The sequence below is a fragment of the Blastocystis hominis genome (assembly GCF_000151665.1).
Source record: "Blastocystis hominis, Singapore isolate B (sub-type 7) whole genome shotgun sequence assembly, scaffold_2".
Lineage (NCBI taxonomy): Eukaryota > Bigyra > Opalinata > Blastocystidae > Blastocystis > Blastocystis hominis.
In genome coordinates, this window is record NW_013171827.1 from 51,293 (window position 1) to 316,768 (window position 265,476).

The following is a 265,476-nucleotide window of genomic DNA, read 5'->3' on the forward strand; positions in this document are numbered from 1 at the left end:
TGCATCGGATGCCTTTGCGTTGTCGGACGCCTTTTCGTCCTTACCTCAGAGTCTATTGGCGACATCGGTTATCCCTTCTTTTGTCATGTTGCTTACTACATTCGCCATCTGTTTCACAGTATCCGATCCTGTCTTCTGGGATACATAGTTCACACCCTTGTTGATCGCGTTATTCGCAGTATTCGTGCCAACATTTACCAGGATATCGGTGATGGGTTTCAACTTGTCTGCATTGTTGTCGTACCAACCTTTGATCTTGTTCCAGGCATTCTTGAAGAACGTGCCAACACGACTGGAACCGGCATACAATGCACCGCCACGGACTTCAATGTTATTACTTTATCGTTCAATGGCTTTCATGGTCTTCAACACATCGTCGTAATCACTAGGGTTGATTCCATTGAGGAACACAGCAAAAGCACCACCGAATTTGAGGGCGACACCTTTGTCACAAGTTTTCATTAATGCCTTGAGGCTTGAGATGATCTGTGGAGCCATCCGGATCAGTGCAGAAATCACTGTGGCAGCAATGGTTCCGAGTACACCTCCTTTCTTTAAACTGTTAGATTGTTTATCAATTGCGCTTCATTAAAGGCCAGGGCGCCGCCGAATTTATAATTGCCGCCTGTAACCGACTTTGTAGTCCCGAATGCCACTGCTCCACCTTGGTTGACATCGGTCGACATGGCAATCGCGTCGGCACTTTTCGTTGGAGTTTGCTTTGGAGTTCGTTTCTTTCTCTTGCTGGAAACCGGAGCGTTTACTGGCGTTTTTAGTTCCTTGTGAAGATTCAATGTCTTGCGTCGGTCCACGATCGTTCCACTATCCTGTTCTCGGAAATCGGGTTCGCCATAGAAAGCAGATATATCAACAGTGAATGGAATTGCCATTTATGCATACAAAGTGAAAAGAAGATCACAACTATATTCATTTAGCCATTTAAACCTTGTGTAACGAACATATCCTTGATTGTGTTATACGTATTTTGCAGATATTGCTCGAATTGTTGATCTACATTGACAGCAAACCGTTTGATCTTGTTTCTCATATAGTTCAAATAATCTGGAGTTATGTCCTTACTATTAGCTACTCGTATGAAGAAACTCATCAGTACGGCGTCTTCATTTCGATCACGATAAGCCCTGAAGAGACGTGAGAATCCAAGGTCATTTGCAAATTGAGCGAAAACAGGATTGTTGAAATTGCGAGCAAGCAAACTTGAGAAAGCAATGAAATCTTCGCGAGTATCATCACTTTTCCAACCTTTGTTAAGGTCATACTCTCTATTTTCAGATCTTTCAATCAAGGCTGCAGCTCGATTCACTCGATCGATTGCTTGAGGTGTGAATCTTTGAGTATTTATAACTCCAGGTTGACGATCATCCAATAAGATTACAGGTTGTTGATTGTGTGGCTGATTCCTGAGATATTCATATGATTGCCAAATGGCATCCATGAAATTCTGAATTCCTCTCACATTCTGCTGATACAATTGTTGATATAATTGATCCCGGGTCAGCTGAGTATTAGCAAATTGATTACTCATTGTAGTAAGCAGCTGACCAGTTTGAACATGTCCATCAACAACTGCATTACCAACATCTGTCAATAGGTTGTTAGTTTGAGTCTGATTTTCAGCAAGTTGATCAACAATTACACCCGTAGAATCTTTGATTAGCTTGGTAGTTTGAGCTTGTCCTTGTTCATATTGCTTACCCAGAGTATTCGTATCATCCATTAATTGCTGCCTAGTTGCCTTTCTTTCATTTTCAACAGCATTGTCAAGAGCTAGCAGATTCTGATTCGTAGTCTGCAATTCATTTGACAAGTTTTCAATCAAAGGTGTGAATCGATTGAATGATTCAACCAACCGTTTGTTGATTTCATTATATACTTTTGCCAACTCAGCAGATACAAATTGCTGAATGAAGCTGTTTCGCTCTGTCCATTGTTTCAAGTAATCATTGTATTGTTTCGCCATGAACTCTGTCAATTCATCGATTCGCATTTCACTTTGTTTGGGAATCAATACTTGGATATCAGCAATTGCAGGAGGATCAGGTTTGTTTTCAATGCCTTGAAGACGAGTTTCGACTCCTTTCAAATATTTATTACTCTCTTAAATCACCGCTTTCTGTTGATTTATTAATTTTCCAATATTCTGGAACACCTTGTCATTTCCTGTTGCAATGCTTATTGACAGTTCGGCATGTTAATTTCTCAACAGCCTGATTCCTTGGCTCGTATTTTTCAATTTATCATTAACACTTGCCAACAAGTACATCATCATAGGATAATCTGTCTTCTCATCTTGTAATAAATTGATTCTTTCTGTTACATAAGCTATTGCATTATAAATATTGCCAAGGTTCACCTGGATATCGAAACTCTTCATCATAATAATCACTTCATTCAACTTGTTGAAAGGGGCTTCACATCCAATTGGATGGCCAGTGGCGCCACATTCAATGGAGCTGGCGGAGGCGGTGCATTCATCTCTTGTTGTATCTCACTACTTAGATCTATATGTCGTGATTCGGGTTTGACCATCCATCGTCCACGTTCAACACGACCTTCAGATAGCAAATTATAGTATTCCGGACTACCTCGCTTTGCTATATGTGTTAAACCATGAACGTATACCGTGCTATTGTCGTCATTCCATAATAGAGGTGTTTCCGCTGGATCGACATTTGCTGATAATTCACTTCGCAAGCTAGTAACAATATTATGAAACGATGCACTCTGCTGATCAAATATGTTGATGCTATCGCCCATTCGTTGAGCTGCAACCGTTATGGCATCAGCAGCATTCTTCATTTCGTTGATGCGGACTCCAACATCACCAGGGATATTCACGATTTGTGCATCGCCAACCTGTGATCTCTGGTAGCAGATACGATAGGGTGATACTGGTCCATATCCAAATGGATTATCAAAGATAGCTCGTTTCTCCATATCAGATAACTCGTGATTCACAGACTGGACAATGATCTTGTTGAACTTATTGTCAATTTTAGCATTGTAGACCACATTGTCCTCGAATGAGTACAACAGCACGTTCTCATTATCAATTCGCTACATTTGATATCCACGCATGTCCGAGACGGATACACGACGACGTTCAGCAGGTGAGAGATTCATGTACGAATCAAACAAGGTTCGCTTCTGTCGCCATTGTTCACTCCTCATGCGCTGTTGATTGAATTCACTTTCAACGACTTTATCGAAATATCGATTCAACATTTTGTCCATCATGTTTCTCGATTTCACTTTGTGTGGTTTGAATCGAATGATTGGAATTGTAGCAACGTATTCATCCATTCTTTACTGAAGGGGTATAGCACGAAATCGTGAATGAGATGTAGACATTCGAGTTCATTGAGATCGGATTGTCATTCGCATCTGTCAGTACCCAATCAATGGAATCCAGGTTCGATTGTTCAATCACATCGATCGATAGGTTATCCCAGGTGATCATGTTGTTCAGTCCCATCGATACATGAATCAGGTTATCGATCAGCGGACTCTTCAGACCGAATGTTTGAGCATTGATACTACTATAGACTCGGATCCCACTCATGCCGTTCGTGATGTCGTAGGGTTCACTCGCTACCATGCCTGCCTCAACGATACCTTCCAACTTGAGGATGCTCGTGTAATCAGGTGCGCCACTAAGGTCAACAGCGGTCGCCACGTCACTGTTCAGGTATGCCCGGTTAACATCGTCTACCTGGATGGAGTCGGCTATAGCACGGCATAACTCGGTAATCGAGTAGTAGCCAGGACCGACGTTGTAGACCATTTCAAACCCTGACAACATTTGAACCTTCACGACATTCATTGCACGAATGTTCCAGAGAGACGTTGTATCGATTTTACACGTAATCGAAGTGATCTTGTACACAAGGTCACGAGGCATTATCACCGTGTTGAACGTTTCATGGTATCGTTCGTTGTTCTTCGGAATTACTGTATTGTGGTTAATCACACTCACCGGTAGTGCACGATTATGACTCATTTACTTTGGAGAACATGGAAGTGAATGCACACTGTAATCGGCATTGGTGAGGCAATCGTTGCACCGGTCTTATCGGTCAACGAGAATGACCATTTGCGACTTTTGGGTACCACGACATTCATGTGTGCATTCTCCGTACACTGTTGGTTCAATACAACCAACGGAGACTGTCGTCGTTCTTGCATGTTGTTCACTCGATCAAGGACAAGGCAGGTGCCAGGCGATTCTCCCTTCATAGACACTCGATCGATCACCATGTCGCTTTTGATGAGATTGTTACTTGTGAATTCATGTTCGTACGTTCGAGTAATGTTGAATACTAGATTCATTTATCTATCACAGTAAAACCGATTAGCAGGTACACGTTACCAATGAACGATAGCGGGTCACCATTTTCGTCCTTCAATTCGTACACGATGCGATCAAGTAATTCAGAACATGGTACCAACATGCGATTCTTGTAGAAGTAATTCTTGTACAAGCTATCCATCGGGACATTCGCAAGCAGTGGAATCGTCTTGCTTTTCACGATATTGCAATACAGCTGTATGTTCGATAGACCGTTCGTGATATCGACAGGATACTCGGCAACCATTGGACCATAGTTGGCATAGTACACACCATCGTCGAAAGGGATACGCCATGTATGCGATTGCGATCCTGAAGCGGGAACTATGGTTCCCAGGTTACCACTCAACGAGAACACGTAGTCAGCGTGAATGTAGTACCCATCTGTCTCTGCTTTCCATCGTATGTTCAGTGCAGCCGAGTCAAAACACTGGTTCAAGCGCCATATCATGTCAGCCTGTGTCAGTCGTGATGGTATGGTCCACGTGAGTGTCTGAACGTCATCTGTGTAAGTGATATCAGTCTCAGCAGCACTATCGTCCAGTGTCATCATTCCATACGGGAAGCGAATCGTTGTATTTGTCATGTACGACTCAGATTGATCCCAGTCAACGAAGGTAGTCAATGATGGGTGAAGACCGACATACGTAACACGTGTTGGTTGTATGAATTCGATCGACACAGCACGATTGGAATACGTACTACCTTTGATCATATTCGCTGCCGTCAGATTGTCGATGTTCGCCATCGCAATCTCGTAAGGTGATGTCAACTCGGGCATTCTGATGTAGTAATTGCGATAAAATGTGAATTCGAGTCTACGAGTTATACCTGGAGTCACTGGAATGAATGGGTTGCCATTGGATATCACTACCATCGAAGGATGATCCTTACTTCGTGGTGCTAAGACTATAAGACCTCCATTTTCCTCTTGATCAAAGATTCGATATCCATCGATTGCATTGAAACCCTTAGCAATCATTTGCTCAATTGCTAAAGCAGTTTATACACCTCGTAGTATTGTCACATCCACTGTCTTGTCGTAACCTTCGAGTCCAACGACGAGATGTGTGGTGTCTACGAATACCCTACTGTGATGTACACAATCCTTGGAATACCATGGATTGATCGAGGAACCATTCATTACCAACTCGGGCGTATTACCTGATGTGATACTCAATTCCAGTTCTGATACGTAATCCTTCGCAATCCATGACATAGTATCTCCATTGTTTTTCACTGTCCATGTAATTGTTTCCTGATGAGATGGTGGAATGTCACGGATCTCAACATATCGAGCATTGAGTTCATTGAAACACATGGTCGTCAAGGAATTCATGGTGAGTGATGTAGTCGTGTCCTCACTGAGATAAAACTCACCACTATCGAGTACTGAACCGTCAGCTATTCGTCATCGTGTACGACGCATAGGGCTTGACCAGGAACCCATAATCACTCGTACACAATTGCCAGGCGAATTCAATGTAGGTGTTCGGGTCTATGTATGCATGACCTCCAAGACCTTGATCATTCGTCGCATAGGGTAGAGATGGTCCGCTGGGATCAAATACAGTATCAACAGGACGCTCAATGCACAAATTGTGAGTCGATGGTGACAGTTTGAACCATCGAGTCCAACCAAAACCATCGATCGTCGTGTCAACACTGGATCGATCGAAATACCAACTGTTGGATTGATCATTGAAACGTACATGATCATCCTCGATTGTCATTGATATGAGAGGAAGCACTTTTACCATCTCGACACCAATAGCCTCGATGAACTCGCTGAACGTGTAGTAACCAGTGGGTAATGTCAACATGTGCGAGTCCCTGTCATCAGTAACAACTACGTGATTACACGAGGAAGACATGTAGTAGCGCTTCGGGTTATCCACTCCTTTCACCAAGATGTCCGATTCGAATCCGAGGATCGATTGGATCTCTGTTGCATTCGTGAAATCAATCATGTAGAAGTGATCTACCGTGATGTGGAACGCATTCTCACCGCTATACACCAATTCGAACAGGGCATCACTTGCATTCAGCTTTGCAATGATCGTTTCGATGTCGTATGCACCGCGTGGTATCGCGATCTCTTGAATCGTAGCGCCAGCATTGATTAGCACCACTTGATCAGTTGGTACGTTGTGCAACACGAAGTCCGTATACAACGACACAGACGAGATGTAGCACTGATCGAATGACAGAGGATTGTCCAGCTTCACTTCCTTCTTCGTGGTATTGCCGAACACTTCGATCATTGAGAACTGGTTTGCAGAGGCAATCGATGAAGGCACTTGATCATACACGTCATCAATCGTCAACTGGAGTTCGAATTAGCCGTTCAGTCGCATGATATCACCATCCATATCGCGGAACAGGAACATCAATCGATCGAATCGGGTTATCATGGGAATGCAGATGTCTTCCACGGTGCGGAGGTAATGAACCTCGGGATCATCAATAATCATTGTGGTGAGCAGGTTGTTGTTCTGGTTGGCAATCTTCAGATCGGAGGGACGCACGAGGGACGAGTAGACCTGGATCACTTGTTGATTTCGCGTGATATCAATCACATTCGATCCATAGAACGAAGCGGGTAGAATGACGGTACATCCTTCCAAACCGAGGATTTCTCGAATATCCGGAGCATTGATGAAATCGATGGTGTGTGAACTGGATATAAATACACCCATAACTCGCCTTCGTAGATATCGAGAACGTAGTATCGCTCAAGGTGTTGAGGATGACAATGATTTGACCGATCGTGTAGTATCCAGGAGGAATCGTTAGTTCCTCGTCATTCGAATTCGTGACTACATTCGTAGAATCCACATTGTTGAACATGACTTGATTGGGTGTGAACAGGACAGTCATTGAAGTGTTGTAAGGATTCTTGTACTTGTACAGATTGACCCACAAGAACGAACCGTTGAGAGGTGTACCCTTGATTAGCATGGAGTAGTGCATGGCTTACTCTATTTACCATAGTAGTTAGGTACTGACGTTGTTTCGTGCAAAACACGTCGTCGATTTTTAGCTAAGGTTAATTTTTGACCCTTATTTCTTATGAAGGCCTAAAAATACATGTTATCTAGGGTGAGCCAAGGTGAGCAATGGAAGTCGGGGTTTGCGAAGCTACTTTGGACGGCCAGCTTGCAGTTGACGGAGTTTGAAGGGAGACATTGGCTGAAAATGGCCGAAAAAGGCGGCCAATAATTATCACGCAATAGATGCCAATTTATGTAACTACTAACACTCATAGCAGAAGCATATGATCATGAATATTTAACAATGAATATCGATAAGAAGCATACCAAAATGCGTGATTGTACATCCATTGTGTTTCAAGTCGAGAACATAGCTCCAGCTTGTAATTCCATTTAATAGGCATAATGACAATTCATCACATAACTCAATCTACTGTGTGAATAAGACAATTATGGTAGTATTTACAAAATGACAAAATCTGTCCACTCTTTACTTCTACTATTCCTAATATTGCTCAAATCATAATATTACATTAGAATTAAGAAATAATGTGCAATGAAACAATAATAATGATGGAAAGAAAATTATACTAGAATCAAATAGAGAAGAGTTACGTTTCATTTTGGTGTTTTTTCCATATTATCATAATTTATGGAAATATCTACGGATTCTGGAATTCAATCAAGTTGTATTATCGAAATAAAACCATTGGAAGTGTCTCATGACCTGGGAAAGGAATCTGGATTTGAGGTTGATATTTGGAATTGGTGTATCACCAATCAATTCCCTATTAGTACTATAGATAAGATTGATAGTGAGAATGTGATTCTGAACATTGGTTCTCCACATCAAGGTTACACTATTCAAACGAAGATGAAAGATGGGAAATTAAATGGGAGAGCTATTATTAAAACAACGAACAATACGATAATAGCAGAATTCGAGTACCGAAGTAATGAGATAAAGGGACAATGTAAATTGTATTATGATTCAGGCGAATTATATTTTGAAGGGAATCTTGAAGATGGATATCGTCAAGGACTAGGAATAGAGTATGATAAGAATGGGAATGTGATATTTGAAGGTTGGTATGAAAAAGGATGTCGAGGCAATCATTGTGAAAGAATGGATGAAATGGAAGGTTATTGGAAAGAATTGGATGGGAATGGAAATGTGATTTCGATTTGTCAAAAGAATGAAAATGGAATGAATGAAGGATTGTACTACTATTTTGAATCAGGATTACTGGATCAAGTCAGTATTTGGGAAAACAATGAAGAAATATCGATTTTATATCGATTTGAAAAAGATAAAATGATAGAATACAAAGATGGTGTAAAGTGCTTTGAAGGATGCTATTATGGGTCAATTGAGAAAGGATTTTCTCGACAATGTGGAAAGGAATATGATGAAGAAGGCCAGAATGTGATATATGAAGGTGAATTTCTGAATGGAAAACGACATGGATTAGGAACCTCTTTTAAAAACAATGAAATAGAATATGATGGAGAATGGGTGAAAGGAATACCAAAATCAAAGTATATACTGTTATTTGCAGTAATTCCAGTAATATTCGGGCTATGTATTGTTGTATTGGCATTCATTTTACCAATACCAACAATCTTGCAGTGGTTAATAATGTTAGCAGTAATCATTTGTGGATTAATATTCCTTGATTTTATTTGGAAGAATATATGTGAAGGAATCATAACAAAGGACTTTAATCCTAGAGTGTCTAGTAAGAGATATGAATATGAATATGAAAGTAAACATGGCATATTTGAAGATGAATGCTATTCCAAAGTGCAAACATTCAAAATTGATGGATTGAATCGATTGAAATGTTTGGAAATTGGTAAGAATTCATTCACGCAGAAAAAGAATGATTGGGGAAATGATAAATCGAAATCATTCCACATATTGAATTGTGAATCATTGGAATCCATTCAAATTGGTGAATATAGTTTCGGTGATTTTGGAGGCGACTTTGAATTGAAAAATCTACCACAATTACAATCCATTCAAATTGGTGTAATTGGAAGCAGTTCAAGCAATTTCTATTATAGCTCGTTTGTGATTCGAGGTATTGATATGATATTGAATATTTGAATGATGTATAGATCTTCCAAATCTACAATCCATTACATTAGGTGATTGTGCATTCCGTGAATCCTTCTCAACAATAATTGAAAGTATTGAATGAATTTGAATGAAATGATTGATGTAGATCTTCCATCATTACAATCCATTCAACTCGGTAAATGGGCACTTGAAGGAATAGATGATGATTCTTGTTCATTGACAATGCGAAGTATTAATGAATTGATTGGTTATGATTTGTTTTGTAGATCTTCCAAATCTAACATCAATAACTTCTGTAGAATATAGTTTCGTTAATCCTCGTGTAGTGACATTGGCAAGTATTTCTGAATATTGAATATTGATAGTATTTAGATATTCCAAATCTTCAAAATGTCAATCTACCTTATTCATTCGAAAATGTTCATCATCCAATTTTCAACAGTATCAATTTGTATTATCAGTTGAAATTAGATGTTTCTGAAATACTTTATCTGAAATTCAGTCAGTTTGATTTCATGCAATCAATGGAATGGACAGTTACATCGATAGTTCTACCTAATAGGGCTTGTAATGATAATGATTATACAATACTTGATTTCTCTCGATTTACCCCAGTTGAATCGATCGAAATCGGCGATCATTGTTTTGGATCAGTGAAAACATTCAAAATTGATGGATTGAATCGATTGAAAACTATCAAAATCGGATACAATTCGTTTACTCAGAAAAAGAATGTGTATAGAAGTGATAAATCGAAATCATTCCACATATTGAATTGTGAATCATTGGAATCCATTCAAATTGGTGAATATAGTTTCAGTGATTTTGGAGACGACTTTGAATTGAAGAATCTACCACAATTACAATCCATTAAAATTAGCGATGAATGTTTTAGATCAGTGAAAACATTCAAAATTGATGGATTGAATCGATTGAAATGTTTGGAAATTGGTAAGAATTCGTTTACTCAGAAAAAGAACGATTATGGTAATGATAACTCGAAATCATTCCACATATTGAATTGTGAATCATTGGAATCCATTCAAATTGGTGAATATAGTTTCAGTGATTTTGGAGACGACTTTGAATTGAAGAATCTACCACAATTACAATCCATTAAAATTAGCGATGAATGTTTTAGATCAGTGAAAACATTCAAAATTGATGGATTGAATCGATTGAAATGTTTGGAAATTGGTAAGAATTCATTCACGCAGAAAAAGAATGATTGGGGAAATGATAAATCGAAATCATTCCACATATTGAATTGTGAATCATTGGAATCCATTCAAATTGGTGAATATAGTTTCGGTGATTTTGGAGGCGACTTTGAATTGAAGAATCTACCACAATTACGATCCATTCGAATTGGTACAATTGGAAGTTATTCATGCAATTTCTGTTATAGTTCATTTGTGATTCGAGGTATTGATATGATATTGAATATTTGGGTGATGCCTAGATCTTCCAAATCTACAATCCATTACATTAGGTGATTGTGCATTCCGTGAATCCTTCTCAACAATAATTGAAAGTATTGAATGAATTTGAATGAAATGATTGATGTAGATCTTCCATCATTACAATCCATTCAACTCGGTAAATGGGCACTTGAAGGAATAGATGATGATTCTTGTTCATTGACAATGCGAAGTATTAATGAATTGATTGGTTATGATTTGTTTTGTAGATCTTCCAAATCTAACATCAATAACTTCTGTAGAATATAGTTTCGTTAATCCTCGTGTAGTGACATTGGCAAGTATTTCTGAATATTGAATATTGATAGTATTTAGATATTCCAAATCTTCAAAATGTCAATCTACCTTATTCATTCGAAAATGTTCATCATCCAATTTTCAACAGTATCAATTTGTATTATCAGTTGAAATTAGATGTTTCTGAAATACTTTATCTGAAATTCAGTCAGTTTGATTTCATGCAATCAATGGAATGGACAGTTACATCGATAGTTCTACCTAATAGGGCTTGTAATGATAATGATTATACAATACTTGATTTCTCTCGATTTACCCCAGTTGAATCGATCGAAATCGGCGATCATTGTTTTGGATCAGTGAAAACATTCAAAATTGATGGATTGAATCGATTGAAAACTATCAAAATCGGATACAATTCGTTTACTCAGAAAAAGAATGTGTATAGAAGTGATAAATCGAAATCATTCCACATATTGAATTGTGAATCATTGGAATCCATTCAAATTGGTGAATATAGTTTCAGTGATTTTGGAGACGACTTTGAATTGAAGAATCTACCACAATTACAATCCATTAAAATTAGCGATGAATGTTTTAGATCAGTGAAAACATTCAAAATTGATGGATTGAATCGATTGAAATGTTTGGAAATTGGTAAGAATTCATTCACGCAGAAAAAGAATGATTGGGGAAATGATAAATCGAAATCATTCCACATATTGAATTGTGAATCATTGGAATCCATTCAAATTGGTGAATATAGTTTCGGTGATTTTGGAGGCGACTTTGAATTGAAGAATCTACCACAATTACGATCCATTCGAATTGGTACAATTGGAAGTTATTCATGCAATTTCTGTTATAGTTCATTTGTGATTCGAGGTATTGATATGATATTGAATATTTGGGTGATGCCTAGATCTTCCAAATTTACAATCCATTACATTAGGTGATATTACATTCGATTGGTCCTTGACAACAATAATTGAAAGTATTGAATGAATTCGAATGAAATGATTGATGTAGATCTTCCATCATTACAATCCATTCAACTCGGTAAATGGGCACTTGCTGGAAGAAGGGATTCTTCAAGTTCATTGACAATGCGAAGTATTAATGAATTGATTGGTTATGATTTGTTTTGTAGATCTTCCAAATCTAACATCAATAACTTCCAAAGATTGGAGTTTCTTTTCTCCTCGTGTAGTGACATTGGCAAGTATTTCTGAATATTGAATATTAATAGTATTTAGATATTCCAAATCTTCAAAATGTCGAGCTACCTACTTCATTCGGGTATGTTCGATCGAAATCAATTTCGAGTATATTTTGATTGATTTGATTTGATTCATAGATGTTTCTTCCATTCTCGCTGATCTTGTCCATGAAATCAAGTATTAAATCTATAATTTTGATTTGATTTGATTTGATTAGTTCCGTGATTCGTCATTGTTTAGGAACATTTCCATTGATTGATTGATTGATTGTTTGTTTGTTTCAAACCGATTCTTGATCACAATTCATGATTCTATAATTATCAAAATATCAATCATGCCTGATTATTATGATGTTCTTCTTTACCATTTTAACAATGATACTGAATTATGATTGCTGTTTCAATCAATCAATCAATCAATCAATCATTGTTTTCGATCATTATCATCATTATTATTACCAATGACCCAATGATCACATATTGAACATTCACAAATGATGAATCCAATCTACCAATAATAATAATAATAATAATAATAATAATAATAATAATAATAATATACAAATGATGGTTTGAATAGGTTTGAACTAGGATTTGTTCAATATTGATAGGAAACTGCTTGCTTCGAATAATAATCATCATCATAATCATCATAATGAATAATAAGATTGGATTTGATAGTGACACAATGGAATGGTTGGAATCGATTGATATTGGATGATTATTCACATTTGTGAATCCATTGTTAAATCGGTTGATAATACAATACATACAATACAATAGAATGATTGATATTGAATTAGGATATTGATTTTGACTTATTGAATAGGAATAGATCATTGTATACATAGAATAGAATAGAATGGAATAGAATCCTATTGAATAGCATTGGAGAATCATATTGGATTCACCATTCAATCAATCCAACTATCATTTGTTTGTTTGTTTGTTTGTTTATCAATGAGTCACAAAACATGGATTTATCAATTTGATAATAATGGAGTCAAATCGGATGTGTTTGATACTTCATAGTTGTAGTTCGTAGTAATATCAATCGTGGTTTCACATTTCGACATTTGGATGGAATGTCGTATTCTTCAATATCACACAAACCACTCACTCATTCACTCATTCACTCATTCAATCAATCAATGGATCAAAGATAGCTGATTCAAAATGCAAATGAATGTTGAATATCGTAAAGAATCAATTCATCATTCACAATCAATAATACTGATAAGAATAGAAAGGCTCTTCAATCCATTGATTGAATGAATGAATGATTGAATGGTGTGTATTTGGTTAGTTTTCGATCTCCATTCATTATCATTATCATTATTATTATTATTATGATTGTATCATCATCCACATTATTCATCGGTCTATTTCAGCATATTGAATACCATTAGATCACTTTGGTATTGTTGATCATGAATAGAATGATTGGATAGGATCGATCAATCAGAATCAGAATCAGAATCAGATTGATGATGAGTATTCAACCATCAATTTTCGTGATTATTATTATTAGTAGTAGTAGTATTTGTTTTTGTATTTGTTCGATTATCAATGATATAGAATCGATCGAATGATTCATTGATAGCGATCCAATCGACTGATAGAATTATACAATTGATTCGATCGAATCCAAATGGAACAATCACTCAAACACATTGTAGTCTCAATGGTTGTTTTGCAATTGAATCGATCGAGATTCATGAAATCATTATGTTCGATCATTGGTTTAGCTGGAATCTATCATTGTACTGTATTGCATAACAATACTCTTATTTCTTTCTTTCTTTCTTTCTGATCATTATTATCATTATTATTGATATCATTCAAATCATTAGATCCCATTCGAACAAGTCAATATGGAATCAGCATTTGATAATCACAATACAATAATGAGACATATTGTGAGAACCATTTGTGTTGTGGTTTGAATATGAGTATTTCGATAATGGCCTTTCTTGGAATCCATTGTTTGATTGTATATTCAATATGCTGTTTGTGATTGTACACCGATGAATCCACAAATCACAAATTTCGAATGAATCTTGATCGAACGACTTCAATCGAATCGTTTTGACAAGATTCATTGCACTTAATCGAATTGAATCAATAGGAATCGACACAATCCATATTTGTTTGTTGAGATAGTATTAATTTGGATAATACTCAATGATTCATTATTGTTTTGTTTTCTCTTTTTGTTATTGTTTTGTTTAGATATTGCTTATCTATTTTTGATTATTCCATTTTTCATTTGTTGTTGTTGTTCAACTTTTGGAATTGATTGTAGTTCATTTTATTATTTCATTTTCGATTTTGATTTTTAGTTTATTCTTGTTTGTTTTGCTATTCTTGAGTTTTCTTTGTTTCTTATTTTCTTATATTTGGGCATTTTATTTCTTTTCCTTTTTTGTTTTGTATAATATGATTTTAATTTGTTTTTAGTTTTCTGTTTTGTATTTTCTTTTTCTTTATTATTCCCTTTTTTAATATTCTAACATTCATCCTTTTATTATTCACTATCCACCAGACAAATTGGATTGTGTCGATTCTTATTGATTCAAATCTCATAAGGAAATATGTGATTATTTGTTTGGATTGTTCCATGTTTTGTTTTGCTTATTTCTGTTTGTTTTCTGTTCATCATCATCATTATTATTATTATTATTATATATCCATTTTAACCAATCATAGAATCAATCATGTGCCATCAGTTTGAAACAACAATACAAATTCCACAGATCATTGCCAAAATGAACCAGATAGAATTGTTCCAATCATAACCAATCGAAATGTGTTCCTATTAAACCAATCAAATCAAATCAAATGATCAAGCGGAATAGAATGAAACACAATGAATCAAATCAAATCAAATCACCTAACAAGATAAGATAAGATAAGCTTAAACTTAGCAAATGGAATTGAAATCTATGAAAATCATATGAAATCAATTCCATTCTATTTATCAACAATACTCGAATCGATTTCGATTGAACATACCCCAATGATACAAGTAGATTGACATTTTGAAACAGATTTGGAATATCTATTTACCATCTCTATTCAATATTTAGATCCACTTTCCAATGTCACCAAAACGAGGACAACAGAAACTCCATTATACAGAAGTCAGTGATGTTAGACTTGGAAGATCCAAAGCAAATCATTTCGAATCGATTCATTGTTACTTCGAAGTGTCAATGAAGTTGAATCATCATTACCATCCCATCTTTCTCCCCTACCTTCCAGTATCCGATATCATATGACACATATTGTCTTTCCTTCATCATTCATTCATTCATTCTGTTTTCCTTCATTACTCACTCACTCAATCACTCACTCATTCATTTATAGATTATGGATCATTGATTGTCATAAAGGAAACACTTGATTCTTTGCTTTCATTGATTCCATTTCTTCTTTTGTTGACAAGGAATATTGTTATCGATTTTGATGGTTTGGAATCAATGAATGAATGGTAGGGGAGAAAAAGAGAAGTAGCAATAGCAGCAACAACATCCACAGCAACAACAACAATAATAGTAGTTGTAGTAAGCAATGGACCAAACTATCTACCAAATGAATTAATCAATAATCAGAACCTACAATACGAAATCATTTCAAACCAATCAAATTGATGATTCGTGACAACAATCAATCTTTCCATGGAAACCGACAATCAAATGATCTTCTCTTCATTTATATTTAAATCTGAATCGATTCACATAGATTCATAAATTATGCGGATTGTTTCACAAACAAACAAACAAACAATTCATTGACCTGCAGGAGATCTTGAGCGGGCCGTTGACCGCCTGTTATATCCGTACCTTCCGACCTTGGACTTCTTCCCAGTAGCCGACCTCTTGGGTCTGCTTGCTATCCCTTTGCTCCACATACCATAAAAAGTAAGCCGATCATAGTGAGTGCTTTGCAAAAATTTTGCTAGTTCCTCACATACAACCAACTCACTCCTCTCCCCAAAGAACTTCTTACAACCAATACCTGGTGCCTGAATTTCCTCACAGTCCTTCCTTCCTTCCTGTGTTCGGGACCCAATTGTCCTTCCCAAGGCTATCCGAACCACGATTCTCCCCAGACGAGGTACACACAGAACCAAAACCATTTCTCATCGAACCCTTAACAATATCTCTCCAGTCTGCACAATAAATTCTTTGAATGACCCTCCGTCCCAAGGATCCTCTCGGAATAACACTGCAATCACCAAAACCACGTAGCGAGCCTCTCACATCCACCGGGTCCTTACACAATAGACATGGGCGAAATCGGCTGTCCACAGCGATGTGAGTAGAAACTTGACACGCGTCACCAGAATCCGCAGTCGAAAACGTCGAATTAGCAGTCGTCGAAGCAGTCGTAGAAACAGCGCGAGAACCTTCGTCGTTCTTGTCCGGAGTAATTCCAGTTATCGGTAAGCTCTTCCCAGTCGTCCGTAGGGTCTGACATTCCGTATCCTTCCTATCGATTAAAGGTATAATCTCGGGGGTCTGAGAATCCTCGTCATCCGTGGGTGACTGTCGGTGTGTCACCCCTTTCGTTCCCTGTGCAACACGATCGTTGCGTAACTTGAAAGCCAGCAGAGACTCTATTGGCTCATTGTCTGAAGTAGATCTGTCGTTTGTCGACAATCCGTGGGTGTCTCTCCATGTCCTCTCCTGTACCAGTCGTAGACGCTTTCGGTTCGACGGGTCCAAGACAGTCTTCCTACTGTCAGTCCATCTTGATCTTGTCCTCGTTCCAGTCTTGTCCTTGTTCCAGTCTTGTCCTTGTTCAAAGTCTTGTCCAAAGTCTTGTCCGCAGATAAATCCTTGTCCTTGTCTGAGCACTTGGTCGCGATCTTGAAAAACTCGTCGATTCCAGACTGTCTATTCTTCTTCCTACCCGGTACCTGTGGCAAAGAGCTCACCTTAACCGGCGCCGAAAAGCTAGTTGGTGGGTGTGATAGCGACACAACTAACCAACTTTTCCCTCTCAGGCACGCCCCCAGGCGTCGAAACTCTCCCGCTCTCTACTTGATCTCCCCTTGCAGGTCCAACACTATGATCCGACTTTGTCCCTCCGCGTCTCGGACTTGTGTCCTTCTCTAGCGCTCGTGTCAACCTACTAGCTGCCTCGGAGTCGTTCGGACTATCGGGCAGAGGTAGGGCATCCCTCTTCACAGACTTCTTCTTCACTCCCTGTATTTCTGCTTTGTGGGTCGACACATCATCCAATCCGAGAACCATCCGGATCAGAGAAAGGCCCCACTCACACTCCTCACCCAACGTGAGCCTCTCTCTGATCCTCTGGACCAAAGCCAATCTTTCTTTCATATATCTCCGGCATTTAAAGAGGAAGTGCTCCAGGGTCTCCCTCTCGCACTCTCCGCAGCAAGGACACTTACACCCTTCTGGCCCCTCTAGCTTAGGGTAGTGCGTCTCCACACAACACCAGCTCCCACAGCGCATTTCCAGGATTACCTGACACCCTCTCGCCAATTCCGGATGCCTGAACCACAGGTCCAGGTAGCGCCGGTTGATGGCTCGTCCTCTTGTCAAGTACGTCCTCAGAAACTGCGCATCGCTCTCCTACAGCTGGCGTATCCAAAGGCGTGGAATCATCCTCCGTACATATGAGATCTCGAAGGAGTCCAAGGCTAATTATAGGTAAGGATGTAGTAGGCGGTGAACAGCCCGCTCAAGATCTCCTGCAGGTCAATACTTTGTTTGCTTGCTTGTTTGTTAACCCTCAACAACCCTCTCCCTTATGAATTATTTCGAATTCTCTGTTTGTTCTATTTCATAGCGACTGATTCGTGATTTGGTAGCTATAAATCATTCAACAGGCTCGGTCATGTTTCAAACAAGACAAGCAATATTGAATTGATCAGTTTTGAGAACCATCACAAAATACAGTTCATTAAATATGAAATTGCCGATTGTACACCATAAAGTTCCAAGATAGAAGAAAAGGAGTTGCACAAGTCTTGAAGGAGTTTATCGACTCTCTTTTGATCTTCTTCACCTTGTTCTTTTTCTAAAAATGGAAGATATTCAAGCAAAAGAAACGATTGAAAGTGGTATCAAAGGAAGGGGATAAAGTGGGAACAACGATTCCTTCGTCCGAAAAGCTTATCGACCACAATAGTACACACTTTGGATATACTCTATATTTATGATTAGTATGTTTATAATATTAAAAATAATAATAATCTTACGAAGGGGAAACTGACTGGTCCGCTACCAACACTACATAATTAGAATAGCGTCCAGCTGGAATCGATACGCGCGTACCCCATTCTTCTTTCATCCATTTCCATATTTCTTCTCGATAAACAACTTCGTTTAAGTAGGAGCGCAGACCACAGAGCAACATTGTAGGTTCTTTATAGCGACAAACCTACTACATAAAATCGAAAAAAAGGTTCAAACAAGGAGCTTCAGAGAAGTGAGTTCAGAACTCCAACCTCCTTCAAATTTTACATCAATATCTCGAATATATGGGTGTTCCTTTGCTGTTTCATCTACAAACAAACTCAACTCAAAGAAGAGTTCCGCAACTCTCCCCATTATCTTTGTCATTACATTCGATACACATACAATACACTAATTTTTCGAGTCGCTTTCCCCTCTATTACACAACCTCTGCTTTCCGTCCTTTCTAATTCAAATTCACATATTTTGCTTGTAAACTCATTATCCTCATCACAAATCATACTTTTTTTGAAAGAAGACATTCCTTTCAAAACAAATATGATAGAATGTGAGGTGTGGGTTACTGAGCATGCAAAAGAACAAATATTGAAGAAAGAAGAAGAGAAGGGAGTTGAGTTTGCTACGTTGCTCATAGGTGTTGTATTGTGATGGATGGATGGATTGAATATTCTAGGTTAGCAATACAAAACCAGTGATTACTGACTCTGTATCAAGTAGTCACTTAACGTCTGCTTTTCTTGTGGATTGTTGCGATTCTAGCTGCGTTGCTCCTATTTTGAATGTAATTATGAATTGTTTTGGCTGTTTGTATAGTTTGAAAGTAAACTCGCTTGTGGTAAGAGAATTGTGGGTATCTATACATCTTGCGGAATTCAAGAAAAGCGAATTAGGAGAATATTGAGCTTTTTGAATAGGAGCTGGCTTGTTCATCTCCGATCAGGTTTCTTACCTCCTTTGGTTTTAAAATCGGATTTCCACACGATGGTGAATCTTTCGATTCCGTTTCCGATCGTTTATTGTGCAATTGAAAGGGAAGCAGAAGAAGATTTTGTGGACACGTTTTGTGAATCTTTGAGAAGTCGATTATTATTGAAAAATGAGTATGGGATTCTTTCTGGGAATGCAGAGTGTTCTGGGACAATTTCGTTTGTATTGAAGCGAGCGAGTTTTGTTTGCGATGATTTGGTCCCGCTTTCTTTCAATTTGGATGTGTGTTATGTGGATGGCGAAAGTGTTGAGGAGGTAAAGACTGGGGTGATTGAACGTGTGAAGGATTTGTTCCACGAAACGATGACGATGAACTATGGTTCTGGCTGTTCTTTGTGGTAATGGAGTGGATGGGCTGTGATGGATAGGAAGAATGTGTATTCCTGGGAGTGTTCGTATCTCCAAATTGAACCGATCGAGAATCTGGTTTATGAGATGAATGACCCGAAGCGAAATCTTCTCTTTTGGAAGTTGATGTTAGTTCTATTCTGCTTGCTCGGTGTTTATTTTGTGTTCTGGCTTCAAGGAGGAAGAAAGAGTTGGTAGGGCAGTTGGTTATTGTGATTTGCTTGTTTTTTTGGATCTCTGCTAATTCACAAATCTATGTCACATTGCGGAATAGTGCATTGTAATTACATCGTAGTGGAAGTGTAGTGTAGTGTATCTTAGTACATTGTACTGCACTGCACTACACTACACTACACTACACTACACTACACTACACTACACTACACTACACTACACCACATCGCTTGATGATCCCTTTTATTGGTTTTGTTTACATACATATCTTTACAAACAATTACATAAAGATCGATATTGTTACCTATATGCAGCAACATGAAAAATGGCTCGGTTTCTATCGTGCTCCTTTCTGTATCATAAAGGATGGTGACTATCCATTTTCTACACCTTCTATCATTCTTTCTTCAAATGGATAGTGTTCCTATATTATTATTATTTTCAACTCCATAGAATAGTGTGTATAGTGTTGGAACAAATATCCCATCTATGTTATTCTTCTTTGTAATTACTATGATATTTCACTGCTTAAGAAAACGTGTATATCATGTAATAACTCAAACACATTAATCAGTCTTGGGACTTAGATGAAGCGCTCGAATCCCCAAATGTTTCTTGATTTGTTGAATAACTGTAATCACATACCAGGAGTACATGACACAAAGTGCGATCATACAATACACTAATAGTCTATTCTGGTCCACCCACTGTCCAAATGAGTTAGCAGTGAGTAAAAGCATTGGATACATTCCCGCAAATCTCCAGTCGAGTCTGCGCCTGCACAAATGAGATATATTCACTCGTGTTGACAGGAAGGAAAAAGAAAAGCCACAATAAACTACAATAATATTCAGCCTAAAAAACTACAGAAGGCAAGCAAGGGATGTTCTTTGAATAGCGAGGTAAACATAAGAAGGCGAACAGAGCATGCACTCATCACACTACAAATAAATTTCATTCAGATAAGCAACAGAGGGGGAATAACCCGAATTACGTAGTCTGCTGTTGTGAGATTCTTTTCACCACGATCCTCTTCTGGAATAGGTGAACCATGAATGAGAGAGTGGAAGAAGAGCTGCAGGATTGTGAAAATCATGCCAATATTCGTAACTTGAATGAAGAATCCGCAAATGGAAATATTCCAAGGAATTGAGATAGGAATCACCTGAGATAAGGGACGCGAAAGGATTGAAATACCAAAGATACCACGCAGACAATACACAAGAGCGACAGAGAGGATTGACTCTGTTGTTCCAAAAAACTTATTACCCACCACCAGGAGATCTATGTGATACTCCAAGATCTGTGCTAAAGAAAAAGCGAGACATTGGATAATTAGAATAGAACTGGTGTGGAACGAACTACCCGTTCCACATGCAGAAGCCAGTACCATAATAATGAATACCTCATTGATTGCATCACACCCATGGTCAAACAATTGACCCAATGGAGAGGAGGCATGGAGTCGGCGAGCTTGTTTCCCATCGGCACAATCGAAATTTAGGTAGGTAATTAAGGAAATTGCGGCAATAATGTAGATCCAGTCTGGGCAGTTACCTTCAAGAGTAGGGTCGTTGACCACAACAAGAATGGAAGCCGAAACATTGATAAGCAGCCCAACAAAAGTAATCATATTCGGAGCCATCCAATCTGGGAAGAATGAGGCGAACCAGGTCCAAAATGGATTCAGCAGGTTTTCAATAAAGGTATAATCAGCACCATGGTATTTGTATACGTCAAGACTCTTCAAGTCGCTCTCGCGTAAATACTTGGGCATTTTCTCTTTTATCTTCTGAATATCCTGGTTATTCATATTAGTTTTATAAGTTTCCACCGGATTATTTATTTATTATAAGACTACTGAACGCTATATTCTACAAACAAATCAAGACTTTTTGCTATTCATTTTGCTTTTTCTATCAAAGCATGTCAAGCATAGTATACACTCATTTTTACAACAAATTCTATTATTCTAACGAATCTGTACACTCCTATCAACAAATAAATCTGTTTCATAATTTATTCCACTACACGCTTCTATCTACAAACAAAACTAGTTCACTAACTTTTCATCATGCTTTATGAATGGTTCTGTGTCACTTGTGCTTCCGTCTGCAGGGTCGATCTTTTTACTTTCATTATCAAAGTTGTATCGTTCCACAGAATACCAAAAAGAGCCAGCAATCGTTAGAATGCACCCGATAATGCTGCTTATCGATAGAGACTGGTGGAACAAGACGACCGAAATCAGAATCATGCACACTTGCTTCACATTTCCGGTAATGTTAATCACAAGTGGCGAGGTGGATCGGGTTGCCTCGAAATTGGAGATATTCAACGAGAATGCAGTGAATCCGTGGAAAAGGAGAAGAGCGTACACGAAGATCGTTTGACTGGATAGAATGCATAGCAAACGAAATACTTTGGCAGAAATTGCGTAAAGAACGCGGATTCAGAAAACAACGTCACAGGAATTAACTCCACGCTTCCAAGACTGCTGTTCTATACTAAAAGAGAAGCAAGGGCTTAACAATAGTTAGAAGTTGAAGTGGAGAGAGTTTATTTCCTGTTGAAAGCAGTCGCTTGGTTATAATTCCTTTGATTGTTGAAACGAAGCAGCTCAGGAGCAAGACAGCAATTCCAAAGGATGTACCGTAGATCTGCTGTTGACGCTTCCTAGGATGCCTACCTCCCCTTTGCAGACCATCATGGCTCCTCCGATAATAGGAACCAGGGTAATATACACTTTCCAGGAGAGCTTTTCCTTGAAGAGTACATATTGAGTCACTGCCGTCCAAGCAGGCATTGTACAACGGACAATCTAAAGTCGAGGAGGCATTGTTGTCAAACTTGGTCAAGAGTTAGGCTACAATACTTGATGCTGACATTCCCTAAGATGATGTTGATGATAAAGAGAAGGCTGACCATTACTAGACGCTTGTATTCGTCCTTTTCGATAGTTCTTGCGTTATAATAGGTGGGGAACAGAATTCGGATAAGTATCGAATAAAATGCTGAAGAAATCATGTGGATCTACTAGCTATCCTTATTAAATTCATACTAAGGTAATACAAATTGGATAAGGACAATTCATAGAAGAGAAGAAAACCTTGTTGATTGTAGTTACAAAAATCAACAAAAAGAACCAGATCACTAACCATATCATGGTAGAAATGGAAAAAGTAAAAAACAGTTTGATGTGCACTTGTTCATTGTATCGACAAATTTGATTATGTAATAAATTGTATGATATATGTCTAACATGTAGCTGGTGGCTTTGCTGGTCAATAGTATATCTTGTCATATCCATTTAGTGTCAACTCTTATGATCTACTGTATTTGATGGAAATATGAATGGTGTTTTACTGTTTGATGAAATGTGATGGAGACTCTTTGAAACCAAAATCATATGAATGGATGGAATGATGGTTGACGAATACTATCTATTATTATTATTATTATCTCCCATCATTTTCTTTCAACATAGGAAAAACAACTCATTCTTGTATTTGCAAAAACAGCGGGACACAGGATTCCAACAAACAATTCAAAGTCTATACACATTTGTACGAATCAAGTTTCGAGGATCTTCTTCCAGATCTGTTTCAATGATTCCAGCCTCTTGCAGGACCCATTCAACAATAGACGTGTTTACCTTTCTTCCTCCAAGCTCTCGTAAGGTGGTAATTTGTTTCACAATATTTCCCTTATTATAAATGAACAACGCAGGAAGGTTCCTATGGATCATCTTCCTTGGCCCGTTTAATTCCTACTTGTCTGGATAGTCCGCGATGCACTCTGTGCTTACCATCTGAACGAATTTTACCATCGGATAACGTGCACTCACATCATCCAGCACATCCTTTAGAATTTTGCAGTCTACAATAGTGCTGTTAAGAAAATCACAAGCACAAGTACAAGTACAAGTACAAGTACAAGCACAGTAGGATATTTTTCCTTATACAGGAATACAACCACGGGATACTCCTGACTCGCTTCCGTCACCTGGCGAACATATTCACTTCGGGAAAGTTGAATTAGATAACCAAATTTGTTCTTCACTGCGGCACGCTGTAGCTCGGCGATTCTCTTTTGTCTATATTCATTCAGAGCGACCAAATCTTCGTCACTCAACAACTCCTCCTATGTGTCACTTTGCATCTGCTATTCTACATCTAAATCATCTTCCAGCTCGTTCAGATCACGTCCCTCATATGGATTCACTTTTTCCTTACGCTCTTCAAGAACTTCATCTAAGGCATTTTCGATATCCTGGATATCACAGTGATGCGCGACTCCTACCTTTTTTCGAGGAACTATTCCTCTCTCAGCAAGAATATCCTCCCATTCTGTAGTTTCGTTAGCGTCCTTGTGATACCTACAAATTATCAATATTCAACATAAATAACGTCGATGAACTTCCGTAGAAAGCCATTTTCTGTCTGCATTTTACCAGTGCAATATTCCCGCGGTTCAATTCTTAGTATGATCACTACTATAAAATTCAGGTAGTCTATTTTGTGTGTTTGGAACCCTTTTATTGGATTATAGGTTGGAAGGCGTTGGAATACATGATATTATTAGATGGACAAAGATTTACCAGCGAATATGGAGGAGAAGGTCACTAGTTCACCTCTTACAGCAGAGGACACTATTGTCAGATCAGGAGAAAAAGAAGAAAGTAAAAGTGATGAGATATCAACTACTAATGAGAACCAGACAAAAGTATTGGAATTTTGGTTTTGGACCTAACGGATTCAGTCATTCACCGGGTTGTTAGAAAATTCGACGGATTATTCACAATATTATCAGGAAAGTGAGGGTTTACCAAAGATGGACTCGAGCAGTGGTAATGCTCCAGATCGGAAAGAATATCGCTCGAGATCAAATAGAAAAGATAGTGAGACAATCGAAGAAGGGGGCAATGCTTTCCGATGTAAGAAGGTTCATGTTCAATCTCCTAGAGAATTGAGATACTATGGAGTTCCAGATTATCCTGAAGTTCATGATTTTGCATGGTGCCTTGTTCGAAATTTGCATGAGCTGGATAAAGCGTTAGAGCGGTAGAGCCGTTGATGGAAGTTTGTTATCATAGACTTCATTTGATGGAGCGTATTGATACAAAAGCGCTGCTCCGGGTTTCTCAACAAGACCCGTACATTGTGGACGAAATCATCCAATTTTTCGAAAAGCATTATAATGTGAAGGCTACAAATCCAAGGTAAGCACGATTAGCCTCTTCTATAAGAGTGGTTTATGGAAAGAACGACTCGTGCATATAGTAATAGCACAACAACAAGAATGAGGAGTGATTCATTCTTTAGGATGCTTACATTTTTTACAAAACCTTGATCTTATTTGAATGCTTAATGATATAAAATCGATCTGAGACTCATGATGACTCATTTTTTTGTAGTTCTTATCTTATGTCTGTAACTCGGAAATTCCTTACAAAGCACGAGTCTTATGCAAGAAACTATGATAGTCATGACTCGTATCATCGAGAAAGTTTACGCGAAGATGACCGAAGAGATTATGAGCGGCGCGATATTCATGATGATAGAAGAGATTATGAGCGACGTGATATCCGGGATGATCGAAGAGACTATGATCGACGCGATATTCGAGATGATCGAAGAGGAGACGACAGAAGAGGAGATGATCGAAGAGATGATCGAAGAGACGATCGAAGAGATGATCGAAGAGACGATCGAAGAGATGATCGAAGAGACGATCGAAGAGATGATCGAAGAGACGACAGAAGAGACGACAGAAGAGGAGACGACAGAAGAGGAGACGACCGAAGGGACGATGATCGCTTCGACACTCATCGAAGCTACTCAAGTCACTCCAATCCCATGGACCGAAGAGCGGACCATTCAGAACGCAGAGATGATCGACAAGATCGCGACTACCGCAAGACCTCGCGCGGATTCAGCACCGGTAGCTACCATCGAAGCTTCCATCGTGACGAGAGTCACGACATGCATCACAGTTACCGCTCGTATCCTTCTGACTATCATCCGCTCGACTAATTTCCACTCTCCGCATCCATTCAGGCGCTCTGTTTGTTGAACAAACACTCCATTCGTCCTTTGCATTCCTCCGATTCATCCAAATCGAATTCAGCATATACATGCAAGCTTGATTGTCTTCGATCCACGTTAAAAACGCGATTTGCTGCGACGGCTTCAAGATGTTCATATACCGATCCACCATTTCCTTCATTGTCTTCATGTTGTCTTCGATCTTCTATGCCTCACTGCAGCCACGTCGTACCTTCGTTTGCAGCTCGTTCAGCAGCGAAAGGGTTTCTTGCAGGTTCTTTCGCTGCGTTCGAATCAGCGCCTTCGCACCCAGAATCGACTGCTGCTGCTCCGCCGTGAACTACCTCGCAGATCCCCCACGCCTCTACCTTCATCTCCCGGCAGATCAGCGACCAAATCCCTCGGTCGCGGAACGCCGACGGCGGAATCTCGTCGTTTTCGCTGAGATCTTGAAGATCGGTCAGATAGTCGTGGATCGTGTCCACCGTCGTGGGAGCGTCGTCTTTGCGATTCCAACTCATTAGAAGCGCTTTGGTTAGCTACAAATCATCAACCAGGACGGCCATTGCATTGGTTGGTAGCAAGAGGGACTTTAAGCGGTCTAAATGATATTTTACAGTGCGACGACGCTCCTGGCCATAGTCTTGCCAGCTCACTATGTACTGCTCCATTAAGCTTTTGAGCTACGTCGAATCCCTTCCCATCGCATACTTCTTCTTCGCTCGCCGTGTCCTTCATCTCGCGGAGCTTCTTCAGCTGTCGACAGCGCTCCTTCTCGCGATTTTTGCTGTCCACTCCTTTGCGAAGCAAGAAAATCAGTTCGTCGTTCTCCTCGCGCAGGCGTTTCACTTCCTGCTCCATTTGCTCCATCTTCTCCCGCTGACGTTTGCGACAATTGCGGGCGATCTCGCGATTTCGCTGCAAACGAAGTCTTTTGCGGTCCTCTTCCGTTAGCGCGACGTCTAGAAAACATTTCCAGAATCACACGCAAAATACCATCTGGAACCTTGGGAAGGGTGCTAGACGAGGAGCGATCGCTCTCCAGGGGAGTGGTGGAATTTACAAGTGCATCAAAAGTCTGCGGATTCACCTTGGAATTATCATCGTCTGTACGAAGCAGTCTACCTGCTGTGATACGCCTGACACAGCGGTGCCCGCCGATTCCTGCGGGAGAAGGTTCTTTGAAGAGGTGGGGATGGCGCTGTCGTTATTCAGCGTGAATAGGTCGCAGTTAATCAATAGCCAGGAAAACACGTCTACTTGTAAGCGCATGACAGAGGGAGCACCATCGTCTACAGAAGACATTACTTTCCTGTTTTCCGTGTTCCCTGCAACAAAATTCAGCAGGCTGTCAATTTGCGACATTCGTAAACAAAAACCTGTAATTCAACAAACAGAGCACTGCCAATAGCAACCTCCCTGGCCCAGGGGCGCCGCTCTTCCCTTCAGATTGAGCACAGGCGCGGCCTCGATTCCTCTGCGATTCAGCAGACAGCGGAACCAGATGATGCGGTTGAGCGCGGCATCGACGTCCAGCTTGTCCTCCGGGGTCCAGAGCTGCTCGCTGACGCCGGCAGCACGCGGCCAGACGGTGTTGAACCAGTCGGAGGTGTCCACGGTCTCGGCCCACATGCAGGCCTCACCTCCGAGAATCTTTCCGCGGTTCTCCTGGGGCACGCCGCTGGCGATGTCGTTGGAGTAGAAAATGTCCCAGGTGTTGTCGAGGTCGTCGAGGTACCAGCGTCTGGACACGATCACGCGGTAGCCCTTCTGCACGATGGAGTTCACGGAGGTGGACATCAGCCACACATGCATGATGGCGCGCGGGTCCACGCCGCTCAGGTGCGTGGCCACCTCCTCCCAGTTCACCGCGGTGCGGTTGACGCCGAAGACCATCTGGTGCGCGCGGTCCACGGTGTACTTGTACGTGTCCGTGGTGGAGAAGCCCTTCTCCTTCATCCACTGCGCGATGCGCGGCGTGGACGTCCAGCACTGCGTGTTCACCTCGTCGCCGCCCAGGTGGAAGAACTCGTCGAAGAACAGTCCCGACTGCGTCACCTCCTCCACGAAGTTCTGGATCAGCGTGAACGCGTTCTCGTTCGACGGGTCGATCGGCTCGGGACACGCCACCGACGGACACACCTCCGGGTCTGCGCCTCACGCGGCCCACCAAGCAAGCCTACACACCGTGCACCACGACTTCATGTGGCCGGGGACGTCGATCTCGGGGATCACGCGGATGCCGCGCTGCCGCGCGTACTCCACGATGTCCCGCATCTCGTGCTGCGTGTAGCGCTCGTACGGCGTGTAGGCCGAGTCCCAGAAGCGCGGCGCGGACTTGGTCTGCAGCACCATGGCCTCGTTGTCGGACAAGTGCCAGTGCAGCGCGTTGAACTTCGCGTACGTCAGCGAGTCGATGATCTTCTTCACCACGCGCAGCGGCAAGAAGTGGCGCACAGAGTCGATCAGCATGCCGCGGTGCTGGGTTCCACGGTTTCCACGATCCCTACCGGGTAGCGCGGAGCGTCGACGATGCGCCAGGGCGCGCCGTGGATCTCGAAGCCCTCCCGCGCGCTGTTAAACCGGACCAATTGGCTCAGCGATTCCAGTCCGTGGTACGCGCCAAAAAGCGTCTTCGCCTCGATCCGCGCAGCCGAACCGTCCGAGGGGATCGTCAGCGTGTAGCTCTCGTCCACGCCGAACTAGAGCGATGAGGGAGCGAGATAAAGGAGAACGTTCAGCTGGACGTCGTAGTCCTCGACGTCGATGTACACCGTCGACAACGAGGCATCACGCGCAGGGGCGGCGACGTTGCCTCCGAAAATCTCGTCCATGTAACGGTTGATCGCGGCGGTCATGTCGGGGTGCTGCTTGTTGGGAACGAAGTGGAAACTGTAATAGTCAATGCTGACCGTCTCGTCGCCTCGCGTATAGCTCTTTGGCATCGGCCAGATGGGCATATCGGGCTCTCTGCCAATATGGGAGGCTAGGGGTGAAAAGAGAAAAACACAAATACCCTCTGTATAGATCCAGACGACACTATCGGAACTGCGCACGAGAGGCTGTGTAGCACTCTTCAGTTTTCCGTTCTCGTTGAAAGCCACACAATTGGGAGTTTCCTCGCAAATCACCTTTAACTCGTCAACCTAATATAAATCCATTTTCTCATCACATACACTGGCCGAGACCTGCTTAATATCATTACCACTAATATCGTATCCTCTCAAGGCCATATATTTACGGGGAAGGTCCTCGCTCAGGACCAGTCCCAGGAAAAGCATACAGAAGATCACCTTCTTCATAATTCTTTTATATGAAACACAAATGGTTCCCCACTCTACCCGCGGGGATTGTATATTTCTCCGTTTGGAACAAACACACATTTAGGATCGACTCAATCGCTTTCGAATTTGCTCCACGATATAGCAGCACTTTTCATATCTACACCAATCACAATTATGCACAGCGTAAACTCGTTTTCGGTTTCTGCAGACAAATCTTCCTCGCAGTACGCATTCTGCCACGGCATTTGGTCCATCAGCAGAGCGACGAGTACAATCGACTCCTCTCGCAAAATGCTTTCCACAGACGTGTATCCATTGTTCGTTAGAATGATTGCGTAATTAAGCTCGACCTATCGTGTGACTGAGTATAAAACAAAAAGCTACGCCCAAATTAACAAGAGCGAGCGTCTCGGGAGTGAGGTCAGTGGCCATGTGCATTTCGAATCCTTTGAACACCTCATAGAGCAAATCATAATGCAGACACTTCAGCACGCGCAGGTTGGTATGGTAGAACACCCTGCACGCGGTCTGCAAGCTCTGCAGCACGCCCTTGGAGAGTCCGAAGATGTGTTTGGTGCGTTCCAAGTTGTCAAATCGCAGCAAATCGTTCACTACTAAGCAGGCTAAAAAGCGTTTCAGGCGGCTCTGGGTGTCCGCAGAAAAGGACTCCGCCCCACGGCCTTCGCGCAGAGCGGCGAGCACGTGGAGGGGGAGGAGCTCGCGGTCGGCGAACTGCATTTCGGCATCGGTGAGAAAGCGGTGGACGTATTCGAGAGCGGCCGCGATGGGGATGCGGAGCTCCGCGCTGAGCGGGGTGAGGTGGTACACGATCTGCAGCGAGTTGCTCACGTCCACGCGCGTGTTGAGCTGGGAGAGCGAGCGGGCGAGCGACGCCACCTCGCTGACGTTGAGTCGGCTCAGAAAGGAGGCTTCGCCCAGTTCGGTGGGTACGCAGCGCATGGAGAATGGAGTGAGGGGCGAGGAAGAAGAGGAAGAAGAAGAGGAAGATAAAGGAAGGATAAGGAGAAACTGGTGGCGCACCAGCCAGCAGAGAGAGGAAGCGAGCTCGTAAAGGTGGGGCTGCGATGAGGGAGAGAGCCAGCTCGCGATGCGGAGCTCCCAGGAATTGGCATCGCGCGGGAGAATCTCAAAGAGACTCGTTATATCAGAATGGGGAGAAGAAGCGGATGATTTGATAGGAGGTGAAGGAGGGTTCGATTCAATGGATGAGTCGATGGGGGATTCGATGGGGGATTCGATGGGGGATTCGATGGGGGATTCAAGAGGCAACGCATTGCACAATTCCTTTCCCATTTCATTCGGAAACTCACCAGAAAGATAGGAAAAATAGGAGAATTTTCTCACCAACGCAATGAGTTCATTTAGCCGCGTTTCGATCCCCAGTGCCACCACTTCTAAAAGAATTCGGCACCAACACCAGCGTGTCCGCACATAGTTCCCACGCCGAATCTCCACGCCGCTTCCCGACCGAATTCGATCACGAAACTCCCGCTCATCGCGGGGATCGACGAGGACCAGCACGGTTCCCCTTTTCGCCTGCCCCATTCTCCCCGTGCGTCCAATCATCTGCGCGTACTCCGTGGGCGAGTACATCTGTCCGCAGCGCCGAATCCCGTCGACGATCACCGCGTCCACGTTTAGATTCACTCCCGCGGAAAGCGTGGAGGTCGCGGCCAGCACGCGCAGACACCGTCGTCGGAACAGCGCCTCCACCAGCACTCGCTCCGCATCGGTGAGTCCCGCGTGGTGCACGCCCGCTCCGCGGAGCAGCAGACTCGCCAGCAGAGGATCGAACGGCGTGATGTGCCGCTGCTGGTACCCGCGAAGACTTTCCTGAACCTCGCGAACGCGCGCTGCGCTCAGCGGAGGGAGGGCTGCGGCCGCTCGCTGCGCGGCGAGCTCGCTCTGCGCCTTGGTGGGGCAGAAAACCAGCACCGAATCGCCGTGAGCCACGCGTTCGCGCACCAACTCGAGGAAGGAAGACGCTCGATCGCGGCTCTGCAGGGTGCGCTGCAGAGAACCGTCCAGCGTGGTAACGCGGCCGCCGCTCACGATGGACTCGGAAAGCCCCGAGGGCGCGGAGGGGAAGAGATAGAGCTGGGCGTGGAGCCAGCGAGCCAGCGAGACGGGGGAGGAGAGCGTGGCGGAGAGAGCGATGACTTGAAGGTGCGGGTTGAGGGAGCGGAGCTTGAGGAGAAGCAGCTCGATGAGATGGCCGCGCTCGGATTCCAACGTGTGGGCTTCGTCGATGATCACGAGGTTGATGCGAGGCTTCTACAGAGAGAAACGTGGAAACCGAGTACTTGGCCGTCGAGAAGACAGCGATTGACAATGCTGTTGGCTTTTTCGACGGTGCTGATCGCGATCTATAGAACACAGAAAACCCCAATCCCTACGTCGATGTGAGGATCCAAACACTGCGAGCCGCTGGAGTGGAAACACTCCACGAAAAGACCGTTGGCCTCACAGAGATCCTCGAAGTATCGTTTCTTCTCTTCGATCAGCGAAATGTACGGCAGAAGCAGCAAACACTGCCCTTTCCAAAACAGGATTCGGCGGAGCATGCAGATCTCGTACACGAGCGACTTGCCAACACCCGTGGGAGCACTGTACACCAAGTTCTTCCCTTTCAGAACACTATCTGCACTTGACGAGAGGAGCTCTACTTGCCAAGGAAGCACTGAATCGATGTGAAATTGGTTGTAGTAGACATTGATAAAGGATTGGGGGATGCCATAATAACGCAGATCACTCCGCGGAAAACAGCTGCAAATCTTGCAGTGAAATTAACAAATAGAGTTTACTGTGTGTTCAAAACAAACGTCAGACCGTAAGGGTTCGACCTTCTTCTGGAGAATGCGCTTGTCGCGCTGGCACGCAGCAAATGCGTATGGTTTGAAATATTTGTGGGATGTCAATGAGAGATAATATCTTGGAATGCACACAAAACAATAGTAATACTTTGTTTTGCCTTTCACCCTCCATCCAGAGTGTTTAGGTGCAGGGCTCGACATAAAACTGATGACTTATGATGAAGATGTAATTTTGATTCAAAAGTGTGAATTGGATTGAAAATGGCGGGGAAAGAATATGGAATGGGAGCAATAGATTTTAGAAAGGAATTGGAATTTGGATATTGTGGTAATAGGGAACGGGAAAAGAGCAGGCGCTAAGGAAGTGAGTGCTAATGAGAAAGGCAAGATAAGGAAGATGTGTAAAACAAAAAACATTGAACAAAACTATACTAACTTCTGTACCTACAAACATATCGATTCAAAGCCATCACTACTCACGTCAAGAGCCCTTCAAACAGCAATATGCCACAGTCATGCAATCTACAACCCCGTACTCATTATCTTTCTCACCAGAGCATTGTTCTCTTCGTCATTCTCCCCATCCTGAAAGTCCGCCAGCGCCTGCAAAATCGGCATTCGGCAATCTGCGTACAGCTCCCTTCCAAAGCAATGATCCAAAAGAAGCAGCGTGATCTACCCTCTCATCTCTCCTCTTCGCCTCCACATTTCGAATCTCTCGGGACGGATCGTGAAGAAGTCGCAGCAGCGAAGGGCAGATCGATTCCATCACGAGGCCATTGCGATCGCCGTCCAATTCAATCAGCGATCGAACGATCTACTCCCCACGCCATGCTTCAACCCACTTTCAACGCTGGGAGACGGATGGCGCGCTGCCGATGGCTCAGAAGCGGCGCGAGCAAGTGAACGATCGTTTCGGCCACCATATGGATGTTGGTTGAAAGGCGATCAATGAGGTACTGCGTTCCACACAGAGTGGAGACAATGATCTCGGAGCAAGAATCGGTACAATAGATTCGGAGCAACGCGATGATATCCTAGAGAGAGAACAAACAATGCAAAACGACATCGATCTTTGACAACAGAAAGTCTGTATCTCCATAATGCAGAATGAACGATAGCAGGGAAGCAATCTGCAACTCATTACAACCCAACGCATGTACATAAACACGAACTGCCTCTGTTTCATCCTTTCGCTGGGTAATATTCCTGCAATCAAAATCAACAACCTAGCACACTTACGCATACACTTTGCCAAAACAATAGGGAATTGCTTCCCTTGTGTCATCCCGATTCAAAAGCATCAATAAGGTAGCAGCCTATATGAAGAATAGCTCCAAAACCATACAATACGAAATGATAACTCGCGGCATGTATCGTAACTGTCCTCAAATAACAATTCATTCAAAATCACCATGCATTCAGAGAGTGAAATGGAGGAACGAGCATTGACATCCGCTTGCATCCTTTTTAATTCATTTTTGCGTTCCACCTTGCTCGTTGATTTCAACAATGGGTAATCCATCCGAGATCCTCCGAGTCAAACTAATTCTGAATATTGAAAAAGGATGGGTAAAAGAAGGAAGGGAGGCGCGACACCGTGGAAACGATGCAAGAAACCAAGAGAGGACGTTTGGCAATCCGAAGGAGCTTTGGTTCGCGAAAATTCCAAGTTTGAAGAGTACTATCGTTTGCAAAAAATCGTTCCCGAAGAGGAATTCGACGAATTCATGACTTGCCTGGTAGACGAGGTTGATTTGAGTAATCGCTAGAAAACCGATCTTCCCACAACATTCCGTATTAATTTGGCAGATCCCTACGGAGAGGTCGTAAAGAGTACACTGAAGACCCGATTCCACTTCGAGGGAACTGTGGACGTTGAAGGAAGGCAAGTGGAAGCGGTACACCCTCTGAAATGGTTTCCGAACGAAAATGCCTGGGAAGTAAGTGTTGTTCTGTGAAACCAACATCAGATTAACGTAGGCAGGAACAAACTGCGCAAATCTCCGCTCTTCGCTGACCTGCATTCCTACCTGGTCGAAATGACCCAAGCTGGCGTGATCAGTCGTCTCGAAGCCGTGAGCATGATTCCCCCGCTCTTTCTGGACGTCCACCCAGATCATCTCGTCCTCGATCTGTGTGCCGCTCCGGGATCCAAAACGCAGCAACTTTTGGAAATGCTAAAATCGGGGGTAATTGTGGCAAACGACGCGAACCCGCAGCGCGCGCTGATGCTGGTGAACCAGACGAGCCACGCGCCCACCACGAAGCTGGTGGTCACTTCCTACCTGGCTCAGCAATTCCCAGTCCCGAGAAACGCCGGGAAGCCCGTCCAGTTCGATCGAATTCTGTGCGACGTGCCCTGCAGCGGCGACGGAACGCTGGTAGGATTCCCGCGGGAATGGGACCTAGCGCAAATCGCCGGAGATTTGGTCCACGTGGTCGCTGCGGTACGCGCAGTCGCTGCATTCCCTCCAACTGTCCATTTTGGCGCGCGCGGTGAAACTCCTCAAAATTGGCGGCAAAATCGTGTACAGCACGTGCTCGCTGAATCCCGTGGAAAACGAAGCCGTGGTCCTCGAAATTTGGCGGCAAGCCGAAGGAGCCGTGCGATTGGTCGACGTTTCCCGCCAATTTCCGGACCTTTCCCGCGGGAATGGGCTCAGTTCGTGGGTGGTGACGGACTCGGAGAACCGCGTGATTCCCGCGGGGAGCGAGGCTTCGACGGAACATTCCACGGTGAAACGGTCGTTTTTCCCGCCAAACGAAGAGGAGCGCGCCGCCGCGCACCCGGAATTCGCCATGCGCTTTCTCCCCCACGTGCAGAACCGCGGGGGATTCTTCGTGTGCGTGCTGGAGAAAACCGCGGAACTGCCCGCGACGTTCGGCCAGTCGCTCGGCGATGAAACGCTCGTGGGGCTGGTGAAGTGCGAGCAGCAGTGGCGTTTCGGCGGGAGTTTCATCGCGTAGGACGCTGGCGTCCCGCCATCGCGAAGCGGCGCTTGAAATTTGGCGGGGAGGCGAAGAAGGGCGCGGCCAGCTGCGCGAATTCTATGGAATCGAGGAGACGTTCGATTGGTCGTGCGTGTATTCCCGCGGTTCTGCGAATCACGTGCGCATGGGCGGGGAGTTGGACGTAGACGCTGTATTTGGTGCATCCAATGATTCGCGCGCTCTGTTTGGAACCCGAATCGACCGTCCAGGCGCTCCACACCGGGCTCAAAGTCTTCGAACACAGCAATCGAAACGGGCTTTGCCCCTTCCGACTCTGCCAAGAAGGCCTCGCCGCGCTCCTCCCCGCGCTCCGGAAGCGAGCGGTGCGCGTGGGCGCGGCGGACTGGCTGGTTTTGCTGGGCGATCGGACGGAAGCGAAGGCGCTGGACCGGTTTAGCGAGGAGTTTCGAGTGAAAATGACGTGATGGAGTGACCGGTAGAGGCAGGTGGGGGCGCTGGAGGGAGGAGCGTGGGCAGCCACGCTGGACGAAGAGACGTGTAGGCAGATTGAAACGAAGTGGCCTGCGATGGCAGAGAAAGCGCGACGAGTGGGATGTGCCGTGTGGAAGGGAGTGGCGAAGTAGGGCAACGGAAGCGCATGAAGGATAGCGTCAACGTGCTCGCGAGTGAAGCGGTCGTCAGCTCGATCCGACGTCTTTTAGAGTTGAGAGATTCACTTGTTTGTTTAATACGATTTATTTTCGATGGCAGGCTCGACAGTGGAAGAAACCCTGTACAACAGGCAGCTCTATGTCTTGGGAGAGGAAGCAATGAAAAAGATGGGTCATTCAAGCGCTCTCATTATTGGAATGAAGGGTCTGGGCGTTGAAATTGGTATTTGCAATGTATTTCGTTTAGTGTAGCGAAGAATATTATTCTCGCTGGAATCAAGAATGTTTCCATATTTGATAACGAGACTGCATGCATTAAAGATTTGTCGACAAATTTCTACATCACGGAGGAAGATCTCGGTAAACCGCGTGCTGAGGTGTGTATATTTGGGGTTGCTTGAAGGGCAGGTGTGTCTGCCGAAGCTCCGCGATCTGAATCCGTTCGTGAATGTAACACGTCGCGTAGAGGAAATTACAGAAGACTATTTAAAATCATTCCGCGTAATCACCGCCAGCCGATTTGGTTCATAACATAGGTCGTCGTTGCCACCAATCTGCGGAACGACCAGCAAGAAACGATTGATGCGATCTGTCACGCTAACAACGTTTGTTTCATCGGAGTGAACAACTATGGCCTCGCTGTTCGCATTTTCTGCGATTTCGGCGAGTCCTTCTACGTCAGCGACATCGATGATTCCGAGCCCGGCACTGTCCTCGTCGGAGACATCAGCAGAGTGTGTTTCCCCATTTCCCCAATCGGTTCTAACGCGTAGGACAAGGAAGGCCTGGTCACGATCGCCGAGGACCGCCATCCCTTCCAAAACGGCGACCTGGTCACTTTCTCGGATATCCGCGGGATGGTCGAACTGAATGGCTGCGCGCCACGCGCCGTCCACGTGCTCGGCCCCCAGCAATTCACGATCGGCGACACGTCCTCGCTGTCTCCCTACGAATCCTTCGGCTGGTGCACGCTGGTCAAGCAGCCGAAAACCCTCCGATTTTTGGAATTGCGGAAAGCCAACCGGCATCCCGCGGATATTCTCTACACCGATTTCGGGAAAGAAGACCACGCCATGGCTCTGCATACCGCGGTTCTCGCGCTCGACCGTTTCATGGCGCGGTTTGGTCACGTGCCGCGCCCGTGGAACGACGAAGACGCGGGAATCTTCGTCAAAATGGCGCGCGAAGTCAGCCAATCAATCGACGAGGATTGCCGTCCCGCGGAACTGAACGAAACCGTCCTGCGAACCTTCGCTATGACCTGCTGCGGCGAAATCTGCCCGATAACCGCGGCTTTCGGCGGAATCGCGGGGCAGGAAGTGCTGAAAGCGTGCAGCGGGAAATTCGCGCCAATCAAACAGTTTTTGTACTACGACGCCTTCGAAGCGCTGCCTCCCCGCGGGGATCATGGTAGGCACTTCCGCGGGGATCGAGGGTAGCGGATTGCCGGGAGATCGGGAGTCGGTACGACGGTCAAATCGTGGTATTCGGGGAAACCTTGCAGAAAAAGCTGGCAGAATCGCGGGTATTTTTGGTGGGCGCCGGCGCGATCGGCTGCGAAATGCTCAAAAACCTCGCGCTAATGGGCGTCGGAACCGCGGGGGAGGGCGCGATTGTGGTGGCGGACATGGACCGCATCGAGCGGAGCAATCTGTCGCGGCAGTTTTTGTTCCGGAACACAGATATCGGTCAGAGCAAGGCGGGAACCGCGGTTCGTGCGATCCGATCGATGAATCCGCGCGTGCGGAGCGAGTTTTTCGAGACGAAGGTGGGTCCCGAGACGGAGAATTTGTTCAGCGACGCGTTCTTCGAGCGATTGACCTTCGTCTGCAACGCGCTGGACAACGTCGAGGCGCGCAAATACGTCGATTCCCGCTGCGTCCGCTTCGGGAAGCCGCTGCTGGAATCCGGAACGCTGGGAACCCGCGGGAATACGCAGATCGTCGTGCCGTTCGTGACGGAGAGTTACGGTGCGACCAATGATCCGCAGGGTGGCAGAACCGCGGGGAAATGAAGCGTAGAGGAGAAGATTCCGCTGTGCACGCTGAAGAATTACCCGTACAAAATCGAGCACACAATTCAGTGGGCACGTGACGCCTTCGAGGGACTCTTCGTCCAATCGATGCACACGCTCGCCGCCTATCGCGACACCCGCGGTTATCTCGCCTCCGTCGCGGGGAAGCCGGACATCCACGACGAAGCCGTGCGTCAGCTGCACGAATTATTGGTCGATTCCCCGTGCGTTTCGTTCGACGATTGTGTGCGCTGGGCCGCCAAATTGTTCCGCGCCTTTTTCTACACCGAGATCGAAAACATCGTCGCCCAGTTCCCCGTAGTCCCGCGGGAATGCCCTCCCTTCTAGGCCGACGCGGTGGACGCCAAGGGCAACAAATTCTGGAGCGGCAACAAGCTTTTCCCGCGCTCTCTTCGCTTCGACCCCGCCGACGAAACTGCCGTCGCCTTCGTTGAAACTGCCGCGCTGCTCCGCGCTCAGACGCTCCAGATTCCCGTGCACGATAACCGCGGAAAAATCATCGAGATCGCGTCCACCGTCGAGTTCCCCGCGGGACCCGCGGGACCCGCGCAGCCCGGAGAGTCGTCATCCCCGCGGGAACTGGAGCGGCTGGAGCGCGAGCTGCCGAGTCCGGCGACAATCGCGGGAATGCGTTCGGTTCCATTGGAATTCGAAAAGGACGATGACGGAAATCGGCACATCGATTTCATCGCCGCCTGCGCCAATCTCCGCGCCCGGAAGTAGCCATCCCCGCGGGTATTGAGGGTAGTTACGGAATCACGCCGGTGGACCGGAACACGGTGAAGAAAATCGCGGGGAAGATCATTCCCGCGATTTCGACGACGACGAGCTTCGTGGCCGGCGCGGTGGCCGTGGAGCTTCTGAAGGTGCGATCGGGTTTTGATTCGATCGAACGCTTCCGAAACTGCTTCGCGAACCTCTCCATTCCCCTCGTTTGCTTCACCGAGCCCGGAGCTTGCGCCAAATACCGCGCCTTCGGGAAGGAATGGACGGAGTGGGACTCGGTGGTCGTGACCCAGGAGCAAGCGAGGACCATCGGCGATCTTATTGATTACATCGAGGAAAAGTATAAGGTGGAGGTCTCGATGATGAACTGCGGGGAAAAGCTGCTCTTTATGGGGTTCGGAGCGCCTGTAAGGCTGTACGGGTGAGTTCATGGTAGGCCGCGGTCGAGAAGGCGAAGAAAACGCCCGTGCTCGACAGAATTCGCGAGATTTGCCACGTGGAACCGAAGGAGGGACAGAAGCACTTCGAGCTGATTATCTCGTGCGACAGCGTGGATGGAGAAGAGGACGAATTTGCTGCGTTCCCTACTGTTTTGTATAAGATTTGAAGTGTTTGTTGAACAATCCCTAAAGAGTATTCTCAAAGAAGTGACTATTTTTGTACTCTTTGCCAGGCGAAGGTTAAAAATGAAAATCGTTGTTGTTTTGTTTGTATTCCTTTTGGCACGCTCGATTATTATTCATGCAGAAAAGGAATATTCCTGTTCACATGTTAATGCTACCTTTGGAGTGCCCGTGGGATCCGTGAGTGGGTTGTTTTGGGTTTCCTTGAATCTAGATTGCACAGGAACGTTTGTATCTACGGTTCCTTTGGATGCGTGCGGCGAAATCAAATCAAATCTGACGAATTCTGTAGCGCTGATCATTAAAAATGCGACTAGCATCGGATGTAGTGCCGCAAAGCAGGTGTACAATGTACGATTCGAAAGAAGAGCGCTCTGAATCCTAGGTACAACAGGCTGGAGCGATTGGAGCCGTGGTCATGAACGCCCCCGTCTCGTGGTATGATGATTTTGAGATTGTCGATGCCGAGGATAAGGATGAATACAATGTATGATTTTCGGAGTACTGAGCATTGTAGATAACAATCCCAGTGGTTGGTATCCTTTTTCAGAGTGGATATCAGATCTACTACATGCTAAAGGAGAACAGCAGTATTACTGTTACAATTAGTCGCGATTTTGAGTGTAAGCATCTCTTTTTGTGATATTGATCCTATTAGATCAACCGGCCAGCTGGTGGGAAACACTTCTAATGTTTGTTTTTGTTCGCTTTTTCTTCTTCTTTTCTCTGATCCTGTAGTCCATTCTTCTTCTCTGGGCGGGCTGGTTTATCCTCACCTTCTTCTCGACGTTGGGCGAGAAGTGCAAGAAATACCACCGCCAAAACTACGTGAAGCAAATCAAAGTCACTCGCTTCCACACCAAAAACGTGGATCCGGAGAGCCAGCCGACCTGTGCGATTTGTTTATCCGACTTCAAAGAGCACGACCCCATCAAAACTCTCCGTTGTGGCCATTTTTTCCATAGCGTCTGCATCGATCCGTGGCTAATCAACGAAAAAGCGCTCTGTCCGGTGTGTCGACAAGGAATTTTCCAAATCGAAGACTGGGTGGGCGTCGAGGAAACGCGATGAATCGTAGAATTTGATGGAGGAAAACCAGCGGCGTGATATCGATATCATGCTCACGAATCTGGGTAGAAATGAGGCGGAGCTTGAATGTAGAAATGCAGTCGTCGAGTTCCTTCAGCAACGTGTTCATTATCGTGATCTGCGGATGCATGTTCATTTACCCGTTCTTCCTTAGCGCTTGAGGACGGGGAGAACGCAAAGAAGTCTTTTGGAAATGTGATTCGAAGTCTAACTAACTAGCAAACTAACAAACTCCTTTTATCATTTGTACATTTTTCTGTTTGTTTCAAACCATCTGCTTGGGCATTACAGTTCGCTTGAATTCGCATTTTTTATTATGGATGCTTTTCTATATTCATTTATTTCATGGCGTATCGGGATCTAAAAAACTTCCAGTATACACTGGAGTATGAATGCAGTGATTACAAGAAGTCATGGACATGGTCCGATTTGAACCTAGGTATACCTGTATGTCTCCTGATCGGTTGAGCATTTTCTCGCTGTTTGAGTTCCCCATCTCCAAAGAACCTCAGGTTTTTAACCCTGTTTTGTCTCATCTAGATCGTGCAAGCGTATAATCAGTACCAAACAATGCCAGAAGACATTCGGCGGCATTTGCTACGTCTTCATAATCTGTATGGGAGCCTATCCGACTCAGTGGTAGAGAACGGAAACATGATACGGTGAATGTATTGACAGAGCATTGCAGAAACATCCACATTGGCGAATTTTTGCACGATACTGCTGACGAAACGATTGGGTGCTATGTGGTATGTATCCAATTCCCACCTTCATTGCAGGATATACTCCGCAGTTTAATGATGTTGTCTGCGGTCCTCACGAGGAACCACATAGTCTTGCCCTATTTGTCCCCAAATCAGCTCCTTACTGTGTACAGCGAGGTCAAATACCTTTTACTCTTTGCTGTTCCCTTTGGATGTGTAGATCTTGAACCATCCTGTTTTTCAAATTCTCCGCAACCTCCTGATCAGTGCCTATGGAATTGGGATGCTACAGAGGCGGATACACTATATTCCATTGGTCATATCATTTGTCACCACACCTTAGTAATGCAAGCACTTCAAAACTACTACGATAATTGCATTGCAAGCTACATCCCTGTCGAGGAAAAGGAATATACAGCAACGCATATTCCGCTCAAAGCAGTAAAGTTTTCTGACGATTCCTACCTTTCTGCTGTTCACAATGTTTCGTTGTCATTCATGTGATTCACTTAATATCGATTGTATCTGTAGGTCACCTGCAAAGAGAAATCGCCCCTCCTTGATGGAAGCGACACTCCTGATGAATAGTTTGCTAACCGAAGTAGATAATGTGGATCTTCCCAAAATCGAATTACCCCGACTCTCCGCTTCTGTTTTTACAGAGCACACATTTCTCTGCCGTCGTGAATGTTCGCAAAGCATTGACGAGCATAATTTTCTCAAAGTAAAAACGAGTTTCACAATAAACAAAAGGAAAATCGAGTGGAAGACTATCTGAAATGGGTCTCCAGTACCTTCGATTCGCTGCAAGACGGACTCAAAGAATCCGTAATGATGTTGTCAAACGCTGCGATCGAATACAATCAAAAGCGCATTGAGTTGTTCTGTCAAAAGCGCAAAGAGGACGAATCGCAATATCCCATCTTGCATTTGGACATTGACGACATTTTGAACGGAACGTTCACTGGAAGTCGCTTAGAGGAGCTGCAGCGGATGTTGGACGAAGTGACCGAAGAGGAGAAAAGGCGTGAAAAAACGCTGCTAAGCGGTGAGAGCATCGTAAGCCTATCTAGAACCGCCCTGTCGTTTGCCTGCCAGCAATTCTCTCCGAGCGCGTTTCAATGTCTGGTCAATATTTTCAGGCAGAATCACAGTAAGGAAGAGGGAATTCGATGAGCCACAGACCAGTTGTTTTCGTTTTGGAGAGAGTGCAAAGAGGCGATTTTTCAGCTGCAGAAATATGCCAATCTCAGAGAATATGATGAGTTTGCAAACTTATTGGTGGAGTTCCTACCACAAAAAGAATCCGCAACATTCGTTGAGGCAAGTCTGCAGAACGCAAAGCAGAAAGCAGTACCCATTCATCCGCTTCTTTCTCTTCATTACTATCATCCGTCTTTTCGAGGATCCCTCACGAGAGAGGAGAGGAACAAACTCGCTACCAGTATCTTCTATCGAACGATCAATCTGCAGTATGAGGCAAAACGGCGTGACGTGTCTTCTGAGCTTCTCTCTATTATGCAAGTGCTGAAAACTCCTCTAAGAGCATGCTCGCTTCTTCAAACAAAAGAGTTTTACACCAACCTGAGTCATTCCTTTTCTCTAACCCTGGAGCAGTGCAAAAATACCAGTTTTATCATTCTCATAATTCAAGAAGCGCGCTCCTACTTCAGCTATCAGCTGGCTCAAGATAAGGCAAACGAGAACTTATTATTTAGGATCGTACCTTTATAGCATTGTGGAATATTGTATTAGAATCACGATCTAAAGGATATAGGAAAAGCAGCGACAATTCACTACTTGAAAAACCATTTCTCGTTTCAAGAATTGAGTAATTTATATGAGTATTGATCTCTTTTTGATATATCACACACTTTCGCAGGATCATTGTTTCCCTCCAAAACAATCATTTTGTTCTATTTCGAATGGAATGAATATTTCTTGTCTGTACACAACAAGAAAGACGCAAAAAAGCAAACGTTGGCAAGATGGTTTCTTGCGGCTTCAAAGCATGGTAAGATAGATTCACTACTTTCGTATCTTAGAATGAAACAGGATTCACCCTATTGGATGACGCAGAAAGTACCCTTTCTGTAGGGCAGTTAAAAAAGCCACTTTTGACAATGCTTCACGGTTGTGACGATGATTTACAATTCGAATGGAAGGAGTACCTCATTTGCATAGAACGGGATGCTCTGCCGAACCACCAAGGAACGGAAAGCACAGCTGCAGTGAAACCTAGCGTTATGGAAGTGGCTAGTTATAGTAAAGCGAAGACAACAAAGACAGGAGATCCGTTGTTAAGACCAAAAAACCTGGAAGTAAAGACCTTTTCTGGTTGTATTGACGTTGTCTTGTCTGCTATTTCCAACGTTCCATCTGGTGAAGGGAGGGAGGATGTGATGGATAGAGGAGAAGGATTCGGAAAGAAGAGATTAGCAATCACAAGTGAAATGGATGGTGGGTTGTCTGTCCTTGGATCTAGTGATGATTCCTGTGTACTCTCAAAGAAGGTCAAGCAAACTATATCTACTTTTAATCCTCCTACTCCTAGCAGTGGTAATACTGATCTGAGCGAAACAATATCAAATCGTCCAATGCCTCAAGCATCAATACCTAGCGAATCCCGTTTTGTTCTTCCTCCTTTCCAGTCAATTCAGCAACAGGATTACTCGTTTTATTCTCTCAATCCCTTTCCTCCTCCCTCTTCGCTCTCAGAATATCAGCAGCAGTTAACATTGATTGCTGAAGCTGTCATTCGAAGTTTTCTGGTTGCGACCTCATCGAAGTATCCTTGGATTCTCGGCTCGTTTTGTAGAATCTTTGCGCAGTACACAAAGCAAGGGAACCAGCCGTTGCCTACGGACGTGCTACCTCCTCTATCATGGTTGCAACGATCGTCTATTAAAGGAGTTCTCAAGTGGGAAGGTTGTAGTGTGAAAGTAACCAAAAAAGCGGAGCGAACCTTCCTCTCGATTCCTTCCTATTCTTCTTCCGACCTGAAAGCAAACGAAGAGTCGGGGAGTCTCTACAATCATCTCTTCGTGCTGCTGGCGAAATCGGAAGTGTTCTTTGCTCGTTCTCTCTGGCATGGATGTACTGCAGACCAAATCATTGAGATCACTCCCTTTCGCTGTGCGTTCCAATCGCTGTCATCCATTCTAGTCATCGATTATGGCTCTGTAAGGAAGAAAAAATGGATTGCGATGTAGATCGACATGGAGTGGAAGTTTTTAGAGCGCTGCTCGCTTCTCCCTTCGATTCATGTGGCTTCAAGTCTGCTTCGACCAGGACCTACCGCCCATCTTCTCTCTCCTTTCAGTCAGGCAGCGATCGAGTTGGGAAAGAAGCGGGTGCTGTCGCAGTTTCCCTTCAATGCAGCCCAGGAATCAGTGTTGGATCGTGTGCTCGCTTTTTTCAACGAACAGCAAGAAACCAATCGAATTCAGCTGATCCAAGGCGTGTTTGGGAGTGGAAAATCGCGCCTCATCGCAGAGCTTCTAGTCTGCATGCATTCTCTCTTTCAAGCGCGAGCCACGGCCACTACCAAATCGGAGAAGAACGAAAGTGATTTTTTGATGCTCTCCGAAGAGCCCCAGTTATTTCGCCGCGGTAAAGGCGCGTTCAAAAGCAAGATGCGTTCCACAATTTTGTTCTGCAGCCATACCAATATCGCCGTGGATCGCGTGTGCTTGCTGCTCCATGAGATGGGATTTAAGCAGTTCCGCCGCACGGGGAACATTCGACGAATCCATCCAAGCTTGCGAAGCTACTACCGAGCCAAGTGCGACGAGACGGATGAACTGAGAGTGTTGTGCACGACGCTGTGCTCGCTTCCCGAAGACCTTGGAGAAATCGGTGTGTTGGTTCTCGACGAAGCATCCCAGATTACCGAGTATTACGTAGGATCAATCTTCCCTCTGCTCCATCCAGGCTATTTTACCCCTTCTTCTTGCGAACCCTCAGCTCGTTCTTCTCATAGGAGACCAGAAGCAGCTTCCTCCTGTTCCGCTCCGTGCTGTTGGAGAGTCTGCATGATGCGTAGAAGGCATTCCCCAAATCCAGAATTCGCTCTTCAGTCGTCTGCTTCAGTGCTGTAGGGATCGTAATCGAGCGTTATGAGCAGATCGTCCGATCGTGTTGAACACGCAGTACCGCTGTCATCCGGTGATTGGAAACCTGGCATCCCTTTTGTTCTACGAGAATTCTCTCTTGCATGGAGAGAACACGTCGTCGATTCCAGCGCTCCTGCCCTCGTTCAGCCGCATTACCTTCATTAACAATCCGTCTCCCGAAGCCTCGAAGGCAGGTAGAATCGGCGCGCTTTTTTATTATTTCAAAGATTCCTTCTGTAATCCTGGAGAAGAAGAGCTCATCGTCCGTCTCCTTGGGAAGTTGTTCGCCTCTCTCCAAGCAGGCGAATCTTGTGATTCGCAGGATGCTCGCGATGATAATGAATCCCAAAGTATTGGTCAAGCCATCGGAGTGATTTCTCTCTACGCAGCACAATGCTGGTCCTTGCAGAGAAGGATCGCAGATCAAAGGGTTCAGATTTCGACAGTGGACGCGTTCCAAGGGAATGAGAAAGATCTGATCATCCTATCCACCGTCCGCTCTCAATCGATTGGGTTTTCTTCGGACCCAAAGCGACTCAATGTTGCCATTACGCGAGCGAAGGGGCAGCTCATCATCATAGGGAACCAGCGATTATTAGAAAGCAACTCTCTGTGGAGAACAGTTCTTGATTACATTCAACGGAATGGAGAAATCCGTCAAGGATTCTGAAGGTTGTTGCTTTGTTAACAAACACTTCAATGATAACTACGATGACGACTGCTTCGACTTCGTTCCCGACCATGATCTCGATCTTTTCCTCGATCACGATCACGATCACGATCACGATCACGATCACGATCACGATCACGATCACGATCACGATTTCGATCATGCGTACGACTTCGACTACGACTTCGACTACGACTACGACTACGATGACGATCACTTCGACGATCGTCACGATGACTACTACTGTGATGATCGTCTCGATGGGAGTCATGATGGCGACTTCGAGAATGGCTCGATTCTCGATGCGATTCTTTGTTTTCTTCTCGATGGGCTGTGTGCGAAGAAGAGGAAGAACTCTCTTGGGGTTTTCTAACTATCACACGAATCCAAAAAAACCAACGCCGATAAATGCATTTCCTGCAGCTTGCTCAGCTTCTTGCGAATTGCGAGATAAGCCACATGCGATTTCCCAATGAAGTGATCGGCCAGCCGTCTAACAAGGAATCAAAAGTGCCGATTTCCTTACTGATCGACATCAAAAATGGACAGCATACCGCCGCAGATGTTGCAGATTCGAGTCTTTTGTGCTGGGGTTGCATTTGTCGCTCTGTAATCATCAATTGGGATCCTCAACACTTACTGGATCTCAGGAGGCAGTTTTTCCTGCTCTTCTTTGAGATGAGCCGCTTGAAGACTTGCTTTGATCTCAATTTGGCTAGCAATCTTGGACTCGAGCTCCTCCGCTTGCTGCGTTTTCCCCATCTTTTCTACACCTAACGAAACTTGGACCTAATCGTACTCAGCTCTTCAACCTCCTCTTCTAACTTATCAATACCTTCCGCGTACATTTTAACGTCTCTGAACTCCTCCATTTTCATAAGATTGTCAACTCCATCAGTCTTGAAGCGAATAACGGCATTCTACAGAACAATCACACAGAACGAGTATAGGATACATTGATTCTGCGATCGCACTGACGAATTTCCTCCTGTAGTTCAGAAAGTAAAGTAGCCTCGTAACCATAGCTATCTCGCTTAGGATCTTGCTCGAAGCTAAATATTACCAAGAATATTATAAATTTACGCTTTTTTTAATTGAGGATCGTGAATTTTGCTACAAGGACCGCAATCATACTTTGAAGTGGCCAAAACATCGTGGATACAGAATCCCAATAAATAGGACTTACAAACTCGACTATCCTTAAAGCTCTAACAAATGATGTCGAAAACGCGTATTTACTGTAACCTCTCTTGGCTTTTGATCCCCATTTCTGTCTGGACCCATCAGCTGGTCAAGCAGCGCACGAATGCCTTCCATTTTGAAATTTTTTGAGCTGGATGGGGCTGTGGTACAAGAGCAAAGGAAATCATTTTTAGTATTGAAGGTAGAAACATGCTCAACATCATCTCTATTGTTCAAGTGAAGCGTTTCCCGGTGTATGCGACTCATTCTCTCTTTCGATTCCTTGATTCAATCGTCTGGTCATGAATTCGAATCGTTTTTTACCAAATGACGTCCCAATTAAATATGGAGAGTTGAGTCCCTATTTGAGTATTTAGTCAAGGTTCATTTCCACATTAGGGTCGGGCACATCATATCTTGGAGATTCACATTTTTTGATATATCTAGCAATGTTCCGACGTAAGAAGCCTGAAAGTAATGCTCCTCCTGGTATTGGCGGAGGAAGCCGTGTAAAGCAGACCCGTGCTGAGAAGCAGGCTGAGGCCGCTCAGAAGGCCGCTCAACCAAAGAAGAGAGGTGAGGTTCCTGAACTCATGGCTGTACGTGTCTTTTTGGGTTGGATTATCTTGTAGTTGCTGAACAATCCTGATGTGCAGAAGGATGTGATGAAGCTGCGAGAAGTGATGCGTAAGGTGATCAACTACTCGACTATGGGAGTTGATATGTCCAAGCTGTTCACCCCTGTGATTATGGTACACAGTTTTGAGGATGGGTGATGGCTAGGTGTCTATTACCAAGGATATCGTAGTGAAGAAGATGACGAACCAGTTCTTGGTGACCTATGCTAAGCAGAATCAGGAGCTGGCTATTCTCGCTATTAACACCTTCGAGAAGGATTGGTAGGCGTTGAGACCCTGTCTTTATCCTAGTCGCGATGAGAATCCTACTGTTCGTGGAATGGCTCTTCGTTCGCTGTGCTCCCTCCGTCTGAAGACGGTCGTGGAGTACGTGGTTCCTTGCTTGGAGCGTGGACTGGTGGACCAGAGCGCCTACGTTCGCCGCAACGCCATCATGGGCGTGCTGAAGCTCTACCACATCGAGAAGGAGCGTGTGCGTGACAGCAACCTGGTGACGGCTCTTCAGAACCTGGTGCTGGACGCTGACGCGCTGGTGGTGACGAACGCCCTGCTGGCTTTGAAGGAAATCACGGGCGATCTCCCGAAGACGAAGCCTCTGATCCACCACTTGCTGAACCGCCTGAAGGACTTCAACGAGTGGTGCATGTGCGTGGTGCTCGACCTGGTGGCGCAGTACCAGCCCGAGAACGAAACGGAGTTGTTCGGAATTATGAATCTTCTGGAGCCGTTCCTCCGCTATCACAACACTGCCGTCATTCTGGCCACGACCAAGGTCTACATGTCCTTCACGGAGAACATGCCGCAGGTGTTCCAGCAGGTGATGACCCGTCTGAAGCAGCCGCTGCTGACGCTGATGGCCAGCAACATTCCGGAAGTGGCGTACTGCGTGCTGTCGCACATGAAGCTGCTGATGCGTCGCTGCAAGGACACGTTCCAGGACGAGTACCGCCAGTTCTTCTGCAGAGACATCGAGCCCACCTTCATCCACCATCTCAAGATTCAAATCCTCCCCATGCTGGCTACCAGCGAGAACTTCGTGGATATCCTGAACGAGTTGAAGGAGTACGTCCCCGGAACGCCCGAATCGACCTCCCGCGAGGCCATCCGCGCCATCTGCCAGCTCGGAATCTTGCTGGACGAGGCGCACACTCGCTGCTTCGAGACCCTGGTCGAGTTCTTCGACATCGATATCGACTACATCCGCTCGGAGACCATCATCGTGATGCAGGACATGCTGCGCAAGCATCCCGAGAACGCTGAGGAGGTCATGGAGCACGTGCCTCGCATTCTGCGCAAGACCGAGGATCCCAACGGCCGCGCTGCCTGCTTGTGGCTGATCGGCGCCTTCCCCGACTTCTGCGCGGATGCTCCCTACATCGTGGAGCCTCTGATCGACGACATCGAGGAGCAGAAGAACATCTGCGTGCGTCTGGAGCTGCTGACCACCGCGGTCAAGCTGTTCTTCCGCCGTGCTCCGGAGATGCAGGCGATGCTGGGCCGTCTGTTCAAGGCGCTGTCCGAGGACGACTCGTCTCCCGATGTGACGGATCGCGTGCACATGTACTACCGCTTGCTGGCGAACGACATCGACTCTGCGAAGCAGGTCATTGACTCGACGGAGAACGGAGTGGAGGGCTTCGTGGACATGGACGAGAAGCTGGTCAACACGCTCTTCTCCGAGTTCAACACGCTCTCGGTGCTCTACGAGAAGCCCGCTGCCCACTTCATCACCACCAAGGAGCTCGTGGTGCCCGATCTCGGCTACAACGATGTGGAGGAGGACGACGACGAGGGTGCCGATGCTGGCGAGTTCCAGGAAGAGGCGCCTGCTGCCGCCGCTGCTGCGGATATGGGCATGGACATGGGCATGGGTATGGGAGCCCCGGAGGCCGCGCCCGCTTCCTCGATGGGCGGCTTCGACGACTTCATGAACTTCGATATGGGCGGTGCTGGAGGTAATGACATGGGTATGGGCGGCGTGTTCTCTCTGGACCCGAATCCCTCGACGGACCGTGGCACGTTCCAGCAGAAGTGGACGACTCTGTCGGAGGCCCATCAGGAAACCTTCCAGATCATGTCTACGCCTAGCGATCCCAAGATGATCGAGGCCACTCTGCAGAACTACAACATTGCCTTCGTGGCCAACGGATACATGGGACAGGTCATGAAGATCTTCCTGAGCGCCTACCACAGCGGCGCTGCCTTCGAGACCGAGTTGCTGATCGCGCAGAACAACTGCAAGATCACCGTCAAGACTGAAGACCCCAGCCATGTCACCGACTTTGTCGATATTCTGAAGAGTGCGCTGAATAGTCTTTAAGAAGCTGTTGCGAGATGTTTGTTTGACTCACATTTTGGTTGGAAATGCTCCGTTGCTGTGCCTCGTGTGCCCAGGTCCCTAGACGTTTATCTGCTTTGATTTTTGCGAGAGCAGACCACATGACTCCTCCTGTAAAGGAGAACATCGATGCGGTAGCTGTTTTGAAACGGAGTTAGTTGCTAGGCATACGTCAACTGTATCGAGGAACTTAGCGAGCTGAAAATCTACAAGTCTGCCGATGAAGAGATTGACGAAGTAAAATTTCATTTTGAACACTCGAATCGTGTAGACACTGAACAGATATCATTTCCCAAACTCTGTGCGCAAGCATGTTTACAACAGGAGTATTTTGCCCAGTATCAAAGCGAAGGTGTATATTTCAAAAATTTTGAAAAAGATGGAGAACGAGCATTTGAAGCAGTAGGTTATCTTTTTCGAACACAAGGTGTAGGATTAGTGATACTACTATAGACCCAATTAATCGTTATAGAGAAGACTATTTTAAGTAATTTTTCTATTTGTTCAAATCTCTATGATTGTTAACTCATAAATCGTTTGGTTAGGGTTTTGGGGTAAACGTCAACCAAATTCGTTGAGAATGCTATTTATGAGAATATTATTATTATTGAGTGATAGGGATATGTGTCAATTTAGAGAATGCCATTATCTCGTGGTGCAAAGATAGATTGTGAAGTTGATATAAGGCGAATACACCTGCAATGGAAAGCAGTCAAATTTACCAGAATTTAACTCAATGAATAAGCGAACCGATTCACAGTTCTCCGTATATTTCAAACAAACAGCAAGTGGATAAATTCGATGGATGTGGATAACTACTACTATGTGGATTCATTCATTCATTCATTCCCTTGACTCCCTTTCCATCTATTCTTCACGCGGCGTGCTTTCCATCTGTCCCTTGACCAGTGCTGCGTAGAACTCGCACTTCTTCAGCAGTTCTGCGTGCTTTCCGCTGTCCACGATCTTCCCTTCGCTCACCACAAAGATGACATCGCTGTCCACGATCGTGCTCAGTCGGTGCGCCACTGTGATCACCGTGCAGGGATGCGTCGATCGCCACTTCTCCAATGCCTCCAAGAACTTGTCCTGGTTTTCGCTGTCCAGCGCGCTCGTCGCTTCGTCCAGCAGCAGCACGTGCGGCTTTCGGAGAATCGCGCGAGCCAACGCCAATCGCTGCTTCTGTCCTCCCGAAACCGACTTTCCGGTCGATCCGAGATCCGTTTCGAATCCATCCACCATTTCATTGATGAAATCCATGCACAACGCTTGCGTGCAAGCGTCCATCAGCTCCGCTTCGGACACTTCACGATCCAATCCCATCACCAAATTCTCGCGAATCGTGCCGCTGAACATGCACGGCTCTTGGTTCACCGCGCCCAGCAGCGAACGATACGAGTCCAAGTTGACATTCTGCACATTGGCTCCGTCCATCAACACTTCGCCACTCTCCGGTTTGTACATTCGCTGGATCAGCGAAATGATCGTACTCTTTCCACACCCACTGGGACCCACGAAAGCCACGGAAGATCCCTTGGGAATTGAGAAGGACACATCGGAAAGAATCGGAGCGTCTGGCCGCGTGGGATACGCGAACGACACATGATCGAAGGCGATCGCTCCGTCCTTCGCCTTCCCGGGAAGCGCTCGCAGCGCGTCCTTCTCGCCCGAGCTTTCAATCAGCGAGAAAACGCGCCGCGCTGCCTCCTGAGCCAACGCCATATTGGGAATTTTGCCCATAGTAATTCCGATGTAGGTGGCCATTAAGAAAACGGTGTTGTAAACGATCATCATCTGCTGGAACTCGATCACGTTGTAGCTAATGAGGATCGTTCCGGCTGTAAACGTGATCACCATGTAGGTCATGGGGCATAAAATGGCCAGAATATTCGCGATCGCCGATCGAAGGCTTCGCGAAGTGCACAAGCGATTGGTTCGCTCCAGGTCGTGGATCATCGATTCGTAGACGCGATCTTGCAGATTGTAAGAGTGGATCGTGTGGATGTTGAGCAGAGAATCAGTGATCTCGCCGGACTTCGCTGTCAGATTGCTGTCGATCTTTTCCGTCACGTTCGCCACGAGTTTGTTTTGGCAATACTCCGCAGTGAACAGCAGAGGACAAGCGAGCAGCGAAATGCAACTCAGCTCCCACGATCCCAGACCGGAGAAGGTGATGATCAAGCAGAGAATAGCGATGATGAAGCTCTCGAAAAACGAGCCCACTTCATCCATGAAGTCGCGCAGCTTTCGAACATCGATGGAGAGTTCCGAAGTAACGGCAGCTACGAATTATAATGCAGGATAGAGAACGTCTTACCTGGAGAATGCTCCTTTTCATCGTAGTAGGCTACAGACTGGGAGAGAAGCTTCACGAAGGACTTCGACCGCACCGTAACGATCATGTTCTCCTTCACAACACTCGACAAATCCCACCAGAGAAGGTCGCCCGAAGCATAAATGACAGTAACGACCACCATCATGGTCGAAAAGAAGATTCCCTCGCGCCAAATGGTTGATACATCCAATCGGAAGGGAATCGCGTGCATCAACGCCACAACGATCGCATATCCAGCCGGATACATGGCAGTGCAGAGAACGCCGATGAAGGCGATCCACAGAATGCATTTTGTACGACCAAAGTAATTATAGAGAGAGAAGAGATTATACTTCTTCGGCTTTTCTGCCTTTTCGTTTTCGTCCTTCTTCTTATTCTTATTCTTCGAATCTGCAGTTTCTGCTTCTTTCTCTTTCTCCTTTTCGTTTCTTTCTTCTTTCTTCTTTGCTTCTGCATCCGCTTCCTTCTCTTCCTTCTTTTCCGTTCCCTCGGCTCCTTCTTCTTCCTCCTTTTCTAAAGTTTCTTGGCTTTTATACAATCCCGCATAGATTCCGCCCTTCGCTAGCAAGCTTTCATGATCGCCTTCCTCCACGATCTTTCCTTCCTCCACCACCACAATGCGATCGCACGATCGAATGCTGCTCAGCCGATGTGCCACGATCACGATGCTCAGTCCCTTTCCCTTCGCTTCGTTCTTTCTCCGGATCGTTTCCATCGCGTTCTGCACGATTTTCTCGCTCTGCGAATCCAGCGCGCTCGTCGCTTCGTCCAGCACCAGAATTCGCGGGTTTCGAATCAGCGCGCGGGCGATAGCAATACGCTGCTTCTGTCCTCCGGACAGCGAGCTTCCCAACTCGCCCACAAAGGTGTCGTACCCTTTGGGGAACGATCGAATGAACGCGTCGGCCTCCACCAGCTTCGCGGCTTCCACCATTTCTTCCTCGGTGCAGCCCTCGCGTCCATAGAGCAGATTCTCGCGAATCGTTCCGCTGAACAGCACGGGCTCCTGCGCCACATAGCTGATCTGATCGCGAATCCACGCCGTCGAGAGCGTCGTCACATCGACTCCGTCCCACGTGATCGTTCCCGCCGTCGGAGCGTACAATCGCATCAAGAGTTTCAAGATTGTGCTTTTTCCGCTGCCACTCTCGCCCACGATGCCGATCATTTCGTTCTCGCGAATGGTGAAGTTGAGCTGCTTCAGCACTTGCGTGTCGCGTGAAGCGTACTTGAAGTCCACGTTCTTGTACACAACGTCTCCCTTGCTGCTGCTGGGAGTGGTCGATCCAGACTTCATCGCGTCTTCGTGCTCGATCACCTTCACGAAAGAAGTCGCAGACGCGCATGTCTTCTTGATCGCTTGAATGGCACTGAAGGCAGGACCGAGTCCCAGAAAAGAGTTCATCACTCCGCAGAGCACGATCAGCAAATCTCCGCCAACCAGGCATTGCCCATTGCCGCTCTGGTACCAACAACTAGACACGCGATCACAAATCGCCATGCAATTATCTGAGAGAGTTGCATTGCTGAAGCAAACGTCCACCGAAGATATCAAGTCCGTGACGCAGCCCGCATCATAGAGTTCTTGAGGGAATCCCTTGCGCTGGTTGTAAACAAGAATGGTTGTGAAGTAGAAGACCAACGAAATTGCGATATTGCTGGTAAACGTGCTCACACCCTTCCACGCTCCCGCTTGGTACAGCGATTTCAGCAGCATTTTCTTGCACTTCTCGATCTAATCGTAATGAACCAATCCACAACACGCACGAGGGAAACGTATTTTTTCTCCATCGATGCTTCGGCTCCCAACGCGGTCACCGTTTTGTAGTTTCGAATACTCTCTTCAGCAATGCTGTCTGCTTCCTTGTGATCTCGCATCAAGGTCTCGATCCATTTCCCCATGGCACTAGCAAATCTGAACCCAGCCAGGGTAACTAAGGGAGCAGCAATAAGAGTAAGGAGAGTGAGTTCCCAGCTCTAGCATCAGAACCGTTGAAGAATGAGACATACATGCGTAAATCCGATGAGAAGACCGCATAAAAAGGTGGCAATCGCACGAACGAACTGCCCGATGGACGGACCCAGTCCGTTGATGATTCGGGAAGATTCCTCCGCAACAGTTTGCCCCAATGCTCCAGGCTTTTCTGACTCGATATAGTCAACATCGTGATGGAGAAGGGCATAGATGTACTTCTCACGCAAATGACGTGTCAAGTTTTCTAAGGGTCAGCCAGTAAATATCTCGAATTACCAGCATATCCGTTCAAACACCATCTCTCAAAGAAGGCAAACGTTGTAGCCACAAGAAGGTTACCTACGAAAACGTATAGTACATTCATGACCTCCGAAAGAGAGACTCCGTCCAGATTATTCTTGTTTACAATGTCCCCAAGAAAAATGTAACTAATGGGAATTAGAAAACCTGTCATAAAAGAACCTGGAAATAACTCATGACCACAAATTATTTACAGAATAACCCAGTGAATAGCAAACAGCGTTCTTTCTTGCTTGCATAAGAATAAACTAAACGACTCCAGGGAATTGACTCTGTAACATTCTCAGACACCTTAACAGTCTGGGATTGTTCATCAGACGGTATAACCTTGGTTTTTTTATCTTGGCTTCCCATAAAAATAATTATGGTGTTGGAGTGGTCTCGTAAAATTCTGGGAAAATTCTTGCAAAGTGGATTTAAACAAACATCCTCCTCCAACGAGAACTCTTTTCAGCGAAGCTCCCTATTAAGTAAATCGAGTTCTCTTTTATATTTTGCCTCGGCTTGATTTCTTGCTTCCGTCGTTTGCTCCTCTCTACTCCTCACGCTGTACTCCTAAAAGAATACATGACCCGAAGTTTCTGAAGCAGTTCCTGCTTTCGTAGCAACTGCTGATGCGTTCTAATGGATTGTGTAAAGTTCAGACACGGTACTTGTCTTGCTGCTTCTTCCTTTCCATGTCTACTCGCTTCTGAAGCCTCTAGCATATCACGGCCGAGGATTGGTCTTCTTACTTGTGCCTCTTCTTCTTTTCGAACGAGAAGCAAATCCAGCTTCTCTTCCTCCTTCGAGAGAAGATCCGCTTTCTCTTTCTCCGATGTTACTCTCTCCTTCGCTTCCCTTCGATTAAGACCCCATTAGCTGAGCATTCATCAAGGATATGCGCACTCTTTGCGATTCTGAACAGAAAGCAAAAGCCTTTGGAGAGTTGGGTTTGACAGGATTGCTGTTTGCAGCGATCTCTCCTCTTTGCATCGATCGACTTGCTTCTCCAACGCACTGTACTGCTGCTGAAGCGCCTGCGCCTGGTCTTCCAGCTGCTTCATCGTGAGCGCCATGGTCGACAGAGATTCCTTGGTGGCCGAAAGCTGCTTTTCTATTTCCAGTGCTTTTCTTTCAAGCTCTGCTTGACTTTGAGCTGCGCGCTCTTTCTGGCTATTGAGTTCCTCGATTGCCTTGCTGTGCTTTTGTATCTGAAGCGAGACTTGCTCCCATTCTTCTCTCATTCTGTCTTGTGCTTTTCTCTCTTGATCCATTTGGTTCTCCAGTTCAGTTTGAGAAATACGTTTATTGTCCAGCAATTGCTTTCTTTCCTGCAATTGCCGAACAATGCTTTCAATTTCCGAACCACACTCTGCCAAGCCCGAGCTTTCATCCTCGATTCTCTTTCTCAGGACTGCTTTTTCCTGCTCTTCCCTTTCTCTTGATTGCCTCTGGTTTAGCTGAAGGGTCTTTAGCTCGTCTATCATATTCAACTTATCCTATATTGTAAGACTCCCAATCTTTTAGAAATAGTACACTTTCTACAATCGTTAATTTCTTCTGAAGGAGCATTAGTTCTTCTTCGCTCTCTTTTTGCATCTTCTCTTTGCGTTCACTCTCTTTATCTCTTTGATCCCTTTGTTTTTGGAATCGTTCAAATCGACCACAGAGTTCGGAATAGGATCTCTGCTTCGCAGTTAAAGTCTGTTGAATCTCAGAAAGGCTTGTACATACCGCGTTTAGCTCTTCTGATGCTATGCTATTAAAGACTTGATGTTCTAATACATTGCTCTATAGCAGCTTCCTGTTTTCGCACGCTCTGCTTCCAGTCATTCCATTTCTCCTCCAGCTGTTTCAGTTGTGAGCAGATACTTTCATACTGCTCTTGTTCCGCAGATACCTGACCTTCTATTTCTGCCAGCTGCTGCTGAATAATGAGAGTTGTATTTTGCAGCCCTTCACATTCGATCAAAAGACGATTCCTTTCGTTTAAAATGTGCGAAAGATTCGTAATCAATGCATTGTTGTCGTTGTAGAGCTGCATGTTGAGTACTTTTTGAGTGTGGAGATCCTCATCGGCCGATTGTATTTCGTTCGTAAGTGACTGGGCTTGCTCTTCCTGCTTTGCCACAGTATCTTGATTTACAAGTTCATTTTGAAGAATCTTTACTACTAGTAACTAGATGGTCCTTCGGGTACAAGAGTAAATTCGAATATCAGATAAAACGTTTTCTTCCATAATTAGTGAAGCAAACAAGAAAAATGACATCATAAAAAGTGGAGGGAAAAGTATCCAATCAAATATCGAGTTCCTTTTCCTTCCGTTTCATCATCTCGGCCATTTCTTTGGACACTCTGTCGGTGATTTCATCAATCTTTTTCTTCATAGAGCTAATATCATCTTTGGAAATGGAAACATTTTTCTCAATCACACGAACTTTGTCCATATATCGCTTTCGAACGGCTCTGAGCTTCGATTTTTGCTGCTCACACTCCAGAGCCACTTGTTTGATCATCTTTTGACGAGTTTCTTTCGTTGTTCTAGAGTGGAGAATTCTATGCCATTTCTACTTGGGAATTTGAATTCGGACACTGTTTTTGTCAATTTGAGGATTCAGATTCAAGTCACTCGATTTGAGTGTCTTTACTACAAAGGAGAGATTCTACACTACAATCATAAATTGAATAAAACAGCTGGATCAAATGGTGTCACCAAATAGGATATTTGAGTATTTGCAGCGACCTGTGCAATACTGCTCATCACTGCACTCTTCCCATCTAACTCCACCTTTAATTGGCCGATCATATTGGGATCAAAGCGGACAGCATGTATTTTTGCATAGCTATTTCCCAGAGAGGTGGCAATGCGGTGTTGTTAAGAGAACAGCTTTCATTTCGAACTAGCAGGATATCTTCATATCGCGCTGCACCTCATCATAGTCTAATTGTGGAGCAATGTCCACCGCGCTGTCGCTCTTATCCTTTTTGCTCTTATTTCCTCCTGTAATGAAATACAGATAATATACATACCCTTTTTGCCGAACGAACGAGAAAAGACAGGAATGGGAACTGCTTTTCCCATCGAAGCCAGTGGCAATTTATATACTAGATTTGAAACAATGAACCAGATCAAACAGGAGAGTCGAGATAGCATAGAAAAAAATATGAGCAATAAGAGCCCACTTGTTGTTTTAGGTCCTTCATCAGGTATTTTGATATTTGCCGATATAGCCTGATGGTATAGCCTTGACTTGTTCATCCTCATTGAAAACTCTTCCTGATCCATCAGATGGTAGGCATCTCTGTTCTTCTGTTATTTGTAAAGGAAAAGGACGGAAATATTTGTTTCTTGAGAATCAAGTATATGAGTTAAGTTCCAACACTAAGTATCCCTCGAGTTGGTTTGTAAATAATCAAGTTTACCAGGGTATGAAATTGGAATGAAGTAATAGAGTAGATGGTTCAATTCGAATGTTAACTCCTGTTCACCCTCTCTTCTTTTGCATCTCATTTTTGCGGCAAAAGAAATATCATAATTATATGTCCGTTGAGGATTTGTTCATTTCTTCTTCCTTTCCCGATATTCGAGAATTGGGAAAGCTTCCATGCATCGAAGATCAGCTACCGCTAATTTGCGATGTCCAAAAGATTAGTGATCAGTGTTATTACAAGTACAATCATGATTTGTGCCTAAAGTGGCTTCACTGCCGCACCGAGAAAATTCGCCAAGGTAGTTATTGGTATTGTGTACAATGTAGTGATAAAAGAGGATCAACCATTGGATTCGTTGTGCATTCTCTCCCAATATATTGGGAAAGATTTACTGGAGGAGGTTTGTAACGAATTTCAAGTGAAGCTGTCACAACTGGTTCCAAAGTAGCGTGTTGGAATCGTTTTTGAATCCATAGACAGAAGGTGGTTCTGAGTTGTGACTCGAAAAAAACGCATAACAAGCGATCGGAGAGATCTGAAGCCTCGGAAAGCCAACCAGCTAAGATAGCTCGGAAATCTGGAAAGTCGGTACATACTGCTCAGAATGCAGCGTCCGGTTGTTCAAAGAATAGTATCACGGCCTTTTTCAAGTCCAAATCGTCTAGGAATTCTTTTTCACTATCCAAAGTTCGTTCTAATGCTTAGTTTTCTTGGCGCTCTGATTGTTGGGTAATGGTTCATGTGTGTTGTTTCGTTTGATGTAAATCTGTATTATATGTGGGTTCCACTTTCAAAATCCTGATGGAACTTCAATCAATGCACTTTATCCACTACCTATCGTTTGATTGTTCCTAATTCATTCCTTTCTTCTTCTTCTTCTTCTTCTTCTTCTTCTCTGACTATACACCTCTTTTCCATAAACTCTTTCCACCCACACCCTCACATTCATGCATTCAATTCATTCAATTCATTCAATTCATCCATCTATCCATTCATTCATTCCATATCCATGGTCCACTCCTCGCCACACAACGATACACACACCACACAATTCCCCGAATTTCCAATTAGTTTCACAAACAATGACACAGCTAATAACGCCTTAATGAGAAATCGCAGTATTTCCTTCCTCCTGCGCATACTCTTCCTGCTTCTTTTCAAGACGCTTTTCAATTTTTTCTTCATCCGGTCTACACATCGCCTCGCTCCATCTCACCTACTGAGGGGCGTTCTTAAAGAGCACCAATACCATTGTCATATTATCCTTCGAATTCCGCTGGAGGCAAAGTTCAAAAAGATCCGCAAGTGCCACTTCCACAGAGACAGACGATTCCTAGACCCTATTTCGCGCCCTTCTCCTCCTACAAGCAAATCGCTGACGATATTCACGCATTCCTGAGGTTCCGTGATCGCATCCCAAATGCCATCACAAGCAAATATTAAATAATTATCCTTTTCATTGCGGTCGATCACAAGTATATCCGGCTCTGGAGAAACCATCTGCTTTTCGGCAGGCAGATCTGCGTTCCCTTTGAACGGGAAATCTCCCAAGGCGCGAGAGACCTAGACCTGATCGCTAGCCAGACAACACGTACAGCCAGATCCCCGTTCACTCGGCCTGCCATGACGGAGCCTCCAGCATTGTTGATGCGATCACGCTCTGCGGCCTATACATCGAACAACTACGAAGCACTCACATTGTAGGGTTTATGATCTGTACTTAAGGGAATTGCCTGCCCATCACGAGCTAGAACACACCGAGAGTCTCCTATGAATCGACCCATGTACCAAGCAATACCGCAATTAGCAACAATAATGTGATTCGGCGTCACAAAGGCAGTAATGGCAGTGCTGCCACTGCGATCGTTATCATTATCGGATTGCTTTTTACGCATCTCCGCATCCATAGCCAAAAACCCGTTACGCATAATAACCTTATAATCATCAGGTGTTGTCTACAACTAAAGATAGCTTCGTAATACCAACATCTTTGCCCTTGTACTCTGGTTGGGATAACAGAATTGGAAGTAAATGATTCCTGCTAAACGATAAAGCGGCAACAACTAGACTACCAATATTCAGAAGAATATGTTCCTCCATGGCCATCAAAAACACCATAAAAGGCAGTTTCCTCATTTCCATCCAGTTTTGGGCACATCACATGAGCATCCTAAAATAATGATACCTGATAGGTAAGGATACCTCCATCGTAATTCTCCACCCCTGCATCGAACAACTATATGCTCTCATTCCATTGGCTTCCTGCGAATCGCAAGTCTTGTCTGTTAACGGCTTATCGAGGAATGCACCCATTATCTGAGAAAGTTATTACAATACACACAATTCAAACTGTGAATAACAAAAAGGTGAGTTTTGGAAATGACGACAATTGACAGAAATGGGAACCTTTTTCGCGATATTGATTTGGTTGGAATTTGAATTACGCACGCTCTCGGTTTGGAGATTGGTCATGAGATGCAATGCCATCAGTGGCCTCCAAGAACAAATATGACAACGAAGAGGACATTTGTTGGAAAGTCTGACGAACTTGGAAAATAATTGATCCACATTGATTAGGAATACGAAAATTTTAGAAAATCACCTTCCTTTGTTCGGTCAGTGGTGATGGGAAGCAAGATAATAGTTTTTATGAGTTTGAACGCTTTCTCTTATTTATTGTTTCTGATTTTAGTTCAGAGTCATCTTCCCACCGATTATTGGTAATGTCGGTTTGTATGTTGTGAATTAGTTTCTAAAACACAACATTGAACCCGTGCTACATTGAATTTAGGGTTAAATATTCGATTGAGCCATCCCCAAGTCAATCTCCCTATTTCCTCCAGTCACACTCCCTTCTCCAAACACTTTTATAAACAAACAGTGCAGCCTTGGTTCATCATTGTTAACAATTCTAAACGATCGTTCCCTGAGATTCACCCAAGTACATTTCAGAAAAACCTATGGCTCACTTCCTTTCCGAATCTCTATCAATTATTGCCCTTTCCTTGGTGCTCAACACTATTGCGGAAAGTATTTTGAGTAGCTTTGTGGTAATTAGCTAGTTGTTTCGTATATTTTCGTGTATAGTACAGAGGAATATAAGAAAGTTAGCGGAAACCTTACAAAGGTGTCCCTCGAGCGTTGGTATGCCGTATTCGAATAACTTGTAGTCTCGAAGAAGAAAGATCAGATTGTTCCTGCTAGCGAGGAGAAAAAGCACAAGAAGGCAATTCAGAGATTGAAAGAAGAAGAATCGGTACTTGTGAACAATTGCTTAATATTAGACTCTGAAGAGAGATTTAGGTGGAATGACCACTCGTATCAATATGATCATTTCCCTTGTTTTGATGATGATGATGGGTGTTTTCCGCTCTTCGTAATTATTTGTGTCACTGCTCTTATTTAGCTACTCTGGAGTTGTAGTTGCCAAACTCCCATTCGAGCCGGTCTCAATCTTCCGTGGTATTTTCCATTCTGGGTTAAAGAAAAGCACTGATCCTAGAGATTGCTGCATGGTATTTTTCGTAGTGGCGTTTTGAGTAGACTGCACTTTACATTCTGTGCAACATGACTTTCCGCCAGACAGTACGCTCGTGTGATGAATAATGACCAATAGATTAAAATGATCATGGGAACTCGTGGCCCACGTTCTTTGAACAGTTTTGCTCAAATGATGGAAGACGCCGAGGAAAAGGTTGACAAATACTACAAAACAGATTAATTTTACTTGAAGGTATTGATGCATTCTTACTTTCCCGGCTTGTTTACTCAAAGAAATGAATTGTATGCAAAATAGGAACGTGATGAGAAGTTTTTCGGTGAATAGATGGAAAGGCGGAGATAAAAGCAATGGTAACAACAGTTGCAGATATTGATTGTAAAGCGACGCATCGTATTACAGCGAATGAACTTCATCAGATTCCACAACAATTAAAAGAATATGAAACACACAAATAAAATAAAAGATTAAAAATAATATTATAAGCCCTACCATTCTCACCATCAATCCACGCTGAAGAAGTAGTAAAACGATCCTAAAAGCACCACTAACGATTCAAAAACAAACAAGCCTTTAATAAGCAGAGAATCCTTAGTACATATCCGGCAAAACACTTTCGCATTCTCATTCATTCCAGCCTTGTAATGATATCTGAATAGATATCCCGAACATCATCTGCAACACTATCCAGGCTAAAGGATGCATCAATTGATTTGAAAATGTAAATCCCTTGTTCTTTCGAAGCCTTCCGAGGCTTAAACGTTGTCGTCACAGAATCAAAGCGTTCCAACACCTCTCCTAGCAACTCCACGGCAGGACTCAGCTCTTTCTCTGCTTTCTGGGTTTCCATCTCGGTCGACAACACAGCCACATAAATTCCTTTCGGGCAAACACCCATCTTCCACGACAAGCACAACACGGAGATGTCGGACTCCCGAGGCTTATAGCCTGCTTTAATAAGCTGCTTCTTGAAAAGCCCAATGATGGCAGACTTTCCTCGTTCGCACTCATCGATGGGATGGTTGAGAAGACAAATCGATCGAATGACTTTCCCAGTCTTCTTTTGTCTATCATCGCGGAACCAACTGCTATCGCCAACAACGATGGGAGTTTGGGCAAAGCAATCCCCGATGGTGAGTCCTGCTATCTTCCCTTCCTGGAAAATGAGCTGCTTGGATGCTCTACACATTTTGCCACTCTCCAATTCCAATACTGCTGGAGAAGAACATCGCAGTGAGCATCTTGCGCTATTAATTCTTGCAAAACATCGCAAATCGATTGCTTCCCACCCAGAGGGTACAGAAACGGCGACGGTTTGTCATGCTTAACAGTTTCAACATATCTACACGTCGGTCAGATTTCTCAACACCAACGCAATAATCCGATCAAAAGTTGACTGGCATGCTTCTTCAAGATAGTCATCATTATCGTAAAGCGCTATTCCATGACCAATATACCCTTGAGAGCCGACGCTCAGGCCGTACTTCGCATAAACATCTTCCATCAGTAATCCTTTGTCTTCGTATCCTGAAGGATGATCACGATAATCCTTAATAGCCTGAAGAAGCGATTTCCATCGCTTTCTCTGAATCATATTGAGCAAGGGGGTCTGTGTTGCATCTTCAATGGAAAATGGTAACTAATGAAAAAACAGAATGCGTAGAATACTACCTTTCCTATTTTCTTTGTTCTTCCACTGTAAGCTACATGAAGATCTACACACTTAAAAGTGATCTTTTCAAAAATCCCGATTTCTCTTAAGATGGATGCCATACTTCCATACGACAATAAAACTTTTGGAGATAAATCGATATGGTACTCTTTTGGATTGCCTAAAGCTTCAAAATCTTCTTCCGTGGGTTCCTCTTCCCGAAAGCGGCTGAAAAGTTTCTAGAAATTTAAGTTGCCAAAAATAGAATACCAGTAAGTCGAAATTCGTGTTATCCCAGAAAAATGACTTCTTCCTTGAAACAATTAATACCTATATAATCAGAACAGGATATAGCACAATTCCTTTTTGCCATTACGGATTAACAATGCTGCTAGTAAGCATTCACGTAATCCAACGCCAAAGATTACAACATCATACTTTCCCCCTCCTAGTAATTTCGAATGACTATTTTCCGGGGGAAATGGATCTACAATTTCCATGAAAAATAAAGTCCTTCCACATATGAAACTCCTGTTGGCTGTTCTCTTTGATTATGCCACATATTTTTTCCCTGCAAGATATGGAAACAACTGAATCTTTGAAACAAAAGGTATTCGAAATTGCTCACAACTTTGGAGTAGGATTCATCTTTTCCGAATCTCTCAGAAACTGATTCAGAAGAGGAAGAGAGAAAAGCAAAGGAAGAAATGGAAAAGATAAACAAAGAATTGACCTCACTAAGTAAAGAAGAGCAGAAACGCATTAAAAACCTGGAATGCGAAGCCTCCCGCTATTTGTGGTACCCAGACCACGAGTCAATGAACAATATCCGAGTATTCTATTGTTGTTCTGAGACATGTAGTGCCGTTGCTGTCCGAAATGCTGTTTCAAAACAATCAGTAACGCACTCGAACATTTAAAGACAAAGAAACATAGGAGACTGTTCTCCTTCATGTTTGCACTAATCGATAGAGCTCGACGGTATGTTATTGATCATTGCACAGACAAGAAAAAGATAGAAGAGCGAAGAAATAGCAATTATGAACGATTGCAAAGATGGTACTACTGCTAGAGAAGGATCATCTTAATAGGATCGAAAAGAAGAAACTTCGGAGAAGCGCGAAAAGAAAAGAGAAACTGGTAAGTGATGGCAGAATGGTTTTAGCTAGAAAAATCTCACTCCAGAACAGATCGCTCTTCGAAAGGAAAAGTTCCAACAAAAGAAAGTAGTCAATTCTCTTGTCTGTGCTTTTGTAGGCTCGAAGGATGGAGAGAAAAAAGGCAGCAGAATCAAAGTAGTCGGGAAATGGTTTGGTTACTTATATGTTTGTTTTGAAGAACACACTTCTGGCTGCTAGTCAGTGGTAAAATAGACAGCAGCTTCTATATCAGGGTAATTGCCAGCCGGATCCTATTGCAAAGCAGAAATCACTGAGTATTCTACGGATTCACAGAGAGAGTGGTTTGTTAACGCATCAACTGCTCTGATCTTTGTAGTAGTGAATTCATCGAGTCAGAGTTTGGAGTTTTGCATCTTTCGATCACACTATCGCCTTCCAGGAAAGAGAAAAAATCCTCAGCAACGCTGATTATTCTATGGCATGGGTCTTCCATATGAATATATGTGAACAACCGATTTCTGTGTGAGTAGAAAACACGTTTCAATCTCTTTCTTTTCTTCGAATTCTCTGTTTGTTCTATTTCATAGCGACTGACTCGTGATGTGGTGGCTATAAATCATTCAACAGGCTCGGTCATGTTTCAAACAAAACAAGCAATATTGAATTGATCAGTTTTGAGAACCATCACAAAATACAGTTCATTAAATATGAAATTGCCGATTGTACACCATAAAGTTCCAAGATAGAAGAAAAGGAGTTGCACAAGTCTTGAAGGAGTTTATCGACTCTCTTTTGATCTTCTTCACCTTGTTCTTTTTCTAAAAATGGAAGATATTCAAGCAAAAGAAACGATTGAAAGTGGTATCAAAGGAAGGGGATAAAGTGGGAACAACGATTCCTTCGTCCGAAAAGCTTATCGACCACAATAGTACACACTTTGGATATACTCTATATTTATGATTAGTATGTTTATAATATTAATAATAATAATAATCTTACGAAGGGGAAACTGACTGGTCCGCTACCAACACTACATAATTAGAATAGCGTCCAGCTGGAATCGATACGCGCGTACCCCATTCTTCTTTCATCCATTTCCATATTTCTTCTCGATAAACAACTTCGTTTAAGTAGGAGCGCAGACCACAGAGCAACATTGTAGGTTCTTTATAGCGACAAACCTACTACATAAAATCGAAAAAAGGTTCAAACAAGGAGCTTCAGAGAAGTGAGTTCAGAACTCCAACCTCCTTCAAATTTTACATCAATATCTCGAATATATGGGTGTTCCTTTGCTGTTTCATCTACAAACAAACTCAACTCAAAGAAGAGTTCCGCAACTCTCCCCATTATCTTTGTCATTACATTCGATACACATACAATACACTAATTTTTCGAGTCGCTTTCCCCTCTATTACACAACCTCTGCTTTCCGTCCTTTCTAATTCAAATTCACATATTTTGCTTGTAAACTCATTATCCTCATCACAAATTATACTTTTTTTGAAAGAAGACATTCCTTTCAAAACAAATATGATAGAATGTGAGGTGTGGGTTACTGAGCATGCAAAAGAACAAATATTGAAGAAAGAAGAAGAGAAGGGAGTTGAGTTTGCTACGTTGCTCATAGGTGTTGTATTGTGATGGATGGATGGATTGAATATTCTAGGTTAGCAATACAAAACCAGTGATTACTGACTCTGTATCAAGTAGTCACTTAACGTCTGCTTTTCTTGTGGATTGTTGCGATTCTAGCTGCGTTGCTCCTATTTTGAATGTAATTATGAATTGTTTTGGCTGTTTGTATAGTTTGAAAGTAAACTCGCTTGTGGTAAGAGAATTGTGGGTATCTATACATCTTGCGGAATTCAAGAAAAGCGAATTAGGAGAATATTGAGCTTTTTGAATAGGAGCTGGCTTGTTCATCTCCGATCAGGTTTCTTACCTCCTTTGGTTTTAAAATCGGATTTCCACACGATGGTGAATCTTTCGATTCCGTTTCCGATCGTTTATTGTGCAATTGAAAGGGAAGCAGAAGAAGATTTTGTGGACACGTTTTGTGAATCTTTGAGAAGTCGATTATTATTGAAAAATGAGTATGGGATTCTTTCTGGGAATGCAGAGTGTTCTGGGACAATTTCGTTTGTATTGAAGCGAGCGAGTTTTGTTTGCGATGATTTGGTCCCGCTTTCTTTCAATTTGGATGTGTGTTATGTGGATGGCGAAAGTGTTGAGGAGGTAAAGACTGGGGTGATTGAACGTGTGAAGGATTTGTTCCACGAAACGATGACGATGAACTATGGTTCTGGCTGTTCTTTGTGGTAATGGAGTGGATGGGCTGTGATGGATAGGAAGAATGTGTATTCCTGGGAGTGTTCGTATCTCCAAATTGAACCGATCGAGAATCTGGTTTATGAGATGAATGACCCGAAGCGAAACCTTCTCTTTTGGAAGTTGATGTTAGTTCTATTCTGCTTGCTCGGTGTTTATTTTGTGTTCTGGCTTCAAGGAGGAAGAAAGAGTTGGTAGGGCAGTTGGTTATTGTGATTTGCTTGTTTTTTTTGGATCTCTGCTAATTCACAAATCTATGTCACATTGCGGAATAGTGCATTGTAATTGCATCGTAGTGGAAGTGTAGTGTAGTGTATCTTAGTACATTGTACTGCACTACACTACACTACACTACACTACACTACACTACACTACACTACACTACACTATACTACACTATACTACACTATACTACACTACACTACACTACACCACATCGCTTGATGATCCCTTTTATTGGTTTTGTTTACATACATATCTTTACAAACAATTGCATAAAGATCGATATTGTTACCTATATGCAGCAACATGAAAAATGGCTCGGTTTCTATCGTGCTCCTTTCTGTATCATAAAGGATGGTGACTATTCGTTTTGTACTTTTTCTAACTTTTGAGCATTTTGTTTCATAAAGGGGGATGCTGAACGAACAGAATCTCGGCTACCCTATAGAAAACACTTTACATGATCTGTAATTAAATTCATTTGGTATTCTCTCTTCGTTCTAAAACCTCCCTTTCATTAACTTTGCCAAAGATCATTTTAAATAGGCTGCTTTGCTGTCATCATTTTAGTGGCCTGTTTTATTGATTGTGTATTTCTCGAATGATTGATTGTACCCTATCATAGTCATTGCCACTAGATTATTCTCCGCCGAATTTAAACGAATTCCTTGTAATTTTCTGATATGAGACACGCTTTTTCAACAGTTCACTATTCACTACTGTATAACCTTATTTCTCAATCAACATGACACCAATATTATATTTTATACACGCTATTTACAATAATACCTTCAAAAGAGAATCTTGACCATCGTCTATTCTGTAAATAGAAATGATCCATTCTTGATAACATTTTTGACTGTCACGACTCTCACTGCTATACCAGACATTGTATCCAAAAGATCTCTCTTGTTCATTGATTGAAGAATATGCATACTTTTGCTTAATTTTAAATTGTTTGTGGTCGCTGCATTGTGGTTATCACTCTGGAGGAGTCATTACAGTTGTTTGAGAATTCTACGAACAATTAACTATTTTTTGATAAAATATTCAAATTATATGTAATAGCGATCTCGCACGCATCTGTAACTTCTATTTGGAGTATCTTTTTTTCCATTACTTTAAACACTTTGGAAATGTTGGATTAAATTGAATTACCACTAGAACATTTTTAAAAATATTGTGACCACATTGAATCCTAAACTACAATAAAAGAAGAGAACTCAATAATCCCTCGCCCTATCGGTCTCTCATTTTACGATATTGCAGTCAACTTTAAACATAATAATTACAAGCATTTTATACCCAAATTAAATATTAATAATTTTCAAAACACACTTGTTGCAAAGGATGCTTACATGAGTGTACTGTATTTGCTTTCACATGTATATATAAGTGGAATATATTATATATTAAGGCTATTGCTATTGAGTAGAAAACAAATGGTGTTAAATACAAATAACTGCCTGAAGATTCTTCATAAACGAACAACGCAAAAGGCTCCAAATTTCAACTACTCGTCTATGGTTTCTTATCCTGTTGACTCTTAGTGTCTTGAGTAAAAGAGTTTTGGAAATGTACCTTCCATTATTCTTTATTGCCAAACACAAAAGAATGTAATTTATAGTACAATTTAATCCATTTTTAAAACACATTTTGTTGTTAGTGCTTGGTAATTGTAGATTTGATTTACCTGACATATGTTATTAGTGCATTCTGTATTATCCTCGTGGATATTTCTTTGTACCTATTTTCAGCCAACACTTCACTTTTATCACTACAAGCTACTTCTCACAGATACATTTAAATTATATTAAAGACTTAAGATTAACCACTCTAAAGAGGGGTGGCAACATCGTACTTATAAACACCCTAATATAGTGACCGTGTAACCAACAGCACCACATCAGCACATATAGAACCCTCTATTATTTAGGCTAATCTCTGATGAGCCCATTTGACTGTTTTGTTTAAGAGCAATCGTCGCGATAAAATGATTGGTTGATGGGCATATTATTCGAGATAATTGCCTAAACGGCAAAATGTATGGATTATATGGAATGCAGTTTTTATTTCGATATGTGGTGTTACACTATTGTTTTGATTTTGGCTGTTGTTTCGGCAGTTAGATTGTCACCTGATAAATTTGAATGTACCACAGCAGGTTATCTGCAGTATGTTGAGGAATACAAGTTATTTAAGGGAGAGAACTATCATGATAATGACACTGAACTGGCATTCATTGCCACCTGCAATAAGATGAAAGATCGTGCTTCTTATGTGAGATACCAGCAGGAGTTCACTATTTTGAGTGATTTCACTAAGGACACTCTTGACCAGCTGATGGATCAGAGTGCTCTTGTCTATGCTGGACTTGGTTCCTATTATGATGGAGCTACCCATGAAGGAGAGGAAAAAGAACTTACATGGACTACTATGGATCGTGTTTTTGAAGATGTTGAGGATGTCCCCTACTCTCTGGCCAAGAATTTCGAAGGAGTGACGGAGGCTGGTCAGAGTACTTCTTGGGCCACCACTACTATTAAGGCTGCTGAGAAGGCTTTGGAATTCGGAAAGGTTCCTGGTGTAAAGCTTTCCTGGAGATATCTTTTTGAGTGCATCTATGGTGATAATCCTGATGACAGCTATAAGAAGGAAGGTGTTCCGCCTAAGGATATTATTGAGTTCATTCGTGAAAAGGGTCTTGTCACTGAAGATGCTATTATTGCCCATGGTAGTATTGACTGTGGCTATAATTATGAGAATGCTTTCCTCTTCAATGTAGAGGAAGCTGAGGGACCTAACAAATATGCTCTGATGAACCTTATTGATACTGAAAATCCGACTATTGTTCTTATGGCTATTGATCTTCATAAGATCAAGTATGTGGCTAATATGACAAACGAGGAGTATCCTGTTCGTTGCTCTTATGACGAGCCTACTCTTTATGGTATTGTTAAAGGATACAAGAATACCGAAGATTTTGATCAGGAGGGTTGGTGGTCGATTGAGACTAATGTGGTCCCTGGAGAGAGTGTTTATCTGCGTATTCCTCTCATTGCCAATAACACTAATGCCAACTATGCTGGTATTGCTGCTTATGCCTTCTCTATTTTGTATGATGGACCTATTCCTACTACTGAGGCCCCCGTCACTGAGGTTCCTACCACTGAGGCTCCTACTACTGAGGCTCCTACTACTGAAGCTCCCACTACTGAAGCTCCCACTACTGAAGCTCCTACTACTGAAGCTCCTACTACTGAAGCTCCCACTACTGAGGCTCCCACTACGGAAGCTCCCACTACTGAGGCTCCTACCACTGAAGCTCCTACCACTGAAGCTCCTACCACTGAAGCTCCTACCACTGAAGCTCCTACCACTGAGGCTCCTACCACTGAGGCTCCTACCACTGTTGTTCCAACAAATTTGGTTAACTATGAAGTGTTGACTTGTCTTGACTTGAATACTTTGATGGAGTATGAGGAAGGTGGTAATAATGGATACATTGGTTCTATTGTGGTTGCTATGCTTGATAACCAGGTGTGTGACGATTACGTAGAGTTGGATTTCACCAGATATTTCTGGATGAAATCCCTTAGTGTCACGGCCACATCCGACACAGTTTTCCCCAACTTGAAGCGTGTTATTGTTGGAAATGAAAAATTGACAGAGGTTACATTCGAAGGCATTGGTAACCAACTTATTGAAGAAGTCATTGAAGGTTCTGCGTTGGTGTTCAAGAAGTCTATCAATTTGGAGAAGATTACCATTAATACGTATACCTTCCAGCATTTCGAAAACTTCACTCTTGGAGAGAATCCTGAGGAGAATGAAGAAAACTTCCCTAAGTTGAAGAGCATCACATTCGGAAGTACTAATTTCAAGCAGGGTACCTTCAGTTTCTGGAAGTCCACACAGCCTTTCGTTCTGGTCAACCTTCCTTCTCTGGAGGAAGTTGTCGTGGGAACGCAAGCATTCTACCTTACTAATACTGTGGTGCTTGAGAACTTGCCCAAACTTAAGAGCCTCTATGTTAACAAGGATGCTTTCTATGGTAGTCTTGCTAGTGCTGAATTGACTATGTTGAATGTGGGTACGGAGTACTACAGCACTGAGCTGAAGAAGACACAGATGACTGTGCGTACGAATACTTTCAATTCTCATTTTAATGTGTATTTGAAGGGTATGGTTTCAAATGGTTTTTTAATGCCTAGATACTCCTGTTGCTATTGAGTTCACTCTTACTCCTGGCTCTGAAACGGAAACCACTTTCACTTCGCTGCAGCATATTTACTACACTTTCAGCGGTGAATGTATGTTTCATTTTGGTTGATTTGATATGTAGGGGAGACTCTTACTCGTGAGTTTGCTGAAGGAATTGTCACTGTGGCTAAGAAGGATAATAGTATTATTGAGCCTTGGGTGCAGCCTTAAGAACCATCTCTCCAAGTAATGACGACATTCTAACTGTGTGAATGTTGCTTGTTTCACAAACAAGTATAATAATAATAATAATCCATTGTCCTTCTGCTCTCTTTCTCTCTCGTGCCAATGTAATTATATTGTGTGAGCCACGAATGAGCAAGAACTTGCTGGATGTTGAGCCGCTTTTCCTTTTCTCGGAGGAGCTAAGGAGAATGACACACCCGTCGGATCCTACCCCTTGAATAAAATCTACGCATTTTGGACTTAAGGATGCAGGAAAGACGAGTTCCTTGTTTCGAATGTTCTCTTGGATTTTGTCTGTTTCTCGCTCCCCGAAAGGGGTTCTCCCTGTGCAGAGCTCGTACGTCAGAACCCCCAAGCACCACAAGTCAGCCTACGAGGGCACATTCCCGGCAGTACTCTACTTCGAACTCGTAGGAATCTCCAGCAGCCACTTCTGGAGGCATATACGCGGGCGTTCCACACACCGTGGTTCTTTGTTTGTTTCCTTTGTGAACTGCCCAGCCAAAGTCACAGAGTTTTGGCTCAAACTAGAAGAGATAGGTGGCTAGAGGAGATGGTACTCCGTCTCCGATTAAGATGTTCTCCGCCTTTATATCGCGGTGGATAACTCCGCGACTGTGCATGTAGGCAATGGCGTTGGCGATGCGCTGAACGAACCAGGAAGCTTGCCTTTCGGAGAGTTTTCCATTTTGATCGAGGAATTTCTTAAGATCTCCATAGAAGCCGTATTCCATCACCATATAGATCCGCGAATCGTCCCAGAAATAGCCGTAGAGTCCCAAGATATTAGGATGCCTAGAGAGCAAATCCAAAATCCAAAAAGCTACGACAAATGAGTTTGTACGTCGATTTCATTTTGAATCAGATCTACAATGCATCCCCGGGCTATTTCTTTCTTTGGGATCGCTTTGATTGCGACAATAAACTTTGACTTTCGTTCTCTTGCTAGATATACTTTTGCTCAGAGTCATACCCCGGGATAATGAAGTACCGTATCTTCCTGATCCAACCTTCATTCCGATTTCAAAATCGTTGATGGTCCATGTTCTTTTCCTGATGAATGGAGAATAGACGATACTTGATTTCCATTGCGTTGGTACTCTGTAAAAGGAAAACGGATGGAGCGTGGAGATGTTTGTGAGACTTTGGTAAAATCAAAGAATAAGATTTTGTATGAGAGAAGTGTTTCTTTGAAACAAATAGTACATTGATATTGATTTTAATAATAATAATCATTATAATAATAAAAAGGAAATAAAACTAATTCATCATAGAAGTAGATTTAAGAACAGTCCATCATCAAGCAAATGTTTGCGAGCGAGCGAACCCTTCATGGCGTTACTGGTTATAGTTCTCATGGCTCGGCCCCGCCCTTCGATCATAATACATCGAAGCTTGCGGGTAATTGGGAGGATAGTTTTGCATTCCGCTCGCATTTCCACTCGGATTTGCGTTCGGATTTGCGTTCGGATTTGCGTTCTGCATGTGCATTCCCATCTGCATGTGCATTCCCATCTGCATGGGCATCTGCATCTGCATCTGCATGGGCATCTGCACCTGCATTCCCATCTGCATCGGCACATGTCCCTGCATCGCCATGTTGTACATCGGCATCTGCATCGAATTCGAATTCGAATTCGCGTTCGAATTCGAATTCGAATTCACTCCGGAACGAGGCGTTTCCGCGGCGTGCTGCCGTTTCTCCAACTAGTTGATCATTCCCGCGGGACCCCCACGATGCGTTTCAAATTCGCTTTCACGTAATTCACGAAACTCTCCGCATGGCGGAACACTTTCCCGTCGTACAGAATCCCCGCGGGACGCAGCTCCGCATACTCGTGGAAAACCGCGGTTCTTCGGCAGTAGGTCATGCGCAGCAGCCCCGGGCGTTTCCGACTCAGCGACACGCGGTACGGCAGATACGCGGGATTCCCGCGGGACTGCTCGAGGACGAGGGCGTCGACGCGCTCCTAGAGATGATTCCCGCGGGGAAAGTTCACATCGGGGAGGTCGGCGAACTTGGAATAGCGGGAAATGGCGTCGACCAATGAAACGAGGGGTTCCACGAAGCGCGCGATAATTTCCTCCAAATCCGTGTATGTCGTCCCGCACAGCACCAGCTTCTTCCCCAGTCCCGCGGGATTCTCCGGGTCCTTCTCCTCCTCGTCGATTTCGAACGTCGCCAGCACCTCCGACCCCAACTACGTTTCCACGTTTCCACGGTTCTACCTTCACCGTCAGCAGCAGCTGCGCGTCGCCCTGCGGGCTCGGACGGAAGAGGCAGTTCCCCGCGGGGAGGGCGGCCAGCTCGGCGGCGGCGCCGCGCGCGTCGACGCAGCGGTAAAACGGGGAAAAAATGGCGCGCTGCGCGAGCCGACGCGCCAATTTTTCCCGCTCCAGCGAAGCCGATTGCGCGGCAAGCTGCTTCGCCTCCCAGGGCTCCGGCTCCGCCTGGTAGTACGGGTCCAGGGGCGTTTCGCGCAGCGGGTCGTCGTCCCCCGCGGGAATATCCGCGGTGAGCTGGACGCGAAGAAACTCCGCGTCGATGCGCAGCACGCGGCACGTGAGCTGGTCCCCCGCCTCCAGATCGTGGAAACCGTGGAAACCGTCCCCGCGGGGGAAGTCGGCACTGTCGAGGTAGCCCGGCAATCCGTTGTCGAGGCGAAGAAGCGCGCGCTGGTCGCCCAGGATTCGCGTCACCGTCGCTTTCACCTCCGTCCCGCGGTGAAACGACGCCGGCGTCTCCCCCGCGGTTTTGTAGAGCAGCGTGAGCGGGTCCAGCGTGGCGAGCGCGGGACGGCCGTCATTCCCGCGGGACGTGAGCTCGTTGCAGAGGAGGGAAAGCGGGAGGTCGTCCATTTCGGGGATCTTCGATCGAATTCCACGATGAAACGCACCTCCGACTCCAACGCCGCCAGCGCCGACGCGCTCAGGAACCGCGGGGAAGAGACATCCCCGCGGGAATCTCCGTCCGAGTCCGCGTCCGAATCCCCGTGGGAATCTCCGTGGGAATCCCCGCGGAAGTAGACGGCGGGGTGGAGCAGAACCTCCACAACGGCTTCCTGGCCGCGCATGTCGTCGCGCCGGGATCGGACGAGAACCTCGCAGACGCGCAGAACCACGGGAAACAGGGAAACGGGGATCCGCAGCATGTCCAGCACGTGATACGGCGATGAAACGCCCAGCGTTTCGAGGTCGACGAGCCGGTTCACGGCGAACTCTGGATGGGATTCCCGCGGTTCTCCTCCTACTGAGGAAGGCGTTACAGTTTCGGAAGACGACGTCGCCGAGCTCCGCGACGCGCTTCAGATCCTCGCGGTTATGCAGCACTTTCAGATGCGCCTCCACCGCGCGCTGCAGTTCCCGCGCTTTCCGCACCCCCAAGCCCGCCACGAACGGCAGCATTCCTACGCTCGAGCCCTCCCCGCGGTTCTACCGAACCCGTCCAGATACGTCGCCGCCTCGTGCAGCGAAACGCCCGCCGCGGCGACCTCGACGCTCAGCACCTTTTCGAATTCGCGCAGAAGCATCGGCGGCGGCGCGGCGGCCTGGTCTTCGTCCAGCTCCAGCTCCAGCAATGCCGAGTGCAGCGGCTCCGTCGGCGCCGTCCAGTACAGCGCCGCCGTCTCGCGCAGCGGGTTCTGCGCGAACCGCGCCAGGAAAACCGCGGGAAGGCTCCCCGCCAAATCCGGCGGGTACAGCGACGGCGAAGCCGCGTGCGCGCGCAGCCGGCTCACCGCGTCGTCCGCCACCAGCACCTCCGCCGCCATCCCCGCGGGACGCGAAGCAGCGCCCTCGCGCGCCGTCTGTGCGTCAGAGCGAATCCCCGCGGGTACCTCGTGGCGCAGCCGCGCGGCGAGGGCGCGCTGGATCCCCGCGGTTTGGACGCCGAGCGCGGTGTTGAGCACGACGAAGTCGGCGGCGTTTCGCTCCGCCAGCTTCGCTACCGCCTCCACCATCGCCTCCTGCCGCTCCCGCGGGACAAACCCGCCCGCGGCGACGACCGCGTGATCGACCACCACGCCGTTTTCGTTCAGCACCGCCGCCACCGAGCTCGATTCCCGCGATTCTGCGAACGCCACCGCCACCACCGTCGCCGTCTTGCCCTGCGCATAACCGCGGGGAACCGTCCCTACCGCGCGCGTGGCGAGCCCGCGCCGACAGACGAGCCGCGCCAGCGCTTCGCCCGCGCGCTGCGCCACCGCGATCGCCGCGCTTTCCCGGAGCGTCTACGCGATGAAACGCCCTCCCCGCGGGAACCTGGAGGACCCAGCCGCGCGCCTGCCGTTCCAGCTGCTCGCAGCACTCCTGCACGGCGCGCAGCTGGAACGCGCGGTACGGCGAAGCCGCCGCCTCCCCCGCGCTCCCCGCGGGAAGCACGGTGAGCTGCTCGAGCTGCGTGCGCAGCGCGGCGACGCCGTCGCGCAGGTCGACGCGCCACTGCACCAGCCCCGCTTCCCGCGCTTCCTCGAGCGCCAAAAACGCCTCTTCGGACAGCTGCGCCAGCGGCTTCCCGCGCAGTCGGTGCAGTCCGAACACGCGCGCGCCGCCGTCCAGACGCGCCAAGCCCCGCGGGGTCGGGTCCGACCGCAGCGTGGCCGCCTCGAACAGCACGTCGCGCGCGAAGGACTGCACCGCGGGGTCCAGCGCCAGGAAACTCCCGTACAGAACCGCGGCATCCGACAGCAGCGCCGACGCGCCGCGCGACGACGTGCAGAACGCAGAGGTCGGATGCCGCGCCACGAAGTCCGCCACCAGCGCCTCGGGCTCCTACCCTCGAATCGTGGAAACGTGGAAACCTGGTCGGGACGGGGCGGCTCGGCGGTCATGGAGCGGGAAACCAGATTCACCTCCACGCGGTCCAGCTCCACCGTGAACTGCGCCGCCAGGTCCAGAACCGCGGGATCGCGCGCGTGCGGCAGGCGCCGCAGCAGCCGCGTCAGCGCCGGATTCCCGCGGGGCACGGCGTTTTTCGTAGAATTCTTGGCGGAATCCTCGGCAGAATCCTCGGCGTCGGGGGCGAAGAAGGCCGCCAAAAAGGCGGCGTAGCTCTGGATTCCCTCCACGAGGCGAGTCGAGGGAGTCCTCAAATCCGCCAGGAGTTTCTCCACGAGGCGCTCGACTCCCTCCAGGCCGTCCGTCAGGTCCCGCGCGCGCAGCTCCCCGCGCAGCGCCTCCAGCCGCGCTCTGGCCTCCGCGGCGGCGTCCTAGGCGTGAGTCCCGCGGGAGAGGCGGACCAGGAGATCGAGGTAGCGGCGGTAGGCGTCGCAGACCTCCCAGATGGCGTCGTCGGTGAGGAGGTCGAGATGGCGCGACTCGAACTTCATGATGTACGCGGGCTCCAAATGCTCCTCGCTGTACAGACGCAGCACCTGCGCGATCTGGTCCTGCGCCTGCTTCTGCTTGTCGAAGTCCAGCTGCACCACGCGGCGCTTCTGCAGCTCGCTCAGCACCCACCGGCTGCACGCCTGCTTCGCCTCCAGCCCCTCCAGCGCGCGGAAATCTACGATGGAGCCGGGCGAAGAGACTCACTGTCGATGAGCTGCATGCGCTCGGGGAGGTCCAGCGCGACGATCTGGAGGTCGTGCTCGGTCAGAAGGTGCTCCGCTTTGTACAGAGACTCCTCCGCTTCTTTCAGCGTGCGGAGCTCTTGCGATGGAGGCACGTCGGGAATGGCCGCGGAGTCGGAGGCCTCGTCCGCTTCTTCGGCTAGAGAGGAGGAGGGAACGAGGAAAGCATACCGATGCCAACGTCCTTGATGAAGTAGGCGATCTCCTCGCCAAAGTATTCCACGGCAAGAGCGTACTACGGATGAGAAATTTTGTAAAATAAAAATATAAAATACATATTTACGCTTGCCTTCGCTTACATACTCATCCACATATTGGCTGTTCACATCGTCCACTATAAAATCCCCATTTTCATTATTGAAGTCGATCTACAAATCGTACACCCCTTAAATACACTCACATCACTTGCTCCTCGATACTCCCTTGGATGTCGTGGAGTCTCCTCGCTGTGATTTTCACTCTATGCCTCATTCAAATCCACTAAAAAAACCATGTAGGAATCCGCGTCTTCATCAGAGTCTACACAAAGGGTTAGATCGATCCGAAACTCTCAAAATCTACTTACCCACTGACATCTTCTCCTATAGATAAGTTTCCATCACATAAACACCTACCACATTGTCCCGTTCTTCATTTTCATTTAGTACATCAATATCATCCAGATCGATTTGCTTCTTCTTTAATCTTCTGCGAATTAACGGAGCTTCCACACCATCATCACTAAGGTCATTATCGCTTTCGTTATGTGAATCGATTCTCCGTCTCTTAACGGCTGTTAGAGCATAGTCATCGTCTGACATGATTTGACTCTCTTAGAATGCGTTATTAACAAACATTCGAAAAGCCTGGAAATTGCCTCGATTTCTGGAATTGTGGTAGTATTCTGGAGTTCTCTATCGATTTGGAGTCTAGATTTCTTGGCTATTCAACTGAATCCGGTTCTGGAACCTACCATTTAGAAATCAAAAACAACAACATACAAAGATCGTGGTTCCGGAAAAGTCTTCCGTCACACACACTTGGCAAGCCAGGCGAGAGCTAGTTATTAGTGCCTCGATTTGCTGGTACTGCTTGCTCTTGCTTCTTGCGATGTTATCCAGCCACATTTGTTCTCCCACTTTTGGAGCTGGAATCTTGGACGACAGCGATTCAGAAAGTACCACATGGCAAAATTGACATCGATCTCCTCGCTGATAGGTGTCTCTGGACCACTTTTCCATATTGAACACTTTATTCGGAATACCAAGACCTTGGCAATCACCTATCCAAATAGAAAACTAAACATTGAAAACGATACCTGGAATTGGGATGCCGTACGTATCGGCTGTTTCTTTCAAGGTATCACCGATTCGAGCCTTTACTGTTCGAGACTGACCATTGGAAAGCGAAAAGGTAATATCCACTCTTGATGAATGAATCTTTTGTTCAATCCATACGTGCTATCCGACGAAGCAGGATTCCAGAGAATAAAGCGACAAGGTACTAGGCGTAATGCGTTGTTATCGGAAAATGTACCAAATAACGAGGAAAACGAGTGTCTACATGGACTTAAACGTCGACAAAGATGCGGGAGCATCCTTCTTTGCAGAAGAGGGTTCAATGAGTAGGAATGTGAGAGATAAGAGATATGGAATGAGTGTAGGATGTGTGATTTTTCGTGTGTAGGATGTATTGGTGTGTGATAACATGTCTTGAAGTGTGTCTGCGAGTTGTGTACTCGTTTAAAGCTTTTATAATCATTCTTATTTCTTTCATCCTCCTATTTTCCTCCTTCTTCTCTTAATCCTCCACCATTACCACCACTTCAAATTCCAACGATTCCTCCAACAAACACTCCAAATCGATCGACCCAAGTCATTCATTTCATACTCCAATTCATCCGGCTCCGGCCTCATCCTCACTCCCTCATACCACTTATCTCTCCACATCTTCACATCCTTCGCCATGTCCACCATCTCCCTCGTCAACTCCTTCCAGCAATGATTCAGCAGCGCCGAACTCGTTCCCAAATGCTTCTCCATTCGCCTCCGCAGCTTCCGCAGCGGCTTCTTCACATTTCCCAGCGACGCGTTCTTCGCAAACGCCTGCTTCGTCACCAAGAACGGCAGCTGCTCCTCCGATTCCGCCGTGACATGCTGCTTCGTGGAATCGTAGAACTCCTTAAACCGCGCGAATTGATACCGAATTTGTTCGTCCAAATACTTCGATTCCGCCTACTCATCAGCCCCCAAAACCCCGCCAAAATCCCCACTTCTTCGTACGCCGCTCGCCACGCCTGCACTTCGCCGCTCAGCGCGTCGATGATGCGAAGTTCCATCGTGGATTCCAAAAATTGGAGGTTTTCCGTCAAGATCAGATTGGTGTATTTCGGACCCATTCCCGCGATTTCCTCCACCTTGGCACGCACTGCCTTCCCCATTTCCACCAAGAGAGCGAGGGGATCGCATGCAGCCTCCCCCGCGGGGGTTTTTCCCGCGGGATTGGGGATGGTCTGGTTCAATTGGCTGTGGATTTCGCGCATTCGGTTGTTCATCGGGCCGCTTTTGTCCAGCGCTTGCTTCAAGCGGCCCGTTACCACTGTACGCAGTTTCTCCGATTCCACGATCCGGTCCGCCACGCACGGCAGAATCTTGACGGGCCGCAGCACGCCGCAGTACCGCGGTTCTACGTTGGTTTCTTGGATGTGCCGGTTGATTTCGCGCGCGAAGGCGACCCATTTGGCCTCGATTTCCTGCTTCTCGGAGAGACACAATCGGAACAACACGCTGTTCCGCATCAAGATTCCGCCGTGCTGCATGGCGAGCTCCAATAAATCGATCTGCGATTGAAACAAGAACGGACTTTGGTTCTCGTTTTCGATGAATGAATGCAAATTCACCGACACACACTTCAGAATTTGGTTCAGCGACGCGTCGATTCCACGTTTCTCCAATGTCTCCTTCGGCTTCCCCGCGGTTCCAAACACCTCCACGCACATCAATTCGATTCGCTCGCTCACCGGAAGCAGGTACGCCAAAAACCGCTCCAGTCCCACGGGAATCAAATATTGGCCCATTTCGTCCCCGCCGTCCCGGTAGAATTCCCGCGTTTCCTTCATCTCCTCGTTCCCCGACGCGATTCCCGCCAACCGCAGCGCGTCCCATTCGCCCTTCTCGCTCGGCGGGAGTTTTTTCTACCTCGCACAATCAATGAAACGCCCACCAGCCGGCTCTGAATCTCCGAAACGGTTTTCTTCGCCTCCTCCTCGTGGGGTTAAAGAACCGCGGGAATTCGAACAGGATATAAAACCGCGGGAAAGCGTATCGATGATCGTCTGCTTGACATCTTCGCCCATGGCTTCGCTCTACCCTCGATTTCCCGCCAAAACGCAACGAATTCCGCGATTATCCGAAGCAGCGGAGCGACGCACGTGATCTGCCGGCACGCCTCGATAACCGCGGTTTTACCGAGTCTCTGAATCCAGCCCTTCAGCGACGAAACGGTCATGTCGAAGAAACGCTTCGCGGTTTCCACGTTTTCGCTTTTTCGTTCGCGCACGGAAGCGAGCGAGCTGATTGGATAGTTCTACGCATTCCCGCGGGGATCCGATCCTACGCAGAGCGTCTGATTGGACGCCACGGAGATTCGTTGCAACTCGCTGGCGGCATTTTGGAGGCGAAGCAGAAAATTGGCGGGAGGCAGAGAGCGGAGCGTTTCGTCCAATCCCCCGTTCTGCACCTGGTTTCCCCACTTTTCACACTCCTCGAAATACTATTCCTCGTCCCGCGGTTCTACGCCTACTTTGCGCAGACTTCCCTCCACATCGTTCAGAATCCCCGCGGTTTCCGGGCTCAGCGTGACCATCGCGATGAGCGTCTACATCCCCAACATCCCCGCGGTTCTCACCTGCACGGTCTGCTGCAGTCTCCCGTGGTTCTCTCGCTGTTGCACGAGACTTTTGTTCTCCTGCGTGATGGCGCGCAATGCATGCGTCATCGCCCCCAACTTGGCGTTTCGCTTGTAGAGCCATTCTTCGAATTCGACGAGCTCGGTTCCAACCGAATTCGCGCTCTGCAGGATTCGGTTCACGGATTCGTTTCGACGCGTTTCCATCTCCAATAAATGGTCCAGAATCACGCGCTCCGAATTCTACAAATCACACACTGTTAAACCGCGGGAACGTTCACTTGCGACGTGATGTCGGATTGGATCCCGTCCAGCGTTACCGCGGGAATTCGGTACTCGATTTCCTCCACCGTCGCGCGCAGCGCCGCTTCCAGCTGGGCGTTTCGCTCCTTGTACTGCGAGGTCACCGCGGTGGAGAGAGTGGAGAACTGGAGGTAATGGGGAAACGGGGAAACCAACGGCGCGCTCGCGTTGCTGGGAGGGGGAGGAATAGAGAAGACACATCGAATCGAGGTCATTGAGCATCGAGAAGCGGTTCAGATCCTCCACGTCGATGTTCTTCAGCACGAGCGGAGCGTTCAGATACTGCGTAGACAGCTTGGAGAGCAGGTAGATGATCGCATTCGAAATGATCAAACGGAAGATGAGGAGTACATGCATTACGCGGTTCTTCGCGCAAAACTCGATTCGCTTGTCGCTTAGCTGGAGCTCCAGGTGAAGAAGATGGATATCGGGGTTCGCGGAACCGTTTGGAGCGTCGATTTGACGGACTGAACGCACCTCGCCCAGAGTGCATCCTTTGAATAACGAGAACGAAAGACCTGTGTGAGTTTTGTTGCATTTCGAGGTGATCTATTCGAATCAAGCAGTTGGAATTGCACTCATACATCATACACGCGGAGAACGCCGGGATCGTCGTCACGCACTTTTTCGGCTGTAATGCACAGAAAATCCAAAAATATCTTTTTTGAAGTATCGAATACATTCAGTGGAATCATGGATTCTCGCATTCGAACCACGTCCACCAAAAACACAATCTGCGGCTTATTTATTTCTACTAAACTGATACTTCGCCGAGGATCTCGCTAGAACAAGCGTAAATTTCTTCATTTAGGGATTCGGACGATAATTCGTTGAGAAACAACAATTCGTCTCGAATCTCCACATTACTATATGGACTACATGATAATCCCAAACTCAAGCCAAAAGCTACTTAGACATGATCCAATATGTCCTAGATAATGAGAAATCCCAGATTTGAAGGAGCCGATCGGTTCCGAAACGTGGCGGAAAAAAGGCGAATTCCCGTGATTCAACAAACAACTCCCCCAATCCAGCCAAAACGGCTTAAAGCAACACGAATCCTTGTTTCTTTTGTCTTTTTTTGTCTTTCCTCCCGTCACCATCGCACCCAAACGCTCTATCTTCCCGTCTGCCGCTGTCTGCCCCCGGTCGTTCGCTGACTCAGTATATTGAACGGTCTTCTTCCCTTGTACCCATCCTCTCGCTTCTCCTCCCGCATTCTCTTGTTCGCGTCTTCCAGCTCGTTCACCTTCTCCGCCATCTGCAATGTCAGCATCTCCACTCGGCTCGGCAGCGTCTCCACGAACTGCAGCATCGTCGCGTCTTCATTCCAGAACGCGCTCACCAATCCCTGCAGCAGCAGCCGGTTCACCTCGGCTCGCACACGATCCGCGGGGAGACTGAACATTTCGCAGAGCCCCTCCAGACTCAGCGATTGGTAGCACGTGCCGCGCTCCAGCAAAAACGCCTGCAGCGCCAGCGTCTGCGTCTTCCCTTCCAGCATCGCCAGCACGTTCTCGCGCATTTCCGCGGGGAGGAACCGCCACGCGTCGATTCCGCGGGAAATCGCGACGGCCTGGCGCCAGTCGCCCTTCTAGAGGTGAGTGTCCCGCGGGGAAAGCACGAGAATGGCCTCGTAGGCGGCGAGGACGCGGAGCGAATCGGTGTCCGGGCGGAGGAAAACGTGTCTGCGGTAGCGATCGTAGTAGCGCTTGAAGAAGGCGGAGATCTTGTAGATGTTGCTTCGCTGCGGGTGAGCGGGTCGGAACACAAAAACACACATCGGCCACCATGGAGGCGACGTCCATGAACACGCAGGAGAGCAGATAGCACACCTCCACCAGCTCCAGGTTGACCCACTACCGTTCACTCGTTCTCCCGCGGCGTACTTGATGCATCGGCACGCTCCACCGCTCGTGCAGCGCGTGCGTCTCCTCGTCCTGCGCGTCGCTGCCCTGCGCCACGAGGGCGCGGAGCTGGTTGCTGCGCGTGCCGAGATTGACGAGGTCGTCGAGGCAGTTGTGCGCGTAGACCATGTTGCCCTGGCAGAACGCCGCCACGCCCAGATGCATCATCGCGCGGTTGAACAGCAGACGCTGCTCGTCCTCCGCGCGCACGATCCGCTCCTGCACGTGCGCCATCAGCATCAGATCGCGCGCCGCCACGAACCGACCGTTCACCGAGAGGTGGATGATCTCGTAGAGCGCCGCCTCCAGGCGCTGCGCCGCGATGCCCTCGCGGTACACCAGCCCGCACGCCGCGCGCACCGTGGCGAACAGATCCGCGGGGGGCTGCGCGGGGCGGCAGGTGGAGTAGAGCGCGCGATAGACGGGCTCGCGGAGATAATGGCTGGGGGTGAGGCAGGATAAAAGAGAAAAAAACAGAAGACGGACGCGGAGCAAGGCCATCTGCACGCAGAGACGCGGCTGCGCGGCGTAGTAGCGCTGCACGCGCGCGGCCAGACCCTCCAAGCGAACCTCGTCGCGCAGACGCGCCACGTAGGCGGTGGAGTGCGCGTCGCTCTGCTGCTGCGATCGCACGTAGTCGGCGGCGAGCTGCGCGACGTACTGCGCCAAATCGCCCTCGATGCGCGCGGGCGAGTCGCTGGCGGCGAGGTCTTGGAGGTCGGCCTCCAGCGTGTTGGCGCCGCGGATGGCTTCGTAGACGTTGTAGAACTCGAGGGAGAGCGAGGGATGCGACTCCACGAGCGACAGCATCGACTCGATCAGCTCGAACACGCGGCTCCAGTCCTCCGGAGAGAGCGAGCCGCTTCGCGACGCGCTGCGCAGCTGCGAGACGACGCAGTGCGAGAGCACGCGCAGCTGGTATTTCACGCCCAGCTCGGCGGCGAACGGAAGCAGCTCGCTGAAGTTCTGCAGCACCAGCGACGCGCCTAGGCCGTGAGACAAGCTACGGAGAGGAAACTTCGCTTCTCGCGCGTTTCCAGGATCGAGCGCACCGCCGTCATCAGTTTCTCGGGCGTTTCGTAGGTCTTCCGCACGACTTCGGCCTCGGCTTCGGCCTCGGAGAGCTCGGTTTTCTCCTTGTCGAGCTTCTTTCGCTCCTCGTCCTTGCGCTTCTTCTCCTCCTCTTTCTTCTTCTTCTCCTCCTCTTTCTTCTTCTGCTTCTCGATGTCCTTCGGCTGCAGCACCCACTTCGCACGTCCCGTCAGCTTGGGGTTCGGCTCTTCGTCGCTGTCGCTATCGCTGTCACTGTCGCTCGAGAAATCGCTATCGGACGACATGGCTTCCGAATCGTAGTACGATTCATCATAGTACGATTCATCACTCTCCGAGCTCTCACTATCGCTCTCTTCAGATCCAGAACCCGAACCCGAACCCGATTCAGATTCAGATTCAGAATCAAACTCGGATCCGGACTCCGATTCACTTCCATACGAAGAACCCGAATCGCTCTCCGATCCAGACTCCGATTCGCTCGGCTCCGGCTCCGACTCGCTCTCTTCGATGGGGTTGGCACGGAAATCCGCAACTAGCTGGGCGAAATCGGCGTTCTTCAACTCCTTCTTGATGGTTTGCTTCATTCGGTTGAACGCCATGGCGACATTCTTTGAAAAATTCTTTGTATCCGCCTTCGAAGTGTTATTGATCGCGTCGTCCAGCTTCACAAACTCGCGGATGTACATCACGGGATAGCCCTACACATCATCTCCAAAACCCTCACAAACAGTCTCACTCAGAACACGACCATGGTCATCCACCTGACTCTTCAATTTGTCATAGTCTATATGTCAGTTTTCATCCCAATTCCCACCATTTGCCAACTGGACCCAGTCATTGATTCTAAAGTGATTCTTTATATTTCTGGTCACTTCCTTCATCTCGTCCATATATTTCTCCCTGCAAATAAACCACGCCAAGCCAAACTCACTTAGGAGTCTTGACGATACGCTTCTCTTCTTCGCTATCGCTATCGGATTCGATGACATACTTGGACTTCTCCATAGGCTTGCGTTGAACCACTTCCTCGGAAGAATCGGAGTAAGACGAATAATCGCTGTAATCGTCTTCCGAATCGTATCCTGCCCAAAATCGATTTTGATTATTCGACATTCGGAATCACTTTATCCAGTCAAGGTGCTATAAAGCTTTATTTTTTTCTGTAGGCGTTTCAAACCAACTCTTCTTTTTCACTTATTCCTATTCATTCTCAAGTTTTTTGTGGAAGAGGAAAATCAAATGAGTGAAAATCACGAATTCCGTGTTGTACCGGGAGGTTTGGCTTCTTTAGGGACTCTGAGCTATAGATCGTATTGGCTCGTGTGAAGAATTTGAGTGCGGCGACGGAGTTTTTGCAAACAATGGTATTATTTATTCATCCATCGTTGGTACGCGAAAACAAAAACCAGGAAGTATGTGCCTCTTTGGTTAGTAAAATGTGTAGCAAAGCTTCCTATCATCTACGTTGAGCCTGCCAAACAAGTTATTATTCCGAATGTTGGCGATATTGTGCTCGCCCGCGTCACTTATGTGACGGCTGTGTAGAGGTTTCGATTATGCGTGTGATATAGAATGGCAAGCCTCCATATATTGTGTGTCAACGGAGTTGCTGTTACCTCCTACTTCCGAGGCACAATCCGTAAAAACCATGTTCGGGCCTTTGAAATTGACAAAGTTGTAATGTACAACTCCTTCCGCATTGGCGACATTGTTCGAGCGCGCGTACTATCGCGAGGAGATCGGCGTTCCTACTTTCTGTCGACCGATCAGAATGATTTGGGAGTCATTCTGGCCACCAGCGCTACAGGAAGTCCGATGATTCCTGTAAGTTGGGAATTGATGCAATGTCCCGAGACGAAGCAAGTGGAATACCGCAAGGTAGCGAAGATCCTCTCGGATGAGGAGATCAACGTGTTGAAGAACAAACAATTGGTGAATGAACTTGTTTCATAGAAAAAGGGCAGCTTTCCAGATTGAAGTATGAGTCCTATTCGTTTATAATAGTACTACTTATTTTTATATGAATATGCGTATTATAATTTTTATTATTAATAATAATAATAATAATAATAATAGTATTGTTGTTATTATTTCCATGCTGTTTGTTGGCTTTATTGGCTTTTATCAAAGGAGCGAAACACAAAACAAAAGATCACTATTTCCCTTCTCTCTCTTTTCTCATTCTTCACTGGTCCTACACTTTCTTAGGCACAGCGAAGCTTGAAAACACGTGAATGTTGCCTTCCATCGTTCCCGCCAAAAACACAAAACACGAATTGACATCCTCCGTTACATTGTTTTTCTTTTTATATGCCTGAACCACCTCGTTCACGTCTTCGATCTGGCCCGGTTTGCAGTTCTGAATCGCATTATCCGGAACGATCGTCACACACGATAATCGTTCGTGTTCCAAGCAGCAATGAAAGCTTTCAAACGCCTCGTAATGCATAATTCCGTCTCTAACTACCGTAGGCTTCACCCCCAAGTCGCAAGCCGTCCTCCACATAAATCTACTCCGAAGCACGCTCTACTTCCTACATTCTGTCGTCATCCGATCCGCACACGATGTACTTCTCATTGCTACTATTTCTAACTCCTTCCCTACACCTCGACCTAATCGATGCTCGGAATTGCCGACTTCGGTTGGCATGACCCTTATATTTACTAATGAGCCCGAACGTGTCCATCGAAATCAATCGAATCCGACTATCGTTCGTGGTCACCACCATACACTGCCCTTCATTGCGCTCCACAAACGCGATCCCCGTGACTTTCCTCCCCCTCTTATCTTTCCCGCGGTGATTCCTGCACTCGGTCTGCGTGAAGTACCGCAGTCCGTCCGAGTAGTAGAAGATCACCTGCCCATCGAGCAGTCCCGCGGCGCAGAGCCGTCCGCCCGGGCAGAACGTCACAGTGGAGATAACCGCGGGTGCCTGGACCCACTTGAGGACGCATCCCTGCGGAATGGACCAGATGCGGAGCTTCCTGTCCATGGATCCGGAGAGGAAATAGCTCTCTTCCTCGGGAAAGAAGTCCACGGAGGTGACCATGTCTCTGCGCGTGAGAGAGAGGAGAAGGAGGCGTGCTTGTGCCGGAACTCGCAGAGGCAGGAGGGATCGTGGATGTGCCACAAGCGAACCGTGCAGTCCAGCGACGCGGAGAGAAGAAACCCGCTTTTCGACCACGCCAAATCCACGATGTGCGACTAGAAAACAAATCGCTGCCAGGCAAGAAACGGTGTGTCCTGCGTATTTCCGCACAGGCGCTTCATCGAACACATGCATGAGGTCGCTCCTCGAGTCGCGCCCCAGCGTCCCCGTTCGGACTTTCCACACGCAGATCACGCCGTCGGCGCCGGCAGACGCGAGATACTCGCCATCGGGACTGAACTTCAGCGCCCACACGGCCTTTCTGCAGGTAAAGCGACCGAGGGAAGCGACTTGTGCTCGCGAAGCTCCTGGCAGATGCGGAGCTCACTCAGCTCTTGAAAGGATTTGCCGACGACGTTCACTTTGATGGTGCCTTCGGAACGATCTCCGGACTGAGCGTTAGAGGAAAACGAAGAGAGAGACGGAAGGATTCAACGAGTCGGAGTCACTTTGTTTGAGTAAAAAAATAACAAATTGTACACGTCGGATTCGTCCGAGAAATCGTCGTATTCATCGTTCTCTAGAGCTTAGCGGAGAGAGACGAATTAACCGGATGTTTCTTCTATCTACCTGTTAAATTCATCTCTACATAGGATACAGTCTCCCGAATGTCCATGCCTTCTTAGCGAAAAGAATATCTGCTTCGTTTTTTCTTGTATTCTCTCTCGTTTTTTGGATCGAGTGTATTCGTATCGTTGGCTTACGTCAGATTGATACTCCGATTTTGTTTTTGCTTTGAATCTTGCATCTTGACTCGATTCTCCTGTCAATAATTCGTTGAACCATTCTATTTCGTTTTCCCTATTCAGCAGGTGCGGACACGAATCGTTCCCTTTTCAACAAACATCCCACATAAACACAGGACCCTTGCCTTAAATCTCCTACGCCTGCTCCTCCTGCTCCTCCTGCTCCTCCTGCTGCCGTCTCAGCTCTCTCTCCTTGAGGTACTTCTTCGGGATTCCCTTGCCCAGCATCAGCGTCTTCACCTTCGGATCCGACAACTGATTCATGAACGCTATAAACCGTTTCTGGTACTTCTCTAAGCCTTACGTCCTCCTCCTCTCCCCCCACGCGGCTTCTGCACGGAGACGCCCTTTCCGTCCATAAACACCGTCTTGATCGCGAGCTCGCCGAACTTCCGCGCGTTGAAACTACCCCTCACACCGCTCCTCCTCGCTCACTGAATCAGGATATCGATCACGCCCATGTAGTACACCTGCGTCCCGTCCTCGCTCAGCAGACCGCCCCAATCGCGCTGCCAGAACGGCACGTGCCGCCCATACACGGACTTCGCGCGCGGCGGGAGCGGTCCCTCCACGTTGTGGATCCCCAGCAGCAGCGAGTAGTCGATGATGCCGCACTCCGCCAGGAACTGCGAGTCCTTCGCCAGCTGGCTCTGGAACTGCGTCGTGGTCTTCTCGTTCAGCCGGATGTGCTCGTTCAGGTCCACGATGTCCAGATCCTTCAGCGCGCGCGCCGTGTCCCCGCGGTCCGCGTCCTTCGTGCTACGCGTCACGCCTCCCCCGAAAACGAACAAGCGGCCCACCCAGGAGCCCTTGAGGTCGTAGCGGCGATGGATTTTCAGCGGCGTGTCGAAGAGGTTCCCCATCACCACGAAGTAAATGCTCTTGCTCCCCACCTTGCTGTGCCGGCCCTGGCGGATTTTGTGCGCGCCCAGGAATCGCACGAGCATCGTGTCGCGGTTCTGCACCATGTGGGAATAGTATTTCTCGAGGATGTGCCGGAAGAAGCGGTGCTCGGTGTGGGAAATCGTCTTCACCATGTACTTCCCATCGAACGAGTAGTAGAAAAACGAGCCCGACTTCCCCTCGGAATACAGTTCCGTCAGGGTCGACAGGGTTCCCATGATGATGTTCCCTACCCCTCACGTCGGCCCCTCATCGCTACGCAGAATCTGCTGCGGACCGATCGACGACATGTACTCATCCGCCGAAACGCCCCACAATTCGCGGAGTTTCCGGAACACCATGGGCGCGTAGTCCACAAACCGCACGTCATCCGCGGGAGATTTGCCCGCAGAGGTGTGGGGCAGCACGATGGTGAGCTTCTCCTTCATGGTGTAGTCGGCAGGGCAGAGGTCGCGGTTGGCTTCGACCATCACGCGGCCGATCGCCAGGCGGATTCCGATCATGATGTTCACCACCATGTTCCAGCTTTCGTGCACCGGATGCACCGCCTTCCCCTTGCTATCCATGTGGTGCTTGTTCTACGCTTCACCGCACGCCCTTCTTCCCCTACTTGCAGCATGTCCACTTCCCACGGCTTCTCCTCCTCCGAGTCCTCCGAGTCCGAAATCGCCTCGAACGGCCGCGTCCGCTTCAGGTCCTGCACCACTTCCACTGTGCTCGGCGGCAGCAGCTTATCCACTTGTTGCTCCAGCAGGTGGTCCGTCTGCGACTCCCTGGACTGCCCAGCAGGCCCGGCAGGCCCGGCAGAACCCATAGGACCGGCAGAACCCGCGGGACCCGGCAGTTGCTGCTGCGAGATCGATATTCTCCGCGCTGACTCGGGCGCTCCATCGGCACTCAGGTTGCGCAGGGATTGCGGCACCGACTCCTGCGTCGAACCCACCACCACCTTGTCCACCTAGGTCGCAGACACCGCGGGAATCTACCGTGTTCTGGAAGCTGTTGAGGTGCAGGAGCAGCTGGTACTGCCGACTGATGCTCTCTCCCAGCAGCTCCTGCACTTGACGCATGTCCTCGTCGTTTTCCACGCCATTCCCGCGGTCACACACGCGGTTCACGTGCTCCAGCATGCTGGCGAGCGAATTGAGAAGATCGGAAGCCACTTTCTTGCTGGTCTACGAGAGAGCGAGCGAAGAAACGCCCACGGAAAGCTGCTGGTGGACGTAGAAGGGGAGCTGCATGGCCAAATCGCGATCCTGAAGAAGGCCTTTTTCGGAGCTGAAGTGACTCATCCAATTCGTGAGGCCTAGAGGATAAGAGAAACAAGAGAGAGAGAGAAAAAAATACCAAGGTTCTTAAAGCAGCGCTTGAACTCTTCGAAAGTCACTTTATTATCTTTGTCGACATCCATTTGCTCGAAGAGTTTCTATAGGGCATTCACAACAACAGGGAGAGAAGTACTTTGACCGCTTCGGGCTGGATTCCTATGTTTCGAGTACCGTTGTGAGCCAGGCTAGAAGTGAATTACAGAGAGGGGCGGAAAACTTGTCCACGGAGTTTACAACACGCTGGGTCGAGTTCAGAATCAGCTGGAAATCATCCAGAGAGATCTCCCCCTTGCGCTCCGAATCGATCATATCAAACGAAAATTTCTACACTGGAAGCTCCTCGAACAACATACGAGCTTTTCATCTTCGGTTCCTTGAGTCAAGGTGTGCAGTCCAATCGCATACTCCCGAAAAGATATAACTTTACGATTTCCTGTGCTAAACGCGTTGAAAAGCAGATCAGTGAACGGAGAATCTCCCAAGGCACCTAGTAGGCCAAGTGACTCTCGAAATTGGACTCTAAAAGTGACCAATTACTCAAAAATCGTGGTACATGTCCATAACATTCTTTCCGTCGGTATACGATCGGAAGTACTTCAAATTTGTCTCCAAATCTTTTTTGGAATACCCCAATTCATCCTAGTCTCTCAAAGAACGGTTAAACGAGCTACAGCCAATGCTTCGATATCGACAATTTCATCCATGACCTTCTATCAAGATAGAATGGGAAAATCAATAGGATTAAACCGTAATTCCAAAAACACCAATCCATTTTCCAAAATTAGTCTTGCCGAAAAGTGCAATTCCACAATTCAGAAAACCCTTGTTTACCCTGCATACTGGGTTTAAACGAAGTCCTTTGGGATTCAAGTATTGCTACTTCACATTATTAATACGATTGAATACAAATGAGCGACAGTGATTCAGAAAACGTGCCTATCAGTCAGTAACGCGTTTTCGTGTTGATGACATGAATAGAACTTTGAATGACAGTGATTCGGATGTTTTCATGGATGAGGTGGATGAGGACATTGATGATGACTCAGTGCTTGATAATGTAAGTATCTTCGGACATGGTTATAATGGATTAGCTATATGATTCGGACGATGACGCTCCAATTGTCAAGTACGGTTCCCTTGGGAGTAATTATGCTAGAAAGCCCCAAACTCCAACTTCCAAGAGAGCGTCTAAGAAGAAAAGTGCGTCCCGTGAGGAAGTGTCAAGTGATGATTCAATGATGGACTATATCGTGGATGATGGCGATGATAGTGGTACGGATAGTTACAAGTCGTTGCAAAAAATGGGGTTGAGACGTAGTGAAGATGGTGAGCCACCGAAGCGAAAGAGAACTGCCCGGAAATCATCTGCTACCTCTTCGAAATCAAAAGCACGGCCGAAGAAGCAGGAAAAATCGACTCCTCGATCGAGATCGCCATCCAAGCCTACCTCCACCAAAGCCCCAAATAGTGCAACCTCTAAAGTAGCCGCCAAACCCAAATTCAAAGCCACCGCCAAGCCCACCGCCGAGCCCACCGCCGAGCCCACCGCCAAAACCCCGACCAAAACCCCGACCAAAACCCCGACCAAAACCCCGACCAAAACGCCCTCGACGCGCAAGCCCCGGGCAAAGCAGAGCCTTCCGCCGATCTCTCCGACGAGTTCCCCCTTTCCCCCTTTCTCCCCGTAGTTCCGCGGCTCCCCGCCGTTCCCGGAAGCGCGCGTCTCCGAGCGCCTCGAAGTCACGTGACTCGACGGACGCGATCGCGGTGAAGCTGGAGCACCTTCTGGACCGCGCGAAACAGCAGCGGAAGTCGAAGGAGCTCTCACCGGTGGAGCTTCTGGACCGCGCGGTGCAGGTAGCGACGAAGGCTCGCGCTCCTGGATAGGCGTACAAGTGGTGGGAGCATCACCGCGGGGAGGAGGATTCCTATTGGACGACGCTGCAGCACAACGGGATGGTCTTCCAGCCGCTCTACGCGCCGCACGGCGTGCCGCTCTACTACGACGGGAAGCCCGTGGCGCTGACGCCCGAGCAGGAAGAGATCGCGACGCTCTACGCGCAGGTGGGCGACGACGCGATCCAGCTGCGCGACCCGAAGACCGCCGCGGTGTTCAACGCGAACTTCTTCTCGTTCTTCCGCGAGGCGCTGGGCGCGGACAGCCCGGTGCGGACCATGGACAAGTGCGACTTCAGCGCGATCCGCGCGCACCTCGAGGCGCAGCGGAAGCAGCGCGTCAAGACCTCCGCGGAGGAGAAACAGCAGCAGCAGCTGCGCATGGGGTACATGCTGGTAGACGGCAACTGCCAGAAGGTAGGGAACTACGTCATCGAGCCGCCCTCGCTGTTCCGCGGCCGCGGCATGCATCCGCGCATGGGCTCGGTGAAAATGCGCGTGATCCCCGAGCAGGTACTGCTGAACGTGGACCTGAACATGGCGGTGCCCGCGTGCCCGATGCCCGGACACAACTACGAGTCGATCGTGTGCAAGAAGGACACGCTGTGGCTGGCGAAATGGGAGGACAACCTCGGCCATGGCAAGTACTGCGGCGTGAACGCGTCCTGCTATTTGAAGGGGCAGAACGATATGGAGAAGTACGAAATCGCCCGCAGACTCAAGCGGTTCATCCGGAAGATCCGCTCCACCGTGCTGCGAGACCTCAAAAGCGACGACAAGAAGGAAAAGTCCCGATTTGTGGAATTCCATGAAGCGCAGACAACTCGCCACGGCGATTTGGATCATCGATAAACTCGCGCTGCGTGTCGGAAACGAGAAATCCGAGGTCGGTTTCCACTCCCGCGGTTATCTCTAGGACGAAGCCGACACGGTAGGATGTTGTTCTCTGCGCGTGGAACACTTATCCTTCGCGGACGACTGCACGCTCACCCTGGATTTCCTCGCGAAGGACTCGATGCCCTACCACCAGACCATCCAGGTCCGATTCCCGCGGTTCTCTGACGGCTAGCTCGACCAATACGAAGGCGGGAAGCTGGTGTTCAAGAACTTAAAGTCGTTCTGCAAGGCGAAGAGCCCGAAGGACGACGTGTTCGACCTGCTGTCGACGTCGTCGCTGAACGCGCGGCTGACCCAGTTCATGCCCGGCCTCACCGCGAAGGTGTTCCGAACCTACAACGCGTCGGTGACGCTCGAGGAGCAGCTGCACTCCACGTACCCCGCGGGGACGTCGGTCGAGGAGATGGTGCTGCAGTACAACGACGCAAACCGCGAGGTGGCGATTCTGTGCAACCATCAGCGCTCGCTGCCGAAGAATTGGGACCAGACCAACGCCAAGAAGCGCGGGCAGATCGAGCTGCTCCAGCGGCAGACCGACGAGCTGCGGCAGATGCTGCGCGATGTGCGCGCGCAGAAGCCGGTGGAGCTGCTGCCCGAGGCGTACTGGGCCCCGGTGAAGAAGGAGGAGGTTCCGGAGGACGCGAGCGAAGAGGAGCGGAAGCAAATCAAGGAGAAACACGACGAAAGGGTCGCCGAGCGCGCGCAGTATCTGCATCTGTTCAAGTCACAGCCCACCGAGGCGCAGGTAGAGAAGAGGCTGGAGGCGTACTCCAAGCGGTTGGCGGATGGGGAGCTGAAGCTGCGCGACATGGTGGATGTCTGATGATGGAGTGAGGTGTAGGAGTCAAATAAGCTGGTGGCGCTGGGGACCAGCAAGATTAATTATATGGATCCGAGAATCACGGTGGCGTGGTGCAAACGAGTAATGGAAGGAGGAAAAAGTGATGGGTAGAACGAAGTGCCGATTGAGAAGATTTTTGCAAAGACGTTACGAACCCGACATAATTGGGCTATGTGCGTTCCCGAATCCTATCGTTTCTGATTCCTATTGTTTGTTGCCAGAAATCGGCCGAATTTTTGGATTTTTGAACACAGTCTTTGTGAATCCGATCTCCCGAGATTAATAGAAACTGCGAGAATAAAATGCAATCAGGGTAACAAGAAAAAAGAGCTTGCAACGGGAGTGAAACCGAGAGAAAAAATGCAAATGACGAGTAGATAGGAATTATTTTTTTGAAAAGTAGAGGTTGAAATGAACTACTGTCTTTGGCGAATTCGGCAATCGAGAGAACGATGTCATTCGTCCCTTCGCTTCCTGTCCCATTTATTGGCTCATATGAGTGGATGATTATGGAGATAATTGCGACTTTCTTCGCGTTGGGAGGTATTCTGCATTGTAATATTTCGTGTTACTAACTTTTACTGCGTATTCATTATACATTGCTATAATGAAAACTGCTGAGAAAACGACACATGTGTCAGAATACAATTCAAATTGAAACACCGATATGGTAAATAGTGATCCCGCAATTGTGTATTTCTTTTAGAGCAGAATAACCTTTTAAAAGAAATGACAGCCATGCAGATCTGTCAAACTCTTGTCATAGTATAACTTCTAATATGTGTGTTATTCGATCTGATATGAACTCTTCGAGTATATTCATTATTGATCTGCAACGCCTTTCAAAATGTCATCATACAGGTTGCATTATAAATTGTATATAAAATGAGCGATGTGTCAACTCTCAATCAATTGTGGTTGACATGAGACAAAAAACGTTAGTTAAGGAACTTCCGCGGTTATATAATGTAAGATGAGAACCTTAAAAAAAAGATACCTGGCTTTGCTTGTTGTATATTGTAATAGGGTAGAAGTATCCGTAAGACCTGTTTGAAGATTGAAAAAGAAGTCTGCTTTTGATAACATTTTTTGACAGATGGACCCTTTCGATCGGGTAAGTGTCTTAGATCTGCTTTTAGCATAGTCTCGTTATCTTAACATTGACCCAGATGAGGATGTATCGAATTGTCCCGAACTGATGATTGTAGATTACAAACGATAGTAATCCCTTGAGAGATGAAGTTAGTACGTGGGAAAAAGAAATTAGCAGCAGAGTTGAACAATTCAAAAAGTCTTGTCAAGATCCCATTTTACATACTCGTAAATCTGTTCAGTAGCTGTGAATGTAGATCTTCTTCAAGGGTTTGAGAACGAAAGAAAACAATTGAAACGTTTTGCGAATATTGGCGTCGCAGTGGAAGAGCTGAATAGACGCCGAATGGATATTCATTATAGCATATGTATCAAGATTAGTATTTGATCTTCGTTGGTGTCTATATTACTAGCCAAATTTATCGGTTCTTTTAGCTATCTTCTCACATGTGATGATGAGAACTCAAGTACAAGCTTAATTCAGCGGATGGACACAAAGTTTATCGAAACTTGGCGTGAAATGAAAGCGTTGAGCAGGCTTCGTGATATCGATGTCATGGATACGCGACTCTTGATTCTAAAGAAGTTGATTCGGCTGGAAGCCGAAGTGTCCCTCTTTGCTTCTTGGGTGAAGCGTTACATCTACATCCAACAGCGTCATGACATCCAAACCTGCGAGATTGACCTGCTCATGCGAGAAGCCAGGAAGGTAGCGGAGGAGCGAACGAGATTCAGCAAGTTCTGCCACCTTTCCGAGATCGTCGACTGGAACTGGGGCGTTTGCCAGTTCCACGACGACGATTTCAAGGACGTCAAGGACGCCATCAACTTCGCTCGCGGGCTTTTCACCAAGTATTGGGAGGAGGATTGGTTTTTGCGTCGCATGTCCGAATTCTCCGAGAATATGTTGCACATCTGCAGAGTCTCCGTGTCCGTTCTAGACGCCAAAAAGCGCGAATGTGAACGCTACAAAAGTCGCTTTACGCGAAAGCTTACAATGTAGAACTCACGATGGAGGCCAAAACCGAGCTCGATCGCCAGAAAGAACTGCTCCGATTGCTTTTTCGAGGCTTTCAAAGCCGAAAGCGAGGCCAGGAGGCGCAGCTGGAGGTCGTGAGAGTCGAGAAAAGGAGGAGAGCGAAGAGTGAAGCGGGGAGAAGAGTGGAGTTGCGGAATTGGGGAGAGAAAGGAGTGGAACACAAACCGCGGGGTTTAGTGGAGGAGGAGGAGGAGAAGGAGAAGGAGGTGCTGATGCTGGAGAGTCGGAAGAAGGAGGAGAGTTTGGAGAAGAAGAGAAATGTGGGAGGAAAAGTGGAAGCAAATTAGAGTTTTCTGGTGAGAGAGCAGTCATTTAGGGTCATTTTATTCATTTTACTAGTTTCCTTAGCTGTTGAATTATTTTAGTGTTTGTATGTTCACTGATTGTTAAAATAAGCGTATTTCGATTGTGAACTGTGCCGTTGTGGAACTGAAACAAATAGATAAAAATAGATATTATACAAACACATTATTTGATTCCTCATGCTAGCAGGACGGTTCCTCTGGAATTGTAGACGAGTGTGCGTCCGTTCGTTTGCCAGTTCTCTCAAAGATATCTCGATTAAGGGATTTTTCGAAGCAAAGACGTATGCGGTTATCGGTGCGAGCACAAAGCCTGGTACGTTAGGACATACAATTTGCGAGAATTACGTGCGTACTTACAAAGGAGAAGCCTTTTTTGTGAATCCGAAGGGTTTTTGCAGCATTTGGAGCTAAGGTGCAGGAGGAGAGCTCTTTGGAAAGCCTATCTACAAATCGGTTCTGGATGTCCCTGGAGAGATCGAGGCAGCGGCGGTCGTCGTTTCGGTGAAGTTTGCTTTACAGTCTGCGGAAGAGTGTATGAAGAAAGGAGCCAAATACCTGATTATGATTCCTGGTGGTTTCAAGGAGTCAAAAACCGAAGACGGTATCAAGAAGCAAGTAATGAATATGGACAAACTAAGATCCGTTAGGAGGAACTTGTAAAATTAGCGCACAAATGCAACTGTCGAATTCTAGGTCCCAATTGCATGGGAGTGTATGATCCAAACCACGTTGACACCCTTTTCGTGGGTGAAGACCAGTCTCCCACTCTCATTCCCCTCTCATCCCCAGACTGTCCAAGCCGGGCTTCGGCCCCGTCGGCATTTTCTCTCAGAGCGGCTCGATCGCGTCTGCGATCCTCAACGAGCTCTCAGGCCGCCACAAGGACGGCTGGATCTCGAAGTTCATCTCCTTCGGCAACGCCTGCGACGTCAACGAGCTGGACATCCTCGCCTACTACGCCGACGAGCCCTCCGTCCAGCAGGCCTGGGCCTATCTCGAGGGCTTCCGCGACGCGCCCGCTTTCATGCGCCAAGCTCGGCTCTTCTCCAAGAAAAAGCCGCTTCTGCTCATCAAGGCCAACCGCAGCGCTGCGGGCGCCAAGGCCTCCGCGTCGCACTCCGCGTCCCTCGCCGCCAACGACGCCGTCTGCGACCAGCTGCTGCAGAACGTGGGGGGTGCCGGGAGAGGCGGGTAATGCCCAGGCGGGCGTGATTCGCTGCGACGTCTGGCGCGATCTCTTCAACATCGGCCGGCTCATCCGCTCCCAGCCGCTCCCGCGGGGACGGCGCGTCGGAGGTAGGCGCAGAGAGGCGAGGCGAGGTGAGGCGTGACGCGCAGTCGTGACGAATGTCGCGGGGATGGGGACCATGATCGCCGATGCCGCCACTCTCTTCCAAATGAAACTCCCGGCGTTTTCGACGCAGACGCTGTCGGCGTTTTCGACGCGATTCCCGCGGTTCTTGCCGTATTCGAACCCGCTGGATTTGGCGGGGAAGTTGAATTTGGCGGGGTTGATGGAGGCGGCGAGCGAAGCCATGAAGGACGCTAACATGGATGTTATCGTGTTGGGTCTGGAGCCGAATTCCATCGAACACGGAGATCCCGCGGAAATGGCCAAGCAGTTGGCGGACAGGTTCGGACCGGGGAAAACGGAGAAGCCCTTTTTGGTGGTGGAGTTCGGCGGGACGCAGGAATTCGATCGAACGCTCCGCATGGCGCTAAAAGAACGGGGAATTGCGATTTATAGCGGACCGGAGGAAGCGCTGCGCGGCCTCGGAAAACTCATGAAGTACGCCGAATTCCGCGACCAGCAGAGCCCCACCGACGAGGTTTCCCCTTTTCCCCGTTTCGCCTCTAGACGTACGCCTCGGTGGACTTCCCCGCGGTGAAGTCACTCTTCCGGAAAGTCCAGAAATCGGGGCGAAAAGTGCTGACGGAGGTGGAAGGGTACGAGGTGCTGTGTCACTGCGGAATCCAAACCCCCGCGCACGCCGTCGTGACGAGCGGGACTTCCGCGGGGGACTTCGCGGCGAAGCTGTTTTCGCGGGGCGTTCGGAGCGTGGTGGCGAAGGTGGTTTCTCCGGATGTACCGCGGTTCTGGGAGGAATGAACGGCAGATTCTGCACAAGACGGACGTGGGCGGCGTTTCGTTGAATTTGGAGTCGGAGGAAGCGGTGAGTCGCGAAGTGGCGCGTCTGCACGCGAAGTTCAGCGCGCAGGGAATCGAGTATCACGGCATCATGGTGAGCGAGATGGTGCCAAAGGGGCTGGAGATGATGATCGGAGCCAATCGCGATGCGGCGTTCGGTCCGCTGACGGTCGCGGGAGCCGGCGGCGTGTTCGTGGAGCTGCTGAAGGACGTGGCGTTCAATATGTGTCCGGTGAGCATCGAAGAAGCGAAGCGATCGCTGTGCCATTTGAAGTATCGCGAGATGATGGAGGGGTAGGAACGAAGGGGGAAATGAAGGGAAGAAAACTGGGACTTCCGCCGTTGAATCAGGGACTGTTCGCGCGGTCCGTGTCGGCGGTGTCGTGCTTGATGAAGGAGTGTCCGGAGATCAAGGAGCTCGATATCAATCCGCTCATTCAGATGAAGGACGGGAACTTGACTGCGGTGGATTCGGTGATAAAATTGGAGTGGAGTGTTTGTTGGAAACAGAGAAAAACAGGAAATAATACGAGGAAGCGGCGCTGCGCTCCACGGTGAAAATCTCGCCGGGGATCGACGCGGACTCAAGACTGGAAATCGAGCTGCATGTGTTGATGGCCTTTCTTAAAGCCAGTAAATCCATCAGCTGCACTTCGATTTGCACATCGACAGGCGTGTCAAGCGATGGAAGGTCGAATTGAAGACTTTGGTGGATGGAAGAAGCGCTTGGATCGCCTATTTGAATGAAGAGCAGCGGGCAAATCAGCTGAACGACGAGAACGTGGTGCTTGCTTTGAAGTCTGAATTTGGTGTACAATCTACGATGGAAATGAATGATTAGGATGGAAAATGATACTTCCATCGATAAAAGTCGAGTAATTCTACAAAAATCCTTCGGATTGTGGAGTAAAACGGTTTGGATTCAAGTCGAATTCGATCTTTCAGCAATTCGATTGCGAAGTTCGGTTCCCGTTCGTCGATGAAGGACCCGAGTCGATTTCCACAATGACTGCAAAACACACTTTTATCTTCAAATGAGTGAGATAAATTCGTGTCGTTTTCTGGATTTCCAGAATTCGATTCGCTGTTGGGTTCATTCGAATTCTCACTCTCTCCAATCGTTCCATTCGAATTCTCACTCTCTCCCTTCATTTCTCTGTTTTCCACAGAAGTTCGAATATTCTGAACGTTCTTCGGATGGAACAACAGTGAATACGATCGAACAAACACAGTCCCGAAGGATCGCATAATCCCCGTGGTATTCTACATCCATTACGAACCGAATCCTGACGGTACCAAATGGGGATGTTGGTGAATATTCCCTCCATGCTCGCAATAAATCAACTCACACAAGTCGCTCCACAAAACGGAGGGAGATCGCTTGACCATCTTCGTGTTGTCATCGGTCAAACTTTGACCACATCGAGCACACTGCATCTTCGTAATATGCGAAGAAAGATAGTCACATTCTTCGTACTAGTGGAATGATTCAAATAAACAAACTACAAGATAATGATCAAGTTGATCGTCGCATGATTGAATGACGTCATCAAACCGTTTCACATTCAAATCCACAACAAAACAGTCCTTCTAGAAGCAATCACACGTAACTCCTATTCACACTTTTATGTAACAAGCTCCGTCGTTCGAATCCACCCACGCAGCGACACAAACATCTTGGAAAAAAAGGGTGGAACCTGTCGATAAGCGAATTCGAAGATTCGATGAGGGTTTCAACGGATTCTGAACGTTTGTGGATTCAATGGAAAACGAAATCGAGCGGATCTGCAGTTTCGTTTCTTTGTTTTGAATGACGATGTGAAGTCGCTTTGTTTGGCGGAGGAAAAACACCACAAATGGAAAGTGGATCGTTTCTTCGGTGGTTTCTGTGGAGAGTTCGTGCGGAAAAATGGAATTCCAAATCAAAGGAATACGTTTGTGAAGTAAAAGAATCAACTCTCCTTCTGCTATGCATCAATAATGAAAAAACGACCTAAACAATATGTCCATGAGGATTCCGATACGCGGATTTCTCCATACAGGTCAAACTACAACATTACTAACTCGAACTACAAAAACGGAAGAAGAAAAGCTATTATCATCAATGACTATACTGATTGACGTTGATTTCATATCGATATGGACTGAGTTCTTTTTGCAATCAGAAGGAATGGGAACATACACAGTAATGATTGATTCCTATATTCGTAACAATTCCGAATCTACAACATTTTCTTCAAAATACATCGACTGAAGAAAGGAATCGTTCGTTCTCTAAAAACTGAGTACATCAGAAAATAAATACAGCAACAGCATCTGTGTAATCCTTTAAGTACTTTCCACATACAGATTTGTGCATCGGCCAATCTCGAACTTGACATTGCTTTGAACAGTAGTAAACACGTTTGCATTTTGAACATCTCAGTGCTCCCTCCTTCCCGCAGAACTGGCATTTAAAACTCATGTCAAGCAAAGAATTGTGAACAAACAAACAAACAACGATTACACAAGAGTCCACATAATAGAAAACAGCGAGAAGATTCCAACAAAAATAAGGAACGTTCCCAGATTGTTCAAGAACCAAACCACAGAGATGATCTTCAATGTTTTTCGGTAGCTCTTCAGAATGTTTACAAGGATGAAAAACCACGATGACATGCCAACACAAGCGCCCAGACCCCAAAACAAAGCATATCGTTTTCTGAATGTAACGAAGTGATAGGGGTTGACTAAAAGGAAATGAAAGAATCAAAGAATCAAAAAACTGGCAGTAATCAGAGCGATATGATTGGCAACAAGAGCGATGTTCACGATGGAGAAATAAAACCCTCTAAAAATGGTACCTTTTGCACCCTGGGAATTAAAAATCAAACGAATCCAAACATCTTCAGAAGTAGAATTGTTCGTTGCTGCAAATGTACTGGCTGTCATTTGCGTGAAATTGCGTCCAACGTTGATAATAATCAAGGCTGCAATCACTCTAACGAATCAAAGCAGTTAACGGAGCCGACTTCAACAGGGGCATGATATAGTTCAGAATCTTGCTATCACCGACTAACTCGAAAAAGACAATGTAGGCAGCCATAGCATAGACTCCTTCAGCTATTGAAGCACCAAAAGCCATATAGATGGCTTGTTCGTACCTTCCAGAGAAGGATTCCTATGACTCGCGGTGTGCAAAAGAGAATACACGTAAAACTAGAGAGCTAATAGGTCCCATGACCGGAACGGACATAACGAAAGAGAATACAAATTCAATAAAGAAGTGAGTGAGGTATTGCTACAAAACAAAAAAGAAAGCACTGAATACCATCGTTTTAACAAGAAAACTTGAAGTTGCTGAAGAGTCAATTTTTACTACAATGTTTGGAAATAATATTGGAGATGGTGTATATATTATTTTTACGTTCGTAATGTCTAGAAAGGGCAAAGGAAGAGTTTGTTTCCGCCAGTTAGTTTAATGGATGCTTCGTTATGTTCTAGATATATGACAATAGCCCGCGATACACTTCCTTATATCAAAACGTAAGATTGGTTGCCTACTTTCATCTCACAGTCAAACCCAACAAACCGTTTCCTCTTTTTATTAGTATAATTATGCAGAGGGTTCTCTGTCTTCCAAAGATATAAAAACATTGAATAAATATGGCTTCACTGCACCTCCAAAGCGTCCTTCTCCCAAACTGGTCGAAAGTAAATTGTATTTCTGCTTTTTCTCGCTCATTCGAAGCCCTCCGATCGATCCCGACAAGCCTCGAGAAGATCAGTTTCCTCCCCCTGTTCCACTTCCTGCTCAGAGCATCTATAGTTCTGTTCCACCTCTTCCCACAAATTCGGATTTCCAGTCGGGACCCAATCTTCATTCGAGTGTTCATACCTGTTCTGAATTCAACTTGTCATCCTCTTATTCGCCGCATTCGGGCTTTCATCCTCAGGGCATTATCGCCCCGCCACAACCTTCCACGAATTCATACAATCTTTTGTCAAACACGAACACTTGGCTTTCGCAGCACGAACAGCAAAACCACCAAAATTGGGAGCGAATTGTGGAGAACGAGGCGCAGAAAGATCTCGCGACACGCCGCGCTGCTCTTTCTTCCACATGCACATTTCCCTCCATTCAGCCCATCGACTCCACAAATGAGTCTTCTCGTTCGAATCGAAGTTCGTTGCGAGTCAACGCGATGGCAGGGCCGTTATCTTCGCAAGGAGAGCCTACTCCGAATTTTGGAATTCCAGAAAACCGGCGAATCCTGAGAACGCAGTCTATGCAGGAAGTAACGCGTTCTCCAGACCCGCCAACTCCACCAGAGATAATTTCTTTCCCTGCACGTCCGAGTCCACCTCGAAGCGAAACGCCCGCCTTTATTTCAATTCCGAACCTCAACGAAGACGAAACAGTTTCGTTCCCTGCGAAAGCGAATCTTAAGCCACAGCCAAAGCCACAGCCAAAGCCACAGCCAAAGCCACAGCCACAACCGCAGTCAGAGCCAAATCTGCAGCCAATACAAAGAAAGAATCCGCCAAAACCATCAAAAGCGAAGAAAGCAGCTGTGCATGCAAAGGAAGAAGCGAAGGAGGGAAGGGAGGACGAGATCGCGAAGGAGGACGACGAGCTGAACGAGCTGATCAACAGTCTTCACTCGTCCGTTTCGGGGCAGGAGAAGGAAGGACCGGATATGGAGATCCAGAACGTGTGGGACCAGAAGATCAAGCAGTTCCAGGAGCTGCAGCGACGAAAGCAGAAGGCGCTGCGCGAAGTGGGGAAGGCGGGAGAAGAATCGGTGGTAGGGAGAGGAGAGAGAATGGGACGTAGGAACAACTGAAGCAGGACTACGAAGAGATCAAGGACTTCCAGAAAATGGTGGGGCGGATCTATGAGATCTTGCAAAGACATCGAGGCACGCCGGATAAGAAGCGGCAGGAGAGAGAGAAGGAGAGAGAGATGAGGCGTGCAGAGAGAGCGATGGAGTTGATGAAGAAAAAGGAGGAGCGAGTGAGACGAAGGCTGGAAATGAAGGAAGCGAGGGATAAGGAGAGAGCGGAGAGAGCGAGGGAACGTAAATATTCTTATGGGAATGGGTTTGATAGTAATGAGGGGGAGGAGGAGGAGGAAAGCGATGAGGAGGAGTTCTAATGCAATGTGTTTGTTTGTTTGAAATAAGAATGGATTGATCGGGTGTTTGTTTGAAAAGAAAGTATTGGTCTGGTTTCCTTATTATTATTATTTATTTGGTGAGAGAACGATTTCCAAGCAATCTCCTGCCCCTTTTCCCCAAAAGAATAAACGTAAACCTCTTCTAGTCAGTGGATCTACATTACCAATCCATCCATCCATCCATTCCATTCCATTCATTATCTATTCCTTCCAATCCTCTCCAAGCAATATCAAAATCCTCTCCAAACAATAACAATATCCTCTCCTTGTCCTCACTCCCTTTTGATTCACACAAACACTCTCACAACTGACTATTTACAACTCTTCTCTTCTCTCTCGCTTGCCGCATGATCCACTGAATGCAGTTATACCATACCGCTTCGTTCATCTCGGGAGTCAAAAACCGAAACTTTATCTTCTTTGGCTACACTTCGCTCTCCCGTCCATTCCCTACCCTATCGACTTTAATCAAAAAGCCCTTCGAGGTCACCACCACGTCCGAAATCTGCGTTGGCACAATCACCGCTTTTATCGACGTTATCGGATTGTCCATAATCACAAGTCGGTTTTTCGATGTAAGAACCAACTATTCCTCATCTTTTCTCTTCATTTCTACCTGGCGAGTGCGTTCTTCGGACTGATGCACATGCACCACAATACTCGCATAGCGACATCGCTCTCCTTCTCCCAGCACGCGCTCAATGGCTACCCCTAACCCGATCCTCTGATGACTCACCTTCTCGTTTTAAACGCTCCTGAACACGATACGTCTCATCAATACTGTATCGTAAGTTCACTAATTCGTTCTCCAAAGGATTGTCACGAATCACAGGAAGAGGCTCATACGGAGGAACGAACGGCGGAATCTGAGATGAAAGAGTGGTGAAATCAATTCCATTAAAATAAGGATGCTCCTAGAAGTGAGAAATCGGTTGAGCGAATGAAGGATACCATGATTTGTTGCGCAGTTATTCGGCTCAATGGGTTCGTATCGAGCATGCGTCGAATCAGATCCTACTCCTCAGAGAACGGTTCGCTAACCAAACTCGAGCATCCTCTGGGATATAATCTGGAAACTCGAGTAAATCGACACAGAAATGATCAATGCTTTCGATCACATTGAGTCTAGAAGAGAATAAAAGAAAGACAAGAGAGAAATACTCGTTTTCTCCTTCGAAAATGAAACATCCAGTAAAGAGAAGATAGAACATGCAGCCGATTGACCAGATATCGACTGCGTATGTGACCGATTCGCGATGAATAGTCTATTGTGAAGCTCCACAAAGTACAATACTTCCGGAGCTAAGTATAAGATGGTTCCACACATCGTGTTGCGACGTGTTCTTTCACTGCTTGTGGTGATGGTGCCAAAATCAGTCACCATGATGTGCCCTGATTCTGAGATGAGGATGTTTTCGGGTTTTAGATCGCGGTGAATGAGATGGGCAGTGTTGTGTAAATAATTAATTGCAGATATGATCTGTTGAAAAGCGAATCCAAGGAACGTCTACTTCAGCTAAATAAAAACGTATGAGAGCTGGGTCGCAACCTCTGCCAGACAGCCGGAGGGTTCTAGATACTATAAGAGAAGCGAATCCCACTTTAACACATCCCACATACTACCTCCCCTACACAGTGTAAGAACGAAATAAAGATACTGACTATCCTTTTTGTCAAACAAGATGAGAAAAACTACTTGGAATGTATAATACAGATGAACAATAAAGGGATGATTCACAATAGTCAGAGCATCTCGTTCTGCTCGAACCGCTTCCTCCTTTTTCTCCTGTAATAGGTTAGTTTAGAAGGGTACATCAAGCTATACCTTTGCTATAAATGCTTTACTGATTCTCTTCACAGCATAATAGCTACTTGTTGTCTTCATTCGAGCTATGAAAACCTATTCTTTACACGTTTTAGAGAGTCTTATACTTTAGAAAACGCTCCTTCACCTATAACATCTCCCAAGGCAAATGATTCAACTCCAATTTTCTTAGACTAATCACACACCAGAAAGTCTACCCCTTTAGTGGGAAGAACTTTGGATTTATCCATTCCACCCCTTAATAATCCCAAACTAAACAGATAGAGTAACTTTGGAATTCCAGATGTTCGGTGCTTTTTAGTATCATTGATATTTTTTAGTTGAAAGATGGGATCATCGTGCTCACGATGTTCATGTGGAAAAAAGGAAAAAGACCATTATAGATGCGTAATTGTGGGTCTGGACGGTGCTGGCAAGACAAGTATGTGTTCAAATTCGTTATATTGTCTTAGCATTATTTAATTATATCTGTGATAAAAATCAAGGTGAAAAACAACCGATAAGTGGTTTCGAGATTTGTAGTCGAGAGTATGATAAAATTATCTTCGATTTCTGGGTATTGTCTGATGGTGAGCTTTATGTGTAGGATACCAACGGTGATGCGTGTTGTCGCCAGTTTTGGACGCACTATATATTTGGAGCTCACGTATGGATTCCATTTCTATTGATTCCATAGGCTATAATATTTGTTGTAGATAGTACAAATAGAGAACGGTTCCCGGAAGTGAAGGCAGAGCTTATTAAGTTACTGAACTGTGAAGGCACAGAGGTATTCCAAGTGTCCTTTTGAAATGTAGAATCTCTTGTGGCTGATCGTAGCTTCTAAGCTAGATGTCCCTGGCCATGTGTTTGAACGAGAAATATTGGATTCCCTAAACTTGGATCAGTATTTACTTTCTGTTTTTATTCATGATAGGCTTTTGGGAGAACGCCATTGGAGATTATTTGCTGAAGAAAAGTCGAAGCCCCCAATAAACGATTACTTGAAATACTTGGCTAGTTCGTTCATAAACTAGATTGTGTTGTTGTTGTTGTTGTTTTTTTAATAAATACATATAAATACATATTACTCTCAACAAACATACAACAAACACTTCTTGCATAGACATGGCCTTCCTATGAAATCGTGAAGAAACAACAAGTAAAGTACCTTCAAAAAAATTCGACACGATTACATCCACAGATTCTCGGAATGAACTGTGGCATTTAGAGCACCTCCAATAGTATTTCGCTTCGCTTCCTATCGCTACAGCTTCGCATGAAACCTCGTTGTTCTGATAGTCCCAGTTTCGAAGAAGCTCAGAACAGCGAGCAGAGAGCGAGATCGTTCCTGCGTCTCTGCATTTGGGGCAGCGAAGATTTCGTTGGGTTCGATTATAAATGGATGCTTTCCAAGAATGACCGTTCCTACACTTCCACCATGCTTCATAGCGCGATTTTGCATTGAACTGATCGGGGTGATACTCGTTTTTTTCTTGATCCCACTCTTTCGCGAGAGCTGGATAAAGACTTTGGAAGCTGGTGGAAGCGGAAGGTTTGTATCCAAGACAATAGGGACATGCTACCGCTTAGAGGCGAATCGAATCAACAAAAACACTGTAAGTTGTCGGTTCTGCGATTTGGAGAGGTTTGAAAGAAGTGATCAGCGTGGTTGTGACATTTCCACCATGCTTGCTTCGTAGAACCGTACGTAATTTGACTCAGTGGCGAATTTTGATTTCGTGAATCATCCCATTCGCCTGCAATTTCAGGAAAACGAATCGAAAGGCTATTTGTTACAGAAACGCGTCTTCCGGAACAGAATGGGCAAAAATCTACTCGAGAATAAACGAAAGCCTGCTACGATGAGACTGGTTGTGCAAATAGCCAGCCACCACTTCAGAAATAGTCATTTTCCACTCGTGATCCGGTCCGTTCGGACATTTCCACAACAGAACTGTACTTGCAGGAATCGCTCTTTTTCCAAACTCTTGCTGAAAAGCAGGATGGAGCAGTGAGTAGACTCCAGGAAAATCCTTTTCAAGAGTGATTGTTGCTGCTTTGCTGTTTCGATAGGAAATGGATCGTATCGAGCGAAGAAGCGATTTCATAGCTTATGAAATTCAAAATGACAATCGTATCAATCCGCCGGAAATAACTCTCGGATTAATATGTATTGTTTTGTTTTGTATTGTTTTCTACTCTTGATTTGTTAAAGCGCTTGATCCCATTGATTATGGTTTGATTATGTATCAATCGAACCATTAATGTCAGGATCCTTCTGTATTATGTTTCAATTCAGAGTCCTATCTGCTTTCCAAGAGAAGAAATGGACCCTTCTCTCCCCATTTGCTCCAGTCTGCAACAAACAAGAACTCACTCCGAGAGCTTTTCAATGGACACACAAGCATAGTTATAGTTGGTCGATTCATTCCCCACGATCGCGCTAATCGTCAAATTCTCCTCCTTCAGCGAGCCGTAAGCCTTCACGCTGCCTCCCAGCTCCGCGAACAACCCGTCCAGCGTCGCGAACAGCTTCTCCACGGTCTTCGCTTTGGGCTGCTCGCCATTCTCTCCGCAATCCCTACGAACACCACGAACGAGAACGTGGGCGTGTGCAGGCCGTACCGCAGAATGCTCTCCACGTACACGCGCAGCGCCTTCAGATGGACCCATTCGCTCGCCAGCTCCGAGTAGTTCGGTCGGCACCACTGCAGCAGATCCGACTACACGCAAATCGACCGCCTCGCTCACCGCTACCTTCAGCTTCCGCTCCTCCACCTCGAACTTCGCCAGCTCGCGCTCCTCCATCTCCGTCGCGCCGCTCTCCTTCATCTCCTCCAGGTTGAACAGACGCATCGTGTAGCGGTTCTCGCGGCACGCCGTCTGCACCGCGCGCTCGAACTTCTTCAGAATCACCACCGAGAACAGCACGTAGCCCTCGCTGTCGCTCACCAGGCGGCGCGCGCTCTCCGGAACCACCACTTCACGCCCCGCTTCCTCGCTGCCCAGCTTCGCGTAGCTCTGCAGGAACTCCTTCTCTTGCGTACTACGTCGAGACGAGGGACAAAAGCCTACTTTGAGATGATAATGACCACGGTTTCGAGGTAGTCCGTGCTCAGGAACACTTCCTTCAGCGTCATTCCGTTCGTCGCCTTCATCACGTCCTCTTCACGAAGAATCAGACTCAGTGGCGCTGTGAGGATGTTTGCTCTATCGGTGAGAATGAAGGAAAAGAAGAAGAAGCGAACCCTCGCTTTCGGCGCAGAGCAGTCACATTGCTGTGCACATCTTGGTACTTCTGCAGCATCTTGCGTAACTCACTCTCCACGCTGCGTGTGTCCTGCTGGATCAGATTTTTGTGCTCACCGATGGAGTTGCGCTCCGGGAAACGGCTCTCATCCCAATGGAAGTCCTCCAGATACTTTTCGAGACTACGGCCGTCCACAGTGAGCTTTCTGTAGTTTCCCTCTAAAGACATATCGTGATAGGTCTTGGCTATCTTCTCGATTAGCTGGCGCAACATACTATCCATCTTGACCATCTCGTCGCTCAAGTGCTACATGGTAGACAGATCGATTCCAGCATACCATCAAGAGTTCGAGAGTACAATCACCAAGATTAGGAATGGGGAAAGTTTTCATAGCTATAGACAGGGTAAGCAACGTGGGACTAGAAAATGCAAAAACCTACAGCAATATGGAGAGTTAGAACTCGCGATCGCTCCTCGAATTACTCCTTCACTCTTAAGGTCGGAAGGAACCGAGATAAGAACGGGATCATCAATGGATTTGCTCATCGATTTGAATTTGCTTTCTATGTACTATAGAGAAATGTGGAAAACAATGAAACGCCCTTCCCTCTTTCAGCTAGAATCGACGCAATGCTGAACCGATTTATTGCATCTTCTGCGGCAACCATACAGAAATGGGCAAGAAACTCGAATTCCATTCTCAATGTTGTTATTGGAAATGAAGTATGATTTTGAGTTGAAATCTAAATAATAGGCAGTCGATGTAGACAGTGCAGTGTGCAGCATCGTGTACGCCTATATTCTGCAACACAGACTCGAAAGGAGCGAGAATTATGACCCAGAATCTCAGTTTTGTGTGCCCATGATTCAAATGCCAACAGATCAGTTGTTGCTGAGAAATGACCTGATGCGGTTGTTTTCCTTGGCCGAGATTGACTACAAGCAGCTCTTGACATACGACAAATACGGTTCAATATTAAATCAGAATAAGCATTGTGTCAATCTCTACCTGGTGGATCACAACGTGCTTTCGGATCAATTTTCCGGGTTTTCTTCTGTTTTCATCGAATATGCTTCTGATTCTGTAGTGCCTGAAAGAAATAATCGATCATCGCGAGGATAGTGGTCTGTATTCTGGCGTTTCCAAGCATATTTCCTTCAATCCAGCGGAATCTCGCGGCGTGGGTTCTTGTGGCACGTTAATCGCCTCCATTCTTCGCGAAACCCCATCCATTCCTTCTCTTTCCGAGTGTTGCTTGCTCTTAGAATCCGCAGTTCTTTTAGACACTCTGAATCTCACCTATTCTTTCAAAACCACTCCCCAGGACATCGAGGCGGTGTCTTGGCTCGAGGCTCATCGACGCAGCCCTCCTAGTATCACGCAAAACGAATTATTTGATACACTGTCAACCGCAAAATTCGATCCCCTGTTTTGGGAGTCGTTGAGTGCTCGAAATGCTCTGGCTCTGGATTACAAAACCATCCCAATGCAGTCGTTGCGAGTTGGATGGAGCGCTGTGCTCCTTCCGATCGGCGCGCTGCAGAGAAAGCAGGGATTGAAAGAAGAAATGGATGAGATTATCAGAAAGGAAAGGCTGGATTTAATGCTGGTTTCGAGTACTGTAAAAGAGAAGGTGGTGCGCAGAGAATTGTTGATGACCTGCCCAGAGGGTTGCGACGAGGAGTTGAAGAGGAAAATCGAAAAGGTGGAGCAAACGTTAGAGATGAAGTACAATTGCAGTCGAAATGCCCAGAATCCGCATTTACTGGAAACAACGAAGGAGTTTAGTCGAAAATCATTAGCGAAGGAAATAGCTCAGCTGCTCAAATACGATTGTTTGTTCAAACACGACTGGAAACTATTTCTATCCTACTCAAGCAGATGTCGCTCGAGTTTTCGCAGGCTTCGAGCCAGACAATAAATCATATTGATCGAATAAAGGCGATAATAGCCACAGTGGGTACGCAAGATGTATATGGATGCTCAAATATGTAATGAATAGTCTGAAAGCAAGGAGGAAAGGGCAAAGAAGGAGCGAGAGGTTAAAATGTTACTACTTCAGATAAATAGGCTTTCCCGAGGTTTGTTCGGGGAGTTGAGTAGATTTGAAAAGTCGATCGAGGACGCATTACTAAAATCACAAGGGGTTTTACGTGATCTTCACGGATTAGAAATCGAGAACACCTGCCTGCGTCATTCACTTGACAACTGTAAATCTTTTACGTGTGTACAGCGGAAGCAGCGTTACTTTTAGAACACCTCAGTATGATCGTGTGATTAGTGACACGCATCCTGTTGAACTGACAAAAGAGGACGGTGATAAAACACTCTTCGAAAAGCAAGCTGAAGAGTTAAAGCATGAGTTGAACGAACGAAAACGGTAAGAATGACTGACCTCTTGGTTGATTGTAGCATAAAGAACGAACTCGAAGAAGCCAAGCAGCTGAAGAGACAGCGCGTTCTTGCCTCGATGCATCTGAAGCACATGGCTCAGAACGTAGTGACTCCGCAGTTAAAGAAGCTGGAGGAGGTACGATGTTTCGTTTGCTTATAATAGAAAGTCATTCAAAAGCATCACAGAGAGCTATAACAGAATTCTACAGGGGGAAGAGGAAGAAAAGGAGAGTGAGAAGGATCAAGATGCTATCAAAGGAAAGTGGAAAGAAGAGGTGAAGGACAAGGATAAGGCGAGTAGTAAAGATAAGCCAAAAGAGGGACAAAAGAAGTAGATCCCAAAGAACGAAGGAGTAAAGTATATTTGTGTGTGTGTGTGCTTGTTTGTTTGTTAAAGGAACTCTAGGATGTCCGAATTTGATGAAGTTGTGCCTACATTCATTCTTACGGAAAGTATCCACGATTTGTGCTCCAGACAGATTGCTCGGGCAATCAAGAAAAACCAATGGCTAAAGGAAGAAGACTCGGTGATGGTTTGAATACAAGTGTCAAATAACGAAATAGGACTTTGGTTGTGGAATTGGTTCGTTTTCCTACATTCTGTTGGAAGAAATTGGATACAAGAGCTGCCTTGGGGTTGATTCTTCTGAAAAGATGGTTGCTCGATATAACAAAACCGTTCTCCCTCATGGAGTGATTGAATCCTAGGCAAAGGAGAACCACTGGGATGACAAGATGAAGGCAATCTGTAAGTTCATCGAGAACCCAGGTTCGAGTTCTTCAAAAGTGTCATGTAGATGAGCTGAATGGTGAGAAATTCGATGTAATTGTTTCACTCAAAACGTTCCACCATATCCCCAACCCTGTTGAGACGATAACTCTTCTGGTACTACTTATAGAACCGTTTGTTTAGACATAGAAATCCTATCTCAAACCACAGGGTCGTTTAATCATCGCAGACTTGAAATTAGACGCGTTTGGTTCATTGTGGTTGTTGCTTACATAGTCATTCTCCCATCTATCACCGATCCGTTGCGGAACCGCCCGTTTGTCATGGCTTTACCCAGGAGACAATGAGAGAGTATATGGAGAAGGCAGGATTCAAGGTGGACGTGGAGACGGTCAATGTAGTCCATTTCCTGGAATGCCTCGATCACGAGGCAGCCAAAGTGGAATACGATGCTCTGCCGCCATTTGAGGGCCGAGTCGACCGAATGGATCTTGACAAACTACCTCCGATGATTCATTTGGGTCCCAAGTATTTTGAAAAGGATGTGTTTCCTTTCATTGTTGCTTGTGGAACGCTGGCTTGATTGTTTTCTGTTTGTTGGAACAAACAATTGAATCGATGCTCATGGACACATCACTCGAACTATTCGAGTTATCAAAGTTGATCGATTCCTTCCAGTCACTTGATTGCATGGCTCCATTCTCGCTCCGAACGCCAGCAGAACTTGGGATATTGGAGGTGAGTCGAGGGCTGCAAGCAGGATTCCCATTTCCCTGTTTCGACGCTAAATAGTTGCGAACCGCCGGATCATTTGGGGACTCAGCAAGCAGGAAATCCACTAGACTCCACAGCTCGTCAGCATCCACCAGCGAAGTGTTTTCTCGGTCCATTTCATCATTCATTCCTTCGCTTCGCCCCGCCATTTCCGCTGCGATCTCTTCTATTCTTGCCAACGCTTGTCTGCTGTCTTTGAACTGCGATAACGAGCGGGGATTCTGCAGATCGCGATAGCGCTGTACCACGATGCGCAAAATCTCCATTCCTTCCGGAGAAAACAAGCTCCAGTCGTTCGCCTTCCTCGCCCGTCTGACCCAATTCACAAGATTCTCGCGGGTTTCGATTCCTTCGCGCAGTTGTAACTGACAGAGACGAAGTAAGCACACTCGCGATTCCTTTTCATCGAATTCCAAGCATCGCTGGCCTCGTTGAAAGGCATCCATTGCCTTCTTCGTCTCGTTCCTCGCAGAAAAAAAATCTCCCAACGCTAGCCATCCGCGCGGAAACTGCTGTCTAGAAAGGAAAGCGTTCCATTGAAACGAACTGGATCGAGAGTGTTCGCATAAAGAAATAGTACGCCATCTGATCGTTGATATCCTGCGAATAGGCCTGCGCCAGCGCGAAAAAGCCGCGGTAATCCGTCTGATTGATCTGGGTCGCTTTCATGTAGCACGCGATCGCTTCTTTGAGCATTTGCAACGCTCTGTACTCATGGCCTAGAAGAAGCCAGGCATCATAACACTCTGGCGAACGCTCCAGCATTTGAGTGAAGCAGAGGACGGATTTTTTGTGTTGACCAACGAGACTCCAATAGGATCCTTCGACGAGTGGCTGCGAAGGCGTGTGCTCGAGCTGACGACTGAGTTGGAGCAGGGCTTCTGCGTCCTCTCGAATGAAGAAAAGGTTGCAGAGGAGGAATTCGAAGGGAGATCGATCGTGTGTGGAGTGAATGGAGTGGAGTTCGACAGACTGGAGAGTGGCAAGAGCTTCATCGAATTCTAGAAGAAACTAGAGAAAAGGATAGAGCGAGTACGTGAGTGATTGTATTGGTATTGTGCAAGTTGGATTCGAAGGAAAGTGGAAGTGGGAAAGAAAGAGGAGAGAGTGGTGAAAAGGAGTTTGGGTGTTTGTGACTACAAAAATGATAAAAGATAGGGAGGACGGGGCACCTGCAAGAGATGATTCGTTGCATAGAGCTGGAAGAAGTTTTTGAGGATGCAGCGAAGCGGAGGCGTGATCGATGAGACAGAGTTCTCTGTGTTGTTTAGAAAAAGAGCCGACAATTCCAGCCAACAGCTCCAAAAGTAGGGGAACTGCTGAACAGAGGAGAGAAATGCGGATTTACAGCGTGAATCATGCTTTAATTTCCAAAGGAGACCGAGATTGTAAAGACAGAACGAATCGAAGGGAGGATGGAAAGAACGACGAATTAGCTCCGATTCGATGCGATCGCGTACTGGAAGAGTGCAGTTCATTTTCAGAATGGCACTTGATGCGAAGAATAACTCCTTGGAAGAGAAGGATGTGAGATCAAGCGTGTCAAAGTAGCCGAGAATGGCAGAATAGTTCTCATTCCGATACAGTAACGAAATACGGAGTTCTTGAAAGGATGGAGTTGCTAGGTGACATGCGATCCATTGCAATACCATCATCAACAAATGGGTTCGAAAGAGGGTCAAATTCCAGCAAGTCAATTCTGGACGGATCTGCGGCCTGGATTAAGTCCATTAGCCTAGGATCTGAATATTGCATATTTAGACATACCACAGTGCATCATCGGTCTGTCCATAGTCTTCTAAAATAGAAACAGCGCGAGTAAGCTCCTCCGAAAAAGACATGAACAAACGAGCGTAATAGATTCAACTTTTTAATATCTGACCTCTGTGGTCTTATATCCCGATCAACGAGATGTCGAAAAATTACAAAATGATTAATAACATTGATACAATCGCGCAGATATCTCTCCAATACTCAAGGAAGATGAAGAGGATGTTCTGGGAGTCCAGCACCTTGACGTCTTCCATAAAGCATTGGTTTGAGAGAATCTCTCCATCTATATTGTATCGGACTGTTATTAAGGGATGAAGGAATAGACTCTTTCGTGAGCAAATACGAGTTTTAAGTGTATATAGTGGTTCTCCGGAGAACGATCAAACCATTATCTCTATCTTAACCAAACACTTGAATCGATATCGGTATGAGCATTGGCGTAGTCAATAAATGTCTAGGTATGTGATTGTGGAGCCAGGCGATCCGGGAGCGTTTGAGGTTGATGGTTGCTGTTGAGCCTGACTGGATAGAGCGAGTTTTCGAGGCAACGCAAGAGTTCCTCGTGTGTGGTAGAACTTTCCCCATACCCTCATTTTCTCACCTTTGAAACATTCGAAAAGTTCGACCTGATTTTCCTTTTTGACGTCCCCATCAATTCCAACGCTTGCGAGTCCGTTATTCGCAAGGGCAAGTCTTTACTTCGCGTTGGCGGGCAAATCTGTCTATTTAGCGCTGTTTCCGCTCCTTTCCTCCTCCATTCTAGCAAGACACCAATCTTCTCGAACTCATTCGTCTGCTCCAAGGCTCGGACGACTCTTCCAGCTTCGCCGCTTCCTTTCTCCCCTCCAAACAGGACGCGATTTCCGTGGGGAAGGACTCCGAATCGGACCAAAGCCCGACGCCATGCGACGAAGCCCTCACGGCGGAATCTCCAGCGGTCGAGGTAGCGGAGCAAGCGCCGCCGGTGCCTCGGAAAGAAGCGATGGAGCAACGCCGGTATGAGGGCTATCTGACGAGCGATTCCTTCGTGCGTCTGGTGCTCACCGACTTCGAAGTGCGTAGTTTTGTGCGGTCCGAACGTAGCTGTGCTTCAAAACGACGCTGCTGGAAGCGGAAATGGACATCGCGGAGTGTTTTCGGCGGTCGCGAGACGGACTGATGCTGCTCTCTGGGCTGATGAAGATCGACTTAACCGGAGCGATGGACTCGCTGGTGAGCGAGGTAGGCGTGCGTGGAGACTGGCGAGCAGATCCTCGACTTTCTCTCGCTGAAAACCAAGCCGGGCACCACGCGGATCCCCTACAATTTCTCCATCTATACGATCTATTCCGACTTGATCGGTAGTCTGCTCGCGCTGGCTTTCATCTAGCCGAAGTCATTCATCGAAGCCCCAATCCCACGCCCACGCCGTGGTTCCCCGAAGGAGAGACGGGGCGCTTCGTCAATGTCGGGGAGGAGCGGTGGAAGAAGAGTTTGGAGGAGTGGCGAGCGGCGGAGAACGAAGAGCCGTAGCGAAGAGAAAGGCTTGCGATGTGTAGGGTCAAAAAGATGAGTACCAGCTCCATTGAGGGGGTTGTGGAGACGATCGCGGATGACACGTTGCGGAGAAATAAACTTCCTGAGCCGGTTAATTTGGATGAGGTGAGGAGAGGGGCGATGATGCCAGGTAGTTGCTGCCTTTGTGTGACGAGACATGGAAGTATCAAGGAAATCGCTGAGAGATTTGAAAGGTTTGTGGAGTGGTGGAAGAAGAAGAAGAAGTGTTTGTTATAGTAATAATAATAATGATCATTGTTCTGCTAGTTACTGCGATTACCTCCCTACTTGTGTTGGGAGTGCTAATCTACACAATTCGGAAGTATATGGGCTCTACAACGGTGGATGTAGGTCACTTTGATTTTCCATCATGGAAAGGAAACGAACGAGGATACAGAGGCGCTGCTCAAGAAGTAAGTCGCGAAGAAGGAAGGATTAGTGATAGGGAGGAAAAAAGAGGGATTGGAACGAATGAATTATCTATCTCCGAGACAAAGACGATTGTACCTATATTAACCAAGTCAGAAATGGAGGCGGACACTGTGGTGACAATGGTGAGTCAATCGAATTAAACTGAGGTATAGCCGATGAATAAGAAGGAGATCGAGTTGTTGAGTGACGAAGAATTGTTGCAAGATATCGGAGAGGATAGTGAGGATGATGAATAGATTGTATTACATATTATTTGTGAGACGTGTTAATTTCTCTTATATTCGATTTGTTGGTTTGTTTGTTGTAGTAAGGGAGTTGTGGATGGGTCCGAATGGGTCCGAATGGGTCCGAATGGGTCTGAATGGGTCTGAATGGGTCTGAATGGGTCTGAATGGGTCCGAATGGGTGGAAATAGAGTCGCACTAAAAAGGACAAGGTACCAAAGTTGCGGAGGAGGAGGAGTTAGAGACATGTGTGAAATGAATGACAACCCAGCGAATCTTTCATTTCCTTTGATTATCAAATAAAATGATCAAATCATGCATTCAAATTAGAGTGAGTACACGCCGTAAAATCGAGTTGGTACAAAACTGTAAGAAGAAGAATGCAATCTGTGTTGTTCCTATTCCACATTCTGCGGCTGTAGAAAATCATCTTCCCAATTCCCAATCAGTCCTAAAACAGTACATATATTTATATCTAAATAGCAAGTTTTGCCCATTCTCTTCAAAAAAGTCTATTGTTTGATTGTTACGTTTGCCGATGCTTGCCCCTCTAAAAACTGCGGTGGTTGCATCTCCAATAATCGGTCTTGCTGCACTGAATGGCATTTTTGGGTAGACTGTGGACTCTTCGTTTTTCCGTCTAGATACCGTTGCCGTCAGTATATGGGAAAGGATCGACCCAAGGAAATTGCAAATAGGATCGATCCACGGATTTGTTCGTCAGAAGAGGAAAGTTTGCTTTTGAAGAGTGTTAGGTAATTGCGTGAGCGCCTCGGTAACTAAAAGAGCGGCCGATATTTTTGCTGTTCGATGGGCGATGAAGTACTTGCTCCACGTCCGGAATCGAGTCCACCACTATAACTTACTACGTCTATTTAGCGCGATCGATCGTCCCAAAGGGGTTGGTCTTCTCACAGTTTGTAATCACGTTTCGACTTTGGACAGCGCATCGATTGTTCCGTCTATCATCCCGCTCCGTTCTCCTCTATCTACCCTCTAACTCGCAGGCAACATGCTAACAAGTCGTAATTGCGGGTTTTGGAACCTCGCTGCAGAGGAGATTATGTTCTGCACTCCCCTAAAGAACATGATCAGCAGCCTCGTGAAAGTACTCTCTACGCCCATTTCACACAGAGGTCATGCCCATCGATCGGAATGGCGGTGTATTTCAGCCCGCGCTTTCCGACTTCACAGAACGAGTTACCCGCGGGGATTGGGTGCATATGTTCCCAGAGGGCCGTACCTATCAAGACCAGCTGAAGAGTTGCCGCGATTCTTTGGGCCGCCGCGTTCGAAAGAGCGGGAGAGCGGCGCCTCCGGGCCGCGACTTGGGACCGATGAAATGGGGAGTGGGGAAGGTGATTTTTGACGCGATAACGAAGAATTCCCGCGGTGACGAGGCGTTTGGGTTTGCGAACGGAGTGAACGGTGGGAAGCTGATCGTGCTCCCGTATTACCATCTGAACATGGAGCGGATTTTGCCGGAGGACGAGGATTTGAAGCTGATTAGCAATTTTCCGCGGACAGGAGCGGACGTTTATTGCATGATCGGGGAGCCGGTCGATTTTTCGGATCTTGTTTGTGTGTTTTATAAACGAATTGGGGAAATGGAAGAAGGGGAGGAGAAGAGGAAGGTGCAGTATGAGTGCTATAAGGCCATTACTGATCGTCTGGAACAGGTAGGGATTGGAGGATGGGGCTCGATGGAAAGGAGATGGAGAGAGTGGAGTATGCGTTGAAGGATTTACGCAAGAGGGAAGTGTATGTTTAGTTACAATTTGTCTGTTTGATAAACCAAATGTATGTGCTTGTGGTGTGTTTGTGATGCAGGTCTGGAAAGGTGTCGTTTAAAATCACGCTGACCTCAGATCCCAAGCTTCCCTATAAAATGTTCGATTGCAATTTGGTTCGCTCAGAATTATAGAATCAGCATTCCTGAATCAGCTCCTTTTTTGGCTGTATTGAAATTCGCTGCTCAGCAAGTACAGTAGCTATTTGGCCTCGATGTGTAGTTTGGAGTGCAAGCTGCGACGAGTGCAATTATTACAAATGGCAAGATATTCATTGTGTTGTTGAATGGATAGATGGCTCAGGGATCAATCCGCAGCAGACTGCAGGGACTGTATTTCTGAAGTATGGATCGGAATTACGTCTCATTCCGCGTGATCGTGTAGGTGGGTTGTGAAATGTTTGTTAAAATCGATAATCCGTGCTATAATTGTGAATGGCCGTGCTATTCTTACAAAGAGTGGCTGTGAGTAAACGCAGTTGATTGACTTACTTGCTTTTTTGCATTGTGGGTTAAGAAATAGAAGTGAAGTTTTCTATTGTAGGGAGAAATGACAATAACAAATGAACAACCCATTCAACATCTTAAAAAAAAGAAAAAGTCATCAAACAAACAAACCCATTAGAAATAGTGATTTCTATCCAAAATGATAGAGTTCACATCATCACTGTACTCAAAGGGAGAGTTAACACACATCGCCGCATACTCTGGGTCGATTTCTCTTTCACACTACACATCACGCCACATTTCAATTCCTGCTTTTTTCCACTGATCCATTTTACTGCTAGTCTCCTTAAACAAGTCCACTTCCTTCAACACATCGTTTTTATCTTCATAGAGTTTTTCTAAAAAGGCGACTGGGTTGCTTGGAACGAGCACTTCAACGCCGAGATACTTCATTTTCTTCAAGGGAAGCAAGTAATCCACGATTTCCTCGGGCTCAAAGTGGCGAACAACGACTCCGATGGGAACTTCGACTGTGTTATCCACGAGGTTCACCCCGAAACACACTTGATTGTCCTCTTCATTGCGCAGAATATCGAGGCCGTATTGAGAGAGTTCTTTCAGCGTGTTTTGGTCTGTGGATCAAATGGGGGAAAAGGGGAAACTGCTGAGATCAAAGTAGTCGCATCGCTTGTTCGTTTGTGGGTTCTGAAGAGCATGTGCAATGAAGGAAATTAATAAAAAAAGAAGGGTGAGAGAGAGAGAGAGAGGATCACTGAATGAAATATGGAAAAGGATCAACGACAAACAATGAATGAATGTATTTCAAGGCAATGAATGAATCAATAAATTAAACCAAAAACTATCACGCAAAACATGCAATCCTTCAAACACCCACACATTCATTCCCATATTCATTCATTCCTTCCCTCTCTTCTTCTTCTTCACATAAAAATGGATATGCAACTGAATATTATCCGCCCACGGAAAAGGCATTCCCAGCAAAACCGCCGCCATCAAATCATCTTCCCTTCATTCCCCCTTCCACCTCCCACCATCCATCAAAAACGCCGGAATCCCGCTGTGCCGCAAGATCGAAGAGCTCGCCATCATCATTTCCCGTTGCTCATGATAATAACTCGCAGGATGATAGGTATAGCTGAGCTATTCGTCACTCCTCCTCCCGATCCGCACATCGAACAACTCATAAACCGGCTCGGGAAGATACGCTTTCGTCCCGTCCGGATAGACGACGCATCCCACATGGAACTTCGCAGCGAACGCCCTACTTTGAACCACCACGACACACGCCTCACTTCTTGCTCAGCTCGTCCAGCCTCGCAATCGGCTGCGAAAACACGTTGCAACTGTCGATGTCCTCCTCTCGCGAGGGCGAATACGCCTCAATCGAGTTGAACCGAAGAATACTCCCAGGGCAGAATCCGACCTTGATTTCGAACGATTTCAACTGCAGATAGAACGCCTCCACAGCCAGCGTGAGCGGCAATCGCTCGCTCGGCCACAGCTGCTTGAGCGTTTCTTTGTTCGTCATCAAATACGGGGCTCCTCGCTCACAGAGCAACTGGTTACCCGCGAAAACGCCCGCATATCCACGCCGAATTCGCAGCTCGTGGGAGTGATAGCGATACTGCAACTCAGCGACCCGTTCAAGCGCTACATCGAAACACTGACCGATCAATTCGTTGGTAGCCGCGTTTTCGAGCATGGGAGAGACCACGCGGACTTGACGGGAATCCAACATCGACTTCATGCGAGGGAGATTGGTGTTATGAGTGAACTCCACGGAGGCGTCCACAAGAAAGACATAGCGCGTTTTGACATTGGCGAGGCCTCTACGACAAATCAGTCCTTCTGACCCACTCCATAATCTTTGAGGACCCTTGAAGATCGTTAGGCTAAGCATGAGACGTAGTAGCATTCACTCCCACTCCATCCAAATAGACCTTCTCCACAGGATACCAGCGATTCAATCTGCACGGAAGGAAGCAAAACGAAGTACATGTCGATTGACTCAGATGGATATTTGGTTCGCATTGTACAGTTTCCACACACAATGAGGATTGTGATATCCGTATTCATATCGGACTTGTCGATAGGCCAAATTCATTCCTACTTTTTGGGGCGGATTCTTCTTCACATCTTCCTCTTGAAAACCCGGAGAATTCGACCAATCAAATACGGACTAGCTTCAAATGCATCCATCACAAATACAGGATTCAAAGACTCTGACGTATTCTTCTCCAGAAAGCGATGACCATGCAGTGGAACAGAAACTGTAGTAGTAGCAGCAGTAGTGCTTTTATCGATTAAATACTGATCAGTAACCCCCAAAAAAAGACCATTACTCCCGATGATGCACATATAGAGAGCTCATTTTTCGCAGAAGCCAATATTTTCTCGGTACGTTGTTGCGTTCTTTGAGCGCTTGACAATCTCCTTTCCTAAAAACAAGCAGACCCTAATTGCAAACAAGTTCGGCGATTTCACTCTTAAGGTCGAGTATCTACTTGTCACAGATAAAGGGCGTGTCAACCTCTTTTTCTCGTTCAAACAGAGATAGTTCCAGTGACTCAATCTCACTGTATGCCTAAAATTGCAATTGACGTGAAAAGTTACCACAGCACCATCGGGAACGAACTCTGAGCTGTGTCTTTCATATTTGTGTATAGAAAGAGTCAACGAATTCTCATCATCATCATTAATCAGCTACCACATACCACTACAAACAGCAGGACCGCATTGATCCCGAAGCAAAGAATAACAACTAAGAAGCTAAATAATTGTTTTTCCATCAAACAAATAAAAATTGTTAATACTTCCTCAGAAACGCCAATTCTCGAGGGTATTAGGGACTGGTTTAATTGGTTTCATATCCAGGGCAGTCAGGAGTAGAAGGCAGAGGATAAGGTCCAGTGATATCATTGTTGAAGGCACCATTCACCTCCCAATTCCAGTTGAAACGGCACTGAGCAGCATCCTTCACATCATTCATATCGTAGTAGTAAGTTCTGGTCATCGTCTGAGACTGGAAAGCGTTGTCATCCACGCAGAACACAGGATACTTGATCATTGTTTCTTGAGCCTCAATGGTCACACCAGTTGCAGAAGGAGAGCAAGCACCCTTCAACTCCTCAGCGAATCCAGCAGCTCCCTGCAAGTTGTATCCGTTCATGTTCAGGTTAATGTAACGCAGCTTAGGGAAATAAGTCTTCTCAGAGCACATGCTCTTGAGATAGGCCACAATATCTCTAGTAAGATTCGCGGCATAACCAGGCTTCTGACCCTCCATCAGATAATCGTAAGTAGCAATGTAGTTCTTCACAACATAGAACTCCTCCAGGTTCAGGAACCACTTCTTATCCTTGTAAAGGTCCATAAACTGGAGCACGCTGAGGAATCCCTCACGGTACAGAGTTCCATCACCAATGAACAGAATACGAGGATGAGTGAACTTCGCAAGCTCCAAGTGCAGCAGAGCAAGCTCAGTACTGATCGTACGACCCTTAATAGGATCATGCATGATGTAGAAATCAATAGGAGCAACATTCATAACCTGCTTTTCCAGAGACTCCTTCCACAGCTGAATATTAATCTTATCCACTCCGGAAAGATCAATCACACGAGTATGAGCCAAAGCCTTCGTAGGATAAGCATCACGAATAGCCAGGTACAAGCCAGTCACGTTGGTCTCAGGAATAATCTCCTGCTTGCAAACATCAGGAGTCACATAGTTGCAGTTATCTCCCAGAATGAAAGGATCGTAGATAGGGAACCAAGGCTCGGGAGTAGGAGTAGGAGTCGGGGTCGGAGTAGGAGTAGGCGTAGGAGTAGGAGTGGGGGTAGGCGTAGGAGTAGGCGTAGGAGTCGGGGTAGGAGTAGGAGTAGGAGTGGGCGTGGGAGTAGGCGTAGGGGTAGGAGTGGGAGTAGGAGTCGGGGTAGGAGTAGGAGTAGGAGTAGGAGTCGGCGTGGGAGTAGGAGTAGGAGTAGGAGTAGGAGTGGGAGTAGGAGGAACAGTGGGAGGCTCAGGAGTAGGAAGAAGCTCGCTCACAATCGGACGAATAGCGAATCCAGCAATACCAGCAATATTCGCATCAGCCTCAGTCTCACGAATCGGCAAACGGAACACGAACGAATCGCAAGCACGAAGTCTAGCCTCAATAGCGAAGAAAGGCCACTCAGCAAACTCAGGCTCACCATCCACAGCATACTGCTTGTACTCCACCACAACACCATACACAGAAGGTCTCCAATAAGCGGTATCGAAATAAGGACCCTCCTCACGATCATTACGGTAGTACTGGAAGAACTCAGGATCCAGACCCAGAGTCACAGCAGTAGGTCCCTTCATCACCAGGTCCATCAAACCCCACTTGTTGTAAGTAGAAGGCTTCTCATATCCAGCAATGTGATACTTGTTAATATCCTCAATTTCGCTCTCTCTGCACACACTAGCCTCATAGTTGGTGTGTCTGTAGAATTGACGATAAGCAATACCATTATCAAACACATAATCAAATCCCCAAGCAATAGGAAGACCCTCGCAAGTATCAGTCACTCCGTGCTCCTTACCAACGCAATCAATCAACTCCTGAGCAGAAAGAGCCACCTCCACAATCTGATCGTACTCCTCGAAGTACAGCTTCTTAATAGCGTACTCAATCGAAGTACTCACAGCGAAAGCCCAAGTCACAGAGCAGTTCTGAGGCTTGCAAATGTACTCTCTCAGAGTCGTCTGGTCAGCCAAACGACGAGTAACCTCGGGAGCATCGAAAGTGTAAACCTCATCACAAGGATCCAGAGAAGGCATCAGATAACGGAGATTCGAATTGTTGTGAACAGGGGTTCTAGCAGGAACAGGAGTCTGAATACCAGAGTAACGCTGCTTGGTCGTCGTAATCTCCTCGAACTCATCAGGATGCCAATCAGCATAGAAAGTGAACTCCATCACATACTTGTCACGAGTGTTCCAGTCATGGATCTTCTCGCAAGAATCCTGGAAGTACTCCAGACGCTTCTTGAACTCAGCAGACGTCTTATCACGAGAAGTGCACTTCATGGAATAGTCCCACTTCTCCAGATACTTCAAATAACCATCCTCAGTGCAAGGGAAATCGTCCTTCTCGTTGGTAGGATCAGTGGGGTAAGCAGGCTTGCCAGTAAGAGGCTTGCTCTTATCGAGGTCAGGCTTCGTGTGGCTGTCGGGGACACTAGTCCAGCTCTCAGTCACATAGTCCAACTTCAGGAACACGCTGTTGACGTTGGAAGCATCAAGATCATAGTTCTTGTTAAAAGTCAGATACTTCACATTCACCACAGCAGGAGCTCTGCACTTAATATAATAGTATCCAGGGTTCAGACAATAAGCAGCAGCATAAGTCAGCTTCTCAATCAATACAGTACCATCAGGCTTGTAGGAAGCATCAGAAAGACGCACCTCACAACGCTCCTCACCTTCCAGTTTCGTAAAAGTCACAGACATAAAACCTTCACCACACTCAGAACCTAAAATCACAAAGAAACAAAAACACTACTCTGAGCAACAACAGCTAAGACCAGCTGAGTAATAAGCACAGCACACAGAAAAGACTTCATAACACTGTGGAAAACTAATTTATGTGGTATAAACTAACAAAGCTCTTAATTAAATATACTGTTATTTGATTGGTTTATTACCATATCTAAACGTTCTCATAAATAGCAAAGGAAATTGGCAGAACCGTTATATTGCTAAGAAGAAATGAATGACTAAATACCTCTGATTTCTATGAGTATATGAAAGAGGTTATTTGGTAGTTTGAAGTTGAGAAGTGTTAGTAATTGATGTTTAATTAGCCCATTCATCTATCATTCTTATCGTATACTAGTTTGTTCACAGTTCGAGTAGTAGTGCTATTTCTCGAAGTAGAAGGTGCTTAAGTAGAAGTGTGTCTAAAACAGTAAATATGAATGATGGTGAGAACGATTTATACAATAGAGTAATGGTTATAAACTTTTAACCAAAGTTTTCTAATTCCTTTTGTATATAACTGGAATAGACTATTTGAAATAGAATTTAAATAATAGAATAGAAAAGAAAGGAAAAGGGTGGGTAGGGAAGATATCTATTTGACTTGATATTCTTAAAGACTATTCGAAATGATGTTTCAATGATGATATATATATGGAAAGAGAGATTAAAACACAAAGCATATATTTGAAATACTATTTGAGAAAAACCCGAACTATGATGATAATAGTATATAAAAAAGATATATTTAGTAATTGTGTATTGCGCGAAAACTTTTGGCCGCCTTTTTCGCCCCAAAATTGCCACTTTACCCGTCAGCCTGGTCGGTCATGCTAAACCGCCTCTCTGCCCCTCGCTTCCATAAATCCGAGTCACCCCTAACGCCTCACGTCGACAGGGATCATAGTTTTGCGCAAAACCACGCCAGTTACCAACTACTATGGTAAATAGAGTAAGCCATTCACTACTCCATGTTCATCCAAGGCTTATCTAGTAATGGCACGTTCAAATGGATCAACCCCGTACAAATATCGGAACCCCTACATCACTTCCATGATTGCCTTGGTCAGATCAAACCCTGTCATGTTCAACAATGTGGATTCTATGAATGTGGTCACCAACTCGAATGACAAGGAGCTAACGATTCCTCCTGGATACTACACGATCGGTCAAATCATTGCCATCCTCAACATCATGATCGATACTATGTTCTCGATATCTACGAAGGCTTCGAGTTATATGTGTATTTATATCCAGTCCACAAACACCATTGACTTCACCAATGCTCCGGATATTCGAGAATTTTTCAGTTTGGAAGGACGAACGGTCATTCTACACACTTCGTTCTATGGATCGAACGTGATTGATATCACGCGAAATCGACAAGTGATCCAAGTCTACTCGTCTTTCGTGTATTCCTCCGATCTGAAGATTGCCAACCAGAACAACAATCTGCTCACCACAATGATCATTGATGATCCCGAGGTTAATTACCTCCGCACCGTGGAAGACATCTGCATTCCGATGATAACCCGATTCGACCGATTGATGTTCCTGTTCCTCGATATGGATGGTAATATCATGCGATTGAACGGCGAATTCGAACTCCAATTGACGATCGAAGATGTGTTTGATCAAGTGTCTTCCTCAATTCTACCGATGAACCAGTTCAGTGTGATTGAAGTATTTGGACATAATAGAGCAAGAAGGAGATGAAATTGGATAATCCTCTATCATTCGATAAGTGTTACATATCACTTGTATCATTCTGTACCGATTTCACATTCCATAATGTACCATCTGATCAAGTAGTTGTGATTAATGGAGATAGAACAGATGAAATTGTAATATCGATTTCATGAGGTACATATGATATCGAAACGATCATCACAATGTTGAATGCGAGTGATGCTCTATTTGAAATAGTGTATAGTGGGGAAAATGCATTTCGAGTCTATAACCAGTTTGTGATTCTTTCTCTGACACAACTTATTCATTCCTTGAATAAAGTGATTCATTTATCGAGGTGTGTGGGGAGCATGAATGAGATCAAGGAACTATGGAAACCAGCAAAATGAAGAGGTGCAACTCGAATGATCATTATTGGGTTCAAACGAAACATATACTTCATCGATCTTATCGATTTCTCTTCCAAACAACACAAATCGATACAGGAAGTGTTAGGAAGACAAAAGAGTACAGGATTCTACAAGAATCGTGGATACAAATATGTCCTTGTATGTATTGATGGATATTCGAAATACCTGATGACTCGGAAACTGAAGAGCCAGAGTGCTACAGAAGTCACTCATGCGATGAAGGATATCCTTCAGACATATGGTGAATCACCAAAGCATATTTGCTCGGATCGAGGTACCGAGTTCACCAGTGCCATCTTTCGTACCAACATCTTGGACAAGTATGATATCACCATGTATCACATGGATTCAGCGAATAGGGCAGTACTAGCCGAACGAGTAATTCGAGATATCAAGGAACACATCATGGTTCCTTCATTCCATTCAATCAATCAATGGAAAGGTGTATGGTTCGACTTGATCGATGGTACAGTTCGTAGACACAATGGAAGGAAGAACAGAGACATCGGATATACACCCAATGACATTTGGCTTAACAACAACAACAACGATATCTTGTACATGGAGAAAACAGAACCATCCAACATGACAGTAAAGGACACAACACCTCAATTCGATGTTGGTGATTATGTTTGAGTGGCACGAAGACCTCGCATTCTGGAAAAGCGATCATTGACGATCAAATGGTCTCAGGACTTGGTTGAAGTTGTTGACATTGACGATCACATCATGCCATTGATGTACGAAGTGAAGAATGTGGAAAGCGATAGCACACAGAAGTGTTATGATTGGGAACTGCTGGCAAGCAAATGCAAACCACAACCAGCACCGCCTGTCACTCGATCCAAGAGTGGTAAGGAAACCCAATGCATTGAGAGAGGCAGCAAGATCACATCGACCCATTACGAGGAGCCAGAAGAAGAAACAACAACCTGGCCCAAGTGTTCGAAAACGATTGTGATGCTCTTCACACCTACCAGACATACAAGAGAAGGGATATTTGTGAATAAAGAGATCATATGACTCTCACTTGTCCATTCTATTCCATTTATCAGTTTGGTATGGGAAAGGGTCACAAGATTGTTGAGTGTATCGATGAATGGCATATCGAGCAATCACACACCATCCATTGAAACATTCACCTTGTATCCCTTATCCACAACCGATTCGATGGAATCACAATGTTTGAATAGGGCATCATTCTCATTGTAACATGGAATCGATGCGATTATGAGATATAAAGCAGAAGATAATTGGAATTGGCATTGATTATTGAATGGTTGAGTAAATGCGTGTGTATATTCAAACATTATGGCATTATTGACTTTCACAAAACACCCAGAATGTATCGTTCATGAATATTGAGGAACGCCATCCACTGTCTCACGAATGAGGACATGTTTGCCGTCGTTTTCGGGCATATTGATGAGCATGTTATCGAGCTTCTTGAACGTGTAATTGTTTCCATTGCTACTGAAGATGTATGACATTGATTCATTCAATTTACTTTTGTTGATTTCGTTCATAGGGTTTGACATACACACCCTTGAGACATGCGCTATCATCGATGAACAAATCAGACAACTCGGGAGGAGGTTTATCATTCACGACCTTATAGACCACGCGAACATAGTAGTTCGAGAAGAAATAGATGGCACGATTCTTGGTCATTACGCCGATAATATGAGGAGGCAGTAAAACATTCCTAAAAAACACATTCAGAGGTACACCGAGCAGACCATTGGATTCCAATTGAGGCAATAGATACTCCCATTCATCCTCGGTAAACATGGGCGGACGAGTTTCATCCAGAGTCATCTCGATGCAATCATAGTCGTGCAGGATCAAACCACAGTTCACATTTGCTTGCGGGGTGCGAACACTGAATCCGAATAGTCGCTCGGAATTGGCCGGATACTTGGTATGGATGATGATATCGGCGAGTTCGATATTCTCGTCCTCCCAAGTGCGTATCAGGGAAGACCATGTGTTGTTCTCTGGTTTCTAGTATTTCAATTAATCAAAGCGTGAACTCGGGTTAAAAGAGATAAATAGATATACATAAATAGAAAAATTAATACACACAATCACGCATTGAACCCCAATTCGGGACGAGAAATTCAAACAACGGAGTTTGCTTCTGGAACCTAATAAAGCATGGATTCAAGTACAGAGAGGAACTGAATCGCTTGTACGACACACCATTACCACTGAATACGACGAAGTACGTTCCCAAATCAAGAATGCTTTCTCCAGGCAATTGTTCATGATTATAGGACTTTCAGTATACTACGAGTTACTCCGTGACAATTATAGACCACGAGGCGGCAAGTGGGTGAAGATGAGCAAAGAAGAAGCCAAAGCGTACGATAGTGACACGGATATCAAGAAGATATTCGTGGACGACCAGGACGATGATTCGGACAACTCATCGTCCTACCCGGACGACATCGCTGAATTCGAGTACGACGAATATAGACATGCGATATTCCCATTCTAGGTCGGACATTCCAATAACCATTTTTTTAGTCACACTTTTTTTCACTTTGGGTTGAATGTATTTTATGCCTATATATAAATGGATACTCATCACGAAGAATATACTATCAACCCTGAGACTGGACGTAAGGCCAAGATTGGCGCTCAAACCTGGAAACGATTGGCAGCCAAGTACTACATGATTTATGGAAGTTCACAGACCATCTATTTTCTAATTCACGAGCGTGTGTGTTAAACAAGGTGTGGGATGAGAATACGAGGTCAATGAAGGTATCAAAGAAACCAAAACTTGTAACTCCTCGGAAACGAGTTGGTGATGCCAAAAAAGAGCGTAAGTATCTGATTGTGGGAAGCAAGGCATAGAACGAGCGATATCTCGAATATGAGTGGAATGGACATGAATTCGGTTAGAAGCGAAAACAACCGTTGCCTGAATTCATGAACACGGTCGAAAAGAGACGTCAAACACGACGAAACGTATTCTTCGCTATATTCGATCGCAAAGTCGCGGAATGACGCTTGTCGGATGTGATCGATTCCTCACTTGGATAAACAATCACGTATTATCACACCATAGATAGGAACATGTACAAGGAATGGATGAATATGAAGTGAACCACGAAGGACTTTCGTCTCAAGAACGATGATGACAAGAGACTGTGGGTTCGATTACCAGATGAAAAGAGCGAAGAGGAAGTGGAACCAATAAACTTGATGATGGATAAGACGGGTGAGTTCAATGAGGTAGCGAAGAAGTACATCATCAGTGGCATGCGCGAGTGCAACCAGCGTTTCATCATTATCATGACATACAACCTCATGTGGACACATGCCGGGGAACTCAAGATTTTCAATCTCAGCGGTGATCGATTGGGACACCTTCGCATCATTCACTAAAATTGCATCGACGAGTGGTTGGAAGATTATCTGAAATGGTACAGAAATGTCGTGGAGGAACAAGAGACGGAAGGAAGTGGTTTTTATTTATACTCTAGTTGGATCGGTTTCCATGTCGAGATGTTCCCACTTCGCTCATTTGTAGGTTACAAACACCACACACCTTTGATCCTTGGACTCATGGTGACTAATCCCAATATCGATGACAACTGATGCTTGCAACGGTGTCTCATCCTGGCAAGTGAAGGCGGACACAAGATAATTGCAAATCGTAAGATGGGTGATGCAAGCGTGTACAACAAGTGGTGGAAACAACCCGACAAGTATAAGGTATTCGGGGTCACCATTCATGAGGTGGAGGAAGCAATGGGCATTTGTGATAACAAGGTATTCGATCAAAGTGAAGAGAAATTCGCGAGATTGGCAAAATTGTTGAAAGTCTCTCTCAATGTCTTCGAAATCACTCTGTTGCCTGGATATGATGACTACTCCAAGGACAAGTTCATTCTCTTCACTTGTTCTTAAGTGTACAATAGAGGAAGGGAAAGGAGGTGTTTTCTCCCTCTGCATCCTAGACGATCAGAATCTCCTTCAGCCTACACCCATACACTTCTTGTACACCAAGGACTTGAGCGATTTCAAACATCGCATCTTTCGTCAGAGTGATGCAAAGAATTCTAATCTCGCAAGAAACGTGAAGCGCAAGTTCTGTGACTTCCTTGGATCACATAGAGCTGCCCAAAATTATGAAGTGCAGGCAAATAACGAACAGATGGATGATCGTGATCAATACGAGTTGTCGAGTGAAGATACACGTCCTCAATTCGAAATGTCAGCACCTGTCGTCGTGTATGCTGACTTCGAGTTATCCATTGATGACAAGAACAAGCACAAACCCATCATGCTGTCTTGCTTGGTCGTGTCACGCATTCCAGCCATCCAGACTCAACTGCAGTTCTTCCACGCACCACAGGAGGAAGAGAGCGACCTTCGTCCTTTCATAAAATACTTGATTCGATTGCAAGTGAGTGTAAAGAAGTACCTCTTCGATGAATTACCCCTCGAGAACACTCCCGAAATCAAGAGAGATTATCAGTCTACGTCTGTGTGTCCATTTTGTTGCAAGAAACTCGAGGACGACAAGGTGAAACATCATGCACATGTGGCAGGGAGTATTCGAATGGCGTCGAGACCCGTTTCTACGAGGCTGGGCAGTTTATCGGCACCTGTTGTACCAAGTGCAATCTACAACTCTCATTCAACAAGAAGAACTATCGTTTGCCCGTGTACTTCCACAATGGATCGCACTACGATTTCACATTCATCATGAAGCTCATCGCGACGATGCCTGGCGGGAATCTCGAAGTCATTCCAACCACCGAGGACAAGGAGATGCAGATTGAGTACAATGGCATTCAATTCAAGGACTCGTTGAAACTCATCAGCAGTCCTCTCAGATCGATCGTTGCACAGACACTCGGAGGGAACTTGGACATCTACGTGCACACCAAAACTCAACTCAGGAAGTATTACGAGTCGCGGAGCAAGCAATGGAGTGACCTCTCTTTACCATAGATAGTGGGGGTGAGCAAAATAAGCCAAGGTTAACATTTTCGCGCAATTTACGTCAATGCATAACTACTCAATATTTAAATATATAAATATAATTCTAATGGGAATAAGTCAGTAGACAGAGAATGAGTATGAAAAGGTAAAATTGTTTTGAAAGTGAGAGTATAGCGAATTGGAGGATGAATGGACCCTAATTTGTCAGTATGAAATCCATGTTGCGATATATGATATATTATGTCTAACTCGATGATTTCTTACTACATTTCTCGAAATGTGAATGGAATAACAAATGTGAGTGGAGGATCTTAAAGTATAATGATATTTTGGGACTTCGTATTCTATAAGTATTGGTGGATTTCTATTTCTAGAAGGAGAGTAATCTCCAAAAGAAGAGTACAAACTTCGTTCTATAGGCACAAATTGTTGAGTGGATAAGGTTATGGGTGGATAGTGTTAGACTCAAAAGAAAATAGTATTTTACTTTAAAGTCTAATACTTGAAATATCACTTACAACTAAAGCATTAGTTAGTAGAAATAAAGGATCTGTCGCATGTACCAATTGTTCCTGTAATTCATACCGTTCTTTTCCAATTTGAAGATATTATGTTATATTAATGCAGTCTATTGTTCTCACTATGATACTGACATCTCTATTGGAAAAACTCTAATTTATCAATTCTCCCATGACCCTTATAATTCATGCATATTTTACTGTTTTTTATCAATATATATATATGTATGTATATTTTGGTATATTCTGAGGGAGTTAAGAGTAAATCAGTGAGTTCATTATTTATCGTAGTTTAGTTAATTAGAATGATGTTGTGTATTAATTACTGATAAAGTTAATAAGCTAAGGCAATCGATCATAAACGAAGACTATATCTCAAGGATTATAAAACCGAAATTTGTTTTCGAAAGATGGCAAACTCATACTTGGATTTCCTTTTGAGGGAAAGAAAACTAGGCACATTTTCTAATCACAGCAAATGAAACTGAATTGATTGAATGGCCAGATGAAAGGAATTAACTTGATAGTGTAAAGCCGAACATGCATTCAAGAAAGAAATGATACGCTATTTGTCACTATACACATTGATGATAAAAAACAATAGTCTATTCGAGAAAAGCGAATTATCAAGTGCTTATGACTATTAATATGTGACAAGTGATAATATGGATACAATAACAAGAGTAATTATCACTGATTCAAAAGGACATTTAAAATGGAAAATGGAAATGGGTGAAGTGCAAAGAGTAATGAATTAGAAAGAGGAAGAGTATAAAGATACAAGATTCGAAGAACTGTAATACTATAACGAAATCATAAAACACTATATATTTAACATAACTATAATTGTGTTGTATACTTTATTTAAACGATGCAAAATGAAAAATAAGAATATTGATGAAGGATAGGATTTCATTATCATTTAAGGCAAGGCAGATAATAGACTATATATATCCATTCAAATTATACACCATCTATCTATTCAAGTATCCACACATTACAATTCGTATTACTGTTCTCGCATCAAATGATACACTACGATAAACTATTATTGATTAAGCGAATTCATCTGTTATGAAATAGGGTTTAATATCAATACAAAAGTAAAGAGTCTAATAGGTTAATGTTTTTTTAATTTTTGTTAGATCAATGCTTCATCATAATCAGCATTTACAACAAAAACAGGTGATATCATTTGAAAACTTTGATTATACCCTCTTTATCATTCTTGTAATATGTCGATTTTATTCACGCACTGATCCTGCATGTTTTCTGATTTCACATCTCGATAATGTGGCACATTCATACTCACTTAATTCGTCTTTCTTTACCTATTAGTCTTATGTCCTTTTCATTCCATTCTACTCCACTCCACTCCACTCATATTCAAAATAGCGATCATTCCACAACTGCAACCAAAAAAGATCTTCTTCGTACATATAAAGGATCTATTATTTGATATCTACACTCAACATTCCTTCAATATTTTGTGGACCTAAGTACAAATGGCATAATTCAATCAAATAGAAGTCCTTCTTTTGTAGTATTGTATCTCCTAAATAGTCTATTATTGGAGAGAGTACCATTAACAGTTTTACTTCTAGTTACTGGATTCGATGTATAGTTCATCATCATATATTATTACTTATAATATATGATGAATTAAATAAATGCAAAATGGCTATCATTACATCAGAGCAAACTCGATTATTATTTGCCTCTCTCAAATAACTTTGAATTATTTATAATGATAACTACCATATAATAATGCTTTTTCCATAAATGAAACAAGAAACATTAGGAACGAGAGCTTATCCATCAATAGTTTTCAGAAAAGATGAATACTACTAGAGAGAATAGTAGAGTAGTTCCAAGGAATAAAATCGTATAATTGACACAGTATATTATATGGATTATACTGCAATTCGGCTCACCAAGCTTCATCTTTAGCATACTCACAAATATTCACCAATAATTATAGAATACGAAGTCCCAAAATAGTATTATAGTCCAAGGCAGTAAGGTATGGACGTAACAGGCGGTCAACGGCCTGCTCAAGATCTCCTGTAGGTCAATAATTTGTTTGTTTCTTTGATTGTTAAAATAATTAATTTACTCTAAGATCCTCCACTCACATTTGTTATTCCATTCACATTTCGAGAAATGTAGTAAGAAATCATCGAGTTAGACATAATATATCATATATCGCAATATGGATTTCATACTGACAAAATAGGGTCCATTTATCCTCCAATTCGCTATACTCTCACTTTCAAAACAATTTTACCTTTTCATACTCATTCTCTGTCTACTGACTTATTCCCATTAGAATTATTATTATAGATTAATAATAGAAGTCTTAGGTATAGTAATTCCATTATCATCATAGTTCGGGTTTTTCTCAAATAGTATTTCAAATATATGCTTTGTGTTTTTATCTCTCTTTCCATATATATATATATATCATTTCGAATAGTCTTTAAGAATATCAAGTCAAATAGATATCTTCCCTCCCAATCCTTTTTCTGTTCTATTCTATTCTGTTCTATTCTATTATTTACATTCTATTTCAAATAGTCTATTCCAGTTATATACAAAAGGAATTAGAAAACTTTGGTTAAAAGTTTATAACCATTACTCTATTGTATATATCGTTCTCACCATCATTCATATTTACTGTTTTAGACACACTTCTACTTCGAGAAACAGTACTACTACTCGAACTGTGAATAAACTAGTATACGATAAGAATGATAGATGAATGGGCTAATTAAACATCAATTACTAACACTTCTCAACTTCAAACTACCAAATAACCTCTTTCATATACTCATAGAAATCAGAGGTATTTAGTCATTCATTTCTTCTTAGCAATATAACGGTTCTGCCAATTTCCTTTGCTATTTATGAGAACGTTTAGATATGGTAATAAACCAATCAAATAACAGTATATTTAATTAAGAGCTTTGTTAGTTTATACCACATAAATTAGTTTTCCACAGTGTTATGAAGTCTTTTCTGTGTGCTGTGCTTATTACTCAGCTGGTCTTAGCTGTTGTTGCTCAGAGTAGTGTTTTTGTTTCTTTGTGATTTTAGGTTCTGAGTGTGGTGAAGGTTTTATGTCTGTGACTTTTACGAAACTGGAAGGTGAGGAGCGTTGTGAGGTGCGTCTTTCTGATGCTTCTGAAAAGACTGATGGACTTGTGTTGATTGAGAAGCTGACTTATGCTGCTGCTTATTGTCTGAACCCTGGATACTATTATATTAAGTGCAGAGCTCCTGCTGTGGTGAATGTGAAGTATCTGACTTTTAACAAGAACTATGATCTTGATGCTTCCAACGTCAACAGCGTGTTCCTGAAGTTGGACTATGTGACTGAGAGCTGGACTAGTGTCCCCGACAGCCACACGAAGCCTGACCTCGATAAGAGCAAGCCTCTTACTGGCAAGCCTGCTTACCCCACTGATCCTACCAACGAGAAGGACGATTTCCCTTGCACTGAGGATGGTTATTTGAAGTATCTGGATAAGTGGGACTATTCCATGAAGTGCACTTCTCGTGATAAGACGTCTGCTGAGTTCAAGAAGCGTCTGGAGTACTTCCAGGATTCTTGCGAGAAGATCCATGACTGGAACACTCGTGACAAGTATGTGATGGAGTTCACTTTCTATGCTGATTGGCATCCTGATGAGTTCGAGGAGATTACGACGACCAAGCAGCGTTACTCTGGTATTCAGACTCCTGTTCCTGCTAGAACCCCTGTTCACAACAATTCGAATCTCCGTTATCTGATGCCTTCTCTGGATCCTTGTGATGAGGTTTACACTTTCGATGCTCCCGAGGTTACTCGTCGTTTGGCTGACCAGACGACTCTGAGAGAGTACATTTGCAAGCCTCAGAACTGCTCTGTGACTTGGGCTTTCGCTGTGAGTACTTCGATTGAGTACGCTATTAAGAAGCTGTACTTCGAGGAGTACGATCAGATTGTGGAGGTGGCTCTTTCTGCTCAGGAGTTGATTGATTGCGTTGGTAAGGAGCACGGAGTGACTGATACTTGCGAGGGTCTTCCTATTGCTTGGGGATTTGATTATGTGTTTGATAATGGTATTGCTTATCGTCAATTCTACAGACACACCAACTATGAGGGAGATGTTTGCAAGGAAGTTGATGACGTCAACAAGTATCACATTGCTGGATATGAGAAGCCTTCTACTTACAACAAGTGGGGTTTGATGGAATTGGTGATGAAGGGACCTACTGCTGTGACTCTGGGTCTGGATCCTGAGTTCTTCCAGTACTACCGTAATGATCGTGAGGAGGGTCCTTATTTCGATACCGCTTATTGGAGACCTTCTGTGTATGGTGTTGTGGTGGAGTACAAGCAGTATGCTGTGGATGGTGAGCCTGAGTTTGCTGAGTGGCCTTTCTTCGCTATTGAGGCTAGACTTCGTGCTTGCGATTCGTTCGTGTTCCGTTTGCCGATTCGTGAGACTGAGGCTGATGCGAATATTGCTGGTATTGCTGGATTCGCTATTCGTCCGATTGTGAGCGAGCTTCTTCCTACTCCTGAGCCTCCCACTGTTCCTCCCACTCCTACTCCTACTCCGACCCCTACTCCTACTCCTACCACTACCCCGACTCCTACTCCCACTCCTACGCCTACCACTACTCCCACTCCGACCCCCACTCCGACCCCGACCCCCACTCCGACCCCCACCGCTACGCCTACCCCCACTCCTACCCCCACTCCCGAGCCTTGGTTCCCTATCTACGATCCTTTCATTCTGGGAGATAACTGCAACTATGTGACTCCTGATGTTTGCAAGCAGGAGATTATTTCTGAGACCAATGTAACCCGTCTGTATCTGGCTATTCGTGATGCTTATCCTACGAAGGCTTTGGCTCATACTCGTGTGATTGATCTTTCCGGAGTGGATAAGATTAATATTCAGTTGTGGATTGATTCTTTGGGCAAGCAGGTTAAGAATGAGGCTCCTATTGATCTCTACATCATGAACGATCCTATTAAGGGTCGTACGATCAGTACTGAGCTTGCTCTGCTGCACTTGAAACTTGCGCAGTTCACTCGTCCTCGTATTCTGTACATTGGTGACGGAACTCTGTACCGTGAAGGATTCCTGGAAGTGTTACAAGACCTGAAGACTAATGGCGGAAAAGATTGGTATTTGAATTTGGAGGAGCTCCATGTTGTGAAGAACTACATTGCTACTTACGATTATGCGATGGATGGTCAGAAGCCTGGTTATGCCGCGAATCTTACTAGAGATATTGTTGATTTGCTGTATGAGATGTGTACTGATGATGTTCATTTCCCTAAGCTGCGTTACATTAACCTGAACATGAACGGATACAACTTGGTGGGAGCTGCTACTTTCGCTGAGGAGTTGATCAATGCTTGCCCTGAAACTGGTGTGACCATTGAGGCTGCTGAGGTTTTGGTGAAGTATCCTGTGTTCTGCGTGGATGACAGCGCTTTCCAGTCTCAGACGATGACCAGAACTTACTACTACGATATGAATGATGTGAAGGATGCTGCTCAGTGCCGTTTCAACTGGAATTGGGAGGTGACTGGTTCCTTCAACAATGATATCACTGGACCTTATCCTCTGCCTTCTACTCCTAACTGCCCTGGATATGAAACTCCTACTACGATTGGACCTTCTTCTCCTACTCCTTAAGTGAATTTGCCTGTTTGTTAATAAATAATAATACTAATAATATTATCTTGTTGTAGCAAAGTTCACTTATAAATAGTCTGCTTTCTGTTAGAAGGATGCGCCATTTCTTGTATGACTGATCACTTTTAGTCCCTTTCTGTTTCCTTGCACAGCATTCGATGTACTTCATGCACTATCCCAAACGCGGAACTCTTCAATGGCGCAAATCATAATTTTGGAATCAATGAAAGTTCGATCGTCGGTCAAGCTCTTATGTGATTGTTGCCAGGTACGTCTTTGCTTTGGGATGCATTTTGACCTAACCTCTGAAGTATGTGAAGAGAAAGGGAAGGGTGTATGTGATTTGTAAAAAGAACCCTCGACACAAGCAGCGACAGGGATACCACACAGTTTCTGAAGCGTTTCGTCCAACGTGTGCACCATCTGCTTTTAGTCAAGGTAGCTATAAAACCGTGTTGATAATTGTGCAGAGCTGAATCCTATTCGTGGGAGAATCCAGAATTGTTTGGAGTTTCTGCGATCGATGCGATTACCTTTTTAACCTTGTTTGTTGGGAGAATAGAGAAAAGGAATTTTCTCGAAGTTGTTGCTTGCCTTCTCGAAGGTGTTGCTAGCCTTCTCGAAGGTGTTGCTTGCCTTCCCTCTCCTCTCCGTTTTCCTTCAGAGTGTTCATTCTAGTGTTATGCTCTCCATGCCATCCATCGCCCAAACGCGTTGAAGAGAGTTCGTCCGTTGTGTATTTCACAAACACCCCACAGCATTACAGCATTACAGCACCACAGCACCACAGCACCACAGCACACCCCACCTCATACGCCCGGCCCAAATCACGCAGGCATCGTACTGTCATACGTCCTTGGCATTTTATGAACGATAAAATAGTTCTTCATGATCAGAATGGAGATGCCACTATCGAACCACTTGCATGCATCCTCGCTCACCATTCTGCTACTTTCGGCGATATTGCTTCCAGCAATGAGCAGTGTGTTCCCCTCCGACCTCCGAAGCGCGTTGCAAATGAACGGTTTGGCGATGTAGCCCATCAAGATGGGCTTTTCCCACCTCACGCTGTGCGTGCAGATCCCGCAGGTCTCCGTGTTTCCAAAGATAATACTCACCGGAACGCCCAGCATGCGGGACCTAGACGTCAGCGGCCCCGCCGGGCGCTGCCTACAGCAAGCGATGGCCGTCCTGGCTGAGCGGGCGATAGCTGTAGAAGGAGAGCGCGAGCCGCAGATTGTCGCCGAGGAGCTCGGAGATGCGGCGCTGGCGCACGAATTTGAAGTACTGGGTGTTGGCGAGAAGGCGGCGGAGCGGCGCGAGGAGGAAGGAGGTGATGGGCGTGGCCTTGAGGATGGCGAGCAGCTCGTTGAAGATCTGGAAGTAGGAGTTGTTGCTGGCGGAGAGGATCGTGGGCTGCAGCGAGCCGCAGACTTCCAGCACGCGGTTGGTGAAGGAGAACTGCCCGCCGCAGAGCATGGTGGCGACGAGGAGCGTGAAGGTGGAGGCGATGGAGATGGGCTCGGCGAGCACGACGTCCTTCTCGCTAGATCTCAGCGCCCGGACGAGTGAAGACGTCATGGAGTACTCGAGGACCAGCGCGGACGCCGCGGCGACGATGTTGCGATGGGTGAGCGCGATGGGCTCTTTGTTGCTGTTGTACACGATCAGCGCCGGCGCGTCGCGAAGATCGGCGCGCGCTTCCAGCGTGGGATGGACTTCTACGCGGTCAGAGATCCTCCCGAAGAAAGAACGAACCAGTGTTCTGGTAGTTGTAGATTTCGTGGCTCAGACTCACGAGAGCCAGGTCGTACTCCTGCATGAGCGTTTCTTCGGCGCGGGCATTGCCGCCCATGTCCGACTTCTCGATGAGGTCTTCGTCGGTGTAGAGAACGACGCGGAGATCGCGGCAGAAGCCGATGTTGAGCGTGTCTTCGAGCTGCACGAGCCGCGAATGCTTGGTGAGGAGCACTTCGCAGTGCTGCTCTTCCAAGATGCGAGACACCGTCGCCAGCTCTTCGTCCTGCGGAATCAGCACGGTGGATCGACCGATGGAGGCGAGGCCCAGGATGGCTAGAAGGGAACCGAGTCGATGATTGCGGCTACTGCAGCACTTGATGGAGCTGAAGTCGCCGATGATGCAGAGGGGCGCGTTGGTGCGGGAATACTTCATGGCGATGTTGGCGATGGTTTCTGACAGACGGAGAACCTGAAATGGAAGAGGAGAAGCGAGGAATGTACGTCGTTATAGGAGAGCCATTGTTTTCGTGTGTGAATCGCTTCCTTGGTTCCGTACTGGGCGAAGCGGCTACAGATGACGGGAAAAAGAGAGAGAGTTGCTTGCGAATGTCGGTCAGTGTGTGGATCTCTGGATCAATGGTTTCGAAGCACTGCTCTTCCGGGTTGCAGGTGACTGAGTCCTTCACAAACTTTCCATGGGAGAATACAGGATGAGGATTCCGATCATCACATTCTATCTTGTACATCATCCACTGGCATAAGTAGGCCACAAAGCCAGTGAATGTTATCAAGTATACACAAAAAGGGAGGTTGGCTCTTAAAGGAGACTTCAGAAACAGTGAATAAGTATTCAGCAAATTCCGGAAATTCTCTAGATTCCACTCAAAAGCGTCTTCCACAAGATTCCAAGGATTCACCTAATGCGTCAGAAGTTCGACGAAATGACGAACAAGCTTGCTCAGGTCAAGTGAGGCGTACATGAAAAGTGATGTATAGACCACCCAGATACACATCACAACGATCCACATCAACAAGTACTTAACAAAATGAACTTGAGTCACCATGTGCAGTCAACTCAATAACATAAAGAAAAAGACACTTTGGAAAAATCTATGAGGAAGTGGAGTGGGCAGAATCCTGCCCGAAAGGAAGTGGAGAGAGGGAGATTTGATTCGGAGGAATTTGCGTGTTCTGGAGAAGATTGCGAATTGAAACGAAAGGGAGTGGAAAACGACGTGCTTTGTATATTTGGGAGGGGGGAAGGCTATATGTTGGGCTAATATACACGAGGTGATTGTGTTTTGGAAGAAGGGAAGAGGGAGGGGAGGGTGAATAGCAGTGGGATGGATTTGAAAATTACAGAATGGCCGATAGTAGTATGGAAATTACGTCTAATACGCAAAAAACCGTGGTGGCCAAAATCGAAAAAAACAGCCAAAATTGACCAATATTGACCACGGATGTTTAATTTGCGTCTTTCGCGTCACCCGGTCCTTCTCTGTTTGCCCTGCTCTCTATGGTAAAGAGAAGCAAGTTGTGTACTACTTCATGATCATCCGAGGTTTATTTAGAATTGACACGTTCTCTTGGATTATTAATACAAGTTTTGGAACCCCTACATCACTTCCATGACTGTCCTCTTCAGAACCAATCAAGTGATGTTCAACAATGGATTCTATCAATGTGGTCACCAACTCGAATGACGAAGAGCTAATGATTTTTCATGGATACTACACGATCGGTCAAATCATTGCTATCCTCAACATCATGACCGATACTACGTTCTCGATATCTACGAAGGCTTCGAGTTATGGATGTATTTATATCCAGTCCTCACACATCATCGATTTCACCAATGCTCCGGATATTCGAGAAATCCTCGGTTTGGAAGGGCGAATGGTTATTCTATCCGCTTCGTTCTATGGATCGAACGTGATTGATATCACGCGAAATCGCCAAGTGATCCAAGTGTATTCGTCCCTCGTGCGTTCATCGGACCTGAAGATTGCCAACCAGAACAACAATCTGCTCACCACAATGAATATTAACGATTCTGAGGTTAATTATCTCCGCACCGTGGAGGACATCTGCATTCCGATGATAACCCGATTCGATCGATTGATGTTCGTGCTCCTCGATATGGATGGTAATATCATGCGATTGAACGGCGAATTCGAACTCCAATTGACGATAGAAGATGTGTTTAATCAAGTGCCTTCCTCAATTCTACCGATGAACCAGTTGAGTATGATGGAAGTGTTCGGTAATACTACGAAGAAGGAAGTGAAGCTGGACAATCCTCTATCATTCGATCACTGTTCCATCTCGTCTGTGTCACTCTATACCGATTTCGTGTTGCACAACGTCCCAACCAATCAAGTGATATTAATCGATGCGGGGACATACCCACACGAGGTGTTAATACCCAGAGGAGCCTACGACATCACGAATGGCATGAGTGGGATCCGGGTCTACAGTAGTATCAATGCTCAAACATTCGGTCTGAAGAGTCCGCTGATCGATAACCTGATTCATGTATCGATGGGACTGAACAACATGATCACCTGGGACAACCTATCGATCGATGTGATTGAACAATCGAACTTGGACTACATTGATTGGGTGCTGACAGATGCGAATGACAATCCGATCTCCTTGAATTCGAATGTGTACATCTCATTCACGATATCTTGTAAGCACAACTTCAGTAAGGTATTCAAGAAGATAGATAGATAGATAGATATCAATGTCTATCTTCTATACATATATATATATATCTGAAAAGTAATAGTTTGATTGTTGTCTCCAACAAATAATCAGCCAGATATGTCTCACAGCTTGATATTGGACAACTACTCATTCCCATAGAGTCCATTCTTATGGATTTCAGCTTTATCATCAACAATACTGATATCACTATTAGTGAGTAATTCTATTCATCCTAATGAGTTGGGAACCAAAGCATTTCACTTTCATCAACCAACTCAAACAGCAAGTATTATGTATACTATTGTTATTCATGCTCGTAATATAACAACATTGTGAATCACTTTGTATCCCTATTGAAGTGGTGAACAATTCGATCCTTCCTTTAAATAGGAGATATTCTGCATTATTTGGCAGGTGGGGGATACTATATGGGTTAGAATAAGAGATAGTATTCTCTGGCAATATAACAATCTCTGATAGGTTCAGAGTGCATCAAAACGACAAAAACTGGACACCAACTATCGAAAAACCTAGAAACAGTGGGATATGAATATATCTCTATTTGTTCGTATAAAATATATTATGTATTCTACCTTATTTTGCTCAGTTCTTCAACGACACACCCACCTTTCTCACAAACTCTACTATTCGATTCTATTATACACATATCACATATTATTTATATAAATGATAACCCAAAAACTGCTTATCGCTAGCTTTTCCATTTTCATTCCTATCATCATCTTCTACATACCCTATTTCTTTCTATCCCATCTAGATAAAATTCCAAATGAATAGAACGAAAAACAAAACGCTTCCACTGGAAACAACACTCTTCGATCTATTCATTCCACAATATCCCATTTCCGCTCATTTCCTTCCACTTCACAGTAAAAACAACTCCCTCCCTATTCGAAATCTATTCTTCCACTCATACCCAATTTCAATACTATTTTCACAATTGCACAATTCCTGTGTATTTTTGAAATCATTTGTTTTACAATAAAAGCTATTAGCTTCGTCTTACTGGGTTTGAATGTATTTAAAATTTGGAATTGGACTTGTATGTCCTGCCTTTTGCTTTGTTTTCGGACTTCTATGTGTTTTTGTGTGTTGTGTTGTGGGAGTGTAAGTATTGTAGCTGGGATGGGTTCTGTCGTCAAGTTGGTGTGTTTGAAGAAGCTAGTGTAGTCTTTGCTATCGTTACTTTGACTAAACTGTGTGTGTGAGATATGCATCGTGAACGCATTCAATACCATAATGGCGGTGGACCCTGGTTCCATTTTTGCTGTGTGGAGTGTGTTCCGAGTGAGGAATTTCTGTAGTTCAAACTGTGCAACGTGGCGAACCCATTTATGCCATGTGCGACCGCGGATACATGGAGATAACTTGCAACGTGGGAGGTATCTGGGACAGGCACGACGTTCTTGCCTAGGATATCTGTTCTGTTTCTCGTATTTTCATTTTCATATTGTGAGGTGGTGGAGTGTGGTAGAGAGAACGGATTTGCGACGAGTGAAAGGGCAAACTATGGGAGCAAGATCTGTAGGTTTGTAGAAGCGGAGCGTGTGTGGAACTTGGGAGAATGGGACAAGAAGGCGGAGTATGCGAACTGCTGTGGACACGGTCCTCGCCTCTGATTGATGCGAGCCGAGTGAACTGGAATGGGCAGTGGGAGCAGGCGAGTTCCAAGACGGTGCAGTTGTGCATTTGTGGGTCTGTGGAGCATGGGAAGGTGGAGGTGTGCGTGGTGTGGGCGTGTGGAAAGTGGTGGAATGGAAGAGAGGTGAGGTGCGTGGCGGTGGTGTGCCCCGCGGACGAAGCGGCGGGGTAGCCGGAAGGGCACTTGGGGCAAGTGTTGGATACGAAGTGCGATGTGGACTAGTGGGGCATGATCACGGATGGGTGCAACGCCTATCAGCAGTGGGAATCGATCGATCGATCGATAGGGGACGGGCTCCTGCCAGCCCATCCTGCCGATGCTGCGCTGCGCTGCGTGGCGGGCGATGGGGCGAGGGACGTGGCGCTGTGGACGATGGGAGATGGGAAGCAATCCACGATGTACTGCACGAGCAATGTGGGCGTGGGCGAGGTGATGAACGACCCATTCGAGCCCATGAACATCCACATCGTGTTTGAATTGGCCGAGGCCACGTTCTCCTATCCCACCACCGCGATCTCCATCTCCGACTACACCATTGCCTTCGCCATCGCCTTCGCCTTCGATGGCTCCTTCCCGCGGTTCTGCGAAGGCACGCACGCTCTACATCAATGCCAACAGGTTGGTGTCCCGAAACGGCCTCCCCTTCCCCGCGGAAACCCTCATCGCGACCTTCTCGACTCGCGCCGGCGTTCGGTTGGCGTTCGGTTGGCGTTCGGTTGGCGTTCGGTTGTGGCCTGCTCGGATTGTGGAGAGCGCGATTGGTATGAGGGAAGTGGAGTAGGCGCAGCGCAGCGCAGCGTGTCTGTGCAGATGGAGGTTCCCTGGAGCAGTGGCATCTCCGATGAAGCCCCGATGGATGGCCTTGATGGGCAGCAATGTGCAGAGCCAGTTCTTCGAGACGCGCTCCGTGTTGGTGGCGGGCGCCATTGTGAACAGCGTGATGGCCATCAGCTGGCGTGTCCGCAAGGGCGCCTCCTGGTCCGCCTTCGCGTCCTTCTCCGTCTACCGCCCCGTCGTGCTGCTGCCTGCTTCCCTCCCTCCCTCCCTCCGCGCCCGTCGTGCTGCTGCCGCCTTCGAAGCCACGCAGGTGCGCTGGGTCTGGTGGTGGTGCGAGCTCTTCGTGCAGGTCTTGGTTGGCTCCCACTCCCAGCTCTTCGCCGCCGACGCGCTCCTCCAAGAGGGCGACGTCCAGCAACCCGAGCTCTCTCTCTCTTTAGCTCTCTCGATGCGTGCGTGGCCTACTGGGTGCGCGTGGCGCTGTGCTCCGCCGCGTGCTCCATCCTCTCCGAGGCCTCCTCTCCCATCACCCTCGCCGCGTATGTCGTCGCGCCCGGCGCGGTGCAGAACCTCGAGGTGGCCGCGCTCTCCTCGACCTCGCTGCGCGTGCAGTGGGCAGAGCCGGCGGAGCTGGGCGGCGCCAGCATTCGGTACTACGTGGTGCGACGCTCGTGGATGGCGTCGATGGCCGTGATCCAGAGCGAGAGCGAGAGCGAGAGCGAGAGCGAGAGCGAGAGCGAGAGCGAGGTCGCCAGCACGAACTGCTTCCTGGACCTGCAGAGCGTGCAGAGCGTGCAGAGCGTGCAGAGCGTGCAGAGCGTGCAGCACGCGCCCATCTATCTGAGCGTGGCCGCGTTCACCGGGTATCTCTCCCGCCAAGAGAAGATCCCCGCGGTTCTGTATGCGGTGTGTGTGGAATCAGGCGGAGGGCATTGAGTGGGACTGTGCGATGGCGATTACCGGATCCTTCCATGATCTCTGCACCGCCACGTGCGAGCTTCGCGCTCCCGCCACTTCCTCCTTCCTCCTTCCTCCTTCCTCCTTCCGCCGAACCGTCTGGTTCCCCGCGGGACGCGATGTGTGGGACGTGTTGGAGGGTGGGATCCCCGCGACTTCCTACACGCTGGAGTGCGTCCCGAGCGAAGTGGGCAGTGCCGAGTGGATGGGCAGGCAATTCGGAGTGTCCACGATGGCCACGTCGGAATTCGTTGGGTGTTGGTGGTGGACGGCGAGCCAACCTCCTCGCTCACCGGTTCGCTCTGGGTGTGGGTGTGGGTGTGGGTGTGAGTGAGCAGGAATCTGGTGGGCGATGGGGTGGGGTCCGTGGCTCCCTACGAAGGTGTGCAGAGTCGACCGGGCTCTCTGGATCTCTTCCTGTCCAACTGGGCGCAGAACGCCACCGTGGTCTCCGTCACCCAGCCCCTCCGCCTCCGCCTCCGCCTCCGCTTCCTCTTCGCCTACGACGTGACCGGCGCGCTCATCCGCGTCCACCTCGTCGATCACGCCTGGTGCGCCGTGGGTCGCGATGTTTCCACGTTTCCACGATCCAGACCGATTTGGCAGTTGCTGAGAAAGAAATGGTTGCGGTGTTTGGTTTGGAAGATGGATGGATGGATGGATGGATGGAATTGTAGAGATGTGGAATGGTTGAAGCGTTGTAGGATTTGAATGAGAATCGAAAATGTGTTTAGGAAGGAAGGAAGGAAAATGTAGATTTAGAGTGTGTAGGGTGTTGGAATGATTTAGAAACATGAACAAAATAATCCAGAACGAGGAACCAAACGACTCTAGTTGATAGGAATAATAGAGTGCTGTGAGTTGATAGTTGAAACAAAGAAAGAAAGATAGAAAGAAAGTGCATTTAGAGTTAGTTGGTTGGTTTAGGATAAGGAAATGATAGAAAATGGAGTGAATGGTTAACGATGTGCGAAGATAGGTTCTTTGTGTGAAAATCACTGGATCAAAACCAATTTCCATTCCATTCCATTCGATTTGATTTGATTTACTAGTTTTACTAGTTTGAATTGCTTTCAAACCCAACCAGTCCCAAGTCAAAATGATTTGGCTAGAATCATGGATGGATAGATTGGATTATCGAAATAATAATAATAATAATGATAATATAGACTATTTAGACAAAGTGGAGTGAGCAACCAAATCCTTGCTTCATAACACGATTTCACTATGATATCATAAATATACAACCTATACAGACATAGTAGACAACAAAATGGACTTTTCCATTCTGAGTGTTTCCAAACAATCCTGATATTATAAATATTATAAATATCTATACCTCCGAACTATTTCAACCACAAAAATGTGAACAAAATGATGCGAAACACAAGTGAGTACTTCACTTGGAAATCTTGGATCCAATGTGTATATGGTAGCACTCTATCATAATTTTTAAATATGAAGAATACTTAGGTGTAAGGAAACAAACTGATCTCTCTGTTTTCTTCATAAATTCTTTATATTTGGCTACAAATTACGGATTCAAAGAGTAGAGGCTAAGGATATGTGATTATAAATAGGTAGAATGGAAGAACTTAAGGGAAGCGAATTTCTCCTGAACGGTTACATAACGCTTGGTGAAGCAAAGGAAATCACTATTGGAGGCTGCAAGTATAGCCTCCAATATTATCAAGGCGATCACGAGGCTGAATACACATTGACGAAAGCTGGGAAGGTTTGCCTATTCCAAAATGGCATACTGAAGATGTGCTTTGAGGTGGATGCGAACGGGAGCGAAATCGGTGACTTCACGCGATTCGAGAACGGATGTGTCGCATTTGTGCAGTCCTATGATGAAATCTGGGACAGAAAGAATTTTCATCGTATTATAAACCATGTCCGAGGCGAGCGTATGGAAATCTATTCGCATGCGAGTGATCACCTGATTTATCACGGTGAGTTCAATGAGAAGCGAGAACGAGAAGGATGGGGCATCCAATATGACAAAAAAACGGGTGCCATGCTGCTCGAGGGGATGTGGAAGGGTAACAAGCTGGTGGAAATCATCCGCAAGATCGAAGGAAACATCATGATTGAGTTCAAGCGAAACGGGAATAACACCATCGCTTCGAATCGAATTCCCCTGTATGTGGGCGAATTCGTGTATGATGAATCGAAAGAATCGTTTCTTCGAAATGGTCGAGGATACTGGATCGATGAAGAAACTCGGATTGCTACTCGCGAAGTGGAATGGAAAGATGGAGTGGAAGTGAGTGGAAGAGATCTCTATGATGGATGGTACACTCGATCCACAACTCCAAAACCCAAACCCAAACCCGCTCCGATGCCTGTGCCTGCTCCTGCTCCTGCTCCTGCTCCTGCTCCTGCTCCTGCTCCAAAACGCGAAGAACCTGCTCCTCTTCGATTCAGCGTCATTGGATCTACAAAATGGACCGATGTGAGTTTGCAAGTGACCGATTTGACGATTTCATCGAATTGCTGTAACGATTTGAATGCATTGGATCTGAATCGATTCGAGTGGCTACGATCTATCGAAATCGGCGATGAATGTTTTGGATCAGTGCAAACATTCAAAATCGATGGACTGAATCGATTGAAAACGATCAAAATCGGAAACAATTCATTTACCCAGATTAAACAAGCCGAGTGGTATATGATTAGATATTCTTCCAAAGCTGTTCAAAGATGTAGCAATTCAAAATCATTCCACATATTGAATTGTGAATCATTGGAATCCATTCAAATTGGTGAATATAGTTTCATTGATTTTGCTGGCGACTTTGAATTGAAGAATCTGCCACAATTACAATCCATTCAAATTGGGACAATTGAAAGTGAGTCATACAATTTCTATTGTAGTTCATTTGTGATTGGAGGTATTGACATGATATTGAATATTTGAATGATGCATAGATCTTCCCAATCTACAATCTATTACATTAGGTGAATATGCATTTCGTGAATCCTTATCGACGATAATCGAAAGTATTGAATGAATTTAAATGAAATGATTGATGTAGATCTTCCATCATTACAATCCATTCAACTCGGTGAATGGGCACTTGAAGGAAAATGGGGTGATGAATCATGTTCATTGACACTTCGAAGTAAAAATGAATTGATTGGTTATGATTTGTTTTGTAGATCTTCCAAATCTAACATCAATAACTTCTGTAAAATGGAGTTTCAATGAACCTCGTGTAGTGACATTGGAAAGTATTTTTGAATATTGAATATTGATAGTATTTAGATATTCCAATTCTTCGAAATGTCAAGCTACCTGGTTCATTCGAGAAGGTTCATCATCCGATTATCAACAGTAACTATTCATATTTTCAGTCGATTTTAGATATTTCTGAACTATTATTTCCTAAAGTCTATTACTTCGAGCTCATTCAATCAATGGATTCATCCATTACATCTATATTTCTTCCCAATTGGACTTGTAATGATATAGATTATACAATATTTGATTTTTCTCGATTTACATTAGTAAAATTGATCGAAATCGGCAACGATTGTTTTGGATCAGTGCAAACATTCAAAATCGATGGACTGAATCGATTGAAAACTGTCAAAATCGGAAGCAATTCATTTACTCAAGTGAAACAAGCCGAGCGGAATAAGATAAATTATTGTTATACCGAAGCTGTTCAAAGATGTAGCAATTCAAAATCATTCCACATATTGAATTGTGAATCATTGGAATCCATTCAAATTGGTGAATGGAGTTTCAGTGATTTTGTTGGCGACTTTGAATTGAAGAATCTGCCACAATTACAATCCATTCAAATTGGGACAATTGAAAGTGAGTCATACAATTTCTTTTTTAGTTCATTTGTGATTGGAGGTATTGATATGATATTGAATATTTGAATGATGCATAGATCTTCCCAATCTACAATCTATTACATTAGGTGATCGTGCATTCATGTATCCCTTATCGACAGTAATTGAAAGTATTGAATGAATTCGAATGAAATGATTGATGTAGATCTTCCATCATTACAATCCATTCGACTTGGTCCATATGCAATTTATGGAAGATGGAAGAATGATTCATATTCATTGACACTTCGAAGTAAAAATGAATTGATTGGTTATGATTTGTTTTGTAGATCTTCCAAATCTAACATCAATAACTTCTGAAGGATGTAGTTTCGTTAATCCTCGTGTAGTGACATTGGAAAGTATTTCTGAATATTGAATATTGGTAGTATTTAGATATTCCAATTCTTCGAAATGTCAAGCTACCTGGTTCATTTGAGAAAGTTCGATCAAAATCAATTTCGAGTATAGTTTGATTGATTTGATTTGATTCATAGATGTTTCTTCCATTCTCGCTGATCTTGTCCACTAAATCAAGCATTAAATCTATAATTTTGATTTGATTTGATTTGTTCAGTGATTCGTCATTGTTTAGGAACATTTCCATTGATTGATTGATTGATTGTTTGTTTGTTTGAAACCGATTCTTGATCACAATTCATGATTCTATAATTATCAAAATATCAATCCTGCCTGATTATTATGATGTTCTTCTTTACCATTTTAACAATGATACAGAATTATGATTGTTGTTTCAATCAATCAATCAATAAATCATGCGTTAAACAGTTCTAAAAGCATAAACAAATGAATGATTGATTGAATGAATGATTGAATCGATGACATTATTGATGCAGAATTACAGTTCATTGGTTGTGATAAAGGTCTTTGTTGTTTTGTGAATCACTCCACAGAGAGAGAATCTTTCATTCGTTCATTCATTCATTCATTCATTCATTCATTCATTCATTCATTTGTTTTCATTTCAGTGTTGAATTGCTGAAATCGAATCGAATCCAACTCCAATATCACAACCAATCACATTCCCATTCATTTCGATTCTCTCTCATTCACTCTTCATTATCATTATCACGTATTACATTAATAATAAATAACTAACTAATACATATCATTGAATGGATTAAGATCTTAAGCAATGAATACTATTTCTTCTATTCTTTTCTTTTCTCCTTTCTTTCATTCATTCATGGTACAAACCATCTCCATGCTATGCAATCTTTGTACATCCAATTCATATTCATTCAATAGATTGTAACCAATTACACAAATCATTCCAGTACTATTCTATTCACATATAGCGTACAATCTGTGATAATATCTATGAATCATTCAGTTCCAACCACTATATACCTCTCATTGTACATTCCAACTAACAATAACGGAATTTACTACAAACTCCAATCAATCATTCATTCATCGATTGGTTATTCCAGTACTAAGTATCAACAGTATTGTTCCTGTTACTCAGAATTAGTTATTTTATGAAAATGGATTTAACAGAATCAAACATTGTGTTAAACCAATGAAATGACAGAATTGTGTTTGTCTGGATTTTGTTTGTTATGAAGCAAAACTATGCATGATCTATGTAATTCGTATCAGGATGTACTAAAACAGATCCCTGTGAAATATCATCATTTCAGCTATTGTTCGTCATAATTTGTGAAAATGACTTCATTTCCATTGCTACTTCATATATATGTTATTTTCTACTATTCTATTACATTCTAGTATTGTTGTTGTTTTCATTCATATTGGCCATTTCTGATTATTCCACACTTACCTATCTTATTTTCACAGTATTCTATTCCATGGAGTATACTAATGAGCCAAAATATACAATCAATCACAAATACACATTATTCTATCTTCCCATTCAGAACAATAATGATGATGATGATGACAAAACATCAACTATTCACAATTAATACTATTGAGAATAACTATTGTGCAGACACTTGTTTGTTAATACTGCTCATTCCTTCTCTCAGATTATAACACGAACTAGCAACATTATTAGTGGTCACATTTAGAATGTGAATTCATTATGGGATTTGATACAATTCATATCACACAATATGCACTAAAATGAAACAATACACAATTGTTGTTATTCTATTGCAGATATTCCTTTTCCAAGTATTGATTCAAAGTATCTCGAGACTATAGTATACAGATTAGTCATATATCAAAGGAAATACAACAATACTTGTGGTAAATGACTGATTCATCCTTCCTATTTCTATTGATGAGTTCATCTATATTTGATACATGTCACATAACAAAAATGATCCTATTTTCACAATAACAAAAGCTCTTTCGATCAATAATAATATGCTTTATCAACTTGAAGCCATCAATAACCTCATTAATATGGAACAATAGTAGTAAGAGAATGGCACTGTTTGCGTGAAACCTGGTGGCAGTTTTCTTTATATGCTATTTTGTTCCATGACAACAATTGCGATCCTTTGTCTATTGTTGTAATCGACCAACCGATTCTGAGTCCTCGACTATCGTTCCTAGGCTGTCTAGTCGACAATCATCGGTCAAGAACCAGGTTTCATGCTTTCTTACTCCAATTCGTTTTTACTATCAACCTAGTGCTCGTTTCTATTGTTGTGTTTGTTGCATCAGTTATACTTGAATGCAAGAAAGTAGTAGACATACCTAGCTAAGGTGAATTATTGTTATTTCTCTCGTATTTACATGTTTGTTTGCTTATTTGTAATGACCGAAACCCAATGTGTGTACATTGTCATCACAAATCCATCTATTGTTGTCCATACAAGTCATAAGTGTCTTTGGTAAAGAGAGAACATGCATTATTCCATTCTCATACAAGATTCACCTATCAATGGTTCAATCGATTCAATCAATCCTTACAAGTTCAGAAATCCATATATCACTTCCATGACTGTTCTATCCTTACCCAATCAAGTCATGTTCAATAATGTGGACTCAACCAATGTGGTGACAAACACCAATGGTGAAGAGATAACGATCTCGCCTGGTTATTATACACTGAGTGAAATCATTGCCATTCTGAACACCATAATTAATACTACATTCTCAATTTCCACAATGGATACAAGTTATGAGTGTATTTGGATCCAGTCTCCATACTCTATTGATTTCACGATTGCTTCAGATGTACTAGAGATATTTGGGTTAGGAAATCACATGATTGTATTCCCTGCTTCGTTCTATGGATCGAATGTGATTGATATCACGCGAAATTGTTAAGTGATTCAAGTGTATTCATCGTTGGTATGATCATCTGATTTGAAAACCGCTAATCAGAACAACAATTCACTCACCACAATGATCATGGATGATTCTGAAATCAATGATATCAATACTGTAAAAGAAAAATGTATACCGATGATTCACCGATTTGATCGATTGATGTTTGTGTTCAAGGAGATGAATGGTAATATCATACATTTGAATGGTGAATTCGAATTCCAATTGACGATTGAAGATGTGTGTGATCAATTGCATACTCCAGTTCCATCGACCAACCAATTCAGTATGATTGAAGTATTTGGACACAATAGAGCAAGAAGGAGATAAAATTGGATAATCCTCTATCATTCGATTAGTGTTACATATCATTTGTATCATTCTATACCGATTTCACATTCCATAATGTACCATCTGATCAAGTAGTAGTGATCAATGGAGATAGAACAGATGAAAGTGTAATATCGATTTCACGAGGTACATATGATATCAAAACAATCATCGCAATATTGAATGCGAGTGATGCTCTATTTGAAGTAGTGTATAGTGGAGAAAATGCATTTCGAGTCTATAACCAGTTTGTGATTCTTCCTCTGACACAACTTATTCATTCCTTGAATAATGCGATTCATTTGTCCATGTGTGTGTGGAGCATGAATGAGATCAAGGAACTATGGAAACCAGCAAAACGAAGAGGTGCCACTCGAATGATCATCAGTGGGTTCAAACGAAACATATACTTCATCGATCTTATCGATTTCTCTTCCAAACAAAACAAATCAATACAGAAAGTGTTGGGATAACAATAGTACATCGGATTCTCGTTCAAGTGTTGGAAAACGATTGTGATGCTCTTCACACCTCCCAGACATACAAAAGAAGGGATATTCGTGAATGAAGAGATCGTATGACTCTCACTTGTCCATTCTATTCCATTTATCAGTTTGGTATGGGAAAGGGTCACAAGATTGTTGAGTGTATCGATGAATGGCATATCGAGCAATCACACACCATCCATTGAAACATTCACCTTGTATCCCTTACCCACAATCGATTCGATGGAATCACAATGATTGAATAGGACATCATTCTCATTGTAACATGGAATCGATGTGATTATCAGATATAAAGCAGAAGATAATTGGAATTGGCATTGATTATTGAATGGTTGAGTGGATGTATGTGTATGTTCAAACAGTTTGGCATTATTGACTTTCACAAAACACCCAGAAGGTATCGTCCATGAATATTGAGGAACGCCATCCACTGTCTCACACACGAGGACATGTTTGCGGTCATTCTCTGGCATATTGATGATCATGTTATCGAGCTTCTTGAACGTGTAATTGTTTGGATTGCTGCTTAAGATATATGATATTTATTCATTCAATTTACTTTGGTTGATTTCGCTCATAGGATTTGACATATACACCCTTCAGACAAGCTCCATTCATATTCGAATATGTGAGCATGTTGAATGAGAAACGAGCCAAGTCCAATACCACTGTGAAGAAGAACCTGTACAAGCTGTTGGCAAATTCCACCTATAGCATATTTGTGGAGATTGGATAGAAACGAATGAAAGTGAAGTTTGCCACCAAATGGAATGAACGTGAGGTTATCATCCAAAAGCATGGATACGATATGATCACCGGAACCAACATGTATTCCGAGAATCTGATCGGTATCAAGCTGAATACACCGATACGCAAGGTCGAAAAGCCATACTTCATCGGGTTCGCCATTCTGGACATGTCCAAACACATCATCTATGATTTCTACTACAATGTGCTCAAGAAAACATACAATAACGTGGAATTACTCGGATAGAACACAGAATCGCTCATCGTACAACTGATCGACAAGGGCAACATCGTTCACAAGAGGTGTGAGATGGACAAGTCGTTTGATTTCTCAGAATTGGTTAACACGAGTTACTACTATGGACAAATCGTGAACCACTACGAGCAGAAAGATGATAAGAGCAAGTTCCCTTCGCTGTCATCATTCCCAACTTCAACAAGAAACTAGCGGGACCCATTATGAAGGATGAACACAATGGGCATCACAACACCGAGTTCGTGGGTCTAAAACCCAAAATGTACTGCCTCATGGATGAGAAGCATGTGATACACAATGCAGCAAAATAAGTTCCATGCAACGTGGTAATCGATGGTGAGAGAATGAGTGGAAAGAACATCAAGTTGTACAAGCGTGTTTTTGAGGCAGAGAGAAAGGGATATACAATCATTGATTGCTCCTTCAAACGTATCAACATCAAGGGCTTCGATATCACCACGAAGGAGCAAACCAAGACACTCATGACGGCGCATATAACAAGAGATGGATCTTGGATAACAATGTGCATATACTCGCATTCGGATATTATCGACTATCGAGTGTTTAAAGAAGAAGTTGTTTTTTTTAACTTGGACAATCGTGGAAGGATGTAGGGGTTCCAACACTTGTACCGGTTGATCCATTCGAACGTGCCGTTACTAGGTGAGCCTTGGAGGAGCATGGAGTAGTGTAATAGAATCTTAGATTTGCCGTGTATGGCCTTTCTCTATCATGGACAGCAGAACGAGCAGGGGAGGAGCGCGCTGACCGGGAGGACCGGGAGGACTGGAGTGACGCGAAAGACGCAAAATGGACATCCATGGTCAAAATTGGCTAACTATGAACGCTATGGATTTTTGCGTCTTAAACGTTATTTCCGTACTATTGTCGATGTTATTCGTAAAATGCTCATCCACACCGGTGTGGTAAGCAAGGAACTATAGAGTATAGGAGAATGAATAAATTGCAGCGATAGAGAAAAATAAACCGTTGACAACGATTTCACAGAATTACTTCTTTTTTTATCACATCGCCCTCTCGTAACCTTCCACAAAATCGTTCTTGCTCCCACACCTCACTCCATCGCTGCATTCTCCAACAAACACCTCACTACCACATAATAAATGACCAAAACCCTTTCCATGCATGTCGCTCACTTCTTCCCCTTCTTCCCCTTCAAATGATGCTTCGCCCTCCACGCGGCGCGCTTCTCTCCGCGCTTGTCCTTCTTGAGTCGTCGATCCACGACCTTCACTCCGCGTCCGCCCTTGGCTCCCTTCTTCCCCACCACATACGTTTTCCCTGGATGTTTCACGTCCTTTCCCTTCATCAGCTTCTGAATCGCCTTCAGCTTCGCGCTGTCCGGCATGTCCTCGTCGTTATTAATGCTGTCAATCTTCGCCTTCTGCTGCTTTCGGAACCGCTCCACGCGTCTTCGCTTCCGCGCCATCGCCTCGCGCTCCTTCTTGATCGTTCGATCGTCGTTCTGGAACTGCTTCCGCAGCCTCGCCATGATCTCCTGCGTCATCGGCAGCTGCGGGCGATTGTACTTCCGCTCGTCCTCCAGGAACCACTCCGGCAGTCCCGCGGGGTCGTTGAACATGTACCGGTTGTACGAGGAGTCGATGAGGTCGTTGGCCGTGCTGTGCTTGGAGAGAAGGAACCCCAGCGACAGCGCTTCCAGGTGTTCGTCCGAGCCGATTTTGGGCTTGTTGGCCTTCACCACTTCCAGGTCGCCGTACGCCGAATCGTCCGTTTGCGAGCCCAGGCCCGCTTTGATCATCGCTTGCCGAGCCAACTGGTCCTCCGTTAGATGGCTCGTCGCCTGCGGGAACCCCGTTTCCACGATCTCCAGATCCGCCTTGGCCTCTTTCTCCTTCTTCTTTCGCTCCTTCTCGAGTCGCTTCACGCGCTTTTCATGTCGCTTTTCTTTATCCGATTTGGGCACATCGAGCAGAGGCGGCACGTATTCTCCGTCCGCGATTTGGCTCCCGTCGATCTTCGGGGCTTCCGCGAGCAGCTCCGCGTCCTCCTCGTCGTTGTACGCTCGCAGCCGATCCGCCAGCGGCAGCTCGCTCTGCGGCCGCTTCTGCGACTTGCGCGCCTCGCTTTTCATCGCGGCGATCGCGTCTTCGTCCGAAGAATCGGAGGCCTCGTCGTTCAGGGAGGCGAAGAGCGGGTCGCTGAACCAACGCTGACGACGCAGCGACGCCGAGGCTTCGTCCGAGGAATCGGAGGCCTCGTTCTCCTCGATCTCCTCGTCGCTGCTGGCTGCAGACTCGGTCATGCGAGTGGATTTCTTTGATTTCGATTTCGATTTCTTGACAGTCTCATCGTCCGATTCGCCGGTTTCGCTCATACTTTCATCGTCGTTTTCATCCTCCGCTTGCTTCATCAAATCTTCCTTCTTGATCTCCACTTCCTTCTGATACAACTCGTCCAGTTTGTGCTACACGTCACATCCCCGCGGCTTTCCCACCAATTCCCGCAGTTTCTGCGCGGGCAATCCCTTCTTCTTCTCCAGCTCCTGCAGATATCGCTTCTCATTAGCGGCGTGCCGCATTTTATAGTTCTCGTACAGATTGTCGAGCTGCGCTTGCAGCACTTCCATCTCGTCCACGTCGCTGTCCTCTTCCTTCTCTCCATCCTCTTCTGCCTCCTCTTTCTCCCCATCGATCCAATCCAGCGGGTTCTCTGCCTTGTTCAGATCCACATCGCCCAACTCGTCTCGCTATCGCTCACTCTCTCTCCTCTTTCTCTCCTACCTCCACGCGACTCAAATCCGTTACGCTGAACACTTGATCGCCCAAATCCATCACAGGCGTTTTGTCCATGCCCAGCAACCGACGCTTTCGCTCCTTCGCTAGACGCTTTCGTTCCTTCCGCTCCTCACGGCGTTTCTCCAACTATCCATTACTCCGTTTCCACGTTTCTACCGCTATACGCTCGCGTACTTCCTGCAACTCGCTCTCCACGCTCTTCTTCTCCTCTTTCTCTTCCGTTTCCCCGGTTTCTCCTGTTTCTCCAGCTTCCCCGGTTTCCCCGGTTTCCCCGATTTGCTGGGCAGGATGTTGCATGGACTGGATCAACTCCTTCTTCTCTTTGAGCATCTGCAATCGCCATTTGAGCAGCATTTTGAAATCGTTCTTGTTCAGCACGCGCAGATCGCTGCAGCAGGCGCGCACTTCCTCCGTCGTGAGCGGACTCTCCAGGAACGCCGCGCTGTCCTCGTCGAATCGCAACTACCATCGACCGGTTTCTCCGTTTCTACCTCGTGAGCCTCGCTGAGAACGCGAATCGGGTCCGAACGCGTCATAAAATCCTTCACCGAAATCACACGCTTCAGTCCCAGACCCAAATCCTCGTCGTAGCCCTACACGCTCACCGATCGGGGTTGATCGTACCTCGCGGAATCGCTTTCGCGGGTTCTTCGAGGCAAACAGATTCACTTCTTGCTTGGGGGCTCCCACATGCTTGAAGGCGTAGTCCGGGTTGAGGAATTTGGGGTCGATGTAGGATGGCGCTTTGTAGTTCTGGACGTTACTCACGCGGGGATTTCACCTACCTGGCACACCACGAAAATTTCTGCAGATTCGGTACGCGAAGCAGCGGGCTTGGTGGCCTGCACCTTCTCGAAGAGCTGGTTGAAGATATAGATGAGAGCGTGGTAATCCGCAGAACGGAACACCTTCGTGACGAATGTCGCGCCCTTCGTCATGAACTCCACCGCCAAACGGAGCGAGTGAAGGACCAGCGAGTTCTACTCTGTGAAACAGACACATCGCGCAAACCTGGTCAAACGCATCCTTGCTCCAACCTCCTCCTACATTCGGAGCACCATCGTGCAGCACTACGTCAGCCTATTCCATAACATCGCCATAATCAAAATTACATGTTTTCCGTGCAATTCTCTTTTTATCACGTCCCTACAGCTTAACGTCGTAATGTCCTCTTGAAATGTCTTGACATTGTGTATCGGCTTAATAGGAAGCAAATCCACGCCAATAATCGTGCTTTCGATGGGCATCTGCTTTGCTGCCACTTGACACCTACCAAATTACAATCCAACCGTGCCATTCTACCATCCTCCTGGAGCTGCACAGAGATCAATCAACACGTGAGCTTTTGATAAGAAGTTGAACTGACGATTCAACTGGATAAGCTTAAAAGCAGAACGAGCTCGGTAGCCCTGCTGCTTAGCAAGGGCGTACCACTTATCTCCTGTTCTCTGTGCCTTTTTGGTCATCGATAAGGAAATATGGGTTTGAAACAAGTGTGGCTGAAATAAGGTAGGAACCGCGGTATTGCGAATTCAAATTGCATGGAAGTGGATGATGTATTTCACGGATTGCAGTACCTTCTTCACGCCATCTCTATCCAAAGAATACAAAATTACCCATTTTTCGGTGAATAAGAAAAACAAAAACTGTACAGTGATTCACTATAATAATAATAAGGAACAAAACCTCCGATTTGTTTCCCCATGTTCTCATTCATTATTTGATCAATCAAACAACATTATGCTTGCTACCGTAGCTAAGACCTTTACGAGACCTGTAGGCAATTTGGGAGCTGTTTGGGAGAACTTTTGGACTTACCGCTCTCTAGGCAATTCGCGCTTTCTCTGTTTCCGCAAATATCGCTCACACTCCCCTGTTCGATCTCCATAACGAGCTCAAGGGCAAGATTGTGGAGTTCGCTGGATATGCTCTGCCTGTGCAGTATTCCGGAGTGCTTCCCGTTGTTCTTCGGTTTCCTCTTCATTCTAGGAGCATATGGCCGTGAGAGGAAAGAACACCTGCGGTCTGTTCGATGTTTCCCACATGGGTCAGATCAAGTGAGTTTCGACGATGGGGATGAGTGGCAGGTGGACTGGAAAGGACCGTGTTGAGTTCCTGGAGCGCGTTCTTGTGAGCGACATCCACTCTCTGCAGCCCACTCAGGGCCGTTTGACTCTGCTGTGCCAGGAGGACGGTGGTATCATCGATGACACTGTGATCACCAACGCCGGCGACTACCAGTACTCCTTGTGTGTTGTGTCGATTGCAGCTACGAGGTGGTGAACGGCGCCTGCAAATACGGCGACATGGAGCACTTCAAGAAGGAGATGGCCAAGTTCCAGGCCGAGGGCAAGGAGGTGCAGATGGAGTACCTCGGCGACATCGGTCTGATCGCTCTGCAGGGCGCCATGGCTCCCGCGGTTCTGCGCCGCTTCACGGAATTCGACGTGACGAAGATGCCGTTCATGACGGGTCAGGACATCAAGGTGGGCGGCGTGAACTGCCGCGTGACGCGCTGCGGCTACACGGGCGAAGACGGCTACGAAGTGCAGATCCCCGCGGCAGACTCGATCCCGCTGGTGAAGGAAATCCTGAAGGAGAAGGAAGTGCTGCCGTGCGGTCTGGGAGCGCGCGATTCGCTGCGTCTGGAGGCGGGTCTGTGTCTGTACGGCACGGATCTGAGCACGGCGGTGTCGCCGGTGGAGGGCACGCTGATGTGGACGATCAGCAAGCAGCGCCGCGCGGATGGCGGGTTCATCGGACACAAGGCGATTATGGAGAGAGTGGGGCGAGGGAAGCGGCGGTGATGATTGTAGATGAAGACGTGCGAGAAGAAGCGAGTGGGATTCATGGTGCAGGGCGCGCCCGCGAGACACGGAGCCAAGATCTACTCGAACGGCGAGCTGGTGGGAGAGATCACGTCGGGCACGCTGTCGCCGTCGCTGAAGAAGCCGGTGGCGATGGGATACATTAAGAAGGGACTGCACACGGCTGGAACCCAGGTGGAGGTGGAGGTGCGCAACAAGAAGTACCCCGCTGTGGTCACCAAGATGCCGTTCGTGCCCAACAATTATTATAGAGGATAAGAAAGAAATGTGTGAGTTTGTTTGTTTGAAAGAAAGAGAAAGAAAAAGAAAAAGGGGGATGGTGGAATGATGGAGGAAGGAGCGGGGAATATGAACGTTGACGGGAAGCAGATAGTTGTTTGAAACGGAATAGAATAGAATAATCCACTAAACGTTTTGAAATGGCAATAGAAACAAGGAGCAGTTGCCTTGTTAAGCAATATTTTATCAAATACTCACAATACTATAAAGAACCCTTGATAATGCCACACCAATAAGGAAGTCAATTCACCACAACGTATATTAGGAACCCATATCCACTTCCACTTCCCTCATCTCCCCCTCCTTCTCATGTATCAAACAAACAAAACACAAAGTAACGAGTGAAAAGAAAAGGAAATAAAGCAGGGTTGGGAAGAGAACAAGGCCCCGTCGTGTGTTATCCATGGATTTTGACAAAAAGACGTTGACCGCTACAAAATCAAAACATGCAACCACACCCACTTCTCACAGACCAAGCCACTCCAAGCAAACGGAACACCATCAGGCCAAACACTTTGGAATAGAACAATTGTGGGACAATCGACATGATATACACTGGAAGCAGAGAGTAACCCAAAGCACACGCCATTTGGAAGAAAGAGCTATCTTGAAGGTTTTCAGACGAGCCTACATATTCACTCTCAAGAGCTTTGCGTTGACTGCAATGACGAAAGCTCCAAGCCACTGAACAATGATGAGAGTAGAAAACACCACGGAAGAATCATATTTCGAGGTGATGATATCACTGCTATAGCTACAGTTAACGAACAGTAGGAATTGAACAGAGAAAACAAAATTCCCAGGAGAAGTGGTCCCCAAAGGTCCCCTAGTCGTTAGTGAATCTCCAAATACACAATACAATCATCGATATGCTTCTGGACATCAGGATGAACTACACTACGCAAAAACACAATCTTGATCTTTGCAAGCATAACAGTAAAATCCCGTTTCTACAAATCATCGATGCAGCACAACAAAAGGTACAAATGTATCATAAACAGATTCATTCAGAGTTGAACTTTCATAGTTCATCTCACGTGTTTCCATATTTCCACCTACAAGAATCAATGCATAAATAGCGTAATACTCATGGCAGGTTGACAAATGTAAAAAACAATGCAGAAAAAATATTATCAGTATTTATAAATAGTACGATGTGATTTTTGCAATAGTTGGTGTATTTTCGAGAGAACAGGTCCATTTGCACTATTCACCGGTGATGCATTTTTGATATTTGAGCCAATATAATTGCATGCTCCCAATATCTTTTGATTCGTTTCTTTCCTTGATGAATAAGGGTGGAAAATACCCTCTATTTTTGGCATCTGCGAGTTTATCCACATATTTTTTACTTTTGCAATTTGAGATGATCTATTTAATCACTTCTTACACCTATCAGTCATTCCTTCACGGAGGAAAGCAGTATGTGTTGTTTTGAGTCAAATCAGTGTTTAGGTCCCATGCTGTTTATCAAAAGTATGCTGAGCGCGTCGTTGCTCCTGGATGCTACGGAGAATGTGAATAGCGTGACTAGTTGATAAACAAACAATAATCTCAAATTGGAATGTTTTTTGAATACATAACTTGGGAATTGGTTGAATGAGTTCTAAAGTACGCGTTCGCTCCCGTCGCAAACCAAATCAAATCAAACCAGACTATTCTTCGTTTTCACTTTCTCTCTTTTCAGAATAAATCAAGATCGCTTGAGCCACAGCCTGCAAACGAAGCGAGAGAGATGCGACTTCCACTTCACTTTTCATCAATTCTTGGAACAGCTTCAAAGCATTCAGCGAAGTCGCCTTCATTTTGACTCCTTCCAGCAGCAAGCTCATTCCGTTATTCCAAATCGCATACGCGATCGACTCTTTCTCCTCTGAGTAGGGCACTGCGCTCAAAACCTGCACAGCGTGATCGAAACACTCTCCAAACTCGCTCAAATCATGACATCCCACGACATATCGAAAGAACACCACGAACGGCAGCGAGCTCTGCGCTAACCGCTTTTCAATCAGCTCGCTCCACATCCGATTCGCCTTTTCCACGATCGTTTTCTTCTCACTCGTTCGTTCGTAGAGGCGTTTCAGCACACCGACACGCAGCTGCACAGTTTCGAATCGAACCTCCTCGCCGTCGTGTCGATTGGAGGACACAAACGCGAGATCCTGATCGAGCAATCGATGCACGACTTCATTTCCAGTGTCTCCTCCCTTCGGATCGATCATAGCGATGAGGAGGACGGTGAGTTCGTTTGTTTGCTGCAATACTAAACGATTGGTTGTTTCGTTTCGATGCGAGTCGGGAAGGCGAAGGGGGTACAGATCGTACAGCAAGGAACGCCACTCTCGAAGCTTTTCGAGCTCGTTTAGAGGCGCGTGCTCGCGTTCCAGGACTAAAAAGGCGTCGCCTGCGAGCTCTTCCAGCAATAGAAGCTTTCGCAGGGAAGATTCCGCGATGACTTTTGAACGAAGCTTCGACGAATTCGAAAAGGACGAAGTGGGAGCTGCGGAGGGAGCGAGGCTTGCAATGGCTTCGAACAGAACAGAGAGAAGGGATTTCATAGGCGGAAGAATCAATTCGGTGGGCTGAGAAGTAGAATCGGAGGAATGGAACCACATGGAAGGCTTGTAGACTGAGAGAGTCAGTGGGAAATGGAGAGACTGCGTGTATTCTGAGTCCGCGTCCTGCAAACGATCACACCAGGAGGAGAACTCGTTGTAGATGGTAGAGGTGGAGAGACATTGATTGAAAAGACGTTGCACAGTTTCCAAAGCCAAATCCGTTATCGATCGTTGCTCTTTGGAAGAGCTGTGCAGTTGGGAACGGCTGGAAGACAGGACACCGCGCGTTGGAAGAATGGTAGGCTTCGTGTCTGCTGTCAGTTTCACCATATTCGACAGTAATTTGACTACTGAGTTTTGAAATAAGGAAGGATCGATGTTCAGCAGCACTTGAATCATAAGAATGGCCGAGCGTCGAATTGAGGGATTGATAGAAGTTAGTCCATTGTTAATAAAGACATTCAAAAGATCAGCGAAAGGGGAAAGTTGACTCTTTGAGACATTTGGAAGCAAAGTCGAATAAACACTAACAAGAGCTTGTCTTACCCCAACGTCTGAATCAAGAAGTAGTTTTATTGAGTTGGTGATTAGAACATTCACAGAAGTACTATACAGTATTTCATTTTGTGCAAATAAATCTCTCAAGCCCAGCACAGCATCTTTTCTCACATTTGCACTGTAATGAGTGAATTGACTAACCAAGTCTGCCAATGACTTGTTCCTGTAGTTTACCACATCACTCTCCTCTCTCATGATCGATTGCTCTTGGACTCGGATGCGTTTTGTTCGCACATTTACGTTTGTTGCTTTTGGATCAATATTCTTCTTACCAATCTTCTTTCTCTTTTTAGGAAAGTCCTCTTCTCCTTTTTTCACCATTAGATTAGAAGAATACAATACTATTTTGTCATTTACAACAGGGTATACTGTGTTAGGAATGCAGTACTTCGAATGGATTATATGATGGTTGATTGTTGAAGGATTCGCATTATAGAAGAATAGTAGAACTGGTGTTTTAAAATATCAAAAATGTGATTATTTGATTTGTTGTCACAATTATAATATGATAATATGATAATAGAAAGTACTAATATGGTTTCTATTGAAAACTAAACTCAAAACATATACAATCCATTCATCAATTCATTCATTTATTCATTCATATATTCATTCATAAATGGATTGATACAATTGTACAATAAACACATAAATGTATACGATAGAAACAGATATGAGAAGATATTGTTTCATAAAACTTCAACTCTCAGTTCGTCTTTAATTATCATAGAATAGTACAATTATGTTTTCTATAATGCAAATATATATATATATAGATACATGTACAAACACTTCCATTTTTAACTGAACAAAGTAAACTTGTTCATTAATATATATTATAATAAAGATGATTGATTTCTAAATCATGTATAATATAATGACAAATTGTAAAAGAATAATACGTTTTCAAGGAAACTATATAACTCTTCCATAGAATATGATTTCTGTCTTAAATTCAACTATGCTCGTAGCTCTTATAATGATGCATGGTTTTTTTGATGTGATTCATTGAAGTCAGTAGTGTTACAAGAGTGGTTTCTTCCTTCTAGATCGTATACATGTATATAAGGTTATTCAACACATGATGCCATCAAAAATATAGGCAAACTGAGCAGAATAGATGAGAAAATACAGTTATACTTAACTATAAACAAGTATTCCTTGAGTATCAAGGAATACTTGTAATTACTAAACTCAACTCGTTTTGCAGCAACTCAATATTATTTTATTATTTCTGTATATTTATAATGTTTGACATTTTCCTGGATTCTCTTGAGCCTTTGGAAAGAAATATTAGCTTGTTTAATCTAACATCTCAAGAGTCGGCAGACGTGCATGTGAAGGATATTTTTTCTTCAGAATCTATAAACGTGGATGAGGTTACATCATTTTCACCTATTACTATTAATCCAGCTTTTGATTTGTCTACTACCACTGGCCAAGAGAATCCCAATCATAATTCGTTTTTTTCTATGAATAATTCGGTCGAAAGTGGGGAGTCACCTATTCCTATCAATAACCTGGTGGCAAGTAATAGTCCTACTACTACACCATTTGGAGAAACGGGTCATATCCCCTTTACGAATGACTTGGAAGCTATTAACACTTCTATTTCATCTTTAAACATGTTTTCTGAATGGGTTCCCTCTGAGCCCTTTAACAATGACAATTCCTGGATACAACATTTGCCTTATTCTTTACCGAAGAGTGATGAAAAAGCTATTTCTTTGGCAAACGAATCGTCCCGTTCTGCACAATACCCTTATTATAATGATAATCTTAGGAACGATTCGCTTGTTTCCTTACAAGACGACAACAACACTAGTACTTCTTTTGTGAGTCGAGATGAATATGATTCATCCGATTATTTGAGTGAGATTTTCCTGCCGATTCCCAAACCTGATAGTATTCCTTTTCCGGAAAACGATAATATGGATGTGAAGTCGAATATGAACATCCATTATCAGCAATTTTCAACCAGAGATACTAAAAAGAAATCATTGTCCTCGTTACATGCTTTTACTGCAATAACAGAGAATCAAAAAGATGCTACGCCTCTTCCAAGACCCATTCCTCCAGCTCCAGAAGAGAAAAAGAAGACGAAGAAGAGATTGGAGACTAACAAAAAGCAATTGCACAGGAAGCGATTGAATTTCTCCGGGAAAGATGAAAGAATATTGATAATGAAGTGGATTTCTAAATTATATGGCGGGTCAACGTATATTGAAAGTGCTGGAGCACTGTTTAAGAAGTACTATGATCTTCCGTTACAGATCGGTACACGAGTTCATACTTATGTCAGAGAACTGAATATGAATGTGACAATTACTATTGGAAGAACAGCAACCAATTTATATCATAGCTTTAATTCTATGAAGAATAGGCCCGAACTGTTTACATTGTAACATGGGATATTATACAATTGTTTTGTTCGCACATTTACGTTTGTTGCTTTTGGATCAATATTCTTTCTCTTTTTAGGAAAGTCCTCTTCTCCTTTTTTCACCATTAGATTAGAAGAATACAATACTATTTTGTCATTTACAACAGGGTATACTGTGTTAGGAATGCAGTACTTCGAATGGATTATATGATGGTTGATTGTTGAAGGATTCGCATTATAGAAGAATAGTAGAACTGGTGTTTTAAAATATCAAAAATGTGATTATTTGATTTGTTGTCACAATTATAATATGATAATATGATAATAGAAAGTACTAATATGGTTTCTATTGAAAACTAAACTCAAAACATATACAATCCATTCATCAATTCATTCATTTATTCATTCATATATTCATTCATAAATGGATTGATACAATTGTACAATAAACACATAAATGTATACGATAGAAACAGATATGAGAAGATATTGTTTCATAAAACTTCAACTCTCAGTTCGTCTTTAATTATCATAGAATAGTACAATTATGTTTTCTATAATGCAAATATATATATATAGATACATGTACAAACACTTCCATTTTTAACTGAACAAAGTAAACTTGTTCATTAATATATATTATAATAAAGATGATTGATTTCTAAATCATGTATAATATAATGACAAATTGTAAAAGAATAATACGTTTTCAAGGAAACTATATAACTCTTCCATAGAATATGATTTCTGTCTTAAATTCAACTATGCTCGTAGCTCTTATAATGATGCATGGTTTTTTTGATGTGATTCATTGAAGTCAGTAGTGTTACAAGAGTGGTTTCTTACTGCTAGATCGTATACATGTATATAAGGTTATTCAACACATAATGCTATCTAACAAGATGTACTGGACTTTTTACGATAAACGTTAAATGATTGGCTTGCTGTTATAATTATGGTATTACCATACATCCCTCTCTAATATACTTTTATTCGAATTTCATATTCTATTTCATTTGGTCAATCATATGTTTTTACGTACTTCGGATACCGTAACACCTGTCAATGATGTGGGTCTTTCTGATCTCACATCTGAGGAGACAACGTATTTTGAAAACAAAGATGACATTTCATTTGTTCAGATCAGCACACCCGAAGTAAGATCAGTTGTTGACCAACCTTTTGTGTATCCAGATTTTGATTCTTATGGGGTTTTTCCCTCCGGCCAAGAGTTCTCTGACTGTAATTTTTTTTCCGACTACAACACTGTCGAAGACAACGGACCGTATTCTTTTTCTTCTTCTTCTTCTTCTTCTTCTTCTTCTTCTTCTTTTTCTTTTTCTTTTTCTTCTAATATCTTGGAATCAGGTGGTATTTCTATAAATGCAATTCCTGAAAAAACGAATGATTTGCTGTTATCAACTGTTTCGGAACCTACAGCTGTTTTTGATAATGCAGATCCTGAAGAAACGAACAATTCGCCTCTTTGGAGTGTGAATCCTGACGAAATGCTGTTGGTGCCTGATGAAGATATCATTATCTTTAAGCAGGATTTACCTGATACTCTATCAGAATGCATTCCAACGACGGTTTATACGCCAAACGATTCGTCCCCCTTAGCGCAGCAACATACCAGCAGTATTCTTAATGGCGTTTCGACTTTTGGTTCGCAACAGAATGCTAACGCTTTTTCGTCAAATAGTAATATCCAGTCACTCCCAGGCTCTGGTCCAACTCCATGCATTAATCCAGAGTCTCAGTCTTTTCCAAAAGGGGATACTATGGGGATACCACCGAATAATCCCATCCAGTTTGAGCAGCCAACTACTACTGGCTATGATAATAATCAATTGTCATCCTCATTACATCCCCATTCAGCGGCAGTGAATCAAATAGATCCTTCGCCTTTTCCAAAGCCCATATCTTCAGCTTCAGGAGACAACAACAAAAAACCGGAGAAGAACAAAAAGCAGAAGCGTGATCGTATCAACTTCTCCGGAAAAGATGAAAGAATTTTGATTATGAAGTGGATTTCTAGAAAAATTGGTGGATCGACGATCCTAGAAAGTATCGAGGCGCTTTACAGGAAGTACTATGATAAGCCGTCTATGGCATTTCGTTCACATGCTCGTGTAAATGTTGAAGAACTGGGTATGTGTGTGGACGTTACCATTGGAAGAACACCAAAACTTCTTCACTACAATTTTTACCATATGAAGGGTAAACTAACTCATTATGGCATCCAGCTATAAATCTACTCTTTTGCGGTGCTTCTGTTTGTATTACAAACCACATAAACGAAACAAACAAAAGGAGATTTTGCAGAATCAAAGAGAATCGCTTTTAGATGTCAGTTATGATTCACAGATTGTCGTTTTTACACTTAAACATGCTTGAATTCACACGCATTGCTCTGTCTCTTGCTGGCGTGCTTTCTAACAAAAATTTTTGAATAAAATATACTCTTTGCTTACAAGTTTGTTTCGATTGCCCTTCCTCAATCATATCATACTCCACTTGTTTATATTATATACTCGCAGTCTGTCACCACAAAGAGCGCAGAGCATTTCCCTTGCCACTTCAAAACGCAACAACACTCCCCAAAAGCTCACGACTGTTTTCAAAAAACAATGCAACCCATTCATTCATTCAGAGATGCTCATAATACTCTTTTACCCACGAAGGCGCTTCCGCTTGCTCCGAATCCAACGGCGAAATGGAGGATCCCTCAAAGAAATCCACTTTAAAGTGCGACTTAAACTTTTCCAGATAACACTCCCTACCCCTGAAATGCCTCGCCCAATCCTACGTGTATTCCGCGAGCGTAACGCGCGGGTTGAATGACTGAACGCTGCACATTTTGATCCCCTTTAAGCCACAGGGAATGATACAATCGAAGAGAGAAAGATCATTCTCCACATTCACCGCAATTCCATGCATCGTGATCCAACGAGCTACATGGATCCCGATGGACGCGATCTTGTCCCCATTCACGTACACTCCAGTCTTGCCCTCGATGCGCTCCCCATGAATGTCAAACTCGGCAAGACTGTCAATAATCGACTGCTCTAGCTAAATAGTAAGGCAAGCACACAGCTGGAAATACTAGGCGCAAATAAGCGTGCAAGTCTTTTACATAATAATTCAAATTGAGAATAGGGTAGGCGACGAGCTGCCCTGGAGCATGATGCGTTACCTACAAATAGAAAGGAATCTTCATCTGCACTTCTCCGCCTCTTTCGATCTTGAAAAGTTTATGCTGCTTGTCATTTTGATCAAACAATATGTTAGACTCATCTCCACCTCTTCCGAGCGTGTACCTAGATTCCAAAAATCAGAAAGCAGCTACACTGGAGGATGTTGAACTAGGATCAATTCATCGCACAGATTTGTGCGGAAACGGCTCTTCTGCACCGTTTTCTGCCAATTCCACACCGTCTCGTAGTCGACAATTCCTAATCTATGTAGTCTCACGGGTCTTAATGCTCCGACACGATTCTATGATGATTACACGTAGCATGTGTGCATACAATAGTTTTAATCAACCCGCTCATATCGAGAAAATGACCGAGTAAGGATCATAATATTAAAATCAATCAGAACTGATCACTGTACAGTTTCCATATTCATTTCTCTCCTGTTAGGTTTCTAGTCAAATAGTACTGTGCGAAATAACAACTAATTATGGGGAATTGCGCTACAAGTCCAGGTTTCGAACTGATAATTTTGAGTGACTTTTAGAAACGGCTGAGGAATACCAAAAATACGTAGCTGCAGAGAAGGAAGTTTGTAGGAATTTTTAGATGGGTAATAACGGTCAGCCCTGGAGTCAGACAAAGCTCCCTATGTGGTAACGGAAGAACCTTCGAAACTGAATCACGAGGATAAGATTAGAATTAATAATGAAAACAAAGAATTACGTTTGTTAGTGAAGATTGACCGAATAAAAGTACGGAACGTGGGGAACAGTCCAAACCTGTTTTGTAAATTCAGATTTGCAGACGAAACTCCGGTAAAGGTGAGGCTTGTCTGCATGTGTGTCTAACTTTTTAGACACACTTTCTGATGTCACAAGGTTCTTACTGGAGATCTCAATTTAGTTTTGAATATGTTGCTCATGAAGGTTTGAAATCTCTTCGAGGTAGGAGTGCATTCTTCTCTCGAGCCTAGAAAAGAGCCTGATCGTCGAGCTCTGGTCAAACAACCCTCAAAAAGAAACGGACGTGTATATCGGACATGCGACTTTAGGGATTGAGAGTCTATGCAAGGGCCCGCTGCACATCGATTACCAGCTGACCAACTCCAAGTTCGCACCCCTCTTTCCTCCATCATGCATTAGAAACGCTCCCTGTGGCCGAATCAGCTTCAACTGCACCATCGAGCAACAATGCGTCTGGGGCATGAAGTTTTTAAAGATCATGGTCCGTCTGAAGGACAGCAGCGAGATCGACCTCACCGAAGGCAATCTCTGGCGCCTGGTCGTTTCGCGCTCCAAAATCGACGGCGAGGAGCAATACAGCAGCACCGACACGAGCATTCCCGCGGTGACGGACCAAATGGTGGACCTGGACGCGGAGCGGAAGGTGTGATCGGGTTTTGACGCTGACAACTAGCACCAGCTGATCACGCTGAGCTGGAAAGAGGACGAGTTGTTCACGGTGGGATCGAGCTGCACGTTCTTAGAATTCGTGCGCGAGCCGCTTCGTCTGCAAGTCCAGAAGATCAAGGTGTTCGATTCGAATTCGATTCACGTGCAGAACGAAAACGACACGCATTACACCGTCTTCGGAGAATGCTGGGTCTCCGTCGAGAAAGCCTACTCTCTCTTCCAGGTATTCCCGCGGGGATGGTTCCATCTAGCGGCATCCGGACCGCATCGCGGAGATGTACCACCACATCTGGAACATGGGCGTGTCCGTGGGGGAGGTGGCGCTTTTTTTCCAGTTCCGCGACATCTGCCTGGTGCAGCAAATGCTCTCCGGCGTGCACAGCGAGCGCGGGATCACCGCGGGGTCGACCGTGGTGAGCTCGGTGGGGGAGAAGAACCGCGGTGACGGGTAGGACTACTCGAAGAGCTTGTTTCGCCGCGGGGGGCAGGAGCTTCCAGGCCCGATGACGGAGATCGTGCAGCTGTACCGGCAGTTCATCGAGCTGAAGACGAACCCCGCGCCGAACGACAAGGAGCAGGTGGAGATTTTGGAGCGGATCATCGGGTATCTGCGGAATACGGACAAGGACAGCATGGTGGCGTTCATGTGGGCGAGGCAAACCGCGATCACGCGCAGGTACCAGAGCGAGGCGTCGCTGCTGCGCGCGAAGGGGATCTTTTTGGACATGCTGGACAACCTCGCCGGGATGCTGTGGGACCTCAACTACACGGTGAAGAACGTCGTCTACGAAGTGATCTTCCGGCTGCTGAAGCGGGCCGAGCTCTCCGATCTGACGCTGCTGGGGTTCGATCCCGCGAGCACCGCGCCGCCCACCAAGGAGAACGTCGAGTTCGCGAGCAATCTGCGCAAGGTCCTGCTGCGCATTCTGCGCGACGTGCTCGAGCGCGTGGGTTCGTTAGGCGCTTCACGAGGTGCAGATCAACGAGAAGGGCATGTCGCAGCGCCTGAGCGTCTTCTATTCGCGCATCATCTCCATCTGCATGTTCCGCATCCCCTCCTTCGGCGCCGAGGTCTACTCGCTGCTCTGGGACACGCCCACGCCGCCCGACGTCTCGCCTGCCACGCCGCAGCCGCTCCAAATCCTGCTGGCGCGCGACGTGGGGGGCAGCACGTGCTCGCTGTTCAACTCCTTCACCGCCTCCACGGTGAAAATGATCGACGAGTTCGCGGATCGGAGCAGCGCGGCGGACCACGCGTCGCCCGCGACGATCGGTAGAAGCGGGGCGAGGAGTGGACGTGTAGAGGACATGAAGGCGATGGAGGGCGGCGCGATCGAGAGCTCGTTCCAGGTGACGCAGGAGTGGCTCACGACGGTGTTTCACACGTGCAAGATCCATCCGATTCTGTCGGATCGAGGTTTTTATTTTGAGAGGAAGAGAGTGAGGGATAGGCGCGGGGAACAACGACTTGCTGCAGAAACTGCTGGACTGGAGGCCGGTGGAGCAGGCGGTTCGGCGGTACAACGAAGAGAACGGGCTGTCGACGAACGACACGGACTTCTTTACGGGTAGTCCGCGGGGGCTTGCTGAAGAGTGTAGTGACGAACGAGTGGAAGACGCGCATCTCCATGAAGGGGAATCTCTACTATCTCATCGTGGAGGCGTGGCTGCAGAAGATCCTCTCCATCATGACCAATCTCCATCGCGAGATCCAGTGGTCCTGCATCCCCGGCTACAACGAGATGCTCCTCTCCTTCGCCGTGCAGCTGGAGGCCGTGCCGCTCGCCGGGTACACCGACACCATGACTAAAGTCATGCGGACCTTTCTCAGCAACGACAGCACGCTCAACCTCTTCGTGCGCATCCTCTTCCTCAAAACGCGCCCCTACAACATCCAGGAAGTCGCCTTCGTCACCGAGCTCGTCGACAGTCTTTTCTGTTTCCTCGTTTCCCCTCTCTTCTCATCCGCAGGCTCCTATCGACGCTGGACCGATCGCCTGGAGCGTTCTCGCCACCCCAACGAAACGGCTCCGACGAAGCTGCCCGCGACGTTCAGTGATTATCCGTTCGTGCAGGGCGTGCTGATTCTGCTGCGCAGCGACATGAACCAGGTGGTGATCAAGGCGATGGAGCTGCTGTACCACCACTGGGACCTGCTGCGCGAGCACCAGAAGCACATTTTCATGCTGGAGCTGCTGAGTCCGCAGATGATCCTCTCGTTTTTCCTGCACTGGAACGTGCACGTGCGCCAGTTCTACGACTATCTGCTGATCTACTGGCTGCTGCAGTGCTCCGTGGCCGATCGCAAGAACCGCATCGACGTCTACGACTTCCTCAAAGACTTCGCGAAGCGTATCTAGCCGCTGTCTGGCTTCAATCGCAGTGCACATCAAGAAGGGCCGCGTCGTGGACTTCGCGCACCCCGAAAAACTCTCGTTTTCCGTCAAGCAAGTGGAGTTCGGGAAGAACTTCTTCATCGTCAAAGCGACGGACATCTCCGCGCAGCTCCAGGCGCGCTCCGATTTCCGCGCCTTCCTCCAGGACCTCGACGTCTTCACCTTCGACGAATTCGTGCCGTTTTTCTGGAATTTGCGAGCGTAGAAAGCGTACTACGAGCAAGTCGTGGGCCCCGCCAGCGACGACGCCTGCACGCAGCTGCTCGACTACCTCCAGTTTCTCTGTATTGTGTACTGCATCTCCGACGCGAAGTCGACCTAGTACGAGCCAATTATGGAGTGTTCCGTAGTTACTGCTTTTCCACGATTATGGTGAACGCGAATCATGATTGGCTGCTCTTCAATCCGCACAATCTCAAAAATAACAGCTCCTATTATCAGCAGCAGATCCTCATCGCGCGCTTCTACGCCTTCCTTCGAAACGTAGAAACGGGGAAACAGGGTAACGGACAGCTGCACCGCATCGTGGTGGATCGGATCGACTCGGAGAGAGAAAGCTATCGAAAGTTCCAGAAGTCGCTGAAAAACGCGCAGGCGAGCGTAGATTCGGTGCGCGCGGTTCATTGTAGTGTCATAACGAGGCGATTAACAAGCTGAACATGCAGATGATGATGATTTCGTCGATTTTGTCGACGGATATGCGTGGGGTTCGATCGAATTCGATCAGGAATAGGCGGGAAATTCGATCAGCTGTTGCGATCGACGGAGGTCATGGATTCGTTGCTGACGAGTGACGCGTATTCGGTAGGCGTTCGATTCGAATTCGATGGAAGGTTCCGCGGAAGCAGGAGGCATACGCGGTTTCCGCGGTTCTGACGTTCGATAAGCTGTTTAACAATCATGTAGGGGCGAGCGAGAGGAAAGGAGGGTTTTTTTTATGCGTAGGAAAGCGATCAGATTCGGAACACGAAGGAAATGCCGTTTCTCCATTGGCAGACGGTGTACCCTACCAATCTGCTATCTTCTTGGGATTAGTCTTGATGTATTATTTATTAGTTTTTTTTGTTTTTATGGGGTGTTTGTTGTAAACGGGGAGAGGGGATGGCGAGTGTAAGCGAAAGCGAGGGTTGGGGAGTGATCTGAATTGGATGAATTGGATGAATTGGATGAATTCGATGAATTGGATGATTCGATGATTCGATGATTCGATGAATTGGATGAATTGGATGAATTCGATGGTTCTATGAACTCGATGATTCCCTCATGCCCCAACTTCCCAATCCAACCACCCATCACTCCACCGCTCTCTCTCCCCCTTCCATTCTCCTCTTTCCAACAAACACTTCACAACTTCTCCGTCAATATCATCGTATGCTGCGACCCCGCCGACGCCATCACCACCTTCCTCTGCGCCAGCGCCGCGCTCTTCACATGATACAATCTCGGCTCGTCCTCGTATTTATTTCCATTCCCCAGCTGCTGCATCTCTCCGAACCCCATCGTGTACAGCAGCCCCTTCTCGTCCACCACCACGAAGTGGTGGTACCCCGCCACCACCTGCTGCGCCACCACGCCGCTCATCTCCACCTCGCCGAACTCCGTCGCGCACTCGCCCTCCGTCGCGCGGCCCAGCTGCCCGTAGCTGTTCCGCCCCGCCGAGTACAGCCGTCCCTCGCGCGTCAGCACCACCGTCGCGTGCTGCGAGAGCGCCGCGGACACGATCTCCTTGTCGTCGAAGAACTTTAGGCGCACCGGCAGCTGCGGATCCTCGCTGCGCGTCCCGATGCCCAGCTGGCCCCAGTTGTTCAGCCCGAACACGTAGCTACGCTTCACTCCTGCCCCTCTCTCCTACACGTGCCCGTTCTCCAGCTGCACCAGCGAGTGCATGCCGCCCGCCCACATCGCCTTCACCTTCGGGAACTGCCGGCCCTCGCGGAAGGGCAATTCTCGCCACGTCAGCGCGTTCTGCTTGTGCCCCGCGGGGATTTTAAACCCGGACTGGCCCTGCTCCGTGGAGCCCCAGTTGAACAGCCGTCCCTCGTCGTTCAGCGCCAGCACGTGGCTTTCGCCGCACGCGACGCGCACGATTTTGACGCCCTTCGGCAGCACGATCTCGCGCGGCGTGCGCTGGATCCGCACCGACTTGTCCCAGCCCAGAATGCCGCCGGAATCGCGGTAGGTGCCCCAGGAGAACACGCGGCCGCTGCGCGTGAGGATGATTCCTTGGCAGCCGCCCGCGTAGATGTTCTGGATGGGGTCCGAAGCGAGGAAGGAAGTGTCGATCGCTGCCGGGATTTCTTCTTCGCCGGAACGGCCCTATGTGAAAGGTGGAAACGGTGGAAACGAGAGAGCCTTCGTCGTTGCTTCCCCAGGAGAGGAGGGAGAGCGAGTCGCGGCCTAAAACGAGGTTGAATTGGCTGCCGCTCGCGATTCGAAGAGGATGAATCGCGGTGGCTGCGGATTGGAGAATGGGCTTTCCGACCTAGAGAATGGTTAGAGTGGGAAGGAGAAGTGGATGGATGGAAGGAGTGAGTGAGTGAGTGATTTGGAATCCAATGGAAGAGAAGCGAGAAGGGTTTGAAAGGATTGGAGGATTGTTCAATTGTTTGAAATAGAAGGGGTTTGTTAATATAAAAATGGGATGACTGAAAGTAAAAAGGGATGTTCAAAATTAGAAGATTCGAAGAGTTCAATTATTGGATGTATTGGATTTATTCATTCATTTATTCACTCACTCATGGGATTCACTCACTCACTCATTGGATTCACTCATTCACTCATTCACTCAATTCATTCAATGGAATCGCATCAGCAGTACGTCTAGACTCACCAACGCCCTCCCTCCAAGCTTTCCCCATTTCCACTCGCTCAGAGTTTCGACGCTTCGTCAGCCGAGAGAACTCATCCTCTGCGCAAAGACACTTACATGCAATCGCTCTGTTCCGAATCCCAGCTGGCCACAATCACCACTGCCAAACACAAACACTTCGTATTCCTTCGAATCGCTGATCAACGAATCGACAGCTGTGCAGGGAACCGCCGTTCGGCCCTCCATCACATCCACGCTGTTTTCATCTTCCTCGTACGACTCTTCTGTCATGGGAGGCTCGACATCACTTCCAAAATTGATTTCATTTTCACTGTGTTGTTCATTTTCATTTTCAATTTCATTCTCACTTTCACTCTCTTTCTTGCTTTCTTCTTTTTTTTCAGTTTGATTTGATTCAGCTTCTTCAGCTTGTTTCGCTTTTCCTCGCCCTTTTCCTTTACTTTGCGCTTTTCCTCGACCACGACCGGATCCACGAGGTCGTCCTCTGCCTCGTTTCTTCGGCGCTTCCGATTCTTCCTTCGATTCACTCTCTTTCGGCTCCTCAGCATTTTGGGATGCAGCTGACTCTTGCTTCATCTCCGTCTCGGATTCCGATACCGATTCTGATTCCGTATCACTGTTACCCTTCGTCTGCTTTGTAGGAGTAGGAGTAGAACCAGAAGCAGAAGCAGAAGCAGAAGCAGATGGAGGAACTGGAGTCTTTTCAAGAGTTGGAGTCGACTTCAAGTCCGTGCCTTGCTCTTCAGCCTTCTCAAGAGGCGTGTCCTGAGACTCTGATCTCATAGTCACTGCACTTGGGCCCGAACCAAACGTAAATGAACTTGCTTTAGGGAAGGAAAAGATGGAATTCGTTTTGGTATAGCCCGAATCAAACAGCGATTTGGGTTGCTCCTTTCCGGAGGGGACAAACGTAAACCCGCCAACCTTCTCACGCTTTGGCTCCTCTCCACAAGGGAGAGTACTTCCTCGTTTCAAGGGATTCGCGTTGGAAGCAGCTGCGCTTTGCTTCGTTTCCGCAGTTTCCTCCTTCGTTTCGGAGTTTTTATCATGTGACAAACTATGACTAGATTTTTGCGATTTTGGTTTCTTTGCATCGCAGGACCCACATCGATCGAGATTATTACTGGTATACGTAAAACAAATCGGACAACGCCACATGGTCGATTGTCTTTCTTTCAACCTCTCCAAAAAGGCAGGACAGAAAGCAGGCTTTGCACCTTCTTCGCTCATTTAAATTATCGACTCTCTTTGCGATTTTTCTGGTTTCTTATTGGCCATTGGAAATCCAAAAATCGCCTCGATTTTTGCAAACAAACAAACCATCCCTAAATCAACTCTATGCTGCTTCCTGCTTCTTCTCCTCCTTTTTCTCCTCCTGCTTCTTCTCCTCCTCTTCCGCCTTCTTCTTCTTCTCCTCCTCTTCCGCCTTCTTTTTCAGCTTCTCCTCCATCCAGCAGTGCTCGGGCTTGCCCGAAATAACGTACGGACGGTCAATCCCCACTTCCTTCAACATCATGTACAAGCCCTCCGCCTAGCGTCCATTCACCCGCTCTCCCCTACTCGCTTTCGATCGCACGCGTTCACTGCGATATCCAGCATCTTCTCGAGCAGTTCGGTGGGCACCGCCGCAGCTTTGGGCGATGTCGCTGCATCGCCCTTTTTGTCCTTCTTTCCGGTATGCGGCTTTGGCAGCATGGAGTACGCGGTTCCGAGCTTCCGATTATCGACAAGAAGCCTAGAATGAAGGGAAGATCCGACATGTACTGAACAGCATGAGCCAGATGAGTCGGGTCGGATCCCCATTGCTTGCGCGTGAATGAATAGATCGCTAAAGGGAAGAACGCAGAGAGATAGCAATCGTACTGCGAATCACTTCGGGAGTGCCAGCAGGAATACAAGCATCCATCAACTTCTCGTAGTTCTCGCGCGAGCAGGCTGCAAAGCAGTCCTGGTGCGATTTTAGCACTAGGTGAAAGCCATTCAACACCTATACGAGAGAAAATATCGCCAGGCTTGATAGAATGCAGCAGTGTGGTTACGAGATTATCTAAAACGATCAGACAGCAGAACGATCCATACTGATGGCGATCGGATGTACTTGCATGTGATGGGAAGACATGTAATTAGCGAGTTTCTGGACATACACGAAATCTTCTTCTTGTTTACAGCTATAAATATACGTTCCATTCCCATACAATACGTCTGGAAATATCGATTAATCATGTTTTTCCCCAACTGATAGGGTTTGCGAGTGGAGACAATGATCCGACGATATCTCTCTGCGGGGGTCGCCAACTTCTCAATAGGGATTGAGAAATCCTTCGCGGTTTTCAGACTTGACCATTACTCAAACCGATTGTACGTTACATCGCTTCCATCTCGGGATCTACCTCCTTTGGAGTCTCGGTTCCCTCTTTCTTTTCCCCCGTTGCAAAAAAACGACCAAAAACCAAAGGGAACTTGCCGTCCAGAGTGCCAAGCGCTCGGAAGGAGGGCAGCGAGGCTTTGGCCAAGGTACGAATGGCGATTTGATTCATATTTATGTGAAAATTCCCTCTTTCCCGAGCTCACTGTGTATGCACAGTGATCGACTTTTATCATAAACCACTGTACGTGCGATTCAACTCCAATCTCAACAAATTGACCTTTACTATGTTCCGTGCTTTGACATCTGTATCTTCTCGCGTAGTGGCGACATCAAAGTTTGCTCCCTTCGTATCTTATGAGGTGCTTGTTGTAATAGCCTAGACCGCTGTTAGAGCGATGCATTTTGGTCCCACGAAGCAGGTACGGATGATCTCCGCAATCCTCTCATCCTTCTAGCATTATGATAGTCCGGACAACAATGTCGACACTCCCTTCGATTTCACCGCGGAGAATTACAGAAGAGTTCACGAAATCATGAAGCGCTATCCTAAAAACTACAAGCAGTCCGCTGTGATGCCTCTGTTAGATCTCGCTCAGCGTCAGGTAGAAACCCTCTTTTTTGGTACGAGCTCAGTGTGGAAATTATCTTCCTCTTGCTGCGATGAACAAGGTAGCTGAGATTCTGGAGATGCCGCCCGTGAAGGTGTACGAAGTGGTGACGTTCTACACGATGTACCGCACGTAAGATCCTGCTCCGATCCTCATTTTCAGCGAGAAGGTTGGCAAGTTCTTCATCCAGGCCTGCGGTACGACTCCCTGCATGCTGTGCGGCTCTGAAGAGATCTTCCAGACCCTGGAGAAGGAGCTGGGCATCAAGGACGGTGAGACGACGAAGGACGGCATGTTCTCGCTTCTGAAGGTGGAGTGTCTGGGCGCGTGCGCGAACGCTCCGATGGTTCAGATCAACGACGATTACTACGTAGGGCAGCGGAGTCCGCGTGACTTGTAGGAGTGCCTGACGCCGAAAACGACGGTGGAGCTGCTGAACTACATTCGCAAGGAAGGCAAGCTGCCGCCGCTGAACAAGTCGGGCTCGAAGCCGATGAACGGACAGGAGAGCTGCGAGGGAATCAACGGACAGACGACGCTGAAGGGAGAGATTCGAGGAAAGTACTGCCGCGAGCTGCCCGCCAAGAAGGTGAATCCCAAGCAGGTGTTTATCGATATGTATGGAGAGGACAGTCTGTAATGCGTTGTTTATTGTAATGGGGGTGTTTGTTGGAGATGAGAGTTGTGGGAGGGAAGGGGTGGTTGTTGTTGGAGAGAAAAAGTATTGTTGAAAATGGTTGGAGAGAAGGAATAAAAAAGATGTGTGCCTTTTCAATATTTCTTCTCACTAGAGCACGGATCGAAACCTAGATGGTCATCTCCACCCTCTAATATCTTTATCAAATCCAATCGTTCTGCATTTCCACCCCATCCATTCCCTTTCGATTTCCATCTCGCAAGACACGGACTTGAAATCACGTCCGCGTACAAATGCGTCTCAGAAATTGCAAAAACAACTCGCTCCCATTTTCAAAATGATCGAAATACAAATAGTGTTATTCTCATAATTCCAAGTTTTTACTTAAATGGAAGAGCTGCGAGAGGTGTTTTCTTTTCCTCTGGAAAAGATGAAGGCACTTTCTGCTTACATGAAGACACAAATGATCGAAGGATTATGCGGACGGGAATCCGACTTGAAAATGCTCCCCTCGTTTGTTACTTCGCTTGCCACTGGTAAGTACGTTCGAAAGAGATAAGGGATAGGAGATGAAGTGGGGTTGGCTCTTTCGATTGTGATGGGAGGGACCAAGGTGCTTGTGGAGAAGATCCGGTTCAACGGGGGTGTACACTTCACAATCGAGAAAAAGGTAGTTCGCCCCATTAGCGAAAGTCTTCGTAGAGGCAGTAGCGATGATCTGTTTGGCTTTGTCGCTGACTGTGTAAAAGAAGTAAACCCGGAACATGGAATAAAAGCTGGATTTGTTTTTTCGTATCCTTGCACGCTCACTTCCCTAAAACGTGGAACTTTAGTGGAGTGGACCAAGGATATCAGCGTAGAAGAATGCAAAGGCAAAGATCCCTGCGTTCTTCTCCAAGAACAGCTTGATCGTCGCAACCTGAATGTAAAGATCGTCGCGCTCTGTAATGATAGTGTTAGTACTTTAGTCTCCCACTCCTACTCCCACACGCGTACCGCGGTGGGTGTGATCCTTGGCTCTGGCACCAATGCCGCCTATGTTGAGCAGATCGCCAACATTCCAAAGCTGCACAGCGAGATCGCCTCGCGCTTTATGATCATCAACATGGAGTGGGGGGCCCTCGGCGGGCGAAACCCCTCCATCCTGCCGCTCTCCTCTCTGGACATCGACATCGACCGGAACTCGATCAACCCAGGGAAGCAGCCGCTGGAGAAGATGATGAGCGGCTTGTTTTTGGGCGAGCTGGTGCGCTGCTGGATCGTCCAGCTCCACAGCCGAGGCGATCTGCTGGCGCCCATCGACGCGTGCAATCGGCTTTTCACCGAGCGGCTGTGTTTTGACTCGTCGCTCTGCACAACGATCTTGTTGGACGACAGCGAGGACCTCACCGAGGTCAGCTCGATTCTCGAGTCGTTTGGGATTCGCAAGAGCTCGCAGAAGGACCGCGAGCAGATTCGAGAGATCGTCGATTGCGTGATTACGCGGTCCGCGCGGCTCATGGGAGCGTGCTTGTTCACGGTTTTGCAGCACATGCAGGAGAATGGAATGGGAGGAAGCATTGGCGTGGATGGAAGTGTGTATAAGTACGTGCCGGGGTATAAGGCAAGGATGATTAAGGCGATGAGGGAGTTGGGGATGGAAAATGTGGAGTGCGGGATTGCAGAGGATGGGACGTCTGTGGGGGCGGCTCTAATTGGCTATTATTCTTCTACTTTATGGATGTAGTTTGAGTGTTTGTTGGATATTGGGAGTTTGTGGAGGATAGGCAGGGAGGTAGGAGCAGAGGATTTGGGGGTGGCTGGAGAAAGGATAGGGGATTTGAAGGTGGCTGGAGAAAGGATAGGGGATTTGAAGGTGACAGGAGATAATAACAGAAAAACAAACGTGGTTCGCTTAAATAGAGATGACTTAATAAACCTCTCAACATAGCTCAGCTTCGAACAACCACCACCTTGTTTGTAGGAAAACCATCTGCCTAACTCATAGCAACCTCTTCACAACTCGCTTCTCCCTATGCTCCCTATTCAACCAATGATTCAAAGAACTTGTTTTCTAATTCTGTTCGAAGGAACAGAATGTTTGGTGCGTCCAATCAAATGCGGCATCTGATTTTGATTGCTTTCCTATGATCCCGCAGAAAGCATTATTTTTTGTTTTTATTGCTATGGCCAAGAAGTGGGGATGAATACTGTGGTGTAACACGTAGATATCAGTTTACCGTTATTCGAGATGTTGAATCGTTCCCCAAGATTCTGGAGGAGAATCTCTCAAAGCCTTCTCTGAGTGTCATTTTCACTGGAGACATCGATCCTGCCACTGGACAGTCCTGGTATGTTGCTTTTTGGGTGGTTTGATTTGTAGGTGCCCTGATTGCGTGTATTTTCATTCTTATCGTTTTCTTATTCTAGAGCCGCTGACCCCGTGATCGATCTCTTCCTGGAAGATCAGAAGAACAATACGACTCTGGTGTGCCTTGTGAAGAGAGAGGGATACAAGGGCAACCCAGACCATCCCTATCGCCAGCATCCTTTGATCAAGCTGCAAGCCATCCCCACTCTGATTCAGTTCAAGAACGGAAAGGAGGTTGGCCGTTGCGTGGAGCGTGAGTGCAGGAACGAGGATGCTTTGTATGCTCTTATGGACTAGCTGCTTTCTTTTGTTTGTTTGTTTGAATCGGAAGTGGACCGTTTTCGAATTTACATTCAAATTCTCTGCCTGGCAGGAATATATCCTAGAGCCCGAAAACATAAAACAAACCAATTCTCCACCTGTACAAAAATGGGGGTTTCACCAGACTTTAACGAAAAGAAAACCATCAAATCAGAATAGAATGGGTTCAAAACGTATCGTGGGTTTGGATTTAGTGAAGGGAATTGCTATCCTCATGATGATTATAGTTCATTCGGTTACGCAAGTAATCGCTGATTATGATGGAAAAGTGTTCTTTAGTGTGAAGGATAAGATTCCCCTGCCTATTCTTTACTGTGTTGTGTACCCTATTATGATTATTGGTCTGTGGGGTACAGTTTTCACCATGATTACGGCTATTACCACTTCCCTAAGCGCAATTCGGATCATGGACAACAATCCACGAGCTATATTCCCGTATATTCTTCAACGATGGTTGTTCCTCGTTTTGCTTCGTCTTGGAGAGTGCCTGGCTAATGCGTTTTTATCAAAGGAGGCCGACCCATACAATAATGAGCATTTTACCTTCCCTAGTATTACGTTTGGAGGAGCGGCTACGACTTTGGACTCGATCGGATGGTCCGGTCTAATTGCTCCATTCTTTGTTTTCTGTTTCTACCGTCGGCAGCTGAAAAGCTCCATTCCTTGGACCATTATCCTGTTCTCTGTTTTATCCTATCTCTTGTTTGCAATCAGTCCGTTTACTACCAAATTCTTTGCTACCATCTCTGATTTTTTGGCTCGCAACCAAATGGGCCTTCTGGCAGCCGTTCTAGGGAAAATCTGCTATGGACGGTTCAAGATCTCCCAGACAATTCCGTTTACGAGCATCGGAACGATGTATGCGTTCCTTCTGCATCAAAACCAGTCGGTTCAGTTCCTTACCATGCTGAGTTCCATATACTTTGTCCTGGGCATCGGGATCTTTTTTGTTTGGTTATTAATCGACAAATCCTTCCTCGATGATCTTGTCTCGGAAGATGTGCCTCTTCCCGCCCAAATCGTTTCTTTCGGGTGCATTTGCTTCATGACGTTCATCCACGCGTGCTTCGTGGACGGCGACCGCTCTCCCGAGAAAAAGCTGAAATCGCGCAAGCGCATTCGCTACTTGCTGCGACTCAGCATGCTGAGCCTCACCGTGTTCTGCATCGGAGGATGGGTCGGCAGACAGCTCTCGCTGCCGTGGCAAGCCGTGTTTGGACCTCCCTGCACGCACAATCCGTCGGTCTTGAAATGGAATCTGTGGGTGTGCGTGGCGTACACGATCTTCTTGCTGGCGTGCTGGATTCTGATTTCGATTGTCTGGGAGAAGAAGGACTTCGTGGGCAGCATGGAGCACATTCTGGGATGGGTGTTGTCGCAAATGATGGGAAAGAAGTTCGAAATGAATAGTCGGAAGTTTGTGTACGGGCCTGCGATGGAGTTGGAGGCCGGTGCGAATTGGGGGACGGAGTGACGTGTAGAGATAAATCAGAGTTTGCTGGACGAATCTGCGGAGAGAAAGGAAGAGACGGTCGAGATGGAGGGAGACGAGGAGGAGGAGGAGGAGAAGAAGAAGGAGCAGCAGCAGCAGGAATAAACAGTGTAGATGCATGTTGGTTGAAAAGAACCAATAACAAGCAAGGTTAGGAGTGATGAACAGCAGTGAGTGAGTGAATCAATGAATCAATGAATCAATGAATCAATGAATCAATGAAGTGTTTGTTGATATACGCAATCAAAACAAGGTAATTAACCACGTAAGCACATAAGTTCAGTTTTGTTTTGAAAAATGGTCAAAGTGCTTGTTTTAGGAGCTTCGGGGTTGTTGGGAAGTGAGGTGTATCGGATCTGCAAGGAAAGCGAGTCGATTCAGGTGTGCTTGTATCAGTTGTTGTCATTCTAGGTGGTCGGAACTTGCCACTCTCGAAAGAATGGAGAGTACCTCCCTGTTGACATTCGAAATACCGCTGAACTGGATTCTTTGCTAGATGACGTAAAACCCGACTACATAGTTAACTGCATTGCGGTTCGTTTTCCTGAAGTGGTAGAAAAGGATCCCATTACTACGAAGGCAATAAACGTTGATTTTCCCGAGTATTTGGCTAAGCAGTGTAAACAGCGTGGAATCTTTTTGATCCACATCAGCACGGATTATGTATTCGATGGAGAGAATGCTCCTTACCATCCCCACGACCCCACCAACCCCCTCAACAAAGTATGCCTTATTCCCTATTTCGATTTTATTTTTCTGTAGTACGCAAAATCCAAGTTAGAATCGGAAGCAGCGGTAAGCGCGAATTGTGATGACTATCTGGTCATCCGAGTTCCCGTTTTGTATGGACCTGGCAACTTCCAAGAGAGTGCTGTTCTCTACATGTATAAGCAAGTCGTGGACGGAGCGGATTGCTATGTGGATCACATCCAGCAGCGTGTTCCCACGCTAACCACGGACATCGCCAAAACCATTCGGAATCTCATCGAAAAACAGTGTTCGCTTCGCGGCATTGTCCATCTCTCTGCGGACGTAGTGCTTGCGCTTGTTTTTGAGTTTAGAAAGAATATACAAAGTACGAGATGGCGATTTTGATGGGAAAAATGCTGGGAGTCTCGACGGATCATATTCATGCAGGATTGAACGGCAAATTTTACGAGTAGCCGCAGCTGACAGTGACATCGAACGTAAAGCGACCGTATAACTGCCATCTGGATTGTAGTGAATTGCGAGCGACTGGATGTTTTGTGATGAGGTGCTTCGTGGAGGGAGGATAAGTCATCTGTAGAGATTTCGAGGAGGGATTGAGAGAAGTGTTTGGAAATGCTGGATTGCTGCCAAAGGATAATTGAAATTGTTTGTTTCAGACGACTTTCCTTATGTGAAGAATAGGATATAAAAATTTTGGTCGGAGGATGTATCGTTCTCTTGCGGCGATCCAGCTGTCGAGACAGTTGTTTAAAAGCTATTCCAGACTTCCGAGAGTGTTCTTTTCGTCTCAGAGCGCAGATGAGTCGGACGACGACTTCAAGCCCAAAAGCAAGGTAAAGGACGAGAACCCGGAGGAAGTATTGAAATTCATTGATAAAGTTTGGAGATGGAGGAAGATGTGAGAAAGTAGATAGTGCATGAGAACAAGGTGATGCTATTTATGAAGGGAACTCCCACAGCTCCTCTCTGTGGATTCAGTTTGCGTGTCGTGAACATTCTGAAGCGCTTGGGTAGTTTTTCTCTCTCGCTTTGAGTGCAGGGTGCGATTTTGCGAGTGCCAACATTCTCACAAGCCCATCGGTGCGGGAGAATCTGAAGAAGTATTCGTAGGCGATTGTTGACGATTTGAGAGAATAGGGACTGGCCGACATTCCCTCAGCTGTTTATCAAAGGAGATTTTATTGGTGGATGTGATATCGTGACGGACTTGTACAAGTCTGGAGAGTTGAAGAAGTTGTTGGATGATGCAGGCGCTTTGGTTCATCCTGAAGTCGCTCCCTCCACTGAGGAGAAGAAGAAGCCGTAGAGTGGGGTTATTCAAAAGCAATTCTTTAGTGAAGTGATGTTTGTTGGAATCATGGAAGATGGGAAGATAGGGAGTTGGGGTAAATCGTGAGATCCTTGTTTTGTAACCGGTGTGCAGAGTAGGAAGGAGTGAAATAGAAGGAATCACAGTGGATGTTGAATCTAGAAATAGAAATGACATAGAAAGAGGATTAATAATAAAGTGTGAAGAACAATTGTGTACTGTTGAGAATGAGAATAGCTACTTTCAAAGACCCTACCGATCGAATCAATGCAACCTCCTGCTAAATCACGTCTGTACTTTTCTCTCTCTCTCTCTCTACCCCCCTTCATAAAAAAATCACTATAACACATCGCGCAAACCCAGACTCCCCCCCCTTTGCTTCCAACAAACAATCCAACAAGCACACAAACCACCCCGAACCCCTTTTCTTATCGCTTCGCATTCTGCGGCAATGCGCGTCCATACCCGGTTCTGTACGTTCTGCCTCCTGCCTTCTTCTCCCACATCTTGACTTCCAGAATCAAATGGTTCAGCGCATAGCCATCGTACCTCCGAATCACCTCCTCGGCACTCTCCTTATCGTGGAAATACGCGAACGCATAGCCGCGCGGCTTGTTGGTGTCGTAGCTCTTCGGAATGTGCACACGACGCAGACTGTAGTTCCAATTCAGCATGCTGTACAGTTTCTTCTCGTCCACGTCGTCCGCCACGTTGTTGATACGGACAATGAACTGGTCGTCCTCCTCCTGCCCTACGAATAAGAAAACACAACACATCAATTCATGATGTCTACCTGATGAGCGTTCGCGCTGGTTCGGAGGCACGTAGCGGTCCGACTTCGCGGCCTGCTTCGGCTGGTACACGGCAGCGGAGGGCGTGGGCTCTTCCTGACCACGGTTCGGACAGTTCGCCGCGAGATGATTGCCCTTGCAGATGCGGCAGACAAAGGTACTCTGCGTCGAAAGAAAATACACGGAAAAATACCTTCCGGGTCTCAGCTGGCTTCTCCACCTTCTCCTGCTCGCTCGGCTTTTCGAAATAGATCTGGAGATGAGGGAGGGAAAAGAACCGAAAACCTGGTCTTGCGATTGAATGGTGACACCTTCGTTACCACCGCTGGGCAATCCAAAAGGAACAATTTGCATCTACGTTGAAAATGCAGGATAGGAGAGATACACGCTCGTAAACGCGACGAGGAACAGACTTTGTGATTTTCATTACTCTAGAACGTCTCGTAGTCTTAATAAGTTGGTTGCCCATATTATACTTGTAGCTCTCGATAGTCTTGATTCCATTCTCATCAATCCATTCCTTCGTTGGTGGAGGTTCTAATGCATTAGCATCCAAAGACGTTTAGTCCCCTACCCATATATTTCCTACAAAAATAAATTGCCCCAGCAAAACCCCCTACTCACTCATTTCGTCTTAATATGGGAAAATGAATTAACCAGAATAATAACGAATGGACACGAACGCCCAATCGAGAAAGGGGAAAAATAGTCCAGAATTCTGGAATTGGATAATAACTTCCTCGAAAGCATTTCCCATATGGGAACCACGACGAAATGGGTAATGGCACCCGATAAGCGAAAATCCAATAAAGACAAGCGGAACTTGATAAAGTAACGTTCTTTGATATTATGAACCACTAATCGAAATCTTCCCAACACACAATCCTCATTATTTTTGTAAATGAATCTTATTCTTTTAGTCCTGGTTGCTACAATCGGTAACGAAATGGCTCCCTTTGTCGCTAATATCTAGCCTTAGCGAAACCTAAAATCCCGATACCAACCGAAGAGCAAGTTCAGTGGCTGGAGCGTGGAATAGCCGGCTTTATTCATTTCGGTGTGAACACGTATACTGGTAAAGACTGAGGGTGATCGCTTGACATTCAGATATGGAGTGGGGTCTGGGAGACGAGGATCCCAAGATATTCAACCCGGTGAAGCTCAATACGACGCAAGTAAGAATTCGGAATTGTGTTTCACTATGTCTAGTGGGTCGAGGCGTTCCAATCGATTGGAGCCAACGAGATCATTCTGGTCACCAAGCACCACGATGGCTTCATGTACTCGCCAAGATCCTCCTTTTATCTAGGCTGTTCCCCTCGGAGTTTTCGAACCACTCCGTGATTAGCAGTACCTGGAGAGATGGAAAGGGCGACGTTGTCCGCGAGTTTGTCGACTCCTGCCGCCAACTCGGCGCCATCCCTTCCTTCTACCTCTCTCCCTGGGACCGCTACTTCTACAACATGACCTGGAAGCCGGAGTACAACGAGTACTACTCCAAGACGCTCGATGTTCTCACATCGCGCTACGGCCCCATCTACGAGCTCTGGTGGGACGGCGCGAACGCCCAAGAGCATATGACGCACCTCTACGACTGGCAGGGCTGGTACAACATCCTGAAGCGCAATCAGCCGCAATGTCTGGGCGGCGGCTGCGGCGGAGACAACCACTCCTTCGACTGCGGCCCGGACATCTCCTGGGGCTGGACGGAGTCGGGCATGGGCAACGAGGAGAACTGGCACGTGCACGAGCCCTCGGTGGAGTTCCCGGGCGAGGAGCTGGTCTTCGCGCCGCTGTATCTGGACGTCTCCATCCGTCCCGGGTGGTTCTACCACGCCAACGAGCAGCCCAAGACGCTGGCGGAGCTGGTGCACATCTACTTCCTGAGCGTGGGGCGGAACTACCAGCTGCAGCTGAACGTGCCGCCGAACCGCGACGGCCTGTTCGACGAGCGCGACGTGCAGCGCCTGCGCGAGTTCGGCGAGTATCTGGACCGCACGTTCTCGCAGGACGAGGCGTGGAAGGCGACGGAGGCGCGCGCGTCGTCGTTCGAGCCGGGCTATCCGGCGGCGAACGTCGTGGCGAACGACAAGTTTTTGTACTGGAAGCCGGCCGGCGAGGTGGCGAGCGGGTGCGTGGAGCTGCTGTTCGAGTCGCCGGTGAGCTTCAATGTGGTGATGACGCAGGAGTTCTTGCGGCACGGGCAGAGAGTGGCTCATTACACGATCGCGGTGCTGGAGAATGGGGAGTGGAAGGAAGTGGCCAAGGGAACCACGATCGGAGTGAAGAAGCTGAATGTTCTGGAGAAGACGGTAACGACGACGGGAGTGCGATTGACTGTGCTGGACACGTGGAATGACTACGTGCCGGAAATCAGCAGAATCGGACTGTTTAACTCGGAGTTGTATTGGATTGTTTGTGAAAAACGTGAGAAAGGGGAGGAGTGTGTGGAGAAATCTGGCTAATGTGTGGATAGAACTGTGAAATAATGGAAAGGGAAATCAGGGTCCTGGCATGAAGAGAGGACGTGGTGAGTGTATTTTGTAGAATCAACAATTGTGATCGAAGGGAAGAATGGAGGAGCTCAATCATAGAATGCCGGCTGAAAGAAACAGGGAGTACGATTTTATCCACAAAAAACAGAAAAGAGAAAACACAAGACGACCATTCTGAACTTGCTACTCAGAAGAAATGGAATCAGAATCTGAAACAACGGCATTTTCAACTATATCAACCAAAACCGATGAAATATCTACATGATAAATGGGAAAATAGAGAAGATAGCATACTGGAAACAGATTTTGATTTGACAGATTCGAATGCATAAGGTAGATTGGCATTCCGGACATTCGGAATATCTAGTACACTCACGCTTAATACGATTTCTATGTACTCTCCAATGTCACAATACTGCACAAAGAAAAGCTATCTTCATCAGAATTGATGGATGTGAGATTTGGAAGATCTACAATCGATTATCTCAAATCGTGTTTATTAAATAATACTGCGCATTACCAATACACATGAGTCATCACCACTGCCCTGAAGTGTACCATAACCGAGTGTGATGGATTGCAATGATGGTAGATCTATACTACTCATTTCGCTCAACCTCATTTATACTTTCAAATACTGTGGTAGAGGATTGATGGAAAACCTCATTGCCAAAGTGAATAGACCGCAGATTGGGGAAATCTGAAAAGTAAATTCTAAAGCGAATTACAACCTCGAAGAATGAAAGATGTATGATAAAAATTAAAAGATTCTCCATCAATATCACCTATATGGATTGAATACAGTGAAGGGAGATTCTTCAATTCAAACTCCCCTGCAAAATTAATAAAACTACATCCCCCAATTTCAATCGATTCCAAAGATTCGCAGTTCACAATATGGAAAGAATTTGACGTGTTATCCTCAATGATGTTATACGAAAAAGAATGGTAACCAATTTTCAAAGATTTCAATCGATTTGATTCTGCAATGCGGAATACTTGTACTGAGTCAAAGCATTCACTGCCGATTTCGATTGATTCCAGTGATTTACAATTCAATATGTGGAACGAATTCAATTGATCACTAACATGAATTTTCTTATTCTGGGTAAATGAATTGTTTCCGATTTTGATAGTTTTCAATTGATTCAGTCCATCGATTTTGAATGTTTGCACTGATCCAAAACATTCATCGCCGATTTCGATTGATTCCAAATTATACAACAATGAAACATCCCAATCAATCAATATACAATTGTCACTCAGTTTCAAATGTTTCATTCCGATTTTCAGTGGTTCTGAACCATCTCCTTCATAATCAGTATCACATTCAATTCCATTATACCATTCACATTCATTCACTAATTTACCATATCGATCATACACTTTTCCTCTTCCAAATCGATTATCATCACACCAATATCCTTCATATTCAATACATCCATTATCATGATAACTCGTTCCATATCCAAATCGTTTCCAATTGATCATTATGCCCTTGTACAACAAGAATCCATCATCATCATACATTTCACCATATCCAAATGGAATTCCTTTCTTGTCATCTCCAATTTTCAATGTGGAACCTTCAAATCGAGCCCCATGATCCAAATCCACGATTCCTTTTTCTACTACAATGGATTGTTCTTCGTTATAGGAAATAGCACCAATTTGATGATTTCCAAACACTTTCAACACTTTCTCATCATCCATCGCAAATCCTTGATTCATGAATACTCCATTATCGAATTGCAATACTACACATTCTCTATTACTCAAAATGAGTGAAATCCAGCCATTTGGTTTCATTTCTTTACCCAAGTATATTTCCACAATTTGAATGATGGAACTATCAATATGATAGTTATTAATAGCAGAATTGACAAAATCAACAATCTTTTGCATGGAAATAACCATATGAAGAAATGGGTGGTTTCTAAACAACCTAAAATAAATATGTATATTGTGCTGATGCTGTTACTGTCCCAGCCTCAATTTGACGAAAATCAGACAAATATGTGTACCAATTATCCATTTAGAGTGACAAGCGAGTTTCTGTGAAAAACTAGCATTACCTATTAAGAGTATATTGACAGAATTAATTATCACATGATTTGTTGGTATTGGAAATTACTGGCCATGTCTCGAAAATAACCAATCTTATAAGCTATTCAACACGAGAATTGAGTAACATATACAATAGCTAACCAGTATAGAATAACAGTGATGGATTATTTCCAAAAGTGTCAAAACCACTCAAAACAAACAACAATATCAGAAATCAACGAATTCCAATCTGAACCTGTTCCCAAAGATATTACTCTACATATCTGACATATTAATTTAGATAACAAACTTTTCAGCAATCATTCTTAGTTCATCGATTATACTAACTTATTTGATATTTTTTATCAGTCACAATATTTATTTCTTTGCTGGATTTCACGAATATATATATACGTAATACTTTTGTCTATCCTAATTACCTATCAAATCGTGATGTAACCTAGATGGTTCTTTTCTATTATTCCCATAGATTCTCAAATTATCATCTATAAAAAAGAAGCATGGCAATGGCGTCCTTATAATAATAAATGGTGGCCGATTTTTCGAGAACTTTGCACCTTGACGACAATTCAACCTTTTTGTCGGTAGATGTAATCGACCGATTGACTTTGAGTCCTCATGATTCTTAGGCTGTCCGGTCGACAATCATCTGTCAGGAACCAGATTTCACGCAAAGGCATCAGTGACATTTGGGTACAAACAGCAGGGACACGATTCATCATGCTGACAAAGTAGCAAGGCAGCAAATGCAGCGGACGCCAAAGTGCATTATTGTTATTTCACGTCTTTAATATTGACCAATCGGTAATGCCCTAATGCGAGTGTATATATATCGTTGTCCTAGATCCAGCTCTTGTTATTTGCGCCGTCATGAGTGTCTTGGATTGCTTCTTCGTACTGATAATGAAACTCTGCGTTTTAATGCGCTTGAAGTACCATCGATTACCGCATCCTTCTTACTCTCTGCCTCAACCACAAGCTTGTGCAAATCGATGTTTTTCACGCTCACTCTCTCCAATCGGTTACCACATTCCATAGAACACTATTTGCAGCACTGTGTATTACACTTTTCTAATCAATCAGGCAATATATCTTGGATCTGAGACCCACGAACTCGATAATACCATGCCCATTGTGTTCTTCCTTCAAAATGGGTCCCGCTAGTTTCTTGTTGAAGTTGGGAATGATGACAGCGAAGGGAACTTGTTCTTGTCCACCTTCTGCTCGTAGTGGTTCACGAGTTGTCCATAGTAGTAACTCGTGTTAACCAATTCTGATATATCAAACGACTTGTACATCTCACACATCTTGTGAACGATGTTGCCTTTGTCAATCAGTTATACGATGAGCGATTCTGTGTTCTGTCCGAGTAATTCCACGTTATTGTATGTTTTCTTGAGCACATTGTAGTAGAGATCATAGATGATGTGCTTGGACATGTCCAGAATGGCGAACCCGATGAAGTATGGCTTTTCGACCTTGCGCATCGGTGTATTCAACTTGATACTGATCAGATTCTCTAAATACATGTTGGTTCCGGCAATTATGTCATGTCCATGCTTTTGGATGATATCCTCGCGTTCATTCCATGTGTTAGCGAACTTTACTTTCATTCGTTTCTATCCAGTTTCCACAAATATGCCATAGGTGGAATTTGCCAACAGCTTGTACAGGTTCTTCTCCACAATGGGATTGGACTTGGCTCGCTTCTTACTCAACATGTTCACATATTCGAATATGAATGGAGCTTGTCTGAAAGGTGTGTATGTCAAATCCTATGAACGAAATCAACCAAAGTAAAGTAAATTGAATCAATCAATGTCATACATATTCAGCAGCAATCCAAACAATTACACGTTCAAGAAGCTCGATAGCATGTTCATCAACATGCCCGAGAACGACGGCAAACATGTCCTCGTGTGTGAGACAGTGGATGGCGTTCCTCAATATTCATGGATAACACATTCTGGGTGTTTTGTGAAAGTCAATAATGCCACAATGTTTAAACATACACATACATCCACTCAACCATTCAATAATCAATGCCAATTCGTATTACCTTCTGCTTTATATCTCATAATCACATCGATTCCATGTTACAATGAGAATGATGCCCTATTCAAACATTGTGATTCCATCGAATCGATTGTGGGTAAGGGATACAAGGTGAATGTTTCAATGGATGGTGTGTCATTGCTCGATATGTCATTCGTCGATACACTCAACAATCTTGTGACCCTTTCCGATACCAAACTGATAAATGGAATAGATTGGACAAGTGAGAGTCATATGATCTCTGCATTCACGAATATCCCTTCTCTTGTATGTCTGGGAGGTGTGAAGAACATCACGATCGTTTTCCAACACTTGAGCGAGAATTCGATGTACTTTTGTTATCCCAACACTTTCTGTATCCATTTGTGTTGTTTGGAAGAGAAATCGATGAGATCGATGAAGTATATGTTTTGTTTGAATCCACTGATGATCATTCGAGTTGTACCTCTTCGTTTTGCTGGTTTCCATAGTTCCTTGATCTCATTCATGCTCCTTACACACATGGACAAATGAATCGCTTTATTCAAGGAATGAATAAGTTGTGTCAGAGGAACAATCACAAACTGGTTATAGACTCGAAATGCATTATCTCCACTATACACTACTTCAAATAGAGCATCACTCGCATTCAATATTGCGATGATTGTTTTGATATCATATGTACCTCGTGAAATCGATATTACACTTTCATCTATTCTATCTCCATTAATCACAATTACTTGATCAGATGGTACATTATGGAATGTGAAATCGGTATAGAATGATACAAATGATATGTAACACTAATCGAATGATAGAGGATTATCCAATTTTATCTCCTTCTTGCTCTATTGTGTCCAAATACTTCAATCATACTGAATTGGTTGGTCGATGGAACTGGAGTATGCAATTGATCACACACATTTTCAATAGTCAATTGGAATTCGAATTCACCATTCAAATCTATGATATTACCATTCATCTCCTTGAACACAAACATCAATCGATCAAATCGGTGAATCATCGGTATACATTTTTCTTTTACAGTATTGATATCATTGATTTCAGAATCATCCATGATCATTGTGGGAGTGAATTGTTGTTCTGATTAGCGATTTCAAATCAGATGATCATACCAACGATGAATACACTTAAATCACGTGACAATTTCGAGTGATATCAATCACATTCGATCCATAGAACGAAGCAGGGAATACAATCATGTGAATACCTAATACAAATAACTCTAGTACATCTGGAGCAATCGTGGAATCGATAGAGTATGGAGAGTGGATCCAAATACACTCATAACTTGTATCCATTGTGGAAATTGAGAATGTAGTATTAATCATGGTGTTCAGAATGGCAATGATTTCACTCAGTGTATAATAACCAGGCGAGATCGTTATCTCTTCACCATTAATGTTTGTCACCACATTGGTTGAGTCCACAATATTGAACATGACTTGATTGGGTTTGAATAGAACAGTCATGGAAGTGATAAATGGATTTCTGAACTTGTAAGGATTGATTGAATCGAATGTGCCATTGATAGGTGAATCTTGTATGAGAATGGAATAATGCATGTTCTCTCTTTACCAAAGACATCTATGACTTGTATGGACAACAATAGATGGATTTGTGATGACAATGTACACACATTGGCTTTCGGTCATTACAAATAGGCAAACAAACATGTAAATACGAGAGAAATAACAATAATTCACCTTAGCTAGGTATGTCTACTGCTTTCATGCTCCAAGTATAACTGATACAACAAGCACAAAATAGAAACGAGTACTAGGTTGATAGTAGAAAGGAATGGAAGTAAGAAAGCACGAAACCTGGTTCCTGACCGATGATTGTCGACCAGACAGCCTAGGAACGATAGTCAAGGACTCAGAATCGGTTGGTCGATTATAACTACAGACAAAGGGTTGCAATTGTGGTCATGGTACAAAATAACATATAAAGAAAACTGCCACCAGGTTTCACGCAAATAGTGCCATTCTCTTACTACTATTGTTTCATATTAATGAGGTTTAAAATGGCTACAAGTTGATAAATCATATTATTATTGATCGAAAGAGCTTTTTGTTATTGTGAAAATAGGATCATTTAAGTTATGTGACATGTATCAAATATGGATGAACTCATCAATAGAAATAGGAAGGATGAATCAGTCATTTACCACAAGTATTGTTGTATTTCCTTTGATATATGACTAATCTGTATAATATAGTCTCGAGATACTTTGAATCAATACTTGGAAAATGAATATCTGCAATAGAATAACAACAAATGTGTATTGTTTCATTTTGGTGCATATTGTGTGATATGAATTGTATTAAAGCCCATAATGAATTCACATTCTAAATGTGACAACTAATAATGTTGCTAGTTCGTGTTGTAAGCTGAGAGAAAGAATGAGCAGTATTAACAAACAAGAGTCTTCACAATAGTTATTCTCAATAGTATTGATTGTGAATAGTTGATGTTTTGTCATCATCATTATCATCATCATTATTATTATTCTGTATGGGAAGATAGAATAATGTGTATTTGTGATTGATTGTATATTTTGGCTTATTAGTATACTCCATGGAATAGAATACTGTGAAAATAAGATAGGTAAGTATGGAATAATCAGAAATGGCCAATATGAATGAAAACAACAACAATACTAGAATGGAATAGAATAGTAGAAAATAACATATGTATGAAGTAGCAGTGGAAATGAAGTCATTTTCACAAATTATGACGAACAATAGCTGAAATGATGATATTTCACAGGGATTTGTTTTAGCACATCCTGAAATGAATTACATAGATCATGCATAGTTTTGCTTCAAAACAAACAAAATCCAAACAAACACGATTCTATCATTTCATTGGTTTAACACAATGTTTGATTCTGTTAAATCCATTTTCATAAAATAACTAATTCTGAGTAACAGGAACAATATTGTTGATACTTAGTACTGGAATAACCAATCGATGAATGAATGAATGATTGGAGTTTGTAGTAAATTCCGTTATTGTTAGTTGGAATGCACAATGATTGGTATATAGTGGTTGGAACTGAATGATTCCTAGATATTATCACAGATTGTATGCTATATGTGAATAGAATAGTACTGGAATGATTTGTGTAATTGGTCACAATCTATTGAATAAATATGAGTTGGATGTACAAAGATTGCATAACATGGAGATGGTTTGTACCATGAATGGATGAAAGAAAGAAGAATAGAAGAAATAGTATTCATTGCTTAAGATCTTAATCCATTCAATGATATGTATTAGTTATTTATTATGAATGTAATACGTGATTATGATAATGAAGAGTGAATGAGAGAGAATCGAAATGAATGGGAATGTGATTGGTTGTGATATTGGAGTTGGATTCGATACGATTTCAGCAATTCAACACTGAAATGAAAACAAAAGAATGAATGAATCATTGAGTATTATCCAAATGAATACTATCTCAACAAACAAATATGGATTGTGTCGATTCCTATTGATTCAATTGGATTACGTGCAATGAATCTTGTCAAAACGATTCGATTGAAGTCGTTCGATCAAGATTCATTCGAAATATGTGATTTGTGGATTCATCGGTGTACAATCACAAACAGCATATTGAATATACAATCAAACAATGGATTCCAAGAAAACCCATTATCGAAATACTCATATTCAAACCACAACACAAATGGTTCTCACAATATGCCTCATTATTGTATTGTGATTATCAAATGCTGATTCCATATTGACTTGTTCGAATGGGATCTAATGATTTGAATGATATCAATAATAATAATAATAATGATAATAATAATCAGAAAGAAAGAAAGAAAGAAAGAAAGAAGAGTATTGTTATGCAATACATTACAATGATAGATTCCAGCTAATACAATGATCGAACATAATGATTTCATGAATCTCGATCGATTCAATTGCAAAACAACCATTGAGACTACAATGTGTTTGAGTGGTTGTTCCATTTGGATTCGATCGAATCAATTGTATAATTCTATCAGTCGATTGGATCGCTATCAATGAATCATTCGACCGATTCTATATCATTGATAATCTAACAAATACAAAAACAAAAACAAATACTACTACTACTAATAATAATAATCACGAGGATTGATGGTTAAATACTCATCATCAATCTGATTCTGATTCTGATTCTGATTGATCGATCCTATCCAATCATTCTATTCATGATCAACAATACCAAAGTGATCTAATGGTATTCAATATGCTGAAATAGACCGATGAATAATGTGGATGATGATACAATCATAATAATAATAATGATGATGATGATGAATGGAGATCGAAAACTAACCAAATACACACCATTCATTCATTCAATCAATGGATCAATGGATTGAACAGCCTTTCTATTCTTATCAGTATTATTGAGTGTGAATGATGAATTGATTCTTTACGATATTCAACATTCATTTGCATTTTGAATCAGCTATCTTTCATCCATTGATTGAGTGAGTGAATGAGTGGTTTGTGTGATATTGAAGAATACGACATTCCATCCAAATATCGAATTGTGAAACCACGATTGATATTACTACTAACTACAACTATCAAGTATCAAACACATCCGATTTGATTCCATTATTATCAAATTGATAAATCCATGTTTTGTGACTCATTGATAAACAAACAAACAAACAAACAAACAAACAAAGAAATGATAGTTGGATTGATTGAATGGCGAATCCAATATGATTTCCAATGCTATTCAATCGGATTCTATTCTATTCTATTCTAGTTTCATTGTCTTGTTTTATCCATTTCACCTCTATTTGATTCTATTCTATTCTATTCTATGTATACAGTGATCGATTCCTATTCAATAAGTCAAAATCAATATCCTAATTCAATATCAATCATCGTATTGTATTGTATTGTATTGTATTGTATTATCTACCGATTTAACAATGGATTCACAAATGTGAATAATCATCCAATATCAATCGATTCCAACCATTCCATTGTGTCACTATCAAATCCAATCTTATTATTCATGATGATTATGATGATTATTCGAAGCAAGCAGTTTCCTATCAATATTGAACAAATCCTAATTCAAACCTATTCAAACCATCATTTGTATATTATTATTATTATTATTATTGGTAGATTGGATTCATCATTTGTGAATGTTCAATATGTGATCATTGGGTCATTGGTAATAATAATGATGATAATGATGATCGAAAACAATGATTGATTGATTGATTAATTGATTGATTGAAACAACAATCATAATTGAGTATCATTGTTAAAATGTAAAGAAGAACATCATTATAATCAGGCAGGATTGATATTTTGATAATTTGTAGAATCATGAATTGTGATCAAGAATCGGTTTGAAACAATCAATCAATCAATCAATCAATGGAAATGTTCCTAAACAATGACGAATCACTGAACAAATCAAATCAAATCAAAATTATAGATTTAATGCTTGATTTGGACAAGATCAGCGAGAATGGAAGAAACATCTAGGAATCAAATCAAATCAATCAAACTATACTCGAAATTGATTTCGATCGAACTCTCTGGAATGGATAACTAAACAACCTATCACCAGGTAGGTTGACATTTCGAAGATTTGGAATATCTAAATACTATCAATATTCAATATTCAGAAATACTTTCCAATGTCACTACACGAAAACAAATGAAACTATATCCTCTTGAAGTAATTGATGTTAGATTTGGAAGATCTACAAAACAAATCATAACCAATCAATTCATTATTACTTCGCATCGTCAATGAACTTGAATCATCCCATGTTCCTTCAAGTGCACCAAAACCGAGTTGAATGGATTGTAATGATGGAAGATCTACATCAATCATTGCATTCAAATTCATTCAATACTTTCAATTATTGTTGATAAGGGATAATGGAATGCACCATAACCAATAATAATGGATTGTAGATTTGGAAGATCTATGCATCATTCAAATATTCGATATCATATCAATACCTCGAATCACAAATGAACTATAACAGAAATTGTATGACCAACTTCTAATTGTCCCAATGGTACCAATTTGAATGGATTGTAATTGTGGTAGATTCTTCAATTCAAAGTCTCCAGCAAAATCACTGAAACTCCATTCACCTATTTGAATCGATTCCAATGATTCACAATTCAATATGTGGAATGATTTCAATTGGTCTGCCTTTCTCCAGTCCCACTTTTCAGTACTTTTCAGTTGAGTAAATGAATTGTTTCCGATTTTGATAGTTTTCAATCGATTCAATCCATCGATTTTAAATGTTTTCACTGATCCAAAACAATCATCGCCGATTTCGATTGATTCCAAATTATACAACAATGAAACATCCCAATCAACCAATATACAATTGTCATTCAGTTTCAAATGTTTCATTCCAATATTCAGTGGTTTGCTTCCATCGCCTTCATAATCAATATCACATTCAATTCCATTACACCATTCACATTTATTCACTAATTTACCATATCGATCATATACTTTTCCAATTCCAAATCGATTATCATCACACCAATATCCTTCATATTCAATACATCCATTATTATGATAACTCGTTCCATATCCAAATCGTTTCCAATTGATCATTATGCCCTTGTACAACAAGAATCCATCATCATCATACATTTCACCATATCCAAATGGAATTCCCAACTTGTTTTCTGTCAATACCAATCCTTCAAATCGACTTCCATGATCCAAATCCACGATTCCTTTTTCTACTACTTCTATGGATTGTTCTTCATTATATGAAATAGCACCAATTTGATGATTTCCAAACACTTTCAACACTTTCTGCTCATTGAGTACAAATCCTTGATTCATGAATACTCCATTATCGAATTGCAATACTATACATTCTCTATTACTCAATATGAGTGAAATCCAGCCATTTGGTTTCATTTCTTTACCCAAGCATCCCTGCACATTTTGAATAATGGAACTATCAATGTGATAGTTACTAATAACAGAATTGACAAAATCAGCAATGTTTTGCATGGAAATGAAAAGAAATATGGTAAAACGGTTATTTTGGAAACAAGATCTGTTTCATTATTTCTCGATAGAACACACGTCATGGATTATTGTGTATGGCTTTGATATGCTGGTGTGTTACAAACTAGAATACATAGGATAAAACCTTATTTTCTCCACCCATTTCTATTTTTCTTTATTTTGGTGCATTTCCATCTATTCATTTATTTTTGTGTTATTTTCAGATACTTATAGCTTTGATTGTAAATTATTACGCATTTTGATCACCTTTACTCTTTCGTGTCAGAATGGCTGTTCTATTAGGTCTATAATGGATATATGTTCTTCAAAATATATCAATTATGTGGTAGTTAATCTTGTTTTGCAACAATCGAACTCACAATAGTGAATACTGTTGGAATGGCTTGATTCGTAATAGAGAGTATGGCAGTAGTATGTAGAATGCAAAATCCATCATTTCTATTTGACAAGTGGATTATTGTATTGATTCTCTGTTGATACTTCGATTCTCTTCTGTCACAATGATTATCCATATTGAGTACAAAGAATGATATTGCAGAGAAAGGAATGTGGTTCATAGATTGAAATGGTGAATAGGAATCATAGTATCATTAAACAAAACAATCGATTGAATAATATGATGGATGGAATCCATGAATCCTATGAATGAAAACCTTGGTTTCTATTTGATCAACAAAACAATGTGAAATGCAATGTGATTACCATAGCAATAGTATATAATAAACAAGTAATATTGAGTGAGTGAATGAATATGCCATCCATCATAGAGATCTCTTCCACTCACTTCCACTCCATCTTTCCATTCCACTTCGCGAGTAGCAATCCGAGTTTCTTCATCGATCCAGTATCCTCGACCATTTCGAAGAAACGATTCTTTCGATTCATCATAAACGAATTCACCCACATACAGGGGAATTCGATTCGAAGCGATGGTGTTGTTACCGCTTCGCTTGAACTCGATCATGATGCTTCCTTCGATTTTGCGGATGATCTCCACGAACTTGTTCCCCTTCCACATTCCCTCAAGCAACATGGCACCCGTTTTATCGTCATATTGGATGCCCCATCCTTCTCGTTCTCGCTTCTCATTGAATTCACCGTGATATATCAGGTGATCACTCGCATGCGAATAGATTTCCATACGCTCGCCTCGGACATGGTTTATTATACGATGAAAATTCTTTCTGTCCCAGATATCATCATAGGATTGCACAAAAGCGACACATCCATTTTCAAATCGGGTAAAGTCGCCGATTTCGCTCCCGTTTGCATCCACCTCGTAATACATCTTCAGTATGCCGTTTTGGAATAGGCAAACCTTCCCAGCTCTCGTCAATGTGTATTCAGCCTCGTGATCGCCTTGATAATATTGGAGGCTTTACTTGCAGCCTCCAATAGTGATTTCCTTTGCTTCACCAAGCGTTATGTAACCGTCCAGGAGAAATTCGCTTCCCTTAAGTTCTTGCATTCTACCTATTTATAATCACATATCCTTAGCCTCTACTCTTTGAATCCGTAATTTGTAGCCAAATATAAAGAATTTATGAAGAAAACAGAGAGATCAGTTTGTTTCCTTACACCTAAGTATTCTTCATATTTAAGAATTATGATAGAGTGCTACCATATACACATTGGATCCAAGATTTCCAAGTGAAGTACTCACTTGTGTTTCGCATCATTTTGTTCACATTTTTGTGGTTGAAATAGTTCGGAGGTATAGATATTTATAATAATAATAATATCAGGATTGTTTGGAAACACTCAGAATGGAAAAGTCCATTTTGTTGTCTACTATGTCTATATAGGTTGTATATTTATGATATCATAGTGAAATCGTGTTATGAAGCAAGGATTTGGTTGTTCACTCCACTTTGTCTAAATAGTCTATATTATCATTATCATCATTATTATTATTTCGATAATCCAATCTATCCATCCATGATTCTAGCCAAATCATTTTGACTTGGGAATGGTTGGGTTTGAAAGCAATTCAAACTAGTAAAACTAGTAAATCAAATCGAATGGAATGGAATGGAAATTGGTTTTGATCCAGTGATTTTCACACAAAGAACCTATCTTCGCACATCGTTAACCATTCACTCCATTTTCTATCATTTCCTTATCCTAAACCAACCAACTAACTCTAAATACACTTTCTTTCTATCTTTCTTTCAACTATCAACTCACAGCACTCTATTATTCCTATCAACTAGAGTCGTTTGGTTCCTCGTTCTGGATTATTCTGTTCATGTTTCTAAATCATTCCAACACCCTACACACTCTAAATCTACATTATCTTTCCTTCCTAAACACATTTTCGATTCTCATTCAAATCCTACAACGCTTCAACCATTCCACATCTCTACAATTCCATCCATCCATCCATCCATCTTCCAAACCAAACACCCAAACCATTTCTCTCTCAGCAACTGCCAAATCGGTCTGGATCGTAGAAACGTGGAAACATCGCGACCCACGGCGCACCAGGCGTGATCGACGAGGTGGGCGCGGATGAGCGCGCCGGTCACGTCGTAGGCGAAGAGGAAGCGGAGGCGGAGGCGGAGGGGCTGGGTGACGGAGACCACGGTGGCGTTCTGCGCCCAGTTGGACAGGAAGAGATCCAGAGAGCCCGGTCGACTCTGCACACCTTCGTAGGGAGCCACGGACCCCACCCCATCGCCCACCAGATTCCTGCTCACTCACACCCACACCCACACCCACACCCAGAGCGAACCGGTGAGCGAGGAGGTTGGCTCGCCGTCCACCACCAACACCCAACGAATTCCGACGTGGCCATCGTGGACACTCCGAATTGCCTGCCCATCCACTCGGCACTGCCCACTTCGCTCGGGACGCACTCCAGCGTGTAGGAAGTCGCGGGGATCCCACCCTCCAACACGTCCCACACATCGCGTCCCGCGGGGAACCAGACGGTTCGGCGGAAGGAGGAAGGAGGAAGTCGCGGGAGCGCGAAGCTCGCACGTGGCGGTGCAGAGATCATGGAAGGATCCGGTAATCGCCATCGCACAGTCCCACTCAATGCCCTCCGCCTGATTCCACACACACCGCATACAGAACCGCGGGGATCTTCTCTTGGCGGGAGAGATACCCGGTGAACGCGGCCACGCTCAGATAGATGGGCGCGTGCTGCACGCTCTGCACGCTCTGCACGCTCTGCACGCTCTGCACGCTCTGCACGCTCTGCACGCTCTGCACGCTCTGCACGCTCTGCACGCTCTGCACGCTCTGCACGCTCTGCACGCTCTGCACGCTCTGCACGCTCTGCAGGTCCAGGAAGCAGTTCGTGCTGGCGACCTCGCTCTCGCTCTCGCTCTCGCTCTCGCTCTCGCTCTCGCTCTTGCTCTCGCTCTCGCTCTGGATCACGGCCATCGACGCCATCCACGAGCGTCGCACCACGTAGTACCGAATGCTGGCGCCGCCCAGCTCCGCCGGCTCTGCCCACTGCACGCGCAGCGAGGTCGAGGAGAGCGCGGCCACCTCGAGGTTCTGCACCGCGCCGGGCGCGACGACATACGCGGCGAGGGTGATGGGAGAGGAGGCCTCGGAGAGGATGGAGCACGCGGCGGAGCACAGCGCCACGCGCAGCCAGTAGGCCACGCACGCATCGAGAGAGAGAGCGAGAGAGAGAGAGCTCGGGTTGCTGGACGTCGCCCTCTTGGAGGAGCGCGTCGGCGGCGAAGAGCTGGGAGTGGGAGCCAACCAAGGCCTGCACGAAGAGCTCGCACCACCACCAGACCCAGCGCACCTGCGTGGCTTCGAAGGCGGCAGCAGCACGACGGGCGCGGAGGCAGGGAGGGAGGGAGCAGCACGACGGGGCGGTAGACGGAGAAGGACGCGAAGGCGGACCAGGAGGCGCCCTTGCGGACACGCCAGCTGATGGCCATCACGCTGTTCACAATGGCGCCCGCCACCAACACGGAGCGCGTCTCGAAGAACTGGCTCTGCACATTGCTGCCCATCAAGGCCATCCATCGGGTTCATCGGAGATGCCACTGCTCCAGGGAACCTCCATCTGCACAGACACGCTGCGCTGCGCTGCGCCTACTCCACTTCCCTCATACCAATCGCGCTCTCCACAATGCGAGCAGGCCACAACCGAACGCCAACCGAACGCCAACCGAACGCCAACCGAACGCCGGCGCGGTCGAGAAGGTCGTGATGAGGGTTTCCACGGGGAAGGGGAGGCCGTTTCGGGACACCAACCTGTTGGCATTGATGTAGAGCGTGCGTGCCTTCGCAGAACCGCGGGAAGGAGCCATCGAAGGTGAAGGTGAAGGCGAAGGCGAAGGCGAACTCAATGGTGTAGTCGGAGATGGAGATCGCGGTGGTGGGATAGGAGAACGTGGCCTCGGCCAATTCAAACACGATGTGGATGTTCATGGGCTCGAATGGGTCGTTCATCACCTCGCCCACGCCCACATTGCTCGTGCAGTACATCGTGGATTGCTTCCCATCTCCCATCGTCCACAGCGCCACGTCCCTCGCCCCATCGCCCGCCACGCAGCGCAGCGCAGCATCGGCAGGATGGGCTGGCAGGAGCCCGTCCCCTATCGATCGATCGATCGATTCCCACTGCTGATAGGCGTTGCACCCATCCGTGATCATGCCCCACTAGTCCACATCGCACTTCGTATCCAACACTTGCCCCAAGTGCCCTTCCGGCTACCCCGCCGCTTCGTCCGCAGGGCACACCACCGCCACGCACCTCACCTCTCTTCCATTCCACCACTTCCCACACGCCCGCACCACGCACACCTCCACCTTCCCATGCTCCACAGACCCACAAATGCACAACTGCACCGTCTTGGAACTCGCCTGCTCCCACTGGCCATTCCAGTTCACTCAGCTCCCATCAATCAGAGGCGAGGACCGTACCCACAGCAGTTCGCATACTCCGCCTTCTTGTCCCATTCTCCCAAGTTCCACACACGCTCCGCTTCTACAAACCTACAGCTATTGCTCCCATTGTTTGCCCTTTCACTCATCGCAAATCCGTTCTCTCTACCACACTCTACCACATCACAATATGAAAATGAAAATACGAGAAACAGAACAGATATCCTAGGCAAGAACGTCGTGCCTGTACCAGATACCTCCCACGTTGCAAGTTATCTCCATGTATCCGCGGTCCCACATGGCATGAATGGGTTCGCCACGTTACACAGTTTGAAGTACAGAAATTCCTCACTCGGAACACACTCCACACAGCAAAAATGGAACCAGGGTCCACCGCCATTATGGTATTGAATGCGTTCACGATGCATATCTCACACACACAGTTTAGTCAAAGTAACGATAGCGCACACTACACTAGCTTCTTCAAACACACCAACTTGAGGACAGAACCCATCCCAGCTACAATACTTACACTCCCACAACACAACACACAAAAACACATAGAAGTCCGAAAACAAAACAAAAGACAGGACATACAAGTCCAATTCCAAATTTTGAATACATTCAAACCCAGTAAGACGAATCTAATAGCTTTTATTGTAAAACAAATGATTTCAAAAATACACAGGAATTGTGCAATTGTGAAAATAGTGTTGAAATTGGGTATGAGTGGAAGAATAGATTTCGAATAGGGAGGGAGTTGTTTTTACTGTGAAGTGGAAGGAGATGAGCGGAAATGGGATATTGTGGAATGAATAGATCGAAGAGTGTTGTTTCCAGTGGAAGCGTTTTGTTTTTCGTTCTATTCATTTGGAATTTTATCTAGATGGGATAGAAAGAAATAGGGTATGTAGAAGATGATGATAGGAATGAAAATGGAAAAGCTAGCGATAAGCAGTTTTTGGGTTATCATTTATAGTAATAATATGTGATATGTGTATAGTAGAATCGAATAGTAGAGTTTGTGAGAAAGGTGGGTGTGTCGTTGAAGAACTGAGCAAAATAAGGTAGAATACATAATATATTTTATACGAACAAATAGAGATATATTCATATTCCACTGTTTCTAGGTTTTTCGATAGTTGGTGTCCAGCATTGTATATCATGAAAATGATATAAATAGTCCTATTCTTTATGAACAAAAACAGGTAAAATTGTATTTGACAATCATCCAACGACAAGCAAACAAAATAGAGATTCCAGTTGATTTGCAGTTATTGGAGAGTGAAAAACGGAAATGGCAACAAGTATTGTGATTGACATGCAATCAGCGTGGAACTAACATAACCAGAAATCAAGCTGCGTTGATGACTGCACTTGTGTGTTCTTTTATATTACACAGCTGAAAATACTTATTTTTACAGTAGAGCCATTTTTTGGACTGCTCATATCATAATGAGACAACAGAATGAAAAAAGCATGTAGTGAGTGATTACGAAAAACGACAGTTGGTATTTGATCTACTAGTGAATATGGTTCCTATTTAATAAATGACAAGAGAACTGTGGTAGGAATTGTGATATATCGAAAATGCTGAATGATCTGGATGAGGACAAATCCATGTTGGAAAAAGAATGGTGAAATCAAGCTGTGTATTTCTATTCGATCGGAAATGAAACAACAAACATCAAACATCTTCACTCGCAGTACAATAACAGAAAAGAGCGTTTTAATGAATACAATAAATATGGGAAGGATACTATTTCAAAACAAAACTTGTTATATAGTTATTATTGCTCGTTAATTATTGTTTAGTAATATGTCATTTTTCTTTTGTTGGACAGTAAATCAAATTCTTTTTATGTCACAATTTCTATCTTTTGTTTTAATTGTCTGCAAGGTGCTATTCTAATTTCAAAATTAGATAATACTCCATTCCCTTGGCTTAGTTAACAAGAATAATTACGCATATTTCAAGCAGTAACTCTTTTTGTTCAAATTCTGCTCCCCAATGCACGTAGCATGCATATTCATTTTGTGCTTATCACTCATAAAAAGTATATTTTCTATGTCATTCGTGAGCACTATACAGCTAATAATATTGAAATTCCTGTATTTGACCTAGTTTCTCATGAACAAGCGCTGTGTTAGTATATAAAACAAAAAGTAATCATCAATATTTCGATAAATAAACACTTTTATAGTGATACTCAGTCCATTCTTTTTTAGCCTCTCAATTTATCTTAGTTAGTGCATGGAATGATATTGTATTGTATGAGAAGCGAGCTCATTGAGTAATATCATAAATAGTTATTTGTATGAAATAGTGAAACAATCTATTGAGTAATATGCTTAATGGGATCTGTGAATTCTATGAATGAAAAGCTAACTATCTATTTGTTCATCAAATCATCCTAAAAAGTACTGTGCTTCATATATTTGTGTAGTTTAATAAGCTATTACTTAGACAGAAAGTGTATGATCCGTCATTCTGATCATGTCCACTCGCCTCTATTTCTTTGTTTCTATTTTGTATCTATACTATGTTTTCTTATAAATATACACCTCCATCCATATAACACTCTAGTAATACTTGATTATATCACACCTTTTATCGCGGAGCAATGTGTACTATCCATAGTTACAATTACAGTTTCAGAATGGCTGAATGCTTTGTATTTGTTAGTTACATATACAATTTCAAAAATCAATGATATACTTGCTTCACATAATCACGGATAAGCAAGCATACATTTCGCAACCATTCAATGCAAGTTAATTAATACAAAGAATAACAAAATATCAACAACCACAACCTAAAATGGCTTAGGGGACACACTTTTTTCATTACCAATCCATACACATGTATACCATATCGTAGTACCAAATACAGTGACAGTGAATTTATATCATCATCATCATCATCGAAATAATCCTCGTGCTTTATCTCTGGAAAAACCTCACGGATCAATCCATATCCAAGTATTGCCTCTCATACTCAATAAACCCTCGTCAATATCACTGCTCTCCCCCTTCTCTCACTCTCTTACAAAATATCGCCTCTCCAAGCACCAATTTCGCTCAACACGATTCAAACAAACATCCCAAAGATAATTCTGCATGTTTGGAGTCAGCACCAACCGATGCGTCACTTCGCCCAGTATATTCACTTGCTGCTGGTCGATCGTAGCCACTTGCTGCTGATAGCGAAGAGGAATCGACACGTTCATATCCACCACATACCCATTTATATCCAAACTAATCCGCCCACTCTCATGCACCCTCATCTTCCCAATCTTCCCCACAGGCAGCTGCATCAACTCGTTCTGCACATAATCATGCGCTACATTCCACGCCATCCCCGCTCCTACGCTTCGGATCCGTCGTTCGAACGAAGCTTTCCTCGTCCAACCCGAACTCTACATCCCACAACGCCCGCATTCCCACCTCGATTCTGCGCGTAGATCGGAAGAAACGACGGCAGCGCGAACAGCAGCATCTCGCCGTCCTTCACGCCCTGCAGCAGCTCCAACGGCGTCACCAGCTCGTCGTCCTCGTCCCATCCCAGCGCGCCGCGGTCGTGGAAAGCGTCGTCTTTGACGTAGGGGAAGCGAATCGGCCCGTTGTTCGCTGTGGACAGGTAGCGATCGTCGTTCGTTTCGTCGTCGTCCACTTCGATCGCGGAGTCGTCACGGCGGATTTCGCGCTTTCTACGGAGAAGGAAGGCGAGTGGAGCTACGTGCCGATCTGCTGGCTGAGGAGGAAGGCATTGTCCATCGCATTCGTGTTCTGGCGATGGATATTGTTTGTGGCAAAGAACATGGACTGGGCATAATTATAGTGATCGGTATTTACCTCACCACTCACTAAAAAACGAGGTTGATTGCGATTACCGCGCGGTCGGTCTTGCTTTCGGTCGGGTCGCTTGGATCGAGTGGCGTCTGCTTCGCTTTTCACTGTTGGCTGCTGTTTGACTGGTACTGCGGGTACATTGGTTGAAGTAGAATCTTCGTGTTGGCCTACATGAGATAGAAAGACCGAAAATACCTGTCGTGGAAGTTTTGGGACCAGACGTGTTCACTAATGGAATGCCCATTGTAGAACCGGATGAAGTTCCGATTTTGCGCGCCGAGGAGGCTTTATTTGCAACGGGCTTGAATTTAGGCTTCCTTACCTAGTAATCACCAAACAACTCTATATTCAACGCCTCCCCGCGTAAAACTATTCTTGTTTCGATCTGCTTTCACGTCCGAACTGTTCTCATTAAAACTAGATCACCATCTACTCACAAACCTACCTAAACGGGTTGTATGACATTCCTCCATCTCCTTCATTCATATCACCCTCCGGATAGGAAGCACCTGAGGACATTAGGGAAATTTGTAGGGTTTTTTTGTCCCCAACTCGGGATTCTATGCTCAATCTGTTTTTTTATTGACTGTAAGTATGTGGCTGAGTGATACAACTTTTTTTCAATCGACACAATGCGATGTGCGGTTGTTTGTAGTCTGTCCACTCTTTCATTCCCTTTGATGTAAGTATTTTCGTAACAACCGCCAATAACAAAATCTCTTATTCTCTTTCATTTTTTGTTTTGGGGCATGAAGTGGACGTACAGCTGTATTGCCCTTATAGCTTCGATTGCTTTTTCACTTGCTACTTGTAATTTGTGGAGTAGGTGAACGATTCTTTCTGTAATCTAGTTAAAACGTCTCATTTTGTTTTCAAGAGCGCATTTACCTATGTAGTGATTTATTCAGATAGTGAACATGTATCTTCTCTTACCTTGATCATCCGAGCCCTCGATCTCTCTCCTGCTCTCTTACATTTTGCTCAAGAGTTGGGTTCTATTTGTCCTGATATTTCTCTTTACCTCTTATTGTCAACGGGGTCCTTTTCTACAACCAGTGCTTTTCCCGAGTTGAACTCCACCCTAAATGCTCGCATAACAAGATGTGATCCGTTGTTGTGTGACAATCTTGTGTATTCTGTGCTTGCCTATGAAATCTCTGATTATGGAGGTATTTTGCTTTGGAATGAATCTCTTCCATTGAATCAAGTTATCTCTGTGATTAGATCTCCATCTCCGTCATTTGCATCGGCTTGGTTTTCTGTGAAGCCGTTGCATGAAATCAGGCAGGTCATTACAGATTCCCGCTTTCAAACTGTATTCACATCTTTTAATCCTATCAAGACCCTTCAGGATTTTGAAAATGGAACACGTTCATCATCAAATGCAACGAATCCATCCACCATCACAACGAATTCGAATAACTCGAGTTCCTTGAGTACCTCGATGCGCTCGATGCGCTCGATCGATTCATTCAATTCGTCAATCAGTCACCCTCCAAACAACACAGTTGCTGTAGTCATGAATGTGTTTAAACGAAACTATTTTGATCATGTATTCTCCTCTCTATGTTCCCAAAGCCTCCCTCCCTCCTTTATCATTTTGGTCCAGAATGAAGCACATTTAATTAACCTACTTTCTCTGATTCCTCCTCTCTGTCGATACAGCAATATCACTTTTTTCCATATTTGGAACACTAACTGGAATCCATACTCTTTTTTCCGTCATTTTGTTCCCATTCCCACAGACATTCAGTACACAGTAATCACAGACGATGATTTGTTTTTGCAGCGGAATGCGCTTGAAATGGGAATCAAATTCGTTGAAACCTATCATTGTGTGGCCACAGAGCATGGAGGAAAAATAACAAACAACACCGAAGGATTTGACACATGGGAGGATATTCGTTCTTATTCTTATTCTTATTCTAATAGTAATAATAATAATAGTAGTAGTAGTAGTAGTATAAGCAATAATAGTCTTATTCGATACGCTGATTATGCATCCCTTCCTCAGTTTTCAAGGACTTCCTGGAGGAAGAAGGTGATGAAAACGCCTCCATTCTACCGTCGATTTGGCGATATTCTGTTTGCTTCGATCAGTCTGTTCCAAGAAGCCAACATTCCGCCTTGTATTCCTCCCAACTTTACTTTCTGTGAAGAGTCTAAAGATGATGATTCCTTCTCCACTCTCAAGAAGAATCGCGGGCTTTATGCCGAGGACTATAATCGAATTGCGTCGACATGGATGCGAATGGGTTATATACCATTATATCAACGTGAGCATGAAACGTGGAATGTGGAATATGAACATGAAACATGAATAAAACAAACAATCTTCTATTCATTTATATTTATATATATATATTTGTTATAACCATTCGCTATAGTGAAGGATGGATGACTCACAAAAAGAACGAACCACTGCGTTTATGATCATGTTGATGGAGACCGCAGGGGAATCTCTTTTAAACACACTCAAAGCACGACGCATCGCAGCATTGCCCTGATCAGGCAGAAAACGATTGGGCTGTCTGGGAAGGGAAGCCGCTTTCTGATTCATTACGCTTTCTAAAACACTTCGTTGGCCAAATAACTGATCTCTAGAATTCATTATGAGCCGAGCTTGCTGATTCATCTTTGTGAAAATCGCACTTTCAATTCGAATGCCTCTTCGCTTGATGTAGTTGAACAACTGAAGCGCATTTCCATAGTCGCATTCCTTACAATACCAGTTAAACAGCTGCTCACAAGAAGAAGAAGAAGAAGAAGAAGAAGAAGATTCAAGGCGAATAGAGTGCTCATTGCAAAACTTTATGAATTGCGATGCAGAACTCTCCGGATTGTGCGAATAACTATCCAAATTCGCTTTGGTTCCACGTCCTTCCATCGTGCTTATTTGATACAAAAGATGAGTCAATCGAATTCTCCACTGCTCGTCGATGGATGCTGGCAGCTTTTCCAGCAAAGGAGAGATCGATTCGTTCACAAAACACGATTCAAATAATGCGGAACACAATGAATTCTCACTCACCTTCAAATTTCGATCATTCAACTCTTGCAAAATGCGATTCTTTAACGAATCACATTGCGTATAACACGAAACGAATAGCAATTCATTCAGAGTTTGCTCATCCAAATGCAAATTCAAATAACATAATCGATCATAGAATGCAGCCAACGAGTCTGCGTCATTCCGCTTCCCACATTCCCAAACATACTCTCTTAACAGAAACATTTCGTTCTTCAAGAGAGAATGCAATTCGACTTGACTTTTGTTTGAGTTGAGATAGCAGTTCATAATCATCCGATACGAATCTGCCTTCAAATCTTCCTTTCGGAAAAGTGTGACTGCTAAAGGAGAGTGCAGCTTCATTCCCCGCTTCCCCATTTCATCCAGCAACTCCTTCACAATTTTTGCATTTCGCATAGTTCCGATGGAACTTCTCTTCGAATTCGTTCGCGTTGCTCGCGCAACCGGCTGCGAGTAGAAAAACACATAGAACTGAAACAGTTCCTCGTTCCACAACTCGTACCGATCTTTCAGATTCGCAAACAATTCCTCAATCGTTTCCGTAATTCCCATCATTTCCACCATTTCCCCATTCTCTTTTCCATTTCCATTTCCATTTCCATTCAAACCTCGAATCGTTCCAAACGGGTCTTCATGAACCATCGGAAAGTCGTCAAAAACCAATCGAGAGAATGAATACCAAAGGAAAAGATTCAGCGAGCGGAGTGTGGATTGCATTCTCTGCTGTGCGTACCGGAGTGTGAACGATCCGAACCTCCACTCCTCCAAATTTCGTGTGTCTTTTGGGTGGTAAAAAGGAGAAGCGAAGAATTCAGGAAGAGTCTCAGGGACCTGTTTGGTCTCGATTGTGGCTGCTTTCGCAAGGTATTTCAGTGTGTATAGGTAACAAAACAGAATTTCGGAAAGAGGAGGCGATGCGAATTCGATCGAACCTCGCCGGGGCAGAGACTGCGAAAAGGGGGTGATGTGAAGATTGAGGTTTTGCACATCGCTTACCAGCTGAATGCAGAGCCGAACGAACAGAAACTCTTGAGGGAGGGAAATGGAAGGCGAGGAAAAGCGAACGGGCTCCTTCTCGTCCTGCAGAGCTTTCTGATCCGCTAGATAGCGATCTGCACTCTGCGAAATCGTAGAGAAGGCAGACGCAATCTCATTGTTCAGGAGAAGCACATAGCATAGCAAGGGAGAGATTTCATTATAGAGTCGAGAGTCTGATGATGCCACGAAAGCAAGCAACTCTTTGATAAGATCGTAGCGTTGCGTCTCAGAGAAGCGGGTCACTAGCATTAGAATATTGTTCTTGGAAAGAGGAAACCCGCCTTCATAACACTTCTTTATTTCAGAAATCACTTCATCATATTGCCCAGACTGAAGAAAGAGAAACATGTTCCGAAACCGACTCTGGTCTTGACAAAAAAGTGTACTCGATGAAGCTATAGCTCGCCGAAGTGGCAGAATCACCGAGACTTCCACCTTCCGCAAAGATGCAGTCGACATCGTTACCGCGAGAATTGACTTAGGCGAAATGGAACGAAAAGACTTGAATGCAACTTGACCATATCGAATTGGTTTTGCTACCGATTTTCCCCAAAAACCTAACATACTCTCAAATCCAATCTCCTAATGACTTGGCAGAGCAATTTTAAAACCGGACGCAAAAAGTTCTGCAACAAACAAACCACTTTTCCTCACTAAACACCTTCTCGCTTGTCACGCCCTCCAAATTCTTCACAACCACCATCGGATCCCTTCCCACCTTCTCCAGCACCGACGGGTCCTTCTCCACCTCCTTCTTGAAATCGCTCATTTCCTTGGTCTCCATGTCCGCTCTCGCGACCTTCCTCGCCTTTTCCTCCAAGCTGGCAATCGCATTCTTCCCTCCCTCCGTCGAGGCCCTCTTAAACCCAGCAATGGTCGGATGCGCCTCCTCCGCGGCCGCCGTCGCGTCCACCAGATCCTGACTGATGATTTCCTGCTGCAGGAACGCGCTCTCCACGCTCCGCTGCGTCCGCTGCATCTCCCGGAAGGTCTCCACGTTCCCGTGCGACACCTCGAACTCCTGCCAGAGCTTCCAGAAGGTGATCTGCGTGCGCGGATTGCAGAACTGCGAGGCGTAGAGATAGATGGCTCGCGCGCGGTCGATCTCCCCGAGCCGCGTCTCCAGCGCCGCGAAGCGCAGCGCGATGTCCTTCACGCGGTCGTCCGGGACCGTCTCCATGGCCTTCTCGAAGACCTCGCGCGTTTTGGTGGCGCCGTAGTAGGCCTCGACCTTCTTGACGTAGAGAAGGAAGATCTCGTAGGACTCTCCGGGCGGCACGGCGCTGGTGGCGCGGTCGAAGACGTCCATGCAGTGCCGTACCATGCCGTACTTCTCCTCCATCTCCGCGTAGAGCAGGTAGAACTCCTTGCTGGCCTCCGCGGGAACGGATTCGAGACACTATGCGATGAGGAGGAGGGGCGAGACAAAGACTTTCTCGAAGATGTCGCGGGCTCGCTCGATCTTGGCGTCCTTGTAGCGGAGAACGAATCGGTTGAGGTACTGCAGCCAGATCTCGCGGCTGTGCGGGTAGGGGAAGGCGTCGAGGCCTTTCTCGAAGACGCGGAAGGACTCTTCGTAGCAGTTGTGCTCTTCGAGATAGGCGGCGTAGTTCAGAACGTTCTGAGGAGGAAGGAGAGAGGGAGGAAGGAGTACTTGAGGCGTGATGATGTGGAGATCGAACATGCGGTCGTAGGCAGCGCGCGTGGTGTCCATCGTGCCGATGCTCTCTTCCATGTCCAGAAGCAGGTTCCAGAGTCGGTTCGACTTGTAGACGCGTTCTTGGACCGTTTGGTAGCCTTCTCTAGAGAGGGTGAGTATGCATGGCATGCAACGAGAGAGTCAAGGCAATCAATGAAAGAGAGTGAGAGCGAGAGTGGGATAGGATGGAGAGAGAGAGAGGATTTGGGTGAGGTATCGCGTGACAAATGAAATAAACATGGTTTAAAACTCGTGCGAAACTCGTGCGCGAGAGTCGAAAGAAGGGAAAAGAGAAAGAATCATCCTTCCAAACTCCTTCCTACGCTCAGACTGGAACACTTTTAAATTCGTTTAAACCCAGTTAAAACTCGTGCAGGAAACTGGTTCAAAATCCATGCAGATCTCGTGCGCATTCCGTGCGCATTCCGTGCGCATTCCGTGCGCTCACCCCAATCCTCCATTTTCTCGCTCTCCCCACACGCTCTCCCCATCCAACTACCCCCTTTCCACTTCTCCCACTACCTACTTTGCAACGCCCCTCGGAGGCGTGGTGGCTGCCAGACATGTCTGATATGCCTCTTCCAACCGGTCATGGCGAATCTCCATCTCGATCCACTCGGCCCACACCGCGGCCAGCTCCTCCACCGACTTGAACGGCACGCTCACGGCCTTCTGGAAGACGCGCTCTGCGTTTTCGAGGTCGTCGTAGCCCTCATAAAACCGGGCAAAATCCACCCACAACTGCGAGAATTTCCCAGTCGCCCGCGCAGGATCGACGGTCTTCACGGCCTCCGTGTAGGCAATGACGGCCTTGGCGGGGTCGGGCTCGGTCACGACGCCCTGCGCGGGGTCCAGGAAAAGCCGAACGCGCTGCCGCCATTTCCGGATGTCGTGTGGGTTTTGCCGAAGCTGCACGTTGTTCAGCAGCACGTGGTGGTTGTTGATCAGGTAGTTCAGACGCGCCTCGCGCAGCAGACGGTCGCTTTCGTCCTCGCGGAGGTCCTGCAGGTCGCCGTCTTCGTCCAGCGATTCCCCGCCAAAATCGAAGGTCGCGTCTTCGTCTTCCCGCGATTCCCCGTCGCTCAGATCGCCCTACGCTCGACCGGGTTCCCCGTTTCTACCTTCTCGATCTGGATCTCGAGCAATCGGAACTCGGACTTGACGTAGGTGTCGTAAATCATCGAGAAATCGCGGACCGTATGCACGCTCTGCAGCGCTTCTTCGAAGCTATCTCGCACCCTCCCCGCGGTTCCTACACGTCCCTCGCCTTCTCCACGTTGTTCAGTCGCTGGAAGTACTCGGCGTACATGCACCACCACATGCCCTGCTCGCCCTCGAACTCGCGAATGCAGTTCCGAATCATCTGCTCCACGTTTACGGAGAGAATATCGCGCGGATGTTTGATGAGCAGGTTCAGCAGGCTCGACAGCAGTTCCCCGCGCTTCTCCTTCTCGATGTTCTTGTAGCGGTCCTCGTTGAAGAGCCGGCAGAGCTGCTTCACGGCCTCGTCGTAGTGCTCCGTTTCGATGAGGTAATGAATGAAATCTTCGATCGCTTCCGGCTCCACCAGAATGAACCGACGGTAGACGCAGGCGGCGGTCTCGGGCACGCCGCAGGATTTGATGAAGGCGATGTAGGGATCCCAGATCAGGTCGTGCTGGGTTAAGGGGAGCGCTTGGAGGGCGCGATCGAAGGTACGGCGAGTCATTGTGATTTTCTTTTGGGAGATTAAAAAGTTGCAGTAGCCCAGCCAGATTTTGGGCATTTTGTGCATGGTGCGCAGAGCGTTTTCATAATCATTGTTCACCTCCACGTAGATGTTGTCTGTAATTACCACATTTAAGCACTATCCATTACCTTCCCATTCCGTTTCTTACCTGGCGTTTACGCTCCGTCAAATAGTTATTCCACAACTTGTAGCTTCCAGGCAGTTTCTCCAGTGCTCTTCGGTACAAGGCAAAGCGCACCTTCGGATTACCAAACAGATTCCAAATCCTACTTCGGGTTCGCTATCTCGCTTGGACTGAATATATTCCCACCAAAGACGGAAATTATAGGGTTCTCTCTTCAGTTCCGTTTCGTACACTGCACTCGCGTCATCCTACGCGTAATCTCCCCTTTCCAAGTCCCAACTTTTTCAATAGCTTCGATATCGATCGTTTTATTTTGTAGTTTGTTCATGAGGCGAATATAGAACCGAACAAAAACAAACTATTGATGTTTGAAATAGGTCAAGTGGAGTGAGTGTTGGAAATGGGTAAATGGGGAGTGGAAACATTGTATTCTGCTTGAAAGTTTACTGAGAGAGTGATGGGTTTGTTTGTAATCAGGTAATGTCTTTCTTTCTTCTATCCTGGCAATTGTATTTCGTATCAGAATAGTCATCTGTATCTTATTTCCAGCAAACCAACCTGCATCTCGTTTCCAGCAAACCAACCTGCATCTCGTTTCCAGCAAACCACCACGCCATCTCCTCTGATTCACATATCCTGTGTCTCCAACAAACACCCCACACTAATATTTTCTAGAAAACGACGTTTCTCCACACGAGCACTGGCAGCGATCTCCGCTGCTAAAGCAACGGCACTTCTCTCCCCGCATTCCTCCGACCACATAGCCCGTATTGCACTGCTTCCCCGTCACCCACACCGGCACCACGATCGCCTCCGACGTCTTCCCCGCGTCGCTCTCGAACGCTCCCGCAGGGATCGTCAGCACGTACTCGCCCTCCGCCATCACCGCGGGGTCGAAGAAGATCAGCACGCGGTTGTCCTCCACGCGGACCATTCGCTGGTTGTCCAGTCGCACCGAGATCGTCGCTTCCTCCGTGGCCAGCTGCGCCTCGCGCACCGTCTCGCTCACCTGCACCGCGTGGTTAAACGCGAACTCCACGCGGCCATTCAGCGGCAGCGTCGCGTTCAGCGCGGGCTGCTCGATCAGAACCACGTCCGACTGCGGGTCTGCAGGTGAGAAAAACAAAGCAGAGAGCGAGCCTACCGAAGACGACCGGGTGCGAGAAGCTGAAGCGATTGCCGGCGAGGTCCTCGAAGTCGATCAGCGCGTCGCCGGAGCCACGCAGCACCACTTCGAAGGCGTTGGGCGCCGAGCTCGCGACGACGGACTGCACCACGCCGGAGAAGGAGAGCACCGAGACGGGCTCGTTCAGCGTCAGCACGATCTGCTTGGTCTCCAGGTCCTCGATGAGGCCGTCGGTGTACTGCGTGGTCAGCAGGTAGGGCGCCTCGTCGTCGAAGAGCACCGCCTGCAGCGCGCCGCGCTCCACGAAGAAGCCGTCCGCGGTCATCAGCGAGGGAGAGAGGATTACCGCGAACGAGGAACGCGCCGAGGGCGTCACTTGGAAGTGGAACTCGCCAGGGTTCGGCTCCGAGATCTCGCTGGAAAGCGCGCCGTTCGTGATGGTCAAATCCGACGCGGTCAGAGAGAGCTGCACCGGCAACGACGAACCGGTGAGGGAGAACTTCAGAACGACCTCCACCGGGCCTTCTTGGTTGTAGTACTCCGGAGTCATCGAGGCTTCCAGGATGGCAGCAGAATTCGAGGCGGGGAAGGTGGAAGACTCCATCGGGGCGACCGAAACCGTGCTATTCCAGCTGGCAGTGGAGTAGGACACATAGCAATTATCCTCGGAGCGGAGACACTGAACAAACAGGGTGTAGGTGGGCTTTTCTTCCAACTCAATGGGCACGGACGCTCCATCCTCCACGTTCATGTTCTTTGTGGCATCTAGCTCAGAGCTACACAATTACAAAAAATGCGCTCGACGCCTACCAAACTTTATTTAAACAATCTAAGAACCAAAAATTAACAGGTCCTGTAACGACATCCACTTGCACTGGTGGTTTAGTCGAACATCGTAAAAACGTACCTGCAGGTACAGCAAGTGCTACAGTGAAGATAACTAGAAGAGGTATGTAATTCTTCATAAGAACAACACTCGAATATGAGAATTGGAAAAGAAATCAACAATCGCCCAAATAACCACGGTTCTATTTAACTGCCATTTGTCTCTGTTACTTTATATTCAAAAAGGAAAGTATGTTCCAAACAAACAATGCTGGAAAATGCACCTAAATTTAATTCTATCCTCATTGGCCTCTGCCAAAAAAAGAACGCGTAAAGCGTAATCTCCGAATCACTGGAAGGAGTGAGAACGAGAACGCTTTGGCCTTCTCCATCTCCGCACACTCCTCCTCGAAAATGCGAAAGAATCGTAGGATTTGCTCTCTCTCACGTGAAGAGGGATGGTGGCTGTCTCTCTCCAAAATTTTGCATACGTTTATGATCACATTCAGAATCTCGACAGAGTCTTCCAAAAAGCATAGAATGATACCCACATCTTCTCCAATTCGCCGAATAAAGTCAGCGACAAACTCATAGCAAATCTGGGGCGGGAGCTGTGAGTATTGCAGAACAAGCGTTGATACACAATCCAGAATCGAGAGAACGTGCTTATCATTCTCATCCACCAGATCAAGCACCTCGGAGGAAGAGAGGGAAGCAGTCGGTCCCAGTACGGTTCGTACGTAACGTAAATCCTCTCCCTCCAAAGCACATCGAAACAAACTCACAAGATGATAGGGATCAGAAGGAGCAAAATCGCATGCCTCTAATACGCTTGTAGTTCTGGCTAAAAAGGGAAGGAGTTTGTAAAAGTAGCGCTTTTCCCTACAACACACACGATGCTTTGTGAGAAATGAGTGTATTTCCGATTCAGAAAGGATGAGTTCCCGTTCTTGCTGCTCATAATATTTAAAAATGCGGCATAGGACGTGGCAATAGCAAGTTGCAGCGTGGGATAGGCATGTATGGACAAACACTTCCAGTTCAAGAAATAACGGGTTTGAAAGCATCAGTTGGCGAATAAGGCATATATAGAAATACAGATCTTCAACAGAGGGAGAACGAGAAAACAAAACACACTTGTCAGGATCAAACAAAACGGAAGCTATCTTCAATCCCTTTCCTCCCAGCCTTGAACACACCGTAATCAGCAACTTTTGATATAGATAACGATACAGGCGTGGCAACCGATGGGGCATATCCCAACACATCCCCAGCAACTCTACGAAGGTGGATTCCCGTTCAAGCAAAACCGCCTCTTGACAATGTTCTGCCCATTCGATTGCATTTGACAATTGGTAAAGATGGTCATCTCCATGATCCAGATCCTACCCGTGATGCGGCAAAAATGTTTTAAAAACCTGATTCTCATACAGCCATGTCAGCGCATCCACCACCTGCTTTGTATGAGACATATCAGTGAAGAGATGGGCCCACTTCTTTTTGAATAACGTTATTTTTTCAAAACCGCGGTTTGACAATGATACACCAAAAATGAGTTCAAACATACGTATCGCAGATTATTTCTTTGTTGCGTCTGTTCGAATAGACAGTAGCGCTCGTGCGTTGATGATGACGGTGTGTAGAAAACGATTTAGAGGCGGAAAATCCAAATCCTGTGATCATCGATCGGTTCCCTGAGACCGATTACGAAGATGTACCTTTTACGGAGAATGCCGAGTTTGTAATGAAAATCAGTCCCCAATTTAAATGTTAGTTTTGCCTTCCGGAAGGTGCGCGTATCGAGTATCGAGAAGTTGAGAAACGAAAACCCTATATTTTTACATTCTGCTTCACACAATCGTAGAACCATCTGCGTTGTGTCATTCGATAGAGACGGCTCACAGAATTATGGAACCAGTCTAGTTTTTTATGAAAAGTTGAGTAGGCATTGTGTGTATCTTTTCATGAATCCTAGAAATAAATGGAGTCGATTGCTATAACAAATACAATCAAGAGCTCTATATTCCCAAAGCGCTTTGTATTCTTTCTCTGAAACCCTTCTTCTCGTGCCATACTTCGTTCCTGCGGTACTCCTCACTCCCTCTTCTCCACTCCCAGAGGTCTCTACAACAAAGCCGTTGCCTCGGAAGAGATCGACGAAATCACTCTCGACGCGATCAACTCCGCTCAATCACATCCCATGAGTCGTCTCCGCTCCTCCTCTCTCCACATGCTCACCCGCCAGTCTTCCCAGCAAGATGACCTCGACGACCTCACTCCGATCGAGCAGGACATCAAATACTACGTGGATTTCACTCCCTTCTACAAGCCCGGCTACGCCATCCAGGTACCTCACCATCGCCACATGCCATGCAGATCCCCTTGTTCCATCGCCAGCTCGTCCTGGAATGTCCCCCCAAAGGCAGCCTTCCCTTCTGCGACCCGCTCTGCATGCGCAGTCTGCTCGGCTGCCTCTCGCTCACACACATCCAAGAGGTGGTTTCCACGCTTCTCCGCGACGGCCAGGTTCTCCTCCACAGCCGAAACGTGGAAACGTGGAACCCCGTACACCGTAGAAATACCAGCTAACATTGTGTTCGACTGCGTTGCTGTCGCTCTTGGCGCCGATTCAATACACTCTGACGTTCATTCCGCTGCTTCCCGCGCAGCTCATCGACTACATTCAAGTTTCTTTTCTCTATCCGCTCCATTCCAAGGCTCCCACGCCCTACCTCATCGGGATCTACTCTCCGACGCTCGCGAAGCACGCCTTCGACGCCGATGCCCCCGTTCTTCTCGTCCATCTCGACTTCGACAAGGTTTTTCCTTCTTTTTTTTTCTTCTTCTTTCCAGCTCACTTTCCCTACTTCCGCGGTTATCCGACCCCTCCCTATCCCCCGAAACGCCCTCCTCACCGCCACCAAGCCTCTCCGCTGTACCTCCCCGCGGTTCTCCGCGTAACCGATTAGATTCGGTGCTCTGGGCGGACCGTCCCGATTCCAAAGTGGCCACTTCCTGTCTGTTTTCGGTGCATTTGGGCCCCGGGCCGCTCGGCGCTTTCCTCCAACCCGAGCGCCGGCAGCTCGTCTACGTCCCGGTGGGCACTCCCGCGGTAATCGAGGACGTCGTGGTGCTGAACAGCGCGAAAAGCCGCGAATTGCAGGGCTGGATCGGGTCCAATATCGACAAATGTCCCCTATTGCAAGCCGATCCGGTCATTCTCGAAGTCAACGGTGCGCATGGCGGCTCGCGCTAAAACGCAGATATCCCCGTGGTGGGCATGTCGTTCCGCCGCGTGTCGGTGATTTTAGCGTCGGCCCCGCGGCCACTCACGTTGCTGCTGCAAATCGGACTGCGCGATATTCCGAAGGGCGTGCAGAGCCCCGTCAAAGGCCCTTGTCTCGATGTCCGTGCTCCCAACCAGACTCTGGAGGCAGGTTTCCACGGTTTCCCTGATGGGTAGTTCAAGGAATTCTTCGAAGACGTGCGGATTTCGTTCTTCTCGTTCTTCGTGTGGTTCTTCCAGAACCTTGGGCAATTCCTGCCCGACGAGGGCAATGCCCAGAGCTTCGCCACGCAGTCGTTTATTGCGTCGTTCCCCGAATCGGAGCGGCCGTTCGCGGAGGAGTTCTGCCACACGCAGCTCTTCGAGGGTTTGTTGCAGACGTTGGAGCGAGAATTGGCGGGAAAGGAGCCGCGAAGCGAAGAAGAGCGGGAGACGTGCGAGTTGATGGGTCTGGCGCGGGAATGCGCGGCGTTGGCGAAGGAAAAGGGCGGAATTGAGTCGGAGGAGGGGATGCGCGCGGTGCGAGAGCGATTGGTGCCGAAGAATTGGAAGCTGAAGAGTGTGGCGCTGCCCGGAATGAAGGAATCGCTGCCCGAGAGCGTGCTGGATCGCGTGCTGCTGCGGAGCTCAACGGAGTTTCCGCGGCTGGATAAGGAGTGCTTGAGTGGGGAAGTGCCTCGCTTTGAGATTTAGTTGTGTTGTTGTTTGTGAAAACAAAGGTGAAAGGAAGGGGAGAAATGAGGAAATTGATTGAAGGAGCGAGCAAACAAGCAAACATGTAACATGGATTGGACTGTTTGGGATGGATGGGAAAATGATGCTTGTTATGATTATAACAACAAAGAGTTGAGATTGATTGGGATGAATGGGAGAAAAGAATAGCAATCGAACTGTTTACGAATCAATCAATCAAACAAACAAGATAAGATAAGATAAGATAAAACTATTTGGATTGAATAGAAGAATGATGCTTGTTATGATTATAACAACATGGAAGCGATTGCATCGCGATGGCGGTCGGCGTACTTGTGAAAGCAAGCCTACGGTCAACCCCTCACTCCACCCTCACTTCAAATCCTCTCTCTAAGAGCTGCGACGGACAGCTCAGCAATTCCGAGATCCCTGGGCAAAGCTCCGCCTCCCCCAATCGCAGACACGTCGGCAGTCGGCTCCATTCCGCCGCTCCCTCCCTTTCTTCGGCAGAACTCGACGCAGAACCCGACGCAGAACCCGACGAAGTCGTCGAGGAAGCTTCAATTGGCTTGGATTTCCGCTTCAGTCCGTCGATGGCCGCCTTCACACTCGTCATTGCCGCGATGGACGGGCGTTTCCCCTCAAAAACGCCGCAGAGCAACCCGCTTTCCAAAAGATACTGCGCTTGAGTGCCTCCAGCACGCCTACAAAAGAGCAAAAGGCGAGTTGGGGCGTCGCTTCCAGCGCGGCCAGAGCCACGATGAGGAAATCGAAGGGTGTGACGCGCCACACGGAATAGTCGAGCGCGATGAGGACGTTCATCTCCATGGCGCACACATCGCTGCTCGAAAACGAGTGAAGCGACAGATCGGAAAGTACTACGTCTCAAAAAAAGCGAATGAATCAACCCTTGCAGCTCGGACATGGGCTGTAGGTGAATTTGGAGGCCAAACGCAGCGCGGCGGAGCCCAAACATTGCAGATGGGAGGTCGAAAGAGTGGTGGTTTGGGTGAACGCGTCGATGAGGGAGAACTAGAAATGGGGGTCATGGAAAGAAGGGACGGCGAGTAAAGTGGTCTCGGTGGAAATGTCGAATTCAGTGGAGACGTCGATGAGCCAATCAAAAAGTTTTATTCGGTTCTGTGGGAAAAGAGGGAGAGAAAAAAGAAGTACTTTGCGATTGAACGAGATAGACATGTCATTTTCTTTCGAGAGCAGCCACTGCAGTCGTGTTTCGTCGTATCGCTTCCAGCGAGGACGATGGGAAGAAGAGATGTGGTCAGTGATTAGGGAAAACTCTTCCTACGATTTAAGGAAGAAATTGTTTATTAGAAACAGAATAGAGCAAATTTGGTGGAGACAACTGTGATGAATAAGGGGAGTGATTGGATTGGGGAGGAGGAATGGATGGTTTGGGATCTGATTCTTCTTTATTGGCACGCTGTATGGGGATTCGAGTACAAGTCACGATTTTTGGTTGGCCAATCATGCCATCATATCGATTCAAACGATTTACATTGTAATGAACTAACCTTCCCTTCACAGCGACATAGTTTGTATCGTTTTCAGCTTCCAATTTGGCTTTCTTGGCCAAAGCTTGAAAAGTATCTTCAATAGCTACAATCGACGTTTCATCCTCGATCCGTTTCGTTGTCTACAGCATAGATCAGCGCTCAAAACACGATACAACGTCGGTTGGAGAAAGATGCTCACTCTCTCGTTTCATTCAATCCCAAGATTCTAAATGAGACGACTCGAAATTTAAATTACTTTCCGAACAACTCTGCTTTACACGAAAAAGATGAGTGAATCGCGTGGGTGCGATTTTATCGGTGGAAATCACAAAAATTACAGTCGAAACAAAGTAGAATGAGTCTATTTATTTCAAAAAGAAAGTACTGAACCCTCTGGGATTCTGTGCTCAATTTGTCTTGAGGGCTGGCTCATTTTTGAAAAAATATGGTAAACCGAACCATTGAGTTCGTGTCATTTCTCGATGCACTAGGTGTGGCTTTAGTGATCACGCTAATTCCATTCTTCACGAAGGAATTAGGCGTCGGAGCGTTTGGATTTGGTGCTATTACTAGTTTATACGGATTTTGCCAAATTATCGGCGGTTCTATTATTGGCTATTTGTCCAATGGGATACTTTCTCGAAAGATGATTTTGCTTATCAGTTCGATCGGATCGGGCGTTAGTTACGCCCTGTTGCTTATTCGAGGAAGTATCACATCCTTAGTGGTTAGTCGTGTTCTAATCGGTCTGATTAAACAGTCAACGACCTCTTGCAAAGTGTGTTTTTCTCATTGTCTGCGAAATAGGCACTTGCAATGATGAGCAAAGATGATCACAGTCCACAGCGCTTTTCCCTCATTGCGGCCCTTCGCCACATGGGTTCCTTTGTGTGCTTTGTGAGTGAGCGGTTCATCGCTAGACGGGCTCGCTTCTTCTTTCGCTTATCACATCCCATTTCCCTCTAGAGTACGCGATTTTGCTGTGTGTCGTCCTCTACGTCATCGAATCGATCGTGATTATTTGGTTTATCGATCCGGATGACGATTCTTTTTCTGTTGATTCATCCACATCGGAATTGAATTCAAATTCGAATTCGAATTCGAATACAAAATCTGTTTGTTGCTTGCTTGCTTGGTTCGATGTAGTCCTCTTCCCGATATGGACTGCATCTCACTCCACTCCTTTTGCTCTATTACGTTTACCTTTTTCTCATTGATGTGTTAAACAAGGGATTCGGTTCCATCAAAGCATGCATTGAATCGTGTTCTAACCATCAGATCATTCTTCTTCAAGATCAATTCGACGGCTCGCCCTCCCAGATCGGTTTTCTCTACGTTCTCTCCAATCTCTACATGTTTCTCACCGAGTTCTTCATCACTCCCTTCCTTTCCCGCCGTTTTTCCTCCCTTCGCCTCGTCCGCTTCTCCATCCTCCTTCTCCTCATCGGAAAACTCGCTCAGCTTCTCCTCTCTTCCTTGTATTCCTTCCTTCCTTCCTTCTATCCTCATCTAGTTCGCAATATCTCCTTCTTTGCGTGCCTCTCAACACCATCGGCGAGGAGATTTTCGCCACGACCTTCGTTCATCTCCTCGCGTCCATCGCTCCACCGCGTTCTCTCAACGCTTCGCTCGCTTATTACGACGTCGTCGAATCGCTCTGCAGACTCGTGGGACCCGTTTTGCTTGGACGCCTCGCTGCGCAGCTGGGTGCGACGGGATGCGTTTTGTTGCTGAGCGGGTGCTGGGTGGGTGAGAGAAGGAGAATTGAGAGGTAGATGGTGTTGGGACTCGCATGGAGCATGATGCCGGTGAATGGGCAGGAAAAGGAAAAGGAAAAGGAAAAGAAGGAATAGAGAAGGAGAGAGATTGGTTGAGAAGAAATTAAAAAAAAATTAAGAGAGAGTGTTTGTGAAAACAAAGAATCGATCAAAGCCAAAGAGTCCAATAGAAGATAATAAAAACAGAAAAAAAAGAAAGAAAGACTGAAGGAATTCTCGTAAAGAGACGAAAAATTCGAATAGAATGCAGCAGCATTCTAAAGAAAACTCAAACGGATATATAGAATTCGAATGGAATTCTTATCAAAAACACAACAAACCGATGAATCACACCCTCTCCATCCCTCGAAATCGGCGCTATTCTGGGCACTCAATCGATTGGCTCTCGTTCGATTCCCCCACCATCACATTCCCGTTATTATTGCTTATTCTCAGCAAGGTCGGATCCATCGCGTTCCCGCGGTTATTGCTCATTTCGGAGGGAGTCGGGATCGTGAGTTGTTCTCTGCGAATTCGATTCACCATTCGTCGATGAAACTCCCTGTAATGGATTCGGAGCCAATCAAACGGAGCGGCTTTTTTCCCTTCTCCATACTACATGAAAACCGCGGGGAAAGCTCTACCTCGCAGGAAGGAATGGGACAATGATAGAACGTGGGAGGGAAGTAGAGTTGGTCATTCATGGCGATCACTATTCGCATCAAATCGTGGAAACAGGGAAACTGATCATGGGTGGAGAGTGCTGAGAAGCGTGTCGATAGAGTGCGAAATAGTTGGGAAAGGGCTTTTTACACGTGGAAACGCCGCAGTAGTAAGGGAACTCGTCGCGAAGATAGGATTCCGGGATGACCTGGATCTCCTCGTCGCTGTCGAGTGTGTAAAGTGAGTCGAAATCAAGTTGGGATTCGAGTTGTTTGATTTGGTTTTGTAATGAGTGGATGAGTTGCTCGTTTTGGGTTGTGAGGTTTTCGAGGCGCTTGCTAAGCATTTAGAGAGTGCAAGGAGGGAAACCGGTGAACGCTGCGACACTCCGGCTCGGGTTCATTGACGAGAGTTTTCTGGAGGATGCGAAAGATCGGGATTCGCGTGTCTTCTTTGCCAAACTGAGCAAAATTGCTGCAAGTAATCAAAAGCGGATGAACAAACTTTTCAAAAACTGAAAAATCGAACGAGAACGCCTCGTACCCATCCAAAATAAGCCTTTCATGATCTCGCTCGTGGAAGATATATTCCGATCTGGATTGAAGGTGTTTTCCACAATCTCGAAGAGGACACACCAAGTCCCTTGATTTCACTAGTGGATCATGCGTAAACACGCAAAACCATTACGTTGATGCACTTTCTCGTGCTCTTTGAGGGTTGTGTTGCGAGCATACCGTTTGTTGCAGACAGTGCAAGCAAAAAGCTTACTTCTGGAGTGTGTCGTCTCTATGAAGCAAATTTCGCAGCGACCTACTTCATGCGCTCGCAAATGTGCCCTATCCACAAAAGCGTTGGTACACGTAGTGCAAACGAACTTGCGATTGCGGTGTCGCTGCCTAGGCATTGTGTCTCGCATGTATGGAACAAATCTCTCAAAAATAATAATAAACAAACCAAACTATATCTAAACTACAATGCGTTTCTCTCTCTACGCCCCGAACATCCTCCCAGCGAACGCTCCCCGGATCGGCACGCCGGTATTTGAGTCAACCGGCTGCGGTCCCCATGGCACCAAATCGGCAGGGAAGCTGATCTGATAGAGGCTTCCATCGCGTCCCCTGAGCAGCCCCGAGCATTTCCTCCTACCGTGCACCCCTCGCCGCGCGTCCTACATGGTATCCCTGCAGGCATCGGTGCATGAGCACGCGAGCAGCGGCAGCAAATTCCACACGAAGCAGACGGACGCAGCGCACGCGGAGTCGGAACCCGAGGAACCCGAGGAACCGGAGGAACCGGAGCCGTGGCTCGGAGATGGAGTACCATTTCCAGTACCCTGATTCATGATTGTGTTCCCCTGATTCATGATTGTGTTCCCTTGATTCATGGTTGTGCTCCCATTCGCATTCCCCGCGGGGAACCCGCTGTTCATCGCTCCGTTCGGCGGGGCGTCGATTCCCGCGGTTTTCGCGCCGCTCCTTGCGCCATCGACCCAGATTTCCGCGGGATTGCCCACTCTGCCGGAGCCGGCGGATTCCACGGAGGCCATGGAGCCGAAGGAGCCAATGGAGCCAATGGAGCCAATGGAGCCAATGGACGCCATGGACCCCATTGACCCGATTGTTTTCATGGCCCCTATTGGTGCAGAATTAGGGCCCATAGAGGCCATAGGAGCCATAGGAGCCATAGGAGCCCTGGGCGGCGTGTCCATGCGGAGGAGCGAGAGGGAGAGGAAGACGGACTGGTAGCAATCGCCGATGTAGCAGTGGCGCAGCATGCAGACGCTGTTGGTGGCGGCGTCGCCGCGCAGCATGGCCGAGTAGGACCTACCGGTGAGCGCAGAGCACGGAGGCGACCCGAAGGCGCAGGGCAGGTCGTCGGGGTGCGCGAACTTGAAGAGCGTCATCTCGCGGAGCTCCTGCACGGTCTTGCCGGTCAAGCTGGTGTTCAAACGTGGAAACGGAGTACCTGCAGAACTGCGAATTGGCGTCGAGGAACTGTCCGTCGGCGGCGAGAATGGCCTGGGGAACGGGGTTCTGAAGGAACATGACGTGGTAGTTGACGGAGCTGCGATTGGTGCGAATGGGGACTTCCTTGGTGAGTCGGCGCGAATTCAGCTAGAATGGAGGGCGGCTCCGACACCGACTTCGGCCTCGCGGACTTTCTGGCGGAGTTCTTTGACGGCGGATTCGAGGTAGCGGATTTTCTTGGTGGTCTCGGTGAGGACGGTGACTTTGTTCTTGCGGATGGAGACGCCGGAGGACTAGGGAGAATCGAAACACATGCGAGTGATAAAAACTTCGAGGAGCGTGAAGAGCTCGTTGATGCAGCAATTCATTCGCTCGATGCGCTTCTTCTCAGAGATGTTGTGCTCTATCGGGAAGACGACATGCGTGGACACTACGGTTTCGCTTTTCTGAGTAGTCGGAGTTCCGAGAGCGCAAGCTGGTGCGCGAACTTGTGCGAACGATGGGACGACTCTCTAACGAATGGTCTACCATCATTGGGTCAGATCGGATGCGCTTTAGATGCTGAGGCTCGTCATTCTGAGGGGCAAGAAGGGACACTTCGGATGGTTCATAGATTGGTGTAGTATAAGGCATGGGAACAGCAATATCCGAACTCTCGCTCATGAAAGGGATAAGTCTATTTCGTCAATTCTCGGAAAGAACGAAAAACGGTGGGAAACCGCTGCTATTTGGAAAACTTATGCCATAGCTATAGGACGAGGAGTCTAGTGCAATGAAATTTTAATAGTATTCTTACAATTTATAGGGGCAAAATCGCCATTCGGCTGAGTACTGACAGTCGATGCATCAGTAAATATTTCACTATCGTGACCATCGAAATATAGGCCTCCCGAGGTAAGTGAATCGCCCATTTGCATATCTGTAGAGACCCCCTCCTCTCTGAATAAGGAATTCAACAGTTCATCCGAGGCGTTTTCAATAAACGGCTTAGAGTAGAAGTCGACCTCATTCATTCTTACAAAATGATGTCCACAATCTGACTTGAATGGGACAATTCGGTTTAAGAATTAGGAATTAATAATACGTTTTGAAATAGGGACACAGGCCCCCTTTTATGTCCTGTTTTTTATGTAGGAAGAATAATACAATTTCGAAAATGAGCAAGTGTTTCATTCGTTCTCACTCTTTGTTCAAATAAGAATTCGAATAGGGTACTCTTCCAAGCACACATGACGTTCGTATTTCAACACTTAAAATAAATAAATAAATAAATAAATAAATCCGGGTTTGCTTTGTGGAATTACAGATTTGTCCCGTTTTGCAGTTTTCCTTAATCGTCTCTCAGAAACCGAATGGAGGGTCTAAGGAAACGAAGGAATGACTCTGCAGATCACAAATCATTGATTTCCAAATATAGGAGCGGAGTGAAGCGATTGGATCTTTTTCCCAAAGTGGATGACGACTATGTGATAAAGACAAATGGAGGGGGATATGGTAGGATTACAGAATCGCAGTTAGGACGTAGTTTCTGTAATTACCACCTGTATCATGATTATTCTATTCCTAACAGAGATTTTTGCATATATGCGTGTTCAGAGGACTGAATCCATCACTGTCCGAAAGGATACGGAAGATCGTTTGTTTATCGACTTTAATTTGACAATGTATAACATCACCTGTCGAAGTACGGTGGAATCTGCCATCTGAGAGCTAGAACTGCGATTCGACGTTTTGGATGAGGATGGAATTCATTCCTATGGTTCCTCGAGCCAGATTATGAAACTAGATGTTGATGTAAACGGCGTAGTGACGGGATTCAACCGCGAATCGATCGTACTTTTCCACCCTCTAATTCACATCATCAGTCTTCTTCTTCTTCTTCTTCTTCTTCCTCCGATTCCTGCGGTAGTTGCTACGGAGCAGGCGCAGAAGGCCAAGTTCTTCCCTTTCGTGCCTCTCACCCCTAGTGCTGCAACACCTGCTCGGCCATCGTGGAAGCCTACAATTCCCGCGGGTGGAGCCCCCATTTCGTTCTCCAGTTCAGCCCGCTGTGCCGAAACTCCCGCCCCTCTGTGCTGTCGTTCAAATCGGGCTGCATGATCTGGGGAGCCATCGACGTGCACCAAGTCGCGGGAGACATCCATATCCAGACAACCACGGGAATGATCGACATTTTGGGGGCGCCGGTCTACGACGCGGAGATCATTTCCAAGCTCAAATCCTCGCATTTCATCGAGCAGTAGGCGTTTCGTGCGCGACGACATGCAGTTTTTCGTTCGGGAAACACATTCCGGGCGTGGAAAACCCGCTGAATGGGCGGCGATTTCTGGCCAATCAGCGTACCGAAGCGGCGGAAACTCCCATGTAGTGACGTCGCACGCGTACCAGATCGAGATTCTCCCCGCGATTTATGAGCGCGGCGGGGTGGAGATCCGTTCGAACGAAGTGGGGAGTTGGCGGGAACTGTGTCGCAGATTTCGGTGTATGAAACGGACAAAGTGGTAACCGTGGAACCGTCGGGGACGGCGGATGTGGAGCCCGGGTTGTTTTTTAAGTACCGAATCTCTCCGTTTGAGCACGTGATTCGGGAGGATCGGAAGGAGTTTTGGAGTTTGGTGGTTCGGTTGTGCGGCGTGATGGGGGGAATGATGGCGGTAGGAGGGAAGGGAAGGAGGGAGTGATGGGTAGATCGCGAAGATGGTGGATGGAGTGCTTTATTATATGGTGAAAGTGTGAATGGAAAATGGTTGTTTGTTTGAATAATTATAGAGATAATAAAGAAGGGATTGATGTTATGGGATCGTGTAATGATGATTATTATTATTATTATGTGAAAGAATAGAGATGAGAATGAATCGAATAAGTGATAAAATGGGATCGAACATACAAATCTATTGCTCCTATTGATAGTTGGATTGAACCTTTGTTTCACAATAATCAATTTCTCCCTCCTCCTCCTCCATTTCTTCTCTTTTTAACAAACATCCACACCCCTTCCCTCCTAAATTACACACTTTCCTGCCCAATCTTCATCAATTCGCGCCGAAACTCCTCCTTCAACCTCTCCTTCAAATCCGAATCGCTCTCCACGATCACGCCCCGAATGTGTTTTATCAGCTCGTACTGCGTATTCACCGCCGCACTGATGCCCTCTTCGAACTTGTGCGTCTCCTTCACCGTAAACACGCTATCCGTCCCGTCCTTTTTCACGGTTATCTGGCAATACGCCACGTACGATTCTTCGTTCAGCTTCGTCAGACTCACCTCCAATCCCAGCTCTATTTCTCACTCTTCCCCGCGATTCTCACCATCCCGCGATTTCTTCTGCGATTTCGGCGGCTCCTCCGAAATCGAAACCAGCTTCACCTTCTCCAGCTCCCTCAGAATCGCGTCCCCGACCGCCTTCTGCAAATTTAAATGCTTGCATCCGATTGGATGCACCACTTTCAGCCACTCCATCACCTGCATCGCGATTTCCGCGGATAAATGCGGCTTCCGCACGTCGCACGTCACCGGGACCGTTAATTCGGGGGATCCCTCGCACCCCATAAATGGTACAATTGGGACATGGATGGTAATATGGGCCAATGAGTTGCTAGGAATTGGGTCACCCGTGTATTCTTTTATTGGGCCCAAATCGTCCCAAAACTCCGACCCAAATACCCCGCTCGACCGCAGCGGCGAAAGAGGCGTCGTCCCCGCGGAAGTGCGCAGCGGCGTCGAGCGCGTCGCCGAATTCCGGGACGAAAGAAGGGCCGATTTCTGGATCGTTTGGTAGTGCGTGATAACCGCGGTTATCTGGTCGTTGAAGATGCAGCGCTGATCGGCCTGCAGGTCCACGAGCTGGCCCAACTACATCGAAATCCCCGCGGATTCCGACGTGGAACAGAAGAACGCCGCGCGTTTCGTCGATTAACCGCGATTTCCGCGGGGGAGAGAGCGCGGGAAGGTCGTTTTTGCCGCGCAATTCGTCGACGGCGTCGGCCAGGCGGCGGGCGACGGTTTCCACGGTTTCTCCCAGATCGCCGCAGTCCCGCGGGAGTGGAAACTCCACGCGATCCACGAATTCGCAGTTCGGATCGTCGTTGAGGAAAACCGCGGGGAGAAACAGGGAAATCGAGACCGGCTCCGTGGCGGAACACAAATACTGGAACAATGAAACACTTTGCGATTGCGATTGGGATTGTGAGGTTTTTCCCGCGGTTTCCACTTTTTCGCGGATTTCGCTTCCCGCCAAATTGAGCGCGGCAATCACGCCTCCCGCCAACTCGCGTCGCTCGCTCTCCGCCAGGCGAGGCACCCCGCGGGAATCGCGCAGCTCGTTGATCACCGCCTCCAATTCCACGATCGCGTTCCACGGTTGCTCCGATTCCAAAAATCGGACCTTCTGCCTCAGCCGGACCATTCCCGCGGTTCCCGGGATCACCAGCGAGGCGGGGAGTTTCATCGTCAGCGTGGCGTGGGGCAACAGCAGCGGGTAAAAAGCGGGGTTTCTTCGTGCCGAGGCGTTTCGCTGCAGATTCAATTTGGTGCGCACGGATTCTTCGGAGAGCGAGGGCGAAATCGGGCACATTTTTGGCAAAATATGCACCACTTCCGACTCCGCGCTATCCTGCGTCGCCGAAACGCCCAGACCCGATGAAACGCCCAGGCCGGTCGCGTCGTCGGGCTCCCGCGGGGAATCGCGCTGTTTGAGGAGGCTGGCGAGGTCTGGCGGTGAATCGTAGCGGATTCCCGCGGCATGCTCGCGCGGCGGAGAGAGCGGGGCGAAGAAGGCTTTGGAGAAAATAACCGCGGGATCGGGCGGAGGGTCTAGAGAGTATTAAAAAAAATCGGTTTTTTTGGAATACTGTTCACGTGATTTTCGACCAATGGCTGGCCGAGATCGATGACCGGCGACGTCCCCGCGGTAAAAAACGGGTCGTTCAGCAGCTCCCCCGCGGTGGGGCGGAGCGGCAGCGGCGCGAGGCAGCGCTGGAGGAGGGAAAAAAGCGCGGGGTCGATCTCCTGGATGCGAAGCAGTCCCGCGGGGGGCTTGTTCTAGATGAAACGCCCGGTCCTGGACGTACGGAGAGAATGGCGGATTTGATGAAGGCCGCGTCGTCCAGCTCGCCGTACCTAGAATTGGGGAAACGTGGAAACCGTACGGCTGGCAGCCGGAGAGAAGGTGGATGAAGCACATGCCCAGCGCGTAGATGTCCACCGCGGGACTCCACTGCCCCGCCTCGAGCACTTCCCGCGGGTAATAGCCCAGGTAGCCTGCGCGTCAGCCCGCCGCCAATCCGCTTACTGTCCTCCTGCGCCCACCGCACCTGCGGGAAACTCCCTGAGCACGGCGGAATCGGAGAAGGGGGCGACGTGGAAACCGCGGTTATACTATTGGGTCCAGTATTGGGTCCAGTATTGGGTCCAGTATTGGGTCCAGTATTGGGTCCAGTATTGGTTCCACTATTGTTTCCACCATTGTTTCCACCATTGGTTCCACCATTGTTTCCACCATTGTTTCCACTATTGGTTCCACCACTGGTCGCATCAACATCATCATGAGCCTCGGTGAGCCAGAAATAACCTCCGAGGCGAACCTGTCCGGTGGATCGGAAGTACATCATGTGATGCAGACTGGAGAGTGAGATACGACCGATACAGAAAGAGCTTACCGGATGCGACCATGGATGAGAACGTTGTGTTTGTCGGTTTTGGAGTGGAGGTCGGCAAGACCGGTCAGAATGTCTTGGAACCACTTGCGGACCAGAACGAGACGCACAGAACCGATGCCCGCAAACACACTGCGAGTAAGATTCGTATCTATTTTATTTACCTTCTCACGTTGTCCAGAATCGATTCGGTTACGTAACTAATCGTTTGGTTTTCGAGATTCCGTTCATGGGCAAAGCATTGCAAAAAGAGTCTGCCTATCATACTCAACACCCTCCGACTTACTCGTTCGAATCGTAATTTTCTACGATCTTTAGTGCATTCAGAAAACAATCCACCACTTCCGGTTTCCAGGAACCGACACGAATTGTATGGATAAGTGCTTCCTTTCCATCATTTGTTGCATATGCTTTCCAACTATGGACATAATTCGAAATCTCCCTCACTTACATCTCAACTTGTTCTGTTTCCCGTACCTTTGTTTCCTAGAATTAAATAATAGAAGCAAAAACGTACACATTTGAACAAACTCGTCAATCCTTCTGCAGATTCCATACTAATCTTTGTTTTTACAATAGCAGTCTTTTTAAAGAAAAAAACTCTCTCGGAAACAAAAGTTGTGAGGATGGAGTTGGTAAAAAACAGACACAGAACCGCGGAATGATTCTTTTTTCTTAGTTTGCAGTTCTTTCTCGATCTCAAAGGCTCGCTTACACGTTTCACTTGAACCACAGTGACAATGATCGAAATGCGCGTTGAAATGCATCGAAAAAAACGTAAAAACAAATGACAACGTTTGTATAAAAAGTTCACTCCGCCAAAATGTTGAAATGGTCTATTGACCAGATTTCTGGCATTTCAACGATTGCTAAACGATTTAAGAAGGCACAGGATCCCGATCTAAGGGGATTACAAGAGCGGCTGGAATCGCTCGCTGAAGCCTATAAGTACAGTCGTGAGAGGGATACGCTGATTGGTAGTCATATCGAGAAGTGTTACGAGGAAGTCAAGGAGTTCACCGATTTTTTTGTAAATAGTGCCAATACTGTAGCAAACTCGCTGGAGACAATCCAGAATGTGTGTGCAGACAGTGAAAAGATCCCTCTCGTTCGTGCTCATCTGGAATTCTTGTATATGGAGTACAGCAATTGGGTAAAGTCGAAAATCGTTTTCCTGCTCGCTCTCCTTTACGGATAGGACATGGAGGCCTCGGAGCTTCTCGAGGATGCGCTGAAAGAGAAGCGGCAAGCGATTTCCAGCTTGCAGGACCGCATATCGCTGTGCGATGCGTCCTCTAGTGACTTCCACGCGATGAAAACGGAGTTGAATCGCATGAAAACGCACGGATCGGTCGATCCTCACTTCCTTGAAACCTTCGAAAAACAAAAGATTGTAGTCGAACAAATCACGCTCCAGCTCCAATCCGACGTTCACTTCCTCATCGAAAAAGAAACATCCTTCCTTGAACATAGCATGGACATCGTTTTCGCACACACGCCTCGTGATGATTAGATCATGGGCATGATGCAGCGCTCTGTAGCTCACAACTCCGCTCTTTTAGCGCAAAAGCCTCCTTCCTATCTTCTTCTCCCTCCTTCTGCGCCCTTTGTCGCGGGGAAGGAGGATTCGGAGATCGAGTTCTCCGTTTCTCCGGGCGGCAAACACATTCTCCCGCTCTCCATGAAAGTTTTTTAAATTTGCCGCCAAATGAGGCGTAGAAAGGGCGGGAAATCATCTGGGCGATCGATGTGCGCGATGGCGAGATTGGGCTTCGCGTGTTGTTCCGCGATCCGAATGGCGATGAAACGGTCGTGCAGCCGATGCATCGGATCGGGAAACCGCGGGGAAAGCTGGTTCGGTAGACGAAGAGGGATGATGTGATGGGTAGAGGGAGTTTTGTGGGGAATCGGTCGGGGATGCTGGAGCTGCTGTTTGACAACCAGGACGCGCTGATTCGATCGAAACAAGTGTGTATGCGACTGGGAACGAGGGATGATGTGGATGGTGATGTGGAAGAAAATGGAGATGGAGATGAAAATGGAGATGAGAAGAGGGTTGAAAATGGAGATGGAGATGAAAATGGAGATGAGAAGAGGGTTGAAAATGGAGATGGAGATAACAATAGGGTTCAAGATACAAATGCGCCTGCAGAAGTCAAAAATGAATGAATGAATGAATCATCAATTTTCTGGTTTTGTGCTCCTGTTTGTTTGGTAAAATCCACATCAATGCTTTGGAAAACACCACTCCAACCCAATTCGATTCCTATTCCCACCCCTGATCTCCCTTATTCATTAATTACAACAAACACACAAATTCGTACTGAACAAAAATCCAAACCGCTTTCTCGAAATGTAATAATTAACCTCCAAGTGTCCCATCCCCATAAACGGAATCATCACTCCCATTCCATAGCTCTGCAGCCCCGTCTCCAGCACATTCCTCACCTCGCTCACCCAGTTCCTCCGATTTTGGGAATTCCAAATATTCCCCCAATTCCAGAAAACCTGCCCTCGAATTCCGACCTTCCCATTCCGGCTATACGAGCACGGGAAGCTCACCGCCACGCCCACCGACGCGCCTCGCTCGCCTCCCAACAAGTCTCCGCCCGGACGCCCGCCATCTACCTCTCATCCCCGATTCCACGTTTCCACCTTCCGGAGCGGAGCGGGGCCCCACCTCGCCTCGTTCATACCCGCGGATATTCTGCTCGTCTACCCTTCACCCCGGTTTCCCCGTTTCTACCGAAAAAAACCCGGTCGTAAAATTTGGCGGGCTTTCGCGCCAAATTTCGGACCCACCCGAGATACCCCGCCAAATGAACCGCGACTCCGTCTTCTTCGCCGAAACGCCCGGTGAGCGGGAAATTCAGCGACGTCCAGCAATCCGTTCGGAGGAGTTTCACGTCGCCGAGGAGCCCGCTGTACGCCTACCGTCGAATCGTGGAAACGTGGAAACCAGTTGGAGGCGGAGGGAGGATCCGGAGGTGGGGAGCACGGGATTATCGCGGGAATCGAGGGAAATGGAGGCGGAAAGCGTGGATTTGAGGGAAGGGCGGCATTGGCGAAGCATGGCGCGGCTCACGTGCTGGAGCGAGCGGCGCTCGACGTCGACGTCGACGTTGGAGGCGGGAAGCATGTCCCGCCAAGCGAGGCTGTAGGCGAAGCTGTAGAGGCGGGAAGGGTGCTGGAGGGAAAGCGTGACGCCGTCGGAGAGGCAGCTCACACTGCTTTCTTTGAGGTAGTCGCGGATGGATCTGGAATGTGTGAGAGAGAGAAAGAGAGAAATATAACAAATGAAAGCAAAACCTACTTCGTGTAATCCAAAATAAGGTGATGACCGAAGATCGATTTGGGAACCAGGAGATTGATGCTGTAGAGCGAGCTCTTGCGAAGCACGTCGAAGTTCACGCGGGACACCAAACGATCGGCATAGCCCGTGGCATTCACCACTTCGAGATTTCCCTCCTACGAAACCATCACAGCTCAGGAGAAGAGCCTACAAGAGAGGCATCCGTCGCCGTGGAACTGAACGAACCACCTACACCGAGCATGACTGGTCTTTTCTCTTTCAAAAACATGCGCACCATGACAGCGTTCGGATCAAACTGCATATAGTCGGCTTGGAGTTCAAGAGACAAAAGAACGCAGTACGAACATCCAACACGAATCGAACATCATCAAATATATCGAGAGACATCAGATTCATTTGCATTTTCACGAGAGCGGCATAGATTTCGCCCAAGGTCTTTGCATGCTTCAACTCCTACGCATTAGCGAATGGAGAGCGATGCTACTTCCGGAATCTCTCGTTGGATCACTCGGTTTCTAAGCCATCACCCGGAATGTCCTTTCCTACTTGGTTTTATAGGGAGGCTCTATCTTGAATGCCGAGAAATTCATAGGCATTCCACTGATATCGGGCATCGACATGGTTTAAGATTATTTTCTATCTTACCTAATTTATTCAACCTATTCCTATTTCTCTTCCTTACTTCTTCAAACAAACAAACCGAAAGAATTTGATTAATTACACACAACACTTAGAAAGGAAGAGGCGGAGGATTTAAGAGCGGTCCACCTTGGCCATGTACTGGATGAGGTCGACCATACGGTTGGAGTATCCCCACTCGTTATCGTACCAGGAGACGAGCTTGACGAAGTGCTCATTGAGGGCAATTCCCGCCTTGGCATCGAAGACCGAGGAGTAGGGGCAGGTGAGGAGATCGCGAGAGACGATATCGTAATCGACGTATCCCATGATTCCCTTCAGATAGGTCTCGGAAGCCTCCTTCACGGCAGCCTTGATCTGCTCGTAGGTGGCGGGCTTGCTGAGCGTGCAGGTCAGATCCACCACGGAGACATCCTCGGTGGGGACACGGAAGGACATTCCGGTCAGCTTACCGTTCAGCTCGGGAATGACCTTGCCCACAGCCTTCGCGGCACCCGTGGACGAGGGGATGATGTTGAAGCAGGCCGAGCGACCACCTCTCCAGTCCTTCTTGGAAGGTCCGTCGAGCACCTTCTGGGTGGAGGTGACGGCGTGCACCGTGGTCATCAGACCCTCCTTCAGACCGAACTTGTCGTTGATGATCTTCGCCAGAGGCGCCAGGCAGTTCGTCGTGCACGAGGCGTTCGACACCACCTTCAGGTCCTTCGTGTAGGAAGTGTTGTTCACGCCCATCACGAACATCGGAGCGTCCTTCGACGGCGCAGAGATCACCACCTTCTTCGCGCCACCCTCCAGGTGCTGAGCAGCCTTCTCCTGGGCCGTGAACACACCCGTCGACTCCACGATGTACTCCGCGCCCGCAGCGCCCCACTGGATCTTCTTGGGATCCATCTCGTTGGACACCACAATGCGGCGACCGTTCACAATGATCGCGTCCTTCTCCGCCTTCACCGTTCCCTGGAACGGACCGTGGGTCGAATCGTGCAGGATCATGTACTCCATGTAGTCGGGAGTGATGAACGGATCGTTGATCGCAACCACGTTCACCAGAGGGTTCGGCTGCGAGGCACGGAACACCAGACGACCAATACGACCGAAACCGTTGATACCCACGTTCACCGGACCAGCGTTCTTCACCGTCGAGTTCGCGTTGATGATGTTCACGAACTCGGGCTTCAGCGAAGCTCCGCCCACCAGGAAGCCGTCGATATCGGCCTGCTTGCCCAGCTCGTTGCAGTTCTTCGCGTTCACAGAACCTCCGTAGATGATGCGCACCTTATCGGCAACAGCACCGCTCACGTTCTCACGCAGCCACTTACGCAGAATGGCGTGCACCTCCTCCGCCTGAGCAGGGGTCGCCACCTTGCCAGTACCAATCGCCCAGATGGGCTCGTACGCAATCACCGCGTCATCCCAGTTCTTGATCGCGTCGGCGTACGCCTTCAGCTGGCGGGTCACCACCTCAGCGAAGCGGCCAGACTCACGCTCCTGCAGGGACTCTCCCAGGCAGCAGATCACCTTCAGTCCGTTCTTCTGAGCATAGGCAGCCTTCGTAGCAACCTCAGCATCCGACTCACCCTTGCCGCGGCGCTCAGAGTGACCCACGATCGCCCAACCGACCTTCAGATCCTTCAGCATCTCAGCAGAGGTCTCGCCGGTGAACGCACCGTTGCCCTGGCTCCACACATCCTGAGCAGCCACCTGCACATCGGGGCGCACAGTCGAGACGGTATCACGCAGGTAAGCGGTGGGAGGGGCAATCACCACCTCCGCATCGCTGTTCAGGTTGGAGGCGTTCAGGGTCGAAACGATCTCCTGCACCTTGGCAATAGATCCATTGCACTTCCAGTTTCCTCCCACGAACAGCTTACGGGCAGCAGTTCCAAAGTTACGAGCAACAACAGCAGAACGAGTGAACATTATTTATATATAAAAAGAAAAATATTTTGATCTTGCAATCTAAGAGTTTCAGCAACCAATCATCCCCCATCTAGCTGACTTCTTGCGCGACGACATGCACGCAGTGTGGTCATTGCTGCAGACAGTTTGCCAGCTGCCAAACCTTTGTAAAGGATCGAGTGCACTCTGCTGGCCGCACGGATGAAAGAAATCGTTCTAACGGAGACCGGGGAGCATATCACTTTTAGGGTTTGAAAGCCGTCGTTGGTAAGGGGAGTGTGTGAGAAAATGGAAAAACGATACGGCACAGCGATTTGAGTTCTCAATGTCAGTATCTTCGTAGGATCGTGTGATACACTTTTTGGAACTGCGGGATCGGTATCTTGACACAGGCCGATTCGAGAGTGCATTTTTCATCCCCATTGCTCAACCTCCCTTTCTTGTTATTTCTCTTCGAAGAGCCATTACTTAGATAGTGCTTCATTCAAGGATGAATTTCGTGTGGGGATCGCCTCAATTCAATGGTAGATTCCCCCCCAAAAAAAACAAGGTGTTTTGTATTTAGAAAAGATAAGAAAACTCATCATCTTGTACTGCTTTGGCTCTAAATGGGCTTTCTGACATCATCCATCATTGTATCGATATGGATAATCTCCATAGTGTGGAGGTGGGATGCGACAGTATCGCGAATCCATCATTTTGTGCTTTTTTACAAATGTCTGGGTTGGATCATCAAAAAATTAATTGAATTTGGGTTCTTCGTGCTGAGTTGCGTGGTTTGTCACGAAATCCTTCTCTATATAATTCATTATAAACAAGAGGAGAAGAGAATACGGCCCCGTATGGTGAATAAGCCGAATTTCACCGAGAAGCTGACTTCGACGGAGCCTGCGGATATGATCGAAATAAAACTACGCAGTGAGCTTTCATGCCATTGGGAAAACACGCAAGCTATTTGGGATGAACTGAGTTGGGTCGAGTGGGTGTGATTACAAACAGGCTACATTAATGATTTGCTTTTGCGCCAGATGTTCGGAGACAATTCTTTCCGTAGCTTTCCTCCTCGCTTTTGAGTCACCTTCTAGTGTCTCGTTCATTGAACGGAGATCTGTACCGAAACGTCCATCTCATGCTTCTCCAGAGCGAAACCGAACTCATCCGCGCCTTTACCCGTCCCAACATCTTCTACCGCCTCACCTCCGCCTTCCTCTCTCTCCTCATCGACAATCTTCAGACCTATCGCATCATGCTCGAAAACGCCGCCTATGCCAACCACGACGTTTCTCTCTTTTCACCATCCCCTATCTTCTCAGCTATTCTTCGCCAAACATCGCAATCGCTCCTTCGACCCCAAATTCATTCCCGGCTTCTTCTCCCTTTCGAATCTCCACGACCGCCAAGCCGCCATCGAGCACCAATACCGAATCCACGGCTGTCTCCATCCTGCTCTCCGCGACGAAGAGCTCGTCGCCGTCTATCTCCGCTACGTACCGACCCGCGGTTCTCTCTGAGTCTAGCTCTCGCAGCAACTGTATCATCTGCTGCTTCCGAACTCGTCTGGCGGGACGCTGCTTCGCGATATCGTGTGTGACGCGGTGAGCAACTACGTGCTGGCGCCGTTCCTGCGATTACTGACGCCGACGGGGTTCAATCGGATGCTAATCACGGTGTTCGAGGGGAAATGGCGGGAATGGGTGGACGCGACGCTGCTGCAGATTCAAATGTCGAACGAATTGTGCGGGAAACTGATGAAGGAGAAGCTGGTATTTTTTTAACTTTTTGAAAAAAAGCGTGTTTTATGGGGTAGAATTCGTCGAATCGCGACGATGCGCTGAACTACGTCGTGCATTCATTGAGTCGGTTCCACGCGGAAACGATTCTTTATCACGCCCCCAACGGGTCCTTTCTGTTTCGAACTCCGCAGCCCTATTCACCCATAATCTTTTTGTCGTATTGTCGCTGGGACGAAGGCGCGAGCCATCCTCAAATCCGCCACGAAACGATCCATCGAACTTCGAAAGAAGGCTATGAATGTAAATGGGAGATTATGGGGAGAGAGTGAAATGAAGATGGCTCGCAGCAATATGCGTTGTTGAGTGACATTCTGGAGGAGTTTCAGGATGTGTGTTGGTTCGGATTGCGATTGGACGATTCCATGCATGTCGTCGCGTGCGAATGCATGCCATGGCACTCTACGTCGCGTCTGCAGTCGACCAAACGTCGGTTTGGAGGCGTGTTTGGAGTGTTGTAGAGCGTCATCGCAGAACGAAACCGAATTCTTCGATCGAGTTGAAAACGATTCCGAACGCGGAGGAAGAGAAAAAAGCGACGCTGTCGCGAATGAATCAAGCGAGTGGTGCGTCTCCTCACGCCTTGAATAATACGCAGAACACTACCGACAGCGCCATTTGAAGCCATCCGATCAAGAGTTTATGACAGGTAGGTGATTGTTCTTTGCTTTGTTTATTGTTTATTGTTTATTGTGTGTTGATTCTTGTGTGTTTTGATTCTCTTTTCCCTTTTCATTCTCTTATGTTTTTTCTTCTTCTTCTTCTTCTTTGTATTTCTCTTCCTCATTCTCTTTTCTTCTTCTTCTTCTTCTTCTTCTCATTCTTCATTCTTTATTCAATTATTGAAACTCACTTCTTCTAGACTTGTCGCTCTCCTGGATGTCGGGATTGGACGAAGTCGAGGAGTGGCTTCGCGAGCGCTCGTTCCTGCTTCAGATGCTCACCGACGCCACCAATTCGCTGCTTGCTTCCTATCTCTCAAAACCCGATCAGGCCATTTTGGAAGGAAATCCGGCGCTGCAAAATCTCATCGAACGCTATATTGCCATCCTCGATTACAAGCGGAAATCCACGATTCCAGGAGTCTGGGCGATTTTGCGGAAGGCAAAAATACCCCCGAAATTGGTCAAACCGACAAAAGACTTGGAATTCGCGCGGAATGCGATTGCGTTTTTGCTAAATACCCATGTACGTGTCAAATCGTGGAATAATTGTGTAGAAATTGAGGGATTTCTTGGCGTCGTTCACCAATCAGGAATTACGCGAAATGTACAAGAAATCCGCCATCTTGTTGATTCCAGAGAACGTATGAATTCTAGAACGGACTGCACGGTAGATGAACGAGGTGCTTCGTTTGGCGGGAATGGTCAGCGGCGTTTTGTTCTCCATTTCCTGCGACACGCCTTCCTCGATCAATTCCGTTCCGGTTACTCCCATTCCACGTTTGCAGAACGAATCAACATGAAGGAATAGAGGCGGACGCCACGCCGCTGGTGGAAACCGAAGAAAACCCGAACATTTTTGGTTTTTCCGAGCAGCCGCCAGAAAGCGCGGATCCGACGGTGCACGACGCATCTACAACAACATCGTAAGCCTCCTTTCTTTTCTCTGTGAGTGTTTTGCTTATCTGTAGAACTCATGAAATTGATCTGATTTCGGACTTGGTATTCCTCTTCTTTGCTTCCTTCCTGATTTCCAGATCCACCAGATCCAGTCCATCCAGGTCGATTCCTACCAAATCCAGTGGAGCTCCACCGAGTCCAAAAATGTCGTCGTTTTTTCCATTCAGGTTTTCACAGCCACGCAAACGTGGACGTACGCTCTCTCTCTCTTTTATTTTTTTACTTACTCCCAGCGTCAACCATCGCTATTCCCGCCTCCACCAATTCCACCGCCAAATCCGCCATCTCCTGCCCCGCGGTTTTCCTCCCTTCCCGCCCAAGCAGTTCGGCGCCAAATCCAACTTCGACCCCGCCTACCTCCGCATGCGCTGCGTCAGTCTCTCCGCCTACTTCCGCTCCCTCCTCCGCCTCCCCAACGTTCCCCTTTCCCCGCGGTTCTCCCTAGATCTTCTCTCTCCGCGCCTTCCAAGCGCTCTTCGTCCCCGACGGCGCCGTCTCCCCGCTCCCCGAAACGCCCGCGGCGGCGTCCGCGTCGCCGCGGCTCTCCGACGACGGTTTCATTTTAAAGGTGTGGGGGTGAAATCGCAGAGGAACCGGCGGAGGAAGCGGAGCCGTCGCTGCCGCTGCAGCAAATGCAGGCGCTGGAGGCGCAGGGCTTCGCGCTGGTCGACGAGATTCTGCAGGCGGAGCATCCGAAGGGGCTCAGCGCGAAGCTCCACGCCGCGTTTGCGAGGTACCCGCGGGGAGGCCGTGCGATCTAGCGCCGTGCGGGTGCTCACCGGGGGCAGTCTGCTCGAAACGTACGTGGAAACGGAGAAACGGGCGATGGGGAGCGAGAGCGTGGCGCGGCTTCTGGGGTGGCTGCGCGTGCGCGCGTGGGACGGAGAGCAGTGGTTTCTCGCGGATAACCGGTGCTTTCGGCGGGAGAGCGAGGCTCCCGCGGGGAGATCGGAGGTGGAGCGAGCGAGGCGGACGGTGCTGGAGAACCTTCCGGAACGGTGGGTGCGCGTGGCGGAGCAGGTGGATTCGGCGAGGGGACTGCGGCTGAGCGTGATGCGCGTGTTCGAACAGTTCCAGAGCGAGGCGCTGTGCAGAAATCTGTGTCTGCATGGGCTGGATGTACTGGTGGCGACGCTGTTTCCCGAGATTGAGGTGTGGTCGCATTTGGTGGAGGAGGCGGAGGAGAGTGGTGATGATGATGATGATGATGATGATGATGATGAGGGAAGGGAGTGAGTGAGTGAAGGAAGGAAGAAAAAAATGGATTAAGGGGGTGGGTTGAAGGAAAGATTTGCTTTGTAGAATGACGAAGGAAGGAAGGAAGGAGAAGAGTCGGTAGATGTTTTTGTGATCCTATTTTTGTAACAACATACCTGTTATTTGTTTGTGAAATACAGTCGAAAGCAACCGATCTCTCTTTCTTTTATATATATATATACATCTCTCCTTCACTCCAATGCCAAACAACACTTTCAGGTTTGAACGCCTCTTTCAATGCTTGAACGATTGGGAACAACACACCAACCTCTTCCTCATACAACCTAACACACTCCACAACCTTTCTAACAATGCTGCCTTCCATTGTTCATATTCATCCTTCTTTTGATGCTAAGCAGGTCTATTTGCAATCGGTACATCCCACCCTTTCCATCATCACATTTTAGAGCTTGCAGGAGCCTTGCACGCCAATTTTCATCCACTCTCCATTATGATGTAGTTGTAATAGGAGGAGGTCATGCTGGAGTGGAGGCAGCTGCAGCTGCCGCGCGAATGGGTGTAAAGACAGCGCTAGTCACAACCAATTTCTCCACGATTGGAGAAATGTCCTGTAATGTAATCCACTTCATTTTTCCCGAATCATGCACTAGCCTTCCATGGGAGGAATCGGAAAAGGCCATTTGATTCGAGAAATCGACGCGTTGGATGGTTTAATTGGCCGGATGACCGACTATGGAGGCATCCAGTTCCGTGTACTAAACGCCTCACGGGGCCCCGCCGTAAATCATTGGCATCCCCCTATCGTAATGCCTAGGTGCACGGTCCTCGTGCGCAAGTGGATCGTGATTTGTACAAAAAACACATGCAGCAGGCGATTCGAAACTACCCCAATCTCACGGTCATCGAAGACGGTGCCCATGTACCCTTACCCTTCTCTGCCTCTTCTCATCCGCAGGAATTCGAAATGGACGCATCCAACAAAACCATCCACGGCGTCGTCACGCGCAAAGGCCAGCACATCCACTGCTCCGCCGTCGTGCTTTGTACCGGCACCTTCCTCCACGGCGTTTGCCACATCGGAAAATGGAACGTTCCTGCTGGCCGTTTCCACGTTTCCACGTTTCTCCATTTCCACCTAGCGCGACACGCTGAACGTGGACCCGCCCTCGATCCACCTCGCCGACTTCCTTCACTCGCTCCATCTCCCCATCGAGCGTTTCACCACGGGCACTCCCCCGCGGTTACACCGCGACAGCATCGATTGGTCGCGGCTGGCCACGCAGGCCTCCGACGCTCCCGCGGTTCCGCTGAGCTTCCTGAACATCTACGCGGGGGACTTCATTCCCAACCAATCGCGCCTTCTCCGCTGCGCGACGACATACACAAACGAGGAAACCCACGCCATCTGTAACGCCCACCGCGGGGAACTGCCCTCCTTCACCGGAAACCGCGGGAAGGGCCAGGGGCCGCGGTACTGCCCGTCGATCGAGAAGAAGGTTCTCCGTTTCCCCGAAAAGAAACGCCATCTGATCTGGCTGGAGCCGGAGGGGCTTGAAACGCCCGTCGTGTATCCGAACGGCCTGGCGACCGCGTACGACGCCGAAACGCAGCTGAAACTCCTGCGGACCATGCGCGGTCTGGAGCACGTGGACATGCTGCGACCCGGGTACGCGGTCGAGTACGACTATGTGGATCCCGCGGTTCTGACGCCGGCGTTTCGGCTTCGGCTATTGGCCAATTTGTTTCTCGCGGGGCAAATCAACGGAACCACCGGGTACGAGGAGGCCGCGGCGCAGGTGGGAGAACCGCGGGGATGGCATGTAGGGAATCATGGCGGGGATCAACGCGGCGCGGCAAGTGATGGGGAAACCCGCGGTTATTCTGGAACGGTCGAGAGCGATGATCGGCGTGCTGACGGACGATCTGACGCGTGGAGGGTATCGGTAGAGACTTGTGGGAGGGTGGAGAATAGAACGGATTTGACGCGGGAACCGTTCCGAATGTTCACGTCGCGAAGTGAGTATCGCATTACGGTCCGCGCCGATAATGCGGATTTGCGGTTAACGGAATGGGGCTATCAAGAAGGAATTGTCGGAGAGGAGCGATATGCCAAATTCATGGAGAAAAAAGAAGAATTGTTAAAAGTGGAAACCGTGGAAACTTGGTGATTGTGTAGTGTAACGAGTTCTTGAAGGCGTATCGGCTCTCCAGCGAGGAATGGGGATTGCCGGGAGAGCACAAGTACATTTCGGCCTTCGACGCCATGGCGTATCCCAAGATCTCCATCAAGACCGTTGAGGACATTATTCGCAACAAGCAGGGAGACACCGTGCTGAATCGTAGGGATTGAGCGACAGTACGAATTAGACACCACGCGAGGTGTGAAGCAGACGCTGTATATCACCGCGAAATATGGCGTTTATTTGGAAAAGCAGAAAAAGGACATTGATTTGTTCAATCGCTCCAACGGGTTGAAGATTCCGGAGAATTTTGATTTCTCTGCGCTTCCGATTTCGCAGGAAGAGAAGGATAAGCTGATGGACACAAAGCCGAGTTCGATCGAGGAGGTGAAGCACATTCTGGGCATCAAGCCTTCCACGTTTTTGTTCATCATCAAAGCGATTCGAAAAAGTGGGAACGAAGTTGAACAAAATTGATAAGAGGAGAATGAAAGCATGGGAAATGCGAAGTTGTCAATTCATGTGTGCATGCCAAAAATCGGGAGTATTTTTTAATCATCTTTTTTTTATTAATCATTTTTTGTTATGCCAAATCCATGTAATCATATTGTGAATCGAAGAAGTGTCGTGCATAAGAAGTGTTGTGTCTGCCAGCGTGTAAAGCATATTTCCGCTTTTACAAAATCTGTATTGAATTATTGTAATTCGGTATGTAACATTTGTTCCCTTAAAAGCCTATGTGAAGAGAAATGTATTTTTATTATATTCGGTCGCTTAGATGTAGTGCAAAGTGAATGGAGGTCACCTGATACGAAATTCAAAATTGTTCCCGATCTAGGAAATTTGCTAGATCAAGGCTCCACGGATACTCAAGAAGATGATTCGCTGGATGTGCCTCGCGCAAACTATATTGTTCCGTATTCGAAATGGATACCAGTGAAAGATTTTGAATTTTGTAAAGATCATGAGCAAGTCATTGTGGCTAAAGTAGTGGTATCCTCATACCTATGAGAGACTCATAGTTTTTTGCTTGATTATGAGTAACAACGCATATATATATGTTAATCTTTGTTTCAAACACCTTTATGTTTCAGCATGTGGGGATATTGCGTTTTGGATACTTTGCGAAATTGACAGGGTGTGATGATTCCGTAATGTGCGAGAAGCAGATCCTACAGGTAAATTGTCAGAATGCACACGACAAAAGTCTTAACGATTGTTAAATGGTTCTGCGTGCATAATTTTTCCTCGGATCCATTTCGTTTCAGTTATCTCTCCACTCTGTACAATTTTAGAAATCCTAGCGGAGAATAGGAGAAAAAGGGAAACATTTCGAATTATTCACTGAATCTTTGTATATCAAATCGCAAAATGTCGGAAGAGAAAAAGGAGTAAGCCCGTTGATTGCTCTCGTGCCAACACGTAGGCAGATTATTACGGAAGAAGAGATGAAGAAACACTACTACTGGTACATGTTTTACTACAATCCTGATGTACACATATAGCAAATTTGCTATTGGATAGGATTCGCGCGTGATCGTCCCCAAGCGCTGTAAATGGTGCGGATGGACTGTGAATCTTGGAAATAAGAAGGGCCAGTTTTTGTTCGGTGCCATTATGGCTGCAGTTGTGAGTTCTCTCATCTATTGTAAGAACAATGATGTGAAGTGTTCCTACTCTTTCACCGATTTGTATGAGATGGTGAAGAAACCATTCAGCGCCTAAGTGATTCGTTCATCTATCTTTGTTTGTTGAACACAGGATATTTGTGCGGTTAAGAATGTACTGTTGTTTTTTTTGGATCGTATTTAGTGCATTGCCTTGAAAATAGAATATTGGGAAGGTTCCAAGAAGGTAAAAACCTGAATTATACGTGATTGGGCAAACATTGATTTCTACTCTATTTTACGCAATTTCTCTCTATTATTTTCATAGGCCATATGGATTCAACAAACATTCCAACTATCGAAAAATCGTCTACTCTCGCATTACCTGTTATACACTTCTTCCTTGTCCTCTGCATACCTCTTTACCTGCCCATTTCGCTCTGTTCCCTCTCCTTGTATCGTATATACCATCTTATACGCTTCTACGCCTCACTCCCCATCTGCATGCCCACCTTCTTTGTACGTCTCGCGATAAATCGGCAACGCGGGAAACAGCAGATCCTGCCGCAGATTCCCGTCCGATCCCTTCCCTGTTTCCGGCAAATACGAGGTGTTCTTCGGAATCGAGGGGTCCATCCAGTCGTATCGTCCGTCATTCTCCCAATTCTGCGCATTAGACAAGAGCACACAGCCAAAGCGATTTCCCTACATTCTTGGCCAGGACGCGGCGGAAGAGGCCGCGCAGATAGCGATAGTTCGGCTTCTGGTCAAAGCTCAGGCTTCGACAGTAGTTCATATACTCCAACAATTCTTCGGGCTGACCGGCGCAGAGCGTTGCGAACGAGTTCTACGCATGAGCCAAGCCAAGCCAAGCCAAGCCAAATCGAGCCAAGCCTAGCAAAGCAAGCTAAAACGAACCTCGATCTTGCATTCCATAATTCGGTTGTATTTTTTCTTTTTGGAAGTGGCGTTCAGACCCTGCCAAGGAAGCTTCCCGCGCACAAAATAGAGAAGGACGTAGCCGAGGGATTCTAAATCGTCACGGCGACTCTGCTCGATTCCCAAGTGATTGCTGAGAGAAGCGTAACGAGGAGTTCCTGTGAGACTCTTATCTTCTCGATATCTACGATCACACCATCTCGTTATCCATACGGAATGTGGCGGAAATGATGAGGATTTCTGTACTGTTTGGAAAGTCCAAAATCGATTATATACACTACATTGGCTCGATCCCCTGTTCCAATCACAAAATTATCAGGCTTGATATCCCGGTGGATGAAGTTCCGATGATGAATAAACTCCAAGCGGGTGATTAGCTCAATTCCAAGCATCATCGTAGTTTTGAGAGTAAAACGCCTTCCGCAATAATTAAACATATCTTCAAGACTGGGCCCAAGTAAATCCATCACCATAATATTGTTATCTTCGAGTATACCATTCATGTACACCTTGGGAATTCCCATTCCTCCTTCCAAAATACTGTACACCTTTGCCTCGTAGCGCAGCTGGCTGCACTTACATTGTGACGATTCCTTCTTCAAAGCGATAGGTCTTCCAGTATGAATATCCGATCCGATATAAATCTCTCCAAACGCGCCATGCCCTATTTTCTTCGTAATTTTATAGTCCTTATGAAACTGCTTCGCAGAGAGAATTGCAGCCATCTCTTATTGAAAGCGTTGCAAATCCGTAGTTTCCTTATGAATTCTCCCAGATAATAATTAGAAGAAGATGCAAGATGGGCGTTTCACCCAGTGATCAGTTCAATGCAAAACACGCTGATTTCATCAATCTTTCGTGCTCTACTCTGTGGCGGTACATGTAAAGAGTGGGATGGATATTGGTAAAAAAAGACGAAACGTTGTGGTTCTTTCGTAGTTTTAACCTTTGTTCTATTTTCTTTTTTATTTTTGTATTGTTTTTGTATTTTATCTGATCCTCTTATGTTCATTTGCTACTTTCCTTTTAATTCCATTTCCATTTTTATCACAAATTGAAAAAGCAAATCGTCAAAACCTTCAAAAACAATAATAACAAATCGTCAAAACCTTCCAAAACAATAGATCCCACAAGACCCCACAAATCTATAAATGTGTTAATTTTGAAACTCCTTGTTTTGAACTGATTATAGTGAAAGTGAAATGAGACATAATTGGTGTGTGTTTTTATGTTTAATCATATCTGGTACGGGGTCCAATCTGAAATGACGATTTGTAGTACTATGTCTTTATCCAAATCATCTAAGGAGGCTTGAAGATGAAAGCTGCTCAAATCATGGTCAAATGGTAGATAATGTTTGCGAATGCAACTTCGGGTTGTCGTTCTTTATTTTTGTGATTCTTAGTTATTACGGAGATACGTGCAGCGATTCGTGTGAAGGACTCAAAATAGAAGATGGAGAAGTCTATGAATGCAGTGGATATGGAGATTGTGAACTAACGAACGGCGCCTATGTCTGTAAATGCGATAGCTACGCCTTCGGCTCCGACTGCAGCGCGGTTTGTCCCGAATCCTACCGCGATGATAATGATACCATTATCATCTGCAGCGGCCACGGAACGTGCTCGTACACGGATACTGCGACGTGCACCTGCAATCCCGGTTACTACACCAGTGATTGCAGCGTATCATGTCCTGGCCTGATCACCGAATCTGGCAAAGTGCTCGAGTGCAGCGGCCACGGCCAATGCATCAAAGAAGACGACGCCGAGAACTACTACTGCGAGTGCGACGCGAGCTACTCCGGCGAGGACTGCTCGCTCAGCTGCCCTGGGCAGATCGAAAAGGACGGGATTTGGGTCAGCTGCAGTGGAAACGGAGAATGCGACGAAGGCACGTGCGTCTGCGACCCCGGTTTCTACGGAACGGCCTTCGACCAGCACTGCCCCGGACTCATCACGCTCGACGGGAATGTGGTGGAATGCAATGGACATGGCACGTGCGATCCCTCCTCGCTCACGTGCTCCTGCGCCAACGACCGGTGGGATCCCACGGATTGCGGGTGCAGCGCGACGACGTGCGGAGAGCACGGGTCGTGCCAAAACCAGACGTGCGTGTGCGACGAGAAGTGGGGAAACTGGGGAAACCGAGACGTAGATTCAGCGGGGAGTTCTGCGAATTCAACTGCGATTATATGAAGGACTGTAGCGGGAAGGGCCTGTGCAACCAGTGGAAGTTCGATTGGAATTCGACGTAGAGCGGGAAAGTGCGATTGTGTTTTCAATTTCTACGGGGAACACTGCGAGAAACAGTGTTCCGACAGCGACGATTGCTCCGACCAAGGCGTCTGCATCGAGAATGGTGCGAGTTCCGCGGGGATGTGATGTAGGCAAGTGTTTGTGTTTCAGCGGATTCGCGGGGGAACACTGCGAAAAAACCGCCCCGCGGGTCAGTTCGTCGCTCATTTTATCCGCGGTTCTCGCTCTGCTCTTGGCGCTACAGGTGTATTTATGGCGCCGTCAGAGCGTAGACTCCAATTACCGCTTTGACCTGTAGAAAACGCCCCGCTTTGCCGAGAAATTGTGGGCATTGCCCAGTTCCGATGTTCTCTAGAAATCCCACCAAGGCCGCCCAAGTCGAGATGACCAGCTCGGCAATGCCCAGTTCGACTAACTCGGCAATGCCCAGTACGACCAGCTCGGCAATGCCCAGTACGACCAGCTCGGCAATGCCCAGTACCATTGTGGGGGGCTGGGCGTGTCCCGCGTGCACGAAGATCAACCCGCCGAGCGTTTCGCGGTGCGTGGTGTGCAGCACCCCGCGGAACAAGACCATCCCCGCGAAACCCAAGCGGGTGCGAAGAACCGCCAGACCCGCGGGGAAGCCCGAGGAACCGAAGAAGGAGCCCGCCAGGGAGCACAAGCAGACCGGGGAAACCGGGGAAACCCAGAGCCAGGCGAGCAAAGGAAGAGAACCTCTCAGTGAAACTCCCAGTGAAACTCCCAGTGAAACTCCCAGTGAAACTCCCAGTGAAACTCCCAGTGAAACTCCCGCGGGAGCCAGCGAATCCACGGGATCCGCTGCGCCTGCTGTGCCTGCTGCGCCTGCTGTGCCTGCTGCGCCCTCGAAGCCTGCTGAACCTACTGAGCCTGCTAAACCTGCTGAACCTGCTGAACCTGCTGAACCCACAGAGAGCGTGGAATCAGCGGCGAGCGAGATTTTTGCCGATGCGAATCTTCGGATTTTTTTGTCCAGCTCCAAGTAGGCTTCTTTTCGTGCCTTCTGAAATACAGGATTGATGACCATCGAATCCAGATGCGACTTCGCTATGCCGCCATTTCGTCGCCCCTCGATGCTCTCGCATTCAATGTACTCCTTGGCTCCACGGTTTCCCCTAGATTTCATGTCCGAAGTACATCCAGGCGACCTCGGAGCCACTTTCAGCCACTTCGATCGACGGAGAAAACGAAGCGGAGCAGTTGATAACCGTAAAAGTGATCGGGTTTTGTGAGCGATAGTTCGAGCTGAAGGAGGACAAGCCGTTGAAGCTGAAGGTGGAGGGAAGCTATAAGAGCGGAGAGGATACGATTGCTGTAGATACTGGAGTGTTAAAGATTGAACAATCGAGTGTTTGAGACAAACATGCAAATGAGATCCCGTAGTGCTGCCTTCTAACAACATGTCCTTGGCTTGGTTGACTTTCGCGGCCAAGTAAGGACTGCCACCTTTATCAGGGTGATTTTTCAAAAGAATCGTGCGATAAGCCTTCTGAATGCGCTTTTCGTCAGAATTTACTCTGTGGATCATTCCGAAACAATCGAAAATTACCTTACACCGAGAATCAGAGCAGCCTCTCGCTTTGTCATTTCCTTCTCAAAACCTCCTTGGTAGAAAGAAGCCATTGCGTATGTGTGACCACCATTTCCATCGGTTTTGTTTTTGTATCTCTCGGCACTCTAAAACAACAACAGGGTTCTATCGAGTCCCTACCTCAACGACATACTTTGCAGCAAGACAGCAACCAGCAACTCCACATCCCAGAACCAACGGGAGTAAAGGGTTCTCTCTTCCGGTCGTCAAATATCTCTTCTGGGAGCGATTGTCCTAGTGATCATAGTTATCACGCAACCAAATACCAAAAGTCCATTGTGAGACAGCGTACCAACAGTATTCACTATACCAGAGTACAACGGTCTCTGCAACAGTCTTCCACCTTGCAGCAATGTTGTTGTAAGTCGTAACATCCCTAAGCTGATATTTACGAAACTGTGATAGTGATCGGGTTTTGAATTGGGACTTGGACTAACAACCGCGCATCTGGTAAAATGAATACATCCAAAAATAGGGTATAATTGTAAAAAAACAAGCAAGAAACTGAATTGTGAGCAACATCATCAAACAGGTTTGAAAACCACGCAAATCTATGGATCGATTTACACATGTGTAGAAAATTCTATTCATCTATTCAAATCGACATTTGAATTCAGCACGCCCACCTTTTAGTTGAAAAGTGCAAAGATCTAACCTATAATTACACCAATCCTTTTTACAACCACCCATTCCTTATAATTTTATGAGTTTTGATGAGCTCGTCACTTTGTTTGCAAGTATCTACACTGTACAACAGCCTCTTTCCCACATAAATCACTATTTTCAATTCACCACACTTCATAGACACACTGTCAAGTACGCTCGCCAATCCCTATAAAAACTTCAGTTCCCAAAGCAAGTGTGCCGTTTTTCGTCGTTGGATCTGCGACCTAACCTAGATTTTCATTCATTTTTATAATTGTGCACTCTTTGTTGTTTTAAAGGGTTGTCTTGTCATTCCGTTTTTAATCTATAGAATATATAATCAGTCGTTCAATGGAACTAATTCCGAATAGCAAAAGCTCCGATGGTGAAAAGGAGGCAAATCATGCTCTGCCTAATAATAGAACTGTTTGCATCGTCATACCGTCTTCTCATTTTTTAGGTTACAGAAACGCTATGTTCCGAAATCTACCCCGACACTTCAACAAACTCAGTAACCCGATTTTCCCCGCAATTCATGCGCAGGACAACGGCACCAGACGATCCAAGCGCTCTCGCAAGCAATCGACTCCCTCGGTACGCCCTGCGTGCTTCTCTGACGCCCCAGCGCTTCAACAGCCGCCGCAAGCTCACTCCGCGCAAGGACATCCCGCAGCCGACCTTCTGCGTGGAGGGCTCGGAGGAGGACAACTCGCTCTCTTCCCCGTGTCCGCTGAGTCCCCCGCGGAACACCAAGCGCATCGACTTCTACTTCGGCCCCAAGGAGATTCTTCGCCAGCCCGCGCCGCCGCTCCCCGACTCCCATTCCAATCTCTCCACGCTTTCCCTCCCTTCGCAAGACGGCGCCCCGCTCGCTTCTCCCGCCAAAACCCTCCCCGATCCCGCGGATAATCGAGACGACCCGTCTCCCGCGGTTCCCGGCGTCGATTCGCGAGCGAAAGACCCCTACACGCTGCTCATCGCCCGCGACCGCCGCATCAAGGAGCTGGAGCACGTTTCCCCGTTTCCCCGATTCGATGTAGGAGCTGAGCGAGACGAAACGGTCGTTGGAGGAAGTGCAGCAAGCGGAGACGTCGTACAAGTCGCAGCAGGCGGAGCTGTCGAGTCTGCGCGCGAATTACCGCGAGGACATCGACCTGCTGCGCGGGCAGCTGACGCAGCTGACGGAGGAGGCGAGTCGGCGGAAGGAGCGCGTGGCGAGCGCGCTGACGCGGTGGATCCGCGACTTCGCGTTCTGCTCCTCGCGGGAAAAACTGCTTCGCGTGGCGCGGATGGACGTCACCGTCGGACACATCGCCTTGCAGCAGATCGGTCATCGCGTCGTGGAAACGTGGAACGACGGAGTGGTCGGCGAAACGCCCGGGCTGGCATGTAGAGGATGAAGGAGCTGCGGAAACGCATCGCCGAACTCAACGAAACCCGCGAGAAAGCCGAGGCCGAGCGTCGGAGTCTTCGGCGAGTTTCCCCGTTTCCCCGTTTCGATGTAGAGGTCGCAGCGAGGAGAGAAAGAGAGCGCGATGCCGCCTCCGACGCAAGCGATGGGCGATGCGGAGGAGGGGGAATCCCACGATTTTGACCAGCTGGCGAAGCTGGAGCGGACGAAAAGCTGCGTAAACGCGGTGAAGAAGCGGCAGGTGAGTATATGTGTGGAGGCGAGTGAGGCGCAGTGGGAGTTTCAGGAGGAGCTGAGCCGGCTGGAGGTGGAGAAGGAGGCGCACATCCGGGAGGTGCGGAGGCTGCGGGACGAGCAGAGCAGCCAGTACTGCGAGCGGCAGCTGCTGAAGAACCGGTACCAGATCGTGGAACTGCTGGGGAAAGGAGGGTTCAGCGAGGTGTGGCACGCGTTCGATTTGGAGGCGCTGACGGACGTGGCGATCAAGATCCATCAGCTGTCGGCGGCGTGGAGCGATGAGCGAAAGAGCAATTATATCAAGCATGCGATCAGGGAGAACGACATCCAGAAGGTAGGCGAAGCAGGGAGTGGATTGGAATGGAATGGAATGGAATGGAATGGATATGGAATGAAATGGATTTGGAATGGTGGATGGGTGGAATGAATCATCGAATGAATTAATTGAATGAATGAATTGAATGAATGAATTGAATGAATGAATTGAATGAATGAATGAAATAAGTGAATTGAATGAATTGAATGAATTGAATGAATTGAATGAATTGAATGAATGAATTGAATGAATTGAATGAATTGATGGATAGATGAATTCAATTGAATGAATTTTGATCGGGTTTTGATTGAATCGAACTGAATGAATGGATTGCATCCGTGAATTGAATCCTTGTATCCATTGAACAAATCAGCAATTGAATGAATGAATGAATGAACTGAAATTGTGAATATTTGCTTTTCGTTTTTTGTTTCATTGAAGCATGAGCCTCTATCCACTTATCCATCCATTGCGTTCTCTTGTTAGATGCTCATCGCATTTTTTTGTCTTCATCTTTTCATCTTCTCACCGCATCTAGCGAATCTGCCACGAGAACGTGGTTCGGCAGCTCGACAGTTTTGTCATCAACAGCGATTCCTTCGCCACCGTTCTCGAATATTGTCCCGGAACCGACCTGGAACAATATCTCAAGCAGAACGGCACGCTCAAAGAAGCCGAGGCGCGCGGGATCGTGATCCAAATGCTGTCCGCGCTGAAGTACATGAGCTCGAGCCACACGCGGATCATTCATTACGATCTGAAACCCGCGAATATTTTGTTTGATAGCGAGGGAAAAGTGAAGATCACCGACTTCGGACTCAGCAAGGAAATGGACCCCACCGGGGACAGCAAGATGGCGCTCACCAGCCAGGGCGCGGGAACGTACTGGTAAGAAGAAAAGAATTGAAAAGAATTGAAAAGAATTGAAATTGGAAGGAAAAGAAAAGTGAAAAATAGGGGGGATTTTTGGAATGGGGGGTTGGGTGTGTAGCCTCGAGTTGCTCTTGCTAAATCATTTGGTTTTGTTATTATTATTATTTCTTTTGATTGGCTATGCACTCGTGCGCACAACCCATCCATTCATCTTCATCCCCATGTCGTTTGTTTGTTTGTTTGTTTTCCTTTCGTTTTACACAAACTTTGAGCATCCACTCATCTTTTCGTGTAGGTATCTCCCTCCGGAGTGCTTCCAAACCAACTCCTCCAATCCTCCATTGATTTCGCAGAAAGTCGATGTCTGGAGCGTTGGAGTCATTCTCTACCAAATGGTTTACGGAAAAAAACCATTTGGAGAGGACATGTCGCAGGAGACGCTACTACGCGAGAATGTGATTCTAAATATTGTAAACATCGAATTCCCAGCAAAGCCAGCCGTTTCGGCGGAGTGCCGAGATTTCATAGTGTGTTGCCTTCAAAAGGATGTACAGAAGCGATGGGGAGTTGCTGAGCTGTGTGAACATCCTTTCATAACTCAAACAAAGCAAAGATGATTTGTTTGTTCATATACGGATTCCCGTGGTTTTAGCTTTTATAGGCTAAAAAATGTGTCATACTCCCTTGTATTTTGTTGTTTTAGTGTTCTCTTTATGGTACTGTAAGTTATCATGCTATCGAAAGAGCGCATTCACAATTCCTCGTTCTCTAATAATACATGCCCAGGGAGATCATTATTACAACCAATCCATTGCACTGTATTCGAAATGGGGAAGAAAATATATGAAATATACTTGTGGGGATAGCAAGCCAAAGATGAAGCCAAAGTATCGTATATACTTTACTAACGGCTAAAATGTAGTTGATATCCCAATGCGAGTGGAATCTGTTCAATTTATAATCGTGGGAACTACGGATGTATATACATATTGCTATTGGTTACTCATTCATAGATTTTAAATAATAAGGAGCGTAACACAATTGAATCGTTTAGAATTCTTAAGCAAACAGGAAACACGATTTCCGTTGTCTTTACCAATAATGAAACGATCGCGGATTTTTGTAAAGAGAGAGGAGTTCTTGTTCGTCCCATTCAGTCCAGGAATATATACGGTCTTCCGGTTCTTCGGGATATTTTCCTCGCGGTCCAGAAAGAATTCCCTCATCGTCACCTCGTCTATCTTAATTTAGATATTTTGATCAATCCCTCCCTCTTACTCACCGCATCTTATCTGATCTCACAGAGGAAGGACAACAAAGTATTCTTCTAACTGGAAATTCTCTTTAGTTTCTTTTTGTATCTCGCGTAATGAACAGCAACGTTACGGAGAGCCTTACAATGCAATCACTTTATTCATACGAAAGATTTATTAATGATCATGCAAACGGAAAACTTAGACTATATGTTGCAATGGTAATCATTAGATCCCCTCTTTTTCCCATCTAGGACATTTTCATCTTTCCTTGCACATATCACTTTCAGGATGTTGACCCCGTCGTTGTAGGAAGGTGGTTTGTTGATACGGCGCTAATGAAAGATGCACAAAGAAAGAAGTACTATATTTATGATATGACTGGATTAATCTCTCTGCATCAAGGGTTTGATACTTCAAAGAAGATATTTAAGGGGGTGCAGGAGGATTTTGAATATAATAAGATGTTGCTCCAAAAGCGAAATGATGCCGGCATCGTGTATCTTACAGCGAATTATTGGGGTTGCCATTGGAGTGTTTGTTTTAAATGCTATAGTGTGGACGGTGTGAAAGAACGTGGAATGGAGTTGGAGTGGATTGAATGTCTCGCAATGTTTAGAGATTCGAACCATTTGCACAGATCGATGAGAGTAGATGGTTGTTGTTCGGTGTTTGGTGTATGGAAGTAAACGATGAAGAATAGGGGAAGTAGGAAACAAAGCAGGGCATGTTTGATGTGTGGCTAGTGAATAATATATATAATAAAAGTTTATTCATTTGTCTGGGTCAATTTCACGATGATATCCTTTCTATACACTGCCCGATCATCTATGATTCGTGACTTACCCTGGAATCCAAAGCTTGAAAAGGTTATTTTCATATTTATCCTCTTGCAATTATAAGTACACGCGAATCTACTGTGTGTAACTCTATTCAGTAATTCTTAATTGAAAATAAATAACTTTGAAAATACAGTTTTCATTGTAAGTAATGAGAATAGGAAAAGTGATACTGATAATAAGGGAAAGGACTGCACATCAGTGATGGTTGAAGTCTTTCTATTGTTGTACAACTTTTATTATAAATGAATATCGTTTCATATGATTAAAAAACAATTAATAAATATACAATAGATTGACCAATATCTTGGCTTTTCCAATCTAATGAAATACACTATTTGCACTACCATTACCATCATCATCATTATAGTCTACACATTCATTTGGTTGAGAAATTATCTCTACCACTTATGAGAATGTTTTGCTGCAATCACCTGCTTCCAGGAATATACAATATTGACTCAATAGCACATTCTGGTAATAACCCACCTTTTATATTCTCATGTCTGAACACCACCTAACAAACACTTTTCATCTTAAACCCCATAATCCTGAAAGGGAGTCTACAATAATACAAAAAGTACAACGTAATATCGAAATGCCACTATTGGTTCATTTCTTTAGACATTTTTCGTGTTTGCAGGACCACAGGCATGGGAATTCCTGGCTTGTGGAAATTCGTCGATTCTGCTACCTCTGTTGTGTCACTTGAAAAGTATCGTGGAAAGAGAATTGCTGTTGATGCTTATGGGTGGTATTAAACTGCATATTTCGAAATCTAATTATTAGGATTCACCGCGGATGTTACTTTTGCGCGTGGGAATTAGGAATGGGAATTTCAACTACGAAGTAGGTCATTTTTCTTGTTGTTTTTTGTAGATATGTATTTTTCATAGAGAAGATGATCAAATTACTAAGAAGGTTTTCCATTCAACCGATTTTTGTTTTCGACGGTGCAAAGTTCCCTGCAAAACGCCACACGGATGAACAGAGAGCCCTGTACATGATTCTTTTTGTTTTTTCGAGTGTAGTATACGGCAGACCAAACTAAAAGAAGGAAAAGAGCTTGCCTCTCAGGGCGACATTAAAAAAGCTACTGGCATTTTCACGCAGACAATATCCATTTCAAAAGCGATGATGGAGGAAGTTCTCCATCTCTGCATTCGTCTACAAATTCCGTATATTATTTCCCCATATGAATCGGATGCGGAACTTGCCTTTCTAAGCCGCACTGGAATCGTAGACGCCGTAATGAGTGATGATTCAGATTCTCTTTGTTTTCGTTGTCCCTGCGTTCTTTACAAACTAACTGACACGGGGATATGCAAAGAAGTTTGCTTAGAAAAACTACTCCACTCAGACGAGTTCACTTCCTTTCCATGGACTTGCGACTTGTTCGAGTTTCTTTGCATTCTCAGCGGATGCGATTACTTGGACAATCTCCCTTATATCCGCTTGAAAACCGCGAAAAAATACATTCAGCTTTGTGGATCGGAGGAAAACGTATTCCCCTATGTAGCGAAGCTCCCCGTTCATCAATACTCATCGAACTATCAATCGAATTTGAATCGAACTCGGCTTTCGTTTCGCCATCAAATCGTTTTTGATCCGATAGCGAAGTGTCGGAGGTTTTTAACGCCGTTTGGCGACATGAAAACGAATTTGAGTCCTTCCGAAATGGAGGAGGCGTGCGGAAAACTGGAAGGAAAGTGGGATGCGAAGGATTTGGCGCGCGGATTTGAAAGCGAGGCGTGGGGAGAAGGGATTTTGGATCGGTCGACGGATGTGAGCTATTTGGATGCGTTTTTTGGCGATTTGAAACGAGTGGAAGTGTGGAAAGAGTGCCGAATTGAGATAGAAATGGAGAATAAAGGAGAAAAGGAAAAGGAGAAGGAGAGAAAAACGATGAAAAGAGAAATCGAAATGGAAACAGGAAATGCAGGAATTGATAAGAGGAGGAAAGTGGAAAAGGGAGAATTGAGTTGCGTGTCGGATGAGGATTTGCAGTTTATGGACGACGCGTTTTGGAAGGAAGTGGAGCAAATTGAGCAGAGTGTTTGGGATTGTTTGTTGATGGAACAAACAGAGAAAGAATGTGATTGAGATGGATTACGATTTTGCTTATACAGAGCTTTCAGTTCTTTTTCTTTCGCATTTAAATGTTCGTTTAACTCGTTCTTTAACGCTTCCAATCGCTGCACTTTTCGCTTCAGTTCTTGCACTTCGTCTTCTTTCACTCTCGAAGACTCGCGTAGCTGCACAATCTCCTCTTCCATTTGCTTCGTTCTCTTCGGATCCGCCTCCGAAAGACTTCCTTCCTTCAGTCCTCGCAGCCTGCTCAATTCATTCATCATCGTCTCGCTGTTCTTGCGATAAACGAGAACCTCGTTCTCATATTCGTCGATCTGCTGAAGCAGCTCCTCCACTTCGCCTCCGCTTCGATCCAAATCGACGTACAGCGAAAGTGTCCGCGTTCCTTCCTGCACCGGAATCTCCACGCACACCAAATCTCCTTTGGAGCCGTTCCCTTCATTCGAAGGCTGCGCAGAAGCAGAAGCAGAAGCAGAAGCAGAAGCAGAAGCAGAAGCAGAAGCAGAAGCAGAAGTCGCCTCGCTGCTTTCGTTTCTTTGTTTTGCAGTCTCCAACTCTGCGCTGAGCTGCGTGTTTTGCGTTTTCATCTCCTTGATAACGCGCTGGTACTCCTCGTTCTGCTCCGATCGCTTCGTCAGCACCGTTCGCAACGTCTGAATCGTCTGGTTCTGCTGCGTGAACGTGGAGTTGAGCTGATTAATGAGGTTCTGCTTGTGCGACAAATTCGACTGCAAACGCATCTGCTCCTGTTTGAGCTGCGAAACCGACGTTAAAGCCATCGCCGTCTGCGATCGCTGGTTCTGAAGCTCCGCTTGCAGCTGCGAAATCGTGGACTGCAGCTGAGAAAACAGCCGAGCGTCGTATTGCGAGGATTCCGTCGCCAGAGAAAACGTCTCCGACACTGCGAGCGATAACCGCGATTCGATTTCGCTGCCCAGAGCGTTGGGAGTTTCATCGTCGAGCGTTTGAGATGGGTAGAAACGGTTGATCGATGAAACGTCCTGCGAAACTCGCGGAGAGCCGTTCCAGGAGGAAGTGGCGCTGAAGTGGCTGAGGGACGTGGAAGGACGCGGCAGAACCGCGGGAATTTCTTCGTGTGTGGGTTGGGCGGTTGAAGGAGTGATCGGGTTTTGGGATTCGAAGTCTTTGAGTTTTTGAAGGAGGCTTTGGATTTGGGTTTCATTGGATTCGTTTTGAGTTTCCATTTGGTGGAGTTGGGTCTGCAATTCGTCGATTTGGGTTTGGCTGGACTTGTTTTGAGTCTCCAATTCATTGATTTTGGCTTGAAGATCGGAGATTTGCGTGTCGTTCAATTCGTTTTGCGTTTTCAATTCGCTTATTTTCGCTTGTAACTCTGCGATTTGGCGCTCATTCGATTCTTTCTGCGCCTCCATTTCGTTGATCGTAGCTTGCAAATCGTCCCTCTGCACTTCCAAACTTTCCTTTTCCTTCTTCAATTCGTCGATTTCTCTTCTCAACTCCTCCACTTTTTCCTCATTTGCATCGCTTCCCTTCCCTTCGCCTTCCACAACGCTTTCTCTCAACTGCTCCACTTCTCTATTCAACGACGCAATCAATTCCTCCTGCTTCGACATCTCAGCTCGGAGCTTCGCGTCGTTTATCATCTCGTCCGCTTCCTTCTCCTCCAGCTTCTGAATCTTCTGAAGCAGGCCGATTTTTTCATCCACCACGCTCTTCAGCTGCTCCTCGATCGCTTCTTTCTCTTCGGTGATTGTCTGTATGCGATTCAGTAGGGACTCGACGTTTGATTCGAACTGCGAAAGCTGCTGCTGCTGCGCTGCAATCTGAGTTTGGAGCGCGGAGCTGTCTTTTGAGAACCTCGCTAACTCGTTCGATTGATCGCTCATCTGCGACTGCAGCAAAGCATACGCGTTCTGAAGTTCTTTGGCTTCTTGCAACTGCAACGTGGCAGATGCGTAGAGATTTTGGACCTCTGCGAATTGGGACGAAACCTGGTTTAATTGATCCGATTTGATTGTGAGTTCGCTGTTCAGTTGTTCGACGCTGGCTTTCAATTCTTCGAGTTCGTTCAGTTTGGATTTGTTCGTTTCTAGCTCTGCTTTGAGTGATTTCATCGCTTCCATTTCGGACTGTTTCATCTCCAATTCGGTTTTTAGCGTTTCGAATTCGGCTTTTTGCTTCTCGAATTCCACTTTCAATGCACGAATCTCCGCGTCTTTCTTCGTTTTCATGGATGAAACGGCCGCGTTCGATTCGTTTCTCACTTGCATCATCTCCGCCTCCTTCCGTTTCAGTTCTTCTTCCAGCTGCGATACTTTTTCTTGCATTGTACCCAGCTCGTTTTCCTTCGCAAGCAACTCCTGCTTGCATTGATTGAGTTCTTCGGCGTCCTTTTCGCATTCTGCGATTTTACTTCGAAGAATTTCCACGCGTTCCTCCATCGAATCATCGTCCTGCAGCTTATCGAATTCGCTATTCAGTCGCTCAATCTCCTTCTGCAGCTCTTGAATCGTCGTCTCTTTCTCTTCTAGTAGGACGGTTAAACCGACCAATGAATTCACGTCCATCGCCATCGGATCGATCATTTCGTTGTCCGATGATTCAGCAGCGATGACTCGGGGCATCGGTGGGTCGTTAAACTCCATAGACTGTGACAGCATTAAATCCTCCAGCGTTTCGCAGTGTTCTTTCAGTTCGCTGATTTTGTCTTCGAGATGAGATTCGGTTTCGGAGGAAAGCTTGGCACTGTTTTGATAATCGAAAAGCTGCTGCTGAAGATTTCGGATTTCAGCTCTCGATTCATCCGCGTTTTGCTCCTGTTCCTTAATGACAGCGATTAGATGCTCGGAGTTTGTCTGAAGTGCTTCGATGACTTGTTTGCTGTGGTCCATTTGTTGATTCCATGATTCGATCTCCTGTTCTTTGGTTTCAATTTGTGCTTGTAATTCGTTTATGATTTTTTCTTTCTCCACGATTGTTTTCTCCAATTGCTTCTTCTCCTCGATTTCTTGCAGCAATTTCTGGCACTGCTCGTTCATTGCTTCCTTTTCCTTCTCCAGCGCTTTCATCTTTTCTTCAGTCTCTGTCACCAGCTCGCGGCTCTTCTCCGCTTCTTTGATCCTCTCTTCCAATCTTTCAGTAAGTGTCTCTGCGAGCGCATTTCGCTCACTCAGTTCGTCATTCAGTTCCTTTATCTGCTTTTCATAGTTCGATTTCATTTCATTATTCTGCAATGACTGGGCCTTTAGCTCTTCTTCTTTTTGCTGTTTTTGCAGAATAAAATTGTTTAACTCTTGACGTTGAGTTAAAACGTTCTTGCGAATCTCGATCTCCTCTTGGCGAAGAGCAAGGAGAGAATTCTGCTGGCTTTGAAGTTCATGCTGAAGATCTCGAACATTATTTTCCAACTGTTGTTTTTGTGCCTCATAAGTTCTGATTTCCTGTTTGGTACTTTCTAAGGCAGAGTTTTCTTCAATTTGGTGGGTGATCTGAATATTCTTGAGTGACTCTAACTCTCTACTTTTTGATTCTAATTCAGTCTTTGATTGAGCCAATTCTTTCTTTAGTGATTCGAATTCACTCTTCTTCGATTCTAGTTCAGTCTTTGATTGAGTCAATTCATTTCTCAGTGACTCGAATTCACTCTTCTTCGATTCTAATTCAGTCTTTGATTGAGTCAATTCATTCCTCAGTGATTCAATCTCACTATTTCGATCATTCAATTCACCAAGTCTCAGAGATTCCAATTCAGTCTTTGATTGAGTCAATTCATTTCTCAGTGACTCAAATTCACTCTTCTTCGATTCTAGTTCAGTCTTTGATTGAGTCAATTCTTTCTTCAATGACTCGAATTCTCCATTCTTCGATTCTAATTCAGTCTTTGATTGAGCCAACTCATTTCTCAGTGATTCAATCTCACTATTTCGATCATTCAATTCACCAAGTCTCAGAGATTCCAATTCAGTCTTTGATTGAGCCAATTCTTTCTTCAAGGACTCGAATTCTTCTTTCTTCGATTCCAATTCAGTCTTTGATTGAGTCAATTCTTTCTTCAATGACTCAAATTCACTCTTCTTCGATTCTAATTCAGTCTTTGATTGAGCCAACTCATTTCTCAGTGATTCAATCTCACTATTTCGATCATTCAATTCACCAAGTCTCAGAGATTCTAATTCAGTCTTTGATTGAGTCAATTCTTTCTTTAGTGATTCAAATTCTTCATTCTTCGATCCCAATTCAGTCTTTGATTGAGTCAATTCATTTCTCAGTGACTCAAATTCACTCTTCTTCGATTCTAATTCAGTCTTTGATTGAGCCAATTCTTTCTTCAATGACTCAAATTCTTCTTTCTTCGATTCCAATTCAGTCTTTGATTGAGTCAATTCTTTCTTCAATGATTCGAATTCACTCTTCTTCGATTCTAATTCAGTCTTTGATTGAGCCAACTCATTTCTCAATGATTCAATTTCACTATTTCGATCATTCAATTCACCAAGTCTCAGAGATTCCAATTCAGTCTTTGATTGAGCCAATTCTTTTCTCAATGACTCAAATTCTTCTTTCTTCGATTCCAATTCAGTCTTTGATTGAGTCAATTCTTTCTTCAATGATTCGAATTCACTCTTCTTCGATTCTAATTCAGTCTTTGATTGAGCCAACTCATTTCTCAATGATTCAATTTCACTATTTCGATCATTCAATTCACCAAGTCTCAGAGATTCCAATTCAGTCTTTGATTGAGCCAATTCTTTTCTCAATGACTCAAATTCTTCTTTCTTCGATTCCAATTCAGTCTTTGATTGAGTCAATTCATTTCTCAGTGACTCAAATTCACTCTTCTTCGATTCTAATTCAGTCTTTGATTGAGCCAATTCTTTCTTCAATGACTCAAATTCTTCTTTCTTCGATTCCAATTCAGTCTTTGATTGAGTCAATTCTTTCTTCAATGATTCGAATTCTCCATTCTTCGATTCTAATTCAGTCTTTGATTGAGCCAACTCATTTCTCAGTGATTCAATCTCACTATTTCGATCATTCAATTCACCAAGTCTCAGAGATTCCAATTCAGTCTTTGATTGAGCCAACTCATTTCTCAGTGATTCAAATTCTCCATTCTTCGATTCTAATTCAGTCTTTGATTGAGTCAATTCATTCCTCAGTGAC

The 265,476-nt window shown here is 45.9% G+C and overlaps 95 protein-coding genes; 46 read left to right on the plus strand and 49 right to left on the minus strand.

Moving 5' to 3' along the window:
* Window positions 1–19,088: 19,088 nt before the first annotated feature.
* Window positions 19,089–19,941, plus strand: GSBLH_T00002467001 (uncharacterized protein; the record flags this gene model as incomplete). XM_013040929.1 has 3 exons in its annotated part: window positions 19,089–19,251; window positions 19,286–19,393; window positions 19,426–19,941. Exons 1-3 carry the CDS (start codon window positions 19,150–19,152, stop codon window positions 19,939–19,941), a joined length of 726 nt encoding a protein of 241 aa, XP_012896383.1. The 5' UTR covers window positions 19,089–19,149.
* A 1,138-nt stretch (window positions 19,942–21,079) lies between these two features.
* Window positions 21,080–21,934, minus strand: GSBLH_T00002468001 (uncharacterized protein; the record flags this gene model as incomplete). Its single annotated transcript, XM_013040930.1, has 1 exon — window positions 21,080–21,934. One exon carries the CDS (start codon window positions 21,932–21,934, stop codon window positions 21,080–21,082), a length of 855 nt encoding a protein of 284 aa, XP_012896384.1.
* Window positions 21,935–22,158: 224 nt separating this feature from the next.
* Window positions 22,159–23,148, minus strand: GSBLH_T00006439001 (uncharacterized protein; the record flags this gene model as incomplete). The annotated part of the gene is made up of 6 exons (XM_013040931.1): window positions 22,159–22,162; window positions 22,188–22,514; window positions 22,544–22,623; window positions 22,653–22,781; window positions 22,811–22,942; window positions 22,972–23,148. The coding sequence occupies 6 exons, from the start codon at window positions 23,146–23,148 to the stop codon at window positions 22,159–22,161; spliced, it is 849 nt and encodes a 282-aa protein (XP_012896385.1).
* A 520-nt stretch (window positions 23,149–23,668) lies between these two features.
* On the minus strand, window positions 23,669–23,950 carry GSBLH_T00002469001 (uncharacterized protein; the record flags this gene model as incomplete). The annotated part of the gene is made up of 2 exons (XM_013040932.1): window positions 23,669–23,858; window positions 23,895–23,950. 2 exons carry the CDS (start codon window positions 23,948–23,950, stop codon window positions 23,669–23,671), a joined length of 246 nt encoding a protein of 81 aa, XP_012896386.1.
* A 50-nt stretch (window positions 23,951–24,000) lies between these two features.
* GSBLH_T00002470001 (uncharacterized protein) lies at window positions 24,001–24,556 on the minus strand (the record flags this gene model as incomplete). The annotated part of the gene is made up of 4 exons (XM_013040933.1): window positions 24,001–24,264; window positions 24,295–24,393; window positions 24,424–24,499; window positions 24,531–24,556. 4 exons carry the CDS (start codon window positions 24,554–24,556, stop codon window positions 24,001–24,003), a joined length of 465 nt encoding a protein of 154 aa, XP_012896387.1.
* Window positions 24,557–24,729: 173 nt separating this feature from the next.
* Window positions 24,730–26,156, plus strand: GSBLH_T00002471001 (uncharacterized protein; the record flags this gene model as incomplete). Its single annotated transcript, XM_013040934.1, has 4 exons — window positions 24,730–24,846; window positions 24,883–25,184; window positions 25,217–25,342; window positions 25,538–26,156. 4 exons carry the CDS (start codon window positions 24,730–24,732, stop codon window positions 26,154–26,156), a joined length of 1,164 nt encoding a protein of 387 aa, XP_012896388.1.
* Window positions 26,157–26,176: 20 nt separating this feature from the next.
* On the minus strand, window positions 26,177–27,531 carry GSBLH_T00002472001 (uncharacterized protein; the record flags this gene model as incomplete). XM_013040935.1 has 7 exons in its annotated part: window positions 27,455–27,531; window positions 27,165–27,424; window positions 26,880–27,130; window positions 26,712–26,851; window positions 26,537–26,670; window positions 26,401–26,508; window positions 26,177–26,370 (listed from the first exon to the last, which is right to left on the minus strand). The coding sequence occupies exons 3-7, from the start codon at window positions 27,036–27,038 to the stop codon at window positions 26,177–26,179; spliced, it is 735 nt and encodes a 244-aa protein (XP_012896389.1). The 5' UTR covers window positions 27,039–27,130; window positions 27,165–27,424; window positions 27,455–27,531.
* Window positions 27,532–27,554: 23 nt separating this feature from the next.
* Window positions 27,555–29,468, minus strand: GSBLH_T00002473001 (uncharacterized protein; the record flags this gene model as incomplete). XM_013040936.1 has 6 exons in its annotated part: window positions 29,345–29,468; window positions 29,185–29,314; window positions 28,904–29,154; window positions 28,679–28,870; window positions 28,352–28,649; window positions 27,555–28,318 (listed from the first exon to the last, which is right to left on the minus strand). Exons 1-6 carry the CDS (start codon window positions 29,399–29,401, stop codon window positions 27,555–27,557), a joined length of 1,692 nt encoding a protein of 563 aa, XP_012896390.1. The 5' UTR covers window positions 29,402–29,468.
* Window positions 29,469–29,481: 13 nt separating this feature from the next.
* On the plus strand, window positions 29,482–29,778 carry GSBLH_T00002474001 (uncharacterized protein; the record flags this gene model as incomplete). The annotated part of the gene is made up of 1 exon (XM_013040937.1): window positions 29,482–29,778. The coding sequence occupies one exon, from the start codon at window positions 29,482–29,484 to the stop codon at window positions 29,776–29,778; it is 297 nt and encodes a 98-aa protein (XP_012896391.1).
* Window positions 29,779–29,791: 13 nt separating this feature from the next.
* GSBLH_T00002475001 (uncharacterized protein) lies at window positions 29,792–32,037 on the minus strand (the record flags this gene model as incomplete). The annotated part of the gene is made up of 3 exons (XM_013040938.1): window positions 29,792–31,747; window positions 31,777–31,839; window positions 31,870–32,037. The coding sequence occupies 3 exons, from the start codon at window positions 32,035–32,037 to the stop codon at window positions 29,792–29,794; spliced, it is 2,187 nt and encodes a 728-aa protein (XP_012896392.1).
* A 982-nt stretch (window positions 32,038–33,019) lies between these two features.
* Window positions 33,020–33,811, minus strand: GSBLH_T00002476001 (uncharacterized protein; the record flags this gene model as incomplete). XM_013040939.1 has 4 exons in its annotated part: window positions 33,020–33,419; window positions 33,450–33,495; window positions 33,529–33,605; window positions 33,635–33,811. 4 exons carry the CDS (start codon window positions 33,809–33,811, stop codon window positions 33,324–33,326), a joined length of 396 nt encoding a protein of 131 aa, XP_012896393.1. The 3' UTR covers window positions 33,020–33,323.
* Window positions 33,812–33,854: 43 nt separating this feature from the next.
* Window positions 33,855–35,256, plus strand: GSBLH_T00002477001 (uncharacterized protein; the record flags this gene model as incomplete). The annotated part of the gene is made up of 4 exons (XM_013040940.1): window positions 33,855–34,028; window positions 34,059–34,229; window positions 34,260–34,670; window positions 34,699–35,256. 4 exons carry the CDS (start codon window positions 33,855–33,857, stop codon window positions 35,254–35,256), a joined length of 1,314 nt encoding a protein of 437 aa, XP_012896394.1.
* A 728-nt stretch (window positions 35,257–35,984) lies between these two features.
* GSBLH_T00002478001 (uncharacterized protein) lies at window positions 35,985–39,077 on the plus strand (the record flags this gene model as incomplete). The annotated part of the gene is made up of 9 exons (XM_013040941.1): window positions 35,985–36,114; window positions 36,144–36,268; window positions 36,300–36,392; window positions 36,428–36,625; window positions 36,665–37,301; window positions 37,331–37,882; window positions 37,913–38,223; window positions 38,254–38,645; window positions 38,675–39,077. The coding sequence occupies 9 exons, from the start codon at window positions 35,985–35,987 to the stop codon at window positions 39,075–39,077; spliced, it is 2,841 nt and encodes a 946-aa protein (XP_012896395.1).
* Window positions 39,078–39,338: 261 nt separating this feature from the next.
* On the plus strand, window positions 39,339–40,346 carry GSBLH_T00007072001 (uncharacterized protein; the record flags this gene model as incomplete). Its single annotated transcript, XM_013040942.1, has 6 exons — window positions 39,339–39,459; window positions 39,490–39,626; window positions 39,661–39,762; window positions 39,793–39,896; window positions 39,934–39,967; window positions 40,014–40,346. 6 exons carry the CDS (start codon window positions 39,339–39,341, stop codon window positions 40,344–40,346), a joined length of 831 nt encoding a protein of 276 aa, XP_012896396.1.
* A 3,319-nt stretch (window positions 40,347–43,665) lies between these two features.
* Window positions 43,666–45,858, plus strand: GSBLH_T00002479001 (uncharacterized protein; the record flags this gene model as incomplete). XM_013040943.1 has 4 exons in its annotated part: window positions 43,666–44,250; window positions 44,281–45,088; window positions 45,117–45,164; window positions 45,195–45,858. 4 exons carry the CDS (start codon window positions 43,666–43,668, stop codon window positions 45,851–45,853), a joined length of 2,100 nt encoding a protein of 699 aa, XP_012896397.1. The 3' UTR covers window positions 45,854–45,858.
* Window positions 45,859–45,879: 21 nt separating this feature from the next.
* On the minus strand, window positions 45,880–47,170 carry GSBLH_T00002480001 (uncharacterized protein; the record flags this gene model as incomplete). Its single annotated transcript, XM_013040944.1, has 8 exons — window positions 45,880–46,222; window positions 46,254–46,346; window positions 46,380–46,460; window positions 46,494–46,620; window positions 46,653–46,773; window positions 46,809–46,905; window positions 46,937–47,061; window positions 47,093–47,170. The coding sequence occupies 8 exons, from the start codon at window positions 47,168–47,170 to the stop codon at window positions 45,880–45,882; spliced, it is 1,065 nt and encodes a 354-aa protein (XP_012896398.1).
* A 314-nt stretch (window positions 47,171–47,484) lies between these two features.
* Window positions 47,485–49,993, plus strand: GSBLH_T00002481001 (uncharacterized protein; the record flags this gene model as incomplete). The annotated part of the gene is made up of 5 exons (XM_013040945.1): window positions 47,485–47,634; window positions 47,668–47,787; window positions 47,819–47,934; window positions 47,965–49,420; window positions 49,466–49,993. 5 exons carry the CDS (start codon window positions 47,485–47,487, stop codon window positions 49,991–49,993), a joined length of 2,370 nt encoding a protein of 789 aa, XP_012896399.1.
* An 814-nt stretch (window positions 49,994–50,807) lies between these two features.
* GSBLH_T00002482001 (uncharacterized protein) lies at window positions 50,808–54,775 on the minus strand (the record flags this gene model as incomplete). XM_013040946.1 has 6 exons in its annotated part: window positions 50,808–51,424; window positions 51,460–52,293; window positions 52,329–53,949; window positions 54,123–54,323; window positions 54,357–54,565; window positions 54,598–54,775. 6 exons carry the CDS (start codon window positions 54,773–54,775, stop codon window positions 51,318–51,320), a joined length of 3,150 nt encoding a protein of 1,049 aa, XP_012896400.1. The 3' UTR covers window positions 50,808–51,317.
* A 718-nt stretch (window positions 54,776–55,493) lies between these two features.
* Window positions 55,494–56,842, minus strand: GSBLH_T00006440001 (uncharacterized protein; the record flags this gene model as incomplete). The annotated part of the gene is made up of 4 exons (XM_013040947.1): window positions 55,494–56,102; window positions 56,149–56,357; window positions 56,389–56,772; window positions 56,803–56,842. 4 exons carry the CDS (start codon window positions 56,840–56,842, stop codon window positions 55,494–55,496), a joined length of 1,242 nt encoding a protein of 413 aa, XP_012896401.1.
* A 58-nt stretch (window positions 56,843–56,900) lies between these two features.
* Window positions 56,901–57,409, minus strand: GSBLH_T00006441001 (uncharacterized protein; the record flags this gene model as incomplete). Its single annotated transcript, XM_013040948.1, has 3 exons — window positions 56,901–57,144; window positions 57,175–57,266; window positions 57,317–57,409. 3 exons carry the CDS (start codon window positions 57,407–57,409, stop codon window positions 56,901–56,903), a joined length of 429 nt encoding a protein of 142 aa, XP_012896402.1.
* Window positions 57,410–57,767: 358 nt separating this feature from the next.
* GSBLH_T00002483001 (uncharacterized protein) lies at window positions 57,768–58,783 on the plus strand (the record flags this gene model as incomplete). XM_013040949.1 has 6 exons in its annotated part: window positions 57,768–57,810; window positions 57,848–57,895; window positions 57,929–58,030; window positions 58,061–58,333; window positions 58,362–58,479; window positions 58,512–58,783. 6 exons carry the CDS (start codon window positions 57,768–57,770, stop codon window positions 58,738–58,740), a joined length of 813 nt encoding a protein of 270 aa, XP_012896403.1. The 3' UTR covers window positions 58,741–58,783.
* Window positions 58,784–59,121: 338 nt separating this feature from the next.
* Window positions 59,122–60,389, minus strand: GSBLH_T00002484001 (uncharacterized protein). XM_013040950.1 has 7 exons: window positions 60,238–60,389; window positions 60,108–60,205; window positions 60,022–60,076; window positions 59,834–59,990; window positions 59,733–59,803; window positions 59,631–59,702; window positions 59,122–59,598 (listed from the first exon to the last, which is right to left on the minus strand). Exons 1-7 carry the CDS (start codon window positions 60,346–60,348, stop codon window positions 59,290–59,292), a joined length of 873 nt encoding a protein of 290 aa, XP_012896404.1. The 5' UTR covers window positions 60,349–60,389; the 3' UTR covers window positions 59,122–59,289.
* A 606-nt stretch (window positions 60,390–60,995) lies between these two features.
* Window positions 60,996–64,508, plus strand: GSBLH_T00002485001 (uncharacterized protein; the record flags this gene model as incomplete). XM_013040951.1 has 8 exons in its annotated part: window positions 60,996–61,074; window positions 63,764–63,795; window positions 63,827–64,018; window positions 64,048–64,127; window positions 64,158–64,244; window positions 64,277–64,325; window positions 64,355–64,411; window positions 64,443–64,508. 8 exons carry the CDS (start codon window positions 60,996–60,998, stop codon window positions 64,482–64,484), a joined length of 618 nt encoding a protein of 205 aa, XP_012896405.1. The 3' UTR covers window positions 64,485–64,508.
* Window positions 64,509–65,778: 1,270 nt separating this feature from the next.
* On the plus strand, window positions 65,779–66,909 carry GSBLH_T00002486001 (uncharacterized protein). XM_013040952.1 has 4 exons: window positions 65,779–65,941; window positions 65,976–66,083; window positions 66,116–66,627; window positions 66,658–66,909. The coding sequence occupies exons 1-4, from the start codon at window positions 65,840–65,842 to the stop codon at window positions 66,833–66,835; spliced, it is 900 nt and encodes a 299-aa protein (XP_012896406.1). The 5' UTR covers window positions 65,779–65,839; the 3' UTR covers window positions 66,836–66,909.
* Window positions 66,910–68,938: 2,029 nt separating this feature from the next.
* Window positions 68,939–69,654, plus strand: GSBLH_T00002487001 (uncharacterized protein; the record flags this gene model as incomplete). Its single annotated transcript, XM_013040953.1, has 2 exons — window positions 68,939–69,593; window positions 69,623–69,654. The coding sequence occupies 2 exons, from the start codon at window positions 68,939–68,941 to the stop codon at window positions 69,652–69,654; spliced, it is 687 nt and encodes a 228-aa protein (XP_012896407.1).
* Window positions 69,655–69,676: 22 nt separating this feature from the next.
* GSBLH_T00002488001 (uncharacterized protein) lies at window positions 69,677–71,335 on the plus strand (the record flags this gene model as incomplete). XM_013040954.1 has 3 exons in its annotated part: window positions 69,677–71,042; window positions 71,074–71,172; window positions 71,205–71,335. The coding sequence occupies 3 exons, from the start codon at window positions 69,677–69,679 to the stop codon at window positions 71,291–71,293; spliced, it is 1,554 nt and encodes a 517-aa protein (XP_012896408.1). The 3' UTR covers window positions 71,294–71,335.
* An 11-nt stretch (window positions 71,336–71,346) lies between these two features.
* GSBLH_T00002489001 (uncharacterized protein) lies at window positions 71,347–72,324 on the minus strand (the record flags this gene model as incomplete). The annotated part of the gene is made up of 6 exons (XM_013040955.1): window positions 71,347–71,487; window positions 71,520–71,678; window positions 71,710–71,835; window positions 71,869–72,103; window positions 72,136–72,268; window positions 72,300–72,324. The coding sequence occupies 6 exons, from the start codon at window positions 72,322–72,324 to the stop codon at window positions 71,347–71,349; spliced, it is 819 nt and encodes a 272-aa protein (XP_012896409.1).
* Window positions 72,325–73,015: 691 nt separating this feature from the next.
* GSBLH_T00002490001 (uncharacterized protein) lies at window positions 73,016–74,460 on the minus strand (the record flags this gene model as incomplete). The annotated part of the gene is made up of 2 exons (XM_013040956.1): window positions 73,016–74,176; window positions 74,206–74,460. The coding sequence occupies 2 exons, from the start codon at window positions 74,458–74,460 to the stop codon at window positions 73,016–73,018; spliced, it is 1,416 nt and encodes a 471-aa protein (XP_012896410.1).
* A 3,339-nt stretch (window positions 74,461–77,799) lies between these two features.
* Window positions 77,800–78,098, minus strand: GSBLH_T00006442001 (uncharacterized protein; the record flags this gene model as incomplete). The annotated part of the gene is made up of 2 exons (XM_013040957.1): window positions 77,800–77,826; window positions 77,859–78,098. The coding sequence occupies 2 exons, from the start codon at window positions 78,096–78,098 to the stop codon at window positions 77,800–77,802; spliced, it is 267 nt and encodes an 88-aa protein (XP_012896411.1).
* Window positions 78,099–78,879: 781 nt separating this feature from the next.
* On the minus strand, window positions 78,880–80,212 carry GSBLH_T00002491001 (uncharacterized protein; the record flags this gene model as incomplete). XM_013040958.1 has 3 exons in its annotated part: window positions 78,880–79,091; window positions 79,130–80,050; window positions 80,080–80,212. 3 exons carry the CDS (start codon window positions 80,210–80,212, stop codon window positions 79,039–79,041), a joined length of 1,107 nt encoding a protein of 368 aa, XP_012896412.1. The 3' UTR covers window positions 78,880–79,038.
* A 1,971-nt stretch (window positions 80,213–82,183) lies between these two features.
* On the minus strand, window positions 82,184–84,034 carry GSBLH_T00007073001 (uncharacterized protein; the record flags this gene model as incomplete). The annotated part of the gene is made up of 5 exons (XM_013040959.1): window positions 82,184–82,660; window positions 82,691–82,813; window positions 82,848–82,925; window positions 82,956–83,959; window positions 83,992–84,034. The coding sequence occupies 5 exons, from the start codon at window positions 84,032–84,034 to the stop codon at window positions 82,184–82,186; spliced, it is 1,725 nt and encodes a 574-aa protein (XP_012896413.1).
* Window positions 84,035–84,428: 394 nt separating this feature from the next.
* On the minus strand, window positions 84,429–85,139 carry GSBLH_T00007074001 (uncharacterized protein; the record flags this gene model as incomplete). The annotated part of the gene is made up of 5 exons (XM_013040960.1): window positions 84,429–84,445; window positions 84,472–84,724; window positions 84,755–84,810; window positions 84,841–84,926; window positions 84,958–85,139. 5 exons carry the CDS (start codon window positions 85,137–85,139, stop codon window positions 84,429–84,431), a joined length of 594 nt encoding a protein of 197 aa, XP_012896414.1.
* Window positions 85,140–85,235: 96 nt separating this feature from the next.
* On the plus strand, window positions 85,236–86,120 carry GSBLH_T00002492001 (uncharacterized protein). XM_013040961.1 has 4 exons: window positions 85,236–85,302; window positions 85,334–85,438; window positions 85,471–85,567; window positions 85,598–86,120. Exons 1-4 carry the CDS (start codon window positions 85,266–85,268, stop codon window positions 85,977–85,979), a joined length of 621 nt encoding a protein of 206 aa, XP_012896415.1. The 5' UTR covers window positions 85,236–85,265; the 3' UTR covers window positions 85,980–86,120.
* Window positions 86,121–86,560: 440 nt separating this feature from the next.
* GSBLH_T00002493001 (uncharacterized protein) lies at window positions 86,561–87,801 on the minus strand (the record flags this gene model as incomplete). XM_013040962.1 has 8 exons in its annotated part: window positions 87,774–87,801; window positions 87,726–87,741; window positions 87,656–87,695; window positions 87,599–87,623; window positions 87,467–87,567; window positions 87,263–87,437; window positions 87,113–87,231; window positions 86,561–87,080 (listed from the first exon to the last, which is right to left on the minus strand). The coding sequence occupies exons 1-8, from the start codon at window positions 87,789–87,791 to the stop codon at window positions 86,561–86,563; spliced, it is 1,014 nt and encodes a 337-aa protein (XP_012896416.1). The 5' UTR covers window positions 87,792–87,801.
* Window positions 87,802–88,025: 224 nt separating this feature from the next.
* Window positions 88,026–89,390, minus strand: GSBLH_T00002494001 (uncharacterized protein; the record flags this gene model as incomplete). XM_013040963.1 has 4 exons in its annotated part: window positions 88,026–88,214; window positions 88,247–88,326; window positions 88,357–89,053; window positions 89,084–89,390. 4 exons carry the CDS (start codon window positions 89,388–89,390, stop codon window positions 88,057–88,059), a joined length of 1,242 nt encoding a protein of 413 aa, XP_012896417.1. The 3' UTR covers window positions 88,026–88,056.
* A 331-nt stretch (window positions 89,391–89,721) lies between these two features.
* On the minus strand, window positions 89,722–90,713 carry GSBLH_T00006443001 (uncharacterized protein; the record flags this gene model as incomplete). Its single annotated transcript, XM_013040964.1, has 8 exons — window positions 89,722–89,782; window positions 89,851–89,999; window positions 90,030–90,130; window positions 90,172–90,250; window positions 90,286–90,337; window positions 90,370–90,476; window positions 90,506–90,671; window positions 90,706–90,713. The coding sequence occupies 8 exons, from the start codon at window positions 90,711–90,713 to the stop codon at window positions 89,722–89,724; spliced, it is 723 nt and encodes a 240-aa protein (XP_012896418.1).
* Window positions 90,714–92,108: 1,395 nt separating this feature from the next.
* On the plus strand, window positions 92,109–93,987 carry GSBLH_T00002495001 (uncharacterized protein; the record flags this gene model as incomplete). The annotated part of the gene is made up of 6 exons (XM_013040965.1): window positions 92,109–92,836; window positions 92,868–92,934; window positions 92,965–93,087; window positions 93,118–93,756; window positions 93,787–93,867; window positions 93,898–93,987. The coding sequence occupies 6 exons, from the start codon at window positions 92,109–92,111 to the stop codon at window positions 93,985–93,987; spliced, it is 1,728 nt and encodes a 575-aa protein (XP_012896419.1).
* A 1,558-nt stretch (window positions 93,988–95,545) lies between these two features.
* GSBLH_T00002496001 (uncharacterized protein) lies at window positions 95,546–96,293 on the plus strand. XM_013040966.1 has 2 exons: window positions 95,546–95,852; window positions 95,882–96,293. The coding sequence occupies exons 1-2, from the start codon at window positions 95,783–95,785 to the stop codon at window positions 96,202–96,204; spliced, it is 393 nt and encodes a 130-aa protein (XP_012896420.1). The 5' UTR covers window positions 95,546–95,782; the 3' UTR covers window positions 96,205–96,293.
* Window positions 96,294–96,399: 106 nt separating this feature from the next.
* On the plus strand, window positions 96,400–98,929 carry GSBLH_T00002497001 (Acetyl CoA synthetase subunit ?; the record flags this gene model as incomplete). Its single annotated transcript, XM_013040967.1, has 8 exons — window positions 96,400–96,610; window positions 96,641–96,837; window positions 96,870–96,950; window positions 96,981–97,518; window positions 97,561–98,051; window positions 98,081–98,308; window positions 98,340–98,665; window positions 98,695–98,929. The coding sequence occupies 8 exons, from the start codon at window positions 96,400–96,402 to the stop codon at window positions 98,927–98,929; spliced, it is 2,307 nt and encodes a 768-aa protein (XP_012896421.1).
* A 1,732-nt stretch (window positions 98,930–100,661) lies between these two features.
* GSBLH_T00006444001 (uncharacterized protein) lies at window positions 100,662–100,835 on the minus strand (the record flags this gene model as incomplete). The annotated part of the gene is made up of 1 exon (XM_013040968.1): window positions 100,662–100,835. One exon carries the CDS (start codon window positions 100,833–100,835, stop codon window positions 100,662–100,664), a length of 174 nt encoding a protein of 57 aa, XP_012896422.1.
* A 38-nt stretch (window positions 100,836–100,873) lies between these two features.
* Window positions 100,874–101,511, minus strand: GSBLH_T00002498001 (uncharacterized protein; the record flags this gene model as incomplete). XM_013040969.1 has 4 exons in its annotated part: window positions 101,383–101,511; window positions 101,255–101,351; window positions 101,137–101,224; window positions 100,874–101,100 (listed from the first exon to the last, which is right to left on the minus strand). The coding sequence occupies exons 1-4, from the start codon at window positions 101,493–101,495 to the stop codon at window positions 100,874–100,876; spliced, it is 525 nt and encodes a 174-aa protein (XP_012896423.1). The 5' UTR covers window positions 101,496–101,511.
* Window positions 101,512–103,830: 2,319 nt separating this feature from the next.
* Window positions 103,831–104,528, minus strand: GSBLH_T00002499001 (uncharacterized protein; the record flags this gene model as incomplete). Its single annotated transcript, XM_013040970.1, has 5 exons — window positions 103,831–103,953; window positions 103,984–104,115; window positions 104,146–104,234; window positions 104,266–104,443; window positions 104,481–104,528. The coding sequence occupies 5 exons, from the start codon at window positions 104,526–104,528 to the stop codon at window positions 103,831–103,833; spliced, it is 570 nt and encodes a 189-aa protein (XP_012896424.1).
* Window positions 104,529–105,681: 1,153 nt separating this feature from the next.
* On the plus strand, window positions 105,682–106,385 carry GSBLH_T00002500001 (uncharacterized protein; the record flags this gene model as incomplete). XM_013040971.1 has 5 exons in its annotated part: window positions 105,682–105,775; window positions 105,807–105,910; window positions 105,941–106,000; window positions 106,031–106,240; window positions 106,271–106,385. The coding sequence occupies 4 exons, from the start codon at window positions 105,682–105,684 to the stop codon at window positions 106,142–106,144; spliced, it is 372 nt and encodes a 123-aa protein (XP_012896425.1). The 3' UTR covers window positions 106,145–106,240; window positions 106,271–106,385.
* Window positions 106,386–106,426: 41 nt separating this feature from the next.
* GSBLH_T00006445001 (uncharacterized protein) lies at window positions 106,427–107,444 on the minus strand (the record flags this gene model as incomplete). The annotated part of the gene is made up of 4 exons (XM_013040972.1): window positions 106,427–106,470; window positions 106,505–106,915; window positions 106,950–107,122; window positions 107,173–107,444. The coding sequence occupies 4 exons, from the start codon at window positions 107,442–107,444 to the stop codon at window positions 106,427–106,429; spliced, it is 900 nt and encodes a 299-aa protein (XP_012896426.1).
* A 265-nt stretch (window positions 107,445–107,709) lies between these two features.
* On the minus strand, window positions 107,710–109,153 carry GSBLH_T00002501001 (uncharacterized protein; the record flags this gene model as incomplete). XM_013040973.1 has 7 exons in its annotated part: window positions 109,027–109,153; window positions 108,924–108,979; window positions 108,585–108,892; window positions 108,412–108,546; window positions 108,094–108,382; window positions 107,922–108,059; window positions 107,710–107,892 (listed from the first exon to the last, which is right to left on the minus strand). The coding sequence occupies exons 1-7, from the start codon at window positions 109,130–109,132 to the stop codon at window positions 107,710–107,712; spliced, it is 1,215 nt and encodes a 404-aa protein (XP_012896427.1). The 5' UTR covers window positions 109,133–109,153.
* A 304-nt stretch (window positions 109,154–109,457) lies between these two features.
* On the plus strand, window positions 109,458–111,177 carry GSBLH_T00006446001 (uncharacterized protein; the record flags this gene model as incomplete). Its single annotated transcript, XM_013040974.1, has 7 exons — window positions 109,458–109,610; window positions 109,675–110,315; window positions 110,390–110,558; window positions 110,590–110,810; window positions 110,842–110,967; window positions 111,000–111,117; window positions 111,145–111,177. The coding sequence occupies 7 exons, from the start codon at window positions 109,458–109,460 to the stop codon at window positions 111,175–111,177; spliced, it is 1,461 nt and encodes a 486-aa protein (XP_012896428.1).
* Window positions 111,178–111,360: 183 nt separating this feature from the next.
* GSBLH_T00002502001 (uncharacterized protein) lies at window positions 111,361–112,294 on the plus strand (the record flags this gene model as incomplete). XM_013040975.1 has 6 exons in its annotated part: window positions 111,361–111,514; window positions 111,546–111,659; window positions 111,690–111,750; window positions 111,779–111,867; window positions 111,901–111,956; window positions 111,988–112,294. The coding sequence occupies exons 1-6, from the start codon at window positions 111,389–111,391 to the stop codon at window positions 112,292–112,294; spliced, it is 753 nt and encodes a 250-aa protein (XP_012896429.1). The 5' UTR covers window positions 111,361–111,388.
* Window positions 112,295–115,458: 3,164 nt separating this feature from the next.
* GSBLH_T00002503001 (uncharacterized protein) lies at window positions 115,459–116,015 on the plus strand (the record flags this gene model as incomplete). XM_013040976.1 has 5 exons in its annotated part: window positions 115,459–115,479; window positions 115,508–115,598; window positions 115,628–115,766; window positions 115,797–115,899; window positions 115,929–116,015. The coding sequence occupies 5 exons, from the start codon at window positions 115,459–115,461 to the stop codon at window positions 115,974–115,976; spliced, it is 402 nt and encodes a 133-aa protein (XP_012896430.1). The 3' UTR covers window positions 115,977–116,015.
* A 27-nt stretch (window positions 116,016–116,042) lies between these two features.
* GSBLH_T00002504001 (uncharacterized protein) lies at window positions 116,043–116,517 on the plus strand (the record flags this gene model as incomplete). XM_013040977.1 has 4 exons in its annotated part: window positions 116,043–116,141; window positions 116,173–116,207; window positions 116,240–116,348; window positions 116,379–116,517. 4 exons carry the CDS (start codon window positions 116,043–116,045, stop codon window positions 116,460–116,462), a joined length of 327 nt encoding a protein of 108 aa, XP_012896431.1. The 3' UTR covers window positions 116,463–116,517.
* A 464-nt stretch (window positions 116,518–116,981) lies between these two features.
* GSBLH_T00002505001 (uncharacterized protein) lies at window positions 116,982–118,635 on the plus strand (the record flags this gene model as incomplete). XM_013040978.1 has 9 exons in its annotated part: window positions 116,982–117,062; window positions 117,095–117,205; window positions 117,237–117,427; window positions 117,458–117,558; window positions 117,587–118,173; window positions 118,211–118,234; window positions 118,281–118,340; window positions 118,375–118,432; window positions 118,486–118,635. Exons 1-9 carry the CDS (start codon window positions 116,989–116,991, stop codon window positions 118,633–118,635), a joined length of 1,356 nt encoding a protein of 451 aa, XP_012896432.1. The 5' UTR covers window positions 116,982–116,988.
* A 1,360-nt stretch (window positions 118,636–119,995) lies between these two features.
* GSBLH_T00002506001 (uncharacterized protein) lies at window positions 119,996–121,065 on the minus strand (the record flags this gene model as incomplete). Its single annotated transcript, XM_013040979.1, has 7 exons — window positions 119,996–120,331; window positions 120,362–120,536; window positions 120,565–120,599; window positions 120,633–120,675; window positions 120,704–120,789; window positions 120,818–120,886; window positions 120,916–121,065. The coding sequence occupies 7 exons, from the start codon at window positions 121,063–121,065 to the stop codon at window positions 119,996–119,998; spliced, it is 894 nt and encodes a 297-aa protein (XP_012896433.1).
* A 441-nt stretch (window positions 121,066–121,506) lies between these two features.
* Window positions 121,507–124,306, minus strand: GSBLH_T00002507001 (uncharacterized protein). XM_013040980.1 has 2 exons: window positions 124,236–124,306; window positions 121,507–124,206 (listed from the first exon to the last, which is right to left on the minus strand). Exons 1-2 carry the CDS (start codon window positions 124,294–124,296, stop codon window positions 121,562–121,564), a joined length of 2,706 nt encoding a protein of 901 aa, XP_012896434.1. The 5' UTR covers window positions 124,297–124,306; the 3' UTR covers window positions 121,507–121,561.
* A 10,479-nt stretch (window positions 124,307–134,785) lies between these two features.
* On the plus strand, window positions 134,786–138,029 carry GSBLH_T00002510001 (uncharacterized protein). XM_013040981.1 has 3 exons: window positions 134,786–134,856; window positions 134,886–137,926; window positions 137,959–138,029. The coding sequence occupies exons 1-2, from the start codon at window positions 134,796–134,798 to the stop codon at window positions 137,486–137,488; spliced, it is 2,664 nt and encodes an 887-aa protein (XP_012896435.1). The 5' UTR covers window positions 134,786–134,795; the 3' UTR covers window positions 137,489–137,926; window positions 137,959–138,029.
* Window positions 138,030–138,242: 213 nt separating this feature from the next.
* GSBLH_T00002511001 (uncharacterized protein) lies at window positions 138,243–139,069 on the minus strand (the record flags this gene model as incomplete). XM_013040982.1 has 2 exons in its annotated part: window positions 138,243–138,628; window positions 138,663–139,069. 2 exons carry the CDS (start codon window positions 139,067–139,069, stop codon window positions 138,316–138,318), a joined length of 720 nt encoding a protein of 239 aa, XP_012896436.1. The 3' UTR covers window positions 138,243–138,315.
* A 16,329-nt stretch (window positions 139,070–155,398) lies between these two features.
* Window positions 155,399–158,535, minus strand: GSBLH_T00002514001 (uncharacterized protein; the record flags this gene model as incomplete). XM_013040983.1 has 9 exons in its annotated part: window positions 155,399–156,702; window positions 157,055–157,195; window positions 157,226–157,531; window positions 157,561–157,662; window positions 157,694–157,822; window positions 157,855–158,049; window positions 158,081–158,149; window positions 158,182–158,338; window positions 158,372–158,535. 9 exons carry the CDS (start codon window positions 158,533–158,535, stop codon window positions 155,443–155,445), a joined length of 2,523 nt encoding a protein of 840 aa, XP_012896437.1. The 3' UTR covers window positions 155,399–155,442.
* An 88-nt stretch (window positions 158,536–158,623) lies between these two features.
* On the plus strand, window positions 158,624–160,170 carry GSBLH_T00002515001 (uncharacterized protein; the record flags this gene model as incomplete). XM_013040984.1 has 6 exons in its annotated part: window positions 158,624–158,845; window positions 158,898–159,029; window positions 159,059–159,126; window positions 159,157–159,309; window positions 159,339–159,852; window positions 159,886–160,170. The coding sequence occupies 6 exons, from the start codon at window positions 158,624–158,626 to the stop codon at window positions 160,153–160,155; spliced, it is 1,359 nt and encodes a 452-aa protein (XP_012896438.1). The 3' UTR covers window positions 160,156–160,170.
* Window positions 160,171–160,437: 267 nt separating this feature from the next.
* On the minus strand, window positions 160,438–161,256 carry GSBLH_T00002516001 (uncharacterized protein; the record flags this gene model as incomplete). XM_013040985.1 has 6 exons in its annotated part: window positions 161,161–161,256; window positions 161,036–161,126; window positions 160,960–161,002; window positions 160,808–160,930; window positions 160,639–160,778; window positions 160,438–160,607 (listed from the first exon to the last, which is right to left on the minus strand). The coding sequence occupies exons 1-6, from the start codon at window positions 161,221–161,223 to the stop codon at window positions 160,438–160,440; spliced, it is 630 nt and encodes a 209-aa protein (XP_012896439.1). The 5' UTR covers window positions 161,224–161,256.
* Window positions 161,257–161,464: 208 nt separating this feature from the next.
* Window positions 161,465–161,737, plus strand: GSBLH_T00002517001 (uncharacterized protein; the record flags this gene model as incomplete). XM_013040986.1 has 2 exons in its annotated part: window positions 161,465–161,598; window positions 161,632–161,737. The coding sequence occupies 2 exons, from the start codon at window positions 161,465–161,467 to the stop codon at window positions 161,699–161,701; spliced, it is 204 nt and encodes a 67-aa protein (XP_012896440.1). The 3' UTR covers window positions 161,702–161,737.
* A 94-nt stretch (window positions 161,738–161,831) lies between these two features.
* Window positions 161,832–163,613, minus strand: GSBLH_T00002518001 (uncharacterized protein; the record flags this gene model as incomplete). Its single annotated transcript, XM_013040987.1, has 1 exon — window positions 161,832–163,613. One exon carries the CDS (start codon window positions 163,611–163,613, stop codon window positions 161,832–161,834), a length of 1,782 nt encoding a protein of 593 aa, XP_012896441.1.
* A 926-nt stretch (window positions 163,614–164,539) lies between these two features.
* GSBLH_T00002519001 (uncharacterized protein) lies at window positions 164,540–165,960 on the plus strand (the record flags this gene model as incomplete). XM_013040988.1 has 1 exon in its annotated part: window positions 164,540–165,960. The coding sequence occupies one exon, from the start codon at window positions 164,540–164,542 to the stop codon at window positions 165,695–165,697; it is 1,158 nt and encodes a 385-aa protein (XP_012896442.1). The 3' UTR covers window positions 165,698–165,960.
* A 743-nt stretch (window positions 165,961–166,703) lies between these two features.
* GSBLH_T00002520001 (uncharacterized protein) lies at window positions 166,704–167,945 on the plus strand (the record flags this gene model as incomplete). XM_013040989.1 has 1 exon in its annotated part: window positions 166,704–167,945. The coding sequence occupies one exon, from the start codon at window positions 166,704–166,706 to the stop codon at window positions 167,925–167,927; it is 1,224 nt and encodes a 407-aa protein (XP_012896443.1). The 3' UTR covers window positions 167,928–167,945.
* Window positions 167,946–168,324: 379 nt separating this feature from the next.
* On the minus strand, window positions 168,325–169,229 carry GSBLH_T00002521001 (Lipoyltransferase; the record flags this gene model as incomplete). Its single annotated transcript, XM_013040990.1, has 6 exons — window positions 168,325–168,454; window positions 168,485–168,747; window positions 168,782–168,871; window positions 168,902–168,995; window positions 169,025–169,173; window positions 169,206–169,229. The coding sequence occupies 6 exons, from the start codon at window positions 169,227–169,229 to the stop codon at window positions 168,325–168,327; spliced, it is 750 nt and encodes a 249-aa protein (XP_012896444.1).
* A 1,558-nt stretch (window positions 169,230–170,787) lies between these two features.
* Window positions 170,788–173,337, plus strand: GSBLH_T00002522001 (uncharacterized protein; the record flags this gene model as incomplete). Its single annotated transcript, XM_013040991.1, has 8 exons — window positions 170,788–170,930; window positions 170,961–171,231; window positions 171,263–171,852; window positions 171,879–172,636; window positions 172,668–172,855; window positions 172,886–173,001; window positions 173,031–173,163; window positions 173,194–173,337. 8 exons carry the CDS (start codon window positions 170,788–170,790, stop codon window positions 173,335–173,337), a joined length of 2,343 nt encoding a protein of 780 aa, XP_012896445.1.
* A 687-nt stretch (window positions 173,338–174,024) lies between these two features.
* GSBLH_T00002523001 (uncharacterized protein) lies at window positions 174,025–174,765 on the minus strand (the record flags this gene model as incomplete). XM_013040992.1 has 2 exons in its annotated part: window positions 174,533–174,765; window positions 174,025–174,502 (listed from the first exon to the last, which is right to left on the minus strand). Exons 1-2 carry the CDS (start codon window positions 174,580–174,582, stop codon window positions 174,025–174,027), a joined length of 528 nt encoding a protein of 175 aa, XP_012896446.1. The 5' UTR covers window positions 174,583–174,765.
* An 802-nt stretch (window positions 174,766–175,567) lies between these two features.
* GSBLH_T00002524001 (uncharacterized protein) lies at window positions 175,568–176,740 on the minus strand (the record flags this gene model as incomplete). Its single annotated transcript, XM_013040993.1, has 1 exon — window positions 175,568–176,740. One exon carries the CDS (start codon window positions 176,738–176,740, stop codon window positions 175,568–175,570), a length of 1,173 nt encoding a protein of 390 aa, XP_012896447.1.
* Window positions 176,741–178,162: 1,422 nt separating this feature from the next.
* Window positions 178,163–179,145, plus strand: GSBLH_T00002525001 (subunit NuoE (NDUFV2); the record flags this gene model as incomplete). XM_013040994.1 has 6 exons in its annotated part: window positions 178,163–178,225; window positions 178,259–178,297; window positions 178,334–178,480; window positions 178,512–178,618; window positions 178,649–178,856; window positions 178,887–179,145. 6 exons carry the CDS (start codon window positions 178,163–178,165, stop codon window positions 179,124–179,126), a joined length of 804 nt encoding a protein of 267 aa, XP_012896448.1. The 3' UTR covers window positions 179,127–179,145.
* A 377-nt stretch (window positions 179,146–179,522) lies between these two features.
* GSBLH_T00002526001 (uncharacterized protein) lies at window positions 179,523–180,849 on the plus strand (the record flags this gene model as incomplete). XM_013040995.1 has 2 exons in its annotated part: window positions 179,523–179,659; window positions 179,690–180,849. Exons 1-2 carry the CDS (start codon window positions 179,575–179,577, stop codon window positions 180,847–180,849), a joined length of 1,245 nt encoding a protein of 414 aa, XP_012896449.1. The 5' UTR covers window positions 179,523–179,574.
* A 904-nt stretch (window positions 180,850–181,753) lies between these two features.
* On the plus strand, window positions 181,754–183,268 carry GSBLH_T00002527001 (uncharacterized protein; the record flags this gene model as incomplete). Its single annotated transcript, XM_013040996.1, has 1 exon — window positions 181,754–183,268. The coding sequence occupies one exon, from the start codon at window positions 181,754–181,756 to the stop codon at window positions 183,266–183,268; it is 1,515 nt and encodes a 504-aa protein (XP_012896450.1).
* Window positions 183,269–184,359: 1,091 nt separating this feature from the next.
* GSBLH_T00002528001 (uncharacterized protein) lies at window positions 184,360–184,638 on the plus strand (the record flags this gene model as incomplete). XM_013040997.1 has 3 exons in its annotated part: window positions 184,360–184,419; window positions 184,450–184,541; window positions 184,575–184,638. Exons 1-3 carry the CDS (start codon window positions 184,369–184,371, stop codon window positions 184,636–184,638), a joined length of 207 nt encoding a protein of 68 aa, XP_012896451.1. The 5' UTR covers window positions 184,360–184,368.
* Window positions 184,639–184,701: 63 nt separating this feature from the next.
* On the plus strand, window positions 184,702–185,336 carry GSBLH_T00002529001 (Monothiol glutaredoxin (Grx5); the record flags this gene model as incomplete). XM_013040998.1 has 4 exons in its annotated part: window positions 184,702–184,875; window positions 184,908–185,007; window positions 185,037–185,103; window positions 185,135–185,336. The coding sequence occupies 4 exons, from the start codon at window positions 184,702–184,704 to the stop codon at window positions 185,301–185,303; spliced, it is 510 nt and encodes a 169-aa protein (XP_012896452.1). The 3' UTR covers window positions 185,304–185,336.
* Window positions 185,337–185,701: 365 nt separating this feature from the next.
* Window positions 185,702–186,741, minus strand: GSBLH_T00002530001 (Translation initiation factor 3 (EIF-3)). XM_013040999.1 has 6 exons: window positions 186,718–186,741; window positions 186,483–186,682; window positions 186,383–186,451; window positions 186,291–186,350; window positions 186,100–186,259; window positions 185,702–186,057 (listed from the first exon to the last, which is right to left on the minus strand). The coding sequence occupies exons 2-6, from the start codon at window positions 186,564–186,566 to the stop codon at window positions 185,735–185,737; spliced, it is 696 nt and encodes a 231-aa protein (XP_012896453.1). The 5' UTR covers window positions 186,567–186,682; window positions 186,718–186,741; the 3' UTR covers window positions 185,702–185,734.
* A 257-nt stretch (window positions 186,742–186,998) lies between these two features.
* Window positions 186,999–188,562, plus strand: GSBLH_T00002531001 (uncharacterized protein; the record flags this gene model as incomplete). The annotated part of the gene is made up of 5 exons (XM_013041000.1): window positions 186,999–187,035; window positions 187,071–187,172; window positions 187,205–187,272; window positions 187,307–187,377; window positions 187,407–188,562. The coding sequence occupies 5 exons, from the start codon at window positions 186,999–187,001 to the stop codon at window positions 188,560–188,562; spliced, it is 1,434 nt and encodes a 477-aa protein (XP_012896454.1).
* Window positions 188,563–198,700: 10,138 nt separating this feature from the next.
* Window positions 198,701–199,660, minus strand: GSBLH_T00002532001 (uncharacterized protein; the record flags this gene model as incomplete). Its single annotated transcript, XM_013041001.1, has 1 exon — window positions 198,701–199,660. One exon carries the CDS (start codon window positions 199,658–199,660, stop codon window positions 198,701–198,703), a length of 960 nt encoding a protein of 319 aa, XP_012896455.1.
* A 775-nt stretch (window positions 199,661–200,435) lies between these two features.
* On the minus strand, window positions 200,436–208,176 carry GSBLH_T00002533001 (uncharacterized protein; the record flags this gene model as incomplete). XM_013041002.1 has 4 exons in its annotated part: window positions 208,079–208,176; window positions 208,003–208,050; window positions 207,674–207,974; window positions 200,436–201,150 (listed from the first exon to the last, which is right to left on the minus strand). Exons 1-4 carry the CDS (start codon window positions 208,128–208,130, stop codon window positions 200,436–200,438), a joined length of 1,116 nt encoding a protein of 371 aa, XP_012896456.1. The 5' UTR covers window positions 208,131–208,176.
* Window positions 208,177–213,156: 4,980 nt separating this feature from the next.
* GSBLH_T00002534001 (uncharacterized protein) lies at window positions 213,157–216,432 on the minus strand (the record flags this gene model as incomplete). Its single annotated transcript, XM_013041003.1, has 8 exons — window positions 213,157–213,951; window positions 213,985–214,354; window positions 214,778–215,332; window positions 215,404–215,478; window positions 215,508–216,097; window positions 216,129–216,218; window positions 216,251–216,352; window positions 216,385–216,432. 8 exons carry the CDS (start codon window positions 216,430–216,432, stop codon window positions 213,157–213,159), a joined length of 2,625 nt encoding a protein of 874 aa, XP_012896457.1.
* Window positions 216,433–216,765: 333 nt separating this feature from the next.
* Window positions 216,766–218,204, minus strand: GSBLH_T00002535001 (uncharacterized protein; the record flags this gene model as incomplete). XM_013041004.1 has 4 exons in its annotated part: window positions 218,138–218,204; window positions 218,041–218,104; window positions 217,249–218,006; window positions 216,766–217,211 (listed from the first exon to the last, which is right to left on the minus strand). The coding sequence occupies exons 1-4, from the start codon at window positions 218,193–218,195 to the stop codon at window positions 216,766–216,768; spliced, it is 1,326 nt and encodes a 441-aa protein (XP_012896458.1). The 5' UTR covers window positions 218,196–218,204.
* A 2,081-nt stretch (window positions 218,205–220,285) lies between these two features.
* Window positions 220,286–221,311, plus strand: GSBLH_T00007075001 (uncharacterized protein; the record flags this gene model as incomplete). Its single annotated transcript, XM_013041005.1, is given in 5 exon segments — window positions 220,286–220,402; window positions 220,432–220,620; window positions 220,632–220,874; window positions 220,909–220,990; window positions 221,025–221,311. The coding sequence occupies 5 exon segments, from the start codon at window positions 220,286–220,288 to the stop codon at window positions 221,309–221,311; spliced, it is 918 nt and encodes a 305-aa protein (XP_012896459.1).
* Window positions 221,312–221,335: 24 nt separating this feature from the next.
* Window positions 221,336–222,039, plus strand: GSBLH_T00002536001 (uncharacterized protein; the record flags this gene model as incomplete). XM_013041006.1 has 2 exons in its annotated part: window positions 221,336–221,492; window positions 221,525–222,039. The coding sequence occupies 2 exons, from the start codon at window positions 221,336–221,338 to the stop codon at window positions 221,836–221,838; spliced, it is 471 nt and encodes a 156-aa protein (XP_012896460.1). The 3' UTR covers window positions 221,839–222,039.
* Window positions 222,040–222,937: 898 nt separating this feature from the next.
* GSBLH_T00006447001 (uncharacterized protein) lies at window positions 222,938–223,523 on the minus strand (the record flags this gene model as incomplete). Its single annotated transcript, XM_013041007.1, has 3 exons — window positions 222,938–223,066; window positions 223,097–223,336; window positions 223,371–223,523. The coding sequence occupies 3 exons, from the start codon at window positions 223,521–223,523 to the stop codon at window positions 222,938–222,940; spliced, it is 522 nt and encodes a 173-aa protein (XP_012896461.1).
* A 431-nt stretch (window positions 223,524–223,954) lies between these two features.
* GSBLH_T00002538001 (uncharacterized protein) lies at window positions 223,955–225,282 on the plus strand (the record flags this gene model as incomplete). XM_013041008.1 has 4 exons in its annotated part: window positions 223,955–224,326; window positions 224,356–224,436; window positions 224,469–224,663; window positions 224,695–225,282. Exons 1-4 carry the CDS (start codon window positions 224,195–224,197, stop codon window positions 225,280–225,282), a joined length of 996 nt encoding a protein of 331 aa, XP_012896462.1. The 5' UTR covers window positions 223,955–224,194.
* Window positions 225,283–225,683: 401 nt separating this feature from the next.
* GSBLH_T00002539001 (uncharacterized protein) lies at window positions 225,684–226,884 on the minus strand (the record flags this gene model as incomplete). Its single annotated transcript, XM_013041009.1, has 5 exons — window positions 225,684–225,920; window positions 225,950–226,017; window positions 226,050–226,306; window positions 226,338–226,620; window positions 226,656–226,884. 5 exons carry the CDS (start codon window positions 226,882–226,884, stop codon window positions 225,684–225,686), a joined length of 1,074 nt encoding a protein of 357 aa, XP_012896463.1.
* Window positions 226,885–226,928: 44 nt separating this feature from the next.
* Window positions 226,929–228,948, minus strand: GSBLH_T00002540001 (uncharacterized protein; the record flags this gene model as incomplete). XM_013041010.1 has 8 exons in its annotated part: window positions 226,929–227,110; window positions 227,141–227,905; window positions 227,934–228,082; window positions 228,112–228,228; window positions 228,265–228,338; window positions 228,370–228,611; window positions 228,645–228,699; window positions 228,732–228,948. The coding sequence occupies 8 exons, from the start codon at window positions 228,946–228,948 to the stop codon at window positions 226,957–226,959; spliced, it is 1,773 nt and encodes a 590-aa protein (XP_012896464.1). The 3' UTR covers window positions 226,929–226,956.
* Window positions 228,949–229,285: 337 nt separating this feature from the next.
* GSBLH_T00002541001 (uncharacterized protein) lies at window positions 229,286–230,616 on the plus strand (the record flags this gene model as incomplete). XM_013041011.1 has 7 exons in its annotated part: window positions 229,286–229,429; window positions 229,461–229,768; window positions 229,801–229,872; window positions 229,903–230,174; window positions 230,204–230,274; window positions 230,304–230,380; window positions 230,410–230,616. Exons 2-7 carry the CDS (start codon window positions 229,712–229,714, stop codon window positions 230,614–230,616), a joined length of 756 nt encoding a protein of 251 aa, XP_012896465.1. The 5' UTR covers window positions 229,286–229,429; window positions 229,461–229,711.
* A 307-nt stretch (window positions 230,617–230,923) lies between these two features.
* Window positions 230,924–231,484, minus strand: GSBLH_T00002542001 (uncharacterized protein; the record flags this gene model as incomplete). XM_013041012.1 has 2 exons in its annotated part: window positions 230,924–231,213; window positions 231,244–231,484. The coding sequence occupies 2 exons, from the start codon at window positions 231,482–231,484 to the stop codon at window positions 230,942–230,944; spliced, it is 513 nt and encodes a 170-aa protein (XP_012896466.1). The 3' UTR covers window positions 230,924–230,941.
* Window positions 231,485–234,412: 2,928 nt separating this feature from the next.
* Window positions 234,413–235,452, plus strand: GSBLH_T00002543001 (uncharacterized protein; the record flags this gene model as incomplete). Its single annotated transcript, XM_013041013.1, has 4 exons — window positions 234,413–234,757; window positions 234,788–235,072; window positions 235,103–235,276; window positions 235,309–235,452. The coding sequence occupies 4 exons, from the start codon at window positions 234,413–234,415 to the stop codon at window positions 235,450–235,452; spliced, it is 948 nt and encodes a 315-aa protein (XP_012896467.1).
* A 1,039-nt stretch (window positions 235,453–236,491) lies between these two features.
* Window positions 236,492–237,522, minus strand: GSBLH_T00002544001 (Sam50; the record flags this gene model as incomplete). Its single annotated transcript, XM_013041014.1, has 6 exons — window positions 236,492–236,846; window positions 236,903–237,057; window positions 237,093–237,211; window positions 237,244–237,355; window positions 237,387–237,417; window positions 237,449–237,522. 6 exons carry the CDS (start codon window positions 237,520–237,522, stop codon window positions 236,492–236,494), a joined length of 846 nt encoding a protein of 281 aa, XP_012896468.1.
* An 81-nt stretch (window positions 237,523–237,603) lies between these two features.
* GSBLH_T00002545001 (Glyceraldehyde 3-phosphate dehydrogenase) lies at window positions 237,604–239,461 on the minus strand (the record flags this gene model as incomplete). XM_013041015.1 has 1 exon in its annotated part: window positions 237,604–239,461. The coding sequence occupies one exon, from the start codon at window positions 239,459–239,461 to the stop codon at window positions 237,656–237,658; it is 1,806 nt and encodes a 601-aa protein (XP_012896469.1). The 3' UTR covers window positions 237,604–237,655.
* Window positions 239,462–244,457: 4,996 nt separating this feature from the next.
* On the plus strand, window positions 244,458–246,727 carry GSBLH_T00002546001 (Glucose-inhibited division protein A; the record flags this gene model as incomplete). The annotated part of the gene is made up of 8 exons (XM_013041016.1): window positions 244,458–244,685; window positions 244,721–244,849; window positions 244,885–245,181; window positions 245,210–245,866; window positions 245,895–246,013; window positions 246,043–246,214; window positions 246,247–246,409; window positions 246,438–246,727. The coding sequence occupies 8 exons, from the start codon at window positions 244,458–244,460 to the stop codon at window positions 246,725–246,727; spliced, it is 2,055 nt and encodes a 684-aa protein (XP_012896470.1).
* Window positions 246,728–246,835: 108 nt separating this feature from the next.
* On the plus strand, window positions 246,836–247,311 carry GSBLH_T00002547001 (uncharacterized protein; the record flags this gene model as incomplete). XM_013041017.1 has 2 exons in its annotated part: window positions 246,836–247,001; window positions 247,035–247,311. The coding sequence occupies 2 exons, from the start codon at window positions 246,836–246,838 to the stop codon at window positions 247,259–247,261; spliced, it is 393 nt and encodes a 130-aa protein (XP_012896471.1). The 3' UTR covers window positions 247,262–247,311.
* A 298-nt stretch (window positions 247,312–247,609) lies between these two features.
* GSBLH_T00002548001 (uncharacterized protein) lies at window positions 247,610–247,991 on the plus strand. XM_013041018.1 has 3 exons: window positions 247,610–247,641; window positions 247,677–247,743; window positions 247,775–247,991. The coding sequence occupies exons 1-3, from the start codon at window positions 247,622–247,624 to the stop codon at window positions 247,973–247,975; spliced, it is 288 nt and encodes a 95-aa protein (XP_012896472.1). The 5' UTR covers window positions 247,610–247,621; the 3' UTR covers window positions 247,976–247,991.
* A 539-nt stretch (window positions 247,992–248,530) lies between these two features.
* GSBLH_T00002549001 (uncharacterized protein) lies at window positions 248,531–249,560 on the minus strand (the record flags this gene model as incomplete). XM_013041019.1 has 3 exons in its annotated part: window positions 249,010–249,560; window positions 248,776–248,980; window positions 248,531–248,704 (listed from the first exon to the last, which is right to left on the minus strand). The coding sequence occupies exons 1-3, from the start codon at window positions 249,519–249,521 to the stop codon at window positions 248,531–248,533; spliced, it is 891 nt and encodes a 296-aa protein (XP_012896473.1). The 5' UTR covers window positions 249,522–249,560.
* Window positions 249,561–250,139: 579 nt separating this feature from the next.
* Window positions 250,140–252,061, plus strand: GSBLH_T00002550001 (uncharacterized protein; the record flags this gene model as incomplete). The annotated part of the gene is made up of 6 exons (XM_013041020.1): window positions 250,140–250,924; window positions 250,954–251,025; window positions 251,054–251,157; window positions 251,186–251,322; window positions 251,353–251,378; window positions 251,410–252,061. The coding sequence occupies 6 exons, from the start codon at window positions 250,140–250,142 to the stop codon at window positions 252,059–252,061; spliced, it is 1,776 nt and encodes a 591-aa protein (XP_012896474.1).
* A 136-nt stretch (window positions 252,062–252,197) lies between these two features.
* On the minus strand, window positions 252,198–253,040 carry GSBLH_T00002551001 (Mdj2; the record flags this gene model as incomplete). The annotated part of the gene is made up of 5 exons (XM_013041021.1): window positions 252,198–252,223; window positions 252,255–252,592; window positions 252,625–252,752; window positions 252,787–252,900; window positions 252,933–253,040. The coding sequence occupies 5 exons, from the start codon at window positions 253,038–253,040 to the stop codon at window positions 252,198–252,200; spliced, it is 714 nt and encodes a 237-aa protein (XP_012896475.1).
* A 3,984-nt stretch (window positions 253,041–257,024) lies between these two features.
* On the plus strand, window positions 257,025–258,113 carry GSBLH_T00006448001 (uncharacterized protein; the record flags this gene model as incomplete). Its single annotated transcript, XM_013041022.1, has 6 exons — window positions 257,025–257,040; window positions 257,071–257,126; window positions 257,162–257,467; window positions 257,497–257,622; window positions 257,656–258,078; window positions 258,105–258,113. The coding sequence occupies 6 exons, from the start codon at window positions 257,025–257,027 to the stop codon at window positions 258,111–258,113; spliced, it is 936 nt and encodes a 311-aa protein (XP_012896476.1).
* A 1,028-nt stretch (window positions 258,114–259,141) lies between these two features.
* GSBLH_T00002553001 (DNA repair protein (XPGC)) lies at window positions 259,142–260,343 on the plus strand (the record flags this gene model as incomplete). The annotated part of the gene is made up of 2 exons (XM_013041023.1): window positions 259,142–259,239; window positions 259,272–260,343. The coding sequence occupies 2 exons, from the start codon at window positions 259,142–259,144 to the stop codon at window positions 260,341–260,343; spliced, it is 1,170 nt and encodes a 389-aa protein (XP_012896477.1).
* Between the last annotated feature and the right edge of the window lie 5,133 nt (window positions 260,344–265,476).

Bases quoted from the DNA above. Each gene is read 5' to 3' on its own strand.
- GSBLH_T00002496001 (XM_013040966.1), top strand. From the start codon at position 95,783: ATGTTGCACATCTGCAGAGTCTCCGTGTCCGTTCTAGACGCCAAAAAG. The intron at 95,853-95,881 runs GTCGCTTTACGC...CTTACAATGTAG, and splicing joins CGAATGTGAACGCTACAAAA to AACTCACGATGGAGGCCAAA.
- GSBLH_T00002486001 (XM_013040952.1), top strand. From the start codon at position 65,840: ATGATAGAATGTGAGGTGTGGGTTACTGAGCATGCAAAAGAACAAATA. The intron at 66,084-66,115 runs GTAATTATGAAT...CTGTTTGTATAG, and splicing joins GCGTTGCTCCTATTTTGAAT to TTTGAAAGTAAACTCGCTTG. The intron at 66,628-66,657 runs GTAATGGAGTGG...TGTGATGGATAG, and splicing joins GGTTCTGGCTGTTCTTTGTG to GAAGAATGTGTATTCCTGGG.
- GSBLH_T00002530001 (XM_013040999.1), bottom strand. From the start codon at position 186,566: ATGGGCAACCAACTTATTAAGACTACGAGACGTTCTAGAGTAATGAAA. The intron at 186,351-186,382 runs GTTTTCGGTTCT...CCTCATCTCCAG, and splicing joins CCATTCAATCGCAAGACCAG to ATCTATTTCGAAAAGCCGAG. The intron at 186,260-186,290 runs GTATTTTTCCGT...CTTTCGACGCAG, and splicing joins AGCCAGCTGAGACCCGGAAG to AGTACCTTTGTCTGCCGCAT.
- GSBLH_T00002507001 (XM_013040980.1), bottom strand. From the start codon at position 124,296: ATGAAGTCTTTTCTGTGTGCTGTGCTTATTACTCAGCTGGTCTTAGCT. The intron at 124,207-124,235 runs GTAGTGTTTTTG...TTGTGATTTTAG, and splicing joins CTTAGCTGTTGTTGCTCAGA to GTTCTGAGTGTGGTGAAGGT.
- GSBLH_T00002484001 (XM_013040950.1), bottom strand. From the start codon at position 60,348: ATGGGTGCATTCCTCGATAAGCCGTTAACAGACAAGACTTGCGATTCG. The intron at 59,703-59,732 runs GTGAGTGCTTCG...TTCGATGTATAG, and splicing joins CAGATCATAAACCCTACAAT to GCCGCAGAGCGTGATCGCAT. The intron at 59,599-59,630 runs GTACGTGTTGTC...GATCAGGTCTAG, and splicing joins GAGTGAACGGGGATCTGGCT to GTCTCTCGCGCCTTGGGAGA.
- GSBLH_T00002510001 (XM_013040981.1), top strand. From the start codon at position 134,796: ATGAAGTCTTTTCTGTGTGCTGTGCTTATTACTCAGCTGGTCTTAGCT. The intron at 134,857-134,885 runs GTAGTGTTTTTG...TTGTGATTTTAG, and splicing joins CTTAGCTGTTGTTGCTCAGA to GTTCTGAGTGTGGTGAAGGT.
- GSBLH_T00002492001 (XM_013040961.1), top strand. From the start codon at position 85,266: ATGAGTGAAAATCACGAATTCCGTGTTGTACCGGGAG. The intron at 85,303-85,333 runs GTTTGGCTTCTT...TCTGAGCTATAG, and splicing joins ATTCCGTGTTGTACCGGGAG to ATCGTATTGGCTCGTGTGAA. The intron at 85,439-85,470 runs GTATGTGCCTCT...TAAAATGTGTAG, and splicing joins GCGAAAACAAAAACCAGGAA to CAAAGCTTCCTATCATCTAC.
- GSBLH_T00002548001 (XM_013041018.1), top strand. From the start codon at position 247,622: ATGTCGGAAGAGAAAAAGGA. The intron at 247,642-247,676 runs GTAAGCCCGTTG...GCCAACACGTAG, and splicing joins ATGTCGGAAGAGAAAAAGGA to GCAGATTATTACGGAAGAAG. The intron at 247,744-247,774 runs GTACACATATAG...GCTATTGGATAG, and splicing joins TGTTTTACTACAATCCTGAT to GATTCGCGCGTGATCGTCCC.